Source organism: Centropristis striata, chromosome 12 (assembly GCF_030273125.1).
Source record: "Centropristis striata isolate RG_2023a ecotype Rhode Island chromosome 12, C.striata_1.0, whole genome shotgun sequence".
NCBI lineage: Eukaryota > Metazoa > Chordata > Actinopteri > Perciformes > Serranidae > Centropristis > Centropristis striata.
This window is the reverse complement of record NC_081528.1, coordinates 9,225,860-9,486,355: the sequence shown is the minus strand read 5'-3', so window position 1 is coordinate 9,486,355 and position 260,496 is coordinate 9,225,860. Positions and strand designations below refer to the sequence as shown.

The 260,496-nt window shown below is 38.6% G+C and overlaps 2 protein-coding genes and 1 long non-coding RNA gene across 5 annotated transcripts; 1 reads left to right on the top strand and 2 right to left on the bottom strand.

The window, feature by feature from the left end:
• The first annotated feature begins 4,585 nt into the window (after positions 1-4,585).
• Positions 4,586-13,518, top strand: slc26a2 (solute carrier family 26 member 2). Its single transcript, XM_059346638.1, has 5 exons — positions 4,586-4,688; positions 6,020-6,639; positions 6,774-7,064; positions 7,709-8,157; positions 9,571-13,518. The coding sequence occupies exons 2-5, from the start codon at positions 6,034-6,036 to the stop codon at positions 10,406-10,408; spliced, it is 2,184 nt and encodes a 727-aa protein (XP_059202621.1). The 5' UTR covers positions 4,586-4,688; positions 6,020-6,033; the 3' UTR covers positions 10,409-13,518.
• An 8,099-nt stretch (positions 13,519-21,617) lies between these two features.
• On the bottom strand, positions 21,618-46,980 carry LOC131982076 (uncharacterized). Its single transcript, XR_009395352.1, has 3 exons — positions 46,885-46,980; positions 25,526-25,617; positions 21,618-21,680 (listed from the first exon to the last, which is right to left on the bottom strand). It is a non-coding gene; the product is annotated as an uncharacterized LOC131982076 (long non-coding RNA).
• A 69,664-nt stretch (positions 46,981-116,644) lies between these two features.
• On the bottom strand, positions 116,645-252,134 carry htr4 (5-hydroxytryptamine receptor 4). 3 transcript variants are annotated; one of them, XM_059346373.1, is made up of 7 exons: positions 251,476-252,134; positions 205,721-205,865; positions 188,393-188,471; positions 150,613-150,726; positions 141,884-142,084; positions 122,113-122,266; positions 116,645-117,241 (listed from the first exon to the last, which is right to left on the bottom strand). In XM_059346373.1, exons 1-7 carry the CDS (start codon positions 251,527-251,529, stop codon positions 116,645-116,647), a joined length of 1,344 nt encoding a protein of 447 aa, XP_059202356.1. In that variant the 5' UTR covers positions 251,530-252,134. The 3 variants fall into 3 exon arrangements, with proteins under 3 accessions (XP_059202356.1, XP_059202357.1, XP_059202358.1); XM_059346374.1 differs by lacking the exon at positions 251,476-252,134 and adding an exon at positions 243,017-243,316; XM_059346375.1 differs by lacking the exons at positions 205,721-205,865; positions 251,476-252,134 and adding an exon at positions 243,017-243,316.
• Positions 252,135-260,496: the final 8,362 nt, after the last annotated feature.

Genomic DNA, 260,496 nt, shown 5'->3' with positions numbered 1-260,496 from the left:
ACTAGAATTAAAATGTCTTTCCTCTTCAACAGTTAAAACCCATAGACTGTAACTATTGTATGGTTTTATCGCTGGCTATTAAGAAATCTGTGGTCATTGTTTTATGACATTACATTACATGTCATTTAGCTGACACTTTTGTCCAAAGTGACTTACAATAAGTGCATTCAACCTGATGGTACTAGACTTAGACCACAGGAATCAAGTAAGTGCATAACTTTTAAGAGCCAACTGTAACCGCTACAGGAGTGCTATATAAGTGTTACGAACGCAATGTGCTAAAGAAGATGAGGGTTTTTTGGGGTTTTTTTTTATTAGCGACCATGACTTGACCCAGATATTGTTGGAAGAGCCTGCGACGGAAGATATATAGGCTGTCCGAGGTTCTTATGTCTGAGGGGAGCTCATTCCACCATTTGGGTGCCAGGACACAGAAAAGTCTACTCCCACTCTGTGAGTAGATCCTCGCAGGGTGGGAGTCGCCAGCGTGTGGCAGATGCAGAGCAGAGAGGACGGCAGGAGTGTAGGGTTTGACCAGATCCTGGATGTAGGCAGGGCCTGAACCATTTACAGCAGAGTACGTCAGAGCTAGAGTCTTGATCTAGAGTCCTGGTAACCAGTGGAAGGAGTGGAGGAGTGGCGTAGTGTGTGAAAATTTGGGAAGATTGAAGACCAACCGAGCAGCTGCATTCTGGATGGTTGGTGGGCTGAGATGACAAGCGCATGGACTGCTTGTCATCTCACGCCTATACTATTGCACCTGAGCTGCTTTCTGAGTAAGAAACGGGCAGATTCTCCTGATGTTATGCAGCAAGAATCTGCAGGATCTGTAGGTAGTGGTAATGTTTGCAGTGAGGGACAGTTGATTGTCAAGAATCACACCAAGGTTTTTAGCAGTCATAGTGGTGGCAACTATTGTGTTCTCTACAGTGATGTGGAGGCCAGTGGTGGGAGAGCCCTTCCCAGGGAGGTAAAGTAGCTTGTTTTTATTTGGGATGAGTTATAGGTGGTGTGAGTACATCCATTGGGAGATGTCGGCCAGACATGCAGAGATATGTGCTGCTATCTGTGTTTCAGACTGGGGAAATGAAAGGATTAGCTGGGTGTCGTCGGCATAGCTGTGGTAGGAGAACCATGCGAGTGGATGAGAGAGCGGAGTGAGTTGGTGTAAACCGAGAAAAGGAGCGGATCAAGGACAGAGGCTTGAGGGACCCCAGTAGTGAGTGGACAAGGATCTGACACAGAACCCCTCCAAGACACACGGAAGGTGTGGTCTTTGAGATAGGACTTGAGTAGAGAGAGGGCAGAGCCAGATACTCCGAGGTGGTGAAAGGTGGAGATGAGGATCTGATGGTCAACAGTGTCGAAAGCCGCAGAAAGGTCCAGTAGAACCACCACAGATGAGAGAGAGGCCGCCTTGGCCTTGTGAAGCTGTTCAGTCACAGCGAGAAGGGCAGTCTCTGTTGAGTGGCCCTTCTTAAAACCAGACTGGTGAGGGTCAAGGAGATTGTTCCCATGCAGGTAGCAGGATAGTTGATTGAAAATAGCCCGTTCCAGAGTTTTGGAGAGGAACGGCAGGAGAGAGACAGGTCTGTAGTTGTCCACGAACGATGGGTCGAGGGTGGATTCTTTAGGAAAGGATTCACCCTTGCTTCCTTCAGAGAGGTAGGGAAGCAGCCAGTGGTCAAGGAAGTGTTGATTAGATGGGAGAGGAACAGAAGGAGGTCTGGAGCAATAGACTGGAACAGGTGGGAAGGGATGGGATCCAACAGACAAGTGGTAGGACAGGCAGAGGTTACTAGGCTGAGCACTTGAGTAGGCGACAGTGGAGTGAAAGCCGAGAGAGTGGGAGATGATGACGAGGAAGAAACAGAGGCAAGTTGCGAAGCTGGATGGATGAATGAAGAGCGTATGTCCTCAATCTTTTTTTAAAGAAGTGGTTGACAAAATGGCTCGGTAGGAGTGAGGAAGGAGGAGGGGGGGTTGGAGGGACCAGGAGGTTTGTCAATATGGAGTAGAGCTTCTGCTGGTTGGAAAAGGAAGATTGGATCTTGGTCTGATAGAAAGAACTTCTTTCATCAGGGATCAGGGACGAGACATACAATTAAAATTCTTATTACATACAATAAGAAAAGTATTGGTTGGTTGTGATGAAAGAAAAGTTAGTGTCATCCTCATATCAGTGTTAAAGCATAATTATTTATGGTACTTAATTTAATTTGCTATTACTGCATTAATGGGGGTTATTACAACAGGACGACCTTTAGTTAAGTTAGTGCTTTTCTTTGATTATACATCCCTTGTTGATACTGTATTGTCATTTCTTTGCCAAAGGTACTTCAAATTAGCAGGTAATAATAATAAATATAATAAACAACTAATATTATGTCTTACAGATCTAATATATTGTTTTAATAAAGGTAAACAGTCATACCTGTTGTAGTCCTTGTATTGTCCCAGCAAAGTGTGTAATCCCTCTGCCCTGCTCACCAAATCTGCAGGTGTGTGAGAAAAGAAAGGGGATTACCAGGATGGTTTTAAATGGTCATGTGTGGACATAAGCCTGCATCCAATTACAACACTGGGATTACAATACCTTCCCATGTTTAATGTCACAACCTGGAACTTATTTTTCTGTCTCACTGCAACACACAAAATTGTAACGCCATGACGACTCACAACTTACAGGCTACTGAACAGATCATTTCTGTGCATTAACCACATATAAACTACTTGTTGCATTTTTTGGTTTTTGGCAAATACATTACCAAAATATGTATTAGGAGTACCTGACAAAGATAATTACAAAATGAGTGTAGTTTTAGTTCTGAGCTTTATGAATTTATGAAATAATAGTGTCAATGGGCTTTAAAATGAGACATTATCTTACATTACAGTTATGGCTGTTATCTTAGTTGTGATTAGTTATCTTAACCTGACATATTAGAGTGGATTTTTGCTTCTATGCGTTATAGGATTGGGTGTGTTTGGGTGAGTTTTCAGCCATTAAGCTACCTGTATGTCAGTAGCTATTATACTGTATGAGGAGGCATTTAAGCACCACTGTCATTTTACAATGAAATAAGCCCTGTTGGCCTCAAAGGTGGTGGTTTTCTTTTCTCTTGAATACATAGTACTTATAACAAAGTCCTAGAAGTACACATGGTATCATAGTAATCATCCGGAAAAGAAACAACTCAAATCACTCCTGCATCACTGTCAAGTTTCTTCCCAATGTTTGAAGTTCATCATGAAATAAGCACAAAACCCATATATACACCAGAGTTATACATCATATAGCATAAAAGGCCATACAGAAGAGAAGTTGATTATTGCTCACAATACATGGGTGACTGGGGAAGTAAAATGGACAATTTTAATCATTCTTTTTTGATAATCAATGAGCTAAAAACCATCTCCTCATAGTTTACTTTTCCTTTCCTTTTATTTCAATGAATTGTTAACCTCATCATTAGTCATGGTTCGGGGTCAAGCACAAAACAAAGCCTGCAAATTTATGTTTTATAGTAAGTAAATAATAATTATATCAGGATACACAATAGGGTAAATGAACAAATACATTCATATAATTTGCATAAAGCTACAAGTATGAAGAACTCGATATGTAAACAAATGTACATTTCTCCTGCAATAAAGTATATTAAAAAAACAAAGCCTGAAGACCATGAAAAAATATTGTTTTTTCAGTTTGCCTTTATATTGCTTCTTACTGTTCAAATGTGCAATAGAAATTAGAGTTAAGAGACATTAGAAACTTGAAAAATATTATTTAGTAGGGGCTCAGAAAAACAGTGTAACCAAGACTCACCACCACACCCAAAAGGCACTGCTCAAGTTACCCATTACACAGTGTTCAATGTTGTTGTTTATGTCATAGTATTACGCTCATTTATTTCTCATCCTGTATCATGTATACCCCACTGTGGTGATGAACGGCAAACATCAGACACTCTCACACCCGCTCTAAGGAATCTGAGACTAAGAACAACAAACAGCAACAACAGAAGTCATATCAATGGTTGTACCAAAATAAACCCCTAGAGGTGTACAGCTTGCTCCACTTGTACAGTGTCAATCACTGAGGGCAAGTTCAGAGAGCTGCAAAGAAAACAGAGTGCTCACATTTCCAGGAATACTCCATCACCAACAGCAACATAAGTTAAATCATTAATTGGCTTCCAAATGGCATAGTGGTTTGTGAGAATCCAAGGTTCTGATTCAGTAAATCATTGGATATATTAAAATATGTGATATACTGTTTAGAGACTTATATGAATATTTGAAATTAATTTGTGTGTTTCTGTAAGGTTTGTACCAAAATGTGAACATATGAAGTTTAATTTATGTTTGAAGTAAACCTATCATACTATAATAACCACACACAGTAAAGTACATATATTATTCTGTTCTGCGTTATTAAATGTAATTTATCTTTATATTATTTTGGCCTATTTTCATTGACTGAGGTCTTATTTTGCAACAAAGTGATGCATCTTCACTTACAGACCATCTTGGTTTCAGCCGGTCATGTGACGTTAGACACACGTTCCATGACGTCATTACGCACGGAGCTACAGTGTAAAATGAATTTGAGGCGGAATGAGACTCGGCTGGTCTGAACTCAACCGAAAATTATTTTGGTGAAACCGCGACAGACTCCAGCTCAGGTCAGTAACTTTTAACATTACAACAGGACTTTAACTCGTGGAAGAGCACACCGTCACATACATTTACTTTAGCTGGCTAAAGATTCAACTGGTGTCCACGTTGACAACTTGTTTACAATAGAGCTCATTCATACAGCTGTTAAGGCAACGTCGGTTAGTTAGACTGCATTTGACGGACACATGCGTAAGTTACTTAAACTGTGAATTCAGCGTGATTTTTGGTCGGAAATTCCTCGTTATTTTAGATATAGAGTAAGTTTCCCCGATACACACATCGACATAATCTCATTAACACCACCACACATAACTTCTCTCAGGAAACAAAACAAGTCAAAGTCACTGTAATCCTATTAATATAATGATTTTGGGAATGCTTTTAAGTGCCATGGTGATGGTATACGTTATAACTACACGATAATAACTCGCTGTAGAAATCCCAGCAAGTACTTTGGAAATTTGCCAGGTAAAAGATATCTAACCTCAAATGTGAGCATAAGGATTGCAAGCTGACAGTTCTTGTTTTAGACTTGATGTGTTATAATTCGTTCTCCAGCATTTTAGGTAGTTTCAGTTTTCAGTTGAGTTTCCAGTTGGGACTTCATTCACATTTATATTCAATCATTGTAATGTTTAAGCAGCAGACCTCTACTTTTAGATTTTTTACCTTCTAAAATGACCAAATGCAAGCTAAGGTGTACAGCATGCATTTGTGGGAAACAAATACAACAAAGGGTCATACATTCAATTGAAAACAATATGGTATATTCAGAGTGAAACATAAATCCATTCACTTAAGTGTGTTGATATATTGACCCTAATTGGTCAGGGCTGCATAGAGATAAAAGCATATCATATTTCATGCATTGTAATTGTAATGTTCCTTAGCCTCCTGCTTATTCTGTCCTTGGTTTGATACATATATATTAGTACTGGTGATTACCAGGATTGACTATTTTTCTGTCTGAGGGTTACTCAATGCGAAAGCAGAATGTGTCTATAAGGGGAAGTGTCATATCTTTACTGTGATGTATCATCAAGAGGAGGAAATACTGTATATCTCATCCCCAGCAAAATGTCAGAATATGCAGTCAGGCCAACACCCAGTGACCTGACATTTAATAGCACGTTTCCCTCTACCTCACTCCACCCTGCTTCTTAAGTGTCATATGTGGTCGTTATTGTCATAAGGTGCAAATTTAAAAATATACATAAGAGCTGTTCAGTGGGCCTAGACTTTTTTGTTAAAGTTTTTAATATTTTGCATGCAGTAATCAGCTACGTTTGTATGACTACGTAGCTTAACTGAATTATTTGTCTTCAACTCCCCACAGATAAGGGCTCGACCATGACTCACGGCGATGACTGCTGTACCACAGCAGAAGACGGAGCCGAGAGCGACCAGCAACAGCCTCTCATTTTGGAAAGAGTGGAGAAGGAAAAGCCAAAAAGCTGGCAATCCGTCGCGTCACAACGTCTAAAGAAACATTGCTCGTGCACCCAAAAGAAAGCTAAATCCAAAATACTGGGCTTCGTCCCAATTCTCAAATGGCTGCCACGCTACCAGCTCAGGGAATGGCTGCTGGGTGATGCCATGTCAGGACTGATTGTTGGAATTCTGTTGGTCCCTCAGTCCATAGCGTACTCGTTATTGGCCAGTCAGGACCCTATATATGGTCTTTATACTTCTTTCTTCGCTTCCATCATCTATGCCTTCTTAGGCACTTCTAGACACATCTCAGTGGGGATTTTTGGGGTGCTCTGCTTGCTTGTGGGTCAGGTTGTGGATCGAGAGTTAGCTTTGGCAGGTTACCTCACAGAAAGTAGCGTCCTTAGTGTCAACGACAGTGCCGTCCTGCTGGCTGGCCAGGGGAACGGCACTGTTGAATGTGACAGAAGCTGCTATGCAATAACAGTTGGAACTACGGTTACCTTTACTGCTGGAGTTTACCAGGTAAGTGAGAACAGCAATCTGAAACACTGAACAGAAAGAAATTTTCAAATGCAAGCATACTCAAATGCTCCTGTTTTGCAGATAAGAATATTTTAAAACCTGCCCAACTACTCCATGTCATCTCTTTCTCTCAGGTGCTAATGGGCATTTTCCAGGTAGGCTTCGTCTCCGTCTACCTCTCTGACTCCCTACTTAGTGGCTTCGCAACAGGAGCCTCCCTGACGATTCTCACATCCCAAATCAAGTACCTTCTGGGCCTGAAGATCCCGAGGCCTCAGGGCTGGTTTACTCTGTTTAAGACCTGGTACAGCCTGTTCACCAACCTGGGAAAAACCAACATTTGTGACCTAGTGACCAGTTTGGTCTGTTTGCTGATACTGATACCTACCAAGGAGCTCAACGACCGCTTCAAAGCAAAGCTAAAGGTAAACAGGCGAAGTGCAGATTAGTTTTGTTTGTTTGTGCCCTTGTTGACTAAGATTATAATCAATGGTTCCTGTTCCATTCACACAGCTAGGTATAGTATATTTGACAGTGGAACAATAACTACTTGTAATTGTCCCACCAAAGTAGAAAGTTAGATTAAGTCCTGATATTAAATAGTGTTATCTTTATGTAGATGCCCGAAGGTACTTAAATTGCAGTATATTCTAAAACTGCTTATGTTGTGGTTAAGGTTGGTAATGTCTGGGGTGAGATAAATGTTTGATGTGGGTAAGAATGGGATCCATAAAAACTCACAAGCCTCAGCTATACTTTGAGGTTTATGCTAACAATTGCATGCTAATGGTAGAAATAAAATGATCATGCCAAACTTGAGCTAAAGCTTTAAACTTTAAAATAATTTAATTATTGTTTGTCAAATGGCATCTGAGTCATAAAAGGCTTAGCTTAGGTAAAACTAACAAAGTTCAGACAAAGCAGTGGGATGTTGAGCTAAGACTTACAGAAAGTTAAGTATGAGCCTAATATGTCCTAAAAAGGCCACCATACGCAGGAGAAACGTATCTAGAACTGTCTGTCCCTGCCATCCTTCACATTTGTGTTTTTTTTAACTTTCCTTACCCAGGCTCCAATCCCCTTCGAGCTCTTTGTGGTGGTCATTGCTACTCTGGCTTCACACTTTGGCCACTTTAACACTGACTATGGGTCGGGCGTGGCTGGTGACATCCCCACAGGCTTCCTCCCTCCGCAGCTGCCGTTGTGGTCTCTGATCCCAAACATAGCCGTTGATGCCTTCTCCATTGCCATTGTGGGGTTCGCCATCACTGTCTCACTGTCAGAGATGTTTGCCAAGAAGCACGGCTACACAGTGGACGCCAACCAGGAGATGTACGCCATCGGCTTCTGCAACATCGTGCCGTCGTTCTTCCGCTGCTTCACCACCAGCGCCGCGTTGACGAAGACCCTGGTCAAGGAGTCGACAGGGTGTCAGACTCAGATATCTGGTCTGGTCACCGCCCTCGTCCTGCTGCTGGTGCTGCTGGTTATTGCACCACTCTTCTATTCCCTTCAAAAGTAAGAATACCATTTAATTAGTTAATTGCAATTGCTGGCAGCATTCATGTCTATCACGTCTATCAATACAAGGATTAACCAAAATATGCTTCTTGATAGTGGTATTTTCACATAAACAGTTTTACTTGTAAATGTTATAGTTAAAACCATAAAACGAGACATAAAACATACAATCAAAGGATGGGAGTTATGGAAACAGGCGTGAAAAGAAGATAAGCCATATGAGCAAGAGTTAGCTCAAAGTAATTTAGAAAACTCCAACTGACTGCGGCGTCCAGGTCATAACCCTCCCTTAAATATAGTAACTACTCCAGTAGCTAGTCAGGGCAGTTATTCCTGCTCGACTCATTCCAGTATTTTTTTTCTTTAACAGTCAGGCTTAGTACATCACACATATCAGTCAGGCTTTATAGTTGCCAGAGTAAGAATGTCCCACCATAGACGGTATTTATCCCTAAGCTAGAAAATGCATGTTGAGGAGAATCATCTTTTAGAACAAACATCACCAGCATATTTAGTGCTGAGCAAACACATGGCGTTTCACTTTTGTGCTCAGGTCCGATTTTTCAAAGAAAACCCTTCACTTTTCAGTAATCCAGTTTGTTTTAGGATCCTAGCATCTCTTTATAGTTTCACAGAGAACTTAACATTTGTTTGCAGTTGTTATCTTGTTCGTTTTAAAAGAGTTTCAATGCTAAACTTAGACAAATACAGATAAGCTATAATTCAGTGTTAATGCTGACTCACGCTGCAGTAGCTGTTCTAGTTCAAATATCTCCAGGTAGCATTTTAGTGCAGATACAGATTTTGAATATGCTTTCATTTAACTTTGTATTATTAAAAATATAATATAAATATATATATTCCATATAAATATAATGGAAAAGGGAAGAGCAAGATCAGTAATATGCCAACTACAGAGCTAAACCAGACTTTTTTACCCATTGGGAGATACTCAGTCTTGCATGAGCCTTGATCACTGTCTTTTGATTTAATTACAGCTGATGATTGCTAGTGATTAGCTTTTATTCTAGTGTCTTATCCATTTGTACAAGCTCATACATAAACACACTCACTGATCGTATAGTGTCTTTATCAATGAGGCCAGATTGTGTTTTATCTTTGTATCTCTTTCATTATCACAGCCTCTCTTTTAATTGGTGTACCTTTTTGGTCTCTTGAGCTGATTCTGTCTGGTAACGCAGATTTGCTGCTCCTCAATGTTTTTGCTTAAAAAAATATTAAGATAAAAAAACAAGATTACATTGGCAATTTAAAAACCTTAAAGCTAAGTAAAATGCTGTGTGTCAATGTCTAGTTTTCATATTGTAAATGCAAATAGAGGACTTGTGACCCCCACTGAGCAACATTTTTCTTTCCTTCTTTTTTTTCTTGCTTCCATCTCTTGAACAGATGTGTCTTAGCCGTCATCATCCTGGTTAACCTTCGCGGAGCTTTGCGAAAGTTCACCGACATCCCCCGCATGTGGCGCACCAACCGTGTTGATGCTTCCATCTGGCTAATAACCATGGCAACCTCTGCGCTGGTCAACACAGAGCTCGGTCTCCTCGTCGGGGTTATGGTTTCAGCCTTCTGCGTCCTGGGCCGAACGCAGCAAGCCCATGTCGTGGAGCTTGGTCGGGCTGCGACCAGGGAGCATTATGAGGATCTGTCGTCTTACCGCGGCCTTCGGAGGCATCCTGGAGTGGCTGTTTTTAGATACGAGGCTCCAATCTACTACGCCAACCAGAGCCTGTTCAAAAAATCTCTCTACAAGTGTGTCGGGCTCGATCCTGTGAAGGAGAAAGCCCGGCAAATTAGGTTCAAGAAGAAGAACAAGCAGCAGGGAGAGGCTGCTGGAGTCCCAGATATGAAGTCCAGGGATACAGAGGGTGCAGGGAAAGAGGGTGGGGTTGAAGATGGAGCCAACGTAACCTTGATGCTCGACAAGAAATCTTCCGGTAGCTTACGCAGTATTGTGATCGACTGCAGCGCCATCTTGTTTCTAGATACTGCTGGGGTCAATGCTCTGAAAGAGGTCCGCAAAGATTACAGAGAACTTGGGATCAAGGTGATCCTGGCCCAGTGTAATACCTCAATACTAGACTCACTGGAAACAGGGGGATACTACCCTGATAAAAAAGATAGTGATGGAGGAGAGGACAAAATTATATTCTTCACCATCGCAGACGCCGTCCGCTACGTCCAAAACCTCTCAGCTCCTAATGGAGATTATGACACCAAATGCTGAAAATATCTATCCAAATATCTTAGTGTACATGTATATTATGTATGCTGTTGTACATCTTAGATAATACAGCGTGCCTTGTAATGCTCCAGGCATCCAACATATATCCTACATAAGCTGCAGACAATTCTTTATTTAATACGGTTTCAGAATATTACATGCTGAAAGACTTTCTCATAACAAATGTGACCAAAGAACAAAGTACCTAAAGTTAAAAGAGAAACTTTACAGTGGCAATAATCTACTTCACTTTGGGTGACATTTTCTCCTGTTTGCACAGTCACCCAATCAAACTATGTATATAGGGTTATTTACAGTCACTTTCTAACTCAATTTGAAATTGTGACCCTTAAATTGAAAAGTTAGGTCAAATCTTGAGGTACAGTAGCAGTTTATTTTCCAAATCTACTGTGTAACACAGTATGTTTTTTAATAATAGTCTATCACAGTTATTAATTCAAATGTTAACATCCCTACAATGTAGTCACATGCAGAGTGGCTATAAACCTTTATTTTATTTCACAGCAGAGACCATCGTTAACTAGAAATATATATAATTTAGTCAGAGCCCTCGTCTGTAAATTGCAATCCTGTAAAGGCAGATAATGATGTTGTAGGTTGAGATATGTGCAAAAAAGTGAAAGGTTTGTCATGGAACTCTTAACTGATGAATGAAATTCAACAGTTTAATAATCATTTGAAAGGGTTACCTCTTAAATGAAATGTTTTTATGTAACATAAATCATAGATCAAAGTCTCTCTTGCTATCCTTTTAAAAATATTTATTTTGTACTATATAATATATATATAGATAGATGTAGCTGATGGTATGATTGTCCACAATGCAGGTTTCTCTAAAACCAGTGATAATCAAGTTTGGTTGTTTTTTGTCCAGCAAGAAAAGACTAGTTCATGTTTACAAAGCCTTGAAGCAGTAAATGAACACAAACTGTTGAATGAATGGGGGAGAGAATGCTTGACTTGAGCAAACAACAGTAGAATTTTACAAAAAGCGGTTTACTTTTTGTATCCTTCATGTTTCTAAACTGCAGTGCCTTTAGTGATACCTATACAGTGCCTATATTGTACTAATGTGTACTGTGAAAGTATGTTCTCAGTGAATGTTTCATATCAGGTCTTTTGACAAAAGAATGCCTTTCCCTTTAACTGTTACAACTGGACAAGTTAAAGCAACTACAAGGAAAGTTTTATTTTGTGTTTATTTTGAAATCCCCAGCGACAAAAGCAGTAGTGTTTCAGGGGCACCACATATTGTAAAGATCTTGATCTGGCTGTGCATTTTTTTGTTTTGGAAGGGAGTGAAAGAAAGATGCAACTTATTTTAATACAATTTCCTTTCTTACACGTGGCTACAGTTGTTTATTTGTGGGTATGTGACATTAATAACTGTAATATGATGGTAAAAATAAGTAAACTTGTGTAAGCCACCACAATTTCATATATAGATGTTAAACTACATCTCACAATGTATTTAATACATGAAATAGCCATATTTCACATACTTGTCTAGGAGGAAGAGGGCCTAATAAGGAATTGGTCTTAATTCCTTTCAAATCACAAAACTGAGACTGTTTCATAACCAGTTAAAACTCCTTGTAGTTGCTTTAACTATTTTTACTTCTTCCAAAGAGCACCATTAACTCATGATCCACAACCTTACTGTTACCATTATTTTATTTCTCCATAAGTTTTTATCGGTTACTTCAGGAGAACAAAGGTTATTTTGAGGAGGAGGATTTCATTTTGGAACAAATCTCCTCCGCTCTGGTAGTTTTTAAATCCTGACAGTCTGATACTGAATGTGTCACTTTGATGTAGTACTTTATGTTTGTCTACAGTCCGTGTTTGCTGAGGGCGACAACAATACTGACTGTTAATGTGGCTTGGTAAATAAGTGCCTGGTGATGAATGAGGGCAAAGTTTGAGTTAAAGTAAAGCTGTTTTATACAGTGAATGTCATGTGAGACTTGCATCAAAACTGCTTTCTTGTTCCAATCAAACGTCAAACTAGCCTATTTCTTTGTGTGTAAGCGATAAGAACAACAAACTGTAAGCCAGTTTATTATTAAATAAATTATATATGCTATCATAATTTAAATACTGAAGGTTTATTCATTTATATTTTGCTCAGGGTTAGCTTCATGGTGATGTGATTGGGCTCATAATTAAAGGTACCCTGTGAAGTTTTTTCACCTCTAGCAGTACTGTGGAGCATTTGAGTGTATTGCTGACTTGTTTGCATGCAGCTGATACAATGCACGTTAGTGTAAAAAAAATGCAATACATTGTCCAAAACATTGGCTTTGAGTAGGGTTTATGAAGAAGGAAATTAACTCGTATTTGTATGACCTGAAGGATGCAAACAATGCTTTTTGTTAAGCAACACTGACTATGAATATACCTTTTGTTCGTTTATGCGAAAACTCCACAGGGCACCTTTAAACAATGTCCCAAACATTACTGCAGAAGAGCCCGGACGCCCTTGTCTTAAATAGCCTTTGCTGCAGGGTGTGAGAGTTAAGGGAGGAGAAGTGTTGAAAGTCAGGTAGGCAGCGTAGAAGTAAAAAGCAGATGTTCTGGAGCTCAAGGGAATTGCTCTACTGGAGGACTTCTGCAAGGTTAATACTGTTACAGGGGATATAATCAGGTCATCTGAGTCCAGAGAAGTGCAAATTTATAACAGTCCTCACTAAAGCCTTTTATGAGAACTTTTTTTTTTTTTTTAAAAGAATAAGTATTTATTTTTAAACCAACATGTAGCTGTGCACAAATGCTGTTTTGGGGTTACAGTAGCTATTTTTCTTTACTTAAACTTTCCTCTAAATGTTTCTGATAATGCAGCTGTTAATCCTCCTATCAGACAGAAAGTTTCACAGTACCCATTCAATTTTTTTAATTTTGCCTCACTGGGCTTTACAATCAATACAGCTCTGACACCTGGTGTGCTATGGTGCTTGCTTCAAATGTGGAAAATCCAGTGAAACCACAACAGCACCTCAGACTACTGACATCTCCCCAATATTATCATGTATCCCATAATTGAAAATATTGTTCTGTAATGCATTTACATATATTAAAACATATGAAAAATACCAGTACAGTGTTTTTGTGATTTACTGTTTGAAGATGTTTTACATTAAGAACATGATGAGTACAATTACAGTTATTGGTTTTTAATTAGCGTGTCCAGGTATTTGCGATTGAGAAGCTATTTTGGTTTGTGGATCAAAGAAATTCAGCATCAATCTGTTGTACTTAATCTATGTTCACACTTTATTATATTTAGTTATTACAGTTTTCTCTCCATTGGTTTGGCTCATTTGTTGAAACAGAAATTACATTCTCAAAATAACATGAACAAACCTCCAAACCACTTGGCAATTGTTCACAACAGAATTGAATTTCTTGTTCATTTAATCAAATTGCAAATGTCTTGCATTGTCAAAATTTGTCAAGAACCGAATACCATGAATACCATATATGAATTGGAACATTTGATAAATTGATGGATTGAAAGTCAGGTGAAAATAAAACTTGACTAATGAAGGAGGAGTTTCACACATCTCAGATGACCAATCAAACAATATGTTTAGTTACCTGACAGGTGCTGTCCATGATTGTGACCAGTATAATTTCTGAACATAGAGGCACCTGGCCAAGTAAATGAACAAGGGCAACTGCCTGCTCGAGGAAGAGGAAGAAGAGGAGTAAGGGTGCGTAGTGGTAGAACAGGGGGAAGGAGCACAAAGACACCATGCTGTCCCGGATAAACAGGGTCCTCGGACCACACTTATAGACCATGTTATTATCAGGGCATGGTTCCCTACTCATCCAAGGATGGTCATGGTGTTCCTACCACCTTCTCCTTTCCTCAATTCTATTGAGGAGTTTTTCTCTACTTGGAGGTGGCGAGTGTCTGAGCATCAGGCTCAAAATCAGAGGCCCCTGCTCTATGCAATGGACGCTGTGTGTGATGATATTACAGAAGATCAGTGCAGGGGATGGTTGCCACATGCACGTCATTTCTTCCCTCGTTGCATCATAAGGGAGAATGCACTGTGATGTGGATGAGGATCTGTGGCCAGACAGACAGCAGCGTGTGGATGGCCAGGAGGCTGAGGACAGCCACCAGTGAAGAAATGTTAGTTTTGAATCTCCAGCTTTACATTTTCTTTTAACTCTGATCCATGGAAGTTACCTAATGTGTGTAAATAAAAATGGTTACAATTTCCTTGGCAGTATGAGTGCAATGTGTGATGTCAAACCTGGGAGGTACTGTTACCGTAAAATCCTTTTTTTTTTTTTTCAGTTTTAATTGAATTCTGTTAGCTGTCAATGAAGGACTGGGCTAAGACTGAAAGGTGGACATGAGGGATGTTTCAATGGTCCTCTGCCATTGTGACAAAACATCTAAACATTTTGACTTGCAGTGCTTACACAATGCCAAAGGCATAATGCATTCTGGAGGCATTTACTATTTATATGAGAAAGGAATTTAGTTTTGACACGAGTGAACTGCTTTGGGAGATAGATCTCATGCTGAACCATCCAGGTTTTTTTGGCAAAAGCACCAAGATTGTTGAGAATGTCCGGTCTGTTTCGAGAAATGAGCCAAAGCAGTTGAGAAGGATCTTTTGCCTTTTGGTGGCACTGACTATTTATATGGGAAAGGAATGTAGTTTTGAATCATGAGTGAACAGTTGTAATACAGTATCAGAAGCCCATTGTCAGCCTAAAAGCACCAGGACAGATATGAATTGGTTTATCTGTCACCAGCTGAATGCATCTCGGTGCACTTGCAGAACACTTCTGACGTCATAAAGTGCAGTGCAGGAATGTTGTTGTGTGTACCAGATATGTTGGGACTTGCACCTCCTATACTTTTCTTTGTACAACTAAAAAACCTCACCCTCTGAAATAACAGCCGTTACAATCCAGGTGAAAAGAACTTCCACACCCATCAGTCAGTCTGAGCAAAGTCCAATTTCACGTTCAGGTTTTGCACGAGATGCTTTATAGGATTTCAATCTGAACACTTCCAATCAATATGGTAATCATCCTAATGGTCTGTGCCTGCACAATCGCAATTCATCTGTTCATATAATTCTACAATTCGACAATGTAATTCAGCAGACGCTTTTATCCAAAACGACGTACAAATGAGAGTTAATACAACACAGGCAAGGATGAAGTCAAGAAACATAGCAAGAGTAAGAGCCGTGGGTTAAGTTTGAATCCATTAGGACACCAGTGCTTTTAGGTCTCAAGAGCGGTCAGTGTGATACTTGTCGTAGTCGTCAGTGTAGATCATGGGTCTCAAGCTCGCGGGCCAATTGCAGCCCTCGTGACGATATTTTCTGGCCCCCACCATGATATGAAAGTTTAATCTGAGTTTTATATGAATGGTCATTTTGTGTCTTTTTGAAGTAATTTAGTTCTTTTTCTTTAATTCTGTGTCGTTTTTTAATAATTTTGTGTATTTTTTAGTAATTTTGTTTCTTTTTAAAATACTTTTGTGTCTTTTTTTGCTAATTCTATGACTTTTTTGGTAATTGTGTCTTTTTTTAGTAACTTTTTTGGGTCATTTTGTCCTTTATTTTATAATTTTGTGTCTTTTTAAAAAAAACGTGTGTTTTTTTTGGTAATTTACCTTTTCCGGTCATTTTGTGTCTTTCTATAATACTTCTGTGTCTTTTTTGGTAATTATGTGTATTTTTTTGTCATTTTTTGTAATTTTTGTCTTTTTTTGTCATTTTGTTCACCACCGGGTGTCTACAGAGGAGAAGAGTCTGGTCTAGTGGGCGGGAGGGTTTGTGGACCTGAACAAAGGAGTTCAGATAAGAAGGGGCTGTGCCCGTTGCTATTTTATAGGCAAGAGACAAGGCTTTGAATTTGATGCGGGTTGTGACCAGGAGCCAGTGCAGAGAGATGAGGAGCAGAATGACATGTGCAAGGGACAATGAGGTGTAATTTGACTACCTTTTTAAACCTTAATCAAATTGGTCAGGATATGAAGGATGAAAAAAAAACAGATGTAGTTAAAAAGTGTTTGATAAGGAAGAGTTAGCTTTTTAAGACTTGGCCTTGGGAAAAAAAGGACTTGTATTGTTTTTGATTTGCAGTATATTAGATGTGATAGTATTTTTTATAGCTTCTTTTATCTTAAATTCTTACTGATATAAAACAGCAGCGGTATATTTTTATAGCTGCATTTATATAGATCCATAATACAGAGAGCATATAACAAGGAAATATGGCAGTTTGGTGCAGTAAGAAATACTGTAAAAGTCTGTTTTGAAACACTGTATAGTCCATAAAACACTGAAATTCCTCATAGTGCTGATAAAATAAAGAAGATCTATTTTGATCTGTTCTTGAAAATGTTGTTTTTGTTTTGTTTTTGTTTTTGATTCAACTTAACACACTTGCCTTGTCTTTGGAGCTGCCTGCAGAACAATGAGGAGGAGTTAAGAAGTTATTTGAGACCGCCTCTGTCCAATTTCCTGATATAAAATATTATATATTGCTTGGAAGGGGACTTTATTTATGACAAGCAAACAATACAGGGAAAATGAAGTGTCTGTACCCACTGCTATTGATTTAAATAGATAACACCAAGGAGGGCCTGATCAAACACAAACACTGAGTCAGGTATTCATTTACAGCTATTCTTTGTGTTAAAGCTGCTTATCTCAGTGTATTGACATGCTTTGAGGGGAAAGATTTCTTTCTTTCTTTTGTCAGAATGTTGACAAAATGTCTTAAATTGGAGGTTAAATCATATTTTTTGAATTACCTTTGTTTACCTGCGACCTGTACTTTTATCAGTTCCTTGCATAGTTTCTGTAATCTTTATTAATTCATTTGTTATAATTGTTGCATGTTAATGATTGTAGTTTAGTCCTTCCTACCTCCAAAACACAGACATGACTAACCTCATCTCACATGAGCAACAATAAACATTTAAACCACATTGTATTCTCATTTTTACCCTTTACGTCTCATTAAGACTTTCCCTTGATGACTAATGACACTGGACAAAGGAAACACTGGTTTCAGATAAAATCAATGTCAGATTTAAAGTGAACAAAAATCCTTGAGGGTTCAGTGGAAAGTTGAGTCTTGGTCTCTGAAATCCCAAATAAAACATTATCAAGACAAAATAACCAAGACCAATAGCAAACAGCACCAGTCAGCTGTCCTGGCTCTGACTCAATGTCATGTTACCATTCAACTCAGTCAGGAGAACTACACATTTAGAGGGATTTATATATATTTTTTTATTTTTTATTTTTTACAGCTCCCCAGTAATGATGCACTGTAGGGATGGGGGAAATATCCTTAGATGCATCATGATTCCCTCTTAAAAGAGTGTGTCTCTTTGCAGAAAAGTCAATAATCTTACATTTATATTCTTGACATAATGATCAGATGTAACAGTTTTGTATGACCAGGCTAAATGTGGACAGCCACATGTGTCTGCTATCCACTTGCTGCTGTAATTGTGCAATTTCCCCATCGTGGGACTAATAAAGGTTTATCTTATCTGATTCTCAGTTGAGGAAAAATGGGATGTGGACAAAAGCCACACTGTATGCAAACTGAAATATTTTTGGAATAGAACAAACATGATTAACCATATTTCACACTTGTTTTAAAAGATAATATAAGTAAATGTGTCTGTTTATTTGAATTATAGTTTTAATTTTTTTTTATAAAAGTAGCAAGTATTCACACACAGAGAAAAAAATAATCATGTCATGATTACATTGTAGCTTTTACAAATCTCCACCCCTAGTGAGAATAGACATCTAGGGTTGTTTTAAGATACTGCTTTTTATTTAACTCGAATGGGAAGTCTTAAGGGGAAGTTATGTCTTCAATGTGAAGTTCAGTCTTCTACAAACAATCCAAAGGAGGTATTATCAAGTCAAGCCCACCATGTTAAAGTGAGGATGTGGTATTTTTTTATTATTCTAAACTGACTATGAGTGATTAAGATGACAGCTGCACCTGATCTCTGGGGTCTTGTTCTGACAACTGGAGTGCAGTTTTTCTTCATTCTTGAGTTTCAAGGTGAGCAAGATTCAAGGAGAGGAAAGATATGTTGTGTCTATGTATGTTGCAATCTGACCATTTCAGCGCAACACTGCAAACAACTGTTTAAAGGAACACCCCAAATGATCATTGAGGAACTTTGTTTTTCTTGCATGCCACCACAATGAATGAATAATCTCAAAAGGTAATTGAAGTTAATGGTGGCCACATTTAACCACAGGAACAATGATTCAAAATATCCATTAACAAACTCTCACACAACCTGTGCAGTGAATTCCCATTTATTCAGTCGTATGTCTGGCATTTCATAAGACGATGCATAAAACAAGTAGCCTAAACTTCTTTGTTCTACAGGAGAGACTCATTTAAACTGTACTTCTTCAAGAGCCTGCCTTTTGCTTGACTTCCTGTTTTTATCTAATAATTAATTAATTTTTATTCTTTCACTCTCTTATGGCTGCCGTCCTAGTCTTCACAATGCCCATGTTCTGACTGTTGGGACTCTTTTTATTTTATTTTCTCATGCCAGAGGTCCAGAATGTTGGTGTCATGTTCTTAAGGATTTACAGAGTAGTTTGAGTCTTTTTTTTATTTTTTATTATTATTTGGTTATCGTCAATGTATATTTGTTTTCCTTTGATGTTCTGTCTGCCTGCCTTAAAGGAACACTCCACCGTTTTTTCATATTAAAACATGTTATTCGGTCAAGTAAGACGAGTTGATACAGACCTCGGCGCAGTAATATCATCACTCCTGAAAAATCTTCTCCCCTCAGGAGTGTTGATATTACTGCGCCGAGTCGAAGTGCTCCCAAGTGCTATTCCGCCATACATTATAGTTATCCTTTTTATCCGCTTAGAAAAGTGCCACGTTTTATTTTGTGTCGCCATACTTGGTCGTTTAACTACTCGTGTAGCTGTATTTAAATAGGGAAAACGTGGAGGAGTTTGGTCGCTTCTAACTGTCCATCTGTTTGGATCCTAATGAATGAACTGGGCTAAGCTAAGTGCTAGCCAAGTGGTGCCGCGCGCCAGGGCGATTGAGTGCACGCATTGAGACGCAATAGGTCTGTATCAACTCGTCTTACTTGACCGAATAACATGTTTTAATATGAAAAAACGGTGGAGTGTTCCTTAAACCAATGATGTCAATGTTTTCAATATGAAAAAATCATAAATAAAGTTGTAAACTGTACTTCTTATCCTGCTATTCTTTCATAGTATTTTTGTCTTTACCCAGATGATAGAGCACCCTGCCTGGCAAGATAAAAAACAAAATATTGATAAGCATTTCAAGGTGAAAGAGGATCCTTGGATGCCCGTCTGTACTCTAAGGCTTTAGTCAATAACCAGTCTGGCTCTTTGTAAAACTTGTGGAGGAGATAAGAGTTTAGTGATTAGAAAGTTTGGGCCTGGCTTTATCTCCCGCTCTTATCTTCTTCCTCCCCTTCATTCTCATCTCCCACTTTCACTGAGGGTGCTACAGATGAAGTAAGATTTAACTCTATTCAACCATGTGTTCTGTTTGTTTCAGCATGCATTTTCCCCAAGGCCTCCCCACTTAACCACACCATTGAATGCTGAATAGGTGAATCCAGGACATCTAGCAGAAGTGTTTGTGTGTTTGTTACCTGGTGTGTACAAAAAGTGTGAGTGTGTTTCTAACCACGTAATCCAGGGATCAAGCCCAGCTTTTTCACGTGGTGGCCAGGGTGGAAACCAAGCATTAGCTTGTTTGATTTTTGGTCACCTTATATTTTGAGAAGCTTAGATACTATGCAGTTATGTCAGCTTTATAACCAACATGTGGAATGAAAGAATAAAAGCTGTATTACAGCAAGAATACCTTAAACTAGTGAATATGTTACTTATGAAGACATATTTTACACAATACTATAGAATTATACCTTAAGTAAAATTCTTAAGGACACTCCCTCTTAGTCAATTAGTCAACTTATCAGTTGTTTTGGTCTCATTGGACTAAGATTTCTTCACTTGAGTCCTTTTTTGTGCTTTTTTATTTTAAGGCTCAATGAGAATATCTCTGGTACACAGGAAAAGTGATGCTTTTGCATAATTGTTTGGAGAGATATTCATTTGATTTAATCAAAAGATCTGTAAAAACTAGTTGGAAGAGTCAACAAAATCATAATGTTGGACGACTATGAATCACTTTAGAAGACGGCAGCTCTAATAACTTTCTGTCCAGCTAAAAGATGCGGGGATAACTATCCCTTAAGGACTATACAATTTACGTTTTGATTTTTGTTCAGTGACTTTGTTCAGGCTTCTGGTTATGTGTCAGTTTTATCAATTTTCACATTTGTTTGTGAAGTTGATGAGTTAGTTTTAGTGAATGTTTCACCCCACAATCAAACAACTTAATTTTCATTGCCATTACAGCATGAGCCATTGAACATGCACATGCAGCTTTGTTTTAGTTCTTTAGGGTGCATGTTCTGTTGTGTGCTGTCCCTGCTGTATTTATATCTTACAAAGTGGTCAAAGAAAAAGCTGATATTCTAGTCAGGAAGCAATGCAATGCTTGACATACTTTGTTGAGCAGTAAAATGTGTTAATATAACATTTTTAGAACAGTAACAGTGTGATTGAACAGAAGGGAGGCTAAAAGAAGTTAGTTTGTACTGTATTGAGTCTCCTTGGTTTAGGTTTCTGTTGCCAGGTTCTGCAATGACTGTATTTGTCCACCAGGGGGCAGCATCGACCAAGAAGCCAATCGGGGGTGATTTCTATTTAGATAAATACTACTATATTTTGGCACCATTTTAAATATTAAACATTTACACCACTATGATATTCCACTATAATATTTAAATGATATTTCTATGTATTTTCAATGCTCACAAGGAAGAAAACAAGTCCCTAGTAACACTGGAGAGGGAACATAACTTGTTTAACATAAACATAACGTGTTTAAGTCTCACTTGCTTTTAATCTTTCTCTGATCTATGTCATAATTTTCCTTGTTTTGTCTTAATTCTGTTACTCTAAACCTATTTTTAAAACAGTTTGTGCAGCCCTGTGGGTACTATATAAGGTACATTCAAAAAAATCTGTTGCACTTTTATTGGCAGGTGTTTTAAAATGTGTTGTAGCTCAAATCAAAGTGGACTTACCAGGAACAAAGAGTGTAAAGGGCAGTGAGTCAAGTCAAGGACTTTCCAAAGGGGTTGATACTGAAAAAAAAGCACTAAATAAGAGATCAACCAGAGATGCAGAGTTTTCTGCCAGGTATAGAGGAGATCTGTCTCATGAGGTTTTGTTCTTGCACCCAATAAATTAAATAACCCCTTTCATTCAGAAAAGCTGCAGAACTTTGGGAGTCACCTCTCTGAACTGAGTGTCCTCTGTACACATGCAACCTGCAGATTTAATCAGGTAAGAAAGGCAGAGCGGAGAGGAGAGGAGAGGAGAGCATGTTGTCAGCAGAGAGGTGAGGAGCGCAGAGGTGATTATAGTCTCTTTCACGGCTTGTTGCTTCTCCCAAATTACATTTACAGGGGAATGGCATCTCTGTTGATTGGTACACGACGGAAAAAAATTACCCTCCATCTCACTTCCAGCCTGCATATTTTTCATTATCGTCAAATCCCAAGCTGACTTTCTTAAATCGAGAATAGAGATAAGGACTAGAGTTTGGATGACATTAGAATAATAATTCCTGCATCACCATAGTTAATTTATATCAACTTTAACCTGAAGCGTTAAACTTTTATGCCACGTTTTTAACTTTTCCAATTGCTTACCAAAAATCACTCTTCCTGTATGTTTCAGTATATATCCATGTATATACTATGACACATTAAAAAGCACTTATCATCGCTTTGAGTCAAGTAACTAGAAAGCACAGTTTCCGGGACTGAAGATACTGACAGATTTAATACTCAACCGATTGTGATCAGTTTGTACACTTTTCATATATGCCACCAGGTATATTCACCTAATACAAATAATCTACAGTACTTTATTGAGTATTGAACAGTGTGCTATTGTGGCCTCCGAAACTGTTAACCACCATAGCCTACCATACTGCTCTCTTCACTAACAAAACTTGGAATATCACATTCTGCGCTCCAATGGTTCAAGTCCAACCTAGCAGGGAGATCTTTTCAAGTTTCTTGGAAGGGAGAAGTGTCCAAACTACAAAACCTTTCCACTGGGGTGTCTCAAGGATCAGTGCTAGGCCCCTTTCTCTTCTCAGTTCACATCACCTCACTTTGCACAATCATCCGCAATCATGGCTTCTCATACCATTGTTACGCCGATGATACCCAGCTGTTCCATTCCTTCCCACCAAACGACCCCACAGTCTCAGCCCGTATCTCTGTCTGCCTTGCGGACATCTCCACATGGATGACAGAACATCACCTTCAGCTCAACCTCTCAGATTGAGACGGAGCTCCTCGTCATCCCACCCTGTCCCATCTTATATGAGCCAATCAATCTTCAGCTTGGATCCATGCAACTTGTGCCCACAAGCTCTGCACAAAACTTGGGTGTCATGATTGATGACCAACTGACCTTCATGGTTCATGTGGCCACAATTGCCATACGTGACCATATTTGGACAGTGGAGGAGCGAGAGGGATCTGATCACTGACTACACGCCTCTCTACACCTCAACCTGACTGAGAGAAGCCGCTGGTAATTCATGTTAGCATTAACTGGAGCATTAACTGGGATGTTCATTTTGGCTAGCAACAAACAAAAACAAAATGTACGTTACTAAGAAAAATGAACAGTTTCTTGGTGTGTCTATTAGTCCAACCAAACGCTGAACAAGACATTTTTACTGAACAAAACGTTCAAATAAATATTATGTTTATTTTAACACAAGTCATTAAGTGAAAATACAGTTTGAAAGGGTCAAAGTTATGAGACCAAAGCTCTAAACGTCCTTTTTTATATCTATACATTATATATAACTTTATTTACACAGTGCCGTGGATTCGCATTGTTCTGCTTCTCTCCTGATGACGGCTCGCCTTGTAAGCCACCTGTCAATCGAAGGTAGCCACGCCCGAAATCATACGATTCTTTATCTTCTATTTTCTTCTAAATGGGGCCATTATTAGAACTATTGACATCAAATTGTCTTGAAGAAGATTCTTGATTGAGACCATAGTGTTGTCCTAAAAAAAATTCTGAGGTAATAAATCAAGTGAAAAGTTTTCTCATTTTGCATTGAAATGAATGGACAGAAATGTTTGTGCAGCCACACTTAGTGCCCCCTGCTGGAATTTTCGGTAGAATGCAGCTTAAGGCACTTCTGGTTTGCCTCCCTGCTCAGACCCGGAGGTTGCCGCCTGTGGAATGAGGAATAGTTCATTTTTTCTTTACTCTTTGTTGTCACACTTTTTAAAGTGCATTCTGTATCACCGAGATTTTTCTCTTTCTTCTCCAAATCATATTTTCTGAGGTTACTAACCAGGTTAATATAACTGAGTGAGTGAGGCAGCAGGCTGGACAATACTCCACTGAGATGCTTCAATGGGAGCAAAGTGGGTTTTTAAAAAAATCATCTCATCTCATATATTTTCAACTTGTTATTTTCAACTTTGACAAAAGCTGCTTCATCCCATAAATGCCACGACTTTACACTGCCTCCACTCCTCTGTTTACTTTTCCACAGACAGATAGACAGACGGGGAGGGAGAACTCTGGAAAGAAAGCTCATGTATAAACCACTTGTCATCCAGAGGGATATTATTTCAAGTTGTCAAAACCCCAATGTTCTGTGAAGGGACATTTCTATATTTCACTGTGGTTTTGACAGAGAAAGCCAACAGGCATTTTATGTTTGCTGTCACAAACTGTTTTATCACCACTCCCGAGCATCAGCTCAACTTTCTGTCCTCCTCATAGCTAATTTATTTCTCAGATACAGCTGACAGATCTGGAATGTCCTTACTTCAGACAAAAATTAGATGTGTTTTAGTGCCATAATGATGAAAAAAATATGTAGGTTACACCAGTATGTTTAAATATATTTTACAAAACTAATAGATTGATAAAAGGATAGTTTTAGATGTGCAGGTGGTTTACCGAAACATTCAGTTATATTTAGAATTAAAAAACAGAAGTGCAAAATAACTGTAATTGGACCTTAGAGGTTCTCACATAACATTCATTCATTATCTCTAACTGCTTATCTGCGGGGGGCTGGAGCCTTTCCCAGCTGCCATTGGGCGGGAGGCGGGGTACACCCTGGACAGGTCTCCAGACTATCAAAGGGCTGACACATAGAGACAGAGAATCAAGCTCCAATTCACACCTATGGGCAATTTAGAGTCACCAATTAAATCTAAGTGCATGTTTTTGGACTGTGGGAGGAAGCCTGAGTACCTGCTGAGAATCCATGCTGACAACATGCAAACTCCACACAGAAGAGCCGGAGTCGAACCAGCGACCCTCTTGCTGTGAGGCACATAACAGCTATATGCTAATAATTGTTGGTGTCTGGTTGGAGCTGACTGCAGCACCAGATGGGTGGATTTGGTTTCACAGCATCAGCACAATTCACATGGTGTCAAACTGTGTCTGAGAAGCTGTCAGTCACAGAGGTGTGCGCTGAAGTGCCTGTAACAAACCTTGTGTTGTCCTAACTGGGTCACACTCACCATGCAAATAGTTTTAGTTTCATGTGCCAAGTTTTTTAATTGTTAATTGGCCCAGTAACCGACAATGGAAGTAAATTAAACTTTGTTTGTGCAGCTTACCATTTTTTCTATGGTAGTTTCAGTGGGTGCTTGTGTGTTATGGCAATGAGCATGAATTGTAACATTTAATATTTAATTAAATGTTGATGACGCTAGTTTGAACACATCACATTTATATGATCAAAATTTGTGTTTAACTGAGAAAATATGAATCCTGAAGCTGACACAGATCCCGACACGATCTTCCCGTGAGAAGACGTGATTTTGTTTTTGTTTTTCCAATAACTTCAGTCCACTTTTTTTTATTACATCTCAAAGGGATAGTGCTGATTTTCTGAAGTGAGGTTATATGAGATACTTACCCACAGTCAATGTATTCCGAGCAGTAGATGATGGTCAGTGTGTTCCCAGTTTGGAGAAACAGAAACACTCTAAAGGCAGGAACACGGAAGTCCTACAGTTGAGAAAAAGTAGTGTCAAATGAAACGGCTGTGGAAAGCAACAAAAATCAGTGCATATATATAGTTAATATAATGAACACATAAGTTTAGGGTGGGCCATTGTTTAGTCTGATAAAATATGTTCTGCGTCAGTCCCCGACTGCTGTCCGTTCCCTGCTCCTCGGGCTTCGTCCCACAGTCCAAACACATGCAGTTTAGGATTAATTGGTAACTCTGAATTGCCCGTAGGAGTGAATGGGAGCGTGAATAGTTCTCTGTCTTTATGTTTCAGCACTGTGATAGTCTAAAGACCTGCCCAGTCTGTAGACCTGAACCCAGCCTCTCGCCCAATGTCAGCTGGGATCGGCTTTTGCTATTTATTTTATTATATATTATTATTCTCTGTGAATATTAGTTGGTCTCTCACATTACCTCACAAATTATCTTTTTATCTTTTGCCTGCAGGGTCATGTTAACCAAACAATCGACAAAAATTTAATTAGAGCTTGTCATCAAATTGCTCATGGAATTAATAAAGTAGTAACAGCTGACATGATCGGCAACTGGGAGAGTCATTTATCCAGTGAAAGTGATGGAGAGCATGGCTAAACATGAGAAGCTGTTTTGCATGTTTTTTATACCACTCTTAGCTAATAAGAAAGAAGGCAACATCATTTTGATGACTTCAGAGTTCAGGGAATGCATGCACTTTGCAAACCTCAGAGAGAACTCTCTACTCAGATCCTTTTTTTACACTTACATTCTTCTGATTGACCCGCCCTACTTGCTGAGCAACAGTCGCTTAATTACTTCACCTTACATTATTGATTATTCCATGTGTACCTGTTGCTGAGCATCCCTCTAACCTCTGCACGTGCAAACAGAACTTCCATTGTGTCCATTATGCACAATATTAATTCTGAGCCATGATTGGATCTCACTTAAGTGGCCTGCAGGGAGCTGGAGGGGACGCTCTGTGCTGCAGCGGGCAGATGGCATGGAGGAGGCAGAGGGCAGCAACACACACTCACACACACTCTGTCACATGCATGATGACCCTTCTGAGCCCCCAGTATGACACCAAACACGGTGCTTCATCCTCTGACTGAAAATTAATGGATCAGTGGATTAGCTGGGGATCAAACACACTCGCTATCAGTGGACCACCAGAGGCTCCGGTCACATATCAGCCAAAGACTGACAGTCAGACGGGCAGTGTGAGATGACTTGGCTCTCTGTTGATGCCTGTGGGACAACATGAAGAGACCTCGACTTTATTCACTGCAGACACAAGATCAGCAGCCAGACTACATGTTGTGTCCACTCATTAAAGTGACACTTAACTCCTGCAAGTGTCCATGGAGAAGCCACTCATTTGGTTTTACTCTAAAATTGGAGTTACCGCCTTGCATTTATATGCCCTCAGCCAACTAGTCACGAGGCATTTTACATGCACTCACCAGCCACTTTATTATGTACACCTGTTCAACTGCTCATTGGTACAAATATCTGATCAGCCAATCAGCTCATCTCAATGCATTTAGGCATGTAGACGTGGTGAAGCATCAGAATGGTGAAGAAAGGTGATTTAAGTGACTCTGAACCTCCCATGGTTGTTGGTCTGAATATTTCACAATCTGCTGATCTACTGGGATTTTCATGCACAACAATTTCAGGAGATTACAGAGAATAGTCAGAAAAGATAAAATATCCAGTGAGCCTTGATGCCTTGTTGATGCCAGAGGTCAGAGGAGAATGGCCAGACTGGTTGGAGATGATAGAAAGGCAACAATAAGTCAAAAAAAACACTCGTTACAACCAAGGTCTGCAGAAGTCCGTCTCTGAGTACAAATTCTTGCTTGTTTTGGAAAGTCTCAGTGACTTTAATCTTTGACCTCCACAATCTTATCAGTTCCTCTTTGAGTCACAAGAGGAAACATGAAAAAAATATGCACAGAAGCATAAAAACAAAAAGTCCTACTTTCAAAAGATAATAATGTGATAATAAAGACTACCATCTTTGTTCTCCTGTAAGTAAAGCATCAAACCTCACTGGGTGTTTCACTGCTATTGTCTCCATTATGAGATGCTACATGAAGCAATCTTAAAATGTATTAGTTTAATTGCCTTGAACAAATTAAAACCAGGGTCTGGGTCAACTTGCACAGTAAATTCCATCTCTATAAGTTTTATTATTAAGACCATATGCTCCATAAATGATGCTGCATTTATGAAGAGACAAAGACAACACATGAATGGCAATAGAATGATGTAATTCACTTTCCTTATCAATACTTGATGTCTTAATTTAAGAGCAATCAGTCAATAAACCAAGTTCATAAAATGTATTTTAAATAATGTGCAAACGGAAAAACAATTAGCCAGCTGATTACGTGGTTTAAGAATCTGACTATAGAAAATAGGCCCAATATTAACTGTATTCTATTTTATTCTATTTATTGTATTGGTGTTGTGCTGCTGCTGTAATTGCCAATTTCCTGAGGGAACCTTCCCAAGGGATTCATACAGTTCCTATCTATCTATCTATCTATCTATCTATCTATCTATCTATCTATCTATCTATCTATCTATCTACTAATAAAAATAATTGCAAAATTGCTGTGATTAATACAATTTCAGTATCACAATTTAATGTATCAAGACATGTGCACCATTCATTCATGTTCCCGGTCAGATGTCAAACAAGGCAGCAGCAACTGCATACTTTTCATCTGATTTTAATACTTTGTGGCCCTCAATTTTATTCTCAGTGCAAAATGTTCCACCTGGGTGACTGAAAGTGATGCTGTCATATTGATTTATTTTACAGAATATTGCAAAATAAGTTCAGCCCATTGGCATCCAGCGCTGATGCCTGTTTGATGATCAAAGACTCCTCATAAATGTCCACTCTCTCTCTCTGCAATAAAAGAGATGCATAATGTGAAACGCAGGAGTCCATCTGCCCTCTGTGCAGAATAAGGCTGTTTTTCAGTTCATCCTTGTTCCTTCCAAGAGAAAAAGCTTTTTGTTATCAGGCTCCGAAAGACTCCAACATGGCCTCTGTGTTTTGTCGGATCAACCTTAATGTGATTATGGCTGCTAATGGAATCTGCAGCACAACATTTACTTTAATTATAGCTTCCACTTAATGCATCCGTTTCCATTTTACTTTCATCTTCCTTTGAATTTGTTAAAACTCACGGGATACAAAGACATTATTTTTCAGTTAAAGTTTCCTGCCGTAAATCTACCCACTTGCCGTTTGATAGATATTTCATTGTTATTAATAGAAGCTTTGGAAGTTGCTCCTGCTGGGTTCTTGCCATCTGTCTGCCTACTTTGATAGATTTTTTTTCCCGGCATTTAGTTCATCTCTGACTAACAAGACAGTCTATCTGAAGCTGATCTGTGAGCTGTTAGGAGTAAACTGCCTCATATAAAGACAGACAAAGCAAAGGGAAAGATGGACACAGAGGAAAAAAACTAAAGAAAGATTAAATTGCTTGTCTGCTCAGAGAGCTGACAAAGCGGCATGAATGTATCTTTCAGTTTGATGAGCATGTTTTTTTGCCACAGGCACTTAGACTTTATAATGAAGAGTTGTCTAACAATCCCCTGCTCTCAGCTCATTAGCTGCCAACTTCATTTGGATGGAATTGAAATTAAACAACTTAAAAGGTCTGCACACAAGTTGCATAAAACTATAATGCGCACTGACATTTTTGACCGGGCACTTCTTAAAGTGCTGAATGTCAAACACTCAACCACACTCAGCAAGAAATCATTATATATCAATCAGAATTAAAAGAGAAGAGGTAGTTTAAGCAACAATTCATCACAATATTGCATTAGTAATAATTGTGCTAAATTGTGTTGTTTTTACCAGCACTCTCAAAAAACAGATGGAGATTTCACAATACAATCCAGCATTAATGGGTCAAATAAAAAATATAATTTCATTAATTAGGTATGTCATTAACATGCCACATTATTACATTTTACACAATACACACCAAACCTTGCACCTTGTTATATTCATTTCAGGTATTCTGTCACATCCTATCATACTGTATTGATTCTTAGAGAATGATTGAAAAGGCAGAGTGAGATTTTAACAAAAAAATATAGAAATTATTGACTGAATCCCTCTCAAACATCACTTATACCACTGGTAGTGTGCAGTGATGCCGGTATCTACAAACCAGGCGGCAATCTTCGTGTCTGAGATGAAAATTCCAGCAGGGGGCGCTAAAAAAACCTGTCCATTAATTTCAGTGCAAAATGAGAAAACTTCTCACTTGATTTATTACCTCAGAATTCTTTTTTAGGACAACACTATAGTCTCAATCGCTAGTAGAAAATCTTCTTCAAGACAATTTGATGTTTATAGTTCAAATAATGAGGAAAATTTTGAAGAAAATTGAAGATAAAGAATCGTATGATTTGGGCCGTGGCTTCCTTTGATTGACAGGTTACTAACAAGGCGAGCCGTCATCAGGAGAGAAGCAGAGCAATGCGTATCCACGGCAACGTGTCAATAAAGTTATATATAATGTTATATAGATAGAAAAAGGACGGTTACCGATTTGGTCTCATAACTTTGACCCTTTCACTGTATTTTCACTTAATGACGGTAAAAATGTCTTGTTCAGCGTTTGGTTGGACTAACAGACACTCCAAAGAGTCCTCCACAGTCCAAATATGGTCTGCTCCGCGTATCAGAAACAAGATGGTGACTCAAGATGGCGACAAGTGTAACGCTGAACTTGATGCTTCCAACAGGCAGTCCACAAACCAATGGGTCACATCACGGTGACTACGTCCATTGTTTATATACAGTCTATGCTACAGACACCCCACCCTCTGCCTGTATTTCCTCTTTTCTTGTTATTTTGGTGTGTTTGAGATGTGTCAGTGGTTTGCCCTTTGTGCACTCAGTGTGTAGCACCATCTTAATGCACAGGATTTGAAAAGCAGCATCCAGGGGCCAGATCCTAAGCACCCATCCAACAGGAAGCTTAAGAAATGGCGAACACAGAGCCGACTTTGAATGTCGTGATTGTGGGTGATTTTACCTCTCATTACTGGGGAACAGGGCCATGGATTAGATTGCACACAATACAATGACATCTTATTTACATGAGAAAGACGAGCAAAATCCACCAAAAAATAATCACTGATGATGTCCGTCATTAAAATCACTCGATGTCTCCTGGTGATGTTAATGCACCTGCATGATATTGGATATTGCCTTGCTTGTGCCTCATTAATCCATTTTACCATAATAACAATAATGGTGCAGCTCTTGAATAGAGAAGAAAGCTATTATACCCACATGGTGGCGGGGAAAAGAGAAAGGAAAAGTTAATGGGAGAGGAGCCGTCTCATTACCACATCTGCACTTTAAATGAAGGCAGGAAGTAGATTACTGATGTCCAAACATTCACATGAGTGAAATAAAAACTACAAACAAGACAAAGACAAAGAAGTAAGTGAGGGGTGAGAGAGCCTAAGAAGCTTTAGAGCCAGGAGTGATGACAATGGATGAAGAAGAGAGGACCAGCACGTCATTTAGCAAGCAGATTATCATTTGGCAGATTGTTCACCAAGAAAAAAACACTCTGACAACTCTGCTCTTCTTATTAAGACATGATAATAACTTCTTAATTTAACTAATCGCTTTGACACATTAGCAGGTTAGGTTTTGTTATGAACCTTTGCACAAAGTCAGATAGAAAACTAGCAAACAATGTCAATGAAAAGATGAGCCAAAGAAAAAAAGGCCTGCCAAAAGGGTCTCTGGACAAGACAAAAGTGAATTGCATTTACTGTTGATGTGGACTGAGTTACCACCAGAGTACATAATAATAATTTTTTTTTTTTTTTTTTAAGATTATTTTTTTGGCATTTTGTTGCTTTTTATTTATAGTGATAGATAGAAAGGGGGTGATAGAGGGGAAGACATGCGGCAAAGGGAGCTCAGGTCGGATTCGAACCCGGCTCCGCCGCAGCACACGGCATACATGGTAAGCGCTCTACCGGTGTGAGCCACCGGGACGCCCCCCATAATAATAATTCATATAGCACCTTTTAAAACCAACAGCTTACAAAGTGTTTTGACAGAGAGCAATTAATCATATGGAGAATGAAGCCATATGGCCGAAAACAGTTCTCATATTAAAAAACAAAAATGACAATGAAATTAAAATGTAGGGTCACAAGTCACTCCTAGATAATGAGGGAAAGTATCCTGATAAAGTAATAAGAACAGAATAAGAAGGTAAATGAAAAATAGAATAGAAGAGATGGGAAGCATTACATCAAAGCAAGTCTATAAAAGTGGGTTTTAAGAAGTGATTTAAAAGAAGTTACTGACTCTACGTGACTTATCTCCCTGGGCAGCTCGTTCCAAAGTCGGGGCGCTCTTACGGCCAAAGATCAGTCTCCTTTAGATTCTAGTTTAGACTTTAAAACAGTCAGAAGGACGCCACCGAAGGATTTAAGGAAGCGGGTCAGCTCATAAGGACTTAATTATTCTGATAAATAGCTATGAGCCAGACCTAAAAGAGCTTTAAAAAGTGATCAGTAAAATCTTTAAATCAATCCTAAAATGAACAGGGAGCCAGTGCAAAGATGCTAAAATCGGGGTGATGTGATGTTGTCTGTTAAAACAGGTAAATACATTTAGTCTTAAATACCATTCTCTAAGTACAGCTCATGCTGTTAGTCCCATTAGCCACGAAACATCTAGCTTTGGGGCAGGCCAGTTAAAATTGTGGATCATGCAGTTGTTTTTTGGTCACAGACTTCATAGTCAACCATGAACAGCCTTCAAGAGCCACTACTACATCAACAGATACCGGTTGATATGAAGGACTTAAAGCACGTAGTGGAGAAGATGGGACAGACTACAACAGTTACACTCATCAGAGATTTCACTCAGAAACTCACTCACTTGCACAGAAAAAGTTTGATAACTTTGTGATTAACTATGCACAATCATGAAATAATCACAATTGAATATTTTTAATTGACACCCCCCCCCCCAAAAAAAAAAGTATATATACACACACATACACACACTTTTTTCATCTTTGACAAAGTGTAAATAATAAAATATAATTAAAATTATTATTATTATTATTATAAAATACTCTAGAATCCAACAAGTACAATGATCACAAGGCAGCCAGGAGTTTCCTTTTTCACAAACAGAACTTTGCACACACAAAGTTTTGCAAAATTTGTCAGCAACAGAAATCAACGGTCGGTTCGACAACTAGCCGTGTTTAAACTTACTATGTACTTATTTCAAAATTGCCCTCTTGAAAATTGTGGTTTGGGTTTCAAATAATGAATAGTTACAGAGAGCAGTGCCAAAGGAAAAGTGGTGAGAACAGACAAGTGAATCCATCAAGTCCTTCCATATTTTACTCCAAGCTGAGTGAAATACTGTTTTCTCTCTGTCAGGGTCTTCTGCTTTCTCAGCGCGGCAGGGAAACACATTTACCAGACATCCCACATTATGTAAAAAAAAATGAAAAATAGGTTTTACGAGCTGGAGCGGCGCAATTCCAAAATTCTGAGGAAATCACTTTTTTCTGGTAAAAGTTGTGAAAGCCCATCCCTCCCGAGCAGATTTTCACTTTGCTGCATGGCTTCAGGGTGATGCAAGTGATGTGCATTTTCTTTACTCCCCATCTGCACTCTGAATCAATGACAGCAGAAGCTCTCTACCATCAAAACACATTTAATACAACAAGCTGATTCTGCATGAGTAGAAAAAGGAAAACTATTAGATTTTATTGGAAGAGAAAGGCTGGACAGCCTCACTCTCTCTTCTCTGTTATCACCAGAGGCACGAGATTTTATGGTGCGTTTTGTTCGACCACTGTCACAAACGACTTGAACAGGTGCTGAGTGGACACCCTTCAGCCCGCAAAGATCACTTTCAATAATCTCTTAAGCAGAGCACAAAATTGCTTTTTTCCACTTGGGGCGTTAAACAGTCATCCATCTGGTGAAAATGGAGCATTCAAACTGTACAACACCCCTCCTCACACGATATCCCTAACATGTAGAATCCAGTCTGAGGAAGTTATTGTTGTTAATCACAAAACTGCTACCCAAAATGTAGCAAAGTAAGTTTTGAAAAGGTTTGCCCCTTTTTTTTAGAGTAATTTTAGAAACTTTCTGTAAAGCTCTTACTTGTGAAAACTGAACCTTTCATTAAGAATGTACAGAGGTGTAGTGCTATGCAACGTTTCAGCATTTTCGTCATCATTTTCAAATTTTAAAACCATTAAATTATTAAAACATTGAACATTTTATGAAACTATCATCTTGTCTGTATGCATATTCATTCATATGCATACTATTCCATCATACACACTAATCTTAATGATTGCATATTTTAAGAATTATTTTCAAAGGAGAATAAGGGTTCTTGTATGTTTTATTTAAGGCATCTTATTTTGACAGTCTTCTTGTTAATTCCATGGTCGACTAGGGGGGGAAAGTGGCCACCGGTAAAGTCTCAGGCCACACCCTCTCAAAAGTCCACTCACTCTGCGTGTTTCGACAACAAGTTAGCCCCCAGAGGGATTTATGAGACTCTGGAGGTGACGTATGGTTTTCGCCATCGCTAATTGTGCACAACGTCAGCAGCTGATGGCAGCATGGCTAATCATGCACAGAGTCTCCGCTCATCATAAACATAGTGATTGTGAATTAACGACATCGCTAACTGTGCAGAGAGTGCCCGGTGCTTGTTGTACACAAACAGAGATCGCTAACTGTACACCTCCTGTAGCAGCAGCACAGAGCCAACTGTAGCTAACTGCCGCTAACAGCTCATTAGCGGCTCGTTAAGAAGAGTAAGAAGGAGTCGATGGATTTGTCTCCAGTCGCTTTCTTGAAAAATAGTCGCTCAGGGGGTCTGAAAAGTCGCTAAATTTAGCAACAAAGTCGCTAAGTTGGGAACACTGCTTTGCCGGCTTTTACAAATGGCATGTGTTGTTGTCATGTAGAGTACTGCGTCACATCCCGCTTACCGATCTATCAAATCAGTAACCAGGCTGTTTTCAGCGGAGAAAAAAGACCCTGCTCTTCAACAGGGACTAAAAAAGTCCCAACAAAATCCGGACTGCTCGTATTCAAATTAGGGGTGTTTCAGCGAGTGAGACCCGCCTCATTCTGGGTATTGCCCGGTAGTGGAAACAGCCCTTAACACACTGTGCTCTTATTTTGAAAGCTGCATGCGTTTAGCGACAGGAGGTTATTCAAAACAGTAAGTCACAGTTTAGTGTGATAAAAACAACTTGAACTGTTGGCTAATGTTAGCTCGCGGCTACCCGACGGCATAATGCAGCAGTGTGTTCGGACCGTTTGGACCTCCGATGGTCCAGACAGGTTGATAGTATTTAGTTCAGCGCGTTCACATGCATATGGATCGATCATGAGGGGACGGGACTGATACAGACTGGTAGGCAGATTTCTCTATCTTGCTGAAATTGTTTTGAAGCAGAGAAGTGGGGAGGGCAGCTCGGCAAATTCAGTGCATGTGTAAGTGATTGAATGTGTCGGAGGAGGACGGAGAGGTGGGTCGGGGTTTTGACTGACTGACGGGTGACAGACAACCCAAAATAACTTTATATTATGAATTGTGTAAATATACTTTCAGTAGCTTGAAATGTGATGTCAGCGCAGCACATGAGACTATGAGCAAATCCACTAGAGTTGAACCGCGACTGGAACACATCGTCAGGTCGGTCTCATGCCACTGGACAGAGAATAAACGAGCAGTAACATCCCCCTTACTATCAGTGAGTCATTTGTCAAAAAAGTGCTGAGTGAGGAAATCAAGGCTCATTTGGCTCAGATAAATCACTACTGGATCAAAACTTGAGGCCATTAAAGAGTTTAGAGGAAGACGATCCACTCCACCAGCCACACAGTTGACAAAGAGATGCTACAAGGTTCATTTAACAGAATCAATGAAAGACAGTATTCCCAGTAAACTCCTGCAATGATTGCTTGTAAAAGACTGCTGTTTCATATGGATAGCCTTGGTTCCTCTGAGGCATTTGTTTGTATTTCAGACTCAATCAAACAGTTGAAATGTAGTGTTTGACAGTAAACATGCACATCAATACAAGGTCAATATTACAGCCAAATGGAGGAATAAAATCTAGTTATTTCACAAAGTGCTGCTTGGTGACTCAAAAGCCAAATATGAAACAAATTTATCAGAGTCATGTACCTTCTCCAAAAAGCAAGAGTTGGTTAAGATCAAGGATTTTTTGTTCTTCTCCTATACGCACAAAAACAGATAATAGCACATTGCGCAGTAGTTTGGAATCTGAAAAAAAATCGGAATGGTTTATTGTATAGTTATGGTTTTAGTTTTCATTTTCTCAAATTTACTACGTTCAGGTCTTTTTGTAGCTGTAATTCTATTATTTGAAGCTGTTATTTTATTTACATGAACTGTATTGCTAGTATTTATTACATGGGGTTAAAAGGAACTTCAAAAGTTAGTTTTTTAAAAGCTTATATTGTGTTTTACTACAGCAGAATACACAGTGTATTTGACCAGGCAGCCGACATATTCACAGCACAGAACATTTATTCAGTGCAGCTTCAGTTACAGAGGCTATTGAGGTGCACTCTTCCCTTCTCTTCTGTATTTCTCTACTTTACAAAATGCTGTATTCTTCTCTCATCTCCATCAACCTGGAAAACCTGGCTATTCAAGAAAATGGTCACCCTGCTGAAGTGCAGCAGCTCGCTGGCCCACAGTGGAAGACTGGGGGGGTTTGATAACATGAAGAAGGACAGGGAGTTAAAGGCATGCATCATGAGTCATGTATCTTGTAAGACATAGGTCAAAAACAACAAATATCAAATGCAAAACAAAGTTTGTTTATATGGAAAGTATCGCAATTGTGCATTTTACTTGTGTCTAATTTGTGCCAATTTAGTCTAATCTAAAATAGCCTCAAATATTACAATCAAATACCATGCTTTGTGCACAAGGGGAGAAAATCATTCCCCTAAAGGCAATAATTATGTGGAGAAGATGAGTTGTTTAGCAGTGAAATTGCACAGAGAAAAGCAAAGCTGTGAGAGTTGGAGGATGCGGTGGGGAAGGGGAGGGGAGTAGGGGTGGGCGATATGGCCCTAAAAGATGATCACGATTATTTTTGGGATAACGATATTCTTGACGATATTAAAAAACACTGAAAAATGTATAGAAAATTATTTTTTAGTCTGTATAAATAAAAAAAAATCGTACAACAAAATAAAAATCAATCATACATCTAAATGTAGTGTAAATTGCATATCTCAACAGTTGCCAAATATAAAAAAATTACTAATTATTGAGTATTAGCAAATAATAGAAAAATAACCATCTAGAGGCCCCCCTGGGAGAAAATGTTGTTCATTTTATAGTACAATGTGATCAATCTCGTCCACTTTGAGAGCTAAATGTAAGCAAACACCTCACGTAACATTTTTTACAGTCAACAGGGCTTTCCACTGGGACATGGAGTAGCCAGTGTTGAAAAATAGCTGGCTAGGGGGATCTGGGGGCAGGCCCCCCTGGAGAATTTTTTTTTCATAAAAGCCCAAATTTGGTGCCTCTCACACATTCTAATGCCACTATTCCATCACATACACTGATCTTAATCATTGCCTATTTTAATTATTTATTGTAAAGGAGAATAAGGGTTCTTCTATGTTTTATCTAAGGCATCTTATTGTGACAGTCTTCTTGTAAGTTCTGTGGTGGATTCTATCCTCTTATTTTGAAAGCTGCATTTGTTTAGCGACAGGAAGTAATTGTAGCTTTATGTTATTAAAACAACTTTAATTGTTAGCTGATGTTAGCTCGCGACAATGAACGGCATAATGCAACAGTGTGTTTGGACTTCTGACAGGCCCTGGGCAGCTCGATATATTCAGTGTGTGTGTGTGTGTGTGTGTGAATGCGCACAGGGGAGTCAAATTGACTTTGAAAAACTTTTATTTATTCATAATTTTGTTCAGTTTCATTTATAAACCATAATCAGCAGCCTTTTGCCTTTTTAACCAAGACCAAATTATTAATTGTTGTAGTCTTATATATAGATTTTGCAATATGCAGTCATGTTGTTGAGGAAAAAACTATTGTTTGTGTCAACAACACATAATTTGCATTTCACATTTTGTGCTTCTTTCAGTGGTTTTGTGAGACTGTGCAGGAATTAAACATTAATGTTGCTGTTCAGGTCCACGCAGCAGCAAAGATTAGACTATTTATCTACTACAACTCTGCAGCACTTGTGTAAGATTAGGCAATTTATATTCAGTTCCCCTGTAGCATTTCAGTAAGTTGAGAAGGAAGCCAGTTAAAAGATGATATATGTCGGCAATATTCTGTGTGCATGATGCAGTGGTGGGGTTTTAGGGTTGCAATCACATAAGTGTGTATAAATCAAGTGAAACTTTATCATCATTACATATTCTGGAGATAAATCCAGATGCATAAAGCAGAAAATCTTGTTTTATTTCTCAAATATTACATTTTCTTCATCTGCTACAGCTCCACAAACACCAGTCTGCACACTAATGCACACAACAAAAACAAAAGTAGTAGAAGTTACACCAAGTACAAAGCAGAAAAGAGGTGCACTCTTTTTTCAGTATAAAGTCACTCAATAACATCCTAACTCTCTTCAAAAAAAAAATGAAAAGAACACACTGTACACACACTACCATCACACACAAAAGTCAAGCACATTTCTCTGCACGGAGGGAGGCAGAGAGTCTTCTCTCGTCAAAAGTAATGACAAGGCGGATGAATGTCAGGATGAAAACAATGACAGCTGCACTCTGCAATTACCTGGAACATCAACAAGAACCCATTTACCAAGATGTCCTGCTGGGACGTCCCATTATTCCTCCTGTCGAAACATATGCCACTGGGACTCCCGATTATTCCCTCTGCCATCAGGGGAACCCACACACTCTGCGGTCCAAGACAAAGGCAGCAGATTACCCACGCCCTGTCAGCAGAGCTCCTGTGATATCATCTGAAACAGACTGCTGAAAAGAAAGCTTTGGCCCCTTTTTACACAGACACTCCACAACACTGTCACGAAGAAGATTCACCATTACACTAGCTGTGCTTTTTCACACTGAAGAAATCATCGACGGCATAGTGACGCCCTAGTTTGGGATTCTGGAAAGCACAGGAGCATTCTGACAGAACAAGTGTTGCATTCTTATGCATGAAGACCTGCCAAGTATCCTTTACACAGACATCCACTCAGCTCTGTTACCTCCTCAACAACTCTGCCCCCCATTTCCTGTTCCAACCTCTGACACAGAACAGCGAGGTGGAATAACGGTGCAACATGGTAAATGGTAAATGGACTGCACTTATGTAGCGTTTGTGGGTGTAAAGTGACTGTCATGTCTTCAACTCAACAAGATCTCCAACCTTAAGAATAGTGAGTTTGTCAATACCACCCATAACAACACATTTGAGCGCTCTAAAAATAGCGCACGTTATACATTATGCATACACGTATGGTTTGCGCTTGTGAAAAAGGCTGCAGTTTCTGTTAATTTAGGCTACAAAACCATTGACCTAGGTTAAAGGGAGAAAAACTTCCTGGTTAGGCGTTATGAAAGACATTTAAACAGTAAATAAATGTACGTAAATGCAGGAAGTTAAGTCGTTAAAAGAGCCACGGAACTTAGTGAGATAAATACTTTTGCTTTCATGGAACAAAGATGTTATTCTATGAATAATACTTTTGAGTAGCATTAAATATCAATGCATCATGATGCTACTGAAATAATCTGAAATCATGCCTCACCTCAATAAATCCTAAAGCCTTCAAGTTTATTTTGATTTAAGCATGCCTGTATGATTATGCTTTAGGTTCTAAAGTATAGCGGAGTAATGGGGCCGACCCGACCCAGTGCAGACACTGAGGAGAAAAGCAGCTGCTACTGATAACCTGCTCACTACACAGCCAGCTCAGACGAGTAGAAACACCTATAGGGACAGAGAAGTGACAGCAGCATATTAGCAGCAAGCAGCAGCAGTTTCAGTCCTCCACAGGTGTCTACACAAGGATGCATTTAGGCACAGTACTGCAGGCTAGGCAGCCCAATACACAGTTTGTCAAATGAAAAACACGGCTGACACGTCTCCTGTGTGAGACATCTCACTGGGAAAAGCAGCTCAAACTGCTTCTCATGTGCCAGAATCACACCACATCAACAGACATAAGCCGCCAGGAACAAAAATGTAATAAAAGTAACAAGTTGAACTCCTGATCTCAAACATCTGTCTCTTGCCCCTCCATCACAGGCTCAACGTTTTGATGACAGAGTGCTAATTAAGGGAGCCAGCACATGATTGAGGGCTGCACAATTGTTCACAGAAATCACTAACTTCTCCTAACTTCTACAAGTAGTCATTTCTAACCTGACAGACACTGCTTGACGCTAGGGGGACAGAGTCTGATGGAGCTGAGTACTGTATTAAATATAAACTATTTAGAGAGAATGTCTTGAAATGCACTGCAGGAGTTGAAATATATGGATGCAATCCATGTCAAGTTCAAGGGCTGCAGAAAATGTTTCTCCAGCCATTGTTCAGGGTTTACATCAAGTCGACATGTCTCATGGCAAAAATAATCACCTTATCTTATAGAGGTGTGGGGGGGGGGTCAATATAGCACAGTATGGCAATATTTGGCATGGCACTATTACATCGATTCATGGCAGCCAACTATCAATATTTAGCGTTCTGACGGCCAGCAGCCCATCAGTATTTTCAGGGGGTTTTTTTGTTTTTTTTCGGAGGCTGTAGCGGGCTCACTTTTTAGGAATATACTGAATATACTGGAGATACTGATATCATATGAAACTAGAAGATCTAAGGAATCTATAGGTACCATGTCTGGAAGTTGTTGAAATAACGCTGCAGAGTTAGGCTTTTTTGACATTTCATTAAAAAAAAATCAGAGCAGTGAAGAATAACGTTGGGGAAAGTTTTAGAAAATGCTGCAGTTGTCGTCCATACATGTTTGATATCAGTTCAGTTTAGTTTGACTGACTACTTTGTTGGTCAGTCTGTGGGTTTGACTCTCATTGTGGAGAAATAAAAAGACAAAAAGTGCAAAGACAAAGAGCAGTTAAACAGTTAAATCACAATATATAGTATCAGAATACTCACTATATTGCAAAAAGCTTAAAACGCAATAATATCGTATAGGGTATAAAGTCGTATCGTGAGGCCTCTGGTGATTTCACCTCTTATATCTTACATACTGATAATGTGTAAAGACATTATTACTGTGAAGTCAGATCCTGGTCTGGTTCTAGACCTCTAAGTCATCATCCACATCTCAGATTGGTTCAGTGATTCAAATAGTTCTGGTGTGACGCCGCTGACGGCTGGTTATTAATGGGGATGTCAGCCTCCTACATGCCTAATGTTCATTTCAATCTGAATGTGAAGCAAATCTGATCCAGGCATTCATTCAAATTCAAACCCACACCCAAGTTTTATTCTCTAAATAACTCTCGAACAGGATCTGTCAGAATGTCTTTAATCACCCACTCACATCCCATACAAAGGCCAGACTGACATGTGATATGAAGTGTGTCTGATCTCATCTAATGGTCCTCTGACCAGCATGGAGCCATCAGTGTCACTAGAGCAAACAGTGAGTCATGCATCTTGACTATAGTCTGTGTTTGTAGTTCAACACTGTGTATACAGTTTATATATATATCTGCCTTTGACCTTTTTATATCAGTGACGGCTCTCGCATCATGAGCCGACATCCTGTATGAAACTGTGTGTTTAATCAATGCCCTGCACGTCACACCTGCACCGACTTCTCAGTGTGGGCAGAGATGTGAAGAGATGAAAACTTAAATCTAGTTCCTGTTTCCAACTTTTCTTGATCCACACACACACAGTGACACACAAAGTTCCACACTCTCAGTGAAACTCACTGAAATAAGCTGTTTTCTTAATTAAAAAAATGAATGCCAGATTGAGAAATCATTAACCTCTGGGGGGAAAATAGTGCAGTTATAGGCATTTTCAAAATACTGATTTTTAGATGCATAAATATTGAATATTTCAATACTTATTTTTCCCAGTTTCAATACACGTCTCACTCACTCCAGGTGAATATTAAGATTTGGATGTCTGCATCCTGACAGACCACAATGGAGTAGAAATTTTGGACTCAGAAGGAACCAGAGGTGCGTCATTTAAGCAACGTTATTTACCTTGTCAGTTTTCTTGAAGATTTACTTTGACAGTGGGAAGAACATTAATGTTGCTTCACAATTAGGTATCAAATACAGTCATGGATAAAATAGGTTTTATAGGCATTTTTTCCAGGTGTTTTAGGCCTAAATGGGTTAATGTTAGAGCTGATATCTAGCCATTTTCCATGGTTTTCTTGATAATAACCAAAATCATTATCTACTACAGACTGTACACAGTCAATCGTCTGGACCATGGGACTTTTGGCACTCAAATTGGTGTGTTGTTGCTCACCATGGATACCGAGCAACTATACATTGCGCATGTGCAAAGTGAGCAATAGCGTGAAAATGTAAATTAGATTTACCCTTTGATTTTGGTTTCCTTGTTTATTATATTTTCCATTTTTAGCTGAAAATAAACACCAGTTTTCAATGGTTTGTGCATGCAGAAAAACAAAGTTTTGACTTGTTTTTTTTCCGTTTTGCCACATAAATGGAATAATTAAATGATCAGATAATACAAACCATGCATTTTACTCCTCTGTTCGTTTCATTTGTGCAGGTAAGAATAATGCCACAGACAAATAACATGTTTGTTTCAAATAAGCCGAGACAACATGCACATCTAGCCGGTTATCAGTCTCCCAGGAGGGATTCTAGAAAGCAAAAGCACTTGTCTATAACAGCAGAAAAAAGAAAAGGTCCAATGGCCAACCTCTGACTCATTTTTAAAAACAGCTTTTTTCTGTTGCCGTTTTTGCAGATTCTGTGCTTCTTAATGCAGGAGGCTGCCTGCTTACAATTTATAGTTGACATTCTTCAGCTGAATTATGCCTTTTCAACAGAACGTGGCTGTTCGGGTCACATCTTTCTTCACAGTAAGGGACGCTTAGATAAATAAGTGCTGAAGGATCACAAAGGATACTAGCCTGACATTTAGAGTGTAAACGGTTGACACTTCCAAATGGAGTTCAGTGTTTGAGTTTTTCTTTCAAAGAAACAAATCTGCCAAAACCGAAATAGACAACATGGACGAGTGATGATGACACACTTCATCTTCCCAGCTTGTAACAGTGATTACATACTTCTTTGGAAGTGCTTACTTTCAGTTTGTTCTGTGCTGACAAAAGTTGCAAAAGGCTCCTACACTGAAAAAAATTGGAGTGACATTTACTTTAAAAAAAAAAGCTAGGCGAGTTTTTCCACACAGAAAGTGTTTGTAATCTTTACTCAGGCTGTTTCTAAGTAATATTTATTTAATAGAACCACTTTTTTTATTTATGAAAATACACAAGTAAATTGCAAATTCACTGATGTCCCTCAATTACATTTTACTTGGAAATATCAACTAATTAAGCCAATGAACTGGTTTAGTGAATATTACTTGGAACGAATGATTCAATTTACATACAAAACTGAGGACACATAGTAACAAACAATCACTAAGTAATGCACTACATGAAAAACTGCTATTTCAAAATAAAAGCACTGAATTCGTATTTCTTTGTAGAATTTATATAGATGACTGGAATAATAATTACAGGGCCAAAAAATCTTTTTTTTCCCAGTGTATTCTACTCGCCCAGCATTTTGTAGAAATTATCTTCCATAAGACAAACATGTATCTAATGCATTATCCTAAAGAGCAGTGCAGAAAACACCCAAAAGTTATTCATATACTGACATCTGATGGCCATAATTTCCTGCACTGATGATTCTTCACAACCACACACGATAGAAGAAGATTAGGTCTAATATGCTCAACTAAAGACATGGAGACAGGACGCACAATTTGTTTAGACTCCCGCTGCTGCCAAACCCTCTAATCTGGCACAATGTCAGGTAAACCCAAACTGCTCACAATAAACAAGCTACTTAAAGAGTCCATGTTAATTGTGTTTACAAGCCTTGGGTTGTTTGCGATTAACCAATTTGAACCATAACAAATCAGAATCATGCAACAAAATAAACTTTTCCACTGTGGTTTGAGAGCGACTGCATGCCGAGTCTCAAAATAATCTATGACGAGAACAACGAGACCCAGAGAGATAAAAAAAAATACATTTTGCTGGTTTTAATCCTGCGGCCTTGTGATAATTGTTCTTTTATCTCTTGTCATGTGCCAAATATGTGTCAATAAACCAGTATCAGTGTGTTTACATCCTTGGCTTTTTCTCTTCCTGTGAAAAAAAAAAAAAGTTTGATGGCTCATCCTGCACTCAGGGGTGTTTACAGAAATTCATCCAATTAAATAATAACCTTGGGCGACAAGCGAGCCGCACTGTTCATATGAAACGGGAAAAAATCAATATCAACTTATCGTGTGATATATGGATATGACCTGGATAGTTGTGGCTTTGATATCTCCTGTGGTGTTTCCTGCAGGTTTGTTTACTTAATAATGTCACCAACATTTAAGCCAACATGATGTTTGATAAACAGCAGGTTTTACTGACTATTATAAGAGCTGGGCACAGCACATTAGCCCAATGAACAGAAATAAAACATAATTTATGCTCTGTTCTTTAATTTATTGCGGATATTTTAATATTGTTTTTTTTAACATTCTTGATACTTAAAAGTTCATTGATCTTTGAAAGGGTATACTTGCATCATAATACCATTATCTTATCACTATATCAGTTGCATAAAATGATCTTAAAATGACAATAATATAATTGATCGCAATAATTTCTGGGATGAAATATCAGCTAACAGGAATAGTTGTGACAAACCAAAGCAATTGATTTTAATCCCTTCTGTAACTGTACACCGCTCACCATTAAACTGTTCCACTGGGAAATATGTCACCGTTCAGAAGCTAAAGACTTCCGTTTCACAGGGGCTTCAGATGTCTGATGTGGACCGATTCATACTTCTCTTCTTGTTCGTCATCAGATTTAATTTAGCAGAGATGACTGTGATCTCAGTGTGACATCCACCGCTCAGCACGTCGTTCTCTCCGTTTGCATTCATCTTCCCTCTCTGATTCTTCTCTCTGCTGCCTTCTGTTTCTGGCCTTTAACTTCTCTCAAATGTATTCCTCCCCTCTGTGTCGTCCCTTTCCTCGTCTCTCTCTGAGACTATTTCTGTCTTTGGTAAAAATATAATGGTGACGAGGATTCTCTACTGTATACACGGCACAGCGTGCCCACATCACCATCTCCATGATACACTACAGCAATTAGATACTGAGTCAATGCTGCTCAGAAAAATATGAATTTGTGAATTTAACAATAAATTTGAATTTGAATGAATGAATTTAAGTATATGTGACTAAAAAAAAAGGTAAAAAGAAGACAAATAAGGCCTGAAAAACAGAAAATAGAAATAAATAAAATCAAATATCCGGAGACCACTGAATCTCCAGTTAACTCCCAGTCTACTTGGGCCAATAAAAAACTTCCACTCCTGGTTGATGTGAAAAACTTAATTGCAAAAACAGTCCAAAGCACAAATACCTGTTCCTTTTCAAGCAGCTGGTCCAAAACTCAACATTTAATGTCAAAAAACAGAAAACTTCTCTGCCTCTACTGATGAACTGGCTGTTCCTCCTCATACTGCCAGTGAAACAGGAAATCAACCAGATTCTCCTGGTGTGCTTAGTGTTAGTCAATCAGGATGACTTTTGTTTTATGAACTTTTAAATGTGTGTTGCTTTGGATAAAAGCGTCTGCTAAAAAAACATTGTAGAATTGTAAAATATGAATACCACTGGTTCAAATTAAATGCAAGGACTTAAAAATAGATCTGTTCTGTACACATACAATCATGCAGGGGTAAAACTAGAGAAAAGTCCAGATGATAGTTACATATAACATAGTAACAAATCACTAAACAAATCAATAAAGAAAAAATTGAGATCTGTATATGTAAAATGTATCTATATATGAATAAAGAAGTTGGAGATTTGATCAATAGTTTTTTTACACTTTGGCTGATGGAAAATGACATCACAGTGATTTATTACACTTGCTGATGCTGATCCATGAAACACAGACACACGAAATGAGTTCATCATGCGCACGGACAAAAATAAAAAAGCTAAGTACCGTACACATAGCTGCTCACACAGTACTTCCACACTCTCACATGAAAATCTATTGCCACAATCACTATTTAGGATAATTACTGAACCTGAACCAACAAACATTAAAAATAGATCAGACTCGTGTGTTTAGAAAAGCTGGAAATTCAGTTTCTACTGAGACTGAGATGTCTGGAAAATCATTTCTCTCCTCTCAAAAACAAATTTGAAGTATGATGAAGTGCAGCGGCCACACAGACTTCAAGACACAAATTCCTTCAAGCATTTAATGCATAAGTCAAACTAAAAACACTTCAAAGGTCATAAACCACAATCCTGTGAATAAGTGCTAAAGGTCTGCCAGGTACTGCAGATGTTCTCCAAATAACTCACTTTACAGTTTTAGTAAATCTATTTCCAGCTATATAAAAAGTTAAGAGTAGAACCTCGTAATAGTAACACTACAGATATTAATGTGCACTCTTTGTGTTAAAACAGGAGCTTGTTTTCCTACTGCTCTGTGTGAGGAGCAGAGTGTGGAGTTATCTTAATGAACAATATAGTATGTGTGCACATCATAAGTTTCTGTTTCTTAACGAGATTCCTGAGGTATCACTGCTGGACTCTTGTAATGTGTCATGTGTAAAACTGTTAAAATGTATTTTCCTCTGACTGTTAAACCACTAAAAAGCATGGTGTCTCTTTAGAGGATAGTGAAGAGGGTTTAATGATTCAGGAGTTGGTGTATTTTCTTATCATAGGCCCTTATGTCTGAACAGCTGGCTGCACCCAGAGCGAATCGATCCCTGCAGACGCTCACCTGCCACTGATGATTTACTGTCAACTTTAAGTTCCACTTCATGGTTTAATTGATTGTATAAATGCTAATCTGGTGCTTACACTGCTGTTTTGAAGTTCAGGGACTGCTCTGTAATTGCAGAATTAAACAGCGAGAACATACCTGACACCTCTGCAGTCCTCCCATGGAACAATCGTGCTGCATTTCTCTTTGACTGGAAATCATCTCACATAATCCATTCATTTTCATCAATATCTGCAGAGGGAATGATTTGGGGTTTTTTTCAGCCAAATGGGACATATGCCATCACAGAAATATTTATTATATTCAACCACGCCTTGCATGTGACATTACTGTCCATGCACTCTGAGATGTTGGGATTACATGGCTTACTTACTTGACTTGCAATTTTACTTTAATTCTTACATGACTTGGACTTTAACCTTTTACTTACTTATGTATATCCTCTGAAAGCCCCATTATTTAAAGTCATGTTAGAATAGAAAGTGTGCAGTGCTTCAACTCTTCATTTCCCTGACAGTGAAATACTTTGATACTTCAATCCAAATATCTCACAGCAGCAGACAGACAAGAAAACAATGATTATAGCATTCAGATTTTTGGTCACACAGAAAAATACTTATAGGCACACGTAATTGAAATGCGTCTGGTTTAACATGGTTTGATTCACCTGTGCTTTCATTGGAATTGGCTAGCCTGGGTATACCCATACTGCCTTGCGCGCTCGATTTAATTTCGAACCTGCAGGCGATCTCATTTGTGATTAGTCTGGCGTTAGCCAGGCTAGGAATTGGCAGGTGTAAATATGAAAATGTTTACCACTAGAGACCTAACTGTCTCTCAATATGTTGCTGCTATTTTTCTTTATAAGGCCATCAGTCAAACTGTCCTACCTGAAAATCATCCACACTACGCGTGTCTTGGACGATCCACGTGCTAATTGGCATTGATTAGTTAGCATAAAGCAGCTAGCATTGTGGTTCGGGTCAAAGGTGAGAGTTCGTCCAATCAGAGGCCTTGGTCGTCCTCACCTGACTTGATGGGGTTATTTCTGGCGTCTTTGGGGACACCTGCTGGTTTAATTATAAATAGTTTAAAAACTGTGTTAAAAATAATTAATGAATTAATTAGATTAAATTCCTATCAATCTACTTCAGTTTTTGTTTGTTCATTGTTTTTGTCCAGTTTAATATTTTATTTGTTTATTTGTTCATTTATTCATTCATATAATTAATTCATATTATTATTATAATTATTATAATATTATTATTATTTTACTACTACTACTTTCTTGTGACAAGGACTTTTCTCTTTTCACTTTTATTGTTTGAGGGATGTTTCACCTTTATGCATTCAGGGGTGGAAGGTGGAACGATATTATGAGTGAGTGGGTTATAGTGGACAAGAAAAATTAGCTGTATAACAAAACAATGAAGCATTAGAAATAACACAAGATAAAAATGGGATACAAAGCCAAAAGCCAAATGTTGTTTTTAAAAGGTACTTAAAAGAGAACTATAACATCAAAAGATGAAGTAGAAGAAGTTTCCTATGTCAAAACAAAACAAAAAAAACATTCTCTTAGATGATTTTCAGTGTGTCTGTAATTTCTTTCCGGAAAGGCATCAGGAGGCATATAAGTGCCAGCATCAGCTGGCAAACACAAACACAAGAGTTTCTGGGATGTCTGATTTGGAGGCGGAGGGCGTTACAAGCATCTGACAACTGTTGTTCTTGAGAAAAGAGCTGCAGACACATTCAAAACACAAATAGACCCATTTTTGGGAGTTTTTGTTTTTAGACAAAATGAAAATGACGTGTTTGGACATGAATCTATTCCCTGTGGGAAATGAAAGGTGAGGATAAAGTGGAAGTGGAGCGCTGAAGAGGCAGCCCCACAGTGAAGTCAATCTGAGAGGAAACTGACTGTGAGTCAATATGAAATTGATTTTTTCTTTATTTTCATGGAGGTATGGAGAAAAATAAACTCACTGTGAGTTTAAGACCACTACACTTGTGCCTTGTGACCATTCAGGAAATGTCACCAGTTTATTCCTTCATTCTTTAATATTCATTTTTATATTTTGGTCAGCACCCAACAATGCTTTGTGTCATTGTTCTTCCACCGGATGTGTCAGACATTCAGGCCGGGTAACAATAGTGTGATTGTCTTTTTTTCTCCTCATTATCTTATATCAATTCCAACCCGCCTCCTCACACCAGAACAATTACAGAGAGGGCTGAAAAATGGACACTGTGAGTGAAAATCTATTTAAGGTGTTGGGCTAGAAATGACTTGATGTGGATGAAGGGATAATGGGCCACTGTCAGAGTGTCTGATGGATTAGCAGAGAAGCACAAATGAAGATTGTCCCTTGTTTTAGCTCACATGTGAAGCTGCGGGGGCTGTTTCCATGACATGTTTTATTAAAAATGTCCCAAAGGACATTCACATCTCCCTTAAAAGCATTTACATTTTGTCTGCTAAGAACCCCGGAGGATTTTTGGTCACATTACACTTCCATTTTTCATTAAAATCAGAGGCATGCAGAGAACTAGAATAAGTATTTAAATTTGCACAAACTAAACATTACAGAGGTCATATAGGGAGCTCACTGGCACCATGGGCAGTTTAAAGTGAAACATGGAGGAGTAGTGGCCTCAGCAGGTGTACGCTACTTAAGATACAATACAAAGGCTTTCTGTGTTACAATAAACCAGTCGTATTGATTAAGTGAGGGTCTATACTTCCCCTGCCTCTAGCACACTGATTGTAACAGCTGAGCACAGACTCTGAGCCCAATAGAGACACAGAGGCAGATGTGCACAATAAAACAGCTCTTTACTCGGCCAAGAGGCCAACAAATGGGCTTCTGCAACAGGAGATCAGTACAAACAAGCAACAAATGGACTGAGGCGGCAAGCTGAGAAAATTGGAAAAAGAAGAGTGAAACCTGGGGCTGTAGGGAGTGAAACGGAAAACTGAATACTTTGAGGATCAGATGGATTATCAGGTGAGAGCTCTCTAGTGACAGCTGCAGGACAGGTGGGGGAAGACAGCCTCTGAAATAACAACAGTAGCTAAATAGTGGTCATCAATGGAGAAGGACATTAGGGATAATGAAGTAGAGTTAAAGTTACAAGTGCAACATAGTAGCAGCCTGTAACAGTGGTTGGACAACACTGAAAGTTAACATGCATGTTGATCATATCACTTGATCTTCCAATCAGACACATATCCTTCAGTTTAATGACAGGTTGGACTCTGGCTGCATTATTTGTCTGACAGTGCATGATTCCATCACAGCAGACTTGCATTCATACACCAGGCCTTCACATGTGTAATTGATTTCAGCATCTGCAAACCTGTTGTGAATCAGCCCAGACAGAAACAATAACCATTTCCAAATTAATTTGCTCAGGTTGTACTGGAAGACTAATCTGTCTCTGTATCTGTCTGCTCCAATCTGTGTCTCACTGTGTGTTGTCTCACTCTCGCTCCCTCCTTGCTATATGGACAGATAATGTTATTTACAATATACACCAAAACTTTACCATCATTAACATTGGTTTGCTACAATTGATTATAGCTGTTTTTTTTTCTTTTTTTAATGTATTCTTTCTTTCTTTCTTACTTTCTTTCTTTCTTTCTTTCTTTCGTTCTTTCTTTCTTTCTTTATCTATATATATATATATATATATATATATATATATATATATATATATAATATATAGAGGATTTGTTTTGGTGTGGGGACAATATCTGATCTGTCAATCGTGCAAAGGCTTAAAGTCACAATATCCACTCACTGGAATGACACAATATGTTTTAAAATGACCAAGACTTTCCCACTTTCCCCATATAGATTTATCCTCCAGAGGCATGTTCCATGAAGCAAGTTTAACGTATGATCCAGGGAAATTTGAATAAGTCAGACTCATTTTAAGGAAAATTCAACTAGTTTTCCAGCATAAGTGGAACCATGCTGAATTACACAAACATATGTGGTGGAGTGTAACGTCCATGCATCCTTCTTTCTAACTCAAACCACGTTTTCTTTATGTGTATTACAGCAGCTCTGTATCCTTAATGAGTGTATATGTCTATAGATGTGCGCACTTTGGTTTGTCTTTAATTTGTTGGAGGAGTTCAGCTTCTTGCTGCAGCACGAATAAGTCCTTTGAGAAAAATATCAGTACTCTTATAAAGTATATCAGGTCTTTTCTGTATTCTCAAGTTCATAATTGGAAAAAATACAATTAAGTGTTACAGTGAAATTGGGAAAGGAAAATGAATGAATTAAATTTGTGGGACTTGTGGGGCCAGTTAGATTTAAAGACACTTGCAAAGTGTGGTAGTGTAGTCAAATTGTTATATACCAAAGTAGTAGCAGATTTATTATTTTTTTCTCTTCTCTTCTATTTTTTCTTTTTTTCTCTCTCTCCTTTCTCCTCTTACTCATTGTCTCTTCCCCTTGAGAAGGAAATTATATTAACTGTTGCGCTGGACCTTCTCCATGACTCGGCCTGCTGAGGTGAACATGACCTGAGGGAGCTATGAGAAGGGTGTTTACAAGTTCTTTTGCTGTGTCTCTCTTACACACACACACACACACACACACACACACACACACACACACACACACACACACACACACGTAAGACAATAGCAAAGCAAAGGTCAAAATGTGGCATTACAGACTGTGTGTATGTACATGTGTGCTCTGCTACTGAGCTCCTGGTGTTCAAAAAACAAGACATTAAGGCTGTTTATGTCACTTTCTGAGGTTATTTTTTAGCATATTTACTGAAGCATGAAAACTGCTGTTAACACTGGACACCACCTTTTCCCCAAACTTTTTTTTAAAATCATAATTGTTTGTTTTTTTAACTAGATCATTAAATTCACTGTAGTATGTAGCATGTCATTTTCAAGTCCTCATTACATTAAAGCAATATAAAAAGGAGGGTGATTAGACTAAATATAGAATAAGTTTTAAAAACCTGTTTTAAGTTTTCACTTAAAGTGGACTGCCAACACACACAGGAAGTTGCATAATGTGAGCGGCTGAATGTGTCATATTTCCGTCATTCATCATTTTGTACAGTATGAAATGTAAATGTTACATTAATAAAACATACTGTGAAAGGAAACACTCTCATATCACACATTAAGAGAAAGTCTGCATTATTTTAAACACCCTCAAAAGGCAGTTCTCTCAAATGAGACATCCTCCTCCTTCCATGCATGTTACTGCTCTCCATATTAACAAAGACAGCATGTGGTGCAGATGGAGAGCAGCGTTGCCTTGGATGCTTGTTGCACAGTTAAGCCCTGAATTCATAAAGATTCTCATCGGTGAAAACAAATACTTCAATAGTCTTGTTTTACTTAGAAAGCTTCCTGAGTGAAATGACCCTGAATTATTCAGGTGGCAGCCGCTATAACAACTTCTCTAAATGCTAGGAAGATGCTTCAGTGCTTCCTTTCATATTCTTTACGAAAGGAAAAGAGATAATGTCGTCCCACAATGTCGTCCCATAATTCCTTGCAGCAGCATCATTTAAAGTGACGCATAATTCATCCATTCGTGCTCAGCATATAAACCATCACACCACAGAAGTTTGTTTTTCAAGAAAAAAAGTGAATCTGAGACTTTTTAACCAGATACTGTTAAGATACTAGATACTTAATAAAGATGTAGATTTGTAGACTTGACATGTTCCTATCTTGCATGAATTCAGAAATTGTTTTCATACAATCATACTGGGAATCATGTTGACAAATATGAGTGGACAGGAGTGTGAGAAATCATTCTCAATATGAAGGTTTTTAATACCAACCTTCATAATAAAGTCATATATTTCACCATGTTTAAATAGCCTGCATGAAACACACAGGGCAAAATATCTGAGATGTGTTTTTAATGGTTCACCACCTTATCAATAACTTCCACAGTCACATATTTACATATCCTAGTGTATGCGCAGTCAGGTCCTCTTCCTGAGTCCCTATGAATTCTCCTTCACATCTTTTCTTGACCTCAGGACATTTTCAATCAAGGTTAAGGAAAAGTGGTTATTATAACACATAAGATGTAATTTCTCGGGCTATTCAACTGCAGCCTAGCAGTAATGACTCCTGCTTGACCTAATTCATCGAGGGTCAAGCATCAGGACCAAGCTTTAAAAAAACCTACAACAAACACATCCTGAGGTACATTTCCATTATGATGTGACCTTTAAAGTAAGAAATTGTGGCTTGTATGGGGTCAGTATCAGTTATTGATTCAAACTGCTTATACCAGAACTACTCAAACTGGTGAAGATGAATGATTTATATTTTTTAATTATTGAAACAATGGCTGAAAAATGCCCTCTGCTGCATTCACCACAAGGTTAAATCCGAATGGAAATAGGCTCAAAAGACGCTTCAGGGCAAACACAGCTGGCATATGATTTTGTGCAGAAATTATTCCAAATATAGCGACATGATAATGGTAATTTAAGTTTTAAATCCCTCATGTTGTATTCTTACACCAGTGTGAAAGATCCATGCTGTGGCTTAACTTGAAGCTGGACTGTTGTAGCATGGTTTATTAGCTGGGTGTCTGTTCTCTTGACAGTTTGTCACTGCAGCAGACAAGGAACAGTCAGAGAGCTGTCCTCGATCTGTAACCACATTAAACTCTCGTCAGGAAGGATTTTCCTTTCCTAATTGAATTGACTCTATGTGTGGGCTGTCTGCTTCACTGACTTCACTATCTCCGTCTGCCCATCTTGTCTTTAAGACTATTTATTTTCTGTTTATCTGGCTTTTGTTGGTTTAGTCACTGTCTTCTTCTTTAAATTTGGAGGTGCTTTTTTGCTGTTGAATATAGAAACATATCCTGCCAAAAGAAAGTCGGACAAGATTGATTTTGATTAGCAAATGCACTATCTTAAAATTGCTTTAAATTTGCATTACTGCCAATCAGTTTTCAGTGTGAGTTAACATTAAAGTTTTATTTTGCTAAAATATCTTGGAATGACGTGAAACAACACAGTGAAATTATGCATTTGTCCATTATCCATTTTTACAGCATCCATGTTGCTGCTTTTCTGCAGCCAATAAATCATCTTTTTAGGCTATTTATCTGATGTTTGCACAATACCACTTTTTGCTCTGTAAAAAAAAGTGCAGCCCTGGATGATGTGTGTTTCTCTGAGGATATTTATCCTGCAGGTTTGACCAGCTCTATCAGTGCTCTGCAGTCTGTGGAGATGAATAGAGTCTGACTGAGCTGAATCCAAAACATGCTGCCAAAGCAAAGTGAAGCTGAACTCAGAGTCATAAAGTTTCATCTGTCGAACTGCAGCAAAAGTTGAACGATGAGGAATATATGTATATTTATTTTTATTCTACTGTGCATGCTTTATTATTCATGATAGTGTGTGGGTATGAGTGTTATGTGTTTACATGAATGTTTATCAGTATATGTGTGAACATATGCTGATGTGTGTGTGTGTGTGTGTGTGTGTGTGTGTGTGTGTGTGTGTGTGTGTGTGTGGGTCTCAGTGCTCTGACTTGTTTGTAACTCATTTTGAACAGACCAAAAGCTTTTAATCTCTCGGTCTCTTGCTGGAGCGTCCCTGCTGGCTGCAGTTTACAGCTTCACATCCACTGTCAATGAAAAACAGAAAAACAGGACGAAGTCAGAAAAACAAATTTCAGCCGAAAGGGTTGTTTGAGTGTTTGCCGTCGCTCTGAGATACCTGAACAATGACAGTTCTATGTGGAGTTTTGGTTCGCCTCAGTTCATACAGGTGTGTCCACAATGCAAACATCAACAAAGAGTAATATTTATGTAGCTCTACACAACCATCTACACAACACTACACTTTCTTTTGCAGTAACTATATGCATTCAAGCACAATGTTACTGTGTGCTTCAATAAAACCTGCAGTCCAAGTTCTTTGTTAAATGTTTTACTGAGACTTCAAATCTAAAGCCTGCAAAATAAAAGCTTGAACATGGTAAAATAGAAAACAATAAAACAATATATAAGTAAACAATAGTAAAAAAACAATATAGTAACAATATACTCTTGTACTCTTAGATTTAGGAACTTAATCTTAATAAATCTGTATTCATGTGGTGTCAGACTTGTTGGAAAAATGAGTTCTTTACTGGGAAAATAAATAAAAAAACAACCCAGAAAGTCTACAAAAAGTGTGGTACATGACCTTCTGAGTTGATGTCATATTGTGCAGAAACATGGTAGATGTCAGGAAATCTTTGGGTTGATTGTAAGAAACATCGCATTAATTCACATATTGCATATATATTTTTTGATCACATGGGTTGTAACTCTCAGTCGGTGTCCATGTAAAGTGGCCTAGATCAGGTTGAAGTTATTTATCAGCATTCATAACGAGTCAGGTAGAGTAATATTTTTGTTGTTTTAAGGAATTAACATGTTTAAATGCTCAGAGAAGTCAAATACAACACATCTTTCTAAAATCAGAAAAATTGAATAATGAAAAAAAAATCAGCTATTTACAAATGTTCCTGATTTATATTAATTATACATTTAAAGTCATACATAACCAACAGTTTGTGCTGTGGTGTTTCTGCAGGGTTATTTTCAATTAGACTAAGTGGTCTTTCAAAATGAAGTAATGTACCAGCGGAGGAAAATAACATTTAAAGTGCTGTACTTGAGTCTAATGACTGTCCTTTAGGCCTGCTTGAGTGTTTGAGGAACTAGTTCCAACATTAAAGTGATTCTTTCACACTAATGCAATAACATAATCCAATAAAAAGTATTTCTGAAATTTCCAATTTGAATAAAAACAACTTTTACTTTTGATAGGTAATATTTTGAATGCATGAATTTTAGTTGGAAGTTAAGTATTTCTGAAGAGAAGCTTCATACCTTTTCTGATGCTCGGGCAGTTTTTTAACCTGCAAATCTCATCAGAACGTTCCTCAGGATTAATGACCGCATGCTGAAAGAAGACAGATGGGGCACAGTGATGAATTTGGAAGCTATGTTTTCATAAAAAAGTTATTTGTTTTCTTCACCTTGAAGGCTTTTATTTATTTTCATTCAAACCAACAAACTGTCAGGGACTTTTTCTTGAACACCAATCTATCAGTGGAGACTTTTTTACAGAGAGACAGTGATGGATTAACACAAATAATTATGACCTGGTTTCAGGAGTGAAAAGCAACAATAAGACCCATTTATCTATTTTATCCAAATATCTAAAGCCAGAATATCTCCAAAGAGCCTCTACTCCTGCAGCTCTGACAGTGTCTGGTGTGTCACAGAGGATATGTGCACATGCTAATGAGGACTATAATATCCGAAGATAATTCACATACTATAGAAGTCCAGCCGGGTCTGCTCTGATCTTTCTTCACATGGCTGCAGACGGAAATGAATGCAGAATCGGGACAAAGAACATTTGCATATTTTAAGACTCAGGAGAGCTTTTCTTTTTTACTGGTGCCAGAGAGAATTTTAAAACTCTTCAGCAACTCTTTAATCATTAAAGGTTTAGGAAATTATATATTAGAACACTTGAACTCTCTTGGATGTGCATCAAAGTGCTTTGGCTTGAAGTCTAGTTTGAAAAAAAGCTTTGCCAATTCAGTGCCACGAACATCAGGAAAATCCTTTTCCTGTTTATTCTGCCCGGCATGATATGCTCGATATAAGAATGAAGCCTTTTTTATTTCCATGACCTCCTGACCTTTCCTATAGCTCCTTAATGCACTATTTCAGCTCCAGTACCGCTGAGGCTTTGATAAACACAAATCATCCGTATGTTGTTTGTGTCTACTATATATGCATAAGGAACATTTCTGCCTGTATGTGCCACCAGCAGGTTTTTGAGTTTTACAAGTTGTTTACACTGGATTTAACAGCATTTTCAGCTTTCCATCTAAGGAAGAGATCTGCTGCCATTTTAACCAGCGCTGCTGTCTAGACCGGCTGTTAACAGCTCACTCTTCAGCTCTGATTTATGTGCCATAACTGTGAAAGTCTATTTTCAGAGACTGTTTTCTTTCCACTTACTAATGTAAACGTTCCATATATACTGTGCCAGGCAAAGATCTGCACTACTTTAACGCAAGTATTTTAAAAGCAAATAACTCACTCTCGTCCCCTATGTTAAGACCCCGATGGGATATAGAAAATCTCTCCTTAAATCCACTTCATAATTCAGGCCTTCTTATTGAAGCTTCCTGCACTTCCAGAATAAAAAAGAGCTGGCAGTATTCAGGTGGTCTAAGGAATAAAGATGCGAACCATGTAATCACACATCTCTCGTTTGAGTCCGGCCCATTGTTGCATGTCATCCTTCATCTCGCTCATTTCCATTCATCCCACGAGTGTTTCTTAACTAAAAGGACAAACATTTGGCAGAAATACCAGTAAAATATAGATAAAAGACTAACACAAGTTGCTTCCATGCAGCTGTTCAGTGAAAGCAAATTGTTTGCCTTGTTTTTTTCTCAAATGTATTTGGAGTGCTCTTTAGGTAGCGAATGAATGTCTGGGACCATGTGTCCCAGAACACATTTATAAAATGTTTTTTAAGTTATTTGAGTTATATATTTCATTGCTTTTCGGTTACTTTTTTGAGCCATCATTGAGAAGTTACAGCAGTGATAGTTTTGCAGGCACTTGATGAATTAGTGTCACAGATGCTACAAACAGCCCCAGCTGTGTATAATCACAGGGTTTCTTTTGGAGAACAGTGCCAATGTGACAGTCGGTGAAACTGCACGTCTGATGAATGGTGGAGGGGGCACAATTACATATGCAAAAGGGATGAACAACAATCTATCAGAAAGATCACCAGGAAAGACTATTTGACGTGGTCAAACCGTGGAGTGACAACTTGTGTCATATGATGCTACAGGGTCCAAAAAGACTTTCCCCCAAAGTCTTACATTACGACATCTGTACATCAGGGTGTAGTTTACTGAGCATCACAGCCGGCAAAATGATTAATTTCACTCATTTGATCCATTCAGTCTGATAACATTTGGGAAGTGTAGAAGAGCCACACGTTTTATACATTTTATCTAGGACTGGACAATTTATCAAAAAATCATTGAAATCGACATTCAGAACCTCTAACTGATCTTGTCATCTTGCCCATGAAGATTATCTTTCATTACATCCAATCCGCGACATGGAAGCAACATGGAGGAGCGCTCAAACATTGAGCCAACTGAGCAACTGGAGCAGCTTGTACCCAGGAATAATGGCATGTCCGTCGTTTGGATCGATTTTGGCTTTAGCGAAGACAACACCGAACAAAAGACGTCAAATAAAAGAAGAACTGTTTGCAATAAAAGCAAGGTATTTCTTTTCTACTGTTTTAGAGAAGTTGATTTCTACTCTAAAACTAAAATGTGACGTTTTAATTTCAAGCAATGCTGTGATTTTAGTTTGAAATAAAACAAAACGTGTTCATGTGTGCTTCCATAATTTCTTTAGAGATCATTTCATGAGAAATAATATCCCAGCTTTAATAGTTATTAATTAATCATGATATCGATTTGAGGTCATATTGCCCAGTCCTAGTTTTATCCCATTTTAAGATAGCACGGGGCTAAACTGGAAGGCATCTGGCAACCCTGATCTGTGGCGGTAGCTGTATCCCAATGTCAAGGAAAGATCCTCAAACGGCTGGATTTGAAGGATACTACGTCATCGACATCCGCCGAAGGACTGTCCCAATGTCCAGGATCCTCCAGAGGACAGAGTCCTTCTTCTGCCCAAATTCCAAGGATGCATGTGTGTATCCTCCATGCTCCCCGAGTACCCATAATGCCTTGCGCACACCGGTCTACAGGGAGATTTAAAAACAGCGACGCCGGCGGCGCAATATGCATTTAAATATAAAAGTATTTTCAGTTTACACTGAATGTTATCACATAACTTACAAAACTTGATTTCAAAGTCAAGCAAAAACATATACATAAACAAATGCCAGAAAATTTAGCTAAAACATAATAAACGTCATCTTGATACATTGCTGGTTAAGTTAATTAATGCCATCTCAGTCGGTAAAGATATTAATTAATTTATATGCGTCAGATGATGATTTAAAAAAAATATACATTTATTGTGTTAACAGGGACCGACAGTCCGCTATAATCCTGTTATTTATAAATGTTTTAAACTGCAGAGCTGAATTTAAGCAGGATGTCCAATTACACAATGACGCACTCCTGCACACTCTGAAGGCTGTTCCATTTGTGCGTTATCACAGTACAAGGAAGGACTCTGGCCTCGTCTGGAGGACCCGACTCTGAAGGAAGGATCCCACCAAGGATGACTTTAGGATACAGCCAGGGTTTCAAGCTGATTCATTAAAGGGCCATGTGGCTGCAGGTTTTCGTTCCAACAAAGCAGGAGCACACCTGATGCAACAAATCAACTGAGTGAAGACAGTTCAGCTGATGGAATAAGTTGAGTCAGGTGTGTTCCTGATTTGTTGGAACGAACACCAGCAGATATTTGGTCCCTTTCATGGATCAGTTTGACACAGTCATGCTCTAATCAGAATCAATACAATAAATGGAATAAAAACAGAAGCCCTGAGCATGAGACAAGCTTCTTCATATATTCACATCCAGAGAGAGCACCCATTATAAATATAATTTGACATTTAAGTTATAAATATAGAGTGAGACAAAGCTGAGATGGTGCGTAATGCGTCTTGCATTCATAGTATCTCTGCTAAAAAGAAGCCATTTACGTCTTATCTTTAAGAGTTTTTCTATCTGAACTGCTGCCTTAATCTTCCCGTGAGTCATCAATGTTTCACTTACAAAAGAGGAAACGGAGAGAAAGGCAGAGCGTGGATTAGCTCAGTGATGAAACAAGAACCCTTTTGAGTGAAGTGAGCTCTTTAATGACGCTTTCTAACTCGCTCTTATCAAAGCCACAGAGAAAGTCAACACCAGGATTATCAACATCTCTTTAATCTTTAATTAGCCTTTATCAGAACTGTCACATAGCAACAGAAAAAAGTCATACACATTTCAGCTCCCTGAAAGAGAAGCCTTTTATGTTCTTTTAATACATGAAAATACCCATTTTGTTCTGTCAAAATAAATACTGAAGAGTTTTATAAAAGTTGTTTTTTTTGTCTCCTTTGGACAGTTTGTGGGAGTTTTTTCTCTATATACACATTCATGCTGTAAGCTGCAAACATAAATGAATAAATTAAAAAAAAAGAGATGGATGGATACAGAGCAGGAATGACATGGAATACAGCTCAGGAAGTTGCACAAATAGCAGCCATTGTTTAAAATCCTGCTTTATGTGCCACATTTATATTCTGTCTTTAATAATAAGGGTCTAAACTAGTCCTGAATTATGTAAATCCAAGCAGAAATTACTAAAATAGTCCTTGAAATGTGTTACAAAAAGGACTTAGACAGTGGCTGCATCTGAGAAATTCTGCAACTGACATTTAAGAAGGCAGGTAAGGAACAAACAAAAACATTTTCATCTCGCAAATCAAAAAAGGCAAAGAGGCTGTGCTGAGGACTTCAGTACCAAATATTACCTGTGTGGTTACATGAAGTTTATAATCCAGCATTTGAAAAAAAGTCATACCTGTATGTGCAAAAATGAACAAGAGTGAAGAGGTTTTGTATTTGCAGAAATATTCAACTACAGGAATAGTTTCCAAAACAAACAAACAAACATTATTTTTGGAAATTAATTTGACAAACATAATGAAAAATGGGATATTTAGGAGGCAAAAGGCTTTTAAAGGCTACAGATTCTGCTTAAGGTAAAGAATGGATGCTTAATGGAATTTAATATCTTAATAATCTCTCATCTTTGTGATTTCTCCAACAATGCAACCCTCACCAATAAAGCAGAGTTAGCAGAGGACTTCAATACTATATTGAGTTGGTCAGTGTTAGTGGCAGTGCTGCTTTTCTCCCTCTAAACCATTCTTCTGCTGTGAATAAATGAATAAGTATCAGGCGAACTCTTTCAGTTGACCACAGCTCACCTCCAGCACTCTGAGCTCACTGTGCTTGAGTTTTTATGTATTGAATCCCGCTGATGAGTTCGTGGAAACATCAGTTACAAAACTTAAATCCAAAGGTGGACGGGTGCTGTGACTGATTCTTTGAAGTAGAGGAAAGAAAATAGATTTCTACCTTGAAAGTATTTCTATTTGTTCTCACTTCTCCTCGTCTCACTCTGCCTGGAATAGCTCTCTGACCCTTTGAATCTCTCCGAACTTGAACATGCTCACATGGATTTCCTTTTTTTTTGCATCTTGTGATGTGTTTGGTACATCTCCAAAAAAGGTCTTCCCTACACTTTTTTGGCTCATTAAATTTCATGAAGGTAGGCGAGCTTGACTTTCCTAATTTTAGACCGTTGAAGAGCTTCCCACACACACACACACACACACACACGCAGGCACGCACGCACAAACATCTCCACACAAGAATGGACATACACACCGCCCAACAAGCTTGCACAGATGTCATGGAAACTGCAGCCGTAGAAGTGGGCACCTATTGAACAGCAAAATAAAATAAAAAAAAATAGGCAGAATATAAAAAACAAAAATGCACAAAACTCAAGCCACAAACTCTGTCTCCTGTCATACTTATGGAAAAACAAACAGATGTTTGTTTGAAAGGAAATTTGTGGGTTTCAAGATGTTGAAAACATGAATGCGATTGGTTATAAAAAATGCTGATTTGCATCCTCTGAGGACTGAGAACGTCTCCTGTGTTTTATTCAGTTTATATTGTGCAGTCTTTGTTTACAGATGTTTGTGGCCTCACTCTGCAGACAGAGGACATGTTGGTAAAGGACACACTGAGGACACACTGCTTCCTAAACTCAGTCATGAGGACACGCAGTTAATGCTGCTGGAATACAATTGGAGCTGGATTCATTTGACTACTTTAAAAAGTCAAAACGGGCCGGCTGTTTTCAAGCTTTGAGTCATTGGTCAAGGAGGAAATTTTTTAAACTTTTAAAAACATTGTCAGTCATAAATAATTTATGATTCCGACTTTCATTTCAATCTTCATTTACACAATGTTGGAAACCAAAATCATCAGGAAGTTAAGGCCAATTTACTCTGAGAGCAAAAAATATTAGGGACGCTTTGAGTGAAACTAACTGATCACGCAAACAGCTTTCAAATTCAAATGAAATAATAATTTACTATTCCGTATTTAATGTCATCATTTACACATTTCACACTATTTTGAGCTTCTTTAACTTCATATCAATACAAAATGCTATTAGAGATTTTGTTGTACATCCTCCACTCTTACTTTGTCATTACATGCTACTGAATTGTCCCTTTAAAATTGGAAGAAAACAATAATCAGTGTTGTACATGAACATGCTCATGTTTTTGATGAACGCGATGTATGAGTTTTTATCTATGCATGAACGTCAGTAACTCAATGCATTTAATGATACTCAGATGTTGTGTTTTACAGCTCTCGACATTCTCGTTTTGTGTTGAACACTGTATCCCTGTTGATATGTATTTACCTTGTGTACAAAATGATGTTTCCCCTAGCGCCCTCCGTCTGTTGTTAGGGTCAGGGATAAGGTTTGGATAGGGATTTAGATAAGGGGAAACATATATCGACAAGGAAACAGTCTTCAACATAGAACCTGTTGTCTGGCATGGCTTCATGTCATGTTTAGTAAACTAAACTATGAGTTTTATGAACAAATCAATAAAAAAGTGTGCCTGCTGAGGTTAAAAAACAAGTCCTAACATCAGCTCCATCTGCAGCAAATTTGAACATTTTACAAGTATTTTAAAACACTTTGACAACTGAGAAACTAAGCTTTAGTTTGCCTCCAAGAGCACTGAGTCGATCGTCTGAACCAACTACAGGAAATTGACTCAAATTGCAAGGGATTATGGGTAGAAGGGGGACAAGTTTGACATCTGATAGGTAAAGTTGAACCCCATGAACTGAGGACTAATTACTAACTGGGATCACAATTATTTATTTCCTTGCATGTTTTTATAAACTGGTGTCAAACCAAATGTTTGTTTCAACTCCAGCTTCTAATCCAGGAGCCCCAAAGTGAACCCCAATTTCAAATATATATTTGGAGTATGAAACACACCACTATTACAGTGTAGAGGTAGGCTGTAGAGAACAGAGGCCCTCTGGATTTTGGAAATTGTATCAAAAGAAACATCTCAAATCAATACAGCAGCAGATTCCAGTAGATTTCTGTTTTATGCCACATTTTTAAATTAAATGACTCTTTGGAACACACAAGTGGACAGCAGGGGGCTGGATTATGCTGCAGGGATGGTTTCAGACATTTATGTGAACATTTTGATACCTTAAGTCTTCTTTGAATCACCATTTCAATCCACTGTAGCTCGCATTATCCAAGATGATTAACCAAGCTACAAACTTCTTCCAGCAGTTCAGGCTTGCAGAAGGTGAATGATACTCGAAAGACAGATTTTGGATAAAATATCTCTCAAAAAGTCATGGATATTCATGTGTCACTCAAGGACACTTCAGCATGATTAACAGCTGCCTGAATATGAAAATTAACAATTTAGTTTTTCCAGTTTAAGTGAGATCTCCTGTTGCACTGTTATGTCATTTAAATTGACCTTTCAGTCTCATAAACTCACGTCTTACGACTAAAAATGTAGATATTAACAGTCTGAAATGTTCTAACATGACAGAAAAGAATTGAGGTGAAATGAGCTGCACATCCTGTCTGATGGTCTGACTGAACCGGCTGACCCTCCTCTCGCTCTCTCTTGGCTGATCTGTGATGTGTGAGGCTCATATTTATGTATCTGGAGTAACATGAGAGCTGGTGTCATTTCTGGAGTTTCAGATTGGATATTTCCTCTGAACTGTGACTTGCTAAACTGGGTCAATGGGCTCATCTCTGCAGGGATTTGTAATTATGTCGCTCGCCCAGTGTTTCCAGTCAAGAGCTTTTTGGCTTTTCTTTGTTGCGGTGAATCAGTGCTCAACAATGATAAACTGATTTGAGAGGGTTGTGTTTGTTTCTATGCAACTCTTTTTAGAAGGCTCTGTTCTGTTCTCTACTGACTGTAGTCTGAAATGCATCAATTTTGGAGATGCATGGTTGGGTAGTAATGCTTTGTTGGGTTTTTAACATGAGGCGTATGACAGGAAATGGCGATCTGGGGTCTATTTAACATCATATGCAACCACATTAATTCCATCCTTTCTCAAAGTCAAACCTGAACCAATTATTTTTTATAAGATGATTTTTTAAGCTGTATTCATTGTTTTGACCACATGGGATAAGCTCAACTACACAACTACCTCAAATATCACAAGTTTATAAAGTTTTATGGCTAATATGTTAGTGTTTTTGCACATTCAGCAGACAGAGCAATGTCATGGGACAATTAAAGTTGTGCTTTTCTCCACCTGATCAACCTATTCTCATATATCTTCATATGGAATTTTATAAAAAGTTATGCAGAATTTTTCTCATGCATTATCCTACAAATAACAAGCAAAATGAGTCCTTGAGTACAGATGCCTGGCCGGAATGACCTGTGGACACTTCCTCCTTCAATTTCCTCCTTAGAGGCAGCCCTGCAGGTGCTGGCTCACGGTTCATGATTATGTGGGTTTTATACAGCTTATAATACTTTTTAAAATCTTAGTCCAGTATTCACTTTACTTTTAGATCTAGTTTGGTCTTTTCCAACTCCTAGAAGCTTTGTCTATGTGTTGTTTGGTGCTGGACAGGTAGCTTACTGTGGGTTTAGTAGAGCTTGTTTACTGAAAACAGCTGCTTGTGAGCTCTGAGGCCACTCAACCAAATAGTAAATGTGCTGTAATACCAAAATAATGAGCTCAACCTGCAACATAGCTTTGTAGAAGTAATTCTCTGTGGATTTGTCACTGTGAGTGAGCCTTTCACATTATAGAGAGTCATTTGATCCATAATTAATGCAAAAGTAGTGATAAGGGATAGAAAATACAGGGGTTGCCATTATGCAGCTTCCCTTTATGAACTATCCTTCCTCTATCCTGCTCTTCTGTAACCAATGTGGAAGCATGTTCCTTGCTGTTAATCTGCATTAAAACATGATTTTCTTAAGTGCTACAGGGTGAAGTAAAAAAAGGTAAAAGTATGAGAGGAAAATCGACAGTGAAGCAGTCAGGAAAAAAGTTAAACTTTGTGGCAGTGGCATTGCTTTCTGTGTGGAGAGAAACTGGTGTGTGGGATTAGTGTGTACTGAACAAGTCAAAGAGAGAACCGTTTGCAGAGGAACAAGAGGAAATTAAGTAAAACTGAGATATGGTTGCTGTATGGATGCAGGTAAACAGCTGGCTTTAGATTTGATTGTTTCCATTAATATGCACAAATGGAAACATTTCTAGTACATTCTTTAACACGACCTCCAAGGGAAGGAGAGGCGGAGGGAGTGAATTGTTTGTTGAGATGGAGCGGGGAGCAACACAGCGTGGGTTGAAGGGAAAAGGGTGTTTCACACATCACACACGCCTGTATGAAAACATGCATCACCATGGAAACATGCATATAGACTGCAAGAACCGGCAAATGCACGCACACACACACACACACACACACACACACACTACAACGGTGCACATATTGCTCCAACATCTTCACACTGCCTGTTGAATCATTCATGAGCTTTTATGCGCTGTGATCCTCTAACTTCTTATTGCGAGAAGAACAATGATTCAGACGGAGCCTCATGGAGCGATGAACACAGAGTGTGAGCTAGCAGCCTCGATAATAATGCACTTCAACAGTTCAGGTCAGGGATTTAACGCAGCCTTGCAACCACATTTCTCTTTCAGCTTAATGAGGATTTAGCAAAGCTGGAAAATGTCAACCTTGGAATCATACTGGTTCTTCAGCTTTGTGTCAGGGCTAAAACACACATAGACTGTATAAAAGATGTGGACGCAGCCTTCTGGGTCTGCAAGGGAATATAGTCTTAAACCTGCATTCTGCAACGGCCAGCAGGGGGAGACTCTGGCTGCTGCAAAGAAGTCTGATTTTTTACAAGTTTATGGGAAAACTGTCCTACTTCTCACTTCATTTAATAACTCAGTAAACATTTTCCAAATGAGTTTACGGTTTCAATCGCTAGTTTAAAGTCTTCTTTAATGCATGCTGATGTTTTTAAAAACAATTATGGTCCCATTTAGAGTAAAATAGATGATAAAGCAGGGTATGCCTCAGGGTCGTGGCTACTTTCGAGTCAAAATTTTGGAATGTCCAAGGCACCATGTACATTTGAATAGCCATGAACTTGTTTTTGCGTATTGTCTGTGTTTTCGTCTTAGAACTTGAGCCTGTTTCATGAAGCCAAAAGTAGCATCACAACTTATATCACAGTTAACGTGCGGATGCACCTGGCTAACCAAGCTAAGCATTAGCTGGTAACTTAACTCCACCCTCTCAACCAAACATGGTCACAAAATCGAGCCGGCGACGGCCAAAATGCCAAAATCAAGACTTCAAAACAGTAGCCTACAAACCCAAAAGCGACGTCACTTCTTTTATACAGTCTATGCAGTCATGTGATGTTTAACATGTGATGTTTTGCAAAATAAATATTGTTCTAAACTCCACCTCTTCTCATGAATAACACTTATTTTAAAAGCCAACTTATTATGCTCATTTTACAAGGAACAACCTTCTATAATCTACCATTAATCTTTCTGATTTTATACTGGAAAAACATCAGGGAGCATCATATAATAATCAGAAATAGGTCCTCTGTAGGTAATATCAAATAGCTTTGGCAACATAATTCACTTCCCCGACTCGCAGTCAGTCATTAATCACATCTTGGGTTGTGAAATTCTCCTACACATTTCACCGAGGTGCTGGTTCTCCACAAGACAAGACTTCACAGACAGCTACCAGCGGGCCTGCTGATGGGATCACAGTCACATTCTGGCTCTGATTCAGTTCGACTGGGACAGCTCAGTCTCTGTGGGCCTGCAGGCGGAGAACGAGCACAATGGAAACAGCATCAGAGAGACACAGAACTGGTTTTCTTTCCAGTCCCAAGGTCCCTGCCACCTTTACAGACCGCAGGATGAGTATCGGCTGAACTTTAAAAACCAGATGCACCCTTTGGCAAAGTCACATTCCTCGCCTGGATCCCAAAAGTCCCCATCAGTCAGGGTGGGCTCTGTTTTTTTGGAGATCTGCTGGATTTTGTACCATCTGTGTTGGATTTCAGCTCCAGATTTGTGAAGGCTGCGGTGTGTTTCCATCTTCTCTGTGGTGACGGTGTGAGAGCCGAGGTCGTTGGAGATTTGACTGAAGAGTCGTTGATGGTCACAAGCAGGACTCGTGGGACTCTGTAACGGTGTGCAGAGGCTTCTTCTGCTCCTTGTGGTTCCCGTTTTGAAGGACAGAATACCTGAGAGAAAAAAGAGGACACAAACTGTCATAAAAAAATTTCTTTGTTGCAGCCGTAATGACATAATTAAATAAAAAAAAGGCAATTTCTATACAAACAGTGATTATGACATAAAAAACAGGTGACCTGTAACTGGAATATTTGAGTGCATTCTGATGCCAACAGGAAAAAGGACTAGAGTAAAGATACCCAGCCATAGAGAGCTGGCTACCTAGTCCTTTTAGGGTATCAATCAATATAACCCAGTACCAAGTAGTATCGAAAACTCTCAAGTCAAACGATACCTGCATTTAACCCTTTTTTTACCCGTATCCACAAGAAAACTGTATTTGTATGGTTCTGCTCGCAAACAATCACCACAAACCTTTTTGATATAATGCAACATGTGATTGGGCCACAACCAGAGCAGCTATAACCAATAGAATCAGTTGTCAGGTCGAGTGTGATGTATTTGAAAGTTCGATGCATATTCATGCAAAAACCATTTGGATGAGAGAAAGTTGGTGGTATTGTACGAAACTGAATGCTTCCATTCACATGATAGGTATCAAATGAAGTAGAAAGAGAAGATATCAAATAAAGAGACTGGTCTCCCCTCAAAAATGACCATATAGGTCGTTTGTACAGGCAGCAAAATACAACCAATATCTATGATTTAGACTGTCCTCCGCCGCCATCTAGCAGGCGTAGTAGTAACAGCGATGCAGAGTTGTGGTTTTGTAGACTAAATTCAACAAAACTGCAACTGTTTTTACAACCGCGACCAAACAACCTTCATCAAACACACACATGCCTAAATCAGTGGTTAGCAAGCCCCCAAATATGTTACAGAAGAAGACATTTGGTTCAATTTTGTGACCAGAAACAAATAAGAAGGACAGAGTATTTCTTTATTTAACAAAAGTTTAACCAAGTTTAACCATAAGTTTACCAAAACTATGGGACTGTGGAGGCCTGGCCAAAAAGAACAAAAGAATAAAGGAAGCCTGGACCAGTCCAACAACCCCTAACCACTCGCCAATGATGTATGATATCTGTATCACTTACTGGTATTGTAATTGTATCCTAATGTGTGTTTCAAACAAACAAATTTCAGGCTTTTACTTAGGCCACAGGAATTGAAGCTGCTGAAATAGATCCTGGACTTACCAAAAAACAACCCAGTGCCAAGTACCAAAAGTTTGACACGGTAAAACTGCAGTGGAAGAAAACCTGAGCTTTGTCCCCCTGTCCTCTGCTGCTGCTGCAGAGCTGCCACCAGGCTCTTGTCAAAATAAAAAGAGGTGGCAGGTGGCTGCAGTCAAAAGGGCCTGTGGGTGCAGTAAAGGTGCAGAAGCAGTGAGCAGAAAAACAGCTCCTTCTACATCTTAACAACTCAAAGATCATCCAAACCGCACGATCTGGAGGAGACATTTATCACTGTTACACAGGCTGAGCTTCAACAGCTTATTTTCCAACATTAGGCTACAATCAGTATCAGACCTGGTGCTCCACTCAGTGCCAAGCAGTTCAGACTTGATAGGCCATTGTAAATGCATAATAAATTTAGTTAAAGCCTCATAACAGTCTCCTGATGGAAAGTGAGTCATTTCTCAACAGAGTCCAACCCCTGCTTACTGGAAAAGTGATCAGCCAGTCTGGGTTACAGCAGGGTGATCGGGAGAAGTTGTCAAAGCTGACCGCAGGTTGACTCTGCTACAAGACATTAGAGGAGCTGGAAGGAGCGATAACAAACAGCAGACAGAGGAGGCAGAGATGGTGACCTGCTGCTTCACCATGGCTACATCCAAAGTTGCTTAATGTGTTCAACATCTAGATACAAGCTGAGGAGAAATACACATGCTCTCTGAACTGCTCCTGCCTTGAATTGTAATCAAACTTTTTATGATGTGATGGAGTCCAAAGGAGTGTGTGTCAAATTAATGTTTTTATTCTATGTTTCCTGCATGGTTTAGCAATTTAAAGACACAGAGGGGAGACTATAAAATATGTTTAAATTCTGCAGAAGAATCCAGGTATGCAAAGCTTTTTGCATCATAAATAGAAGACTCGAGGCTGTAAGGTGCTTCGACTAAGTAATGAGTAAAGGGCTGAATACTAAATGCAATATATTTTTTTTCTTTTTAATAAATGCAAACATTTATAAAATCCTCTTTTGTCAATATGGGGTAGAAAATGATGAGGGGGAAAATCGATCATAATGCTGCAACATAACAAAATATGGAAAAATAATTCTTATTTATACTTGCAGCTGCACCACCACGACTGTGAATGAGATAAGCAGCTTAGAAAATTGAGAAAGATATGGAGCATATTTTAAGTACAAAATAAGTGTGATTCCAGGAGAGATTTACGAGATAAGCCTTTCCAAATTGACAATTAAATATTGACATTGTCCGATAAAAACTGTATATCTACAAAGTTGTAGTTTTAAGTTAATTTAAAACCCCACGGGATTAAGCCAAGGTTTTCAGTGGTAATATACAGTAAATGAAAAGTCAAGGTTAACATGAATGAGAAACACAATGAAGTGAAACAACATACACATCTACAGTGACTGTAATTTTCTCTCCTCCAAATTGAGCCACACACAGCAAAACACAGAGATAATAAGCTCATTTTTATGCTTTATGTTAACTGACACAAGAAGCATTTAAAAGATGAATGTGACACAGTGACTAATGCTATACGTCCAACATGTAATGCAAGTAATTTAAATGTGACATTAGTGCAGAACAACAGCCCTTTCAAGGGCGAGAGGCACATATGTTAAAGGCAACAGAAACTCATTTGGCAGCCATAATGGTTCTCATTTGTATACAGTCTATAAGCTTTACAGCATTTCAATGAGAAGAAAGTCTTTGGTGCATGGGCATGTGCATGCATGTGTGCATGGAGATATGTATAGTAAATGATTATGTACATTTTGTGCAGGCATATCTGTGTATATGTAGAGATGTTTGAGTGTGTGTTTGTGCAGCACAGAGGCCTCACAGCGGGCTAAAACCATTACGAGCTGTTTATCCAAACACCCTGACCAAAGACACTTCCTGCTGCCAAACTGGCCGTGAAATTCACCTTCCAGACAGCCTCAAACATTTAGGGCTTTTCAAAAGGAAACAGGGAACAGATCCTCGCCGCAGCTAGAACCCAAAATTGCTGCCACATTGCGGCGTTAAACCCTCAGCTGGTCTCAGCGCGGTTCTGTCAGCGTGGCGCTATCGCTGCTTATTCTCTTCGGTAAAAACAAAGGCGAAGGGAGGATCCATCGATCTTTCATTTAGTAAAGCCCAGTAACACGTGTTTTCAGTCGTGTCTTTTTAGCTAATTACACATGTTGAGATGAAGTGCAGCATGTGAGCAGTGAGTTCTGTTCTTTGAAGCTCATTTATACAGTTTTTGGTGCTATGTTGCTTGAATCTTGACGGTTTGAAGTGCTTGATGCTTCACAACACTGAAATGAGTCCAAATGATGCTATAAATGATGCTGCCATCTGTGTAGTGATGTGCCTGGGATGAGAGAGGGGGGAGGGGGCTGAAAAGCACTCTAAATATGGAAAAATGTCAGCAACATCAAAAGCATCAACTTTCATGTTGCAGCCTATTGGTCTCGTGTGATATCTTGGATTTATTGATAACGTGAAGTTTTAAATGCTCTTTTGTGGGTTCAGACAATTTTTTTTTCTTTGATGCTGACATCTTGGACTGCTGACATGGGTTTTATAAAACGCAATAGCTTGAATTTCAACAATAACAGACTGCTTTTGATTATAAATTGTAGCAGCTTTTATACAAAAACACATTTTTTATGTTATTTTTTCATAATGTGGGTAAAAACAAGAATGGCAATTACAGTGGTCATTTAGACAACGTAGCTACTGAAGGCACTTCATGTGAATATTCAAAGGAGTTTTATGAACAAATAGGTACAGATTCCAGTGAAAAGAATGCTCACATTTGTAAAGATTTGTGCCTGCTAGCTCTGAAAAACAAGTCTGAATTTGAAACATGTCAAGTTGAACATGACCTTGTTTCTTTTTGCTTCTTCTTTTGATAATGTGAACATATTTTTTAATGAACTATGAACGTGAGCAGGTTTATTTTAATCTGTTTGAACTGAACTTTGATCTATTTCCTGTGAAGTGTGAAGACTTTTTATCGTCGGCTTCAGCAGAGGTAGCTGCTATTATTAGTGCTCTATTTAAATCTCTCTTTTCCAAAGAAATCCCGTATCAAAACCGACCCTGAATATAAAATTTGTATGTTAGTACGAGATGATACAGCATCATGAAAAATAATACATTATCAACTTAATTTCCTATGAATTTAGTGTAATAATATTAGAATAAAAAACAAGTTGGATAGAGAAGACCAGGACAACAAAAACATGTAACCAGGCTTTACCTTTATACACATTAATTTAAATGATCTGGATGGAAGTTCAAAAAAGTATAAATTAGGAGGAAAAGATGAAAGCCAAACATGTAACAGAAAAGTTCTCATCTAAAGTCTCATTAAAAAGCACAAAGTCTTCATATGGAATCAAGTAAAGATCACAGAGAGAGCTGAAAGAATCACTGATATGATATAATTACATTCAGAAAACTGCAATCTGTCGGTGTGTGTCCGTTTAGAGCATTTTTGTCATTTTTGTATATTTGGATCAAATAAAGATTTGGAGCGGGACATGTGGCCGCATCCATTCTGTGTTTATTTGTAGTTTTGTTTGTACACAGCCGAGCCAACGGGCCAACTGGCAGGATGGGGATTTGTTTAATGAGGCCAGGGGAGAGGGAGACAGAAGGCCCGGATCACTAGCAGACTAAACACTTGTACAGATTTTTGGGCAGCAATGTGGCGAACATTCATCAGCCCTTTAGTGAGATTATGAATGCGGTACGGCAGAGCCTGGAGTCTGATGTTCCTCTGGAGGAGCGGGAGAGGAAAGAGAAGGTTTCTCAGTAGCCGGGTTTCCATTAAAGTCGAAGCAAATTTTGAAGCAAAATTTTGAAATGTCGCATTAAAGAAAATGTGAATTAGGGATATTTCCATCGACTGGTTTAGAGCGAATAAACAAAGCTGTATAAATGTACTTTGGTCAGAAGATGGCAGTGTAATGTATTTCTGTAGGCTTATTCATCAGTAAACAGTAGAACAAGTAGAGAGAAAACAACAACAAAAAAGGTTGTTAATCGGAGTCTTCAGAAATTAGATTCAACTGGGCAACTTATAATTGTTCTTACATGTTAGAAGAAACAGCTGATCAGTCATGTGAGTTAAATGTTCGCTACGTTTCCATCTCCCGTTTAGCGAATTAACTATTTTTCAAAAAAGACAAAAACCATTTCAAGCAAGCATAAAAACGTTCATGCGCATTTCCGAAAGTTTTATTGAATTGTGGTACTTCCATCAAGCATTTTTTAATGCAAACCTTCCAAATGTGTAAAAAATCCACTGATGGAAACACAAATAATGAAGGTTGATGTGATATAAAGTGATCCTGATCAAGTTGGCTAAATAACAGTTTATGTTTTCTTTTGGTTTTCCATCTGATTCTGAGTGATTGATACAAAAGAAGAAGTAGTTGTAAGACTGCTGTCATCAAACAAAAATTTCAAGATGATTGATGGATTCACACAAGTTTGCCTACAATTTTATATCAGAGGGATTAAAGAGAGAACACTGACATCGGTCTAAAATTGTATATTGAGGAAGCTAAAAGCACAAAGGTGGAGCTTGTTTCTGCAGAATTAATGAGGAATTGTTAAAAACTTGTAGTCATTAATTGTGTGAGACTAAACCACAAAATCACTTTTTATATGTGAGGTGGATGACACCAGTGATATAATAAATGGTCTCATGTTTCAGTTAATTAGACTCCTGAACTTCATCACTGCTGAGGATGAACACTGACTTCAGTGTGCTCTCACTCCACTGGATTAACCTGAGAATTAACCTCTGTCAATACACACTCTGCTGATAGAGTGAAGAACCTGCCGGTGCTTTGTTTGCAGAGTGTACGAAGGAGATTGTCATTGTATAAAAATGAAATAAGAGAGTGCGCTTACAAGAGCTTTACAAAGGTTCTTTTGCAGGTTAATAAAGTGGACGGAGAATATTGTCAGATAATATTTTACCAAACAAAATTGAAAATATATACCATGTAGATAATAAGTCCTAACGTGCAAGGAAAGTCAGCCAAGTGAAGAGAAATAAAAGATTAAATACATTTTCATTTTAAAAAGTGTGAATGTCTGACCACCATTATGCATGTTTCACTTCATCCAAAGCACTTTAAAGACGTTGAAAGTGCTGACAGTCAATGTTCCAAAGCCAAGAGAAAAGAGTCAAAATATGAAAATCTTTAAACTTCTCTTGGTTATAAAAACCAACCCCCACCACCAGCTTTTTAAAAAATCAAATTTTAAAATGCTAAAAAAGAAAATCCCTACCTTCTCTCCGACACATGTATGCAACTCAATAAGTGTAAAAATTACAGTCATAAATGTTCACCTGTTCTAAGTTATTTTACACAGAGGCAGTCACTGTTTATGATTACAGCTTCTCTGCACACAGCATGAATGACTTTTACAGTCTTATGATAATGTAGCGTTTTACCTTGATTCAACCTTTTCTGAGCACCAGGATCTTTTCTAAATGTTTTTTGTTTCCATTTAAACAAATTGCTTTCATATTCACTGCAGGAGCAGCAGCTCGTTCGGTGACTTGCTGTGGGGCAATGACAGACACTAAACAGTATTCATGGGAAATGATATTCAGTATGTTGTAACATTTATCATCAAAATTTTGTAGCATAAATTCACAGTAACTGCAACATTTTTTTTTAAAACCATGAACCATTTCTGTATGTATAAATAGAATGTTCCTTTGTACTGAGCTGCTTTGAAAAATGCTCATATGTGTCGTTATGGGTGGTGTTGTCAAATGGTCTATTCTGTTGTTCAGGTTGGAGATCTTGTTGCACAAAAAAGCACAAAAGTTACACTTACGGTGGGTGGGACGGAGGTATGGCGGCTGGGTCGAACAAACATTCTTGTCCCGTGTGAAAACGAAAGTAAAACATTTGATTTAATAATTTCCCTTCCGTACATCACATTTTTACGTAACTATGTCACTTCCGGTAATGACGTTAACTTGAATTCTTCACTCCTGCCATTTACATGTATATATTTACTATATAAACGTCTTTTATAAAGCCTCACAAGGAACATTTTTGCCCTAAACATTAAAAAGTGGTTTTGTAGCCTAAATTTAACAAAACTGCAGCCTTTTTTTACAGCAGCAAATCTTATATTATGTATCATATATGTTGTGTCCGCTATTCTAAAAAAAGCTCCTGTGGGACGTATTAGAGGGTAGGAAGAAACTAGGGTCTCTGTAACATACAAGTAGTTTTGGGTGGCATTGTCAGACGACCTATTCTGTCGTTTATATTGGAGATCTTTCAACAAATATTAATACTGCGGGAGCACAACAACAAACAGTATTTTGTCACCAAATAAATTTGTGAATGTTGCTTGAATGTCAGCATTAGCAGCATTTAGTAAAAATGTATCTGCATCTTTTTTTCCACCAAGTTTCTCTACAAGTGAGCCAATCTTCCACTTCTATAGCTTTTGGGCTGCCAACATGATCCCACTCACTCTCTCTCTTGATGACCACTCTCGCTCTCTCATCCTCTAATCACACACTCGGCCTCTCTCTCCCTCCCTCTTATCTTCTTCTGATGATCCCACTCAGAGCGTTTCTGTCTCAAGTGCAATATTTGATCATCACAATCAGGAAGCCTTGTTCCTCTGCTCTGTGTCAGTGTTCTGTCTCTGTCCAGGTCACCACCTGCCAAGACTACCTCATGCCACTTGAGGCAAAAACACCCGACTGAGAAATGAGAGCTCCCAACCCCACTGTGCTGCTGATGAAAGGAGAGGAGGGAGGGGAAGACGGAGGAATGAGGGGGTCAGGATAGGAGGGGAGGAAGAAGGGTGATAAATATGAGATGAACACAATAGACCGGAATTTGAATAGAAAAGAGATTACACAGCATTGAGCTAACAAGAATGAAAGGAAGAAGATAAATTTATGCAAAAATTATTCAAAGTTTACACCCACGAGGAAAGTTTGCTTGTAGCTCAGCAACAAAAAGGAAAAATATGCATGTTGGCAGGAGCAGCATGACTTTCCAAAATAGAAAAAAAAAATACATTTTTGCACTCATCTGACCTTGAAGGAAGGTTTGTTTGCAACCTGAGGTTCCAGAAATGTGCACAGGTAAGCAAAAGCATCATGAGTCGTCTCCCTAAAATGAATTACAGCAGGTAAGTGTCACCACCTCAATTACAGCGAAACTGAGCAAAGATTTCTGTAGCGAGGTGGTCGGGAAGCGGAAAGGAGAAAGAGGGCAAAAAGAGGAGAAGGAGGAGCAGAAATAATTTAATGCAAGTAGATTTAATGTTTGTGACCTGTGAGGAAAGTTCACAGCGATGTTCAAAGTCATGAAGTCTTTTTGCACACATACTTCCAAAAATGAAATAAAAATAAAACGAAATTGATTGGGACTCCAGAGTCCAAACATTAAATACACCAACTTAAAGTTTACAGTGCTAAAACTGTGCTGACAGCAGGTCTACTGAAGGAATCAGAAAGTTGGCCTTTCATGGGATTAAATCTTGCTGGCTAGTTTTCTTCCTCTCCTGCTCGATGAGTCTGAAAACACGTCAGAAAGCATTAAGGAGAGCTCAGAGATTCTCAGCCTGGGCCAAAGAAACCCAATCTGCAGCAGGCAAACAGAAAAGGAGAACAAGAGGTGAAATGCTGCAGGAATGCGGCTGCACAGATCGTGTTGTTTCCACAGTGATGGAGCTCCATGAACATTTCATACATGGTCAGAGGAATGGAGGTGGGAGGTTAATGACAACCTGGATTGAAGTGTGAAGTGTAAAGCGGACAATGACAAGTTTTGGAACTTTTCTCAAAAGTTGGCACAGAGGTTATTGAACCGCCTGTCTTTTTCTGGTGACATGGAAGGTTATGTCCTTTGGTGCATTCAGGGGCAGGCTTAAAGGCCTAGAGCTCCCCATTAAATTCTCTCATTAGACATTAGTCTTTATGAACCTGTAGTTTGGGCCTCCACCTGGTCTGGGCCAGGCAAATAAAATGAAAAAAATCGTCCCAAAACAGCTTGGTCTGTGTTGGCTGGTTACTTTTATCATCAGGATTAAACCCAAACAGGGACAGAGTCATTTTAGTTTTAAAAGTCCTGTAAGTCACCATGTTTCTCAGCTCAGCTGCCTAGACCTCTAGTGGTGGCATTACACAGAAAAAAACTGCATGACCGCCAGTTTAGATAGACTAAACAATCAGCTTCTTGCTTATATCAAAATGTAAACCCTCTAGATTTTGAAATATTGCAAAACTTGGATAATGCCCAAACTAGCATAATCATTGGGTCTTACGTTACAGGTAAATAATACATTCTATTTATATTTAAAATGTACTTAAAATGTAAGGAGGGTATATCTGAACATACTTTATTGCTTGAAACTGAACATTTTATGTGCACGATGTTCCAGCGCAGCTCCCCGCTGTTTTGCACAAACTGAGACCAGAAAGTATCATAAAGATTTAAAGTGCAAAGATTAAAAGGAATTTTTGAGTTTGGTCAGCTCTCCCTGGAGTTTACATCAGCAAACTGAATGTGACATGTTTTATCCTGCAGTGCACTAAAAACATAAAATAAAACCAGGTGAGTATTTGGAGCAATTCAGAGTCGTTTGACTTTACACTCCGGTTTCGCCACGAAAAGGGATGTTTTAGCCTTGCTTCTGTGGCTGAATGACAAGAGAGGGGAATAAGGCGTAAAAATAAATAATCTTGCAGAAAGTGATGACTGTAGAAGCAAAGCAGCAAGTAACCCCCCTCCCTCCAACACTTTGTTACACGCTGACACACCTGGTAGACTGTGAGCTGAAACTACAGAGCAGCCAGAAATGTTGCAGAAGCAGAATTGAGCATTTTAGTCCCAAAGTAGAGATGGACTAGTCTGGCTATGTAAACATCAGTCGTCTTCTTGCTCAATGCTTCCTCGAATTTCTGTCTCTCTACATACGTCATCTGGTATAACTGCTACGACTGGCTAAGAGCTACGTACAGACGCTTTTGATAGACATTCGTAGCGCCCAATAAACGGCTCTGGACGATCGTAAACCACTCCTCCAAAACAGAAAAATGAATAGGTGGTCTCCAGACTATATCTTATTTGTGATATAGTCTGGCATTAGCCAGGCTAGTCTAATACACTGGTGAGAGGAGAACTCCTCTGAGTATTTAGCTAATCTGCTAACCAGCATACAAAACACCACAGTGTTCCCCTTCCTCCCCACCAACTTCCCTCGTTATGATCTGACGACAGCCAGCTCCCCCGCTGAGCTGTGTGGGATTAGATGGCAGAGCGGAGCGTCACTCACTGCAAACAAAAACTTCCTTCCCTTTTCTGTTACAGCGATACCATCTGCAATTTCAGGCTTAGTTTCAGAGAGAAGAACGGGGGAGGGAGGGCGTCCATCATAACGCCTCTCTGGGGTCAGACCAGGGCACTGCACCAGAGCACAGAGGTATCAAGATGGACGTCTGGATTCAGCCTGTTATCTTGTGTATTTCTCTTCCTTTTCTTCCTCGTTGATAAGAGGTTTGGAGGCCGTGGGCCTGTGGGGCTCAATCAGACTCGAGTCCTTCACTGAGCAATTCTGAGTGCGGAAAGGGTGATGAACCTGCGCTATCTCGGTAAGGAAACAGCTTAATCGGAAATGGACCTTTTGCTGATAACAGGGACGGTGCACAGTCAACATGATTGGCACAAAGGAAAGACATGTTTTTATATTTGAGCACTGCCGCCACTCCATTCTGTTTTCTACTACACACACATAGGCTATATGTCCTTTCTCCCTGGCTGACGTTTTTTTTGTCTTCAGCTTTCCATTTTCCATTTTCTCTGCATCAGTGTTCATACTGTCGCTGTCTCCTATTTGAACTGCTTTACTGAAAAAAGTTCTTATTATATTGGGAAATGTAACACGATAAACATGTTAAAAGAGAGCAAAAAGAAGCAAAAAGTAGGTAGATTCCAGATCCAATAGTTTCATCTGGAGTGTAAACAACCACAGATGAAAGAAACCAAATTTTTTTCATTAATTCGACCCAGTTTGTTAAAAAAACAGTAGCAAAATTGTCCGCAAAACTATGACGTACACTTCCTACACCGTATAAATGAGGATGTTTTTATGTTTGGTTGCAGATGAAGGGATTCAGCGAGGGACACATTAAGGATGACGCCAGTTTCATACAGTCTAGCTATAGCGATAAGCTATAGCTCACAGAGGGGGGTCTATCTGCAGGGGAATTTGAGATAGAGAAAATGTACCAAAAAATGAGTTGAGTGAGTTGAGTGGAAGCATGCAGTCGAAATGAGGCAATAATATCAGTTTTGCATACCTTCATAACTAAATAGGATCTTTTCCCCTCACTCTCAGATGTCAACACGCACTGTCTTTGTGTACTGGGTAAGGTAAAAGCCTAAAGAACCTTTTCCTGGAAGCTACAGTGACCATTGTTTGTCCTGTCAGACAGCTGGGGGCGGACAGAGCTGAGCAGCACTGAACCTCCTGCTCTGTTTGTCTCAGAACATTAAAACAGGCTTTAGCAGTGAGGCATGAGGGTGAAGTACAGGCAGGCGGGCCTGTGGGGCAGTCAACAAAGCACACATGCATACTATGTCTAAAGTGCATATATGTGTGTGTGTGTGTGTGTGTGTGTACATACTATACAGCATATCGGCACAGACACTCGTCAGATCACGAGTATCAGAGCTGAATCCTTAATCAAGCAGGATTCTTTCTGAAGGAGATGCAGCCCCAAAAATACACCCGGTGAGTAGCCTCAGCTCCCAAAAAGCGATTTGTGTGTTTTGAGAATGAGATCAGTGTGCTGCCGGCTCTCAGTGGATCAGAGGTTTGATTATTTCTGCATGACTGACAACTGTAACGCACCATTCCTCAACTAATTGCTTACATGACTGGAATGACGAGATATCACTACTGTGTGTGTGTGTGTGTGTGTGTGTGTGTGTGTGTGTGTGTGCATGAATGCAAGTGCACATTGTTTGTACCAGCATGTAAGTTGTGTATGTTCAAACTGGACAAAGTTTGTGTGTGAGGATTAAGACTTCTGCCAAACTGAGTTAGTTCTGTAGAAATGGACTCCATCATGCTGCTCCGGCAGAAATAAAGAGGCTTTGACCGGGCTGGTGTTATTGATACCGGACTCAGATTTTCAGAATAAAGAGCGTAAATGAATGCTAGCATTTACACATTCTTTACAGCTACTGAGGTTGGTGGTTGACTGCCTTGCTCACAGGTATATTGATGCAGCAAGATCTTAAAGATTTTGGATATTTGTTGAAGTCACTGATAGTCTAACCAAGGCAATAATTGTAACATGTCTGTATAAATACTGCAAAACAATTACACTATAAAGGTATAACGGGAATTTGTGATTGACAGTGTGCATGATTTTTTGTGTGCATCTACTAAATACATTTAAATGCACCAAAAACAAGACTAACTTAGTAAAGAATGAATGTTGCTTTGTAATACAAATGTGTTTTTAAAAAATTATTTCTTGAATATAACCAAGTACTTAGCTTTTTAACCTTAACATCCTGACCTAAATAATAGTTTTACAACTGAAACTATACATAACATATAATAATAAATAATAATTTCAAATGTACAAACACACAAGTCCCACTACAAACAAACAAAGAACTGAAATTTACTTAAGAAACAAAAAATAATTAAAACCACAACTACAATGACTTTGACTCTTGTATTAACATCACGTAATGAAAAAGCTTAACATGGTTCCAAAACATATTAAGGTCAGACTTAATGACTGTGAATATTATTAGCAAAATACTAAAAGTTATGGCGTGGAGGAACATTGTGTCCAAAACACTTCCACAGTTCAGTGTGTTTATCGGACAGCACGCTGCACATGAACCCATGATAACATCTTTCCCCAAAATGGAAATGTACCTTTTTTGAATGAAAATGTTTTCATGTTCACATCGCTGCGTTTGATATCCATTATTTCTTGTTGGCTAACCAGTCGGTTTACTTGTCTGAGCAAATGAGATCCTCCAACACTGACAAAAGAGGTTTTTCTGTCTTTTTCTGGTGGGAGAACATTCACACTGACACTCTAATAACCACACCGCCCACGAGGAGATTGCACAGAAGATTGCACAGACTGCAGACAACCAGCCGGAGGCCTCAGCAAGACTTGGGCTAGCATGAAGAGTGAACCAGCTCAAGGTTCAAACAGGGCCAGGAGCTGCGCTGTGTGCATTTAACGCAGCCGCACAATATATGTTCTGCTTCCATTGCATTTATCATTTATTTACATTGGTTAGAGGAAAAGATACCATGTTTCCATTTTGTGCAACTTTAAACTCCAAACTTTATACAATAAACCACATTACTTTAATATTTCAGATGGAAGTATTGTGCTTTTGACTGTTAATGTGGATAGTTAGTGAGATACTGAGACTTTACCTGTTGTTTCCAGATCAGTGACAAGTCCCACTATAAGACAATGATATTGCACACGCAAATATGAAACATATAGATGGATATAGATATAGAAGGATGCTTATAATCAGCCTGATCAATACACTGATCTGCTGCCTATTATGTTTACATTGGGCCGGCTTATGGAAATGAAATGCCTGCCCACAGATTTCTGTCTACCACCTGATCTGTGTCAGCATCAGGATGAAGAATCAAGAATCATTGTATAGTCTTGTTTTGCAATGAGCCTGTAATGGTCCCTTGACTTTATGTTTGACTTTTTTTTTCTTCCTGTGTGACTGGAGACAAACTCAACCATCATGTTATCTGTAAAATCTTAAAACCAAGTAGTTTATGAAAGAACTTGTCATTCATTCTGACTGTAAACACCAGTTTTGACTTGTTATAACTAGTTCTTGTTTGCTATGATCCTCTGGGGTTTTAAAGTGCTCTTTACTGTTTTATTTCTGTGTCACTAGGGAAAAAAATCAACCATCAGTTCCTCTGTCAACCTTTAGAACAGACACATGAAGATGAAGTTTAAATAATGAAAGAGGCCTGTTGGCAAAGCTGTCCTCTGCCAGGAGAGGAGCCCTAATGAGTGGACATGCACACAGATGCACACAAATACTTATACTCTGTTACACACACACACACACACACACACACACAGAGGCAGCTGTTGTTTACACCCCCACCTTGCCAGCAGAAGACTCATTGAACATTTATGTCTTGTCAGAATTTGGTTAAAGCTGCGGCTTCACTTTCATCAGCTCTACTCAGCCTCACTGAACAAACTTCATCATTTATGAAGAAAAAATGTTAAATGGAGGGCAACACTAATAATTAATTTGTTGGCCACTTGGGGTGTTAAACAAGATACAGTATACACACATTTAACATACTAGCCTATTTTATACAGTCTATAATACTAGCACATGACACTTACATATTGATATTTACAAGCATGCATTTGACACTTTCGATCCATTGTGAAGCTAAAAAAATATTGATTACTGCAACTTTAACAATCTTTGTTCTGCCATTATCAACCGGAGTCAAATAAATGATTTGGACATCACTCGCACATACACTGTAAAGGAATGTTTAAATTAATAGTTTCCCATCATTCACATCATCACCCACTACTTATGTGATCCTCCAGACACGCTTATACTAATAATTATTGCCACAACTATCTTAATGAACCTGTCATACTGGCCTCGTGAAAATTTAAGCATACAAAGGCAACTTTTCATGTGTGAAATCAATTAAAATCTCCATCAGTGGAACTTATATAATATATATATAATATAAACACACACAACGTCACATAAATAATACAAACCAACACATCGCCTATCACATATATTAGACTGCCGCATCCCCCTATCCCCTCAACTCTGCTAAGAGCTGAGCTGATACCTTGTGTGAAGGAAACTACAATTACTCCTGCTGTTCGTCAGTGTATACTGTATAAAGTAAGCCTTTATAATGAGTGAGAGCAGGAGCATCTGTCCAGCCCACATGGACATGTGCTGTCACTCTGAAACATACTGTACTGAACCATACCAGCAGCTTAGTGCGAGCATTTAATCTGATCACTGACATGATGACCTGTTGGTGTCCAGGCTGGAGGACAGGGAGGTCAGTCAGTCTGTTGGTCAGTCAGTCCATCTGTAAGATCTGCTCACAGCTCAGGACACTGCCTTCAGTGCATCTGATAGGATCCTATATGATGAGTAATGACGACTCTGTATGCTATGGATCTAATATATAATGTAACGTGCATAACACAACAAAAAGATGTTTCATTATGCAATGTGTAACCAGTAAGGGTACTCATCAGCAGTGGTGGAAGCAGTATTCAGATCCCTTACTTAAGTAAAAGTAAGAATACTGCAATGCTTCATTACTCCACGACAGTAAAAATCCTGCATTCAAAACTTACTTAAGAACAAAAGTATCAGCATCAAAAAGTACTTACAGTAGTAAAAGTAAAAGTACTTGTTGACCCACTGAATGGACCCACTCAGATATTATTGTATTTTTATTAATGCATTTATGTAAGCAGCATTTTACTAATGTCAAAGTAGGGATAATATACAGTTTTTTGGTTTAATTCATGAACAAATGTTGTCATTTAAAACTCATTATATATTTTCATGTTATATCTTGACCTGGAAAGTAACTTAAGCTGTAAATGTAGTACAGTAGATAGTAGTACAGTTACACATATGGAAATACTCAAATAAAGCACAAGTACCTCAAAATTGTACTTGAGTAAACGTACTTAGTTACATTCCACCACTGTTCATCAGGTAGATTACCTCATCCTGTAGTACTCTGACAAAATAATCTGAACTAAAGTTCCACTGACTAGAAAATTCTGGGGCTTATAATTAAGGTCGTCTCCACACTTATACAGATATTTGTGGAAACTGATATTTTTCTTTAGGTTTAAACTTTAGCAGCAGTTATTATCTGTTTAAATATTGTAATTCTCTGATAAGCGACCACTGGATGGTCCATATGTCTGCTCGGAAGCCACTGACCTAATTTGTCATTTAGGCATGACAACTTGTTGAGTCATAATCTTCCCTGGCAGGTTTTAGACAAATACATTCAGTATCCACAACTCTCCCTGCATATTTAACCAACTCCATCTGTCTGCGTGAGACGCTGTGGCAGCGGGGACATTTCCTGCCAAGTGTTCTACCTGGAAGGGAGGGAAAACTACACTTCTGCTGCGTGGCGTCCCGTGAGACGAGAGGAAATATCTTCATATGATGCTCAGACAGAAGAAAATAAACAGACCTCCATCAGCAGACGAGCGGTAATCATGAATGAAACCTCAGAGAGACAGAATGTGTGTGTGTGCAGATTTGTGTGTTCAGTTTCTGAACTGTGCGCTTGAAAAAGAAATAAGGGAAATAGGGGAAACAAAAAGATTCTCGTTCTCTGTTTTCCATCTTAGATTGTGCAGCCCAAAAGCAATCATGAGGACACTTATAAATATACAGTCTATATACTGTCTCAGTGCCTGCTGCTTTATTTTTCAATCACAGCGTGGTGCCTCCCACATAGGCTGCAGCAACACACACCGCTCAATTTCACCACCGAGACGCCTTTATGAAAAGTTAAAGTTATTTCTAACTTTAAACACGTTGCAGCTGACCTTTCAAACTATTGATGCTGCTGCCGTGGTGAATGTAGACAGGCGTTGTCATGGGAAACACCTCCAAAAATAACATAACAACTCAATGTGAGAAATCAAGCTACCCGTTATTGGCTAATGAGAAAATCAATGAAAGATCGCCAATCACGTGAAAGAAAGTTTGCAGAACTTCAGGAGAATCTTTGTGCACACATTAAACACCTCCCAGGATCGGTAAAAATCTAATATAGAGTTTATCTGGAAGAACTTTATACTAAAATGTGTTTAAAAGGGCATAAACAATGTGGAATTTATGGAAGTTTTAAGGGATAAAATGACACAAGCAGAAAAAGACACACTTGGAATTTAAAGGCAGTTTGTGTGCTCCTTTTAGTCCTTAGTCTTTTACCAGACTGAAATGTAATTTGACTGAATTTGAGAAAAAAATAGCTTGAACAAAAGTGTGGAATTTGATAAATATCTAGCTACTTTTCAAGTCATTTTTTCATTTCTCCATCTTTCATTTAGCAGACAGATCCTCCATCATTAAAATGACTGAACGTACTGCCAAAAATAACGCCCTTAATCTTTCTGAATTGACATAATCAACTTTGTTTACATGTGAATACACCAACACATCATTTGCATGTTGTGGATGGATGTGGACTTGACTAATGGGCCTGGACAGACACATGCAGCAGCTGCGAGCCACATATGGATTGTTTATGCTGCGTTTATGTTGTGTGTGTTTGCAGATGTGAGCCAGATGCATCTATACTGTTTATGCTAATCACCGTCTTTCATCTGGGCAGAGTTGACAGATTTGTGTGTGTCTTTGAGAGAACAGAGAGAGGAGATAGATAGAGGAACAAACAGAAAAGAGAGACAGACATGGTGAAGTTAGCGAGGCAGCAACCCACACCAATTCAATTAGGAAGTGAAAATCCTTCCTGACCAGTTTAATGTGGTTACTGAGGGAGAACAGCTCTCTAGCTGCTTGTTGTGTATTCCTGTCACCAGCTCTCCTTGAGACAGAGTTACTCAGATACTAAATGATGTATATTTGTGCTTTTGTGTGGATCTCTGCTGCAGCCAAAGCTTTATAGTAATGCAAGAAGCTCTGCTTTTTGGGCGACTGTCCCATTAATCCACAAAGCTGTTACACACTGTCACATCCAGCTAATTGAGGTCAACTGTGCTGCTCCACTTAAGCTGGTGCTGGAATATGAATGCTTCATGATTTTAATATTTTTAACTTGACTTGTGTGCAGTTCTAATACTCTACTGGGCCATTATTTAAGGAACTGTTTCAGGTGAGTGGACACATATTGACCCCTGCAGAGTGAGCTGTGCACAGTCTTCTGCCACCCACTTTACAGTAGGAAGCTGCCTCCTGGAAATTATAATTATATACTGAGAATTTGTGTTGCTGCATGTAAGGTGGCAACGTTTTTCATTACTTGCAGGTTTTGTGCAGCATGCAAGTACTGCACAAAATTCAAAGAGTGGCGGTCCAGATGCAGGACTGTCTTGGGATAAATTTAAGCATTCAAAGCACTTCTGCTAAAGTTATGTTGTGTCTGATGCTTCAGGTCACACATATTTATTGTTGCAAAGCAAAGTGGTAGTAGTACAATAAATGTAATATCAAGGACACAGTGTTGCACTAGGCTAACTTCCCAAAAAAGCAGTTTTAAATGTGAAAGATGATTTGAGCAGTAGTAGTGTGTTTTTACAGTTTTTTAATTAAAAAAAAAATATTTTTTATGTTTCTGTAGTTTATTTAGTAAGATTCTATTATTAATTAAGTTTTATATTGGAGTGGGACTGCGTGGTTCCATTTGTGATTTTATTTTGTAACATTATGTTATACTTTAGTTATTAAGATTCTAGGTTGGCTGTGCAGCTTGCTATTCACTGTATGTGTTTCACTCTCATTGCAAAATGGGAAAAAAAACTCTATAAAGCTCTATTGCGGTGTATAAACCATCCATTGTCCTTATCAAAACAGTTATTTTTCTGTCATAATGGTCATATACAAATCACAAGTTTTTGCACATGAGCATATGATTTAAATCACCTGTCTGGAGCTGCTCTGTCTCCTACTTATGCCCCATCCTTTGTCGAAAAGAATGCCTAAGTTTGGTGTTTTATTCTCTCGGTACACTGGATGTAATAATGGACAGAGAAAAAGACCTCTGTTTATTTTTCATATCCACAAAGAAAGGTGCAAAAACTACTAAAGTGTACATGTCAAGCATTTTTAGGATAACTTGCCCCTGTGTGGCCTTCACTTGTACTAAAGTTGTCTTGTGTGCTGTTATTTTCAAATGAAATGGCTACAATAATGGATTCCCTATATACACCATAGCCATCAACATATACTGAAGTCCCACAGCAATAAAAGCCAGCATGCTTTGGCCTGTGAAAATGAAAAACACATCACAATAATGTTGTTTAGCTGTAAGAAAGTCTCCTCCAGGGTTCACTGCATGCCAAACAGCAGCCAAACGCACGAAGGGCTGCTGGAGACGTCTGACAGTGGAAAACACACACACACGATAAGTAAACACGCACATACTTTCAGTACAAGTGTCCACAAACAAGGTTAAGCAAAAAAACCACACACACAAATACGCATATATGTCAAACACACACCGGATATCTGCTGCAAAAACACACACACACCGTGATGCTAATGCTGATGTTTACTCACATACATACTCACACTTATCGCTTCTCTACTATCATATACAATAATTACTCTTATGTAACATAACCAGTAACTTTCACAGCCTTTCTGTTGAATAACTAACAAATAAAAGATTAAATACTGATTTATTTCTGAAAAAAAAAATGTTTTTTAAAAGCAGTATTTGGCCTTCAGGGTCATATTTTTTTGGAAAATGTCTGATGTTTGTTTTTTTAATTTCGACTTAAACCTTTCAGCTTTTAAGATTGCATGAAAAATCTGAATGTAGTTTTGCTCTTTGATACTTCTGTGCTGAATCCCAACTCACTAAACAAAGCTTTAAATTGCCAAACAGCACTTAATAAACTCATGAAGTTTGGATCCCTTGGCCTCAGCATCCCTCCACTGAACTCAGAGAAAGTTGAGTGAATTGTGTGTAAGCCTAGACTCAACAGCTCCTCTAACAGTAGAAGAGTGTCACTGAATGCCTCCTGCCAGGGACAATGTCTGTCCTCTTTTGGGGTTCTGAATATTTCACATTTCTGGCACAAAGTTATATGAAGCGCTCAGCACTTTCCTTTAATCATAGGAAGAAAAAGAAGCCCAGTGTGTCTGACTGACACATGACCTACTGTCTGTCAGCTTGAGGGGACTGAAACTCAATAATATCACTCCCACACACACTCTTCATAAACTATCAGCACGTGCAGAATCTCTGCAGCTCAGGAACAGATTTAAACTATCCACACAGACACTTAAGACACAAAAGTCTCAGTTCTTGTGATGTTTTTCCTTCAAACAAACTGTAAGATGATTTATTCATCCACAACGGCAGGGATGAAGACATAAAAAATAATGTCGTATTTTGGATGAGAATCTCTGCTGTATCAAATATTTAGGTCATCAGGTTTGTCCTGTCTGGAAACATACTAAGGGTGTTCTTCTGACTGAAAAATGAATAAAATCCTTCCGGTGCTGGACTTCAGGTGGCTGGTTAGTTGAGAGCATACAGCAGTACCATTTAAAGAGCTATGACAACTTTCACACTTATAGCTCTGAAAATGGCGCTGCCATCTGCAACAAACAGGAGAGATCTTTGAGCTGGCTGTGTTACTGTCTCGTGACTATCAGACACACACACACACACACACACACACACACCTCCAGGACAGCCGGTGACCACAGTTTAGCATCGGTCAGATGGTATCGTGAGGTTTCTCTGTTCTGTCCGGAGATCTGGGATCCGTGTCAGGACAGGATAAAATGGAAATCACAACGGAAAGAAAAACAACAGCAGAGCAGCGGAAAGTCTGCGACAGGTTTGCAAACATTTGGACATGTTCTGCTTGTCAGCTGAAAGTCTGCGGTCTGAAAATATGCTCTGTGCTTGTGAAATTTTAGGTGAAAAAATGGTCTAACCTCTTATTCTGACACATGCACACACACACACACACACACACACACACATAATACACATATTTTCTACAGATCTAAATACCCAGCATCCCTCTCTCCGCTCCCTACGCACATACTTTCATTTTTATCAACCCATTACGGAAGTCTTTCATAATCAGTGTGTACAGGAGAGATATTTCAAAATGTGTATGGAACTGAAGTGTGCTTTTGAATAGAAACATATACAGCATGTGTGTTGTTTGTGTGCATGTATGTTGTGTGTGTTTACCTGGCAGTCTAATAACCCCTTAGGGAAACACAAAATGTTCAGGAGTGACGTAATTAAACTGAGCCGCCTGCAACAAGTGTTCTCCCAACCTAAACAAGAAATTGTTGTTGCTCTGTTAAATTACCAATATTAGTGTTTTTCTGATCTGATGTCACTATCAGCAGAATGAAATTGCCATCTAAAGCCCTTCACCTCTGCTAAATACACAACAAATGTGAGCTTAGCATTGCATTCTGCAGTTTCCTCAGAGGCGACGGCCATGCCAGCACTTCTTTTCTTCAAATGTATTATGCACTTGTCCAGTATGTTGTTTAAAACAAACTTGATTTCCCTTATTCATGCCTGATATTAATTCTTTTTTTTTTTAAACAATAAAATAAAATTGCAAACTTGTGATTGAGTAATGAAGCATCTTCAGTAACAATCAGTATTAGACTTTTTCTGAAAAAAAAATGTTGCACTTTTTCATTTTCCTATATTCTTTCATATATGAAAATCATATTATCTTCCTGTGGTGATATAAAGCTGAAGTAGACATGAACAGGAACAATCCAACTATTAAGTTGAAGTAAAACCATAATTGAAAAACAAAATGTATTAGTCTTTTTGGTTGCCACTACACTGAATGCTATGGATGTTTCTACAACCAGCATGTCCAACACTTTCTCATGAATATCACGTTTTTGTTTTATCCATCAATCCAACACGTCCTCCTCCTTTCCTTATTTTCACAGTCACAGGTTACAGTTACTTAAAAGTTGTGTGATTCTCCTACAGATGCTAAGGCGTGTCCTGTAAATAAGTATTAGATGACAAAAACAATGACAAATCATTAATTACCTGGGAATAAAAATGAACTGAGATGTGAAAAAAACACGACAAGCTGTGTGATCCTTTGTTTGTAGCATATCCTGGCTTTTTAAATATAAAAATGTATGCAAACATTTTCTCATGGCAGGCAGCAGTGCTCTACAGATGCTTGCAACTCTGCAAGAAATCACTGAATGCATACCATAGATACAGAGCCAATATGTCCTTTCACCTTTTACTTTGTACATTTTTTTGACAGAAGAAGAAGTGCACACGGACAATATTACTGCTGTTGGAGTTTCACGTGTTTACTGTTTTTATGAAGGCTACTGTGATATTTGTCAGTGTCAGTGCTGCTGAAAAAAGTCAATACACAGAAAAGAAAAGGTGAAACTCTGAGGTATTACAGCTATTGAATAAGAGAAAAGCACAGAAAACGGGTTTTGTTTGTGTCACTGTGTGTGTCTTACAGATGAACACACACACACTTCAGTCGATAACACCGAGAGAAATCTTTTGTCTGAGCCGTCATTCTCATCTTCACCTCCTCACTCTGTCTATGCGTCCTCCTCACATCGTAAAGTAACAATCCAGACACTCATTCAGAAACATTATTCATCCTGAGAGCGTTAAAATACATGCATGAAAGGAGATGGCCTTTGAAAAGGACTTTTATATTTAGAGAGTAGAGGTTTATACAAGCCTTTATGTGAAAAATAATCTATTATTGCAAGGTTGTGATTTCTATGTAAACAAATAAAAGTTGACTAAACTTTTCTTTGGTCGACAGGTGGCTTTGAGAGGAGAGAGACATCAGATCAACAGAAGATCAACAGCAGGGTCACACTCACAAAATGATAAGATGAAGAAATTGAAAGAGGATTACTGCAGAAAATCAAGAAATGAGAAAGAGCATTAACCATTGTAACAGGGGAAGAAAGACACATACACAGACAAAAGGGTAGATGGAGTGAGTTTATCAGCACCATTTCTCACTCAAGACCCAAGATTAGGCTCATAGACAACAGACACAAAACACAGACACAGCTTGTATATCCATACCTGTGAGGACTCCAACCCCAACATGCCTAACCCCGTGCTTTTCACAAAAATACACTGTTGAAGGCTGACAAGTTCACAATCCTGCAGACTCCATCAAATTATGTATGAATTAATCTAGTCCTCAGCAAATGCATTGTTTAATCCTGTATGAGGAGTGTCTAGTTATTTTAAGAAGATACCTAACTTATCTTATATGTGTGTCCTTGGTTGGAAACAATGAGAGATAACAATGAGTCACAGACAGGGTAAGAATGGATCTGTTTGTGTCTGCTCCCTGTTGGTACATTTAGGGGAATTTCCATACAGCACAAGAGATAAAGAATTTCTCATCATGGCTTGTAATGATAAATATTGAAAGTGTATAAGGCACAGATAAAGCATTGGGTCTATCTTGCCTTTCTGTATTTCCTAAAGTATAAAAAGTATAAAAAATAATCACTTAAGAAGCAAAAAGTGATTGGTTGGTGTTTAATAGAGAGACATTTTGGACGATTTGTTCGCTTTTGCTGCATAGTTGTGTTAACTTTGATGATTAAAACCCAGCATTTACTGATTTTGCTGCTTCAGAATAAAGGACTACAGGACTTTATAGGAAATAGAACATGTTTATCAGCAAATTTCTGGATGGTTGTCAGCGGCTACTCTAAAACTACAGGAAGGAATATTATAATATCAACCAGTTTGTTGAAAAGCATCCTAGAGGTAAGGAATCGGGCTTGTAACCAGAGGGTTGCCAGTTCGAATCCCAGGGCTGACAGGCCAAGGACTGAAGTGAGCTTGAGCAAGGCACCTAATCCCCCACACAGCTCCACGGGCATTCAGAAATGTACTGCTCACTGCTCCTTGCATGGTGCGTTCACTGGTGTGTCAAAAAGGATGGGTTAAATGCAGAGGGTGAATTTCACCATTGTGGGACAAATAAGGGAATCTGAATCTTAATTTGAATATTCAGGAAAAGACACACCTTTAAGCAGGTAGTCCTGGTGAAACATAAGTCCCAGCTGTGCTTGGCCGATGCATTGAATCAAACTGTGTAAAGTCAGCACATGTGTATGGAAAAGGGTCTTTAGACTGCAACAAGATTGTTTAATTTTTCACTAAGAAAAAGAAGAATACAGAAAAAGAGATCAGGATTATTCTTTGGTGGTTTAAAAGCCATGCAGCTGGACTTTAAAGAGAGTCTATTTAACACTGAATTTGTCACACCTCAGTGAGGCTGTGTTTTATTTTGTGTTTTATTTTGTGTTGTGGTCTTGTAACTTCCTGTTTTATTTTTTTAAATAGTTACTCTCCTCTCGTTTCAGTTCACTTGCCCTTCCCCGTGTGTCATCTGTCTGATTGTCTCCCCTAATTATTGATTATGTTCACCAGGTGCTCCCTTCCCTCCATGTGTTCAAATAGTGTGCGTTTTCCCTTGTCTTGTGCCAGTGTGTTTAACCCTGTCACCATACCAGCCTGTTTTCTCATTAATGCTACAGACACAGCTTGCCTTGCTTCATCTTTTTGAATTTGCTCGCAAGAGTGATTTTTCTTTGTAATTTAATAGCGTATCGCTAGGATTTAGTTTAATAGTTTTTCTATTCAGCCGTTTTGTGTTCCTCCTTTAGGAGTGATTTTCTGTTCATTTTTATTTTACCCCTTTAGTCCTTTTCCAGGTTTATCATAGTGTTTTGTAGATTCCTTTATTTTCTCTATCAGGTTTGGTCCCTCCCTTTTGGAGCGCCTTTTGTTTATTTAAATTTTTATTTGTTAGTTTTCCCCTTGTAAGATTAGATTGTATTCCCCGTATCTCAGATTAGGATCTTTTAGTTTTATTTATTAGAGTAGATAGTGTTACAGTGTTTATCCTCCTTTGGAGTGACTTTTCTTTATTATTATTTTATCTCAGCTTCAGGAGTTTTGTAGCCACTTTGTTTTCACTTTGTGAGGATTACTCTTGCTGCCTTTTTTGAATAAAGACACTTTTTAGTACACCTGTTCTGCATCTGAGTCCTGACTTGAGCCCGGCCTGACAGCATTAGCATCATTAAGGCATTTGTCTTCAGCATTACAGTAGGAAGTTGTGGAGGTGTCAATTTTCTATATTTATCCAGATAAAACACAACTCTGCTAACAGCTGAAGCGTCTGACCTCAGTGGGTGTGTTTGTGGCAATGTGTGCATATGTGGATGGGAGTGTGTGTGTGTGTGTGTGTGTGTGTGTGTGTGTGTGTGAGGCTGCAGACTCACTTGATAGAGCCTTGAGACGGCCTACACACACAGCAGCTAGACAGGCACTGGCCTGGTGTTGCAGAACCAGAGCAGCAGCTTGGAGGCAGAGGAGCAGCCGCTGGAGAGACAGGAGGCGGAGGAGGAGGGGGAGGAAGAAAGGAAAGGGAAGAGAATTAAGGAAAAAAGGAGGGACAGGACAAGGGGAGGAAAAAAATATGGCAGGGATGTAAAAGTGGAAATGATAAAAGGTAAAGGCAAGAGAGAAGAAGAAAGATAAGAGAGGAAATGTAAAGAAAAAAGGAATGAAATAGGGACGGTAGGGAAGAAAAGTAAAGAAATAAGGAATGCCAAGAAGAGACAAAATAGAGGGCAAAATGAAATGAAGAGGAGGGAAGAAAATTGGATAAAGAAATATAAAGGATGCGGCAAAAACAAATGAGGTGGATAATCAAGACAGTTAATGAAGGAATGAAGTGAAGAAGAAGGAAAAAAATAGAAGAAAGAACAGAGAAATGGCAATCAAATGGAATAACAAGAAGAGGGAAAGGAATGAAAGAGGAAGGGGTGGAACAAAAGGGAAGTAAAATTGATGAAAAAGACATGCAGAAGAGGAAAAAAAGAAAGTGACAAAGAGAAAATGGGAGGAAGAGGGCATGAAAGTGGGAAAATAAGGAAACAAAGTAAGGATGATAAAGAAAAGAGACACAAGGAAAGTAGAGGAGCAGGTAGGAAGAGCCCAGAGGAGGGAAGGAAGAAGGGAGAGAGAGGGAGGGAGAGAGAAAGGGAAAAACAAGGTTAGTTTACACCCAGACGACCCATCAGACAGCAGGCAAGACAAGACTTCAGTGTGTGCGTGCGTGTTTATGTGTGTGTATTATAATTAGGTCAGCATTAATCAAAATGTAATTAAGTTTTTGTCACATGAGCCAAAACATTGCAGGACACATGAACACAAACAGCAAGATTATGTCTAATGTTCTGTTATTCTAACAACCCCACACAGACTTCTATTACAACCCTGAGACCTGTGAGTGTGTTTAACATCACCATGGTAATATGTACTGCAGTATTCTGGTGTACAGCAAAATAGATCATTTTCTTAACAATGCATTCCCACAATGGTTTCGATTGCTCGTTAAGGAGCTCTGGAGAGCTGTTTAATATGACAATCAGCTGTCTCCAGTTTATTAGAGGTGTATTTTTTGTACATTTTATGATGTTGAAATCACAATAAATGGTCACTTTCCCACTACTTTCTAGTACTACATCATGTGTGAAGTGGGGGCTGACTAACCCCTCACTGTCCACCTTCAAGAAATCACTCTGAACACACCTCTTCAAATCCACTTATAGCCTTAGAGCCTGTCCCTCTCTTCTTATGGACTAATTCATCTTTGTACTGATCTGTTTGTTCTGTTATGCTGTTAAGCATTTTTGAGTATGCGAAAAAGCATTATATAAACTTAATTTATTATTATTAGAGCCTGAAAATGTACAGTTTGTCCTGTATAATTTGTATGGCCAGGCTGTGTTGATGAAATTTAGGATTTTTAGTCAGCCGCCTGTTTGGTGCAAATATTAATGACAAAATACTTTCTCATGGTAATGAACGTGCTGTTCAGTGAGGAACCAGTGGCACTCCTGAATAGAGTTTCAAATACATGGCAAACCTTGGGTTTAAAGCCTTAAAAAGAAGATTCTGCACATTGCTGGTGTTTTCACTCTGACTTTAAATGATCATTTTACAGAAGTTACAAGCAGCACTGTTGTCATTTTCTTTGTGAAATTAAGTTCCGCTTTGGACTATTTCTTCCAACCCGCCATGACTCCTTCTTGTTGCAAGTTTCCAGCAGTATAGACAAAGAGTCAAAGTCTAGAAATCATTGTTTTGCAATCCAAAATTTTCATAAAAACATCAATATAAGTATTACGTCCGAGGCATATGATTACGATGGATAGGACAATTTAAACCGCCTCTCTGTTCCCATCCCTGCCTGGAGCAGCAGCGTGTTCACTTAATTTAATCTCTTTTTTTATTAGATAATATACACATAACTTCATTCTCTGGGGTCATAAATATACATGCACAGTTTCAGGTCAACCTGAGTAAAGTCTGACAGGAGCGCTATACAAAAGCAACAATAATAAAAGGAATCGTCCTCTGGGGAAGCTGAAGATCTATTTGAAATTTCATTTCAAGATTGCATCAAGAAAATTATGAGCCCGACTGAAGTTTTGGACATACTGACACATCCATCAAAACACTGTGTGATCGCCCCCCCGCAAAGGAAATAAGACGGTAAAACTTCAACCCCGGTGGTTCTCAATGTGTGTTTGTCAATCTCCCTCCCCCTTCAGCACACGTTGTTTTCATACCCTGTCACTCACACACACACACGCACACTCAAAGTCAAATCATACCCGTATGAAAACACTCAGTCAGTGGCTTGGTGGGCTGACATTTAATGAGCTCTGCCCTGATCTGTGTGCTTTGATGGGGACGTGGAGCAGTCATGTGGACATAACGAGCCCAGAGACTCTGAAGAAACCCCCCACCAGACTTTAGCAGGAACCAAGACGCTGAAGCGCTTGTTAGTGAACAGAGAAAGAGGCAGAGTGACCACGATCTGTGCGATGCTGTCACTGAGGTCGTAAACAGGCTGCCACTAAAAATCAAAACTACAGGGAGCCCTAGCTGCATTCCTAGATCGTCCCGGGATTCTCATTTAACAAGCTGATAAAGCAACTTTTGTTGCAATTTCTGTAGATATCTTATTTTGTAGATACTGTGAGACGAGACAGTGTTCCTTTGGTACAGGCTAAAGCTAAATGCTAATACATTAATATATTAAACAGCATCAGATTTCTCCAATAACTACAATTTCACATCTTACAGTATCAGTATCACCCTGTGGCTCACACAGCTCGCTTACTTTGCACCCAGTGACACCTGCTGCTATAGAAACCATTCAAACCTGCGATAAATGAACAGCCCTTTGAAATGACCTGCTCACCTTGATGCAGGCTGCACCTTCATCTTTTTTCTTTTTTTTAACACTGGTTGCCATGAAAGCAGTAAAATTATATTCAACCTGCACCGACGGTTTCCATGTTTGTCGAACTGGTTGATCCAAATGTCAAACAGCAACACGATTCAAAAGAAGTTGGTACACTGTGCAAAATGTGAATAAGAACAGTAAGTATCTTGTGCAGAAATCAGAGTGTATATTTGTAAAAACAAAGGGTCATCAGTTTGAAGAATAACATCTGAAAACCCACCTGCTCAGGTAGGTTTTATCGAAAAATGTAAAAAAAAAAATGAGCCAAGGCTGAAGAACTGTAAGGTCAAAATGCATGTAAGAGCCATTCTAAAAATAATATCTTGTCATTTCTGCACTTGTGGTTGTTTAACATGTGGCTAAAAAACAACTGAAACTTCATTAACTATATGACGTCATCAGGCATAATTTCATAGGAAAGCTGCAAAATTTCAGTGCATTACTTTTCGTAGGAAATCATACAAACTGTTGAGGAGAACAGCCTGTTAAACTACTTCACCTGACTTCTCTGCTCCCGTTATAAATACTACGACACTAGTGGTCACCACCTGACAATAAAAATGTATATGGGCAATGTAGGGGCTCGTAAGATTTCATACAATTTTATATTATATCCTAGAAAATGTGACATGTACATATTGTTGACACATGACCAACACTGTTGGACCATATGTCACAATTGCTGTTTCAAACATGTTGTCAATACTGTTTTAAAACATGCACTAAAGTTAGGTTTAGGCACCAAAATCACTTCCTTAAGGTTAGGAAAAAAAGAACAGAATTAGGCACTTAGAGAACCTGAGATTGACCTCTGTGCTTTAACTTATTTTGTTATTTTGTTAAGTTTCTTCTCAGCTCAGTATTTCATAATGTACTATAAGATATTTGGGAGCAGAGCCAGAGAGTGAGCATGTGTGCAGTGTTAGCTGCAGTTGTTTGTTGTGAGCTTGTGGTTGAATGCAGCTGACAGCATCATCGCAGCATTTAACCCGGCAGCCTGAAAGCAACGCTTCCTGTTAGGATTTTCTCTGTTTGATTTTGTTTATATCCGCAAGACAATGCAGTCCAGACACACACACACACAAACACACACACACACACACACACATAGAAATGCAGACACACACAATAACACAAACAGAAATAAATATAGACATTGGAATGAAAATGCAAATAAATACACATTCCATCTCTTCTCTTCCTCTCAGAAAAAAAACATGCCTGTTATCTTCTTTTTTTTATCCCTTTCATATGAATTCACACATGCACATAAAGCTAACAAACAAACACACGCGCACACTAACAAGTGGGGACAGTGTGTGTGGTATTGCTTCAGGTCAACAAAGAGATGCCACATGCACTCTGAACACTGCATGGTGGAAAAGTGATGCAGAAATGAAGACTAAAACATTTATGAGAGGAGATGAACAAATAGGAGTGTAGGAAAGAGAAAGAAAGTGTCAAGGAGAAAGATAACAAAAAATAAACAGAGGGAAGAGGGTTGAAGTGACAGAAAGAAGATAAGAAGAAAAAAGGACAAAAAGGGAAGGGAGAGATGAAGTGGGAGGACAGCATGATGGAAACGACAGGACATGCACAAGACAGAAAAATAAACAATGAAAAGCAGATTAAAATGTCTAACTGGTGAAAAACAAGTTTACTGAGTCAAAACTGGCTGCCTTGAACAAAGCAACAAAAATCATAATAGCTCCAAAACCAAATGTCAAACCTGTTCCACAGTAATCAACCCAGAACTAGAAATTCCAGCTGCTGTCTTCTATGCATGTCAGTTTATAAATGCATTAATCCTCTTTCATGATCTCATAATCCCTCTACTTATATACATGTATCTTTTTGTACATCTACATCTACATGTAGCTAGCCTTGTCAATTCATCTACTCACTTGGTAGACTTTTACCTGTGATACATTCAAACAGAAACAACAACAACCAAATTAAACAACTAAATACATAAGCAGAGTTATGCCAATATATTAGTTACATCTATATACTGGATAACTTATGTGGAGTCTGCATGTTCTCCCGGTGTCAGCGTGGGTTCTCTCCGGGTCCTCCGGCTTCCTCCCACAGTCCGAACACATGCAGCTTCGGCTAAATTGTCCGTAGGAGTGAATGAGAGCGTGAATGGTTGCTCACCCAATGTCAGCTGGGATCGACTCCAGTTCCCCGCAAACCGAGTTCAGGGAAGCGGTTAAAGGTAATGAATGAATATATACTAGACAATATACAGCCTTGCTGTAACCCAACTGGGAAAAAGTCTGATCACAGATCAATAGTTGCTGTTTGCTTTTCACAGCATGCTTTTTGGTCAATGCAACAAGTGGAGTAAAAGATATCATAACAGATTAAAAAGACACGACACAAACACCTTTTTTCCAGCTCCGAAGCTCAGTTACACTTTGATTTATACAATAACACACACCGGAGTCAGATTATGAATATGTGACTTCTATTCATTGTGTGTATAGCCTTCAATGCTTTTCTCATAAGCCCTGGACGCACTGCATGAAGCCGCCCTCAGTATGAGATTCTATGTGTGAATATATTTCTGTGGATTCAATCTTTCAGGCCTAATAACACACCAGCATTACCCAGTATGCAGCATGTGTTTAGAAGTGCCCCACACATGTATCTTTGTATGTATACATGTCAGTGACCCTTTCTTTCACCTCTCTTGCCTCCTGCATACAGAACAAACAAAGCAGCAGGATGCTGAGCAGCAGCTGTAGATTTCCAGCCAAAGGTAATATCCACAGCAGGAGAGACCTCAGTGAATAATGAAGTGGGGCTGCTGTTCGTTCCGCCAGTAAAAGCCCGACCCGCTGAGTGTGATAACATTTTTTACTTCCTTGAAACATCTCACACCGTGTGGGTACTCAAAACTTGCAGAGAGAGGAGAGAGAGAGAGAGAGAGAGAGAGAGAGAGACACAGAGAGAGAGAGATATCATCAACTGCTGATGTTCAACACATCTCTGGAGGTTATTTTTCATTTTAGATGGAGCATATAATTTACTTTTTGGTGAAACCACTTCAAATCAACCTGCCTCATCTACTGCATCCTCACTTAGTGATTTCATCCCATGCGAACATGTTGATTTACTCAAAACTCAGTGTCTTGTGGCTGCAATGCATTCTGGTCTATTTTCTGCTCCTGTGGTTGCTGCAAATTGCCTCTTCGATTGATGGATTTCTTCCTGTATAATTGCTGGAAATTGGTAGAAAATGGTGGTGTTAGAGACGAGTCGTGGCTGTGTGACGCCACATTGAAGCAGGCAGTTAAACCAACTTGTAACTACTTTAAATTGAATAGAAGTCCATTAAATGTGCAATTTTTCATTGTAAATTGACATTCTGACATTCAACTAATTCATTTTTCAAAATTAGGCAGTTTAATTAAGCCTGTGTTATTGAGGTAAACCTACTGACACTAGTGTTTGTGGATTCATCATTATATTCAAGGCCAATGCAGAAGAGACAAAGCTGATCATAACAGAACAAAACTGAGAATCTAACTAAGAGTGAACTGAAAACAGGACTTAAATTAAATCTGATGATGGGATGAAGCACAGGTGGAGAGATGAGTGGAGAAGCTCAGGTGAGGGAGATGAAGTGATTAGGCAGGGGAACAGGGAGCTGTTTGGCAGCAAACGAGGGAATCCAAAACCCAGAAATGATCTTGATAATCGTGCCAGACTGTCTTCCAAAGACACAACTCAGTCCAGTTCCCACAAAAAGTCAAAGGACAAGTGGTCACAGAGCCAGAGTGTGACAGGTTCCAAAGTGAAACCTTTACAGGTTTTTACAACCTGAGTGCAGAGCCTCGTACCATCCAATCTATTAAAGTTCTCAGAAAACATTGGTCAGATGGTGCAGCGTGTCCCTGGCTCAAAAACGGTCTCAGATGGACGCCAAAAACTGCATCGTGGTTATAGTGATGGACAGATGGTGACGGAGTTTCCACGTCCAATAAAAGTCCAGTCAGATGTTCTCTTATTAAGCAGGAAATATGAATAATCTTAGTGCTAAGAAAACAAATGCATCTGTCAATTTAATATATTTGTCATGTTATTTGGTTGTGAAATGGTTGTGATCGAACTGTGACGTCCACTCAACGTCCAAAGACTTTTTAAGAATAAAAATATGTTTAGCATTATGACATCCATGTATTAATTTATGTAGAATATATTCCCCTTCTTAATATTAAGGTCTTTATCCAAGCTGTCTTGGATTGCAAAATTTGTCTTATATGTTGTGATGGGTCAGTGGGTCAAGTTGAGGACTTTTAAGTCAAATTTTTTTATGTATGTATTATTATAACCTACAAAAATATATAATGTATCACAATCGTATTGCCATGCACATCTTTCTCATTGTCCGCCAGTCAAACCATCATTCATCATGTCATCAGCTTAAATACAAAGGTTTGGGAACACCTGGTCGAGATAAGAAACGAGACAGAAACACATTAAAAAGCTTCAATCTGGAAACCTAACCATAATTATTCTATTCATATCTTGTAGTACCCTTCAGCTAGTCCCCTTTTATCCTCAACATATGTCTTTGTTGCCACAGTAGCCCACTTTCCTATCAGTAATGAATAAAGCTCATCACATCTTCATTTAGGAAACTTGACATTGTGATTGAAGCGGCTCTGATGGGGAACACTTTGACATCCTCAGCTGCACCTATCAAATCCATTTGTCACATGAAAATGATCTCCCTTCTAATGAGATGAAAAGATATAATTAAATGAGCTAATTTTCCATCCAGTGTGAGATGCTAAAGTGCTAAATTGATTCCATCTGAAAAGACAATTAACTTTTAATTGAAGTACAGAGTGTTTCAATGTTTTATGTGTCTGTCGCGGAGAAAACTGTCTGCTGAGGTATCTGGGTTTGTCTATTTTATGTGTGTGTGTTTGTGTTTTTCTAAAGCAAAGTCCATCATGTCAGAGAGATAACCTCTTCAACTCCACACAGACGCTGACATCTTCAGCTGAATTCTGTCACATCTATGACTTGAAGAACTTAACAATCATGAGCTGCATATCAAATTAATCTTCAGATTCACGGCTTCTATGTAGCATCTAATTTTGACCTGCTTTCTCCCCCTAAATAAGACAAAAATGGGTCCACGGGACAGAGGGGTCGGAGTGGAATAAGTGTTGAGGGACAGAACGGAAATTAAATAATGATGAATCAATAAAAAAAAAACTTCACATCTTGTAAAAAATGGAAAAATATACACAAAGCTGCAGAATCATGAGGAAAATCCAGCTATACTTTTTAAAGGTGATTTTTTTCTGGCTGTTCAGCACCAACAATAGTGTAGTGGTGTTTACTTTGTTGACATGTTAGAGTAAAAATTTTACAGTTTTTTTTACAATTTTTACAGAGGGGATTTTTGATGTCTCTTTTTATCACTTCATAAATTGGAAAAATATAAGGGCAAGAGTAATGACTATTTTATATATTTTATGGATATCTTTTTATTTTATATTGCTGTAACATAAAGGTTGCTGCACCTCCGTACTTGAACTTTGGTGATGAAAATTTGCTGCTGTAAGTTCAGCCTTGTTAGACTTGTTAGATCTGCTTATAAACTAAGAAAACAGTAATCTGCCATAATCTTAAAAGATAATTACTTTTTATATTTTCCCCCTAAATAAGACAAAAATGGGTCCAGGGGTCGGAGGGGTCGGAGTGGAAGAAGTGTTGAGAGACAGAAAGGCAATTAAATAATGATGAATCAATAAAAAAAAGCTTCGCATCTTGTAAAAAATGGAAAAATATACACAAAGCTGCAGAATCATGAGGAAAATCCAGCTATATTTTAAAGGTGATTTTTTTCTGGCTGTTCAGCACAGTTGAAATCACTTTACTGCTGTGTGTTTAACCACCTCAGTGTTTTACTGCAGAGCAGCTGAAACAGAAACTTCAGCATGCATACCATCTGCATGAGTCGTCAGAGAGACTGCAGCTCTGTGTGTTTTCTCTGCTCGCTGCAGGTGGTGCGAGCCTTCATACGATACAGCAGACTGACACAAGTGATGGAAGTGGCCCATTAAGTGAAGGCTTTAAAACAGTCTCATATAAATCATGTTGACTGTCAGTGGCAGGACTGGAGATGGAAAGATCCAGAATAAACACAAAGTCTCAGACAAACTGCTGCTTTAATACTTTCTTATACTTTCTCCTCTCCATCTCATTTTCTTTCCCTCTCTTCTGTTTTTATTTGCTTCACCAGTCTCACTCATGTCCTCTCTCCCTCCTCTTCTTTCTTCCTCTCCTTTGCTTTTTGTCTTTACAGTCTTGTCCCCTTCCTCTCGTCTCCTTTTCACATCTCTTCACTTCCTTCTCCCTTTCCTCATTTCTCCTCTCCTCTTCTTTTCTTTCCCTCTCATCTCTTATCTTTCCATGTCTTTCCTCCCTTCCCCTCCTTTATCAATCTCCCATCTTCTCCTCTTCTCTCCCTTTCCTTTTATTTTCTCCATTGAATCCTCTCCTTCTCCCACCTGTTCTTTCTCCCTCTCCTACAGTTTTTCTTCTTCCTTTTTCCTCTACTCACCTTTAATGACCTTCATCCTTTCCTTTCCTTATTTTCTCCCTCTCCTACTTTGTTTTGTTTTACTCTCCTCTTAAATCCTTTTTTCTTTTCCCATCCTTCTCTCTTTCTTCTCCCCTTGTCTTTTCTCCTGTCATTCTTCTCCTCTCCCCATTTTCCTTCTTTCTTTCCTTCTCCTTCTTCCCAGTTTCCTTCTTTCTTTCCCTCATCCTTCTGTCCCCAGTTTCTTTCCCTTTCTCCTTAATCCTCCACTCCCCAGTTTCCTTCTTCTCTTCTTCTTCCTCTTCCCAGTTCCCTTCTTCCTCTGCTTTTTCTCATCTCCAGAGTTTCCTTCTTTCTCACCTTCTTCCTCTCTCCAGCTTCCTGATTTCTCACCTCACCCCAATTTCATTCTTTCTCCCCTTCTTCTCCTCTCCTCAGTTTCCTTCTTCCCTTCTTCCTCTCCTCTCCTCTCCTATGGCGGTGAAGAATTGCTTCTTGAACACAGTTTACTCTGTTGGCGCTGACAGGCTTCAGATATATGACTGCAATGAGACTATAAACACTCAGCAGGCTTACAGCTGCTGCTGCGTGTGTGTGTGTGTGTGTGTGTGTGTGTGTGTGTGTGTGTGTGTGTGTAATGGACTGTGTTAATACACCTGGGAGGATAACAGTATTATGTGTCATGCTTTACTTGGCCACTGTTAACTGGCTGATACATCATACTGAACCTGTGTAAAAAAACAAACAGCTGCTCTTCACATCCAAAGTCTTTGTTCTTCCAGATAACAGAGTGATTTACAGCAGCCGAAGGGAAATCTACACATCCACACTTCTGTTTTATTGTCTACATGTTTGTTTCACTGCTGTAGTGTTCTGTCACTTACACAGGAAATCACCTATCAATCAAACAGTGCAGATGGGACTTCTGGTGATGATGTATCTTTATTGTCTTGTATTTTTTCCCAAGTATCACAATAAACTGTCTTATAGTGAAAATGTCACAGTTATTAGTTAACCCATATTTGTCATAGTCTGACCTGGAACTCCTGCTCTGTGCTGCTTTGCTGTGTGTGTGTGGGTGTTTCAGGAGCTGCTCCCTGTCAGGCAGAGCGATCGAGACAGTCTGGATTCCTATTCTAGCCTCAAGCTGAGGTGGAAAAGTAAAAAAGAATGACCCCCCATGGCTTTCTTAACCACTTCTCCTTGATGTCAATGGAAAAATCATAAGGTCAAGGAAAGATGTGAAGGAGAATACATAAAGAAACCCAACTGCATGCATCTTAACATTTCTCCATGTATCTTACTGTGTTGTTTCATGCAACCAAGAGAAAAGTATTACTTTATTACCAAGGTTGGAATCGAAAGGTAAAACGAAAATGTGAAACTAAATGTTTTTCACATTGAGAATGGTTGCTCACACTCAGCTTCCTGTCCACTTATATTTATTGACATAACTCTCAATAAGTATTATTTGCCGAATGGTGAGGAGGTCAGGCTGAGGAACTTATTTACTATACTTATAACAAAAAAACAACAACTATAATATTGGCTCCACTATAAAAGCTTGTCAGTTTGAATCACAGGCTGGGAAATGAACAGTGCGCTCATTACAAAGTTGCCCTTGAGGTGAAACGAGACAGGTAAATAGTGTAGTAGTTATTACATTGTTGACATGTTGGAGTAAAATTTTGTTTCTTTTTATCACTTCATAAATTGGAAATATATAAGGGCAAGAGTAATGACTATTTTATATATTTTATGGATATCTTTTTATTTTATATTGCTGTAACATAAAGGTTGCTGCGCCTCAGTACTTGAACTTTTGTGATGAAAAGTTGCTGCAGTAGGTTCAGCCTTGTTAGACCTGTTAGATCTGCTAATCAGTAAAAGGGTACCTGCCACGCAGATATCTGGAGACTGCAATCAATGCTTTTATTAATACCAGACTGGATTACTGTAATTCACTGTATGTTGGCCTGGACAACTCACTTTTGTACCGCCTGCAGCTGGTACAAAATGCAGCTGCCCGTCTCCTTACTGGCACACGCAAACGTGACCACATATCACCTGTCCTAGCTTTGCTGCACTGGCTCCCGGTTGCTTTTAGAATAGATTTTAAAATTTTATTGTTTGTTTTTATAGCTCTTAATGGCCTAGCCCCCCAGTATTTGACCGAGCTCCTTCAAATCCACGCCCCTGCCAGAACACTGAGATCCTCCAATCAGCTGCTACTGGCCACCCCTAAAACTAGACTTAAAACCAAAGGTGACCGTGCCTTTGTGGCTCTGGAAGAACCTGCCCTGGCACATTCCATCTGCAGGATCTTTTGAGGTTTTTAAATCCTCCCTAAAAACACACTTTTTCTCCCTGACTTTTAATCAAGTTTAAGTGGACATCTGGCAAAAAAAGAAAATTTTATTCAAATTTAAAAATGTTAAGTTATTTATTCTATTTTTAATTTTTATTCTATTGTTGCATTGTGTTTATGTATTTTAGTATTTTAGTTTTTACCTTATTTCCTGCAGCTGTGATATCTGTACAGCACTTTGGTCAACCCCGGTTGTTTTAAATGTGCTCTATAAATAAAGTTTGACTTGACTTATGAACTAAGAAAACAGTAATCTGCCATCATCTAAAAAGATAATTACTTTTTATATTGTGCCAATACATCTTTTCAGAATACATGTGTTGTGTTTTTGCAGATCCCAGGTATCTCATCCACAGTTGCACAAAGAACAGGAAACAATACGCATCCTCACCCACGCTTGTCTGAGAAAGTTTCAGTGATACAGGTGAGTCATGACCTTTTTTCTCAGGGATGGACATTAGATGCTTCTGCAGCCAATGATTAGCTCAGAAACAGAGGCCACCGAGGGTCAAACAGGAACAAACTCCAATCTGTGTAAATTGAGCGAGCAGCGTAAACGCTCTATAATTGGACCATTTCCCAGATTGTGGCAGCTGAATGAGGCTTGGTACTGGATGTCCTTCTACAGCTATTGTTAACTTAGTGACGTAGTGGAGCTGTGTGCCCACACACACACACACGCATCACTCTGCAGTTAACCCTGACCCCCACAGTCAGAGATGGGAGACTCTGTTTGACCAGCAGAAGATGGATGAGCAGAAATATCAGCCGTCACTTCCTTTGGATAATGACCTGATTCACACAGTGTGTGACTCAGACATGCATTAATCCCACCTTGGGTCTCGCTCCTGAGCTTTTCCTGCACTGTAAGAAGCAGTCTCAGGCGGAGCTGACATGGCCCTGGCATTTTAAAAACCATTACCCAGGCTGATATAAACCCTCCACTACCTCGGTCAGGCTGAATGGCCTCGCCGTAATGGACCTTGTGATAAAGGTTATATAAAACATGATAAAGCTGACTAGGTAGATGAAATTGCATTGTTCTTTCCAACTTTCTGCCAGACTTTTGACCCTTTCTTTAAAAAAAAAAAGTACATTCAATTCTAAGTTTTATTGTAAAAAATAAAGCACAGTTTACTTTTTGCAATATGATGTGTATTTTTTTTTCATTTTTACATAGAATTCACACTAATTTAACATTCAAGACTAAGTAATTGAATAATACTGTAAAAAAAAAAAAAGTCCCATTTCATTATTTTACAGATTTTAACATCCATTTTATGGCTAATATTTGTAATAAAAGTAATTTACCTATTTTTACATGCATACAGTATGGAAAAATCATGAAAAAAATGATTAGACCAACCTTTTCTTAAATGTATTGTTCATTTTAATGCCTATTACAACTAATAAGAGTTTAATTTAAGAACTGATTTTCTTGATAACCATTTTGGTTATTATCAAGAAAACCATGGAAAATGTCTAGATATCAGCTCCAGAATTAAACTCCTATGAGCTACTTTTGTTGTTATCATTATATTTGTCCAAACACATGTACCTTTAGTTGTACCACAGCTTAAGTTTTATCGAAAGCGCCATAACTGTGACTCTATGATGAGACATGCAGAGAGACTGAAATTAAGAGTTCTGGATAAAGGCGAGGGTTTGGTGTCACATCCCAAAATCAATATGGCAACTGTCCACTGACTGGCATTGTTAGTGAACAACTTGGCTAAAAGCACTTATCATCCATTCTTCAAGAAAAATGTATTATTATTTTGTACTCTCATGCAAAGAGAAAGTGAATCATGAATTATAACACAATCTACTGGATAAATTACAACAAATTATTATTGACTTTTAAGAAGACTGCCACCATTGCTGACGCATACAGCAGAACAGTGACAATTTCCATCCTAAAATGTCAAATCAGTTGATAGAATGATCCAGTTATCGACTGCACCAGGCTGCTGAATTCATCTTAAAAGCTGAAGCAATTTGTGCCTGCAATGACTGAGGCTGTTGCCTTGTGCAGAGCTCTTTTTAAAGGCATGTGCACAAAAAATGACTTATTTGCATATATTTCTTTGACAATTACAGTATGTGAAATCTTTGCTCTTTGCAGGGGAATAAATCTTACTCTAAACGACTCAAAGTATGGTGATGGATGGACACAGCAGCATTGTGTTAAAATTCACAATGATTTTCTTGTCTTATCCAAAAGGGATTCAGGTCTGTAACTTTAAAGGAAAACAACATGGTTACAAGGCATGTGAAGGTCTAACTACTCCTCAGCAAAACTTTTTAAATAATACTCAGGCAGTAAAAATGTTTAGGTTCACATAAGACACTAAAATATGACCCAAGACAAACAGAAAGTTGCCATGTGTGGATTACTATAGTGGATTATAGTGTCCTGGACCGGCATCTCGTGAGTAAATGAAGCTCGGACAGGTTAAAGACTGATTACGACTCGCAAGGGAGAAAGGCCCGTCGCTGGAAGTGCCAATAATCAATTCAGTCATCATCAGTGTCTGGATCAATGCATCCTTCACACCAGACTCACCTTTATTCAGCTGCTCTGATGCTACATCGACTACTTTTCTTTTTTCGCGTATCTCTGTCATGTTAATCTTATTACAGCTGTTTGTCTGATCTTAATTGGGAGGTTGAAGTTCAGCAATGGATTCTAAATTCAGCAACTGGAAATGAGAGTTATAGACATTTTTGCTTTTGAGGTTAAACACTACCTGTTACCCATTGCTAGAACTGAAACATACATTATATACTTTTCTTTCATCTTAGGATCTGGCTTTACAATAAAATCTCCAAACTGAAAAAAAGTCTTTAATGTTCTCACATCTAACGGTCTCATAAGTCTTTATACTTTGATACCACAAGGCGTCTTTATCTGGTCCAAAAAGCTGCAGCCCAGATTCTATCAGTGGCTTTTAATGGAGCTCCCTATCTCCCTCTACATGATCACAATCCATCAGTAAAAAAAACCACACTTTTATTCTTTGGCTGTTAACGGTGTGTGTATGAGAGTGTGTATTGGCTGATCGTATCTTTTCAGATTCATGTATTCTGTTTCTGTTTATCACTATCCTCTAAACCCCGAGGGGCTGCAAGATTATTTGGGGAGTTACAAGATGAGTTACAGGAAAGGAAACATATTAACATAGCTCTGCTTGTTTTACAGCTATGTTTATTTTTTCTTGGCTTTCTCCAATATTATACCACCAGATTTGGACGTTATGGGGCATTTATCATCCCATAAATATGAGCCCTACTTTATCTTTTAGTAGGTTGAAAAGGTTGTTGTCAGCCCATTCAATGGCCTGTTTGTGAGGCACCGGCCTCCAGTGGCCACAGTGAAATGTTGCATAAGCAGCAACACTGACCACGCAGGGAGGAAGTTTGTGGTGGTAGACAGCTATTTTTTTAAGTCTTCCACCTGGGAGTTTGTGTACCGTGATGACCTGAAAGAGTAGAACGAGAACTAACACTTATAATGAATATATACATCGTGAAAGTGTCCTGATGTGCGTAATGTGAGTTATTCAATACAAACTACGATGTTTTTACCTACATCTAATCACTTACTTTTTATTTTCTGAACATGCGCAGTAGTACTAGTTTGAAAGTGAAATGTTACAAAACAGTGATTGGCCATTGAATAGGTTAATAACAACTGCTTCGACCTACTAGAACAGACCAGTGGCCATATCCGGCCCGTTGGCTGTCCTTGTCTGGCACGCGTGAGGTTACCCTGAAATTAGAAATCAATGCAATCGCATTGCTTTTATTTTGAAGGTGATTTACGTATGTACGTGCATGCATATGCACCTGCACTGAAATGTGTTCCGCAAAACAAAGTTCCATTGAGTTACCTTGTAAAAACACTTAAGTAAAGTTAATAAATTGCTGGTTTACTGCATAATATACATGCTATATATATTTGTTTGTGGTTTGAAGATATGTTGTGTTTAAAATAAATGGAAAAGTGAGATAATGATTGGAGTTTTTACTATTTTTTACTGCTGTATTTGACTTACTCCACATGAATATAGTCTTATGATAACAGTTATCATTACCAGTAGCAGCACAGAACCAAATAATTTACTGCATTTTATAAAGCGATGAAATTCATTTTGAGCAGAATTAAGTTCAGAGTATTGGTCTGGCCCTCTGCAACCTTCGCAGTTTCTCATGTGGCCCCTTGGGACAATGAATTGCCCACCCCTGTACTAGAAGGAGGAGCAATCTCCTACTATAGGGGGCTTCTCTACCCCACTATAACTGCTGATATATGCATATTCATAGTGTGGTTACATCCGTAATGCTATGTCAAAACAGTGACAGTCACATGTTTGAAGCGGCGATTACAATAACAATGGGCTGCAACAGTTTAGAAACGCTATTCAATATATCTGTGGTTTGCAGAAATGTAAAACAAAAAACTTGTTCTGGAGACTGGGTTGAATAGTATTTCTTCTGAAATCTATTCAAATGAAAACAATGAAATGGAGGTCGCAAGTAGACATCAAGCCACAAGCTTGCAACCCACTGTAAAAACATCACTGTTGATTATAGTGCTAAATAAATAAAGCTATAACATTGTTCTGAACACCAAGACCCTTGTATCACTTTAGTGGGAATGAGACAATAAAACAAAGGACTTAAAGTGCTATTGTCCCGCCCACACCATGTTGATTGACGTGATCTCTGCAGCACAGAAACACAGCGGCACTTAATGGAGACAACACATATAACAAACTGACAGCTGATTACCACAATGTGATTACCTCACTAATTTCTCTTTCAACTGTCAAATTCTATGAGCTGAAAGGAGGAAATGATACAAAGTGATTTAAATGAACTGAGCAGCAGAGAGCAGAGCTGTTACATTCAATGGCTGAAACAACAATTCACAATTTCTTCACACCTCTGGCTTTAATGAATGTTTGGTATGGATATTAGGGTGATGCAAAACTAATTTCCTGATCCTTTGTATATTAATGCATTCTGGCATTCTAGCAAGAAAGAAATGTCATTAAGAAGGCACGCTTCAACTCTTCAAGTTAGAAGAAATCTAATTCTGGTGGTACTTTTAGAGCTTTTCGGTGTGTCAATGCATTTTAAGGTGTGTTATTTCATTAAGGGGCCATCTGATATAAGCTACAATTATCACTCATTGACTTGACATGTACATTGCTGCTTTCAGGCACAAATCATACTCATTATGATATCATACTGATTATGATATTTATGATAGAAGAAGTCATAATATTTTCCATGTCATAAAATGGAGTTTAATCTCAGGAGACAGACAATATTTGGTTATACAGTTATACCAAAGAAAATTAGGTTAAAATCATTTTCAGTTGGAAGTTTAATAATTTTTGATGCATAAACAAGGCATATTGTAGGGATATTTAGAATAGTTGTTTAATTTTCATGTATTATAGAGAGTCACTGTGCTTTACACTGTGATCAAATGTGGTGCAAAATAGCCCAGTTTTCTTAAACCTTCTTCATGTTGTATAATGTTTATCATCCTCGATCAGCAGTCAGCAGCAACATGAGCAGAACACATCTGCTCCTACAAGTGGCTCATATATCTTCACACACTTAAGAGCATCGATCTTCCCGACCTCAGGCTGGAAAATAATTAGCTGTCCATGTGATCATGAGACTGGTGGTATTTATTAACAAACCTATCAACCCTGCACTGATAATTAGGATCTAAGCATCGACCACAAGCGGTCTTGAGAAACCTATTGGAATTGAAGGAATTATTATTATGATTATTATTCACAAAAATAAATGGCCTTTCTTATACTTAGAAAGTTGTGAAATTTTGAACGTGCGTCAAGTCTGGTGGAAATGTTGTATTTTAGTGGTTGTGCGAATGGGCGTGGCAAGTTGTCTCAGTAACGCCCCTAGAAAGACAAGAAAATTGGGCACCTCGTACAGGAATGTTGTAGAGACACGAGATTTGGTACATACGTCTATCATGGGAAGACGCACCAAAAAGTCTGAAAGACCCAAACCCAAAAACCAACAGGAAGTCTGCTATCTTGACTCAAATGTCGTTTTTGGCCATTTCAAGGCTCCGGGCTTTAACAAACTCCTCCTAGAGCAGGGGTCAGCAACCTTTACTAACAAAAAAGTGATTGTTGGCCAAATAAAGAAAAAAAATTTCGGAAAAGCCTAAAACTGAGTTTAAATTAGCCTACCAACATTACTAATAGGTCATAATGAGTATTTATTAATATGTTTTTGTCAGAATGCAGCAAAGACCCAAGTGCAAATGAGACAGGACACCGAAGAAATATCTCAGGAGATTTGAATCGAAAGCTATCCTCGCTCGGGAAACTCAAACCTAAACTTGAAGTCGGCAAAATTTAGAGGTTACTCGTAGACTTTCGTAAACTATGATCAACAGTTGACACAAATAAAAAAATATTCATACTGTATATAAGCTGCACATTTTGACAATACCGAATACAGATTGATGTGGGCCTACACCAACGATGAATTAAAATTAAAAGAAATTAACGTTTCATTTCGTATAATTTTTTGTCACAGCCACAGGGAGCCACTGCAGACGGCCTGAAGAGCCACATGAGGCTCCGGAGCTGCAGGTTGCCTACCCCTGATCTAGAGATTTAACCCGATTGACTTCAAACTTGGTCAGTCCCATCTTAAGACCTGTTTGATTAAAACTTGTTATTTTTGATTCTCTTTGGAACAAAACACATTTTTCCACCTTCACTAAGATCTGAGGGCCAGAGGGAAGCAGAGAAGAGTTATGAATCATCCATCATGTAGACACAGTGATATATCACTGTAATTGTCACTTGCAGCTGGCTGCCGTCACGTCCTTGTCCTCTTCTTGGTTTATGTATGTATAAATGTGTGTGTGTTAGAAGGATTTTCATCTGTCAAAAGCCCTGCATGTTGATATTTTCAATCTGACAGGTCGACCCCGGCGGCATACCAATCCACCAGGTGTGCGAGTGTAAGGATAAACATGGAGGAGCTGATGGATGTGATGACGTAGACGACATCCTGCTGAGCTTTTGAAAAGCCCACACGTCCAATTGAGACCAAAGCAGACACTAATGGATGTCTTCTAGCATATAACCTCAAACCTCTGATGTCCAGAGGTGTCGGAGCACTGTGGAGCTCTTATTAGTTTCACTGTAGGAGGTAATAAAGTGTCACTGCTGCCTTTAATAAAGAAAAAAATTATATTCAAACATTGCAAGATTGCTTTCAAGAAACCCAGCTTCTGATCATGTAAAGCGTGGTATTACATTTGTTGAAAACTCGTATCATGCACTGCAGCTAATGATGGCAGTCAGTGGGAGATACTGCATGCAATTAGTGTCAAACATTTCTCCTGCAAAGAGCTCCAGCCACACTCCTGCAGGCTAAATACTGGACTCCTGGCTCTATTTGTATTTTGCTCATTCTACATCTGAACCATCTTCACACTGAGATTTATGATACTGAAAAACTAAAAGTGACTATTCCATTTAGATATGAGACGTGATGGAATCCTGACACTGGTAGGGGCGCTAATTATAATACAATAATTAATATTTCAGGGTAGGAGCAAATGTCATATTTGGTCGTATGGTTTGTAGGACTTGTTGACACCATGGCTCCTCTTTCTGTGTATAAATGGCAATAAATAACTTTTCGGCAAAAAAAAATTATATATATTTGTTTGTGCATAACCAGTACAGCATATAAAACAGTAAGTATTTTCTTATTTGATGTAATAACAAATATACAGTCATTTCAGTATTTTGTCACATTCATTAAATGCACAAGTCAAATGTGCAAAGAGAAGAGTTACAACTTTAATATGGAAACTTTCTGAATGTCATCTTGACCAAGTGTGCATTCCTAAATGCACTGAGTTGCTGCCATGTGATTGGCTAATTATATTTGCGTTAACGAGTAGTTGAACAGGTGTACCTAATAGTGGCAAGTGATTGTATGAGGAAGTAGAACCAATATCAACAAAATAAAAGGGTTAGTTTGTATTAACCCTCTAATCTATCTGACTTCAGCATGGAAGAGAGCACCAAAAATCATGAAAAAAACAATAAAAATGTTATGCTATGAAATTCCATCTGATTTTGGTTAAAAAAAAGTTGGTAATTTGCAGTAGAATCAAGGGTTAAAAAGACAGGCAACCACAGTCAGTCTCCTGGTATCACTACTCCAGTGTGATTAGCTATTATTTCATTTCAGCAGTACTCACTTCTGAGTAAAAGAATGAGTGTGTAGATGAGTTCCATATGGACAGGCTCACATTAATAGCTTGCTTTCAATCCTCACTAACAACTCTCTGGAGGTTGCCCAGAAATGTCAAAGAGGGAATGAAAATGTTGAGCTCACTGTCGGACAGAATGGACATTAATTGGTCCGAGCTTCCGTTTTGTTATAAACACAGTCATTGATTTCTTACAATGAGCTGCAGCTCTGTAACTCTCTGGATGTCAACAACACTTTGAATGAAAATGGTACATTTGCTGCCTCGATATTACAACAGCGAGCAGACATTTTCCCATATGGGTTTCCACACAGAGTCAGATCACTCAAACAAATTGTTTCTGGAGCTCAAACAGGAAAATGATCTGCAGCACCAGTGTGCAGGAGGATCACATCCATGCAGTAAATATTAGCTGATAAAGTCTCATAGGAAGCAATTTGTATATACATTTATATTGGCTTTTTATTTACATCTCTGCCAGGTCATTGTTTTTCTGTGGCGAGAAGCAGATGTGAGATCTAGATGTCAACTTCCTGATGGAACCACATAAACTATCATGGCACATAATCACTATATCTGCAATTTCTGGCCTATAGAAGCCATTTAATAAAAAGGAAAGACAATTCAAACTTATTTCGTTACACCCTGTTACTGTTATGTCCCTGTGTGTGAAGAAAATGTCATGTGCAGGTGTGTGAATCCTCACCAGGTTTCGAAGGCACAGTTTCTTCTTCACAGAACTTATTGCAAATTGAGGAGAAGGAAAGTGAAGTCATCTCTGACCTTTATCAGGTGCTCTGGCAGAGAAAGTGCTACTGCAGCGTGGTGAGACTGAAAGTGACTGATTCACACTGAAAAGGTTGCCAGCAGATAATGAATGTGTGTCTTATAAAGGACACTTTGTAAAACTTTGAACCGTGTGCTTTTGCTGTAGAGATTAACATAATAACTTCAAATGAAACCTTTTGTTCCATTCTAGTTATGTTAGAAAATACTACTTAAAATGTCATACACATAAAGCCTCAAGGTCAGAGGAATCAGAGGTACAATACTTTTTCTTTAACATGCTGAAATATTATTCTTAAAATAAAAGTGTGGTTCCACATTTTCTATAAATCTTAAAACAATCACTCAGAAGTTCAGGTTACATAAGAACCACTGGAGTGACCTGGTGAGACGAGGGCAGTATCAGTAACTGTAGCAGAGATGAACTCACACTTCAGGAGATGAGTTGCTACTTTAAGTGGCTAGGGAGACCATTAAGTCATCATTTAAAAATCTATATCTATGAACGGTAGGTATAGATTTTTTTTTAATAGAGTATCCAGCTGCAAGAGACGTCACCATTACACAATGCCAGTGTTTTCGTTTATTTTTACAAATAAGTACTTGTTAAAAAGATAATGAGATTTTGAAATATTTGTTCTTGTATGTGTTAAGCAAAGAAATCTGAATAAATGAACACTGCTTTTAGATTTTTTTAACACAATGGCCAGAAGTAAAAAGCAAACTAAAAAAGAACTACACCACAGTCGAATGACTTCAGCATCACTAGCTCTAAGCTAAATCTAAGCTTAAATCTCAAATGTACGTCCCTTTGGTTAAAAGTGTCTGCTAAATGACATTGTAGAATTGTAGAATTTAATGTTCCCAACAACCTCTGCAGTCTCATTAAGCCACCTGTTAGCAAACCCTTCTTAAGACATGTGAAATTGTTGTTTATTTAAAAAAAAAAAAAGGTATTTTATGAGCTTGTGTTAATCGCAAACTTGACTTCAGGCAAAAAACGTATGAAAAAAAACAAAAAACAAAACTATTTTGAGGCAAGGGAATAAAAAGTACTTGACAAATGTTCAGGTTTTAGGACGTATTCCTGCAGGTCTCTTCAGTGGCTTCAACAGAACATGCATGCTTGTTTAGGAAGATGCCTCAATGGCGCTCTTCTGTCAGTCATCTACTAAAACCCACCCCCTATTAGACAACACGGTTGGTTCATTGGAAATCTGTCTGAACTTGAAGGGGACCAGATGCATCTGCCAGAGCAAATGCAACGGCTTCGTCTGGTTCCTAGGCAATAAAAAGCCTATAAAAGTGGTTATTTTATATGGATAAAAAATACTTATGGCATGTCTTGCTCAGGGTCAGCTACAACACTGTTGAGTGTATTGTAGCAAAAGTGGTTCATGCTTTGTTAGAACAGAAACTCACAGTTTCAACAGCTTAGATTTAACATGTTTTGAATATAAAGGTTTCTATGAAGAGGTCAAGGAAAGAGAGGTGGAGGAGAAGCTCTGCTGTTTAAATTCAGAGTGGGGTTACAGGGTTATCTAATATCGCTGTAATAACCATATGCTGTTTCCTTCATCAGCCCATATATTAGTCTCACATGTCACGTACATGCGCAGACAGATGCTCTACATACTATAAAATACTAGATATAATGTAATACATGCATGATTATCTAACCTTCCCAACATTAATAAGCATTCTATGAAAAATAAGCCGCTGTGCAACATTCATCATTATTGAATACCGATAAGATCGTCCTACCCAGACGCAGCACTGAGGAGGAAAAAAATGAAGATTAATCATGCAACAGGCCACTGTGGAGCGCATGCTAAACGTCTTATCTCAGTGAAACATGTGCTCTATGTTTAGAAACAGTAATAGGTCTGGTGAGTAATGTGAAAGAGACTGAGGGGTTATTTACAGAGATAAAGTCAGCTCTAACGCACCTGAAAACAAATCATTTTTATTACAATGAGCTGTTACTTCTTGACATTTGACTCCACTGAACATCCTCCTGTAAATGTCTGCAGCAATTATTGTATGCAGGAGAGATGAAGGATAAATGGCTCTCTCTGAACATATATAGCGATATTATTTCTTTAACGTCCATATATAGTAAAGATGAGCAACTGAAGAGAAGGTCATGGTTTAAGTGTACAAAAACAAGAACTGAAAGGGTGAAGATCTACCAGCTGAAATGTGTTATTTGCTTAGAAGCTCAGGGCCAGTGAGTTTCATCAAGAAAGCCATAATGTTATAAGAAAAAGTCATAATAAATAAGGTTTTATGCTGATGACACAACTTTTTACGCATTGTTTTACACAAGGCATTTTTGCTGCTAAATGAATCTCATGATAATCTCAAGATATTAAGGTTTAAGATTGGTGTTTCAAGATGAAAACAATTTGATATTTTACTTTTAACCAAAAATGTGACATAAAAGAAACATATTTTACCTTTTTGACAGAAAAGCTCCAAAAAGAAACAACACCATAATTTTTGTTACTTAAATTTACAAATCTGCTGAGGAAATCCATCCTGAGCAGGGCTGCACAATTAGTTGAGATCGTATCAAATATATTTAATATTAAATTTGCAAGTTTTCCCTGTGTCAGCGTGGGTTCTCTCCGGGTACTCCAGCTTCCTCCCACAGTCTAAAAACATGCACTTAGGTTTAATTGATGACTCTAAATTGCCCGTAGGAGTGAATGAGAGCATGATTGTCTCTGTGTGTCAGCCCTGTCATAGTCCTAGACCTGTCCAGGATGTAGCCCCGCCTCTCACCCCGTGTCGAGAATATAATATTAAATATCACAATATGCAGTAGTAGACTTCAGGCAACAAATTTGTAGAATAATAATGCAAAAATCATTACTCGCTCTAATATTGTGAATTGTGAATCAGTCAATATAATCACAAAAGATCTATTTTTTACAAAAAGTTCAGCTCTAATCCTGAGAATAAAAGACTAACTGCTGTTGATCATCATGCAACACCACCTGTGGTATGAGGACAACTTTGCGTTGCTTTCTTTTGTAATTTGCAGGTTCACGACTGATAGAATGAAACAAAACTGAGACACCAAAATAATTTAGAGGTCTTACTTGAGTACATGTGTGGAGCCGTTGATCTGCGTGGCGGTGCAGGGAGCGCCGGACCCCAGGATGGACGGCCTGCGGTACCTCTTCCTCCCACAGCACAGGATGATGAGGAAGGCACGGCGGAAGGACTTGTTGAGGAAGGCGTAGAGGATGGGGTTCAGCATGGAGTTGATGTAGCCCAGCCACAGGCAGGCCGCCCACAGCTGGTCCGGCACTGTGTAGTCTATAAAGGGGTCCACCACGTTGGTGACAAAGAACGGTGCCCAGCAGAGGCAGAAACAGCCCATAATGATGCACAGAGTCTTGGCTGCCTTAGTCTCTGTGCGCATGCGATGGTTGCGCTGATGGTCAGCAGAGTCTGTGACCCCGGCACCGGAAGTTCCCGGTGCACTGGAGCCTGCTCCTCCCGCCCGCTGCAGCATGCTGATCTGCAGGGCGTGTGCACGGGCCGTGACGTAGATCCTCTGGTAGGCCAGCACCATCAGCACCAGAGGGATGTAGAAGGCCACCACAGAGCAGGTGAGGGCGTATGGCTTGTTCACCATGAAGACACAGGACGTGGAGTTGCTGCCCTCATTGTGGCGCCTCTCCTCAATCTGATGAAAGAAGTCATATCAGAGAGCACAGTTAGAAATTAAGATAGAATTTCAGCACCAAATTAACTTCTATCTTAATGTTTGTTAAAGCATTCAGAGCTGTGATTATCCCAACCATAATAAAACAATTATAATCATAAGAAGTAAAATTCATTTAATCAAGACTGAAAGTCTAAAACCATATATTGGCCCCTGAGAGGCTGAAATGTTCATTAAAAATTAACTTTAATGGATGGAAAATGGACTTTGCCACTTTGCTTTACTATGAAACCGTTCATTTCTAGTATTTAAGTCAGTAAGTAGAATTACAATATTTAATGCAGTAAATGGATAAGGGGTATTGAGTTGAGTGGGCCCAAAAATTTCCGGAAGAAACAAGAATTTACATCCGAATTCTACAATTCTTGTTACCGGGAACTTACCATGATGCCAGAATATTAAAGGGGAATATACTGTAGTCAATTTAGTCAATGAGGTTTTCAGGACTCATCACACTGATATTGCCATAATTAAATCAGGCAGGTTATTTTGCTTGAATATGATTTTAACTTATTATAAAGTGCCACCAAAAGTACAGTAATCTGAGTGCTAATGTATTCAAAAACGGCATTCTTTAGCATCGATATCTAGATTTTGTGTCTTGGTCGTCCAAAAGAGGAGAGATTCAGGGTCCAATTCGCTTCTTCTGACAATCTCGATGTAAAGCTATTCTAGACCAATTATCTCCCAAATGATCATTACAATCAATCAATGTAGTGTGAGAGCTTTACAGACACCATGCTGACTGGATCAGAGTCTCCCTGACTCAACTTGAAATCCTGTAGTGAAAGTAACAGTGATGGAATATTGAGTAAAATATTAACCAATGACCAGGATTCTGCATCGTAATGAAAAATGCAAAAGCCATGTTGATTCTTCGTCTCAGGGATGACTTCATCCACAGGTTTTTTTCTCTCTTTTTTTGTTTTTTGGTGCAAACTAGTGCAACCATTGGACGACGATCTCTGTGAGATCCCAAGTCCCTGGAATCTCCACTCTGAAATCAATCTTCTAAACAATATGTTTGGTTCAGTATCTTGACTGAATCCTCTGGTCTGTGCATTGTTAATGTTAAAATATTAAAAATTAGTGAAATCTGTCGTATATCTCTGGTCTCCCACGTTTTTTAAAGGAAGTAAAGATTTGAAAATCCTCTAGCGTGCACCAGGCAGAGGTGGATGAATAAAGTGTTTTTTGCTGCTTTGATAAAATAAAAACAGAAATGCAGCTGTTCTGAAGCAGATTAGTATTGTAGTCATGCACAAATGGTTCAACTCAATCCCATGAACAGAACAATACATAGTTTTCTAAATTAAGTCCCTGAGAAACCACAGTGAGCTGCTGGACAGCGCTGCCCTGAACGCCATCAGACGCCTCCAGACTTCCCAACAACCCACTTAAAAACCAGCGCTCTCCTCAGCTGAGTGTCTGCAGCAGGCGCGGGACACATGCTCCTGAGGGAGAGGGAGGCGCTGCACGTCATTAATCATAGTGAAGTCCCATCCCATTTTTTCCTCCGCTATCATCTCATCTCTGTGGGGAAACCACGGCTCAGGGCCATGAGATGAATAATACAGAGATCAATCCATATTGCAGCCTGAAGGCCGCGCTCGGCTGTGTGTAAACTGGAGCTGTTTTTATGAATGGGCTGACATGACACGTTAATGTGTTCAGTGTTTCCCTGTGAGCGCTAAGGTTATGTGTCCTGCTGCATGAATGCAAACAATGATGAACAGTGAAGTAAGAGTGTAAATAAAATAGATATGTATTTTATCTATATAGGTTTCAGGCTTGTACAGTTGGCAAAGATTTTTCTGATCACATTTCTTTTCTGTAAAATATAGATTTATTACACTTAAGTCTTGCCAAAGGGCACATTGGAAGCAACTCTTGTCTCATTTTTCCTTAAATCTTTTTAACTGTGGAAAAAGTGCATTCAAATTTTACCATCTTTACACCTTATTAAATTTAATGACAGCTAATTAACTGAGCAGGTGAAAATACTTCAAATAAGGCCTTTTCATGCAGGTGCTGATGGCTGAAGATGCTGTTTTAGGATTTTAAAAATCACTCACAGTACCTGCCCATAATAAGCTCCCTGACCAATTAGAGCTGTGTATTCCATGAGGGCATAAAAACAGTAGAAACCTTTTAAAACACAAAGTTATTTGTACGTGTGTCTCTGTAATTCTGGTTGTTTGTTCAGTTTTGGATCCACAGTTTGTGCCAGAACTGACTGGCTACTCAGAATATTCAACAGCTCTAATTAGACCCAAAGAGAGACGCTGCCACCACTGCTGCATAGTGCCAACTTTAGACTGCTGCTGCTGTGCTGTAAACTTCTGTGCGTGTGCGTGTCAGATAGAGAGGAAGCAAAAATGTATGTGTGTGTGTGTGTGTGTGTGTGTGTGTGTGTGTGTGCGTGTGTGTGTGTGTGTGTGTTTGTGTGTGTGTCAGATAGAGAGGAAAGCAAAAATGTGTGTGTGTGTGTGTGTGTGTGTGTGTGTGTGTGTGTGTGTGTGTGTGCGTGCGTGTCAGATAGAGAGGAAAGCAAAAATGTGTGTGTGTGTGTGTGTGTGTGTGTGTGTGTGCGTGTTTGTGTGTGCTGTGTGAGTCAGTGCCAATGCTGCCAAAGACGAGCCAGCAGCCAGTTCTCCTGTTGACAGTCAGCTCAGAAGTAACTTTTGCTGTTTGTGCGTTTAGATAAAGACGGACAAGGGCGAGCGAGGTTAATAGTAGCTGGGGAGTCTCTCTCTCTTCTTACACACTCATGCTGTCTGTTTCCACACCTGCCTGACTTTCCTCTCCTTCTGCTTTCTTGTTCTCGTTCACAAAAGCCATCTTGTCTTGACTGACTCACTTTTCATTCACAAAATGTATGCACAAAAACATTCTTGAAACTATGGTCTGTGTTTGATAACCCAAAATTACACTTACAGGATTCCCACTTATAGCAGGACTTTATTATGTGAGAAAGTCAGTAAATATATACTTATAAAGGGGGAAAGGTCCAAGGCACTCTCAAGGCAAAAAACATAAAAGAAGTCTTATAGAATTTCACCATGAAGTAGCCATCTGAATGAAGGTTTTTTTTTTTTTTACTTTTTTGCCATAAAACTGACTTTGACTTTTCCTCTTTTAGAATGATTGTCTCCCCTAAGAGCACCTTAATCACACCTGTCTGTTTATTTTTTAAAATTATCTAATAAAAAAGTTACTAACTGCTTCAAAATAAAGGCATTAAGGTTGAGATATCAAACACGCAGGATAGTGAGAAAACTGAAAAATAACGGAATGGAAGAAACAAAACTCAATTAAAATCAACAAAAGAGCAGAAATATCAGTTCAGAAAAATGATGGAAACCTTGAGAGGTTTTTGAGAGTGTTATATTCATTGAATTATCTAATAGCAAGGAGTTAATTATAGCAAGAGGAAAAAATATGGCAAAAAAAATATGTGAAATGCACACTCTGTCTTCAATTCAGTAGACTTTAAGTTACTGTATCAACACAAAAATACAGAAATGTGCTCAGGGGCTTCACTGTGCAGGGCCTGACAGGTAATAAAGATTTAGGTTGAATTCTATATTTCACTGGCAGTGAATGGAGAGAGGCCAACACTGGAGTTATGTGCTCCCCGTACTTTGTCCTTGTTAAAAGATGGATTGCAGCATTTTTAAATGTGCGACAGCTCCTTGGCTGAGGGGAGACGGTAATGAATTACAGTATTCTAGCCATGAAGACATAATAAGCATGGATTAACCTGCTGTTAACGGTTAAAGGTTGAAAAGTTTGCAGCAAACTCTTTATGTCAATATACAGAACCTCTGGATCTGCTCTGTGAAGCTTTATGTAGTTGCTTGTATAATAATTCAGTCGTTTTAAACTTTTATGACTTATGACCCTTTGAAACAAATCAATATCTTGCAGGCTCTTGCCACGGGTTATGACTTTACTGAGCAGTTCATCTAAAGATTGATTATCTGTACTTATGTTGTTCCATTTGAAGGATTTTTATAGGCCTTTGAGAAATGAAATAAGCAAGATAAACAAGCAAAATTCAGAAAAAAGTTAGTTTTCACCTTTTAAACTGGACTTAGTTGCAAATTAGCAACTGTTTGCACTGAGGAAGAGCATGATCTGCTTCTGAAAGCTTCAAGTTAAGGGCCTTGTGCCTCAATATTTTCCCCCTCAGATTGATCCAAACCACAAACTTCTGTTCTAATACCTTCACATTGCAGGCTTTTGCATTTTGTACCAATGTTTCTTTTTCATCCCACTCTCTGTTTTCTATCTTGACAATAAAAAACCTCAGTGCACAAACAAGACACTCAAAAAACTGAGTCATCCGTTAAATGCTTTACATTTTCAGACGGACATGCAGCTTGACTCCATGTCTGTGGTGTCAGTGGCTTCGTCCCTCTGTTTCTGTGTCTGACATGTTGACGTCGTTTCCACAGCAACACATAAGGGATTTCCTCATCCCTGTAAACAATACAAACTCCTCAGGACTATCATTTGTTTCTCTGCACTTGTGGACACTAATTGTTTTTTTGTGTTTATGTAAAGCATGTGTTTTGTTTTACTTCTTTTGTCTGTTTTTTTTGTTTTTTTTTTAGCATTTTTGTACTTTTTCTTTTTCTCCCCTCCCAACAACTCTATTTTCACCAAACAGCAGTGTATTATAATTATAATCTTACATATCCTGTGGAGATGAATAATATTTTTGGCTGCATCTCCACATGGAGCCAACACAGGCGGCTCAGTGAATCATTCCCCCTGCTGCACAAACACACATATACATAGACATGCACACACACTACAGGACTCACCAGGTGGTCGATGCCGATGCTGTTCCAGCCCTGCATGATGGGCAGGAAGGAGATGAAGGTGGGAATAACCCAGCAGCCGCCGATCATCAGAGCAACTCGCATGGGCGTCATCTTGTTCCGGTAGACCAGCGGTTGGCAGCAGATAGCGTAGTACCTGCACACCAGGGACAGGAAAGGGATAAACGATCAATATATCCATAAACTGAGGGGCAGCAACAGATGAAACAATATATATAGACAGAAGGAATGTCATACAGTATATATAACTTAATTTAAGAAGAGATACACAATACTAAATAAATAAGACTTGCTAATGAAAGCAAAGTTGGAACCCAAGTCATTTTAGGCCATTTTTTTGCTCTTTTACATTCATCTCACTGTCAGCTTGTGTTTCACTTTAATATGTAAAATATATATAGAACTATAAGCCATGTACCTCTATGGAAACAGCACAATCATGGCTAGAAGTGTGATCAACTAAAAACATGTCAGGATCTGGTTATTCCAAATTGTTTGATTTTTGTTTTAACAACATTTAAATGGGACAAATGAGCCAGAAATATCACACTTTTAAGTGTCTTTTTATGTTACTTTTTCTAAAGTTTTTCAGACAATCATGCCTGTTTTTACATTTTCTTTATACGATAAACAGTGTATTTTTTGCAAAATTTCAAACTTACATTTCAATCCTGGTGGGAGCTCAGAGGGTTATCTTTTATTAAGAATTAAAAAAAAACTCCATATTCCCTTTCATTCTGTTTTCTTTCTACATTTCTGTGAACGTTATCAGACATTTTAATCACTGCATCACTAAAATCTGCATCCAGCCCCAAATGAGGGCCATACATGTGGAGTAATGGCACAGAGGGACACAACTGAAAATACCTGTTTATTTCTGGTGTTTTCCACTGTCACTAAGTCTCTCTGTTTCTGTCCTTTTCCCCCCTTTTAATTAGCTCTTTTGGCAAGACGAGAGGGTGTTTGCTGCCATTGCATTTGCAAAAATATGCTAAGCACAAATAATTAAGCACTAGAACAATTTTAACAATCAAATGACTCACTCGCTTTCTCCCTAAATGTTTGTCTTTCCCCCCAGTCCCTCTCTCCTCCACTCTCTCTGCCTCTTTTTAGGTTTTTAGTTCTCCTCTCTCTCTGTGACCTCTCCTTAATTAAATTAATTTATAATCTTTTATTACGTTTCTCCTTTTTTCTGTATTCTCTCTCTGATCTTCACCTTTGACTACAGCTACCTCTTATCCCTGTTAAATCAGCAGTTCTTCCCTGTGTCCCCATTTCTAAAGCATATCCTATTTCTGAAAATACAGTAAAGGGTAACAAGAGGTCAATAGCTGCTCTGATATTATCATAGTCCATCTGAGGCGGACTAATATCCTCTTTTTAGGGATATTAGTCAGTAAATTGTCGGTTGGCCTTGGCTGCTGCGGGACATTCAGTATATCAACTGCTGCATGCATCACCTGTCCTCCATGACAGTTATTGGTCCTTAAACAGACTGATGGAGCAGCTTGATACAGTAAACGCTGTCATGTGATGCATGAGGTGTTAACCCTTCATTACATATTGACTAGAAGTATTTCAAATTAACCTCTTCTACTCCAACCAAACATTGAGTTTTGGTGAGGCACCATTCAAACGTTGAAAGTTTAGATGTATAAGGGTTTAGAACATTATAATAAAGTAGGTATTTGAAGGCCTTTCCCAAGCTCTGTTATGTCTCGTAAATGGTTGCAGCAATTTAATTGTCAATACCATATGTTACGCAGATTTGCTGCAATATTTAACCATTTTTTATCACTTAAGATATCAAAAAAATGATCAAAACTACCTCCAAATTACCACATTAAGACTCAAAGACCTTGAAGAATACCATGAACACCAAGCGGCTGTGACTAAGTTGGTAGAGCGGGTTGCCCCCCGATCAATGGTGGCAGGTGTCACTGTTTAGGGTAGCCTCTGCCACCAGTATGAATGTGTGTGTGAACGAGCACAGTGAGTCTGTAGTGTAAAGCCATTTGAGTGGTCGCAAAGCGACTAGAAATTTGCTATATAAGTGCAGGTCCATTTACTATATAAGTGAAGGTCCATGAAAAAATCAATGCTGTTATTTGTTATGAAAAACTTTTGATGTTTAGGAGATTTCTTCAATAATTACATTGATCATCAATTGAATGGCAAGCTGAGAAACTTCATTATTGTCAACATAGTGTGGAAAGCTATCCATCCTCTGAATGCTCTAGGTCTCTAGTTTGTGGTTGTAAAGTTTCATGTCGATGTGGTTATCTGAGAGGTCACAGCAGCTCATTTTCAATACATTGAGGTCAAGTCTCAAAAAATGCTCTCACTGCAATGAACTGCTACTATGTCGACTAACATCATCACAACTGAATAACATTGGGCTGAATGAATCCACAATCCATCTCAGCTGTCCAGCCATACCCAGTTTATGCAACTGACCGGACCCTAGTGTGCAAAACTGCATCCTTATTGCCTTAAACTGCAGGGTATTAGCATGTCTGTGAAGAGGATTCACATAGGTTCCCATTGAACCCATTTTCATTTAGATATATTGAGGTCAGAGGTCAAAAAGTCTTGAAGAGGTTAAAGAAAAACAAAGTGCAACAAACTGACTACAGATTCAAACTGACAAACTACAAACTCTGTGACAAGGGAGTGGTGTGGTGTTTTTGTGTGGAGAATTCCTTCAGAGAACATTTAAAGCCGACAGTCTTCTGACCCAGATCCGTCTCTTCTATTGTCCACTCTCTTCTCTTTTTGCTACACTCTCCCTTTAGTTTCTCTTTGATGTTTACAAGCTGAACAGCTTGGACTTTAACACCCTTTGTCTTTTCAAACAAGTGAACAAACTGGATTTGCTTTTTTCCAGTCATCCTGTACAGCAGGATTATCTTTGAATGAACACTTTTTAATTCATATTTCTTCATCTATCCCTCTTCATTTCTAAATGACTCACCACCAACCCCTCCACACACACACACACACACACACACACACATGCTCTGACTCTGTCCCCAGCGACTCTGTGTATCTGAGTGTGTGAGCCTGATATCAAACACTTCAGCAGGAAACAGCATGCTGTCGAGCTGTGATATCGCCAAGATGATGCTGGCTCGAAACTGCATGAATGGAATTGCACGGTTGATGGAGAAATAATGAGCACGGGGAGAGGAAGAAGGACTAAGAGAGATGGAGCATGAAAAGAGAGGAAGAAGTGACAGGCAAGACGAGGAAAAAGGCATGGAAGGAATAAAGAACACAATAGGAAAAGGGAGCAATGGGAAACCAGGAGAAAGAAGTAGAAAAGGAGGGCAGGAAGAGGGGAATAGAGGAAGGAAGGGAGGATAATAAATAGAATATGGGAGAGAGAGAGAGAGAGAGAGAGAGAGAGAGAGAGAGAGAGGGGCAGGTATTAATCCTTACTAAAAGCTTAAATGACAGATGCTGCATTGCTAACTGTAACAAATCCTCTACATCTGCAATTTTACCTGCCCTGGTCGATGACTGTGTGTGTGTTTGTGTTTGTGTGTGTGTGTGTGGGCACTGAGCGCTCAGACCTGTTCCAGTGTGATAGGAAGCAGATGAAGTCAACCAAGCGAGTGTGTGTGTGTGTGTGTGTGTGTGTGTGTGTGTGTGTGTGTGTGTGTGCGTGTGTGTGCATGTTACAGGTGTGCCACCAAATGTGTGTGCATCCATGTCATGCTTCAGTGTGTTTGTGATTGTTTTTTGTCTGCTTGTGGGTGCAGAGCTGCATCAAGTTTGTTGCAAAAACTTTGTGTGAATATTTGAGGGTCCCATATTGTAAAAAAGTGAGATTGGTCTTGGTGCTATACAAGTACTGTGTAACTATCAACATGCTCAATTCATGGAAACATAAGCACAACCCGTATTCAGAAATATTGCCTTTAAACTAATGTCACAAATATCCAATAGGTAAATAGTGGTCACTACAGTCATTTCCCCAGCTGCAATGATGGTGCAGAACTGGCAAGAGGGCTTATGCAAAAGACCAAGAACCACTGACCATTCGGAGCAGGGTGGACTTTATTTCAGGAGGGAGTGTTAAAGAGACACTAAAACAGATTTTTTCAGACAGAGGAGGACTACAGGCCAAACCACAGCTGAAAGGTTAGTGAACATTCAACTCAGGTGGACACAAACAAGCCAAATAATGCACAAAATTAATAATGGTATCCGTATACTTTAAATTGATACTTATAATTAGACTATATAATGATGAATATTACAGTAGCATTTGAATCCCAAACTCCCCCTCTCCTCAGCAGCTGGATTTTCTAGTTTGTATAACCTTTGCTTATCCTCAGAGGGCTGACTGAACACTGCTCTGCAGCAGCAGTATTACAGCTAATCCACTTCATCCCTATCGTCAGTCACTGTTGATATTTTGCAGCCTCCCCTGCTACGGTCCTACCTCATTACCTACTTGTGGTGCGTGGCATTTCACAGCCATCAGTAATTTGGAGTGGCTGTGTATACTGTGTGTGGTCTGCATGTGCCGTGGCATTAAAAAAGGTCAAGAGGGCCTTTTTCTATTTGAATTGCCAAAATAGACGCGCTGAAAGGTTGCAAATGGATTCTTTAAGTGTGGATGTGGAGGTCTGAGTGACAGAACCCCACAGTGCCTCCAACACAAGTATGAATTCTTACATTGTCGAAATACAAATACACACAAACACACACATGTACAAAAGCACAGCATGCACACACACAGCTAAAATACATACAAAGAAGCAATAGTATGCATAAATGCACAAAGACACACACACACACACACTCACACACACATTAACCTGGGGAAGATTAGAAGCAGACGCAGCACGCTTGAGTGGCAGCCTGTCCTGACCATGAGCACTTTAAATGGTCCCTGTTTCCTTTGGATCTACAAAACATTTCTCTCTGTTTATTTCTGACATTTTTATTCAGACATTATTTATATGGAAGCTGGTTTCTGAGAACAGCCAAACCCAAAGTTTGTTGTTGTTTTCCACGCTCTCATGCAGCTGCGGGACATTTGACATTTGTCTTCACCTCAGACATGACAAAAAGGTTCAAATACGTCTTACTGCACATTTTGAAAGTTTTGAAATCCACACTGACTTTAAAACATATATTTTTTTTAAAAAAGCAACTTGGTACAAATGTGAACAGCGTCACATTAATCTCATAAACAAATTAGTTAGATTAAATAATAAATACATTAAAGGCAGTATGTTGCTACTATTGTATGGAATTATCGTTTTTGTAGTAAGTGCTTAATACAATACATTTACTTTACACCATTTGTACAAAATGGAACTGGTACAGGGCAAGTGCTAACATACATTTAAACATACTGAAAGTCAGGAAACTTATAAAGATTTTTCTGATGCTGTCTCATTACTTTGCACTAATTTAGTGTTTAGTGTTGCATTTCCATTGTGCATTCTTTTTGGGATGTCGCCTATTTACACCTATAATTAAAATGAACTTGATGTTCGTAAGTACTCCATTTACATTATTTTAAAACTTTGCAGATTGTTGAATTTTCTGCAGAGGGAAATGTTGCCCTTCGCTATATGTGGTGAGAGTTCGAGTTTACTAACTCGGGTCACTGATTCTCGGACAGTAAATTGAACTAATCTTTTAAATTAATTTCATTAATTTTAACTAGTGTGGTGCCCACAGCCCTGTGGCTGAGTTTCGTGTCACGTAACAAATGAATGAAAGACACAAACCCGATGATCTATTATGAGATGCGAACGGGTGACTCCTTTCTGCTGCTCAGCCCACAGACCTGTGGCTGGCTGAGCCTCTACAGCTGTCACATGACAAATGAACAGGAGACTTAAACTTGTGGACGCATAGTCGAGTCGCGAACTAATCATTTCTGTTTCCTGAACGAATCACTCACTGAGACTACTCATTACTCCCCAGTCATATAAAAGATTAGTTCAAAGTCGACAGAATGTTCACGGACGACACACCACCATTCACACACTTTTGTCTGACAGCTCACATAATGAAATTTTAAAATGTGTGTAAGATTATTTAAATATTTAGATAGGCACAATAGGTTTGCCCTGGTACCATTTTGTACTTTCGTGAGCCATAATCAAAGCATAAATAAAACAGCTGATTCAAATGAGTTAATGCATGAATGCCTGAACGAATCCTGTGCTCCATTAACAGGTGAGTGAAACAAATGAGGAACATGACGGTTTACTAATGGAATCAGGATGTGACAGTTGAGTTAAAGGTAAAATATAACCCTGCTGTTATAAGAAGTCACTTACAGTGACTCTTTCCTGGACGCTTGGATTGTTTCACACATTAGAGAGTAGCTTGTACCACAGTAGATCACCTACAACATCAAAATCGTGTTGTTTTTGTTTCTTCAGTCAGCTAATCAAACTGATTCGATCCACCTGGGGGATTCATTCAAATGTAATTAATTACAAGCTGGGACACAAAGCTGTCGCCGCTGCTGTTCTTGGTGTTTAGCATTAAGAATGAAGGTTTTGGCCTCAAGAAACTGGGTCAAATGTGATCTTTAGTGACACATGTCAGATACTTAATTACAGTGAGTAAACAGTGCTGTCCTCTCCTGTCAGTCATCAGCATATGCTCCCTTTCTGTCAGAGGGATGTAATTAATCTTGGCATGTTGTTGTTATAACAATGACACATGAGGTGGCTCAGTTTTATGCAGAAAAGTGACATAAATAAGAAAAAAGCAATACTAAATCAGTCTGCTTCACTGTTTTCATTCTGTTGAGACTTAGTCACTGAGCCCATCCTTGCTCCGTTTCTTTTTTTGTCTCTCTATGCAGCTTTTTGTGAGGCGTTTGACTCTGAGTCCTTCACATAACTACAGTAATTTCATCCTATTCCCTATTGACTATCATCTCCTTCTTCTCTGTCCTTCTTTTTCTATTTGCAGCACTCATCTCTTACTTTGTTAACACAAGTCTTTATTAGACAGTAATGTCACAGCAGTATAAAGCTCCAGGGTACAAGTATGTATCTCTCACTCAATACTCTTAATGATCCTTGAAGTGTTCAGGGGGCAAAAGAACATCTAAACATCCTGGAAAACAAGGCAACTTAATCTGCTCATAAAGATCATATGATCATATGATGCACGGTGCAATGCAAGATTACCCAAAATCACAAACAAATTAGCTGAGATTGTCTGAATTTTTTTTAGCTCTGAAATTGCAATCAAATTACCAAAACCGACGGCCAATATAAACTTGAACATTTGGGAATTATGGAGCTGCAATGAAGAGTCTCAGGCAGAGGAGTCAATCAGGTGCAGCAGTGATTGGTAGTATAAGAAAAATAAACTGTTTTTTAACCCTCTGAAATCTTGAGCTATTATGTCCTTTAAAAAATCTGTTAAAAAATCTTCACCATGCCATGTTGGTATCAGTTTTTTCAGCGTTACCTCGCCTATATGTCCTGATAATTAACATTTAACTTTGACTTACTTGATAAAAATGTTGAACACAAAAGAAACAAAGGAAAACATAAAATCTGATCTTGAAAATGATATTTCAATACACAGAATTTTAAATGTTGCAAATATGAATAAAGGTTGCAAATATAACATAAAACAGGTAAAATGAGGATAATCTCTAGTTCTATATTTTTATACTAAATAAATTTGACATTATCTCCGGTTGCTGATTGCTGAAGGCTCAATGTTGCTTCATTTTTATGTCGTCACATCATGAAGAAGTAATGTTCCGGTGCTTTCATGGACTCTAGAGGGTTAATAAACATTTAATCATGTAAACATGTTCTAGTCCTTGATATTTTGCAAAGGGTTGCTCTAGTGTGTTTAATATGTTCTTTTTCTTCCGACGCAGTGCTAAAAGCAGCATCCATCACACAACAAACAAAACATTATTCACTCAAAAAGTTGTTTGGTTTGACACGAAAAGTCATTAATATCAACATCTGTAATCAAGTAGAATGATCCCAAATATGAGAACACGCAAATACATTTCAATTCTTTGTATATCTAGCTCTTTATTTCTCTATCTACCTATTGTCCTTTCTTAAAGTCACTTTCTGTCGCTCTCCCAGTCTTCCGGTGTTGTTTTCTGTGTATGTTAGCCTCTTCACTGAATGCCTTTGTGTTGGAGCATCCTCCTTGTGGCACTTCTGGTATTTTTAGTCTTCATTCACTTCCATTCAGCTCCTTTCAGCATCTTCAGCCGACAGTGGGTGAAAGAGAAGCTTTATCCTGCAGCTGTTCACTTATTTCCTATGTTCTCTCACTGTTTTCTTCTCAGTTTCCCCTTCCTTTTCTCTCGGCATCCCTCTCTTTTCTTTCTCTTTCTCCGTCACACACACAGGCCTGTGTTGTCTGTCAGCCAAGTTCTGAAAGTCGAAAGACACCGGAGGCAACAGATGTTTCTTTTCCTGCGCACTGTGAGCATCAAGTGACGTGTCAAGCTGCCTCTTTTCCTCTGCTTTCAGCTTGTTTTTATTTTCTTGTTGGCTTCAGCAGCCACCGTGACCTCTGACCTGCTTCAAGGTCTGTTCAGAAGAAAGCCTCAAAACTCAGAGGAGGAAAAGTTAATAAGGCTTTCTCACAGCAGAAAACATGTTGACATGTCTCACAGGGAAAGCTCAGATATACATAATAATATGAATGATGGCCATAAAAAAGGTAGATTTCTTATATTACAAGTAGTAACCATTAAATGGATCATTAGATCATTAAATTAATATAATGGGGAGTTATTGTTTTTTTTTGTTACAGTATTATTTAATTGCTTAATGTTGTTGAATGGTTTATAGCTTAATTTCTATGCAAAAATATGAAAAATAGACATCATGTTAATGAATGTAAAATTAAGGCAGTACAGTAAAACATTTAATTCCAGGTTAAAAAAAAATGTATATTGTCATTATTAAATTATCTGTAAAATATTTTATGGATGTTTACTGTTATTTGATGGTTAGTGTCTGGAAACTTTTGCTGCCACATATTCTTTTAATTTTTACTTTTTTTTAACAGTGCAAGTTTCAGGGTCTTGGTATTGTGTATACTGGCTCTGTGCCCCACTGTCTGGAACATTTAAATGAAACTTAGCTGTGGTTATTTTCATTAATTATTTATTAGTTATTTGCATTATGGCAAACACCATAAAAAAGGTAGATTTCTTATATTACAAGTAGTAACCATTAAATTGATCATTAAATCATTAAATAATGAGGGGAAATTATTAAAGGGAAAGTATTGGGGTTTTTTTGTTACAGTATTATTTAATTGCTTAATGTTGTTGAATGGAAAATGAAACTTAGCTGTGGTTATTTTCATAATAACTAGGCGTTTTCTACTCCTACGATGAATGTAAAATTAAGGCAATTTTCTGTTTTCTTACAGTAAAACTTAAAATTCAATGTTAAAAAAATGTATAAAGAAATCATAAAAAACAAAAAAAAGTAAAAAGTATGTTAGCAAAAGTTGCTAAACACTTACATATTAAATATATGTAAAAAGTAAAAAAAAATGAATATAAATATTTATTTTATTTATTATTATTTTTTCTATCTGTATATTATCTGTACTTTTAAAGAAATTACCTGTAAAATATTTTATGGATGTTTGCTGTTATTTGATGGTTAGTGTCTGGAAACATTTGCTGCCACATATACGTTCTTTTACTTTTTACAGTGCAGTTTCAGGGTCCTGATATTGTGTATTTTGGCTCTGTGCTACATTTAATGAAACTTAGCTGTGGTTATTGTCATTATAACTAGGCTTTTTCTCCTCCTACTGTGTGGCTGTGTCTTTAAGACCCTGTCCTCTGCCTGTGTTTGGGACATCACAGAGCAGAGTGATTGTAGTACTTCAGTACCTCCGTCTCTCCTCTGATTTCTGTCTGTGTCATGGATCTACAAAGAGCTGCAGGTCTGTGTGTCCCTATGACCGGAGGCGGGGGTGAGCCACACATACATACAGCGGACGGGATGACAAACCCTGTGTGTCCCAATGTGATACGGTGGACAGTTTTCCCCCCATTCTTGTTTACACCACGTTGTTTCTGAAACACTCCGTCAACAGCTCGACAGAGCATTCGCTTTTGGGTCAGAAAACATTTTCTACATATTGAATGCAGTTACAGTATTTGACAGCACTAAAAAATAAATAAAATGGAAATGTGCTCAAAATGTTTGTCATTTTTGTGTTTGTACTTTCCTCTAAATTCTTTTATATTATGTATTCAAAGGTTTCTCATTGTTTCCTTCTGTGTTTATGCTCGTTCTCTTCCAGTCATGCAGGCAACAGATGCTTCCTTTTAGAGATTCATAATAACAGTACACCGGGGAAAATGTGTTGCTTTCTTTCCTGCTCTGTTATTTTCTTGTTTTGCTCTTTTCTTATAAAAATCTATTTTATTTAGGATGCTGGAAGCTACGAATGACATCAGCTCTTACCTCCCTCTCCTCTTCCTTGAAGAGCATAAACATGATGGAAGAGTTTTTTCCATCAGTCTTTCACTCTGTTGTCACCAGAAGCCCTGAAAACTTTTGGCTTCAGAGCTGTTCCTTCTTTTAATGTGCCATAAATCAGTGCAGCACATTCCCCACCAGATCTGATTATCCTCTTAGTCGTATTATTGATCGTTTCTGAAGAAGCAGATTAATCTCTCATAATGAATACAATATTGATTTGCTGGTGTAAAGAACAATACTCGCAGTATGTTTCTGTTTCTGTCACACTTACTCATTGGAGGTAACTGAAATTGAATGTAATAATTATGCATTGACGCAAGAGCAGAGTCACGTGAAAATGTTTTTCTACATTCTGTAGAAAAACCCACTATCGTAGAAAAGTTTGCCATTATTCATGCAAATTTGGGGATAAGTGCCCACTGTCAGTCTCTACTCATGAAAAGTGACAGTATTAGGGTGAAGAATGAAAAAGAAAGCTTCAAGGAGATGTTTTAACACCTGTCTAATCTTTCTCCAAAGTTTTTTTTCATGTTTTCTCTTTGCTAAAATGTTTGGATACAGAGCCCCCAATTCCAGTGTCAGAGGGAGAGGAGAAAGTTTCAGACGTGGTTCAACAAACCCACAAGCTCTTAACCCCTCCCTGGATAAAACATATCCAGAGATCATCAAACACATCTCAGATTTTCAAGTTTTCCATTGCAACTTTTTTCCCCCAGAGGGGCAGATCATAAAAAATTGGTGAAGCAGCCAGGAGTGCTCCTTCGTGCTTCAGCAACACTTACACAACATCTATTCCTTCATAATCCACACAAAGTGCTTCTTCTACATAAAACCTGTCTTCAAAGCCAGTCAGAGACACAGAAAGTCAAACTGTGACATAAAAGGTAACAACCAGCCCTGTTAAAATCCATATCAATGTTATTTTTGTTGCATATATTTTAATGCTTGTTGTGTTTATGTTTTTGCATGTGCTGCTTTTTGTGTTGAAGTTTTCTTTAGAGCTCTGCACGTAAAAAAAATGCCAGAAGCTTCCTTGAGGCCGAAGCTTTGAACTACAGCTCTACCTGCACCATGTGACCATGAAAGGCATTTCATACCATGACTGAAACCTACATTTCTCATTCCCCTTCCATCTCAACTATTTAATCTTACCTTGGCCAAGAAAGGTAAACTGGACTTTGCTGTTTAAAGCTGCATTCTGCCGAAGATGAAAACTCTTTCCAACATTCCTGCAGGGAGCTGATCAGTTGGACGCTGAAGGTGTTTCACTGATCTAAGCAGTGATCATTGCCTTGCTCATGGGCATCTTGAGGGTAGAAAGAAAAGGAGGGAGAAGATTCTCTTTTCCATACCTTTACCCTGCTTCCCCACAAGGTCAACAATTGAAGGCATCTTGAAAGTTGAAGGGAGTTTCTTCAAACTTTTAGTTGTCTACAAAGCCCCAAAGCTGTCAGTAACTTCAGACACTGCTGACACAAGAAATACTAGAAATGAGGAGCCCAAAAAATGTTTCTTCAAAAATCCTTCATGTTGGTCGTTCAGGAGAAATGCATTTGCAGATTCCAACAACAGTGGAGCCCTGGAACACCAACACCTTCATAAAGGTTTCATGAATGCTGATGGAGGCTACACACTTGAGCAGCTTCAACTTTTTTCTAAAAAGAAAATCCAGGAAACACACAAAGAAATGGTTAAAACCATCAGTATTGCAAACCTTTTAACTCTGACCAAAGAACCCTAGTTTGTAGTGTAAAACTTTTCAATTTTCAATTTCGTTTTTTTAAACTGTTTGTGTATAACTTTCTCTTTTCCTCTTTTATCCATTTTCGTTCTCTATATTTTTCTCTATTGCTTTGCTCTTTTGAATATTTCTCATGTCGCAGTTTAATTTTCAGCAGCCAGTCTTTTTTCTGGTAGAGCTGCTCAGGAGCTAACAGCAGAAAACTGCTGCGGTATAACTGTTAATCAACGGTTTCTGCTGACCTCTGCAGCCAATGTTTCTGCTGCTGAAGGCTTTTGTAACTGTTTTTATGTGTTTATTCGTGTTTACTGCTTTTAATTGACATAAACTAAATTATATTTATATTTAGTAAGTAATATTGCCACAGCCTTATTATTGTTTAACCCTCCTGAGTCTCCAAAAGCGCCAAAGCATGACTTCTTCATCACATCCAGACTAGAGAACAAAGCAGCGTGGAGCCCTACTGTAAATTTACCTCTAAAGTTCTGGCTGTAAACTCCATGAGGCCAGTTTCAGTTTGATGATGATATACCAAGTAAAACAGGAGACAAGCTCAAATACATTTAGTATAAAATTATAGAACTGGATGTAACCCTCTTATATGTTAAATTTGCAACCTTTGTTCACATTTGCAACATTTAAATTTTTTTATTTAGCATGATCATGTTTTAAAAAGTAAAAAAAAAAAAAAGATTCAAATTCACATTTTATGTTGGTTTTTCTTTGTTTCTTTTTGGTTCAAAATGTTGATCCAGTAAGTCAGAATAAAAAAATGTATTATTATTAGGTCATATAGGTGGGGTTGTGCTGGCAAAAAATATACCAACATGGCATTTAAACATTTTTTAAGTGGTGTACAGGCAAGATGAAAAGGATTCAAAAATGGACAAAATAGCCCAAGACTTTATAGAGTTAAAGAGAAAGTATGCAGCTACTGACACAAAACTGTTTTCACCTTTTCATGGATGTCACTGGCCCCAATCTCGCTAGTCCGGGGCAAGTCTGTTCCCCTTCCTGTATGGTCAAGGTGCCCTAACCCAGGGCACCCTTTTTGTTCCTATGGAGCACCTCAGTTACTCTAATTGGCATGCTATGCCCTGGCAGAGCTGCCTCACAGAGCCTGAGTAAGAGAGATGTCAGGATGATGGGTCACTGCAGCTCAGCACCCCGAGCGATTGGTGATTCAGCAATCTCTGAACCCATCAACTAACGTCTGATGGTGATTAAGTCTTCAGGGCAACTGCCGATATTTCTGGGTTTCTGTCACCAGCAGATATCTATAAAATGGTAGCGGAGAGCCAGATCAAGACTCATGACTTACCGTTCATTGCTTACAGTCTGATTTCAAGCCCCTTTTATTAATGTTTACATGCATGTGACCAAAGCCCTGCTCAAATGGAGTGGTCAATACTACTTGAACAACAGACCGACTACAAATGGAAAACAGAATCATGTACCATCGTCTAGATATTAGGAGATTGGTGCCTTCCTCAAAGACACTTTAGCAGTGCCCAGGAGGTTAACTGACACCTCTACAGCTACCAGTCAACCCTCAATACATGGTCATTCTGGCGGCTCTGGCTCAGTTGGTAGAGCGTTTGTCCAGTGATTGGATAGTTGGTGGTTCGATCCCCAACCATGGCAGCCTACATGTCGACTACAAGTATCCTTGAGCAAGATACCGAACCCCAAATTGCTTCCGATGCTGCGTTCATAGGTGTGTGAATGAATTCCCAATGGTGGCAGGTGGCACCAGTGTGCCCTGGTAGCCTCGGCCACCAGTATGAATGTGTGTGTGAACGGGTGAATGAGCGTAGTATGTAGTGTAAAGCACTTTGGATAAAAGCGCTATATAAGTGCACTCCATTTACCATTCCTGTACGTAAACCCTTATTTTCCCCTGCTGTCCTCTAGGACTGGCAGACTCCATGTTGTTAACCTGAGCCATAAAAAGATGAGCAGCCTGGGAGGTTCGGCCTCTTTGAACACTGTTGAAGGATCATGTTTTTTCACCAATAAATCATTGATACTTTACATATTTGCTGACTCTTTTAACTCATGCTTGACAGTTTTGGATTTTGGATGTGTTTTTCCCACAGGCACCCATTGGTTCATTTCCATTCCATTAATTCTTGTTCAGTATGAAAATCAATTAGCAGTCTTCTGGAACTTGCTGAAGTTGCAGAAGTCCTTCAAGGGTAAAATTCCACTTTTCTTCTTTTAAAGGTGTTCTCATGTCCCGTTGGTGTACTGCAGCACAGAGAAGCTTTGAGCAGAAGTGAAGGTTATGTGGCAGAGGTCGGCCCTCCCCTCTGGTTGGTGAAACTTCACTCTGGCTTATAAAACAATGTTTTAATTGCATCGCTCTTAAAGTGCAAGGGAGTCATATTAAGCTCAATAACAAACAGTGTATGACAGCTCCTTGGTTAAATATGGCTGGAAATGGCTTTGCATGAAAACAAGGTTTTTTTTTTTATTGAACTCTGAATCCATAATCCTTTGTTTGTGTGTCAACCTGATAGCATTTATCTCACTGTGGCAGATGAACTTGTAAACAGAGAAGAAGAAATTATGGTTCAAAGTTATGGCAATGAAGAAGGATCCAGTGTTAAATCTGCCAAGAATTGTTTTAATCTTTACTGTCTTTGTTTCTGTTGTTCTGCAGAATGTGGGGGTTTGTATGTGTTTGTGAGATGATTAAAATATCAAATAGAACACATACACATAGAGTATATCCACACACTGAGAGAAACAGTTAATCTGGGCTTTCCTTTCATATGGGACTCCAGACTCTCTATGCATTGTGCTACATCTGACTGACAGTTTCATTAATTCTTGGTCTCATCCTGCAGTTTTACATCACGACAGACTTTCATGCTCTCTGTCCGTCTGTCAGTCTGTTGCTTTTAATACAACCACCAACATGATGAGATCCTCACATGGCCTGAGCAGCTGCAATTACAGCTTGACGGTTTACAAGCTACTCACTGAATCCATGATGCAGCTGGCGTTGGTCTCCTTAACTAAACCTGTTCTTACAGTAATTGCAATTTTATTATGGCTCGAGAGCACTTTCCATTAATCATCACATTAAAAGACCAACGTTGTAATTAGAAATTAGCACATATTATCTCACATCTAGTCATGAGTGGATTATGAGCACAAACAGACAAAAGGCCCGACCACCTCTAAGACACCAGGCTGTCCTCATGAGGGCTTGTTTGATTTCCTACCAAAAGTTATGCACTGGAATTCGTAGGTACTCACAAAAATTTGACCAGTGACAAAGCAAAAAAAACGATTAATATTTGTCATGTGTCAGTTGAAATCAGTGTTTTATTAAGCCGAATCACTTTCCGTTGAAGGATGACATACAAATTAAGCAGCACGAGTTTTCGTCGGAAATCCTATGACCCCCTTCATCAGAATATGTGGCCTTTAACCCATTTAGGCCTAAAACGCCTGGGAAAAATGCCTGGAAAACCTCTGAGCGATTTTAAAATAACCCCCTAAAACCTGAAGTTTTTCTGGAAATTCAACAAAAGTGTCAACGCTTCTACATATACATTCTCTCTGTAGCAGATAGAAATGAAATTCAAAAAGTATTTGAGAGCTTATAGCTGTTATATCTGAGCTCCCTCCGCTATAGTCGTCTCCCGCTATGATATCAGTTCTGGAAAAGTCCCATGTTGTATTGCGACACTCCCACATGTATTCTGATGCATTTCATTGGCCAAGAGACCGAAAATAGGTGGAAAAAACTACAAATACTACAAAATGACGTATCTGCTTTTCCAGCTTTAATGGTAGAATAACGCAAGAGCTGCCCCGGTTTTAATGGTAGAAATGTGTTAATGCTTTCCCAGCTTAAATGGGTTAAAGGAACAAGATACAGACTTTGTGATGGGATTGGCTCTTTTTGTTGCTGTTTTGCAGTTTTTGGAGGCAATTTCCTGTTCATTTTGTGTCTCTTTGTGGTTGTTTTGGATCTCTGTGTAGCTTTTTTGTGTTTCTTTGTGATCACTTGTGTCTGTTTTTCATCTAATTGTTGTCGTTGTGTGACTCATTAAGTTCATTGTGTGTCTTTTTTGACCGTTTTATGTCACTCTGCAGTCATTTGCATGTATTTAGGGTGGTTATGTGTCTCTCTGTAGCTGTTTGATGTTTCTTTGTGTTCATTTTGCATCTCTTCATGATCATTTCATCTATTTTGTGGAGTGGCCCCTGTGCCCGTGCTCATTAGGTAAATTCATGAATCCATTCATGCATCGATGGAAAAGCTTCATAACTCTGAAAAAAGGTACCTTTCATTTATTTATTTTATATTTTCATTGAGTGTCTTTTATTTTAGGAAATAACTATTCATCAGTACAGAAACTGTGTACAGTAGAAATAATGTAATTATGTTATATTATGCATTTTTAATTGTTAAACAAAATGTGTTTTAAAAATACTTAAATATAGGTTTTAATAAGCTTATAATACTTGGCTATGTATTGCTCAATAGGAACTTTATGATTGCTGAAACTTACAGTTAACAGTGAAAACAATATGCTAAAATTATGAGATAAGAGGACTGGAAACAGAATAGACTATGACTTAAATATGAATAAAATATAAAATAAAACACATAAAAGCCCAGCAATAAAAGTGTGCTAAAACTGGAGTAGAATAGAATCTCTAGAAGACAGAGATAATACAAATCTGGATTGACTGGATTGAAAATACACTCAATATCATTGCAGGGGGATTGTATTTTCCTTTCTTTATTGATGCAAACAGTAAGATATTGGCAAGAGCATTATTGTTTGTGAGAAAAAGGGCAAAATTAACAACAAAAGAAGGATGTAATTAAAATAAGTGGAGGAGGAAGATTCAGTCCACAGGGGATGTGATATTCAGCGGGGACAGGGGGAACATGGGGGTAATGAGGGGTGATTGGCTCACTGTGGATTGGTAATGGAAGTGGTGCTGTTCCAGGATGCGGAGGCAGCTGGATGTATAGAAGAGCACAAAGCTCCTCCGGACACATAATTGAATGAAGAAACAATTTCCTCCCTCACTGTTGCTGAGCTTTGCATCTTTGCTTCGTCTCATTTGGAAATGTCTCTTGTGTTTGTTCATGTCCATTAGATTTGTATTCTGTATTCAACCTGCAGCATTACTTAACATGCAAGAGGTAATAGAGGTCGTCACTGCATTCCTCAAGTCTGTTACCTGCATCACACAAGTTATAAACTGCAAGAATCAGAATATTAGTTGTAGTAAATCTTTTCTGATAGAGGTTGAGTGTTGGAGAGGACCACAGGCTAATGCACGGCAGTTAATCTCCAGATTGCTGATATGAGCAGCGGGGTGACGTGTTCTTTTGGGCTGGTTGAAGACTAGATATGTAGATCATCTGCAGAGGCTTGCTGTGCATGCAGAGAGATAAAGTATTTTCAGCATCATTCAGTCCCTTCTTTTCCTCGGGCTTACAATATTGCAGCATGTTTGAAAAATCACTGAACATAAATCAGTTTGGAAAACCGAGGAAGCAGTGCAAAGACGGTAACTTTTCACAACAGTTTCAATTTCGGCATTGTCTGGTTGAGGTGAGGTGTAATCCAGCTGCCTGCATGATATGGCTTACCCTGTCTGACACCTTCACCTTCAACACACCACAGATTCCAACAGTATTAAATGAAAAATAATCTTGACAAGAAGGCTGTACACACTCTCAGAAAGGGACATTTTACGTTTGCATCTGTAAGCAAAGTCAGAGCTAAGGAGCAGAACTCTCTCTAGTAAATAGTAATAGGGTGAGAGTTAGCAGGCTACCCTGCTATCAATCACAAACCAGAATCCTCAATAAGCATCATTTACACTGAAAAATAACAGTATGGACTTGGGGGAGGCTGGATGAATAACTTCAGAGTGCTTTCTTGCAGCTTTGTGTTTGTTTCTGCTGCTGTAATGAATTTCAGGTGCTGTAAATGCCAATTTTTTTGTCCTCTGTGTAGAAATAACCATCAAACTGGCTGCAGAGGCAATAAAAAAGAATTTATCCCGTCTGCATCCTCACACAGTCTGTGCCATTGGTCTGGAAGACCTCTCCCTCGAGTTAATATCAAGCTGTCAATCAGATAGCATCACTCTGCTCCTGCTCACCCTTATAACAGATTCACTGACTGATGGTTCAGCTCTGGACCCACCGCTTGTGGTGGTAAGATTAGGCTTTTTTTTTCCTGTACATTATAGTGTTCTATTAATAAAACTTTTTAAAGAGTTTGTTTTCAGAAAGTTAAATGATGATGGAGTTTATCTGCGACTTTTATATACAACCACAACTATTTACAAGACAACAACAGGGAATAAATGTATGGTTTGTGTGAACTGTGTGACCTGACACTGTAAACACTGATGTACTGTTGATTCCTTTAATCTGGAATAACTCATCAACACAACTACACAGTAAATATGATTCAGTCACTACATCACCTCTAAACCCATAGTGACAACACTATGTCACACACAAAGAGTTCCCCTGGCATGTGAAGGCCTCACAGCTGTGTGATGTAATGCTTATGATGAACAGTATTTAATGTCAGTGTGGTGGTTCTGTAGAGCAGAATACTCAAGTGTGTTTACATGCACAGTTTAGTCGGGCTAAGCTTAAAAATCGATTTTGGCGTCTAATGGGACTTCTGTCCTTTAACCAGTTTACACGCAACTGAGAAAATCGAATAACTGACGGGAATGTGTTGTACTCCTTAACACTGGATTGTGATATGTGGCGTTTCAGCGGGTTGATATGGTCTTTCTGGTTGACCTCAGTTCTTCACTTTGTGCCGTCGCTACTGAGCAGCTACTGCAACTGGCAAATGCGACCAGCTACTGCGACTGGCTACTGTTTCCAATCGCTTTATCTGGGTGTCTTAATTGGAGTTGGAGAACTGCTACATTAGTCGGACTAACACGTTTACATTCACTCTAGTTGTCCAGTTATAGTCGGATTAAGGCAACAATTTGTTTTTTTCAAGTGTCCTGTAAACGTACTGATTAGAACTTACTGTGAAATCTACAGGGAACAGATTTTATATCATAGATTTTTTTTTAATTAAAATCTAACAAAAACTAAAAGTGCTATACTGCAATAAAAAGTAAGAACACTGTGAAAAATACAATAAAACCCAATGCAATGATTTACAAATTCTTTGTGACCTACATTCAACTGAACACAAAGACAATATATCTAATACTAAAACTGGCAACAGGTGTTTTTGATAGCAGTTTTTTTTATTTATTTTACCAAACGTAATGCTCTTTCACCATCTTTAGTTCCTGTCTTGGACATTACTGAGCATTTTTATACACATATTTTCTTCTGTCTGTGTTTAAAACACCAAATCAGTGTTTTATGATCCACCTATTTTGAGGCTATTGTGGAAAAGTTGTTTGTTATGTATTGTAAATGCAATTTGGTGCAGGTTTATTTAACGCCAAAACAAAAGACACAAACACCGGCCATAAGAAGCCTCACCTGTCCAGGGCGATGCAGCACAGGTGCAGTATGGACGCGGTGGTCAGCAGGACGTCCAGCGAGGTCCGGACCAGGCAGAAGGTCTCGCCGTAGATCCAGTGCTGGTGGACCAGCTCGATGGCACCGAACGGCATCACCAGCACCGACACCAGCAGGTCAGCGAACGCCAGGGACACGATGAAGTAGTTGGTCTTAATTTTCCTGATGGAGGTGAAAGAATGAGAGGAGAGTTTAGCTCCTCAAGTACCCATAATGCTTCTTGTGTAATTTATGAATCAGTCATAAATATTCATCATGCACAATGCACGTTAAGATCACTTAATGGAAGCAGGTAGAGTGTGTATTGCTGCTGCTTTTTTGACAGTTGTATTCAAAACAAGATTTATACCTAGAAGGATAATATTTGAATACATATGTGGTTTTGCATCTTAATTGTAAACTACATTAGCGTTGGTGTTTTTTCAGTGACGTTGAGACACACATGTCAGTGAAACAGAAAGAGAGAGAGCGAGATTAGCAGCTGCATGAAAAAACAATTATACCTTTGAACAGCAACAACCAATAATGGCCATATTGTCTTCATAAAAAACAAACAAAACAAAAAAATAGATACATGAAAAGCAATTATGGAAAAACAACACAAAAGCTCCGGAGAGGTCGTGTAATCATGGAAGCACAAAGAGCAGCGGTTGTTTTCACATGAATGGTGATGTATTGTAAAGGAAAAGCTACATGGACACGTTCCAATTAAAACTTCCAGCATGAAAACAAACACAGGAAACTCAGTCATACATATTAATTGAGTCCTATTTGTTAAGTAAATACTGGACAAAGGTTGGCAAAAGTTTGTTAGCACATACCCCGCATCATATTTGAATATTGTCCAGTGGGTTTTTTTATTATTATTTTTTTTTTTTATGATTATGAATACAGCCAACACAAGCTCAAGCCAGCAACAACATACTCACTGCTGCTAAGCAACTCTGGAAACTTAGTAGAATATACAGCTGATATGAATCATTGTATTACAAAAGAAAAATTCCTAGTTCTTTTCCCAATCTGTTCATCATATTCTCATGAAGGGTTTATGATTTCCTACGAAACTTTTGCAGCACGATTTCTATGATTTTCTATAAAATATGACATGACGAGTGCCGATTTCGCAACTTTGCAGACACATGAACGCAACACATTGTTGACACATGACGACTTCTGTTGTGCGCCACGGCCATTGTTTTAAACCTGCTGTTGATACTGTAACAACATGTAAAGATTAGGTTTAGGCACCAAAATGAGGAAAAAAAAGAACAGGGTTACACTTTTTCTGGACATAAATCCTGGTTGATTGTTGTGGTTTGGACAAACCACCTTCTCTGCCACACACCCGATACCCAACCTACCTAAAATTTTCAGTGCATTACTTTTCGTAGGAAATCGTACATACATTCATAGGATTTAAAAGCATATGTGTGTTTTTTTCTACTTGAAAAGAGCTCTTGGGCTTTTCTTTGGGGCAAACTATTGCAAAGTGTTGGCTAGAAATTGTCTTGAAATAGTGTGAGTTGATCACAATTTGTGAAATTTAATTTAATTTGACCCAAATCAATTTTCATATTCAGAATAATAGTAGAATATGCGTGTACATATACAAATAGTTAATGTTGAACCTTTAACACTCTTGCAGCTAAACAGCAGAAAATATCTGCAGTCAGGTTGTAATTTCTTGTGCAACGCAGTGAACTTTAACATCTAGAGTCAAACAGAGGCAGAAAAGTTCAGGTTCAAGTTTTTCTTTTAGTACCAGCAAAAGAAACAGGGAAAATCAATATCTGTGCCATTACTCACAACAATAAATTCCAGGAGAACAGGACAACAACAACAAAGCAGAAAGGGCAAAGGAAGCATCCATCTTCCTGTTCACTAGTGTGGAAGATGGAAGACAGGGAGAGTTGTAAAAGTGAGAAAAGTCCTCAAACACACACACACAAACTTGAAATGAGGTAAAAACCACAAAGAGACAGAAAGAGATTAAGGTAGATTCATTCTGCAAATAAGCTGAACATTAGGATATAAAGGAGCCGGGAGCACTAAGTCCACCTTGATTGCTGTAACTACCAGCCTGCAGAGTTTTTATCCCTTTCTCTGTGATAAAAGGTGACTTTCTTTATCTGAGCAGTACAGCTGTCACAGGCGAAGGCCGTGCTCTTACCACAAAGTATTGCTGAGATAAAACAGGACAAACACTACAATAAAAAAGACTGAGAGACATATTTTACTTTCATGCACTACATTGTTCATCACGACAGGGCTCTGGTCAACAGCCAGTTCAGAGCTGGAGGGCAGTTCTGTGACTGTGAAATTACAGGTTTTACACTGAAGTGATTATTTGTGTCCTATATTTTGTCTCTGTATTATTATTCATCACTGTGTTATTGAAAGTCTGTAATTTTTTGCAGAAGCCACCAGATGTCCAAATGACCTGAGCCGCTCCTCTGTAAACTGGTGATTTCAGGTAAAGTACATAATTTGTCCTCAGTATGTGGATAGATAGAGCACAGTGGTTTAGTGTGGGAGAGAGTGAATGAGATACAAAGCTGAGCTGCTGTGTTGATGAATATAAAGTATATGCATCATCCAAGAGGACATCTTCAAGAAACACAGAGATTAATTTTGCTTTCTTTTACAAACCCTCAATACTACAAGTATACTTGTAGTGCTGATGCTTGGATTTCTTAGATGGATACCAATATCAATATTTGAGACACTTTTTTACATAATCAAACATTTTTGATAACATTTCTTTAACTGCCTGAGCTCCACAACGTGCTGACATATCTGAAAGCCATGTTTTCATTAAAAAAAGGCCAAAATTAAGCCATATGCCACAGCAAGAGTCTGTAAAAACAGGACTTTTCAGGGTTGTCTTTGGAACACTTCCGTCAGAAGAAAAGTAACTAAATCTAAACTAAAATAGTAATATTTCATCAGAAAAAATCCACATGTCTCATTCAAAGCTTTTGCATAAAATGAAGAACTTGCACCAACCAGATCCTGCACAAAACATTAGATGCAACTGTGAACTCATAAATGATTCTGCTGAGAACAAAAGTTTTCAAATTGATAAAAAATCTATGAGTGAGCTGCAGGCTGTTTACGCAGAGCAGAGTGGAGAGGACAAGAGAAGCTGTAGGTAGAGGTTGTACAAATGTAGATAGTTTAACATCCATAGCATGTGGAGCTGCCTACCCAAATGTATCATAACTAATACACTAATATAAATGTATATAATACATCAAATGTAATAAACATTTTCCAATGATTTATTACTTTTTTCATTACTCTCCACATGTATTATGTTTATTCAGCTGCTGGTAGCTCCTTTGTTTCTGTTCTGCACTGCATTGTGGAACAATATTGTACATCATTGTACATTTACTCTGCAGGCTGACATTTAAAAGCTGCACTTCATTTTGTCACTGTGTATTTCCACATTGAGGTTACTACCACCTCAAAACTTAAATGCTGGAGGGGGCCACACTTTCTCATCGACATTACCACAGGGCCACATATAGGACCGTGCACTTAACCAGATATGATGAAACTGCAATTTTAAATATGTTTACAGTGCAGAAACTTAACATATTTCATACTCAAATGCATGTATAACAGTATAAATAGGAATATAAAAGGTTTGAGGCAAATAAAAATTACTAGTTAGTGTGATTTCTTTTTTTTTTCAGTGCAAGAACAGCAGACGAACATTAATTGCAAGAAGTAATTTTGTGCATTTTTACACTGCACTTTTAAGATTTCATGCTCAAATGCATGTAGTTGTACTGAGGGCCACTTCAAGTGAGGGTGCGGGCCGTGTGCGGCCCCCGGGCCTCCAGTTGCCCATCCCTGATATATGAATTAGTTTCAACCCTTATTAAGCTGTGACCAGTAACCTGATATGATCAAATGGTGGTTAGAAGCATTGTTATAGGATTTGGGTATGAAGTCAAGTCAGTCAAGCTGTCATATTAGAAGGAAACCCTTACAGGTAATCAAATGGGGACAATGATATTTGGCAGTGTCTGCTTTTACCTAACTGGTTGGTAAACCTTCGCTTTCACAGTCAAACCACAGCAGCCACCAGTTAACCAGTGAAATAGCTGGCCGGCCTGCTCTTCACGCTTTCTGTGCAGTGGATGATGGTCTGTGGTCTATAAATAGCTCCGGTAAGAGCGGATGGCTCTGAGGGTTTTCCATCTGCCTGTCACTAACCCAAACAGCCCCTTAAAAAAGGCTGTTAGTGCTGGAACCAACCAGCTGTCTGCTCCGCCCGCTGCATGTGGGGCATGCGTAAATCATGTCGGACACACACTCACACTCACACACACACACACGCACACACACACGCACACACACACACACACACACACAGGCACATTCTTGTACTTCTATCTTTGTGAGGGCCCTCATTGGAATAGTGAATTCCCTAGCAAGGTTATAATAGTTTTACATTTTTCATTAGTTTTAGTTTTAATTGGGTTGTGAATTTTTGTTTTCAAATTCAGTTAGTTTAATTAGTATTTAGACTGAGTTTGCTAGAAAATGTTTTTTCAATTCTAGTTTTCGTTATTTCGTTTCATTTTCGTTAACTATAATAACCTTGTTCCTATAGCCCCTTAACCTAACCTTCACCATCACAACTAAATGCCCCTTACCCTAACTCTAACATGAACCTAATTGAACCTTAAACCTAAAACAAAGTCTGAAATCTCAAAAAAAGCGGCCAAAATGTCTCACTTTGCAAAAATGTCCTCACTCTGTTGGTTAAAAACGTGTTCCGGTCCTCACTATGTAGGAAGTACAAGAACACACACACACACACACACACGCGCGCTTCTCCAATCAAACAAGAACACATTAATAGATGGTAAAAAGCACACATAAGTACTGTGCACACACATATTGTAGGTGGATAAGGTTAAATTTTACATTGTATAGTGTACGCTCAAACACACACACACACACACACACCCACACACACACACAGCAGAATTGGCTGTATTTCAGGACAGTTTAGACACCATTAACATGCCTGCAGCAGGAGGCGTCGTGTTTAGTTAGGATGACATATTGTGTTTAGCTTAAAGTGCTAAGAATAAATAAACTTTATTAAAAGGGATTATGTTGCTGGGAGGGCGGTGTAATTTACACGCACACGTGGTGTCGACTGTAAAATATGGAAAGGAGAGGAGGAGATGTGATGGCATTTAACAGGAACATACAGCAAAGAGGAGGAGGGGGATGATGACACTGGAGACGGAGCGCTTGTTCCATTTAAATTATACATTTTCACACATTCATTAACACAGCGGGAAAGTCAATTGTTTAAATCCTTCATTACAAATCGGGTTAGCAGCATGTAAAAACACCCTGTTTTTCTTTATGCGGTTAATGACTGTGATTATAGCAAAGACAATGAGCCATTATAGTAATGCTGACATGTTGTTATGGAACAGAAGTGTTGGGGATTTAGTTTGAAAGCATGTTGATTTGAAACAGCTCTGTGCATTCAGGCTGCATCCAATTTTCATGGTTGCTTCAGCTGTGGTGGAATTTTTTAAGCTCAAAACATGCAAACCAAGTGACCCTGAGGAAGTAAATACAAAACAACTCCACTGCCAATAAAAGGCATTAAGCTTTTTGTTTTTACAATATTGCCTGAGGCGTTAAATCCATCCACAACAGCACTGTGATTACTAAAGCATAAATGCTAATGATGAACTCTTTTTATTTCCTTTAAAGCCACTTTGAGTTTTATGTTAATATTTATTTGTGTAATTATAGCATTGTCATACTACTCAGCTTATTTTTTTCCTTCTTTGTATATAGAAATAAATAAAGCTAACAAAAACAATACAAATAATTCCAGCGTTAGTGTCATGTCATCCAATCCAAAAGAGTGGATGTCAAATTGCCTATCATTATGCCTTATTTATTTAAGAAATGTAGAAATTAAGAAATTTAGAAAACCGACAGAAACTTCACAAAGTATTTTAAATTAAAGTGTATTGTTACTTATCACAATAAAACCATTAGCCAGCTTTCTTGATATAGTTTATCCATAATCCAAATCCAAATATCTGCCAAAATTTAAACGTTTTAATGCACAAACAGTAAAAGCATTCTAATAAGGAGCCACAAAAAACTTGCACTGACTCATATTTATCTAAGAAATTGCTTATAAAGCTGCTGCCCAATGTCCAGCCCAGTATAAACAGCATGGAGACTGTATGGCAGCATGTGTCTGTGTTCTCGTGCATGTGTGTGTGTGTGTTCCTTGTTCATACACACACACACGGCATGACACATTGAGGGAAACAAGAGTGGATGGTAAGAGAGGTTGTGTTTGTGTGGTGGTTATTGATGAGTGGTTTAGCACCCTCTGAATCACCCTCTGCCCGTGTCGGCTCCCTGCAGAACACTGTGTGTGTGTGTGTGTGTGTGTGTGTGTGTGTGTGTGTGTGTGTGTGTGTGTGTGAAAAGCCTCTAAATTTGTCTGGCAGCTTTCCTCTCCTGCAGGCTTCACAGACTTTACAGCTTAGGATTCGTGCTGTCCTGTGTTTTCACCTGTTTTATTAAACTACTTGCTAAAGTATGTTATACAGTATGATATATTTTGATAATTTCCCTGTCAGTGCTCTTAAAAGTATAACATGCAAAGATTTGGTACGCTTTCCTAAATCACTAGATTGTAAGTGATTTAGTGGCTATCTAGCAGTTTGGTCCTGTGTCTTCACATTGAATTTTAACCAAATGTTGCCTCACGTTTGCATGAATTTGACTGCGACTGTCTGTCTCTAAAACAGCCAATTTGCCAGCTGTACAGTTAGCTGTAACTAGGTATGTAAGCTCAGGTCGTGCATGTGTTTGAGTGACAGCTCAGACTCTGATTGGAGAACAATTTTCCTCTCCACTTATTTCCTTTTTTTCTCTTCTGAGTCTGCTGCATCAATTTTGATGAATATATTTTTTACACTGTTCATGTTAGTCAGATAATGTTACAAAAGCACAATGCTTAATCAATTAAGTACTCTCTTTAAGGAGTAGTTATATTACATTAATGACAATTGTTTTAACAACTTAAACAACTTCCTTCAAGAGGAAATTGATTCACAAGTAGGGCTGAAACCAAAGTCCTGCTTCTGCATGTGCAGTTGTGCACAAAGGACTTTCAGAGCTGCTGCTCTAGACTCTCATTCAGCATGACTTCATGCAGAAAATATAGAAAGATAACCCAGTAGTGTAAAGCACACCAGCTGAACCAAACCTACACTTAGAAGTGAGAATACTAAAACACACGTCTGTCAGGTTGACAGCTATTTTGCAGGGGGAAAGTTGTAAACTTGGAGCTGAGGGGTCAGTGGGGCTGCAGGTTAACCAAAAAAACCATAAGAATTGTTAATGAGTTGATTCACTGGTGGTGGCTGAAAGACATAAACTGGGCTACTTAAAATAATCTGTTTTCTCATCACTGTAAAGGACGAGAAACAGATAGACACTGAAGTGTTCCTGTTAAGGTGAGAAACTAAAAAGATAAACCATGTAAATTTAAAACTCCTGAGTGTTTCTTTAATGATTGACTGACCTAAAAACTGTCCGACAGGATGACTCACGCTGTGAAATAACAGGCTCTGCTGGCACTCAACAGTTTTGTTGAAAATTTTAATGATGTGCTCAGAGTTTTGCTTTATTTTCTGTCACGAACACAGTCACCCATGGGACCCTCCCACTGAGCGAGTGGGTGTCCGTATGTGTTTTTGTGTGAGAGTGTGTGTCTATTTCTTATATTTGCAAATAAGATAATGTGCAGGAGGTGTAAAGACAGTGGTGCGTGTGTGTGTGTGTGACAGAGAGTGTCCCAGTGGACAGGAAGACAATGAGGCAGGGAGAAACAAAGATAGTGTGTCATCATTCTCTCCTCAGGGAGGTGAGACATCCCAGCGGTGACTTTGTCACTCATCAGTGTTCATAATACACTACACACACTATTATTTACTATTTTTACTCCTATGTACACACACACACACACACACACACACACACACTCACAGGTGACACACACATGCTTTTTTTTGCATGCATTTACCCTCCACCCAACCAGCACACACATCATGTCAACATCCGTCACAAGAAAGAAAGAGACGGAGAGAGAGAGGTAGAGTCCAACTATAGGAGACAGTAAGCATTAGAGAATGAGAGACAGAAAAGGTGGAGAAGAGGAGAAGAAGAATGAATCATTGTGGTGACAGCGGGTCCCACATGACCAGCCGTCCTTAGACTGACCTGCTAGCTCTGCCCGTGTCGCAGGCATTGTTGCAGTTTCTCATCTCGCTGCACAATGACCCGTGCACCGTGCAATACTCTGTGCAAGATGTAAATTATCTCATTTCATTGGTGCAGTATATTCTATGTTGGTGGAATAAAATATATTTTTAAGAAGCAGTAATGTATTACTTACTCGCTCTACTTCTCTTTCTCTCATGCAAACATCTTTTCTATCTTTGTCTCGCTTAAACACACGGGGAGACACAGGGACACAATCTCTTCACACACACATTCTCAAAATACATTAAATAAGCACATCTCATTATAAATGCAAAGAGTTGGTTTTTGGTGGTTTTAGTGTATGTGAAAGGGAATATACACAGGAGTAAGGAAAGAGAGCTCTGTCCCACCTGAGTTGTCTGTCCTTGCAGACGGCCACCATGACCAGCAGGTTTCCCAGGATGCTCATCAGCATGACCAGAGACAGGAAGCAGATCAGAGCCATCCGCTTTGGCATGCTGTCACTATGGAAACACCAAAAAGACAAAACAACAACATCAATTCAGTTCAGGTCTGCAGAGAGAAATCACAGTGAGCATCTTTTAGAAGAGCTATGAAGAGAAGACACATTAGTTTAGCTGAACTAAGTTAAGATTGTCTATATCTAAATTATGGTATTTTCGGTATCGGTACAGACACCAGCAGAATGAACATCAAATGAGACTGAGTGCTCCATCGAGGGAAAGACGGACAAGACAAACGAACTTTCTGCTGCTCATCATTTGTCTCAAGTCGTAAATCTGATGTAAAACTACACAATTAAGCCATGATGTTTAATCTACTGTATGTGACCACCAGTATTTTTTATATGTAGTGTAGCTTTACTTTGGACTTTGCATTTTGGGAAACTGCACTGCCAACAAAGAATGTAATGGTGACTTGCTGCAGGCAAAAAAACACACAAACAGTCATTATTTCTAGATCTGGGCACAAAAGGATGAAACGCAGCTATCATTAGACTGGAGGAGTTTTGACACAACATATCTGGGTTGATACCTCAAAGGTATACCCCAACATATCAGTGAAAAGGATAAAAACAATTCCACAAGTTTATGGTTTCTGAATGTTGCTATTATGAAAGCATTCAAGTGCCATTGAGAGAGGCAGCAACACTGTATATAAAAATCAGAGACAGAGGCATCGCAGAGTGTTTTCTCCTCTTACTGAACACTAAAAGGTTGTGATTCCAATGACATAACAAGTGCTTTAAAAGGTCCAACATCATCAACATTTAATGGAAGTTAATACATTTCACATTTGTGGATGATGAGTCATAAATGGAGAAAGGAAAGGGGACTGGATATGTTAGCATGAGCTGCAAGAACACACACACAACAACACGCCACCTACAGGAGGCTGCAGTAGTGGTTGTTTGGAACAGTTCATTTAATAATGATTTGAGTTGATACACCATGCTTGTCATCATTTTTGTGGCCAATCTTCTGTTAGTTTTCCAATATTGGAACCCATTGGCTATCCATTTGAAGATGATTTATTTTCTGGGTGCAACGGCTCATATTTCTGTGGTTCTGGTATAGCCAGACAGGCAGATATCTGGACCAATGCTTCTTAAATGGATCGGTCGTAGTCTACAGTCTGATTAGCATAGTGAGATGTGAGAAGAATTAGGTCCAGATGACAATTTGGCTCATTTTTATACAAACATATCTGCATATGATTTTTTTAAAAAGCTAATAAAGAGTTGAACTCACATGCAAGATTGTATTTCTGTGAAAGCATTTTGCATGTTTTGCTCTCCACACAGACTGTTTAACTTCATGCAACCAAACCCTGCTCAAAAAACATTACTCAGAACAGACAAAAAGCAGAACGCTTCCGATACCAAAACCTTGTCCTGTTGCCTTTAGATTCTGCACTCATATGCAAATATGGTACAGATATAAATATTACCATTTTTCTCAGAACTCGGATTGTAACAATAGTTCTTTTTCCTATTTGACCTATTTGAATCTCTTGAATCTGACTTTGCACCTCCACCGAGCATCCACCTGTTGGTTTGAGTCTCCATCACCCTGGAGAGGACGTTAGGACCGTCACTGCCCGCTTCCTGCTGCGCTGAGCTTGTAGAGAGTAATGGGGTCGGAGCCTAGAAGCTAAATATTAATGCTGTACATAAAAATACATAAATTAAAGCAAAAATAATCAATCGTCATTACAGAAAATTACTTGTCGTATATCCACATATAGCCCAGAATGATGTCCATAAACTCACATTAAATCATGCCATTTCATCATTGTTGAAAGTGCTGAATGGCATAAAACTCACCAACTTTGACATTTGACAATCACTTTTACTGTCGTCTTTGGCGTTTCATCCAGTGATTTACAACGAGTGGATCATTTTTCAAAGACTCTTTGACAGGCCACCTCTTGGTCCAACGGAAAAATGCAAAAAAAGGTCATTTTTCTTCGGATTCAGGTTTAAAAAGTCAGGAGTGCCAGATGTAAGGTGCTAACTCACTATGCACCACAGGGAAGCTTAATATATTTCATAGCAGAAAACTGCAGATGTTGCATTTTCACTCCTATACATATAACCTTGGCATGGCTTCAACTAAATGTCTCAAGGTACAAAAAAGGTAGCCTGAATCAAAGCCCTCAGAGTGAGTTGTGTGGTTTAAGAGCCCTCGGAAAATGACTTCTTTAATCTCAGACTTGTTTGACATTGGTAATGCATTACAGTAATCCTCCTGAGCCTTGCGGTCTCTCGTACTTGAAGGCTTGACAGGGAGAGAGACGGAGGGGGGGGGGGGGGTCAGCACCAGAAACACACCATCACCTCTGACTTTACACACGAGTGAGAACATCTCCATTTCACAAGCACGATTTCAATTTTCCTTCCCCATGTCTTTGTCCTGGGAGTCTACAGAAAACAAGTTTGGGGGTAATTTACTTTGTGGCTTTTATGTTCTGTCCACGTCATCTGTAAAATGCTAATACACGCTGCCGGAGTCAGGAGCTGCACGCCGTCCCTATCTGCCAAATTATTTTACTCTCACCATCTGAGGTTCAAAGGCGACGTGATAGTGTGCAAATGAGGCTTGTTCTTTGATCAGTGGTGCCAACAAACTAATCAGATCAAATGGGAACGCTGACAGCTTCTCAACAGAAGCATCATTATCAAAGAAAAAAAGAAAAAGTTAAAAAGGTCTCTGTAACACCACACTAATCTCCTTTCATCTTGAATTTGTCGGCTGCACGGTCTGACCTTTCCCCTCAAAGAGACATTGATATGCATGTTATCGCATTAGCAACCACCTTTTAACACAGCTGCAGGTGTGACAGGCAGCATACAAATTTCCTCTTTCAAGCAGGAGCCTCGCTTCATTTTAGATTTGACAATGCATGCAGAAGCAAGGGCAGCACTTTCACTCGAAGCTTTTAGAACACGCTCATTGATCATTAGTTGACTGTCAAGTTTAGATTCTAAAGCTGCTCGCACCTGCCCCCCTAATACTTAGGGAACTATTCAGTTCAGCACCCAGCTATCCACTGGAAATTCTTTTTTAGATTTATTACACTCCAAGCTCTTATTCAGCAACAACAATATTACCTGGGAGCTGCACAACCGCAGCCCTCTATTGAGATTTGATGCTCAGTTGAATCAATGCATGTTTTTGTTTTTTTCAAACATATTTTTTTCTGGCGTACAAAGTTCCATCCAACCACACTTGAAGGTAAAGTGTTTTTAGGTTTTCTGCAAGCAAGATGCAGTATAATGCATCCAGGGATGACAGCACACACTTTCAGGCAGTCTGGTTCAGTTCATAGTGTTGCACTTCGAAAAATAAAAAAAACTTGAGAGAGAGAGAGAGAAGTTTAAACTCAGCACACTGTCTCTCCTCCAGATGTACTGCTATCATATGAATGCTGTATTGTTGGTTCAGCAAAACTACAGAATTTGCCACAATCATGTCACTCAAACAAAAGACGTTGGAAAGGTGTGATTGGAGAAACCAGATTAATCAGTGGCAAGGATGTATTATTGAGCATTATACATACTAATGTTGAAAAATACAAAATAAATGGAGAGTGATGAAAAAAACATTTCTTCTAAATAACTCCGTTTGTGTCGTTCACCTGCCACTGGTGAACTGACTCATGAATGACTCTTTTAGTTCACTTACTTACTGCCACTTTTCTGTTGCATTTGTATTCTGTGTTGCCTTTTCCTGTATTTGCAGCATTTTGCTGTTCATATATTTGTTTTGACTTTCTGCTACATGTTTTTTTCATGCTGCACATTTCTGATCTTGTATTTCTTTTGGATTTTCACATGTATTTTTGAAGCTGTAGCATGTTTCTCTTAATAATAATGTTTAGGGCCATTGTAGTATTTCAACAGGCAAAGACCCAAATCACTGGGTTTCCATGATTACAAGTAAATAACTGTCAATATCACAAAAAATGTCTGTAAGGGTGTTACAGTAACCATTTACAAATTAAAATTGTCCTGAATAAACCCCCCTAAAAGACCTTATGGGACAAAAAAAGTGTTTATCATAACCAGAAATCATATTTTATGATGTGATATTATTTTGTTTGTTAGAAAAAGGATTTAGCTTTGCTGTGCTTTTACTCAGCATCCTCAAAATGTGTTATTTGTCAAAAAATCCATTATGTTCGACAGTGCAGCCGGCTGTATATTTAATGTGTGCTTAGATTGAAACAGGCAGCGGTTTGTTCTGACTCTCGCAAACTACATGAGTTATTAGAGGCATTTGTGGCAACTGGTGTGTTCTCTCAATTTTCTCTTTATGACTGTCATCTTTCTGCACCATACCATGTGATTTAAACTGATTTTCCAGATATATGCATACTGTCATTTTCTCTTAAATCCTTCTTTATATATCTGTGAGCGTGTGGAAAACACAGAGAAAAAGATTGCAGCAGCACAGAGCCAGAGGTAAAAGGAGAAAATTGAGCAAAACAGAAAACCTGCAACTTTGTTGCCATCTGATATCCATGAACTCTGACCTGCAGCTAAGCTGAACTTCTGGTGAGCAATCAGCGAGCAACAGCCTCAATTAGGGACAGATGAGGGGTGACGGAGGAAATACCTCCTACAGACAAAAAGCTTTAAAGCTCCAATCCGTCACTAGACAGCTGGTTTCATTTGCTGCGCCATGGAGACAGAATGCAAACACACATTCTTCGCTTTATTTCTGCATGATTTTGAGGGTCCAAATGATTTTGATGTCTTTTAAATGAGGGGCAAAATCTTTTTTTTTTAAATGTGAAAATGCTTTAAAAGTTATCTTCGCAGCTATGTAAGGAAGTGAAAAAACCTACTCGTCAGAATATCCTCTGCATCACAGCTATTCTGCAGCGTGGCTTGAGCCTTCAGAGTGGCTCCATATCAGGTGGCTGTACTCAACGAGCTGCTGAAGTGCGGCTGATTGGATCTAAAGAGCGGGCTTTTTTTCCAGCACTGATGACTGGCAGCGAGGAACCTCGGTGGTCCACACAGATGGCCTGGTAGCGTTGATGCTGCAGGCAGAGAGCTCGCTGTGTGAGGCAGCGTGAGAAATCACATGTCTGACTGCACAGTCGACTGATTCTGCATGAACCATTGCATCATCTGAGGTCAGCTGGTTGCACAAAAGTTGTCATCTTTGGCGGCTTAGTGCATATAGGGAAAGTACCTGCTATTGCATCAACATTAAAGCTGTAAAGTGTAACTTTTCCCCTAAAGTTAGTTTCACCTTGCCCCAGTTGGATCCCACATCACACGCAACTGCTGCTGATGTAACCAGAATCTGCAAAAACGCCACAGGCTTCAATGAACGCAGCTACTCTGGAGTATAAAAACATATTTATCCTACATTTTATCTATAGTTTTAGAGAAACTTAATTACATTTGCTTTTATGACCTATAGCCGACCCTCATTAATCGATCATTAACTGTTAATAAATGTTCAGTTCACACGTCTGGGTGATTTAAGGCTCCGACATACTTTCCACATCCATGGACAGCTGCAGACTTCTGCCAGCTGTGCAGTCACGATGCTGCGTGCATTGTGATGGACACATGCTGCCATGTCCACAGCCAGTGTTAATGTAAGGCTGTCAGCTGTGTGTTAGTAGGATAGCCAATTCTACCTGCCAGTCTTCATCGATATACTGTCACATAGCTCTTGCTACTGCACTAGCAAGTTGTCTTTTAAGCTCTTTTCTTTCTGCTAAGTTCATGGCTCTCACAAGTGACTGCTGCATGATAGTCTGCTTTTTCAGATTTCCAAAAAGCTGCTCCAATAAAAGGCATGTGTGGTTTCATCAACAGAATTAATCTGTCAAAACTTTTGTTGTGGTTTAAGGGTTAAACTGAAACCTCCCAGCTGGGGTATCTGCAGACCTCTTCCTTATTTCTCATAGATTGCTTCATTCTAACATTCTAATTTTTCATGACTTTGTTCCTAATGGCTTCATATCATAGTTTTCTGTTTTATTTAGTGCTTTAAAAAAATGTATTGGAGTCCTAGGGGAAAATAATCAAATTCCGCCTCTGCAGATTTAATAGTTGGAGCTCTTTACCGAGTGTTTAGTTGAAATGACTGAAAACAAAATTAAAATCAAAGGATGATAAATACGCTTTTAACTACTAATGACTGTTCTTGGGATCAAAGCTGCAATTTGTAATAAATAAAAGAGATTTCAGTTTTAACCTACATACAAATGAACTAACTTTCCTATAATACGAATAATAAGAATAATATGTTTTTTCAGATTAAGTTAACTAAATAAATAACTGATTTGTGTTCTTACATTTTGCTATAATGGCTGTTTTGTTACAGTATAGGCAAGTCAGTATGTAAACATTGTATGTTAAATGTTTTGGTGGGATGAAGGTAAAAATATATGACATCATGATGGGGTGAAATTGCCAAAATCACTCAAAAATGATGTCTGTTCTTATTGAAATGTTGTAAGTAGGACATTGCTGTGGTGGAAGTCCATTTAAGGAGACACAATTAGGACATAAAAGAGCACATAAAAACACTATTAAAAACACATGGAGGAAGGGGTGGGGCAGGGCAGGTGCCATACACAGCAGAGTGCACATGCAGACTCAGGGCTCATACATGATTTAAGCGCCTCTCTCCTCTGACAGTCCTAGAAAGTTCTTGTTTATCTGAGGACACGACAGCATCAGGAGACGTATTCTGTCTGGCTGAGAGGTCCTACAGGACACAGCTGTCCTATAAGAGGGGAACATTTAACAGAGCCAACAGGGTGGGATTGGTCTAATCTTCAGGAAGGAAACAGAAGGATGATGACTGCTGTTCATCCAAGACGCTAAACAAATATTCCGCCACTTGTCTTGAGTAGTGTGGTGTCTGTACAGAGTGAGATGTGACGGGCACAACACCAGACCTATTTGAATCGATGAACAAACCAGAGATGTGGGCAGCAGTTCAAAGATATTTTTGAACACTGTTGTTCATCTTTTGTACTGATGATTCAACAGAGAGAGTTTCATGTCAGTCCAAGTCTTGGAAGAGCTTCAATTGCAAAGTCCCCTAAATAATTTCTGGAGAAAATAATATCACTTTTATTTCTCTGGAAACCTCAAATAACCCTCAGTTAATGCGTCACATTTTATGACATATTTTATCAGTTATTAAACAACTAGGAACTCATTTTATGGATCTTATTAAACTACAGTTCTGTAATTGAGGGCAAAAACTAGCTAACCCCAAATGACCCGATCTGACACTCGGGCATCCTCCCTCTGTTCCTGCTCACCCAAACATGTCCACATCAGATTCTTCCATCAGACCCTTGTTAAAAAAAGCTTATCAGCAGGGATGGCCTCAAACTTTACATTGTCTCCAATAAAAAAAAAATACATTTTGGCTGCAGCTGAAGGCCTCAGTGGGAATCCCTAATTGCAAACAAAAGCTGTCTGGACATTGGCGTTCCCTCTCAGCAGGCAAAGACAAGCCGACTATTATACAGACGGGCACCGGAGGCCACCGGCGCCATCCGAGCTGCTATCAAACATTGTTTATCAGCGTCATAAACAGAGAAAAATGTGTCGAAATAGCTGGCTGGGTCACTGCAGTTTCTCCTTCCGGCTGGAATCACAGGAGAGCAAAAGTGGAGGCCAAAGAAAAAGACAGTAATCATGCTTGAAAGCTCAGGAGCCAAACTAAATACTGGTAGCAGAAGTTTCACTCAGCTTGAAAATATTGACAATGGATGATAAAGCAAAGCATGAGAGTAAACGGCCGGGACAGAAATGAGCATTCATTCACTTTAATGCTGGAAAAAAAAAATTCCCCTTTTCTTTTTAACAAATGAACAGCCCAGTAAATTATTATCCGTGTATTAAATTCGATTATTTTAGAGACGATGATTTCTTATCTTCAGTATATTTTTATCACATCTGTGACTTTTTTGGAAATCTACTCATTTTTGTTCTGCCCAGGACACAAAAATAAGCCGTCAGCAGCATGGAAACCATTCAACATATAACACCTGTGTGTAATCTTTTTAAAATAAACTTTAAACTAAAAATTCCTACCATCTCCAGGATCAATAAATGAAACATCTTTTATAGCCGTTTCGTGTCAAATCTGGAATTACACACCTTTGAGGATTGTATAAAATTGCCTATCAAGTTTTGACATGTTGTTTAGTCACAGTGAGGTGCCCACCTCTAAACTGTTGCTCTGTGATTTGCTCTTCTACCCGAGTTATGTTTTTTCAGTCCCAGAAGATTATTTTCTTTGCTGTGTCAACGGCTCTTCGCGGCTGCTGCTGCAGCTGAAGTTTACTTCTGAACGACAGCTTTCTCTTTCTGTGCTGAGCTGAAGGGTCAAACTGAACTTTTGTTCCAATTAGACTGTGTTTTCTTTACCTCATCTCAGGCTTTACAGCATGAAACAGCACAAGAGAGAAGCAGCGAAAAGGTATGAAAAACAATCTGGTTTAAGTGTTGGCAGTCAAAGAGCTCCAGAGAGCATTTAAGTGTTTGTGACGGTTCCAACAAATGCAATTAAAACCTGTTCGCCGCTTTCAGAACTCGTAGTGAGCGACAGCTGGTCCGGTGTGAAAGTCGAGGTGGCTCTATAATGGACACTGGCTACAGAGTAATGAGGAAAAATCTGGCTCTGTACAGCCTGAGTCATATTTCCATAGTTGAGGCCATCATTTTTACACTTTATTCACCAAGAAAAGTGTTGAGATCCGTAAAAACTAAAATTAAGTCAAACAGGGAGACAATGAGAACCCCCAGGTTAGGCAAACTTAATTGGATGAGAAAAATTAAGTGAATAGTAAGATTATTTCTGAAACTGATTATAGGTCAACCTCCTGTTAAACTTTGACCTTCTGGTAATGGCTTAGTTATGTATGCATCGTTTTTTTCTGTGTAATGAGAGATTTTATCAGCCTAATATCCCTAATAGTTACTATTTCACACCTCATCAATCAAGATCAAGGCCACACACCAGAACAAACACACACACACACACACACACACACACACACACACACCAACAGTATGACTGATGCTGATGATATGATGCAACATCCAAACACAAGATTCAATGCTGTTCTTTCTGTTACATGAGATACTTCCAATACAAAAAATAATGCTGGATCATAGATGACGGATGTTTCGTCATCTATGATGATCTGATCTGATCATGTGATCTGATCCATGATTGATATCTGACAAAAAAGACTAGTTTCTATAGAGGTGCAGGACTTATACATTTTATATATATTTTATATATTGCAGTGAAATACGAGGACACAAGTCGATGTAAAAAAGAGTAAAAAAACGCTTGTTGGCCTTGTTGGGGTTCAGAGGGAAAATACACAGAAAAAGTAACCATGATCTGTCCCTAACCTCACACAAAATGTGTCTTCCATTTCCATATTTTATGTTGCAGCAACAATTTTTCAAACGTATCGAAGAAAATGTTGCCAGTAAACGTATCCTGGTGCACTCACTTTCTGTTTTACTTCCAAATATAGAGATTTAGATAATTGAGGTAAATTGTATGCTTGTTTACATCCTGACTGCTATAAAGTTATTATAAATATATTCCTATATCTCATCCAAAGTATTTACTTAAGTTTAGTATCACTACCTGTGATCTCAAACAATAGGCTCTGCTGCTACAGACATAATCAATAATCAGTCACAAAGCAAAACAATGCAGCTAAATTAAACACAAGGAAGTAAAGCAGAGGTAATGACCTGACTTGACTTGACATTTACTAGGATACATTACCAGGACATTTTAGTTGTGATGGGGGTTCGTACAAGTGAAGCATTCATCCGATTTTTTACACGTCTAATTAAAGCATATTAAAGCGTGCTCCGTGCACCTGCCATTATGATTGTAAATGTCAAGCTCTTGTAGCTCTCTCGACTCCCCTGTAGCTCACAACTTTACAAAGCTTGCTGTCCAAAACAAAACGCCAAAGGTCGCTTCAGTTGTCTCAGAGCTTTTAACCTCCAGCAGCGATGAAAACAGAATTATTCAGCGTGGCTCGAGGTGCCTCAGATCGGCTCCGGACATCAATGTTTGACAACTTCCCAAACACCAGCACATCACTTCCACCTCCCAAAGCAGAGCTGAGGCTGTTTGTGCAAATGTGAAGCTGTAATTGGTCCAAATGGCGCAGTTAAGGGAACGCTGCTTGCAACAAAATATAAAAATTAAATACAAGCAAGGACGAAAAACAGACAAAACTTGACAGCTTCAGATGAGAAGAGACCTCTCAAAGAGACAAAAACAGCACCTGCACCAGAAGAAGCAATCATTATCATCAACTGAGCACAACTGCAATTACGTCATCACACACACACACACACACACACACTTCACATAATCTATTCAGACTCCAAAAACTCACAAAATCATGCAAACTCATAGATTCATTTGTAATCAGATCCCATTCTCTCCCTCTATTTCAGCTTTTTCTCTTGACGATGTAGCATCACCCCTTCCTCAATAATGACACACACAAACACAAAAACACATCACAGACCCAGTCTTTCTGTAACATTTCTGCCTCTGCAATTCAAACACATGCATGGCAACATGACCATCAGCATAGTGATAACCCCAACATTTTCAGACATTTTGTTTAACCCATTTAAGCCGGGAAAGCATTACTGCATTTCTACCATTAAAACCGGGGGCGCTCTTGCGTTATTCTACCATTAAAGACGGGAAAACGGATACGTCGTTTTGTAGTATTTGTAGTTTTTTCCACCTATTTTCGGTCTCTTGGCCAATGAAATGCATCAGAATACATGTGGGAGTGTCGCAATGCAACATGGGACTTTTCCAGAACTTTGAAATCATGGCGGAAGACGACTATAGCGGTGGGAGCTCAGATATAACAGGTATAAGCTCTCAAATACTTTTTCGAATTTCATTTCTATCTGCTACAGAGGCTGACAAATCGATTATTTTGTAGGCGTTGACACTTCTGTTGAATTTCCAGAAAAACTTCAAGTTTTAGGAGGTTATTTTAAAATCGCCCAGAGGTTTTACAAGCATTCCAGGCATTTTAGGCCTAAATGGGTAAAGCCAGACTGAAAAAAAAGTCAAATTCTTCATAAATATGCTGTTAAATCACAAACTTATGCTTCAACAGAGAGATACAGATTCATCCTGTGGATGAATTTAAATTCTGGACACACATAAAGACACTTTTACTTTCACAGGAAGCGGTGAATAGAAATTTCTGCCACGTAATACAGACTGTTCTACAAGCAGTAAAATAAAAAGTTTTCACTCATTATGTTTCCCTGACGTGTCCAGGAGCAGCCATGAACATGTGCCGTTTACTAATGTCATTTTTTTTCAGGATTTTTGAGTATCAAACTTGAATTTTCAATCAGTTGCTATTCATCGGCAACCATACAAATCTCACATTGCTCATTGTGTTCTGGGGATATGCAGGAAGAATTCCCTGTCATGGCGCTGTCAGTTTTAACTTATAACCCGCTGACAGATGACTGACACCAGCTCTCTGTTTCCTCCCTGGAACTCATACGAATGTGCCACTTGGTAAGCTGTTCATGGTGTTTGATTTATGTTTCTAAAACTGGATGGACTTTACTGCTGTTTGGAATGACTGAAATCAGTTTTTGAATCAGTTAAAGTCGGTGAGCCTTGCCTTACTTCAGTAGATATGCAAAAAGTGCATAATTGAAATGTGACAAGTTGTCAAAATACGGCTGCTTCCTGGATGATGCTTTCTAAAATACTGTGAGAGTTCTTTTAATTAATGGCTAGATGTCTGCTATAATATAATAAAAACAGAACAAAACATCCAAAAAAGGTCCTTTTAGTTCAGCTTTTGGTTGTGAATATCTGTTCTAAATATTGCACTCTAAGAAATGATTCAAGGAGCCTGTAAATGTGACAGTAATATAAAGGTATGCATACTAAATAAAAATGCTGAATATCATCATGATGAGTATTTGATTTGACTATATCAAAATTCATTAGTAGAAATACAGGCATCTTTGTGTAAAATATCCATATTAAAATTAAGTTTACTTAATACTTGACTCACAGATTACATGGTTTAAATATTTTCCATATAGTTAACATAATATTTCAGTTACATTCACTCAATTTATGTGGTAATTGAGCAAAGTCAATTCATTCAGACGTACTTATATATTACTTAAATGAACTCATTACTCATGTTTTGTTTAGCCAATTTGAGAGCTTTCAAGTCAACTCAGTATTTTTAAGTGTAAAAATGTTGCCATGATTTAATTAAGTAATATGCAGTATTATTTTTTTGAGTGTGGGAACAAACTACCTGAAAGCTGCAGGACCGCTGCAGGTCTCAGTTCTTTTAAATCAAGGCTCAAGAACTGCCTTTTGCAGCTCATTAAACACAATAATAAAAGTTAGAGTGCAGTGTATTTTACAACTGTCTAATTATATATGTATCTCATTTACATTTTTCTTGGCTCTTTATGACGTTTTAAATTATATTTAAATACCCTTTTAATGTTTCATGAGAAGGATTTACTGAAGTCTCCCTGTAGAGTCTGAGCACCAAAGACTCACATCTCACATCATCAAATTATCACATACCATTTGTTATAATCATCGCATACATCTGTAATAATCCAGTATTCATTTATAAGCATCTCACAATATCTGTGAAATCACATCATATGTCATAACAAACTTTTATACATACTTCAATCTCTAGTCTCCATTGATTGAAATAAATAAAGCTGCATGCCTAAAGTAACTGTATATGAAACGTCATAGTGACATTTACTTTAAAAAAAAAAAAGCTAGGCAAGTTTTTCCACACAGAAAGTGTTTGTAATCTTTACTCAGGCTGTATTAAAGAACTATAGGGGAAGACTGAATTAAAAAGTGCTTGAATAAACTATTAACCTGTTTAAATCAACAATATCAATATAATCAAATTAACAGATTAATAGGGTGTATTTGCTGGTCACAAAGGGAATTTATAACAGGCTGTTTCTAACTAATATTTATTAATTAATTAATTAATAGAACCTCTTTTTTTATGAAAATACACAAGTAAATTGCAGATTCACTGATGTCCATCAATTACATTTTACTTGGAAATATCAACTAATTAAGCCAATGAACTGGTTTAGTGAATATTACTTGGAACAAATGATTCAATTTACATACAAAACTGAGGACACGTAATAACAAACAATCACTAAGTAATGCACTACATGAAAAACTGCTATTTTAAAGTAAATGCACTGAATTCATACTTCTTTGTAGAATGTATATAGATGATTGAAATAACAATTACAGGGCCAAAAAAATCATTTTCTTCAGTGCATCATCTGGTTGCATGACTTTTTTATTTCTTGTGAAAGACTTAAAAGAAAGACATAAATCTGCTATTTGAGACGCAAACGTTTTATATTGTCCAAAGAAACAAGTAAGATCAACTAACACATGTGACTCCCACAAATGTCTTAACTTAAGAAAAATCTTGTTCTCCAGTCTACTAACACAAAAGAGGATTTCTTGTTTCCTGACAGTGTAATGAACTGATGGACCAGGAATAGCTGAGCCCTATTCAGGCCGACCAAAACTCATCTGCACTCCTGAGACGATTGCATCAACGTAATGTGACGACCTCGTCTTCCCTGAATGGGACGGTTAATGATGTGTGACCAATGTTACGAGGCGGAGAAGGACAATAAGTGTCCAATAACCTTCCTGATACTAAATACACAAGAGAGGGTTCAGAATAGTAAAGGACCTTAGAGTCATGTGTGTGTGTGTGTGTGTGTGTGTGTGTGTGTGTGTGTGCATCAGTGTGAAATCTGCCTTGTGATCAAAGTCACTAAAGTCTAGGTCTCTAGGACGCCTAGTTGATGTGGTTAAGTGAGGAGAGAACCCACCTCATGTTTCCTGTTTACTGAAACACACAGACTGCAGCCGTTTTGTATTCGGAGCATTTAACCTCATGGCCCAGATTCTAGTGTAGCAAAGCATGTTGTTCACATTCTATAAAATAGAAGAAACAATCCAGTCTGTGTGGTATCCTTGCCTTACCATTAGAATAGCTTTGTTCTTTAAAAAAAAAAAAAATCTTCATGTCAAATTTCAGAGCTTTTCCGCCTGGTTCATTCTTTGCACTGAGGTTCATGGAATGCAAATTCCATATTAACAAGCATATGGCAGCAGAAGCCATCTAAAAGTTTTCAAATCAATTTCACTTGAATCATTCAAATACTTCTGACCCAAAGTCAACACAGAAAGTAGCCTCCTGGATCTTCTATTATAGCTCAGTGCATAAGAATCTTAGAATCATAGAATTTTTCACTTTATAACCAACCTTTGCCCCAGTTCACTGAGGAATTCACAGTTTGTTCCAAACTATAACAAGAGGTGTCTAATAGAGCCAACTGAGGCTGTTTGTCCCATTATCAATGTTGTCTACGCCGTGGCACCAGATGCTTTGTTGCATTGTTAAATACCATGCGAGGAGGGAAAGGTTTTCAGAACTTTGACATCACGCCTGCTGTCTCTTCTCTCTGTGTGATGGATTGTTAATTCTAACAAGAGCTCTGACCTAAACGTCAGAATAGACCGTTTGTCAAAATGACCCATATTAGTGTTTGGCGGCTCAAGGTATATCATATCGTTCTAAAAATAGCACACACGTCATGATACATACATGTATGGTTCGCTGTTGTAAAAAAGGCTGCAGTTTCTGTGAATTTAGGCTACAAAACCACTAATCTAGGCTTAGGGCAAAAAACTTCCTGGTTAGGTGTTTTAACAGCAAATGTACTTAAATGCAGGAAGTTATGTATAAAAAAACATGATTCTAAAGCCGTGAGCCTTGTAAGTTACGTTGAAAAACTTAAGTTAACGTAGAAAAAGCTTCCACCTCCCCTCCCTTCCTCTCGCCCCAAGTGTGACATCAGCATATGGGACATGAACCCCGTTCTCCTGGGTGAAAGTCTTTTATCGCAATCAATCATTACCACTGTCAGCAAGACGGCAGTATGGGACAGTCTAAAATGTTAATATGAGGCATATTTTGCTGCCTTTACAAAAGCTCTATATTGACATTTTTTAGGGGTGAGCAGTCTCATTAATTCTACTTGTATTCAAGTATTCATAAAATATTTCAATGTAAGCCATCAGCGTCTTCATTTTCTGAAAGTCAAGACCAATAATTTGTCCAAAACATTCAGCTGATTCAAAGTCAGAATAACCACCATAATAAAAAGTTTCCTTTAAATGTGTTCTACTGCTATGGACACAATCACTTATGAATCGCTCAATAAGATCCCTCTAGAATCACAGTTATGTATTTACATAAGGCCTTGAAATGAACAGAAAAGGGCTTTCATTTTTGCTTTTAATTCGTAAAACTTGCCCTTTAGTGTCCCCTGAAAACTAAATACAAATAAACACAAACTGAAAGTAAGTGATTGCTTCGCCCGAGGCAATGTGTGGGTTTCAGCTTCATAAAGTGTTGGTTTCAAGTCAAAGAAGCAAATTACAAAGCAGTGCTTTGACGTCTAACACAGTGATGTATTAAATCTTTACTCTGCGCTCCAGCTGGATCTCATCTTATCTAATTATTTGATCTCTAATTAACCTGTTTGCTCCTCTCAGCTGTGGAAATGTTACCTGTGACTGTTTGCTAAAATTACCTGTAATTGACACGAAACCTGTGCAAGAAGACATGCTGTGGGTTCTATAAATACTTGTTGCTCAAAGAGGTCAGTAAAGGTCACATATTACTGAAATGTGTTTGAAATAATGAGGGCTCTTTTCTCTCCAAACCTCCATCTCGCCAAAAAACATGACTCACAGCTCTCAATCCAATCAGAAGTGAAAGAAACAGGCTGCAAGTTTCCCCTTTTCCCAGAGTCCTTAACTAATTTATGGTGTGATTCAAACTCAAATTAGTGACAAAACAGCGTGAGGCATCAGGCGATAAAAGCTGCGATCATATGAGGCTAATTGTCTTCATAACAATTTCCCCCAGAGACACAAGGCGTTATTCTGGCTGCTTCCCACACACACACACACACATACACAAACACACACACACACACACACACACATTCTTGTACTTCTATCTTTGTGAGGGCCCTCATTGGAATAGTGAATTCCCTAGCAAGGTTATAATAGTTTTGGAATTTTCATTAGTTTTAGTTCTAATTTTGTTGTACATTTTTGTTTTCAAATTCAGTTAGTTTTAATTAGTTTTTAGAGTGAGTTTGCTAGTTTTAGTTTGGTATTTTCTTTTTTTTAAATGCTTTAGTTTTAGTTTAGTTTTTCTTAGTTTTAGTGCTAGTTTTAGTTTTTTGTAATTGGGTATTTGTTGGGTGGGAGATTAAAAGAGGTCACAGTAAATGTAAGGAAGTAAATTTTCCTTATCCATCTTCTATCCAAAGACGGAAATGAAGGACTTTTTCACTATAATTGTTGTTAGTTTTGTAGCCACACAGTACAGTTTCAGTTAATTATCATTATCATGTAACCTTAACCCTTAAAACCCTTAAAAAGCCTTTAAAGAAGTGAGGACCAGCCGAAATGTCCTCACTTTGCAAAAATGCCCTCATTGTGTTGGTTAAAAACTTGTTCTGGTCCTCACTATGTAGGAAGTACAAGAACACACACACACACACACACACACACGCAGAAGTAGCAGAAACACGCGACAGGCCGCTCAATATGAGTTCAGCTTCATCCAATTACTTAACATGAGTTTCTCTGGTAGTACATCCATTTCCCCCCAATAATCAATCCTTTATTGGCCTCATCCTGATGTCAGCTTTGCCCATAATGCAACAGGGGAAATCTGGAAATGGGTCGCACCTGGAGCCTTCCTGACTGACACCGGTACTGAGACGACATTAACACATGTGATCACATTCTCACCTCCGCCCCCAGCCCCATTACACAAAGCCCTGCTTCAGATGTGAGGCTGGATTACTACATTTCTGACGATGATTGACATCTCTTTAAATGGAAATTATCCTGCCATTACAAAGTCTAAAGTTTTTTTTCTTTTTTCTTCATGAGGTTGAATAGGGAGCACGTCAACATGCTGCTCAATCTCAAACCAACTGGCAGTACGTCATGAGTCACAACCATCAGCTCTCAGTGTGAACTCTTCGTTTTCTGTGAGCTCACCATTAACAACTTTTATTTATGTGTTACATCTATGAAATGTGACCAATTTAAGGATCTACAGCCCAACTTGCACTGTAAAAAAGAAACAAAACAAAAAACGTAAAAAGTAAGTAAGTAAGTAAGTAAGTAAGTAAGTAAACTTTATTTATATAGCACATTTTGCAAACAGAAGTCAAAGTGTTTCACATTAACAGAGGATAAATAAGTTAAAAAGAATAAAATAAAATAACATAACATAAAAAATAAAATAAAAAAGGTAAAAGTAAAAAGGTTAAAAAATCAAGAGCTACCAAACACTTACCATCAATAACCGATATTTAACAGATAATTTATTTATTTTTTAAAAACAGTAAATATGTATGTTTTAAAAAATAGAGTAAATATTTAACTTTAATATGACGATAAGTGTTGCTGCCAGACTTTTTACAGGTTTTAAGTATTAGTATAAGTAAAGAGAATATTTTTTTACACTCAGAAATATGATTTCATTGTACTAATACATAAAATTCAATGTACTTTAACATTAAAGGCCATTAAGTAGTTGAATAGTACTGTAAAAAATAAAATCAAAATCTATAATGTCCCATTATATTTCTTATAGAGATTTTAACTTCCAATGTATGGTAAATATTTGTAATAAAAGTGTTTTACCTATTATTCACACTTAAAGTCTAAATAAACAAGAAAATCCCTGTAAAATAATACAGTAAAAAAATCTAAATTTAAAAATGAATGTGCTAATGCCATCATGCCAATAATTGGTTGTTCACACCTAACAAATATAGAAAATCTTTGTGCATTTTGTAGCAGTGAGAATGGCACTAACCCCTCTCTACTGCCATATTAGTCAGCTGGAGCTTTGTTAACACACACAGTCAAGCACAGCTGACAGGAACACATTTTCTTTCTGTGTCAAGTTGATTCTGTAAGTTAAACTTCCCATTAAGCTCAAACCCACAGGGGAGCAACAAAATGTTATATTTCTGAACAATCACTTCACGATTCAGAAGAAACACAGCGGCATTTACAGACTGACTGAAAATACTTTGGTTCTAATATAGCGACACATGCGACTCCTGGTGATGGCAGCAGTTAAACACCAGTTTGGGTTGCCTGGCAACATGTCTTGACTAAGTGTGACTCTGCTTTTGTTCGCTCCCCATCACACCAGCAGAGACGCTCACACCACCCTGCTCATTATACTCACACACTGAACAGATAAGAAAGTAAATTTTTAGTTGCAGAAAATGTTGAAAACCATTAACGGGTACTGAAAATAATTACAGTCCTTCAAATAATTATCCAAGTAGTTGCACTCAGTTGAGTCATACTATTTTTTACTGGATGTTTGACTGAAAATAATTACAGTGGGAGCCACTGGTATATCCTCGTCCGTCCTACACTGGTGCTTCGGGTAATTAGACAGTAGATATAAACACAACTCAACTCTAAAGCTCTCATGTGTGCAGTGGCTCTTAAGAGCACCCTTCATGATATGAAGCCCTAAAAAATGTTTTCTTTCTCTCTGTTAAGTGAAATTGGCAATGACATTAAAGGTTATAGTTCGATGTTTTGATGTTGTGCACGAAAATGTAAAGTTAATTGATTTCTTGTATTCGTACAGGCAGCAAAGTATGACTCATTTCTACGTTTTCCATGTGAAAAAACCAAAGTAAACCATATTTAACAATGCTTTTTACGTAACTTCTGTGGCTCGTGTCAACCTCGTAACTACTTCACTTCCGGCATTTATGTACATTTATTTACTGTTTAAACTGTCTTTTTAATGCCTAACCAGGAGGGTTTTTTTTGCCTTAAACTCATAGGTCAGATGTTTTGTAGCCTGAATTCACAGAAACTGCAGGCTTTTTAAAAACCACAAACTGTACATGTATGTATGATGACATGTGTGCTATTTTTAGCGCGCTCAGGTCTGGACCAGGAGCCACAAAATGCCCATATGTGTAATTTTGAATGATGCTTATCTGTGTCAACAGGGTGGTATTGACAAACTGTCTATTCTGTCATTTAGGTTGGAGATCTTGTCGACTAATTTACCACCTTGTGGTTATACGCCTCGGCCAATTGGTCAAGTTCACATCCATGTCTGTCCAGACGTACTGTACATGTAGCAATGACAATGCTGCAAAAATGTATGTTCCTGCAAAGCACTAGCAACTAATTCTGGAGGCACAGAAGTAACTGAACTGTATTTGTATGTGAAATAGGCTCACTTCCAAAATCAAATCACTGAGTTAAAGAGACAGGCACCCATTCACACATCATTCACTCTTACGGGCATCTTAGAGTCACCTTTTAAACCTGTGGGAGGAAGCTGGAGGACCCAGAGAGAACCCACACAGACACAGGGAGAACATGAAGAGCTGGAAGCCGGATTTGAACCCGCAACCCTCTTGCTGTGAGGCAAAAGTGCACCATCCACTACAGTGTTCATCAGTATTATTCTAATCATTTTATCTTTTGACAACTGACAACCCAACTACATAATTCCTAGAAGGTATGAAAAAAACAGTTACAGTTTGCTGCAGCATATGGTACTACTTTTTGTATAAAAAGTTTTGTGCAGTATGCAAGTGGGACACAGCTACAGGGAGATCAAGAAGAAGTCCCACTGCACTTCATGTCTGTGTGACAAGTACTTTATGCAGGCCTGGTTTCATTCATCTTATTGGGGATCTGCTGTTTATATTGCAGTGACTTACTGCTTGCTTGATATACTTATTAGTTAAAATGACAAGCTCAGATTTTACAAAGACATCATCATTATTCTGGCAAAACTGCTCAATTACTGACATCTAGCATGAAAATAATACAAATAGTACGATGAGGAGACAATATCTCCCCCACTTCTTCCATCTCTTAGTGCATCACTCAACTTACAAAATAATTATTTAAATTGTGTAGTAGGCGGAGATGAGCTGAAACACTGTAATTAATCTGCAGGATGTCCTGATTCCACCCTTTTCTCGCACAGTTCTCCACTGCTTACTATGAAAAGTTGTATTTTATCTTTATTGAGTCTTTTTCACAATTTCAGATGGAATATTCAGGCACTATAAAGCAGCAGCATCCAGAGTATAATAAGAAATTTAATTTGCAGTCGTAACTGAAGCCAGTGCGTTTTATGTTGATCCCTCTCCTGTTGGATCAGGTTATATCCTGGGACTTTGGGAGGTAGCTATGCCTTGGGGTCTCCTGCCTCAGGACGGATGTCCGCTAAAGCTCTTAAGATCTGGGATGAGTGAGATATTGAATGTGCATAGAGCTAAAGGGATTCCCATACTCAGGAAAGTAAGTAAGTGTACATCAAAGAGACAGGGAGAAGGTTGAAAATAGAAGGAGAGACAGAAATGGAAAGTCAAGCAGACATAAAAAGCTCACAAGAACAAATAGAGAGATGATGGAGAAAAGAGGAGGTAGAACGGCGTCTGCAGACTTTCTCCAAATCTCACCTTGGTATGACTGAGCCACATTAATCCATCATTCTGTGTCAGGACATTTGCTGAGCTGAGACAGGCCATCAAACTTCACTTTAGGCCGGAAGGATCAGGGTCAAACTAATGTTACAAAGCTCCTTTCTCTGTTCTGCCCAGGCCCGCAGCACACAGTGGCTATCCTTTTCACCTTTACCACCTAATGATTTTCTAAAAATGAGCCTGTTTTTCAGGACCATCTTTGCTTTGAAACATACTCCTTAACTGGTGTGAAACAACAGTAGGGCCTAAAAAACTTACATCAGATTTTTTAAAAAAGTCTTTAGACAAATTTTAATGTTGACATCTGGACTTTTTTTTTAACTTATATGTCACCAGATGGCATCACTCAACTAACAAATATGTTTTTAAAGAGTTTGTTAGGCAGAGATGAGCTGAAACACTGTAAATAATCTGCAGGATCTTGGATTCAAATCTGTATGATGTTCTGGTTCCACATTTTTTCACAGCTCACCACTTCCAACTATGATTGAAGCAAAATTTTAAAATGCATGAAATAGTTTTGATTTATAAGTGACCATCAATGTCCCTTTCATCGTCTACGATAACTTGACAATCATTTGGATTTTTTTTAAATAGTCTGTTTTTCTAGCCCTGTTCATTTCTGTCCCTCTTTGCTTTGAAATAACTTGAAATTAAACAAAATTTAGTCAAATTTTAATATTGATTTCTGGAAAATGTATGTCACCAGATGGGCTTCTGCTGCATAAGTTGCATGTTTATCTTTCCAAATGAATCCCTGACTCTCCTTCTGGTGGGGAGCTGTGAGTGTTTCCAGCATTGTGGATGGACTGACTTGGTGCTGACAGTTAACACAGCAAACTAAGTTGCTTTGGAGAGAAATAAAACAAACAACACTCAGTACTAAGTGGGTGACCCGAGCTGTTAGCTGGTGTTTTTTGGATGAACCACATGAAAGTTTCCTCCTCATCTCTTCTCCACCAGCAGCAGAAGCAGAACTCTGATTTATTGTTACAATCCATCTCATCCAAACACTGACTTAGTTTGTGTGTGATTCACTCCAGCTGCCCCGCCTCGCCTGCTGTCTTTGTTCACGTGTCACATTTACTGTTAATGGGACAAATTAACATTCACACACGTACACGTGCACACGCCCACATTCAAACTCTCACACACACATGAACAAGAATGAGTCAGTTTCCTGCAGAGACCCACAGATTCCACACACCACATATTTGTTTTACTAGATTTGTGACAATCTCCATTTATATATCTGCTGCAGCCATGCAAACATGATACTAAGCTCTATGTATTCAAAATAATATTATTAAATGTAGAAGTTTTATTCTACTGTATCTGCTTCACATGCATATCACACTTTGTTTCTCTCTGTGCAGTTATTAGATGTGTCCTCCTTGTTGCTTGGTTACTTGTTTTCTGTGGCAAAGGGCAGCCGCTGAAGAAGCTGCAGCATGCTGACAACATAAATCCTGGTAAGTCATTTAATGTAAGTCAGAAGGGTTTTACTTCACATACACCTGGACAGAAGAGGGAAGAGCGTCTGTATGTGTGTGTGTATGTGTGTGTGTGTGTGTGTGTGTTTTGTGTCTTTGCTACTGTTTGTTATTTAATGCACAATATGCCATTTTCTGCCACTAAGGGTCTCTGAAAAAAAGCGAAAACAAAAGTTTTAAAATGGTCCAGCTTGGCCTTTAGCATCTGCAGTCAGCTTCTCTCGGTTAGGATTTCTTTTTTTTTCATCGTTTAGGAGGATTTTATTGGGAGCCGAATTACCCACAGAGGCCTCTTCCTCTCTAAACCAGATGGACCTGCTGAAAAAGCAGTAAAACACTGAATAAAGCAGATTCATGCTTAAAATAAGCATTTCTACAATGCTGTTCAGTCGACACATGTCCAGAGGGGCTAAAATTAAAAAACCACCAACATCTAAAAAGTGTATAAAAAATGGGGGGGTAAAGTACATTTGTGAAAGCTTCTTACAGAGAACCACATCGCTGATGCAGCACCGCAGAGACATGATGCCCTTGACAGGTGACAAAATAAAACGGACCATTATTTTCATTAAAATTACAGATTCCTCTTGATTTGTGAATAGTTGGAAACATTTGGGACAATGAAAGTAAACAACAAAATATATAACTGGTATTATACTATGTACTTTGTTCTCTTAAATTGATATTTGAGATCAATGAAGCATTTTCTGCTTTGAAGTCTTATCAGAGGTGCTGAAATGTATCTTTGTATATCACAAAGCCAACATCTGGTCAGTTGTTACCAGGAAGAACAAAGACAGCACTGAAATCTGACACTGACAGGTTCTGATGCTGTGACTATCCTCTTCTCTCTTCTCAAACACATTTTAGATGGAAACAGTTCAGAAATTATTCAACATCAAAGTGTCTCTGCAGAATAAACTGATAACAGTGTGTCAGAGATGTAGATTGATGTAGATACAGTGCAAAGAGAGGCAGGGAGTCCAACTTGTACTGTAGAACAGTGATAGCCTACTTATGGCTAATTTATAATTCACATTGAAAATAAACTTTTTTTCTAGTACTTTGGATGTAAATATGGTGTCAGTGTGCATTGAAACACATCAAAAGAGAGCATGTTTATGAAAAATGGTGCCAGGGGAGTATTTCATATGTGTGCTTTATGTGTATTTCACACACTAAAATACTTAAATATGCTTTTTTATCTCTTCCCTGATACGGGCATTTAATATTCATGGTTAATGTTTATTCATAATTTTGATTGACTGCATAACGAAAGAGGCTGCAGTTATGTTTGATGGTGTATACATTATTTTAAATCCAACTAAAATGCAGTTGCAGATATTAAATGCAGAAACATATCCGATTGATAAGTTCAATAGGGCTGGTGTCGATGAAGTCATTAAGTCGGCTAATTTGGGAGTAAAGATTTCAATTAATTTTTTTTGCAAAAGCCCCCGGGCAAAGCAAATTCAATATCCCTGCTGCAGATGGAACCCCAGTGCACGGTATCATATTTTCTCCTTTCCATCTTGAAATTATTCTCCAAATCCACAAAAATGGCCAGTGAGCTCCAGAGTGGGTTTAGAACAGGATCTGCCTGCATGTGCATCACGTGGTGGAGACACGACAGTAATCCAGGAGCACTTTGCACCGCGCATCTTGACCTGGTCTGAGCAGGACCAGCGTGACAGCAGAGCTGCTCCATGCAGCCTGATCCCTCCTGACTGCAGCTCTCCTCCCACTCAGCCACAGCCGAGCTGACAGTAAGTCACCAAAATACCAAATGCACACACACAGGCGAGAAACCAACTTGCAGTAAGTACAGCAGACTAAATGCGACTTTGCTGGCTAAAAGCCTCATCGTGAGGAAAACACAAATCAGAACGTTAAACTGGGAGAAACAGAAGCGAGACAGCCGTCCTCATTTAGAGCTGCCATGTTTTATTATTAATGAGCCGAGATCAAGAAACACAGTTTTTATCTGTTTCTAAAGAGTTACAGTGACACAAACATCATGTGTGAGATGTTAACTTAAAGGCGACTGTGTGTGTTTGTGTGTGTGTGTGTGTGTGTGTGCGCGCACCAGCTTTTCCATTTTTTATCTTCTTCATTACTTTGTAGGATTATTTGGCCAAGTTGATCCTCTGCTGAATTCTAATAAGCTTCTGTAATCATCAAATTCATGAATAACTATACATGAAAGACTGAAATGAAAACTATTAAATTTGCATAAACTGAATTTATTTTCAGATCAGATCTGACAAAAATTTCCACCCAACTTTAGATGATGCAATGCAGCCAACAGAACACTGATATTGGCCAAGTTCGTAAAACTTTTTTGGTTAATGTTCATTGACGATTATCTTTAAATTATTAATTCATACAATATCTGCACACGCACATTACAGTGTGGTTTAGGGATTCTTACAATTAACACAACTTCTTTAAAGGTTTGCGACAATGTTTGTAAATAACAGAAAAAATAAAAGTATTAACAACTGAAATAAAAATGTAGGTCACTAATGTAGGCCTGAGATGAGTTATTCTGTATCCCATTACTTTCCTTGGTAAGTCATGCCCTGAGAGGCATTCAGGCTGCAGGACTGGCCGTGCTTGTTCAAGGTACAGGAAACATGATGTGTTCAGGTCTTATCTCCTGCCCAATGGGTTATCCTGTACTTAACCTCTTAAGGTCAATCTCAAGCAACTAGGCTGCTACACAGGGCAGGTCTTACCAAGGAAAGCAGAGGGATCAATAACCTAGTGTCTGAGACAAGATGTCAAATTCAGCATTAAAGTTGGGTGCCTTAAACACTTACTTTTGATCTTGGTAAATACAGAAAAAAGGCAGGGTTTTGGCTCTGAGAATTGCCCCAGATATAAATTCTGTACTGCAAAATCGCCCACAATGTATGCAGTTTGTATGCAGTTTACTAAGCCTGTGTGCACGGGTGCAACACTGTTAAATCCTGAAAGACTGACAATCATGTGATGTGACATGAATTGTTCTGATGCACTAAACTGCACAGCCATCTGCTCCACTCAAACAAACAAAGCTATAAATCATTTTAAGGAGATTTCTTGCAAACTACGAACTAATGTCAGTGCTTCAGCAGCTCACTTTTTTGTTACTGTAATAGGAGTTATCAGAGCATGTCACGAGACTGCAAGACCTCAGAGCTGAAGGTGACTCGAGCAGATTCTTAAGAGATGGTCCTCCAGCTGAAGGACAGCCAGCCTGCTTACTATGCCGCCCCGCAGCCAGTGTTGAATAAATTGGGAAAATCAGTCTTAATTTGGGGTCAATAACTGAGCTGTTCTTTCCACGACAGAAGAGGCGAAATTTGCCTTTCAGATTTGTAGCTTTAAAAAAGTGACACGTACTGTTGCAAAGTGCTTTTAGGCAAAGGGCATAAAAATACAAATCTGAGACAAATTACTGTGTGCCCACTAGAGACCTTTGCGATAAACATGGGACATTTTAATACAGTGTTTTGGAAGTATTCCGAATGAGGAAGTTTATATTGTTTTTGCACAAAGTTAGATATCCACATCCTGCTTCACATGCACACACACACTCACACCAAGATCACAGACACTGTGTGGATTCACAAGGAACAAAAGCAAAACTGCACAGAGCTGTTTTCCATCTCCACAGGTAACGAGAAAGGTTGACACACCTAGTTTGACCTTGTGAGGATATAATCCATCACACAGCACTGTAAAGCGTGTTGTCAGTCATAAGGGTCTAGATCAGGGATGGGCAACTTAAATGCTGGAGGGGGCCACAGTTTTTTATGGACACTACCACAGGGCCACATATAGGACCGTGCACTTAACTAGATATGATGAAACTGCATTTTTAAATATGTTTACATTGCAGTAACTTGAAAAAGTTCATGCTCAAATGCATGTATAACGGTATAAATAGGAATACAAAAGGTTTGAAACAATAAAAAACTGTGATTTCTTTTTTTTTCATTGCAAGAACAGCAGACCAACATTAATTGCAAGAAGTAATTTTGTGCATTTTTACACTGCACTTTTAAGATTTCATGCTCAAATGCATGTAGTTGTACTGAGGGCCACTTCAAGTGAGGGTGCAGGCCATATGTTGCCCCCGGGCCTCCAGTTGCCCATCCCTGGTCTAGATATTGATGACAAAGGACTAAACTATGCAGGCGGTTCTTATTCCTGCAAAATTCAATGCACTGTTATTCATATTTAACCCACAGAATTGTGCTCCAGGGGGTGCACTGCTGCCTCTAAGGAGGACGTGAAGTGATGCAGTATAAAGAGCAATAAAGTCTGTATATGGTTGGATCAAAGAAACACAGGACTTTCCCCCAGGAGACTGTGTTCATGTCCTCTGTTATGTAACATACTTACAGATGTTACATCACAAACAAACCACTTTTTTTCCTAAACCTTGCAAAGGCACAGTGATCACTTGTCCTGCTGGACATTTGTAGGATTGTGCATGAATACTGCACCAACAAAATTGGTTGCTCTAGGTATAATCCAAAAGCTCTGCACACAGCGATTCATAAGCAGCAGGTTTAATTTAACTACTTGTCAAAGACATGTACGTGAAGTGTATTTTAATTACACCAATTTAAAAGTAAAAAAAAATATATGAGAGAATAGCTAAAGCTCCAGTTCTTCACTAACTAAAGTGGATGCTAAAGCTGAGGTGTTAATCTTCTTACAATACTTCAAAAGGATCATGTTACAAGACAGTGAGTATGTAAGAGTGTAAGTAAGGCATAAAATAAGGGCTAAGGAGAGGCATCCTGTGCTTTAGTGAGAAGCAAAAGCCCTGTTTTCAGTCTACAGTGGGGGGAAAAGGGAAAAGAACAGCATGAGTAAAAATGTTTCAAGCCAAGATGAAGTCAAGTAGTTTGAAAACTGATCCAGTCAGCAGCGCCATGTGATCAGAGAAGAGCAGGTTTTAAATAAACGATGGCGCCCGTCTACAGTTTCATCACAGTTCATGTAATAAAAGAGCTGGTGTCCTTTTTCTGAATGGGATGTCTGCAGGAAACACAACACCCACTTTCACAGCTTTCTCTTCGCTGCACAGGCTTGTAAACAGTATCACAGTTATTTTTTTGCACTTCATGTATTGTAGAGGACTTGATACAGCTGCAGGAAATGTTGAGAAGTAATAGCGACTGACAAAAAAAGCACATGTCTGTGAAATGCTTGTGTTATTTTAACAGCTTGCAGGTATCAGCGTTACATATCCTGTATATGACACATTCTTATCTTTACTGCAAAGCTCATTGCACATCTGACATGAGGTTCTTAATGTCTGACTGGTGTCTCTGCATGAGAGATACATAGGATTTGGGTTTACACAGGTAGACAAAACACATCTGTCACATTTACCTGATAATCACCAAGAAGAAAATGTCTCTTCAGCATGCTGGTTCTCTGATCTTGTTGGAGAATCAAAAGGGAAAAGAATCCTGCCTCCTCAAAACAAACACACACAACTAAAACGCTGCACTTTAAATGCAAGTAAGTTTTACTTTATAAGTCAGTTTGACATGTGAGGGCCTGTTGAGGACAGATGAGATAATTTTAACATCAACATCCCACATTAACAAATACATTTATGAAAACATCAAGGGAATTTTCATTGAGAGATGCTCAAAAGATCAGTTTTCATAGATAATGAGCGGCTGAATATGTTTTGGTTTTGGCTGAAAGAGAATGTTGAAATGATTTCTTTATTTCCAAATAAAGGAGACACACTGAGGCTTTAACTATCCTTTCAAAATAATAATTGAATATTTTGACAAGGTAAGTTTATTACTGTCTGACTTTGATTAAATCTAGACGAAACAAAAATGAAAAATGTCTCTCTTTGACAGACTTTGGTGTATTTGGCCTCACTTATTTCATTACTTGTATTGATTTGAAGCTTTTCTCCAAAGTGACATACTAATGAGGTACAGTCCAAGCCAGAGTAGATAAATGAAAAGCTGCTGTATTTTAAATCTGTTGAACTGGTTTAAAGCAGAAAACAGAAAGAGGATGCTGACAGCTTACTGCTCATACCCAACAGAAGAAGAAGTGGTGGAGTGGGGATAATAATGCTGAATGTGGGCAGTGCACGAGGTTCGCTGGTTTATAGTAAGTTGACGTTGTTGAAAATGTACACTGAAGAGAAATGTTTCATCCATCTTTGCTCACTACAGAAAACTACAGCCAATGACAGCCAAGAGGGGGTCAACCAGGGGCGGACTGGCCATCTGTGTGATGAACGGCCAGATGAACTCCAGGATGGCCGGCGGGCCGTTATATATAACTTTATTGACACGTTGCCGTGGATACGCATTGCTCTGCTTCTCTCCTGATGACAGCTCGTCTTGTTAGTGACCTGTCAATCAAAGGTAGCCACGCCCCAAATCATACAATTCTTTATCTTCTATTTTCCTCTAAATGGGGCCATTATTGGAACTATTAACATCAAATTGTCTTGAAGAAGATTTTTTACCAGCGATTGAGACCATAGTGTTGTCCTGAAAAAAATTCTGAGGTAATAAATCAAGTGAGAAGTTTTCTCATTTTGCACTGAAATGAATGGACAGATTTTTTTTGCAGGCAAACTTGGCGACCCTGCTGGAATTTTCAGTAGAATGCAACTTAAGGCACTTCCTGGTTTGCCTCCCTACTCAGACACGGAGGTTCCCGCCTGGTTTTTCCCCCCTGCTAATCTACTGTTTCACACTCCAGTACAGTATGTGGCAGCAATGCACCTTTAAATTGGATGTCAGCTGCCCCGCCCCTGCCCACCAATTAAGGAGAAGAAGAAGAAGCAGTAGCAGCAGCAAAGACGCCAAACTCGACACTGCAAAGATGCAATTTTGCTTTGACACTGGAAGCAAATGTTTTATTCGCCCCTTCACCGAATAGAGGTGAACATGAGGAGAGTATTTGCCGGTGTTAATTTTTCGCAAGTGACCAAAAGCAGAGGAGGCTTGTTTGTATTTCTTTAAACAGATCACAATCGTCTTGGGCAGGCCGTAGCCCAGGATGCAGAGACGTGCCCCTGCAAAATAGATTGCAGGCTTCTACAAAGTCTACATTCTGTTAGTAAAACTAGCAGAAAGTGTGAACAAAGCCAGTTGTTGCATTGTATTACACTGTTGTCATTTTTTATTCCATAAAGGCTTTATATTTATAAAAGATTCCCGATTAAAGAACACGATTTCCAATATTGATGAATATTTTCAATCATCCAGTCAATCAAATGTAAGAACAAAATTCTCATTTGCCTCAATTATGAATTAAATAATAGTTATTGCACTGCATTGAATAAATTATTTGTAATTTATTTTCTTTTTTTGTTTTTTTGGCATTTATTGGCCCATATTGGTTGTTGCCACCAGCATAATCCCTTTTTAACTATCAACTATTTTCTTATTAACTTTATGGTTGCATAATAAATTACTACTCAGCCTCCCCAACAGTGACACCTTACTAAAGATCCTGTGCTGCATCTTTAAAGAATCCTTTCAAAGCTGCATCTGACGCACTGATCCTATAGAGAAAGAATTCAGCTGAATACGTGGAGGATTTTCTTTTACATATTTAGTTTTGCACATCCAGCAGCTGTAATTCTCTGCAGTTTCCCTCTCCTGGTCTAATCTGTTCCACACAGAGCAGCAGATGCTGCAGCTTTAATCAGCGGTGTGGAGACGTGTCAACTAAACACAGGAACCCAAAGCAAGCAGCAGTGTTTCCCTGTTTACCTCCACATCATTAAAATTCACTCTTGACTACATGGATGATGTCCTCTGTGTGTGTGTGTGTGTGTGTGTGTGTGTGTGTGTGTCTGTGTGTGTCTGTGTGTAGGGAGTTGTGTTTATATGTATGATTTAGTGAGTGTGTAGTATAAAATTGTGTTTTTGCAGAGATACGAAACGATAATGTGATTTTTTTAACGTCTTAAAGAGAAAATAAGAGATTGACACAGTGGAAGTGTGTGTGTGTGTGTGTGTGTGTGTGTGTGTGTGTCAATAAGATCAGAAACACTCTGTCAAGCAGTCCTTTGCATGTGTGTATCAAAGAGAACAGCTCTGTGTGAAAACACTGGGCTGACTTTAGCTCAGAGCCACTTGTCAGCACAAATTAGCTAATTGTTCTGCACTTCAACATGAAATATGACATATTTGTTTCAAAGGGGAAGTCGGCCTTTAAAGGTTTGTTTCATTTTTTCCTCATCTGCGTGTTGACATAACACAATTCCAGTCGAAATTTACTCTGCTTCCAAAGGTGTGAGAGACATTTGGGGAAGGAAGCTGTTGAAGAAGTTCCACTTCTTTCATTTATCCTTCTTTGTCCCGTGTTAGTGCTGCAGAATGCACATTCAGCTCTCTCAGGTGATAAATGGCAGGAGAGTCTTGGTGAGGAATGAATGCAGGGAAATGAAGATTAAAATGTGCACAACAACTCACATTTTATTCAAAGTCTGTGTGGAATTGTAACCTGTGCAGTTATGTTTTTGCACTGAATAGAAATTGAAATTAATTTGCAAAAGAGTAATGTCTTTTAGCCCTGAACATTTAGTTGGAGTGTTTCTGTTGGCAGACTGCAAAATAAAATCCAGGAAGCTAATATTTACAGTTGGGTGTTTTTTTGTCTTTGACTCCTTTCAGTACTTTTGTTTGTTTTTATTCTTGCTTTGCCTTTTGCTTCTTACAACAAGGAGATTTCTCTCGCTGAATTATAAATGAATACAAAATGAGAGCTCCAGGCATTTAGCCCCAACATCCTCATTTCCATCCTACAGGCATCTATTTCTAGAATTAACTAAATCATTATGTTATAATGTAACCTCTCATGAATCTCTATTACAGCTGGCCAAAAATCTCTTCTAATGATGGAAGTCAAAATGCAGCATGAGGCCAGAGATATACTTGCTTGCTTGCTTTTAACTACGTGCTTGTGCAGACAACAAGCTGCACGTTTGTTCGTTTTGTGTGTAACTGGAGGATTCCATGAGCAGTTAGATGCTCCATCTTTACCAGCGAATCTCTAACTGTGTCTGTCTGCTGTTTAAGGCTGAACAGGTTGGGTACAGTCAGTTAATAACACCTTTCCCTTTGGAAAAAGCCCCCTGTGGCTCCTGGAAATGGGAATCATGAGTGGAATAAGCTAATAAACTAAAACAGTGACGTTGTGAGTTTGTTACGACCATTGTAGCGACAAATTTTTCGATAAAAATATAGAGCAGCTTTAATCAAATTTAGCCTTAACTATGATGTTATCAGCCTTTGGTCAGTTTCAGTCCTACACAGAAAACTAGAACGCTCCATAACAATCGCAGTTTGAAACAAGTGGAACAGGTTAACATTGTGAATTTAACAAAATCACCTTGTTATATTTAGGCAACAAAACTACTTGGTTAGGTTGTGGTTGGGTTTAAATATTGCATAAGTTAAGTAGTCCTTGTTAATAATTCAACTTTCACCTTTTGTTTCACACAGGACACGTGTGAAACAGTTAGTGAAGGTCATGAGATTGTTTGGCCCATCCAACCCTTTGTCCTTGTCCTTTATACAACGTCTTTCTTCAGGGGCACTTGCTCAAAACGCGTCTAATATCGAATATATGCCTTGTGCGTGAGTTTCAGGCCCGGGGCCATGACTCAGCATCAGTACTTGACGACCTGGGAACAAGAACAGTCTGACAACACAGAGAACACAACTTTTCCCTCAGTGGCAGACACACTTCTGGTGAATCTGTGTGGAAGAGATACCACGAGCGGTGTGAAAGAACAGGCTTATTGGGGATTTTGCAGGATGTGTGTTGTTTTCTGAAAGCAGAGGATCAAAGAGCAAGAGGGAGGCTGAACCGGCACACGCCTGGAAGTGCTATCAGTGACAGCTGGGATAAATCACCTTGTCAGGCATGAATGGAAACGATGTGGAAACACTGTATAATGGCACACTCAACCCACAGACACACACTATCCAACTACTGCCGACTCCTGTCCATCTGGGAGGGAAACTGATTCACAGGCTTGACAGACCTCAGCTTCATCGCCAGAGATGCATTCGAATCAGGAATGATTCCTCCTAAAGTTGAATGGAAGTCTAGGTGTCCTTGTTTTCAGTTGTGTGCGTGCGTGCAAGCTCAGCTTCATGCATCAGCAAATGCTTTTTTGTATGAATGAAGAATTTCCTATTGAGATTACGTAAGCAGTTACTGAATGAATTATTGAATGAGTCTGAGACTGAAAAAGTTGGTGCACTATTTTGGTTGCCAAGTCTGCACTCTGCAACACAGCCACCAAACGCCAGAAGTATAGGGCTGAATTAAAGGATAGAAAACAGTAAAATGGTCTAAGATTGAGCTGCAGTGAACAATCGTTGTGTCATCATTATGTACAGGTGGCTCTAGGTGATACAGTGGATGATGAATGGATCCCTGAATGATGTGGAGGTATGGAGGGTAAATCCTGCCACACCCTGCATGCATACTTTATAAAACATAGAAAGGAAAAGTAAATGAAGCATGTTTTCTTTAAAGAATTACCAAAAATACAAAGTTTATCATAGAAAAAAACTGTAAAAACAGGCATTATGGCAGGAATTGAACTTTCCAATGGTCCTGAATGTTCAGGGTTTTTTTTAAGGCTAAGTCCTTGCTGCGGCGGAGCCGGGTTCGAATCCGGCCTGAGCTCCCTTTGCCGCATGTCTTCCCCTCTATCACCCCCTTTCACTCTGTCACTTTCAATAAAGCATAAAAAAGTCCAAAAAAATTATCTTTAAAAAAAAAAAAAAAATCACTTTTCATTTAAAAGGCACCAAAAATAATCAGTTTGAAGTAACTTTTATATATACTATTTTATATATATTTAATATAGTAGTGAAATATGAGGTCACAGTGAGTAAAATGTAAAGAGAGCAAAAAATTTCCCTGAAACTGCTCATTGGGGTTCAGAGCGTTAAGTTAAGGAGCTAACTTAGGCTCACAAAAGAAGTTGGTGGTTTGCTGGATAAATCACAAATGGAGAATGTCAGATATTTCTGCTCATAAACTTTCTGAAACTACAGCTGATTGTTTTCCCTCGTAATCGTTTACACTACTATCATCACCTGGAATGTCTAGTCCACACTATTTATCCATCTCTTGTCATATCCATTAATGAATTACATGGCTGAATGAAGTGAATGAATGAGCAAACAAAAGAATGAATGAGTTTGCAATTGACAAATGTACTGTAACAACACAAACGGGCAGAGGCGACCTGCTCTTTTTATCTTCCTGTTTGGTCTCATGCTGTCCGAGGCTGAACTTCTCTGTTGAAAGCAATCATCCAGAAAACAGGATCTGTCACAGGACACCTGAGGTGGCGGGGAGAGGGAGGGCAAACAGCAGAGCCAGAGGGAAAGCTGATTCGAGGAGGGGAAAGGGAAGCTGCTATCTGATCGCTCCGAGTCTGACGGACTGCATCATATTGACTTATGGCTCCAACACGCGAGGCTGTTCCGGGATGATCGAGCTCAGTGGTTGCATAAAAGTCCCTGACACAAGCTATTACATTGCAGGATGTGTTTGACGTGTGGAATATAACTGTTGGTCAAAGAAAGGTATAGTGTTACGCTCCTTAGATATTAGCTTTATTCTTTCACACAGTGTCAGCTTTTAGATTGAGTGTCGACTTCAAGGGCGATTGATACTCGCTATAATGAGATGTCATCCCACCAGTAAGTAAAAGACTCAAACATGTTCTTTCCATGTTTATTTGAAGAAAACACAATCAACATATTGGGCTTTTGTCAAGCTAATAACTATCTCGGCCAAAAAGGTCATGTTTTTCGACTCTGTTTGGAAAAACTACCGGCCCCATATTTATGAAATTTGGTGGAAGTATGTAGCATTGGACGAGGAAGAACTCATCACATTTTGGAGTGGATCCATTGCAGGACAGGGCATCTGGTCTTGGCGGAGGTCTGCATCCCTTGAGTGTCATTCTAGTTGGCTATTGCTACCATTTAAATCCCCAAAACACAGAAAGGGGACAGAGGCATCATGTGTCACACAATATTCAATGAAAAAGCAACTGAATGTACAAATCTTACATTTAGATTTAAATGTTAGTTTGCAAAATGTGCAAATTAATTGTCAATCTGTGCATCTTCAGTGGAATTTTCAGCTCTAAACTGCTCTTTCTATAACTCAAGCCTGCACTGTAAGATAAAGTGTATGAAACTCAAAAATAAGGCCAAACTGAAGAGAGATCAATTTTAGATACAGCATGTGCAGCAGATGTGCAGGGCACATTTGTTTCCATACAACAGAGTGCCTTGATAGAAAGACTTTATTATAAATCTATTGGCGCCACAGTGGATCATGCACATTGTACATTGACAATTTTCTTCTTTTTGACTATAATAAATATAAGTCATTTCATGTTCGGATGTAATGGTTTATTTGATGGCTATGCAGAGGGTGTAATTTGAAACTGAGTAAGTAAAAAGCTCCTATATGACTGAGGAAAAAAATAGAATTATAGTGCTATAGGCTGAAAACGCCAGCAAACAAGAAATCTCATGCTGGAAAGTGAACATAATGTGAACCACATTATCTGTGCCAGAGGACAAACATACTTCGCACATACTGCACAGGCTACATGTGTGGTAAATGAGAGATAAGACGGTAATGTGATGCCATACTGCCTGAGCATGCACTGCAACATGTGTGATATGTGCCTAATATAGATTTCTGCCTCCTGGTAAGTTGGCAGCAATGGCAGATAATGTTTCCACTAATTAAGAAATAGTGGGTTGAAGATTAAAAACTATGCTAATGATGCACATTTGGCATTAAAAATGATCTCCCTTCCGATATGCATACTTCAGTCATTTCTGTGTGCATCAGTGCTTGAGGATGTATATAAAGTTATTTTTTTTTTATCTAAGATGTCATCACACTGACTGCTTGCTTTAATGGATTATTTGTCATTCTGTGTTAATGCTTGCAAGTGTGTCACTTGTCGACCTCATCTTTATCTGTGTCACCAATCAAACAAACATATGTGACCATACAAATAACATGTGACATGATGATGTACCGTATGTATGTAGGGCGATGCGTGGGCCAGTGTGTAAGTGAGTCATAAATCACACCTGCTGGCCAGAGCCGTTCATTTTCTCTCAAGGCAGCTGGCTCCATATTGCTGCCATCAACCAAATAATGATTGCATTCATAACATCACAACACAAAACTGGGTCACATAGTGTAACCTGACCATCTCATAAAGAAGCTCGTCTTGTTCCACATTCCTTCCACATTCAACCCCTCGTACTATCCCTTTAATTGTCAGCAACAAATTAAATAATAACTTATTTTTGCTTTTTCAAGACGCTTGTATGGGCTGACAGGTATTTGGCTATTGTAAAACTTAAAAAAAAGGTATCTTTATTAATTAATTAATCCTCCTTTACCGCTTGGCTGATATTGGGCTAGAGGCAAAGTACACCCTGGATAGGTTTTCAGACTATCACACACATGCATGTGCTCTTATTTTGAAAGTTACATGTGTTTGCTTTTATTTTGAAGGCGAGTCTAACACCAGGAAAACAAGTGGAGGCTGACTGGCCAACGTGTGCTTTGTTCTCTTCCAGTAACGTTACCTAGCCATCCACTCTGTTAGGATTACTCCAGTTTCTGAGTGAGGTTAGACTTCCTGTTAGAGTGCTCGCGCTGTGATTGGAAGTGATTGGTGTTTAATTGTAGGGGGATGTCTCTGCTCACCTGCTGACCCCCAGCTCTTCTCTCTTTCATAGAAAGAAGATAGTTGTAGCCAAGGACACAACTAATAGAGATCCAAATAAATAAACTAACAAGTTTTGACCTTAAACTGGCCTCTGACAGAAAGTGAGGATAATTACAACACACAGTAAGACTTTTCTTCGTCAGTCCTCTCTGTAGTCAATCTTTCCCTATATTCACATTTTGGAAGTACTGTATTTCCGTGTCTTTTTCACTCTATTCGTCTTTTCCTCTTTCCTAATCAGCCTGTGGGCCTGTGGGTAAAATAAAGCAGTCAGGAAAAGATAGACCATCTGCACCTTCACAGTAATGATTTAAGAAAAATTCTAATCAATCTCTCGCCCTCGGGGCTAAAAGACGTTTTCCAGGCGGAGGAAGCTATAAAATGACTCTTTACATTCCAAAAGCAGTGAGCAAAAGACCACCCAACAGTTTTAGAGGGATCCCTGTTTCAATCAAACCAACAAGCCCGAGGGCAGGAGAACTACAGAGGCAGCAAGCGGAGCAGCAGGAATCCCACGCTGCATATTGTTTCCTCAGCTGAGTCAAAAATCTGAAGATGAGAATGCCCTTGAAGAAGGAATCAGGGCAGTCCGTTCATCTGCAGACCTCAGAGAATGCTTTATTACCCACCGCAGCTGCCACCGCTGCTGCTTTCCACAGATAAAGAGTTTTTTAGAACAGAAAACATTTTGTGTGGATGAATATATGAACAGCTCAGATGCACACACACACAGTTTCAATAGTGAGTGCACCTTCATATGGTGAGACTCAGCTGGCAAACTGCTCTGCAGCATATAGAAACAGGTGAATGCCAATGTCAAGGAATCACATGAATAAATGAGTGGATAAACATATTGCATGCACATTCTTCTATACAGTACGGGTTATACAGGGTCATGGAGAGGTTTGATGAATATGAAAGTTATGGGAATAACATTCAAAACAAAAGAAACAAAAAAAAGAAAAATCTTTTCAAAAAATGGTGCTTATTAGGAATTTATAATATGGATTTTTTTTTCAACCGATACTATAAACGAGAATTTAAGAGAAGTTCATGACCTGTACACCAAAAACCTTGGCTTTTATAGAGCATTCGCCCATTAATTTCAATGACATTATCTGTGAAGTATTATGCTCAATACACTGGGAGTCAGTCATCACATAATACCTCACATCATCCTTACAAATTAAAAGTCACGAGCTCATCGAGTTGTAAACATGCACACATAATGTTTCATTCACTAATGGAGGAATACGTTTTCAGATTAGAAGAATTTTTGAGCTTTCATACTTGATTTTTGTTTAAGAAAGTTTTGAGAATTTTTACAAGTAGGGCCTCACTGCTAAAAACGAAAGAATTTGGGAAAGCTAAAAGGTATAAATAAGAAAGAAAGTGTTGAGATAACGTCCAGAGCCGCCAACTTTAAGTGACCCCAGTGAAAATCTGAACTTTTTCTACCACTCAAAAACTTCTTTACTGCATTTTTTGGCAAAGATGCCTTTTAAACAACAAAAATACTAAGGGTTATAAGTTTGGATGTGACCGAGTTATCTATTTGTGTTTGTGTGTTCTGCATTACATCGTGTCACCGCTGACAGGAAGTGTTCAATCATAAATACAGTGATTGTTCCACATAAAAGCTGATTAGTTCTCACCTCTCACTGACAAGCTCCTCCATCACCGGCATCTGGCCTGCAGCGCTGACATTCAGGTAACCATAAATGCAGAGAGTCCCTGCAGACACAAGATCACAATTAACAAATTGACATAATCACGTATATTATTATAGGCTGAACTTTTAATTACAAATATAAAACAATTCACACAGGCAGCGGACTCACTAGATTACATTAACATAAAGGTATTAAACCAAATCAGAATTATGCAAATGCAAAAAATTTCTTTGACATTTGAAGTTGACTGCCAATTGACTTCAGCACTGTGTGCTCCATCAGACTTTAAGGGCTATAATTGAGGATTTAGCAAAGGGTAGGCTGACTGTGGAATATTTCCCAAGAGATCTCACAGTTGAGTAAAGTAAGTAAAGCAGTAAATAAACAAAAAAGTAGGATTTAATTTAGCATTTGAAGGTTAACTCTCATTTTTATTAGCTGCTAAGCCCCACTGTGATAACCACACAGCTGTAAAAGCTGTAAAGGGGAAGAATGTTACCACCAAATGTAAGGAAATGAAGCTTAAAGGGAAATCACTTCATGCATCTATTTAACTACAAGATTTCACTGTAAAGATTTCATTATTGGAACAATTTAGGAGAAGCTCAGAGTTTCATTCGAACCAGAAGTGCAATGCGAGAGCTACGAAGAGGGAAAAATGCATCATATAACTGCAAGCAACCTGTTTATTTTTAATATATTTGTATTCATACTTCCATTTCACTTGTGCAAAATCCACCCAAAACAGTGACAGAGCAAGGCTTGACTGCTAAGTGAATGTAAATTCCCCCGGCCGTGCAGGCGGGACTCAGAGTGAAGGTCGCCCTGACAGAGAGGTCAAGAGCAGACCGGGGAGGGTCATGACCTGCAGATTTACCACCTGAATAACAAAAACCATTATGCTTCAGCAGTATGGGCAGCTGTCAGAACCAGTTCACCATCTGAACATTTAGAGCTGAGACAACTCCTACAGCAACTACAGCAACATCCTCATATTATCTGTATTATAAATAACATCACAAAGAGCGGAGCTCATAGCCTCAGACAATAGAATAGGCAATTTTTGTTATGCAGCATAAATCTATTATTTCTGTTGAAACAAAATGTCACACATACATAAAGATGTTTGCTCTTTCATTAATTTGGTCATGATATGAAGTAAGCCCAGTTTTGTGACATCCAGAATAATGCTGGTGTGTATAATGTTCTTACACAATATTCATCCTACACACACACACACACACACACACACACACACACACACGACCAAGCAAACATGCAATCATGTAAACAGCGACTTACATTATGGATGAGGATCCAACAGATGGAATATGTTCATGATGCTTCACACACACACACACACACACACACACTTGACTGAATACTTGACTCAAATGTTATATGCATTATTTATTTTGGAATATTTACAGCAATGAAGACGGACAGATAGCATCCCTTGGAATGAGCTGAGTATCCCTACATCAGATATGGTTAATGGTAATAAATATTTCAGGCGTTGTCTTTACATTACACTGAGAAATGAGCTCATAATGACTGAGCCATCTTTTTACCTCAACATTACAAACGGTGCTCATATTTAGCTTGCTTTACCCCGAAGATGTGCTGTTTTCCATGAAGCCTTATTTACATGCAATGTTTTTTAAGAGCGACTCCCCATTTTGTTTTTGTTGATATGTTGATCACAAACAACAGGTATAATGAGATGCAATGCGTGATGATTGACAGCAGTTAACTACTGTTCCACTGATTGACAGCTAGAAGTGCTACAAACAGTAGTGGTGCACAAGCTGAAAGTCAGGAAGAAAGAATACTGCTGTTCCAAAAAGTAGTGTTGCAAATGGTTTTATGACAATGAAAATTCAATCTACACCTTTAATAAACCACAAGGATGCACTTTATTGTAATAACTGAACTGTAATAACTAAACCAGCTTGCAACCAAAAGACAAGCTGGATTATGGTTGGTGGAGTACTGTTTTTATGTTTGGCATTTTGGCCATGGGTTTGGGCATCTGGTAAGGATGCCTCCCGGGCGCCTCCCGTTAGAGGTGTTCCAGGCACGTCCAACTGGTAGGAGGCCCCAGGGAAGACCCAGAACACGGTGGAGGGATTATATCTCTCTCCTGGCCTGGGAACGCCTCGGGGTCCCCCAGGAGGAGCTGAACATTGTGGCTGGGGAGAGGGACGTCTGGAATGCCCTGCTTAGCCTGCTGCCCCCGCGACCCGGCCCCGGATAGGCGGAAGAAAATGGATGGATGGATGGATTTTGGCCATGGCCATCTTTGTCCTTTTTTGTGCCAGAAGTAACCATATTTGGATTGTTTGGTAGTCCCGGCACTAGCTGACAACTTAGCTCAAAAGTACAAACATTAACAGCTAGCTGACTCACTGGGGTGTCTTTTAGGGTACTTTCACAACCTCTTTACCTTTAAAAAGAACACAAATCTTTAAAAAAAAAGCTGGAGCAAAAATGATGAGGATTAAAAACAAGGATTTAAAGTAACCAACCTTCATAGAAATGTTACCACCATGGCCTCCATTTCTTATCCTTGTTATCTGTAGTCAAATAATTAATTTGTAATCACCAGTTAACATTATATCTGAAAAACTGTTTTAGATAAATATGAGTACAAGTAAAAACAGAGATTTTGGATTCGACCGAACGTAAAAAGCACAACAAACGTCAGACCAGAGGTCTCTTGAGATAAAAGGTCTCTTGAGACAAAAGGTCAAAAGGTCAGCAGCATTGACTCTTTGAGCACAATGACTTATGAAAGTGTCCTGATGAATCATCCTCCTGCATTAGTCTATATGTGCTCCTGTCAGCAAGACTCATCTTCAAATACATATACAGTACACTCAGAATAAAGGATATAACCTTCATGTGAGTCACATGGACACGTAGGCAAGGAGAGCAGGTCTGTGCTGGTAGACGTCAGCTCTCACACAAGCACATGCAAAGCCATCCAATGTACTAAATTAAATGTGTTTATATGTACTAAAGGATATGGTTTCAGAAAATACTGTGTGATGCTTTGGAAGCATCCACCAAAAGGCGTATTTTCCATTAGCATGCAAAGAAAAAGCATACACATGCACACTTTAAGCTTGCATTCATAGAGGGTTATCCTCTAATATCCTCTTCTTTGGATAAGATGGGCCGAAGCTTAAAAAGCAAATCATAGTAAAGCAAATAAATCTATAGAATTGTATATTAAATCTATCTGGAGTCTGAGACACTTGAAATTCTTGTATGTAATGGCACAGCTTGAGATTTATTATAGAAACCAAGCACCCTGATATGAATGAAGAGAATTTATTAACTCTATAAAATGCATGGAAGTCTACCATCCTGTCATTTTTACTTATACACGTCAAACTTTCTCCAGCATGACTGAAATTATATTTAAAATATGTGCATGGCAATGGGATGATTGGTTCTTTAGCGCCTGCAGAATAGAACCAATGCCAAATTGTACCATCAGTTCAGACACTATCAAAGTCTCCGTCTGACAGAGAGATGTCAGGATGATGGCTGGACACAGTGTAGCCCCTCCAGTAGTTCGGGGTTGGGGCTTGCTCTCGGGCCCCTCAGCAGAGCCCAGGAGGTGAACTGGCATCTCTCCAGCTACCAGTCCACTCTCCCTACGCGGTCCATTTGGGACCTGATTTGGCTGCCAATCCAAGTTCCTTCACACTGAGCTACTGCCTCCATAATACTGCATCATTTGTTGTGTAGGGAGCCAAATTTAACATTTAGATGCAGTCCCATTAGTGAGGTACCAGGTGGGGCCCAACAGATTGCATTCACTCAGCAGTACAGTCTCACTCCATCTTCTGTGAAGGATTTGGGCATCTGTCTGTTTGGCCAAAGTTCAACTCATTCTGGTGTTTTAATGTTTTTTTATTGATTCATTTGTAGGGCAGGTGGTATGTGGTGGAAGCAGTGTTGGACAAGTTATCAGCAGGAGTAACTACGTATTTATCATATTTTTTTTCCACAGTCTATTTCATCTTATGTAACATCATTAAATGATAGTAATCTAAATGCTAAAAGCGTATCGTATAAAAGATTGCAGATTGAAAGCTTCAACATGGACCATTTTAAATGCTGCTGGGAGCTTTTCATTATCCTAGGTCTTATTTATTTTTATTATATATCTAGGTATCTAGAACCCAGCAACAATTTAGCCTCAGAAGGCCACAGCCAATACGGGGGGTTCTGTGAATATCCGAACATCAGTACAAAGATTTCATCTTCTGTCTACGGATCATTGTTTACAGCCTGATTAAAAACTTCATAGATACTTTTTGAAGATCTTTTAGGTCCAGACGTAGATAAATTAAAAAAGCCAATACAATCTGATCACATTTGAGCCAATGTGTTCCGCCTACTTTCCACTCTGCTGTCAACAAAATCTCACTCATATGTGATTGGTTAATACTACAAACTGACTACAAATGGAAACCAGAATGCTTCCAATACTAAAATTTTGTCCCATTGCCGATAGATTCTCCATTCATATGCAAATACCTGTTTACGGACAGTATGTATGTTCTGTTTTGTTACTTGGTTCCAGAAGATTTGCTTTTCCAAAAATATAATTCTAGCATAATCCCAGTTGTGCCTGCTATATCTAAAAACTTAAGTGGTTAGACTTGTCCCTTTAAATGAGAAAGCTGCAGGGTTACACTGGTGCCAGGACCTGCAGGATATAGAAGAAAGGTGGGAAAGTTGCAGCAGTATGTACTTAATCTTTTGCCCCACAAATTCCTGTACATCCATAGTTCTCACTTTTTAATGCAGCTTTACTCCAACCTGTGAACTTCATTGTCACTTTGTCATTGAAGAAAAAAAATGCAATCACCAAGAAAATGAATGTCCAGGAATGTGTGGGAGAAAATATTAGCTCACATGACAACATAAGTACATACTGATGCAGATTTTCCCACTTTCTTCCTACATATGTACAATGAAGGTAATGGCACCAGTGTGACCAAGCATTCATTAATCCAGAACAGATTATTATATCATCATAAGATTTACCAGCAGTTTGAAAAACTCCTTGGCACTGTCTTGAGGTTGCGGCGGGCCTGCCGACTCTGTTCTATAATAGACACAGTCGGGGAGGTGAGGCGAGTTGAACGCATGACAGAGCTAATGGGCGAGGCCACTGAGAGGGTTTACTGGAGTCTGTCAGCTCTCATCCAGTCACAGAGAGGAGGGAAGGAGAAATACAAGGGAAATGATGACAGTGTGAGAAACTGATGGAGCAAAGTGAAAGAAGGGAAAATGTAATCGCAGAAAAGGAAAAGGAAGAAATAGTGAGCAGGAGGAGACAGATATGATTCAGCAAAACGCTGCATTTTCATGCACTGACAATCCGATGACTCAGTCAAACTGATTTGGTGTTGATGCATTAAAACAAAACAGTGGAGCTGAAAAAAGCCCAGGTAAGCTGATACTCCGATAATGAGACACGCTGTTAAGATGCCTGGCTTCTTTATGTCACCGCTGCTGCAGCACAGAAACGTGAAAGTTTTCATTATGGGTGCATCCTGATATCAACACAAACCATGACAACAAGCAAAAGGCATGAGGCGCCAGAAAAGCCACATCGGTTTATAGCTGGCAGGCTGCTCAAGCAGTGGGCGGGACATCACAAGTGGACAGAAATATTCTGTTAAGAGGTTTATTCGTGGCAACATGAATGCGAGGCTCAGCTGCAGGGAATCAAAAGTGCATCAAAACAGCTTCACATTACAGTCCTGAAGCAGAGAACAGCCACCAGCCCTGTTAGTTAATGTACACAGATGTAAACACAGCCGCTGATAATATGAGAAAGCGGTTGTGTTTACTTGTATGTAGTAAAATGACTTACTCCGTGTCTGGGTCTCCCTGTGCTCATTAAGAAAGCTGCTGGTAGAACATTCCTGTCAGCAGATTGGATCTCATAAAATATTTAAAGTTCAGCCACCAGCTGCCCCTCAGTTTTGGAGAGAAGTCTGAATGGAGTCATGGTGAAGTGTTACTGTGTGTTGATAGGACTTTGATAGGCGCTCTGGTAGTACATGCAACTGTTTAAAGAAAATGTACACTTGCTGTATAGGGGGGTGGAGAAGGGAAACTAAGCTACAGTTGCACATCTATGTTCAGTTATGTCCTGCTCGTCTTAATGAGGTGAGCAAAGATTTTGCGTTTGTAAAATAAATATTCTTGGTGTTTGACACTAATGAAGTCAGCAAAACTTAATGACACGGTTTGACTGAGTCAGAGTTTGAGTGGATATTTGTTTATGCACTTTCATTTCTATTATTTATTGGTTCTGAGCCCATATTTATTCTCTTTTTGACCAAAGGTTGAATTTCACTAATCGGTTGGTTTACTGTCATATTTGGCATTTTCAGAATTCTAATAAATGCATTTTGTTAAAGAAAATAACAATCATTTTCTTGCGCAACCTGATTTATGCATGAATAAAATCCATCATCTTAAAGGAAACTGTTCACATGAATACTATCTTCATTTTAAAATATGCAAGCACCAGATACTTAGGAGACAGTTTTTATTATGAGACTTAATGTAAGAGAGTCAATTAATGCTGTCTCCTAGTATGCATGAATGGCCACTTTTTTAACTTTTATATTTGAAATTGACATGACAGCTCAAAATTGTAATAATTCCCAGTGGACCTGGGAATCAGTGTGGATCTGGGCTTCATCTTCAACATTACTGTGACACAGCCTGATGCTGTCCCTGGGCTCCTAAACCTAACCCTGTGATTGTTTCAAACCGGTTTCATATTAGATAATGGGTGACCAAACATATTTTAGCAGCTGTAAAAATACCTTGGTGGCTGAACCAAATTAAGTCTATGTGTGGGAAATACTAACACTAGCAGCACAGGTTGCTTTTTAAGTTGCAGAATGTATCATAATGACAAATGCAAGTTCAGCCAAACTTATATTAAAGTAAATTACAGTTCTAATGTTTGTTCGTATGTTTAAACATATTTCTATATATTACCTAAACTTGGTTTTGTAAAGGGATTTTACTTTCTATAGCATGCAGCACCTAAACACTCCAGGAGTTAGTCCTGAGATGACCCAGAGTCTGAGTTTAGGGTTTCGAACATTAACCCTCTGGAGTCTCCAAAAGCACCGAAGCATGACTTCTTCATCACATCCAGACTAGAAAACAAAGCAGCGTGGAGCCCTACTGTAAATTTACCTCTAAAGTTCTGGCTGTAAACTCCATGAGGCCAGTTTCAGTTTGATGTTGATATACCAAGTAAAACTGGAGATAAGGTCAAATATATTGAGTATAAAATGATAGAACTGGATGTAACCCTCTTATATGTTTTATTTGCAACCTTTGTTCACATTTGCAACATTTATTTTTTTATTATTGAGCATGATAGTGATTTGAAAGTAAAAAAAGATTCAAAATCACATTTTATGTTTGACTAAAGGACTAAAAAAGACACAAAATGTCCAAAAAAGACACAAAATGTCCAAAAAAAGACACAAAATGACAAGACAGAATGACAAAAAAACCCACAGAAGACACAAAATGACAAAAAAAGATGCAAAATAACTAAAAAAGACACAACAACAGACACAAAATTACCAAAAAAGACACAAATGACCAAAAAAAGACACAGAATGACTTACAAAGACACGAAAAGACATGAAAAGGATTCAAAAATGGACAAAATAGCCTCCATAATAAGACTCCATAGAGTTAAGTAAAGAGAGTTTGTCTAAGCACGTAGAAGCATTATGTGGGGAAATGTTGGCTTCAAATCATTACGAAGACAAGATAATCAAGAAAAAGCGTTACTTGTTTCACATTCTGAGACAGACAATAATAAAGATAGTGAATGACCAGTGATCACACATTTGTCACAGAAAAGTCAAAAGTAAGGAAACAAGCAACATAATGGGAGGCATAAAAAGTGAGTGAGCATTAACAAGAGAGACAAACACATCAGGACCAGCAGACACCGTGACTCTGAGTGACTGGAGCATGGTGGGGGTGGAGGTCTGGTCTGTGTTTGTTAAACTGTGTGGTGGAGCTGGTTCAGGTCTCCTGAGGTTCAGCCAAAGGTTTCTACTGAAGGCGGGGCTAATCTGCAGAAACTAAGCCCCTGTGTGCTCCCGGCACAGCCGCCTCCTGGAGTTATTAAACTAAACACCATCAAGACGTAAGGAACTCTTCGATATCTATCTGTGCAATATTCTGCACATCATTAGCTGCAGAAAAAATACATTAATTGGCTCATAGTGTTATCAAGGCATTTATGTTTGTTAAAATGAAATCCATATTTTCTACACCCACTTTCACTTCTTAATGAAACACTATGTTAAATGAAGTATCTCAGAACCTTCTACATCTAATTCAGGCTCCGTTAGAGGAATTAAACTCTAGCGTAAGTAGTTTTATTTTACAAAAGTTTGTATATACTGTAAGTGCATTTACATTCTATACAATAAACTGTATAGTCACTTATAATACAACTTTCTAAATGTACTTAAGTAAGTATTCAAGTAAGTATGGTTGCATCTTCAACTGTTGACTCGGTCTACATTGTATATAATGTAGACCGATAATGTTCCTGAATTTTATATTCCTTTTATTTTTTCTAAAAATAATTCTATTGTTTAAATTGTCAATTGTTAGCTCTTTATAATGTTTTACTTTTTTAATACCTTTCTTATATTTCAAGTTTATATTGCTTGTTTACTTTTAATTGTTATTGTTTATTGAAGCTCCTCTCTATCTTGCTATCCACTTTGCTGATGTAATACTGGAAATGTATCTGTTGTGGGACTAATAAAGGAAAATCTTATTTTATCTCTTATCTTAAGTGTGATGTGTCCCAAAAGAAAAGCAAATCACAGGAAAAGCATTACAAAGCTTAGAGTAAATGCAAACATAAAAGAGGGTGAATATATCACTTTACAACACTAATTTAAACTATTCTTCACTTCACAGTCAAGATTATTCCTCTCTAATGTGAAACAGCGGTTGCATATTAATCTAAAAACAATACTATGTTTGTAAAAACATGTTCATGTCTTTGAAATCAAAGTCAGTTATTACTGCATAACTCAACATTCCTTTTACTCCTTTACTACCAAAATGAAAAACGCATAAAAAACATATTATTAACAATAACAATAAAGTAGAAAGTATTAACAATATTTCCTCCTGTTTTCCCCTAAAAGAGATAGAATAACCATCAAAAAGTTGTGTTGAAGAAACAAACGTACGATAAAACCCTCTAAAAATGACTCTCTTTAGTGTGTGTTGAGCCTAAATGCCACAAACAAATCTATATTGCCAGTTAATTCAATCTACCGTTAGCCTGCAGTGAGGTCAAACTAGTGCCGTCTCTATTGCAGTTATTACAGTCACTCTATTTATTGACTCCAGTACAGAGAAACAGTTAAGCTCCTTAACTTTATTTAAGGCAACGTAACATTTTTACCAAACTGCTGCTGCTGCACAGACCAAACTGAATTACTTTAGAAAGACGTAGGTACAGCAGCAGATGGAAGCAGCAGAGTACAGTAGAAATTTATTTATAGGACATTTGCAGAGATCCAGGACTGTGTAAATATAACTAAAATGTTTTTATTGGATGATAAACTCTGTAATCTACTTAGCTCAAGCACACACTGGTGTCCTGCTCTTGATACTAAATGTAGATTTGGGGAAATATAAAAGTGTTCAGGTAAAGCAAGATAAACGCTTAGTGACAACTTTAGTCTCAGTTACGATATTTAAGAAAAACAAAAAGATACACAATGACTAAACAATAATTAGAATATCAAATAAACAGTGACATTTATGGGGTTAAACCAATAGAACAGTACAGTTATTGTGTTTATAGCATGGAGATTGCTCTCATATTCCTCTCAAACAGACAAACACACATTCAGACACAGAGACAGCCGACCTTTCGGCTGGCTCCAGCTAATGCATGGTCACGTGAGAAATACACTGGAAGTGTTCAGAGGGCTTTAACATAAATGCAACTGAACAAACAAACAAACCAACAGCATCATGTCAGGCTGTCAGAATGCAGCGAGCTCTGTGGCCACTGGGGAATATTTACATACAGTGTACGGTATGGACATTTATCTCTATTTTCATTTCACATTTCACATACCAAATGATGAACTAATTGAGAAAAAAATAAACTTAATCATTGATAATGAAAATAATGGTTAGTTGTATCCAGTGGTGGAACTAAGTACATTTGCAAAAGTACAATTTTGAGGTACTTGTACTTTACTTTATTATTTCCATGTTATGTAACTTTATACTTCAATTTTACAACTTTTGAGGCAAATATTGTATATATATAACTTTTTACTGTTATGTTTCAGGTCGAGATTTACCATGAACAACATGATCAATTTAAGATTATTATTAAAGCACAAAACAGTGTATCAAGTTGTTAAAATAAGGCATACTTTGACAAATTCTACTTACATAAATGCATCAAAAATAAAAAAAAACAATATATAAAACAATCTGCGTTGGGCCATTCTGCATAAAGAATACTTTTGATACTTTAGTACTTTTATTAAAGTAAATTTTGAATGCAGGACTTTTACTTGTAGTGGAGTAATTTCACAGTGTGGTATGAGTTCTTTTACTTAAGGGATCTGAATACTTTTTCCACCACTGGTTGCAACCCTAAAAACTGTCTTCATGATCTAAAAATGTCCTCACTATCAAGGTTAAAACTCAAATTGGTCTTCACAAAACTGAGGTAGGCAAACACACACACACACACACACACACACACGTATGGAGAGTATAGTAGAGTAGTAGATATGTTGTACTCAGTGACCTAAAGCTTGAAGGCCTCATCTACACAGGAACTCACACACTTCAGACTGATGGACTGGAACTAATAAGCAGCAACGTAAAGAGAGACCACACACAAACCCAAACCTCCACTGTGGCTGCACAATCTTCTACATGTGGAGTTTTAATCAGACTGTAATGTTTTAAAACTGAAATCTTCAGATGCATTAATATCTGGACTTGTTTTCTGCACACAAAGGCTAATCCCTTGTTCCTTCTGACCATAATCCAACTTTCTGTAAAATGTTTACTGATAATGGCAAAACAAGATTTTCTCAAAAGGTTTTAAAATCTATTCGATATATGACACCCCGTTCTTTGGAAAAGAAAAAAAACCCAGAATAAATCAAATAAATTGTTTTTCGATATTCTGCTGGAAAATAAACAGAGTAAACAAACAAGCATGCCCCAAAGCTACTGTGGAAAAAGAGGACAGATGAAAAATGCTAGAGATTTGCAGGAAACGCACTGAATGAGCGAAGAAAGACATCACACATATTTCCAGAGAGACTTATCATCCAATCACATCAGAATACATCAGGAAACAGGAGAGAGAAGATCTCCTCAAATCAGGAGTCCAAGTGATCACACTCAGAGGACCACAATCAGAATTAAGTCTGAAACCTGCCACTAAATGAATGATTAAAGTGTGAGCTGCTCCAGTATCATTCAGGTTTACTTTAGATTCAAATATGTCCTTACAGTTTGAGTTCTGTCTGTTTAACACATCGTTTTGGCATCTTTGACATCTCCCAAATGGAACAACATCCTTTTGTTTGTCATCCTCCTGACAGACTTTATATTGTAGACATTTTAACATGCAATGTAATGCAATATAAACAGCATGTTGCCATTTGATAGATTCCTTATTTTCCTTAAAAAGTGGAAATTTTAAATCATATAATTTAAGTTTTTTAGGATGCTTCAAGGAGTTTTTAGCTGATGGTTATCTCATTCCTTTTAGCTGTTTATCTCAAACCAAGAAAACAGTTCTGAGTCTGTTGTTTGGATGTGAGGAGAAAACAGTTTGTTAGCTGCGATCTGTGATCAGATCTGAGTATCTGAAGGTCAGACAGAGCTGATAAGGAGGACTTGAAACTTACAAACTAAGTGCAAGCCTCATCCTATCCTATCCTCATCTTACTATCAATTCAGATGTTTTAATTTAATTATAATTAAGCCATTTAAGTCGGCTGAGAATTTGAGATCTCACCATTAATATTCATATTCATCTCACCACTTTACTCATCAAACCTAAAAATCTGACCACACTCCCTGCGGTTGAGTTGCATTGTGGGTAATGTAGGCACCTATAAGAAGAATATGTGGAATGTCTATTAACAGGATATTAACTCCATAAAAGCTGTACCGGTAATTAGGATAATTAGCCAAAATGAGAAATAGAGAATAACATGCATACACACCATGCACAGATATAAAGTCATCCCCAGTGTTAGAAGAATGTGTGTTTGTAATGATCCAGCTGTGTGGCTTTGTCCCACACACACCATCTGCTGCTGTCTTCCCACTAAGAGGCCCATTAAGCCTGAGTTCACAACACGGTGCTGAGGGAGGCCACGAGCCGGACCGGGTCAGGGTCCTGGTCAGGGGCCCGTGAACTCAACCAGGCCCTCTGACAGCGAGAACACACCCCACACTGTGAAGCGGTCTAGTGGAGGCTCAGCAGGTGAGACTCCTCTGGACTCGGAGCAGAAGGAGACACACCTAAGCTCACCTGCCAACTGTTTACACTAATAATTAAGCAAATATACAGCTGAAGATTTTGGGGAAATATAAAGCTGTCAAAATGATTTTAAACAAACAAAAAAACATATCTGATTGTCTTTTTTCCTCCAATAATATATGTGTGTGTGTGTGTGTGTGTGTGTGTGTGTGTGTGTGTGCAGCTAACACATTTATTTAAGATGTTTTATAATGCATTATAATATTTGTTTAAGATAAGGGAACTTTCAAGCATGAAAGGAGATGTAAAAAATCCACTCTTCAACATCTGAATGGTTTCAAATGTGAATTTATTGTGGGGATTTGAGAAATAATAATAATAATAATAATCTTTGTTTGCTCCGAGTGCTTTAAATTAAATTATCTATAAAGTAAGTGATTTAAATCCAATTATGTGTTTGTAGAAATCCTATTTAAGATGTTATTTTCAAACAGATTGCATTAATTGTGAATTTAAATAATTGCTTTATATCGTTATACTTAGTATGATAATTATTGATTAATTTAAATGGAGATCATGACTTTTAGTACGTTTTCGAGGGTTTTCCTTCCATACAGAGTACACTTTGGAGATTCAATCAATCATTTTTCTTGGCATAACTCGATGACTTCTACTCTCAGACTCAGGTCACGTTCTTATTTCAGCTGCCGTCATTTACATAAATCGCTAAAGGTGTTCTGCCTTTAGCTGCATTCTGCCTTCAGGGTGCCAAAGAACTCATCTAAACCCTGTGCAAGCAGTTTGGAAACATGCTGACCTGTCCCACGATACGTCTACCCCCTCTGTACAAACCGACTCACCAACACTTTATTATCTACTTTATTATTTACACAAGAAAGCTCAGCAGGTAGAGCAGGAACTATACAGTGACACTGCTAAAATTATAAAATTTAACATTTGAACTTACAAAAAGTTTGGTGTGTTAAACAATGACTTGAAAAAGTTTCATCTTTACCTACAGCAGGCTCAAGTCACATGAGAAGCCTTTCATCATAATTCATGCATAAGGCTTGTATGGCTGTCATAACATAACATTTTGCTTTCATTTAGTAAAATGTAATCCTAATTGTTGGGTAAACTTTTTACTTACTTTTTAGATTGTTAAAACCACCCCTCTACAAACAAGTAAAACACTACATGATCTTAATTAATCATCAATGTTGTAGCAATAAAAACAGATGTACCAATGATATTTAATTTGGAAAAATTGAAAAGGGGTCACTAAAAAACACTATCTGACCCCAAATCTAGCAAAACAAGAACAGGCTTAATAGAAGCAAAGAAACTACAGACGTCCAAGATTTCTTTGAAACTAGATTTTAAAGGTTCCTTGGAAAATAATCACAATCTCAAATCAAGGTCCATTTGCTATCTTTAGCATCTCAATTTGTGCTCATATTCTCATCATGTCATCTTCATCAGTGGATGGAGTTGCTCAGATTCAGTGGAGAGACCAAGATTTAAAACTCTCCTTTAAAAGGGAAGGAGTTTATGTGCTAATTTCCATTCAAGGTTGGTGGGTGAATGTGCGTTCCTACTTAAGGACACTGATTTAGATCTTTACTGCCCTCGTCGACTCGAGGGGGGTTCGTCCTTGCCGGCTTCTATCCTCACACCAGCTGCCATCCTACCTTCAATTCCTCCCTTCTGTTTCAGTTCAGTCTAATTATCTGCCTGCTCCTGTGTTCTCAGGGCTCCTGCACCCAAACCCTCATTACTCAAAACTTTCCCCTTCGCTGTGTTTTAAGGAGCAACAGAAATTACCCTTTAGACATCTGGACAGACTCGCTCTCCAGTTTGCTTCCAAGCGCAGTCACACGGAGGACTCTGTTTTGGTTTTATTTGACAGCCGTAATCAAATTTGCTTGCCTGTTGGTGAGGGGCAGTCCGGCTGCCAACTGTGTGGATCTCCGGGCGGGGTAATGCCTCACTGTGAGTCGAGAGAAAACTAACGTCATCATGGCAGCGAGGACAGAGTTCTCCTGCACCCACGAGACGAGGACACACACTTCTGTACCTCTTGATTAATTTTCCAATTTAATTTAAATGCTAATTTGAGTTTGATGGCAGTCTTGGGGCTCATTTCTCTCAAAAGTAAGATGGATGCCTCTCCTTTAGTTCCTGTATTGCATTAAGGCTCAGTAAGCTCCTATTCTTTCTCACGACTGTTTCAGCTCCTCACATGGACACCCAGCTAAACTGGCAGTCACAGAGCTACGCCCAATTTGCCAAAGTGATAATAATGAACATCCAATGGTCTCTGGTTACACATGTGAAAACACTGAGCAGCTCAGATAGTCTAGTTACTCTCCACGGGTGAAATACAACACGGCTTTTTGGGTGATTTTCATTTGCATGCTCTACCCAAAGTGCTGCTGCGGGTTCATTAAGGTATCGACCCAGGACTGGGGACGATGCCTTGAATCATTCATGTGTGTTATAATAGTAAAGACAGGGGCAAGGAGGGACGGAGACAGAGATAATAAGTTATGGAGAAGAAGTTAAGCAAGGAAAATACTTGTGGAAAGAAATGCAGATGATAATTAATATAAAATAAAAAGAACATTTCCCAGTAAAATAGCTTTTTGGAACTGGACAAGACTTCTGCAACTCTGGGTCTCATCATGTTTTTGATTCCTAACATCAGCTGACACTGGATGGTATTTCATGGGAACTTGCTCTGCTAAATGTCAGCCTGGTCTCAGTTCAAGGCCTCTGACTATGAAAAGGAAGGATTCCTAAGGACCAACCACTTAAAGGTGAATTATCTCATTCTGTTCTTGTTTTACTACCTGGATCTTGATGTCCAGTCACTGGTGTAAAGTCTCAAATTACTCACCAGTTTCTTTGCTGACATGCAGGTCTGGAGGCACCATTCATCACAGCTTTACAACAGTCCAACAAGTCAAGAAACACAAGTTTGATCCATGCAACTGAACCGTGTGTGAGAGTCCTTTTTACTTTTAAACTGCATGTGCAGACACAGCAAGGCAAAGACAAACCAGGAAGTAGCTCTGCACGGTCAAATAAATGTCTGAGAACAGACTGTTTGGGTCTTTGCTCTCACTTCCTCATCGGTGATTTCATAAGTTATATAACTTTGGGGCGTCCCGGTGGCTCACACTGGTAGAGCGCTTACCACTAAGCTCCCTTTGCCGTGTCTTCCCCTCTATCACCCCCTTTCACTCTATCACTTTCAATAAAGAATAAAAATGCCAAAAAAATAATCTTTAAAAAAAAAAAAAAAAGTTATATAACTTAGGATTCTGCATTGTAGTCAGGTAAATATGTATATAAATGTTTGGATCTTTCCGAGTTTAGATCTATTAAAAAATATATTTAAAAGAAAAAACTTTAATTCTGTTTGAAAAGACAAAAGCACTCCCAGTAAATTAAACTTGCATGAACATGAATAAAAATAAAACTTGTGTCCCAAAATAATCAAAAGAGGGAGGAGTTTTCCTGTGGGAGCCTGGTTTTATTTTGGGGTTTTAGCAGATGTACTAAGGATCCCACACCTGATTCCTGTATTATTATAAAGGTGCAGATACAGTCTTCTAATATAGAAACGAGAAAAGAGGCTTTTGCTGCAGCAATTCGTTTGATAAACAATCGTTATAATCAATTCTCAAGCAATAATTATGGAAATACATTTTTTTTTGTTTTAAACTGAATATCTTTGAGTTTTAGACTGTTGGTTGAACAAGATAAGAAATGTCAAGATGCCACCTTGGGCTCACAGAAGTTGCATTTTGATATTTCATAGGCTGACAATTAAACAAGTCTTCATAACTTTCAATGGTTCCTATCCTGAAATGCAACCTAAGGGTTTGTTTCCAAAAGTAGCACAATTACTGGTTGCAGAGATCAATGCGAACAGCCACCATTTTAAACAAAGATACTTTTCTAGTTTTTGTGACCACTCAAAGCACTTTAACACTACAGACAGCGTTCATCCACACATTGACACACTCCCATGGTCGGGGATCGAACCACCAACCCTCTGATCACTGGGCGACCACTGAGCCACAACAACTACTTCCCTAAGGTTAGGGCTAAAAAGCACATGGCAAGGTGTTGTAAAGGATAGTTAAAAAAGTAAAATAAATGCACATAAAAGGTAATTTCACTGCTGACATTAATACCGGAAGTGAAGATGATTTTTTTTTTTTTTTTATGTTAAGTTTTCAAATAACATTGCTTACAATTGATTTCACAGGGGACACAAACATGGACCACCTGGGTGAAATAACCCATTTCTATTCACTTCCCCTTTGCTTTCACACTCTATAACATCACATTATTCAGAATTAAAGGCTACTAGAGGGCACCGCTACGTACAAATGTAGATATGGGTCGAAATAATGTGCTGTATAAATGACACATCCTCATGAGACATGAGAACAATCGATCGAATAATATTATCTAGTGAAAAAAATCATTTGTTGTACCCTGGATACAGTTTTTATCCTTGTGGAAAGAAACCAATAAACACTTGACGATGTGAGTACACACTCTGAGCAGACAGGAGCGTCTGAGCGGAAGAATAAACGTCAGCTGGTATTTTGTTCGGATATTGGTTTGAACTGAATGTCAGAACACTTAATAACACAAGCAATCAGGTCTGGTCCCCGTGTGCCAAGTACTCATCAAAAACTGACCTTCAGTACTGACTGACTGTCCTGTCTGTCCGTCTATCTCTCCGTCTGTCCTGACTGTGGACGTCCACAGGAACTTTCCAGGTGACTCAGTGAAGATTTCAACAGAGAAAGCCATAAAATATCTTCTGGACTGTCCAAAGAGCACCTGGAGAGAAAATGACTCATGACTGTATAACCTCTGTCACCGATGACACACACACACACACACACACACACACACACACACACACACACACACACAAACACACAAACACATACACACACATACACACACATACACACACACACACACACACACACACACACACACACAATGATTGCAAAATCTATGGCTAAAGCACCTCTCACGTGAACACAAAATACAGCACCTTTAAAACATCAGGCTGCAGATATAAATGTCAGGAGTGGCCGCCGCCTAAAAGCAAAGTTGGTACAGAGTTTAATGGGGAACAGAAAAGAGGAGCGAAGAAGAGGAAACATATGGAGGACAAATGGGGAGAGTGCTGATGTTAATTTAATAGAGCACTCCTGAAAGTCTTCATTATGTAAGAAGTCCCCTTGAGTTCAAACGCACACACATATACACAGTTTATACACATTACACTTGTAACCTCACATTATCTCACTTCCTTCTTTCCTCAAGGCAAACAACAAAACTGAGTAAACTTGTCGTGGCTGCAAGTGTCAGGCCTGCGGGGGGCGCTGCTGGCAAAATACAGACACTATCAAATAAATGTATTTTGTTTTTTAAATACAGACAATAACAAGGCCATTAAAATCCCTAGTATTCCTGTCACAATATATACGCTAACAAGAGGAGAAAGCACCATAAAAGTCAGGAATATCATTAATCTTCCTGATCACTTTGAAAAGCAACATGTTGCCAAAGACATCAGACAGACGTCAATCAGAATGAGTATTCTTGCCAAGTAGGTTTTCACATGCAAGGAAATTTCTGCGCAATATTGGTGCAAAAGAACCAAAAAAAGTACTTAAAATATTAATAAAGATTAAGGCTGCGAAAGTACAGCAGCACAACATGGAAAAGAAGAAAATAGTGAAATCTGATGTTAGGGAAGGAGCTGTGCAAACTTCCCAGGAGTGCTCTACAGTAGTTCACAGTATTAATCTTTGCAATGTACAAGATAAGGTCAGGCCACCGAGATCCAAGAGGTTTGCAAATCTACATCGGGGTTTCACTTGAGGCATGAGGTCTCACCCAGATAATAAAAGCATCAAAAAGCATTGATAAAGACTTAATATCTGAATTAAATTACTTGCTCTGAGTCTTTAACTTTGTTTCATTATGTGGCTTCATGTAATTTGTCACAAGACAAATATTTACCGTGTCATCATGAGAACTAATTTTCCGGCTATATGTTAGCAAATTAGATACTTTTTATCCCCAACTGAGTTTTCATGATGCAGTCATGGCGCAACTGGAAATAATCCTTAACGTCCTCTACTCTACATCTTAAATGAGAGGAGGAACATGGAAATCATGTACCTCAATGAAGACGAGGGCGCATGCATGACTGGGATTATCATACAGGAGAATCATACAGGATTAAGATATAAAAATGTCACAGAGCTTATTCATTTAACCTTTATCAGACCAGGAAGTCAACACAGAATCAGTCAGTTGAAAATATGACCTACAAGAAACTCCTAAAATTGTATCCTTTATAATTCTGAGATGCATGTTTGTTTCAAAGTAATTTTATTTTTATTCTAAACCGAAGATGAAACAGTGTGGGCAAGTTTAGTACTTCAAAGCAGTTTATTACATCCTGCAGCAGTGAGTCCTGCTCAGGCCTCCTCCCTCCGACACAGACACACAACTTTATATCTCTCTCAACACAATGCAGCCTCTTGTGTCTTGCATTATTTAACACATGCCATATTTTTACAACCTAACACCCCCAACAATTTAACGAGTCTCGGCTGACAGCCCTGCTTCCTCTCAATCAGGTCGTCTGTGGCAAAGTCCAAGGCCAGAGCTGCTCTCCTAAACAGTTCCCTTTATAATGCTGCAGCTCACAGGCTGGCTGTATTGACTGATATTTCAACGTGTACGAAGGAACAATACACTGCCACTGTTGATGATCTTCTTTTCAGAGTTTCCAGTGCAGAAGAAATAAACGACAGTTGGGCTTTTAGTTTGATGTCTGTAAACAGAAAATGAAAAATGTCTAGATTTGACGCACAAACTAAAGTGAAATATAATGCAATAAAAACCACGAGGGGGAAATGATACCAAACAAATCAAAGCACAGAGCCATCGTAACTTATCGACAAATGATGGTGTTTGTTATTGCCTTCCAAAACAAGCCTTATGAGCAGTTGAAACTGCCACAGCCATAGTTAAGGTCTAGTTGGCTGGTGACTAAAGCTACTTGGTTCAGTGTAAAATGACGTTCAAGAAGAAGAAAAAATACACTGTAGGTCGGAGACAGCAGAAAGGTTTTGTGATGCTATCACAACACCACATTACTTCTGTCTTTGTGTCTGAGTGGACAGGCATTACGACATATGCAGTCACTTGTCTGGGAAATGCAAAACTATTTTTGCATTTTAGTGTTTGAACAAACGACCAACACTGTCATTTCTCTAGTGGGGAAAGTAAGCAACTTGCAAAAATGCAATTAGACAAAATACAAATCTGCAAAAGTATGTAACAAAATTATAGCAAATATTTACTGTAAGGAGCCTGTTCGAGGCAGCATAACGGCAAAAGTTGACAACAACCACAACGTCTTTATACCTAACTGACAGAATAGGTAACTTGGCGATGACAAAAAAACATATATTTATATACACGGTCACCTATGAAGTTGGAATAGAATATTTCATTGTGACAATGTGATTTATTATTGACAGATAATGTGCATATCTTCAAAACTTTTTTAATCAATCTCTTTTAAACATATCACAATGATAATGAAACCACAATTAACAGAGGGTTGTGTCTGAAAACAACATTATTCCAACTCAGGCGACCATGTATATGACCATTCTACCTAACGTAATACATTGGTGACAAACTGTGGTATGTGACATGATAACCTACAAACCTTCTGACATATTCATTATAAAATAAGTCAACATTGACTTTTGGATTCACATGGAACACAAGCAGAAGTCTCCTAGCATAAAGTCCTGTGTTTGTTTGAACTATACATCCACCCCGAACTCCTCCTTACACAGACTTTGTCGCTCTTTATACTACATCACCTGGCTTCCTACTTTGCTCTCGTCATAATTATTCACAGCATTAGAAGCCACTTCCTAACGGGTCCAGTTTGAACATAATTCAATGGCAATTGTCTGCATTTTAAATGACATTGTTACTATATCCTTTACAACTAGATCATTTTGTCTTCTTATGATTACTTCATTATATTGATCAATTCATTATTTGCTCTGTTTAACAAGCCAGAGTTGTTTTCTTCAAATGGCTTGTTCAATATTTAATTTACACTGCTTGTTTGATGAGTTATGAGTTTTTCCCTAGCCGATGTGAGGGTCAAAGGACAGAGGCTGTCCTACCATGTACAGTCTGTAAAGCCCTTTGAGGCAAATCTGTGATTTGTGATTCTGGGCTATATAAATAAAATTGACTTGACTTGACTATAAAACAGAGAAAAACAGCAACAACAATAGATGGCAGCAGCCAATGCCTGGCATTTTTGCATGATCATAACCAATAACTGACCCAAACAGTCTTGATTAATTGTGTTGATTAAATCACTCGCTGAGTCAGTGCTTACTCAGCTGGAAACCTGCTGGTTCTTTAATTCCACCCAGTAAAATGAAGTCTGCCTCAGAGGATATATTTGTAAACTGAGAATCCAATAAAGACTTTATTAAAGGTGGACGTTAAAAGTGACACTGAGTCCTATAAACATAGAGAGACGCAGGAGAACAGAGGGGAGCCGCCACGTGTTCCCAGGCCATTAACCTTAATGGTTGTTTCTGTTAAGCAGCATGGGTAGGAGCAGCCAGCATGTAGGTCAGTGACATGCCTGTACATCAATGCAGCAGCTCACTGATGACAGCTACAAACAGCCCCAGAGAAGAACCACACAGCAAACACAGCAGAGCCACTTCCTGCTGTGCATTTCAGCAAAAACAAGACACATACACTCATTATACACACACACCAGGACCACTGTGTGTGTAAGAGACAGTAAGTAAAGTAAAGTTTGCTACATACATACGGTTATTGTTTTTTCAGGCTTCTGCAAATTCAATTATCTGTTAAGGGTGATGTGAGATGTGTGGTTGGTAATCTTGCTAAGAGAATGTAATCAGGTTTAGAGTAGAAACTGAAAGGTCCCATGTTGTAAATAATGAGATTTCCATGTATTTATTGACTATAAAGCAGGTCTAGGTGCTATATAAATACTGTGAAAGTTCAAAAAAGCTCAAGTGACAGAGAAATGCACACAGCCCATATTCACAAACTGAACATTTAAATGAACCATAGGGAGGTATGTATGTGAGGTTTTTTGGCTTGAAAATAGTTAGAGTTAATTATCACAAATACATATTCACCATTAAATACTCAATAAATAAGCAGCAGCCACTGTAAAAGCACATTTTAGTAATCATAAAATACATATGATCATGTCCTGATTTCAGCTCTGTGACAACGTAGTTCACATCTAAACCAAAAGAGTTTTGAAATGGGTTTTTTTTTTTAGAAGGTTTCTCAACCCCTACAGAAACACTTCATCCTTCAGTTGGTTTGAACAATTCAAAATCATCAAATGCAGAGATTCGAGGCTTATAGGAGTCATCAGACTTTGCTTTCAGTAAGAAGCTGACTAAGAAAAAAGGTTGTCAAGGCACGAAATCCAAGGGCAGGCACGCAATATCGGTGAAAATACTATAAGTACTTGTTGACCTCTGTGTGTGTGTGTGTGTGTGTGTGTGTGTGTGTGTGTGTGTGTGTGAACCCGTGCAAGTCTTTATCAACATAAACGTCTATCATAAAGTAATAAAGTACATAAATCATCCATGTAGTGTGTGTGTGTGTGCTTGGATATTTGTATACATATATGCATTTGGATTAATCTCTCTTTGTGTGCAGGTTTGTTTGGCTTTTGCTCCGCTGTGTGTGTTTGTGTGTGTATGTTTGTGTGTGTATGTGCCTTTTTATTGCCATGCCATAATCCTGGTAGTCCTAAGCAAGCAATTCCTGGCACAGTGGCACCACGGGGTTGATAAACCGACTCGACCTCAGAGCAATGAGGAGACGGAATTATAAACCATCTATCTACAAAGCAACTGTCTGCTATCTACAAGATTAGACCCTTTATTCTGCTGAGGGCTGGAAACTTGGACCAATAAAAAGATAAAAAAATGTGCTGCGGCTCTCCTGAGCCTTGCCAGGAAAGCTTCAATTAAAAAGAATACAACACACACAAAGAAGAAAAGACTTTTTGAACACAAACTGGTTGTAATATTCATGTGAAGAGTTGATCATCAACTGAGGACCAACCTCAACTTTACAGCCATCCTGATGACTGAACTCCTGAGAAATCATCTTCTAGATGTTTCACTTTCTTTTCCAGTTAGTAACTAGCTTTTCCTGTCTGCTGGTTGATGCACAGTGGTTGAAAACACCTGCTGCTTCTGCTGGAAACACAACTAATGAACCACACACAGTAAATGCAATATCAAAACTACTGTATGAGCCAGAGCTGCAAAGTGATAATCCTCTCTGTTTGCTACCGTAGGTGAACTCTTTGACATCTTACGTATTGATCATTTAAATTATGATAAATGGAACATTAATACAACACCTCAGTGATAACAGCACCATAAATACACACCACTAGCTGCTGTGTGGTGTTTAAAATAATAAATCAATGCTCAGATTTTCACATTTATACTGCAGGTTATTATTTGTTGTCTGATGCAGAAGTTGTTCACCTGCCAGGAATGTGGAAAATGTATTCACAGAGTTTAGTTTCCCATGACATGACTTACTTCCAGCACAAAGTTTCTTCACTTTTATCTCTTTTTTCTTTTTTTACCAAAGACTAGACTAGATTTTTTCTAAAAAAGTAGCAACTAAACTTTCCGTAACTTTATTTTAGAACATTTTGTACGAGCTAGTACAGCTATAATGATTTGTGTTCCTGGCCAAACAGTATGAGGGCCTTTCCTGCCATAAACTGAACCAGCTCAGATGTTTGTAGCCAGGAACAGTTTTCAAAGTAGACCAGTCAACACAGTTGGGTCTCAGCTAAAAATAGGATCCATTACATTAGCTCATCACCAGTGCACCGACTGGGCTGGCAGGCTGACTCACTCCGGCGGGTCAGTAATGAGACACCACTCACTGGGCCTCGAATCAAACACACACTCAGCAGTAAGACAGTAGGATGCAGCTATACCTACAGATGTGTCTTTTATTAGCTTTCATTACAGCCTTTCTGAGGTTTAACCCCAGCAGGGAGATTATTTATGCCTCCAGAGCAGCTTTGCCTCGGGGGAAAGTTTGCATAGCTAAAACTCCATCCTGCCCCCCTTAAAGTAAATATCTCCCTCGGATGCTCTCACACTGTTATGTTCAACACATTCCAGGACCTCTGCTATGATTAAATGTTGCAATTTATCTCTTCGTTACAGACACCCTAAACCTGCTTTTGTCTATTTAAACTCCATTTATCCTCCATTTATCAATTACCTACGTTTTCAAGAATTATAACAACACCCAGAGGACGTGCGTCAATTTGCTGCATAAAGCTTTTTGTTTTACAAGGAGGTGCAGAGATCAAGAACAATATTGACCAAATGAGGACGAGTGTTAGCAGAAGGGAAGAAAGAGGGTGCCGACTCTAATTCAAAATGTAGAAGCTGCATCATGCTATGGCCTGAACAGGCAACATGTCTCTCACTTATGAAGCCGTGCAGATATTTTTTAGTTCATTCTTTTCTGTAAACAACTAACAACTTATTTTAATAACCACTGGAGGTGAGCAAGAAAACATAATTAATTTAATGCAAATGAGTCTGAGAGGAGCCTTTTAAGCCACACATGTTCTGGTTCAGGACACATTTTGCATCATCAAAAGCTTTTCATACATTTGTGTTAAACTCTCAAATGCCACATTATACCAACATGGTCTTTATTCGTTTCAAATGTCTAATGAAATAATTTAAAATGCAGCTTAAATGTCTGTAGCCTATTATTAATGCACCGACCCTGAGTTCCATGTGCAGAGACCTGAGAGCAGCATAATGCTGTTTGTATGTATTTCTCATGGCCCACAATAATTACAATAATCAAAAAACATGGTATTTGGTTAAAATAAGAAGAAGAAAAAAAAACTTCTGCACCGTCTTTTGGCTTTATTTTGTAAACCTAGCTGTTCTACAAATGCAGATGTGCATACACATCCTTTCAGATGGAGAAAGTCTGATTCAAGGGCAAAAAATCCTGCAACTGGCAACAACTGCCTAAACTAAACAAAGCAACTCAAAGAAAGGCAGACAGACTTCTCAAAAACAGAGTATAAAAACTCTCACAATAAATGCAATAAAACACGTCTCATAGAGAGAAAATGTTGCAAATTGTTTAGTTTTTGTCTCTGGCACATTCACATTCATGTTTGTGTAGAAGGTGAGATCTTCACCCTAATCACCCGAATCACAGTCTGTCGAAGGGATTTCTAGGCCACAAATAAACAGTACAGGAGTCGCATAGCTTAATTAAAATAAAATAACTATTACTTGACTATGTTCCTGTATGAAGCTTGTGCATATGGCTGTATAAGCATTCGTTGCAATGACCTGAGGACAAAGAGAACAGAAGTGAGAGCTTTTCAATTTCTGCTTTTTTTCCCCCCTTCTCTACAAAACTGCCTCACCCAGCATTAAGTATAATGCATCATGCAATAAAAGTGGAAAATGGTCAAACAATAAGACAGGAAACTAAAACAATGACAGCTGAAGAAAGCAATGAGACAGTTAAAACAATAATACAGCATCTTTAAAGAAAGCATAATAAAAGAAGATTATAGGCTGTTTTATTGAGACTGTACCACAACTATATTCAATATGTTTAATTTCCGCTCTCAGCTGGAAAACATGTCAGGGGAGAACCATGCAGAGCGACTCGCTGGGTGCCAACAGAACAAAACATGGCATTCCTGTTATTTTCAGACTAATGTTCCATCACTGACTGGACCTGAACAGGATGACAGCTGGCAGATGTTGTTAGTATCACTTACACTGAGAGCAGTGAGTCAGTAGAAAAGACATGCAGAGCACAGACAGATGTCATTTCCTTTGATCTAATGGGATACAAATGTCCCACCAGCTACGCACCCGCATGTCCAGCTCATAGTCTCTAATGTAGCAGAACGGTGAGGGATGGTTTGACGGGCTATTTAACTAAAACTTTGAGCTGATGTTCAAAGTCCAAATTAAGAAAACTTGTTTACTTTTCAATGTCTAGTTCATCATTTAAAACCTGTAATATGTGCTATGTATAACAGCAATTTATACATAAGACAGACAGTCAACTTCAAGAGAGCTGGTTGAGCCCATTCGGTCATTTCTAGAGTATTGTATGGGCGTTCATCAGTGTTTATCATCCCATAACTACGGGCAAGTACTGGTTCCACCTTCTAGTAGGTCTAAGTGATGTTACAGAGTGTGAAAGCAAAGGGGAAAGTAAGGGAACTTAGCATAAAGCAAAAAAAACGAGCGGGAGTGAAGGTGGATGGGTGGATGGGGATGAATTTCACCGGTGATGGTGTCCAATATGAAACCAAAAGCAAACAAAGTTATTGAAAGAAACTTCACATAACTTCAATGTGTTACATTTTAACATAACTGTCATTTTCGGCCTCTTAACCCATTTAAGCCGGGAAACATTACCGCATTTCTACCATTAAAACCGGGGGCGCTGTTGCGTTATTCTACCATTAAAGCCGGGAAAGCGGATACGTCGTTTTGTAGTATTTGTAGTTTTTTCCACCTATTTTCAGTCTCTTGGCCAATGAAATGCATCAGAATACATGTGGGAGTGTCGCAATGCAACATGGGACTTTTCCAGAATTGAAATTATGGTGGAAGACGACTATAGCGGAAGGAGCTCAGATATAACAGGTATAAGCTCTCAAATACTTTTTGAATTTCATTTCTATCTGCTACAGAGGCTGAAAAATATATTATTTAGTAGGCATTGACACTTCTGTTGAATTTCCAGAAAAACTTCAGGTTTTAGGGGGTTATTTTAAAATCGCCCATAGGTTTTCCAGGCATTTTTTCCAGGCATTTTAGGCCTAAATGGGTTACCTACTTCACCTTTAGCATTTACATGCATTTATTTTATTTTACAAACTATCCTTTATAAACGCCTAATCAGGAACTGTTTGCCCTGAACTTAGGGAAGGAGTTTTGTAGCCTAAACCAAACAAAACGGCATCCTTTTCCGGTGTCTAAACCGAAACTGAGTGATTTGTAATGATCACTTCCTGGCCCTTGAATGGGCTGATAACAACCTACTAGAAGGTAGACTAGGCTCCTACTTGCCCATACTTCTGGGTTAATAAGTGATAATAAACATCCATTTAATAGTGTGCTAACATCTATATTGGGAGGCTGGTAAAAAACACAAGAGCATAACCAGGAATCCTCCTTCCCCCTGTCCAGAACCAAAGCTGTTCATCTTATCATCACATATGACAAATTTAACGTTCGCAATAGTCGTGCAATTAATGTCCCATCAAAGTGCTCTACTATTTCTCAGAAAATGATTTCAGACAACAGAGGCACTCGAGGAGCACTTGATTATTGTTGCCAGACACTTGAACAGCGACTCAAGTGAGCATCAGGTGCACTTGATGAAACCTGAATCAAAGTTGAATGTCTCTTTAGCTGCATCTGTTAGATTGAAAAAGGTAGAGAGACGAGAGGTCGAGTCCATTTATTTGGACATTCTTCTTCACTGAGGATAAAACTGAACGTCTTCCAAATGTTCACATTTCATTAAAATTACTTTGATTTGTTTTCCAAACCATACAAGCTGTAGTTGATTATAATTGATTGGCTTTTGTGGGATCCTGCAGCGTTACAAACTTCAATCAGTTAATGACGGGACATTAATCTGCTTACATAAGAGAAAAAGTTATTTTTTTAATTTGTCAGCTTCTTATTCAACTTAAATCATGCAGATTATTCCATCTACTCTTCTGCTTTAAACCTAAGGTATGTTAAAGAAAAATGTACAACTTATTTTTGTTTATCTAGACTTTTAAAACAAATGTTCTACTAATGAAAGCTGTCTCAGTCGAGGCAGCACTCTGTCTTGTTCGTCTGGCAGTGTGTTTTTCCAGAAAAAATGTTTTACTGCTTCAGCTGCTTTGAAAACAAGTACTGCTCTTAACAGATCCATAACTAAACAGTCATAAATTCAATGCACTGCTTCATAGGGTTCCTCACTGAGGGGATAATAAACTCTCATTTTACAAGGGAAATAGCTTCACAGGATCAAAATAACAAAAGGAAGTTTCCTCCTTTTAGTTTCTCACCAGTGATGATTTTAATTTCAAACGGAATGGTTCACTTTTTATTATTTATTACCAAACTGGCTCTCAGGTCATGAATATCCCACTATTAAATCAGTAGACTAATTCACCAGATAGTTGTTAATATATTAGCAGATGACAGTAAGTTCTCCCAGGGAACAGTGTGTGATGGGAACCACGTCCCCTTAAATCTTCTCCTATTGGAACACTGCTAAAAATAAGCCTTGATCCAGTTCACGTACAGCCACACGTAGAGGGACACTGTGGGGAAACTCAGACCAGGCTCTATTTTCTATGGATAAAACTGAATCCTCTTACAGGAAAGAGGATGGAGTCTACATTAATCTAGATAATTGGTAAATGGAGGAGAATCTGAGCATCAGTCCAGGAATAAGAAACTGCTAAGTATCAGCGGGAATTTAAGTGGACACTTTATTATGTTGGTTGGTTGGATGGCCACTAGATACATATTTACATTTGTAGATTGTGGTTCCCTTAATGACTGCAGTAATTATGAATGATTTGAAGGCAGAAGCGATGTTAAGGAGTGTGAAAGCAAGGGGGGAATAAAAGAAAGGGAGTATAAGACACACAAAGATCTCTAAGAGAAGGTGGGAGAGGTGATGGAGGGGTCAAACAATCACATAACTTTCTGTGTGAAAACTAAAGTAAACAATGAAGTAACATAACATGCGCATTCAATTTTGACTGTCAATTCTAGCATTTATGTGCATTTATTCTACTTTTCAACATACTGTTACTTTTGTAACATCTAACAATGTACAGCATATTTTTCCCCCTAACCTTTTAATAGTTGTTTGTTAACAGTTGTGTTGCCTAACTGTGACAAAACTGAAAAGTTTCTCAACATTAACAACATGTTTGAAAAGGTGTTTATTACCTTTAAAATGTGAGCGACGCTTCTGTGGTCATCTTGTGGTCATATGGTTAAGAGGACTTTTCAGGCAATTTCAGTGTCACCACATCAAGTGGATCTCCAAAAAATGTTCTATTTTTCATCAACAGACCATGTGTGAATTAAATATTTATTGTACAGTAGATTGTGTTAGACAGTGTATTCTTCTAAAAGAGAAACCAATACTATGAAGAAGTTATCCTGGATGCACACAGTAATGCCAGTAGTAGTCAAAAGGGATGGGATCTCAAAAGTTATTACTATTTGTCCTGCCAGGAACATGAATTTGTGCACCAAATTTTATGGTAATCCATCAAGTACTTGTAGAGATATTTTAGTCTGGACCAAAGTGGCTGACCGACCGACCAACAGACATTCCCATCCCGAGAGTCATGCCGATACCATGGCTAAAAATAAGTTTATATGAGCTCATACAGTAGCAATGTTTTCCTTGATTGGATGATCAGATAAAGATTGCTGACCCCAGTTTGAAAAGGGGTCAACATTTGTGAAGGTATGAGGAACAAATACAGGTGTTTGATTAAAATACAGAAAGCAAAAAGCCATTAAAAGTGTCTGATCTTGTTTCTCTCCTTGCATTTTAATTTGTGATCATTCGATTGTCACATTCTGTCATTTTCAGCCTTACACTGTTCTGATCTGACTGCTGCAGTCCTTGTAAGTTCAAGCTCAGTACATAAAACTTAAATACATCTTGTGATTCAGGTAGTGTGAGTGAGTTTTTGCAGTGAGTCTTTTTGGTGCCATCTCAGTCGGCCGTTGTTAACTGCCCAGACAACCCTGCCAGGATAAACTGATGAGTTCTCACCAAGCTCACAACCTAAGATAAATACTCGGGCAGTTTGCAGACGGGCGTTCACGGACTGATGTACAAGTGTCAGGGGCATGTTGTGCTCTCTCTCTGTCTCTCGCTGTCTGCTTCCCTCCTTTCCAGAGTCCTGCAGAGCTCAGAGACCAGCTCTCCTCTGGCTAACTCTCAACCCCAACTAATTCCACTTCCCTCAAATCCACCTCTCTATGTGAGAGCAGAGTTTTCTGTGGGGTGATGAGTGTCTGCCCTCCTGTCAGATGGTGTGGAAGACCAGCTGGTGCATCCAGGCAAGTGATGCAGCTTCCAGGCAAAGTGCACCAGTCCTGCACAGAACCAGGACTCCAAGCACTCTTTCTTCCCTCCATCATACTTTCCTGTCAACTTTTAACCTCTGCTCCAGTCTGTTTCTTCTTTTTTTGCCAGAATCAGTTCTTCCCTGTTTCTCTGACCGCTCCTTCCCTCTTCCCCTCTCCCCCCTTCACATTGTCTGCGGCGTGCATGAATACTAATTTCCAGTCGAGCTGACCAAGGGGGCCAAAGAGATGGAAAGAGATACAAAAAGAGACAAACAATCAGAATAAGAAGTAATAATAAGTATAAGAAGTAGGTCATCTGTGACCACCAGATCAGTGCAGGTTACATAACCAGTGCAAATATAAATCTGATCTTTTGTTGATAACCTTATACTCTCCAGCCTTCCCTGTCTCAGAGTGTGCTGCTGTAGGGCTCCAAGGGGCCACTGACCCTCCCACTATACGCTCTTGTCCTACTTGGAATACAAACCGGTCTCCCCTCAAAAACAAAATAAAGCATTTGTAAAGGCATTAAAATACGACTCACATTTACGTTTTAGACTCTCCTCCACCATCATCTTGCTGACGCAGTAGTAATGATTGAAGACGATGTGTTTAAATGGCGGATGTCTCATAAGCTCACAGCCGGAGGGAGGGGAGGTGTATGGTTCCAACAAATGGTGGAGTTTCACCAGGTGAACGGGGCTTGTGTAAAAAAGTAAACAACTTTTTACGTAACTTCTGTTTTTTTCTGCATTTACGTACACGGCTGTTTAAACTGTCTTTTAAAACGCCTAACCAGGAAGTTTTCTTCCCTAAACCTAGGTCAGTGGTTTTGTAGGCTAAATTCACAGAAACTGCAACCTTTTTTACAACCGCCAAGTGTATGTGTATGTATAATGACGTGTGTGCTATTATTAGAACACTCCACTCTGTACCATTAGCTGGGAACACTCATATGAGTCATTATGGGTGGTATTGATTATTCCGTCGTTTAAGTTGTAGATTCTGTGGTCCAAGCCAGTGCTACAGTGTGAAAATGGCCAAGGCAGGGTATAAGTGTAATCCACATGTTCCGCTGTGTGAGTGTGTGGTTGAGCGACAGAGAGAGTGACGGTGGAAGCGCTCAGACCAGTAAGCGATCAGAGCACAAAAGAAATTTGTGATAAAGTTATGTTATGGTATGGAATGCACAGTGTCACACAGTGTCTCACACACACACACATTCCAGCAGTGCCTCTTCCACTTTCAACAAACGGCCTTCTCAATTACATTTCAAGGGAAATGTATTTTCTCATTAACAGGTGGAACATGTGGTACACGTTGTGAATTCAAACAAAACGTGGTTAGGGTTAGGAAAAGATCATTGTTTGGTTTAAAATATGTATGCTTAATAGTGATGACCTGTGTAAGAAAAAAATGAACTATATACACTGTATGACCTTCTATTAAATGCTGTGAAACGGTCGCACAGGAAAAGATCATTTTGGTTAAAATAAGTGTGAGACATTGTTACGTTTGTTACGCAGTATTTGACTTGCTTCCGTACAGATATAACTTAAGTAAGTCGATGCTGACTTGTCTTCACACGGGACACGAACAGTGGTCTCCTGGGTAAAACTCCCTCCTTTCACTGACTTCCTCCATACATGTGATATTTCAAAAACAGACATCTGTGAGAAATGCCCCTTGAATTGCATGTGAGAACATAGCTTTGTTGTATGGGAAAGTGATTTTGAGGACACAGGGCTGTTCCATCTACTCAGATTCCTCAGATGCATTTTATGACCCAGACTGGGAACCTTAAACTGTTCACTATACTACACTGTCACGATTATCAGGTTTTGGTGCCTTGATCCTTTAACTAAATGTGTCAAAGAGCTGAATACACTTTGCTGACCTCTGCTTTAAAGTCTGTCAGATACTTTCGGAGACACTTTCAGAGCAGACAGAAAAAGCTTTGCCAAAAAACACACTCACAAAAAAAAGCAAACAAGCCAAATCAGACTAACACCTCTGTGATAGAATATCAGCCCTGCTCTGTTAGAGAGCACCTCTCGGCTCCCTGCCTTCCTTTGCAGCCTCCTTCACACAGACACAGGAAAGCAAATGCTTGGAGAAAGTTACTGTCGAGCGGGGCCAGAACAGTTGGGGGATTGATGAGGAATGAAAGCCAGGTGGCAGAGGACTGAGTCTCTGCACGGCGTGCCAGTCTGCCCGCCAGCATCTCCAAGTCAAGACTTTGGCAAATATTCTTTATGTGCGCAGCTGGATGAGTCTGTATCTGAAAGTCCCTGGAGTGGCAGCTGCTGAAGGAGTTCCCCTCCACATACATCCTGCACAGATCCTGATCTGTCTGACACAAGGAGGAATTTCACTCTCCCATGTTGACTTGTATCAAGTACTTTGCCTGGGTGTCCACAGGAAGTGATAAATCAAAGTGTAAAAAGCCAAATACCAATATCATTTTGTAATGTATTTGTAATTGCCAATATTCAGCTGTTCAGGTTTTGGTATATTTTGATGCAATTTTTGACATCATTCTTGACATCAATAGACAATTCTATTAATCAACTAATTGTTCCAGTACTTGTACACTGAAAAAAAACACTGGCCCTGTAATTATTATTTCAATCATCTTTATAAATTCTGCAAAGAATTACAAATTCAGTGCTTTTACTTTAATAAAGCAGATTTGCATGTCGTGCATTACTTAGTGATTGTTTGTTATTATGTGTCCTCAGTTTTGTATGTAAATTGAATCATTTGTTCCAAGTAATATTCACTAAACCAGTTCATTGGCTTAATTAGTTGATATTTCCAAGTAAAATGTAATTGAGGGACATCAGTGAATCTGCAATTTACTTGTGTATTTTCATTTTAAAAAAGTGGTTCTATTAAATAAATATTACTTAGAAACAGCCTGAGTAAAGATTACAAACACTTTCTGTGTGGAAAAACTTGCCTAGCTTTCTAAAGTAAATGTCACAGTGTAGTATGTCAGATTGCGACCCCATGACCTATTTGGGAAAAATAAAAATAAAATAAACTTTACTATTAATTATCCATCACACACACTGCAGAATTAGTGTAAATTATCTGAAATATTACAAACGGAGGCTGTGACTAAAAGTTTGTTTCCAGGTGAGAGAAATATTGCATTTGTTTTATTTTTCAGCTATTTCTCACCTGGTGGATGTTGGTTTCCCAGATGGCAGATGGGCTAAAATTTATACAGCACTTTAACCTGAGAACAAAGTGGTTTAAAGCCTCACAGTCACACACACACACACACACACACACACATTTACATATTGATTGGCCAGGCTGTCATGTAAAGCTCTGACCTGAACATCAGGAGCAGATTTTAGTTGTAATATGAGCTTTTAGCTGGATTTTCAATAAGAAGGAAAGGCTGTTTCTTTGTCGATCTGTATCCCTCCCTGCAGAAACCTGATATAGCCCCATCATAATTGTACACTTCCTAATTAAAAGTTGATTTTACTACACATAATTCTTCATGCTCACCTGGGGAGCCGATGGTTCAAACACTGTGAGTGTCTGCGGCCTTGCAGGTATGGAAATAATCAAAGCTATCCACAGAGATGGCTTTTTATTGCATCAGGAACACCAGCAGCGAATTAGGACTCGTGTAAAACTCTTCCAATAGTCCCTTATTAAGCCTTCATTAAACAGAGTTACAGATATTAAATTAGAGCGTGTCTATCATGAATGATAAATTACATGCTCATTACAGTTTATCTTTATCAAACATCTCCCATCAGACGTTACAGCTGCAACACAGTGTGAGTGATATTCTACTTGCTGCTGCTCTTTGGCTCCTACCACAGCTGTTTGCAAAAGTGAATCATTTTATTTTCAGCCATTATATAACTGATATATGCATATACTAATTTATAAATAAGTATAATATTTAAGCGTCTCTGTGGTCTAAAGCAGAATAGATGCATGAAAATAGATTTTAGAACATGTTTCATGAAATTATCTGCATGGAAGTCACAAATAACTGACATTTTAATTTAAATAAATAAATTGAATGCATATTTTTATGATTTTAGTGCTGCATTCTATTTTACTTTTACCCATTTACTGACTGTAATTTGTTGTATGTAGTTTAAGAAAATGTTGAATATGTTTAGTTGTTTTCAGTAGGCGGTGGCAGGAAAATACAACATTTTTAAATCAAATTTAAACTATTTTGATTTATTATTTTTATGTATTCAACATATAGAAACAAACAAACAAAACACTCTTACACTTCACATTATTAGGAACAATATATGTTTTTGTTTTTATTAGGTTTAGTGCAGTTACACTAGGTTACTACAAAGAAGATTTGTTTTATCATTCTTATAATAACTTTTTTATTTATTTTTCTAATTTTATACAATGCATTTAATATTATTTTTTTGTTTTTCAGTTTAAGTTTATTTAAAGTTAAATAATATAGTGTTGAACTTAATACTGTTTATTATGAGTTCTGCAATATTCACATGACTTTAGATTACTCAGATTCTTATTTTGTTCCATTTGTTGTATAAGCTAGAAAAGTATATTCATTGAAAGTTATTAGAAGTGTGGAAAAGTGTGGAAAACTAGCAAGAAGAGGAGAGTTATGTGTTGCAATCAGCTAATGAGGTGTATAACAATGAATCACTAGAGAGATATATAATCATACGCAGGCTGACAGGAGAAGAGGATGATCACACGGCAGCTGCTGCTGCAGCACGACTCAGCTCAGACTCTCTGAAGAGTTTTGTTTGGAGAAACATATCTGAGATCAGCTGAGAGATCTGAACTTTAGAGTGTCTATCCAGAGCTGCTTATCACCAACCGACCAGCCGCTGCTGCAACACAGCATCAGTTCATAAACTGACTGAAGTGATAAACACACTCTCACACACAGGACACACGCTGTATAAGTTAACATGCATACACATACACACATGCAGCCCTTAACCCTTAATAGGGCTCTCATTGAAATACTTGCAAATTCCAAATTTCAACCCTAGAGAATATTGGATGATATTACATACAGCCAGAATGTGGACTGTGGAATGTGTAAAAAAACATACAGACCCGGGGGAGGGGGGTAATATTTTGAGAAAAAAAGTTTATGAGATTAAAGTGGCAAATCTACGAGAAAAAGATGTGCAGATTTATGAAATTTAAAGTGGTGAATCCCCACTTCTTTCTCGTAAATCTACGACTTTTGCAGATTTGCCACTATAAATCTTTTAAATCTGTGACTTTTTTTCTTGTAGATTTGCCACTTTAATCGAGTAAATTTGCAACTTTTTTCTAGAATATTCTCAAATGTCATGGTGTCACCGTCTCTGACGTAGCCTGATCTTTGCTGATTAGCTGGAAGAAATCCATGTGGTTCTACGACCAAACAGAGAGATATGGGGACCCCATTGATATCCACTGAAGTTACCAAATATAGTTCTTCGCCCGATAAAGGGTTAAAAACACAGGTGAGCGGCACACTGCTCATATATCCCATATTTTGTGTGTACGAATCATACTCAAATCAAACACACACACATTCCAGCACTTGTGGTGTGTTTACTCCACAGTGATCGTATCACTCTGCCACATCTCTCTCCTCCACTGAGTATCCTGAACATTTACATGTTTACCTCCCACAGAGCTGACCGACTGATTATCCATCACTGCAGCAGCTCCACTGCCATTAAAAAGCATCTTTTAATTATTCAACAATAAATAAATTATGTATTGTTTCAGTCTGTTAAAGATAACACAGAGAGACAGAGCAGGAGGAGAAAGTTTGGATCAAAGTTTGTGTGGAGATTTATTTATTTTTGTCTTTACTTTAGTATCTGTGTGTGTGTGTGTGTGTTTGTGTGTGTGTGTGTGTGTGTGTGTGTGTGTGTGTGTGTGTGTCTGTGTGTGTGTGTGTGTGTGTGTGTGTGTGTGTGTGTGTGTGTGTGTGTGTGTGTGTGCTGCGATCGAGCATCCAGAGTATCCTGATACTCTGTTCTATACAATATGACATTACCAGCCTGTTCTCCTCTCAAAAACGTTAATATAGGTCGTGTGTACAGGCAGCATAAAACGAGCTATGTCTCCGTATTTCACCCCCCGCCATCTTGCTGACATAGTAGTGATAGACAGGCAAGCCAAGTTTAAAAGGGCGGATTACCACGTTTGGAGGTTGAGGTGGTGGATGTTTAACAAGTGGGGGACTTTCACCTGGGAGAGCGGGGGGTGTGTCCCGTGTGAAAACAAAAGCAAACCATTTTTAACTTTAGTTACGTTGTTTACGTAAGTTATGTGAATCATATTTTGAGTGAAACTTACGTTTTTTTACATAAATTGCGGCGGTCACGTGACCCTTGAAACAACTTAATTTCATTTTCATTTACATACATTGAGTAGGGGTGCACCGATTGCAATTTTTTTCTGGCCAATCACTGATCACTGATTTTTAAAAAGCCTGACCTGCTGATTCCGATTTTGGCCCATACCGATTTTTTTTATAACTCACAGCATACACCTTCAATGTTTGAATCTTATTTTATTGAAAAACAATAAAACAGCAGTATTTTTCTTTAACAAATAAAGGAGATCACAATGTCTGAGGTAATTAATAAAATATTGGACTTAAAATAAATAGCAACAATTTACAGGACAAACTAACAAAAGAACTGCAACCATAAATAAAGTGTCCTGAGTTTTTGGTTTTGCCCTAAACCTAAGGTCAGTGGATTTACAACATAAATGCACAGAAACTGCAGTCTTTTTTACAACCACAGACTGTACGTGTGTGCTATGTTTAGAACGAGCCAGGCCGCGCCGCAATACGTACATATATGCCCTGAAATGCAAGCCGCCATACCTGCCTACGTGTCGTAATTTGTGGTACTGACACACGACCTCTTCTGCCGTTTCTGTTGGAGAACTTGTTGGACATTACTGTCTGCTGTCTATGCTGCTGGATGGAAACAGAATGCACATGAGTTCATGTTTATTTACAATCACATCGTTCATAGCTCGCCCTAGAGACATTTTATATTTACATTTCAATGTTAACAAGAGCAATTGTGTCCTCAATCACTGGCACAACAGGTTTGTGTGATTTGATTATAATCCTGGATGCGTCTTGTGTGTGTTTGCACCAGCTTGTTATTTAATATGATAAAGATATGATTACAATCTGATTAACCAAGACACATGATAACAGGTGCAAACCAAACAGATAAGTGTATTTACATTTCAACACTCAGACCACACATACTTAGCTTACATATACACACACACTGCCACACACAGACACACATACACTCTCTCACTGATATCTGTCTTTATGTTTCCTTTGTGTCTCTTTCTTGATAAACACATTTGTTCTTTTTGTTTTTGCCTCTGGGTTTGAGGACAGAAAGGATATTTTGAAGGACAAACATAAGATCTATGTGGCAGTTGATTTTATTCAAGTGGAAGTTCATAAGAAAAAATCGTGACAATGTTTCAAAAAAGTGTTTCATCTTCTGTGTTTCTGGGTGTGACCTAAAAACATTTGTTTCTTATTTTAATACTCCTTCCAATAAATACTGATGACTCACAGACAAAAAGATTTAAATTACAGGGTCATAATCTTAGATAAACACCATAATGATCTCCTGAAGGAAAACACAGAACTTGTTTCCAAAAACTAATCACTGTTCTCTTCCAAAAACTGTCTCACCCATCCCATGACAAGAAAGTTTGTGGAAAAAGGAAAAGAGATTTGCAAAATGTCACATACTGTAGGTTAACAATACTGAAAGGTTTAAAGTGTCTGGTTTTCTCTTTGCCTCCACCGTCTCTCTTTCTCTCCCAGTAAGAGCTCCGGTCTGTGCTGGTTAACTCAGTCTGGTATAAACAGCTCTCAGTGAGCCGTCTTAACACTGGTTCGAGTTTCACACTCCTATCTGCATCACCACACACATTAAAAACACTGCAAAAAAAAGTACAACTGTATCTCATAACTCTCCTCTTCACTTCATCTTATCTGGATGGAAACACTCAGACACAATAAGAACTAATCGTGGCTCTTGCACATGTTCTCATCCATCTCGCTGCACTGGTCAGACATTTATGAAAAATAAACAGAGCAGAACTCAGCTCTTGACTCCTGGCCTCTTTAAAGCATCCGGGTAAACAGTGGGTCCACTATAGACCAAATATGTCCAACAGGGCTTCACAGCGACTGATGACTTAAGACGACAGGGTTTCCTATTTTAAACCTTTACGTCTCCTGTAAACCAACATGTTTTATAGCGGAAGATGCAAGTTGCAACCAGTACATACAGTAGACCAAATGAGTCGACTCAAATACATCACAGATGATTGAATCTTATTCACATACATGCCTGTTCCCTCATAACTAGTTTTTCCAGTTTTAGGAAGCAGAAGACGCCTTAACGCGTGATTCGGCCTGTCAAATTATCTATTTAAAATCTATTTAAATCTAAAGTCTATATTATATTGTCCCCGGAATTGTGATAAAATATATTACTTTAACTTTAAGACCAATTTATTCCACTGATATAATGACAGTATACCAGAATTATAATGCAAGTACACCCTTTTTTTAAAAGCAATGAGCTTTAAATTCAAAGAACAGAGCAGAAATTATGTTATAGTTCTGTTCATTGGGTTAGGTGCTGCTCCCCGCTCTAATAATAGTTAGTAAAGCCTGTTTGTCAAACATCATGTTGGCTAAAGTGTTGCTGACATTATTAAGTAAACAAACCTGCAGGAAACACAATGGGGGACATTGAGGTTGGACACTATTATCCTAGTCATGTCCATATTTATCATACGATAAGTCCATATTGTTATTATCATGACAGGCGTATGTGTAATTATTAGCAGATTCAGTGAGCGGCGAGAGCATTGTAGACAGTTGGACACTGGCTGTTAGAATAGGGTTTAGTTTAGAGCTCTTGAGTACAGCTCAGGTTGATTATAGTTGAATTAGATCTTATAGAGCTGAGTGTGAGATGTCCTCCATGAAGTGTCCACCACACAGAGAGAAAGCTTTTAGTTAAGGGAACCTCAAGGTCTGTCCTCTGGCATGACTCTAAAGCCAGACTTCACATTTGAGCTTCTTTAGAGGTAATGATCTAAAAATGGCAAAGTGCTCTCTACTGTTTTTATCCAGCCAACAGTTTGGTTACCTGTGTGTCTGCACAAGTGTGTCTGACCCCAGGGGTCATCTGGTTAAAAGCACCAAATCCAAGATTTCTATAAAATAATAAAGCCATTCTGAAATACACCACACACACACACACACACACACAAATCAATTTGTTAGGGATTGTACCAACAAGCCAAACATTTCCAAAAAGCACTTTGTGTGTGTGTGTGTGTGTGTGTGTGTGTGTGTGTGTGTGTGTGTGTGTGTGTGTCTGTGTAGGTGTGTGTGCGCGCGTTTGTGTGTGTGTGTGTTGGTGTGTGTGTGTGTGTGTGTGTGTGCGTGTTTCCTGTATATTCTGGGTCACAGCATGCTGCCTTCATTCCTATCACTCTCTGTGCATGTGTGTGTGTGTGGGTGTGTATGTGTGCATGTGTGCATGCATGTCCTCCGCATGCAGACTGCAGGTGGGCAGCCTTCAGAACAATATTCACACTCTTCAGTTTCTTTGAAGTGAGCTTTGATGTAGAGCAGCTGAGAAACACACTTTAGGATTACAGTGATGTTTCATTTGGCCAGAGGGCTCTGATTTACACACACACACACACACACACACACACACACACACACACACTTCAGTCATCTTCAGATGTTACAGTCATCAGATGCTTACTCATATTCAGTGGCAGGTGAATGTAGCAGTTAGCTCTGACAGGATTTTATCAGCTCTGATTCCATTTCTGCTTGTCTTTTCATGACTGCCAACAACTACGATTCCTGGAGTCAATATTAAAACCAACTGATGACACATTGTAATGGTTTGTTTGTAGGTTCCTGCATCGGGAAACAGGGGAAACATATAATTAATTCCTCATATTTTTCCTGAACTCATGTTAACACAAAGATTCAAAATCTTAGGCACCAAATGATGAAATCAGCACGGATTGAGCGATTAAATTTCATAATTAGCATGATTTCATCTCCTCCGCCAATCAATGTTTTGGGGAAATTAGAATAAACTGGCACATGAAAAAAAAACAGAGCAAACAACAGTTTTGCACAACACAAAACATGTCTAAAGACTGTACACAGCTGAGGAAGCGTTACGACTGATTATTTGGAACAAGTCATCATCAGAATCTGACACCAATACTTGGTGCACCTGATTTTTTAGTGAAAAATCATATATCATAAATAATATTAATAAATGTCTGTAACATGCTATTAAGGAAAGGTTAGATCCAGACAAACAATTATTTGGCAGTCTAAATCATCTAACTACAACGTTCAAAGTTAAAAAAGTAAAAAAAAAATGTTATTAGCCATTTTTTTTAAAGAGGTTAACAGACAATGCAAATGGGAAATAGGGATTTTAAAATCAGCCAGATTAAAACCCAAGGTTCTCCTGAATAAAATGATGTATGGCACTTAATGTTGAGTGCTAAAATGAAAATACAGGAGAGTCAGACGCCTGGTCTTAAACGTTTAATAGGGAGATATCGTAATGCTTTATTTAGTAGTTCTATCTAGTTTCTAACCTTCATTCCCTGAAAATAACAATGTAATTTGATGCATATTGTATGGAAATAGAGACAGGGTTTTTTGGTATATTTACATTTAGTCTTTTGAATTACGGGTGATATTGTCAATTCCCATCCTAGTGAGTCACTGTCAACATCCAAATGTAGACATTTAATGAAAATGGTTAGAAAATGTCTGCCAGGTTCTTGTCTGTGAAGATTCTATGAGATTTATGAGTAAAAGGAACATTTTCTCAGCTTCATGGTTTTGTTTGTACCTGCTCGAAATCTTCCCTACAGACTTCTCCAGCAGCAGTTTGTGCTTTTTTTCCTGCTGACACGTTTCCTCTGCGGCTCCATTCTGCTCTGCGTGGCTTTCGAGTTTGATGTTAGAAGCTTGTTGAAGTCAAAGCGTCCCTCCCCTGGGAGAGCATCTCCTCAGAATCGGAGTGGGGATCATGGATCGTTGCTCAGGTCACAGCACAGAGGAACATTTGCTGTGTGACTGAAGCAAGCTGCTGTCAGCCTCAGACTTTATGACACATGTGAGAGTCTCAGCGTTCAACATTTGTGGTTCACAACCCAGAAGGAGGACACTTAACCTTTCAGCGTATGCTCCACATATTGACTTTCCAGTTGCAGCTATTTAAAGTAACTTTAGACAATAAACTAAATGCATTATAGACTCAAATGTAAATTAAGGACAGGAGCGAATGCTTAATGGGTAAAATGTAAATGTAAGTGAGCAGACAGAGTGCAGCAAAATGGAAATGTGTGCTTGTGTGTTTTACTAAATTAGAGAGAGAGAATAGGTCAGCAGCAGCAGTCTGGGTTTGTTCATTGGAGCCAGAAACAAAGTCAGGAATCCTATCAATCTCATGTCCACTGCTTTGATTCACTTCATCAGCACAAACTGAATAATGTGAGACTGGTTTTGATGGACAGAATTGCTGAGTTACAGGTTCAGTCAGTGCAGCTTCATGAAGAGTAACTACAGTACGATACGTGCCAGACACAAAGTAACAAAAGATAAATCAATCAAACAGCAAGGGGAACCTGTCCGCCAATGATTTAACCTCTATCTGCAGCTACGATATAGAGCCTACTTATCATGGTTACATTTCAAATAGTTGCATTGATTAAAACTCTCTGTAGTCACCAATCACACCAGCGTGATCAAATCTTTATAATGTCACAGCTTCTGTGGCTTGAACCTCCATGCCAGTTTGTGTTTGATGATGATATGCCAAGTAAAACCAGAGATAAGGTCAAATATATTAAGTATAAGAATATAGAATTCAATGTTCTGCTCATTTTATCTCTTATGTTATATTTGTAACCAACATTTTAAATTATTCATTGAGAATAATTGTGTGGACGACTTTCAAAATCCGATTTTTTTGGGGGGTGTGTGTGTTTTTGTGCTCAATATGTTGATGCAGTAAGTCAAACAAATATTATCAGGTCATATAAATTATGTTTTGCTGATAAAAAAATATACCAACATGGCATGGTAACTATTTTAAAGTGGTATGGAATGAAAAGGATTCAAAAATAGACAAAATAGCCAAAAAATTCTAAAGAGTTAAAACATTCACTCACAGGAACAAGCAGCTGTTTTCCTAAATAATGAATAAAGGTAAAACCCTGAAAAGCCAGAAGGATGTTAAGAAAAACTGCAGTTTGTAAGTGTACTAATGCACCGATACCCCTGAGAATATGCATCAATCAGTGCAGGAAAACCTAAACTTCCCACTTGGTTCCCTAAAAGCTGCAAATTCCCAGACAGAAGACAGACAACATGAACTCATTGTCCTGAAAAGGAGCTGTGGTCCTGGTATGGCAGACATCACCTCTAAGTCTAATCTCCAGTGGCAACAAGATCTACAACTTCCTGTTGTCTGCTTTCAAAGAAGAGAGAGGAGGTGTAAACCAAAACTACTGCAAAGTGAATTGATCCAAAGCTGTTACCCTCATATGTCTCAAAAGAGAAAACAAGAGGAAAAAAGGTTTTAACCAAGAATGATTCAACAAAAACAACTATAAAACTAGAAGTAAAGATGATCCTGCAGATATACGTCTCCACAGAATTATTAACACACACAACATGTAGCGTTATGATAGAAGAAGAGTCGGGGTAGAGCTAACACAGAGACCTGAGAGGTATTGTTCAGCTTGAAGAAAGCGCCTGAGTGTTATTGGAGATGAAGGCAGAGCCCACCAGCCTGCAGCCCGCATGCATAAATAATGAGGGAATACATTTGCTTTCTCACATTTTGGGAATTTAGCTGATGCTCTCATCTGGAAGGGCTCGGAGAGAGACAGTACCAGCCCAAAGATTTCAACTCTAATAATGCAAACTTTACAAGGTAACAATAGCACAAGAGTGCAGAGGTCACAGTTAAAGAGATCTGAGACCAAACTAATTAATACGTAAAAGGTGAGAATGAGTTACAACAGAAAAATGTTCCAGACCTCACCTGGAGAGAGAGTTCATTTTATCAAGGTAAAGAGAACCATGTGAATGTTACAACATGTAACTACAGTTTATTATTCATAATCTGATTTTGCATACAGGTCAATGAAGAAGGCATATTTACATTACAAGCAGGAAAAAAAAAACTTTGATTCTGACAGACCATACTTTATCTGCCAAAATATTTATATAAAAAGGAATTATCAACCAATACTCCTACTGGTATAGTAAAGAACGAACTGCATATTTTGAGTTTTATCATACAACAGTGCAATGGATTTAGAATGAATCTCATCAGTTGGGGTAAGTTTGGGAACATCAATGAAATTATGATGGCATATACCATAACACAGTATAAATGTGTCCACAACAGCTTTATTCTTACGTGATCTTGTGATCCTCGTATAACTCGTAATCACTTAACCCTGCAGATTCCTGCTATTAAGGTCTCAAAATCTTCCATTTTGAATTTTTTTTAGTTTTTTACTGTTTTGGGTAATATTTTTAACTAACGTGTTGTTTTATGTGAGGCAGATGTTATTATTTTTTGTATGAAACTTAAAAAAAAAAGAAGAAAATATTCAAATGTGATAAACTACAGTGGTATCAGTGCCAGGAAGTGATGCTGATCCCCATTTTTACATTTACAGATTAAATGGAGAACAATGTAGGCAGAAGCAAAGTACAGTGTAACAAATTATAAAGGAAGACAATAAAAAGACAGATGCTACAGAAACTGGGAGCAGCTGTTCAGCTCCTCTCGTAGGAAAGTAAAGTGGCATCAAGATGATGTGCTGGTACATCATAATGGCATTTCATCATTTCGTCTTCCTCTTCTCCTTCTGGTAATTTTCTTACTGTGAGAATACACATTGTTTTCTGACAACACAGTAACTGTACCACAGTTTTTATTTAAGAGCAGCTTAATCAGGTAAAGCAGGAGTGGAATCATCCTTAATTTCCATCATTCTATGTATTACTTTGGGCTTCAGTTTAATGTTACTCAGCCTGAAAAATGTTTTTTTTTATTAGCTCCACCCACTAAATATTAGCAGAACCGATGGGATTATTTCTGCCCCCACAGCAGCTCTGCCTCTGAGCAATATCTATATTACTGAATCAAATCTGTGTGCAGAGTTTGATGTAAACGGCTTTAACAGGGAACATTATTGCTGGCTAATTTACTGCCAGAGGCGGCAAGATCCAATTAATCTGCAAGCCAAATTCATTTTAGAAATTAAGCTCTGCTGGAAACATGATCTCTGCCTGTAGGAGATGTAAACACACACACACATACTGTACTATACATACTTACATACATACATATACAGATTAGGGTTGTCACGATACTACAATTTTCAACTCGATACGGATACTCAGGAAAATATTTGATACTCGATACCATTTTCGATACCACAAGGATAAAAACAAAGACCCCAAAATTTAACAGAAATATTTTTATTAACTAGAAAAACAGTTGTGCAAAAAGAAACAGTGCTAACTAAACTATGATAACAAGCTTCAGGTACTCGATACTTTTAAAAATTAGTATTGTATCTGGATACAACGTTTTAGTATCGATACTTTTTTGAGTATCAATACTTTTGACAACCCTAATACAGATATATACATGAACAGTTATGAGCCTGTGATACATACAAGCTTTCATTAGAATCACCTCTCTGACAGTCAATATAGTTTATTTCGTAAAAAGTTTTTTTCACTCAATATATAATGCAGAAAATTCAGCTTGGAGGTATCTATAAATAATGCCAGGTATTTCTTTTATTTTTATTATTTCGTTTTTTTAGAAAGCATCCTTCTCAGTATCTTGTCATATCGTGCACAATCCACAGGGAAATGTTCATGTTAATTTCAGCTAAAAACGTCACTATACCCGCCACCATATCTGTGAATTTTGCCCCTCTAAAACCAGTATCGGCCTCAAAAATCCCATATCAATTGGGCACTAATTTTTAGTTATTTTTCAGATATATAGACATTTTTTGTGTCCAGCAGAACAGATGAACTTTTGATGTATTGATTACAATTTCAATAAATAAAGCTCACACCTCTTCTACCTATTAAACTGAGGTTCAAAATGTATGCATGTACTGTATATTGGCTCTGACTTTTACAAAATGCTTCACCTACACAGGCGTGTGACTGAACACGTCCGGTGTGCACACTGAGTAATACAGCTGCTGCTGAACTCGCGGCCGCTGTGGACAAGGTGTCAAACTCAAATTAGTCATACAGTAGAAGCACACCCAAAGAAATATAAATATCTATCAACACAGTCCTGAGCAGAAATCTATCAGGAAGGAGAGAGCCATCCATTAATGCCGCTGCAACATTTGCTAACGTGCTGTCGTGAAACTTCTCAGTTGCACGTTTGGCTGAATGAAGTTGTCACTGTTCAAACAGAATCTCTCTGTGTTCTCAGACTGACTGCCTGCGGTCACACACCAAAAATAAATACAGACTTTCTCTCCTCAACACTAAACCACTGTCTCTCAACCCTGTCTCTCACTCTCTGTTTCCCTTTTCTGCCCTCCACGATCACGCTGTCTCATATCCTTTTTCTCACATCCTTTTCTCTTGTTCATGAACTCTCACTGCCCTCAGCTCCTCTCTCTGTGTGTCTCTCCCCCGTCTTTAACCCTGGCTGCTCCATGATGCTTGTTTGTCACCCACATACTCTTTTCTTTCTCCTCCATGTCCTTTTGTTGTCTCTTGAGTGTAAACAGTTTAGCTGGTCTTAACAGTAATTCCCCTGCCTGCACGCTTCGGTCAAATGCAATAAAAGACTTACAACGGCTTGTGCAATATTATTCTTTCAGTGTGCAATTGTCAAAAACTGACACTCAATGACAAAATAGCTTCATAAAAACATTGAATCCAAAGAAAGGAGTTGTGCAGACGACCATGAATGACAACCAATGCACTTTGTCTTAAGTTGACATGATATTGCATATTTATTTTCACATTAGGGAAGTGTGAAAGCAAAGGGGGGAGTAAGAAAAAAAGAGTATAAAGCATGCAGAGTCGTTCTCAGGACGGGTGGGAGAAGTGTTTGTGGGTTAAAGATTGGTATTTATTTTCCTTTTTAAACTATCTTTTATCACACCTAACGAGGAGCTTTGTAGCCCTTATCTTAGAGAAGTGGTTTGAAGCCCAAACCAAAGGAAACAACGACCTTTTCTCAGCACCTGAATCTAAAGAAAGTGAAAGTGAAATGTTACGAAACAGCAAACTGCCATTGAACAGACTAGAAGGTAGACCCTACTTGCCCATACTTATTGAGCATTGCTAAACACTGATTCAATAGCGTGGTAAAGTTCAGATCAGGTGGATATATTGCCAATTGCTCAAAAAAAAAAAAAGATGTTATATCAAATAAGCTGCAGCCGGAGTGCCTTTTTTTTCTTTCGACCTGGATCCTGTGTTTTTATACCTTTACCTGTTTCACCAAACAGCATCTTTCAGTTCAGCCATCACAACCACAGCTCTTTCTCTTTCTATTTTAAACTGTTTGCTATTCTGAAACGACACAAACTCTAAAACCTTACCTTTCCAATTCCTAAATCAGAGGGTGCTACATCCAACACTTTCTGTGCCTTTCTGAAACAGAAAAGAAAACATCACCAGCTGCTCCAACCTTCACACACCTTTACAAAGTGTGTGAAGGTTGGAAAGTGAGCATTTAGTTTGAACTTCTCTTCAAAGCGCTTTTATGATTCTAAACACGTCTTTCTGTCACTTTTCATGTGAACAACTAAGCACAGCACTATGAAAGCCTCCAGGAGAGACCCTCTCTGTGACACCAGGCTTTTTACTGAGTGTTTTCAAGTGTGGCTGTCGGGAAAGCTTTGCCCACTTTTGGCTTCTCACATGATCAGAAGACACATTTTATGGATTATTTCTTCCTCAGCATACCGGCCTTTAGGGATATGATTTATTCTATCCAACTGGAATGGAAAAAGTCTCTGTGTGTCTGTCTGTCCTTTGATTTCATCCTTTGACAACCAGTCATCCAATCGATTTTTCACTTGGAAGGTATATTGCTCTGGATTTTTACAAAAACGTTTTTTCATAAAAAATGGAATCAACTCTTCTTTCTTCTTTCTATTTGTTATTTCCATAGTTTGTTTTCTCATCTTTAGGGCTGAAATGATGAATCAAGAATTGAATAAAAGTATATTTGGGGTTTTAAAGCCTTAAGAGAGTCAACAGTAGAGAGCAAACAAGACATTAGAGGAGAAGGTGAGACTCCAACCCGGGGACATTGTAATTATAAGGATCTGCAGTCAACATACACAACACAAATCTTACATTTGTTAAATTTATAATTTAAGTAATTTATCAGCCAAAAATTCACTAATTCCGCCTTTGTATATCTAAGGATTTGCTGCTCTCCTTGGTCTTAGAGTCACTTTGGACACTAAGAAATTTATTTTTACCGTTTTCTGGTTACTCTTGAACACACTCAACCAAAAGATTCAGTTAATGACGGCGATATCTGCATCCATACCCATCTCTTAGCAGAGTACCTGAATAAAATGCAAAACTAATGATAATAACAAGACAATAAATCTCTCTTTATCTTGAAGTTCCCTTGTTCCCTCGTGTGTGCTGTAGTGCAACTTGTTAACACAAATAATGAGTACAACCAGTGATGTTGAGGCTGATAATGAACTCAAACATACTTCTTCACAGACACTACTCCTAACTACACAAAAACAACATTTCTTTTCAGAATTATTTCTTTTCGAAATCCTCATAATCTCTGGAGACGCTCCGGTTCCTCCCACACCGTCATCCCTCACCGCCCTGAGTGAATCCTGTGAAGGACTGCATGATATCAGAGCCTCTGTGTGTTTAGCTGAAGCTGCGTTCAGAGCAGATCTGACAGCGGAGCGTGCGTCAAGGACTGGAGGTAATTACCTCTATTCAGCAGCTCAGCGGCACAGAGCAGGCTGAGAGGATAGGGGAGATTCTGACGCTGCTGAACAATATGCAAATCACATCACTGTTTGTTTCTCTATACAGAAAACTGCATGTGAAGTCAAGTACTGAGCAATATTTTAAGCATTCAGCGATATCATTCATTCTCTTATAAATGCAGGTATTCAAATAGGTCTTAAATAAAACCAGGTGGGATTATTGCGGCTACAGGTTAAAGCATATGGGAGATTTAAGTGCAGGCTGTTTAAATGCAAATGCTGTAATTGATCCAATTTGTAATTTTAATAAAGTTAATTATGCAGAACAATGCCGAGGCACTTTGCTGTCACTCTGTCAGGTGTGAACACTACAGCAGACAATAAGAGAGAAAGGGAGCTGACTATTGATTCTCAGGAGGCGTGTGTGCGTGTGTGTGTCTGTGTCTGTGTCTGTGTGTGTGTGTGTGTGTGTGTGTGTGTTCAGCAGTTATTGACCCAAACTGCTGGATTGTTGCATAAGCTCATTTTGATTACTCGAGGCAGCGAGTGAGAGACACAGACAGAGTGTGTGTGTGTGTGTGTGTGTGTGTGTGTGTGTGTGTGTGTGTGTGTGTGTGTTCCTGTACTTCCAACATAGTGAGGACTGGAACGTGTTTTTGACCAACAGAGTGAGGACATTTTTGTGAAGTGAGGACATTTCGGCCGGTCCTCACTTCTTTAAAGGTTTTTTTGAGATTTAAGAATTTGTTTTAGGGTTAAGGTTACAAAAAAAAATGATAACTAACTGAAACTGTATTTTGTGGTTACAAAACTAACTAAAACTAATTAAAATTACAGTGAAAATGTCCTTCGTTTTCGTCTTTGTCAACTTTTTTCATACATAATGAAGATGGATAAGGCAAGGGAAATAAAGGCAAAATTTATTGTGACCTCTTTTAATCTCCCACCCAACAAATACCCCATTACAAAAAACTAAAACTAACAAAAACTAAACTTAAAAAAAAGCATTTCAAAAAAAGAAATACTAAACTAAAACTAGCAAACTCACTCTTAAAAAAACTAATTAAAACTAAGTGAATTTGAAAACAAAAATTCAAAACCCAATTAAAACTTGAAATACTCAAAATTATTATAACCTTGATAGGGAAATGAGTGCCCTCACAAAGATAGAAGTACAAGAATGTGTGTGTGTGTGTGTGTGTGTGTGTGTGTGTGTGTGTGTGTGTGTGTTCACGTGAAAACCCTGCAACTTTTCAGGTCGTCTTCATGATTTCAGCTGACTGAACACATGCTCTTTTTTTTCTTTAATGCCCTCTGTGTGAACTTCTGTTACAACACTTCAGGACAAAGTCAGAAAGAGTTATAGGGATGCACAATGTGAACTTTTTTTCAGCAGATACCGATAACCATCAGTACCTCAGCTTGCACACCTGAGGGTAGGAAGAGCTGAGATGGGTGGTTTTAATATCAAACAGCTTTGACCTATTACCAAATCTAACTGACAAATATATTGTTAACACAACAAAAACAAAAAACTGTTCCAACTCTTAAAATGTTCGTACATTATTTTTGACTACAGCACATTAAAAACATCACAAACACACTTTGGCTTTTTTATAGACCTTTTTATTTAATTTTGAAGTGCCTGAAAGAAATTAGGCTCAGTATAATCAGAATAATACATCAACATATAATTAATTTTTTATATATTGAGCTTCCCTATAGAAATCGATGGTCATCCAGCAGCACGAGGCTGCTCCTGACCTAATGCTCAATATGTCAATCACAGCTGATTTTGTAGATTCAATATGTGTCTACATGTACATCGACATTAATTTGTGTTTGTCCTGTTGTGTCTGTTTGCATGTTTTCACACTTCTAATCAGAGCTCTGTAGGTGGAATAAAGAAGGTCATCGTACTGTGCAAGAGCCAGAAAAATTGCAAACAGAAAACTTGCAACAAAAATGGCAATAAGTGAAAATAAGACACAGCTGTACTTGTACTGTAGAAACAGCTAACTCCTAACTCTGCATATCTACCATTGTGACACAATGTGTTTATTGTCAACCTTTTCTCTTTGTTTATTCCTGTAATTGTACAGTCTAACAAGTGTAACTTTATTAACTCTTCTGAATAAGACATTGACAAAGAAAGCACATTCAAGGTATAGTTTTGTCTAGGGAAATGAAAACAATAAATGGAGAAAGAAAGTCATCATCCTTGAATAACAAAACTTGCTGCTAATGTTACTTCTCCCTTCAGGATATGAACATCACTCTACTGGCTCCACTGACTCTGAACCCTGTGTGTCGGCATTTTGTTTCTCCCAAAACAAAATCACTAATGCAGAATATTTGCATAATTTGTAGAAGACTGGGATGGAATTTTTTATTTTGCTCATTTTGTAAGGAAAGCCATGCAAACAGAGTTAAAGTGTCTATGTTCCACTCTGTTTCAGAACTTTAAGGCAAAAGTATATAAGTGATGTTAACTTTTCTTCACCATAATTCGAGCTGTGCATTATCCCATTCATCCCACAGTGTAATAATTCAATGCAGCTGCCTGCAGTGTCAACCCATTCAGTGACATACTGCACACCCTGCACTTAATGTTGTTCTGTACATGTGTACCAGTTGAAAATAATCAATCCTAGAATCATTTTCTTTGACATGTGTATTGACTGTTCTATACAGTACTAACACATGCACTGACTCTAAATATAGCTTTGCTCATTGATCATAGGAGCAGCAGGATGTTAAAAAAAACGGGCCTCATCACTCTATCTTCCATTTAGTGTTGAGCAAAGCATGAATTATCCCCAAAAACTGAGAGTCAGCGCTCACTGAGGCTGTCAAGAGACATACATTACTCATAATCACACACACCCACACACACACACACAAACACACACTCCACAGCTTGTCAAAGCTCTCACCTAATTCCATTTTATTGTTTTGGTGAGCAGTCTGAAGCACAACAGCTTTTAGCATCCCCATAAACACACAAGTTCAAACAATCTGCCAGAACTCCATCTGCTCAGCATGAAAAGGTGGAGAGCCAAACTGAGATGTAAAACATGTATGATATAAAGTACTGTATGAGATTTGGGCATGGTGGTGTTGCACGTTTCCATTTGAAAGCCTAAGCATAAGCCCTCTACTGGACAAAAATCACTAATACAGCTTTTAAGTGGAGAAAAAAAAACTAGTTGCAGCTAATTGGCTGTGAATTCAAGCCTAAACGCTCCAGCAATGAATCAACCTAACAACTGTCTGCAAGCTCTGAATCATTTGTAATTACAGAGTGTAAGCCTGATTCTTCTTATTATGAACACTGACATAATGCTTGTATGATAATTATCCCGATAGATAAATCTGTTGATTATTTTCTGAAAGTTTTATTTTGAAAAGTCTCGTCAATCATCTGTCTAATCTCTTCCCCTTGTCCACATGTGGGTCACATAGTTAAGCCAGGTATAGCTCATCCTACCCGGTACTTCCTGAGGGATCCCGAGGCATTCCCAGGCCTGACTAGATACATAAATCAGTCCTGTGGGTTCTCGGGGTTCCCCGGGGTCTCCTCACAGTTGAAAATACTTCATAAAATGTCACAACTATAATAAATTCTCGTTAAGAGTTGCCAGAGCCTCGTATTTTATCTGAACATTTCTCTCTGCTCAGCTGCCAAAGAAAGATCATTAATATGAAGAATAGGAAAAAAGAAAAGTGGGTTAATTTGTGAAGCTTAAACTGACATGTTTGGCATTGTACTTGATGGTTAACAAATCAGTTTTCTAAATTACAATGCTGCCAATCAGCGAATCAATCCATCCACTATTGATTTATGATTCAGATGATAGAAATTAAACTGTGGATGTGAGGACAGTGGACTGGACTCACACAATTTCCCTTAAGCTTATTTAAAATCCCAGTGCAAACACAGCCTCAGTCAACATGCGAACACTGACGCACAAATGTATGCGCATGCACACGCATGTATGGATTCAAAGCAATTACTGGTTAAAATACAGATCATCCAAAACGTGTAACAGCACCACTTGAGCTCCACAGGAAAGCAAAGCACCAAAAGTTGACATCTGGAGCAGAGTTTCTCCTTGTTATAGTGTGGGAGGAGAAACTCACATGCACTAGTCGATTAAAAAAAATTAATAGAGAGAGCTGCTGCTGCTGCTCTGCAACTATCTCTTATTTATCTCTTCAAAAAGAAGACATCTTGTTTCCCTGACGCCCTCCTGACTATGAGTGTATTGTTCCAGAGTAAATAAATGATGGGTGTGTGTGCTTGTGTACGTGCACGGCTGCAGGCATGTTACGTAGGCAGAAAAGAAGCTTTAACTAGGATCATCGCCTCCACCAGCCAGTCGAGTTGCAGTTTAAGTCCATATTGTCCAGACTCATATATAGTCATGACAGTACATAGTACTTTAAACAGGGACGTTGATGCAAAGAAGCTACACAGAAGATCGATGACATCACCACAGCTTTGAGGTGTGCCCCCGAAGACTTATTAGCACCAATTTAGTATCCAACTAAATGTGAAACATCCTTACAATCTCCTCTTCTGGCTGGTCAGAAATGTGCAAGAACATTGTGATATAACAGCAAAGTTGATCTTTGACCTTTTGGGTATAAAACGGCATATGTTGATTTCCTCCTTTAAGATATTTGTTTGAAATGTTGCAATGACCTTGATCTTTGATCGCCAAAATCTAGTCAGCTTCTCCCTGAGTACTAGTGAACATTTGTGCCATTTTTGAAGATATTCCTCCCAGGTCTTTCTAAGATATTGCATTCACAAGAAAGAGAGTGACGGGCAGCCCAAAAACATAATGCCTCCGCCCACCGCTGTCGCCAGCACGGAGACTTAAAAACAGATTTTAGACACGTTTTATGCCAGAACTTCAGAGTTAATCCGAGGAATTCTTGCAATGACTGTAGGATTGCAAGTACAGTGCTCTTATCTGCAGGCTGTGAGTGTTTGTGGGCGAGCTGCAGAGAAGGTGAACCGTAAATGATACAGCTGAGCTCCTCCGATCATATCAGTCAATATAACGACACACTGTACCTGTACCTTTGATCGAGGCACGTTGATTCTCTGCATGTCTGATTCATGAATATTACACAACCATAATAATCATAGACCATAAGTAACTGCACAGTAAAAATGAATATAGCACAAGTGAATGTTTTAGTCAATGTTCACACGAATATAGCCTGGAACTGTTGTTTGTCTGGCAATTTTTCAAATGCTGAATATCAAGCAATGAAACTGAATAAACTGCTGCTGTTTGTGTGTAATATAATACAGCACTTAAATGTTTTACAATTGAGAGAAAAAGAGCAGGAAGGAGAGATGGATGAAAGAAGGAATCTGGCGTTAGAGTGAAATATTATCCTATCAAATCTAAAGTGTAGCAGCCAGAAACCAATGTAGAATTATACAGTTCTTCAGTAAAACATAAAACTTGCAAAAGTCTTTAAATCCTTACAAAACAGTCCACAAGATGTTTCATTTGCATGACATTAGCAGTCTTAGAAAAGTAGGTGATGTCAGTCTCTTCAGTCTCAGTGGAAATCTAATTTTAGGCTAAAACTCGAGTAAAAAGCTCATTTAGAAACTGTTTCAATATAAGCTCTGCTGCAAAACAACTCGGAGCAACCAGGAGAGGGAGAAAAACCACAAATCCATATAAAAGAACACAAATTGGTTAAATGGGAGTAAAAACCCATTATAGAGTCGACAATGAGTCCAGTAAGTTGCTGTAACTCTTAACTGAAAACCACAGAATCACAATAACTCCAATAAAGCATTATAACTGATTTTCCATCAGTGACTGTTCACTTACAGGATCAAGCGCCAGTTCAGCCTCCTGCTTCTCACACACACACACACACACACACACACACACACACACAACATGTGACAGCTGACAGTCAGACCATCCACTCTGCAGATCCATAGCCCTCCTTATCGATGTATTAGTGATCGGAACAGAGAGGCGCAGCTGCAGGCAGCCCTGCAGCCTTACGCATGAGAATCACATGTATGGAAAACTATGAAATCCACATTTAAACAGATCGATGTGAGGCGAGAAATGGGGATTTCTACACATGGGGGTCAGTGAACCCACCACAAAGTCTGCAAAATATTATCTAATGCAGTTTACACTGGCAGTAAAGTTTGTAAACTGTTATTAATCATTACGGGATGTAACTGAACATGCAAATGAACATTTGATTTATTACCTCTGACATTACCACGACAAGTTCCTCTAACAATGTCAAGCTAACATTAAAATGCCACAAATATTGGGAGAAGATGCAGACTGTGGATGTAATAGGGGTCATTCCTGCACTGTTACACATCTTGGGATTCCAAATATCTCCAAGGTGACTTTAAACTCACATGTGAGCAACACAAACTTCAAAATGCAGCAGGAATACAAGAATATTAAGATCAATTTTGTCATTTGAGGAAGGTCACACTGCCGTCACCTCTGCATAGGTCAACCGCTCACACTGGAGACAAACGCGCACTGCAGGCTGATAATCTGCGAGAATAAAGAGGATTTAACTCACCATTTCCTTGTGGAGACGCCGGGTCCTGAAAGCATGTCACGACACTAAATCCCCATGAGCCACAATCACATTGTTCTTCAGTCCGAGCTCAACGGGAAACTAATTACTGAACCTTTTTTTCTTTAAATAAAAAGAAAGAGAGAGGAAGTACAGGAGCCCGAGGTCGTGGCTGCCGCTCGGGGATCTTCGGGGGCAGTGAAATGATAAGCGGAGCGCAGCGGACACAAGTGGGAATGTGGAGAAGAGTTTGTGCGCAAAGAGCAGCGAGGAGCGACTGGCGGTGCGCGTCTGGAGACGCCGGAGACAGACCGTGGAGAGAGAGAGAGAGAGAGAGGGAGGGAGATAGAGAGAGCCAGGGGCAAAGTGGAGAAACCCCGTGGAGAGCCCGCAGAGGGTTCGTGGAGAGGTGAGGAGACCCCGCAGATATTTGGAGAGACAGCGCCGGAGTGTGTCTGCACTGAGCCGAGTGAGCAGCGGAGATGTTGCGCTATGCCGCTCAGCCTAAACTCACAGCGGACATTAACCCGCTGTGGTCTAGTCCCTCCTCTTTAGCCTTTAAGTGAAGGAGGCACCCATCCATCTCTCTCTCTCTCTCTCTCTCTCTCTCTCTCTCGCTTTCTCTCTCTCTCTCTCTCGTCATTCATTGTCACTCTACATTTGTCCAACATGATTCATGATTATGTCGCTGCGTGTATGTGCGCTCGAGTGAAAGCAGAAATGTGGTTCTGAAGGTCAAAGACGCGCAGAGGCATGTTTGTGTTGTGATTTTCTAATGAACTTTTAACCCACAATAAAAATCTAAATTTGGCCTTGAATGCATGATGTTCTTTGTATGTATATGTGTTCATTTAGCTGAGCAACTAGAGAGCAACTTCATGCAGCTAATATTTAATGTGTGTCCAGAGGTAACAGACTGTGTCACAGTGAGGTCACTGTATAAGGCTATGAGAGACCTGCAGCATGTGTTTTAAGGTCAACCTCAATACCATTGGACCCGTCGTGATAATTCATTTTGCTGGACGATTTATTGCCCCAGCAATGATTGAAATGAACAATATTGATGAATAATAACAACGTTCTAAATGATAATGATAATATAATACCATGATAATGCAATGCTTGGTCAGGTTATTTACTGTTGTCCACATTAAACTAAGCAGCTCAGCTTTAAAACCAAGTCCAAGTGTCAGTATTGATATTTATATTTTACAATATCCACAACATAATTTTACTTACAGCTTCAGTTCTTTAGACCAGCCATTCTCAACCTTGGGGTCCCGACCCCAATTGGGGTCACGAGATGATTTCTGGAGGTCTCCAAATCATTTTGGAAAAAATAAAAATGCACAAAATTAATATTAAATTACATAATTTCAGACAGGGAGATGTTTTAGTTGTTGTCTGCTTCATTATTTGTCCAAAATTCCTCATATCAACTATGTTTGTATGATCTGAACTGTGCGTGGGAGATTCTGTTCAGTGAGCACAGCAGAAAAAAAAACAAACAAAAAGAAAAAAGAAAAAATGCCGCGTTTTTGCTTTACCACAGCAGCTAGCTATAACTGATGCTGGAAAAATGGAGCGATGGCTGCAAAGAAAAGCTCCAGACTGGGTCAGCAGCAGCAGCAGCAGGGGTCCCAAGGTCTACCAGCAGAAGGCCTAACGGGACCACCAGCCGAGAAATGGAGGCCAGCGGGGCTGACACCAGCTAGGCTCCGTAAATATCAGCCCAACCTCTTTAAGTATGGCTTTTCGTGCATGACAAAAAACACAGAATATCCAGTGTGTCATTTGCTCTGAAGTGCTGGCAAACGAGACAGGCCCCTCAGGCCCCTCATTCTTTCACGACAGCGTCACGTAGTTTGGAGGATAAACAAGTGCATTTCTCCAGAAACATGGTTGAAATTCAAACGGTGAGTCAAGGTGAATTGAGGTGTATCTATGAACAATATGTTAGATATGCAAAAGTAGAGCATTTTGTTTAATAATAATCTTCACTTTTAACACAAAAGAGACCTATATTCTCTCCGGCTGTGCAGGATTCCCCTATTGCTTTACACATTATTTTTACTTAATTTTAATTTGAAAATTCTGAAATTGATTGCAGCCTCCAGAAGGTGCAGCTCTGTGTTTACATTTTTTATTTTATTTTTTTCCTCTGGTGCTGCTCGTCTGATCAGGTCCTTTCTGTTTTCGGCAACATCAGGGATCCAGAACACCTTTCTTCTGACATCTACATCCGATTGTATGTGTCATGACATGTCAGTGTGGATGACGGAACCTATAATGGAAAAAACATATTTATAGATAAGATAAGATATTCCTTTATTGATATTCCTTACTTCTGAATCAGTCAAATTGTCATCAACAAAAAAACAGAAACAAAAATAGATATGATTTAGAGGAGGAAGTCAGCTCACGTAGTACAAAGCTGCAGTCACACGTATGCAAATTTATCATCTGCGATATTCGCCTCTCGTTCATTTCAATTTCATGCAGGCAAAGAGGAAAATAAAACATTCCCTTCCAGTAGTCAAGAAAATTTTCATCTTTGCTTTGCTTATCATTCCACTTTGAAATTTTGACCAGCGAAGTCACAGCCTCAACCAAAAGCAAAGGTGTGTGTAAGTGTGGTTGACTGTAAAACAAACTTTCCTTTCCTTATATCGGCCTGGATGATCATGTGCATTTACATATGTGTGAATACATCCGAAAGAGAAACAAAATCCACAAAGGGAGAAAGTCAGGGGGGACAGATGGTTCCAACAAACAGGACTTTTACAGGACTCCAAAGTCAAAAGTCAACATTTTTAAAACATCAACCATTTAATTTATATAAGGGCATATTCAATAATCACATGCTTATTTTAACCTAAACCTTTTCCTAGACCTAACCAAGTAGTTTCATTTCACAATGTTACCCCGTATTTTTGCAAACAATCTATTCCTTCATGGAGGCATGAGGACATGTTTGAAGCAGATGGTCCCTTAAGGCAGTGGTTCCCAACCTTTTTCTTGAGGGACTCACATTTTTACCATTGTAAACTTTGGCGACCCCCTCACTATGTTATCAGACAGTGGTACAGTCTTAAATTTGTTAGCCACCTGCGGTCCACATTGTATCTCAGTCATTTTAATGCAAGCAGGTTTATTCAGTGTTTCCCCAATGTTGTGTGGCTTTTTGCCTTGCGCAATAAGAGAGCACTCAAATGATGCAACCATTGACTGCTTCTGGTCGCTTCCAGCTTCATTAAAATTCATAATGTCCATAATGTTTTGGGGCCTGTTTGTGACAACGAGTTCCCTTTTTCAGAGGAAAAACTCTTTGGGTTTACCCACCATCTCGGGATGTTAAGTTGTGTGGTGTCACTTCAGCTTGCAGGGTTTCAAACTTTAATTTACCAGTTTCTCACTGTAAAAGATGCCTTTGGCTCTAATTTTGTCCATTGCTTCTATAAAGCCGAACTCAATGTAACTTTCATGGTACCCTCTCTTTCTCTTTTAGAGATATTCAGCATTGTCGTGTCCCTGACGCTTCTCCATTTTTCCATTAGCTCTCTGTTTCTGTTGCTAGGTGACGTTACCTCTGTGTATACTGCAGGAGGGATGTTACACACGCCCTTCCCGATATAGTCTATATTTTTAAACTTTTCTGTCGTGATTTTTTTTCTATAGATTTTGTTATTTAAATAAATGAATAAACATTGAATGTAGCCCTTATTTAGTTGTTTTTGTCACACTAATGAATTTAATGCTGACTCATCTATATTTAACACATTAGATTTATTACACCCCTTAAAATCAAGAGGGCTTCGTGACCCCCCGTGGACCTTTGGCGTCCCCCTGGGGGGGTCGGGCCCCCCCGGTTGGGAATCACTGCCTTAAGGGAAGCCCTGGAAACAGTGTGGATAAAAAGCATTACCTGTACTGGCAGTACTGCCTGTCATGGGTCAAAACGTGTGTTGTACTTGTGACCAGAGCCAGCCAGCTCTGTGACCAGAGCCGTGACATGTGACAACAAACAGGGTGTGGCAGAGCCGACAGCAACCGCTAGAGGGCAACGCAAACAGGATTATTGGATCAAACTTGGTGATTTCTCCTATAAGATAACTGAAACTACAGAAAGACAAAACATATTTTATATCCTTGGTGGTTTTATGGTCATGCAGACAGTTTCAGTTGTATTTGTTGACGTTTTAAAACAAACACCAGTGAGCCTCCTGCTGCCAACTCAGTACAATGTGCTCAATTTATATTTAGTTTGTGCTGCCAGAAGCACAAAAGAAAGAAATTCAAAAAAGTCAAGATGCCTATCAATGAGCTGCATCATCACATGATTTAATCTAGGAACCATTGTTGCATCTGTCTTGACCCCATTTCCAATCATTTCCCTACTATCATCATCAGTTATCATTAAATTCCCCAATCGAGAAACAATATCCCAGCAATATCAACTGGCTTCTCAGTTTACAATTTTTACCTTCCAATCAAAAAAAAAAAGGACAGTCTGTTGATAATCCACAGTGAATGAGACATTGTTCCTGGTAAGACTTTTTGTCGCACGCAAGAACATTTTTGTATCCTTATCTTAACTTTCTCTCACTTTTTATTTTAATTTTCAAACTCAAAATTCTTTCAGACTAATGAATTATGCAACACATTAGTGAAAAGCTGCACATGACTCCTACAACAGGTGTGGACCACTCATAAACTGTGTTTATGCCCAAGGGAAATTTCTTTGTTTTTGTGCATTTAACTGGATGAAATGTACCTTTGATTCCTTCTGGCGCAGACTGTTGTATGTTTTATAGTCGTACAATTGGAACAGTGAATACCGCTGTGAATTTTATTATTTTATAACAAGACCACCTTTGGCCTCATCACACCTTAACTCTTAGAGTGAGCTCGGTGCATTTAAGGGAGATCATTATGGAAATGTTAGCTACTTTCTAAACCAGGGTGGGAAATTAATTTTTCCAAGGGGCCACATGAGATACTGCGAAGGTTGAGGAGGGGCGGACCAATACTGTGAGCTTAATTCTGCTCAATATTAATTTAATTGCTTTATAAAATGCAGTAAATTATTTGGTTCTTAGCTGCTATTGGTAAGAATACATGTTATGATAAGAAAAAACAGTAAAAACTCCAATCATTATCTCACTTTTCCATTTATTTTAAACACAACATACATTAAAACCACAAAAAAATATATAGAGCATGTATGTTTTGCAGTAATCCAGCAATTTATTAGGGTGATTGATGTTTATCATTTCTTTTTTTCTTATTTAGTGAGAAAGGTCCAGTTTGTCTTGGGCTTGGATGTCTTGTTAAAAAGTCTACATTCTGTGTCAACTTTTCTTTTTTTCACCATGAGATGCCATTTTAGGAGTTTAACTCAGTGTTTTTGTGGAACGCATTATTGTGCAGGTGTGTACGCATATTTGTAAATAGCCTTCAAAATAAAAGCACTGCGGTGGTATTGATTTCTAAATTCAAGTTTCTACACTTTTTGAGTGGTCAAATTCAAGCACTTTTCAAGGACTTTCAAGGTCCATTTTCAAGCTTTTCCAGGACCTTACAACGGTTGTAAGTTGCATGTTTTAGATGAGTACTTACATGCTAAAAGGGGTAATTTCACTCAACCATACCGACAGCGATGGTTTTACACTTTTAACAACCAAAAGTGCAGTTTGCTAATCTCAATATTCAATTTAGTATTTTTTTCATTGAAAATGTGATTATCTATAGTCAGATTGCAAGAGAAATACAGTAAGAATTTTTAAGCATTTTCAAGCACTTTATTCAAAATCAAAGCACTTTGAAAATCTGAAAACCTTGAAAATACAACATTAAAATTCAAGCATTTTCAAGGATTTCAAGCACCCGTACGAACCCTGTAAATTCCAGGTAACCTCATGCGGGGCAGACAGGGACCGCATATTGTGGCCCTCGGGCTGCCTGATGCCCAGGTCTGTTCTAAACCATACTGCCAACACTTCCACCAATTCAATTTGATGTAAAACTATGAGTAGATCAAAGCAAACACAGTGGAGGTGAGCAGGATGTTTCCACCCTCTCATCATTAGAAACAGCTCTGGTGTTAAACTCTCAGACTTCTCCGTCATTACATCTATCTTTGAAACTGAAATGATCTCATCTCCCCTAGTTCTAGAGTCTTCTTCTTCAAACTGTACCATCCGTCTCTCCCCTTCTAGGTATATCTTATCCAGGTCAGTTGGTAATGAATATGTCACCTTAGTTTGAGCCGTTACTATAATTCTGCCTCGGGCCATTCAGAGCCATTTTTAATGCTTGAGTGCAGCAGCAAGATGCATCATTTCCCAAATTTTATTTTCAAGGTTTAGTCACTGAGACTAAAGCAACTCGAGGAAGAGTGAATAAATACAGATTGGCAGTGTCGTGTTAAAAATGTGATCTTTGGCGTGCATCATTCTTTCGTGTTATGTGAAAAACTAATTAGTGGTTTCAAAGATATTGTGTGTGACAAATTAATTTCCCCCTTTAGGCCAAACTGTCATTTTAAAAAACAAACCAAAGGCATGCTACATTCACTCAAGTTTAGTCACAATTCAATCAGTGGCTTCCAGTGCGTGACAGCTGGCCAAAGGCTCATCCATTGTTCCTCCCACGATTTATTCATTAGACAAAAAAAAATTTTAAAAAATAGAGAGCGAAACAGAAAAGTGAAGAGGCTACAAACCTCCTCTCACTCTGAGTCACAGTCTGCTCTGTTTGCCAAACACCATATGTCCACATGTGAGGAATTTAAGTTGGCATTTGCCTTCAGTATTAACACATTTGCACAAGGACATGAAAATAAATATGCACTGTAATGTAGGCATAGGCTGGAGCTATATAAACATAAGAAGTAGTTTAACTTGTCACACAGATGATATGGATCATACTGTGCACAGAGCAGGAGCGTCTCCGTCTGTCTCCCTCGTCTACAAATCACTTCTACGTAACTCATCCTAATGATCCTAATCAACGATTAACAGGCTTCTCAAAAAGCATCAAAAGCCAATCCACGGTTCTTTTTGAGTGAGTTAATTTGATAATTCAGCCAAGAAGAGACTTCAAATGAAAGCAGACCGACTCCTACGTACAGTAAGTGAATCTGAACTCCGGTAAGCAGAATTACTTTTTACTGGTTGTGTTTCTAAAAATAGCTTTATAGTCTTGCTTTACCGGTATTTCGCTGCTGTTTTTGAATGTCATCTTTTCATTTAACCTCTCCTGAATCGGATTTTGTGTCCAGATAATGTCATTTTGTTAGCGAGCTGACCACACTATCTCGTTCATGATCTTTTGTTACTAAGCCTTAGACCTCCATGATGGCGCCTTCTGTGGTTTTTAGGAGATTTGTGGCTCAGCTGGAGAGTCTCTGATCTTGTTTCACGTAGAACCAGCATCATTTTTGCAAATCTGCCAATCATTTTTAATTAAAAATGATTACAGTGGCTTGCAAAAGTATTCATACCCCTTGGATGTCTCACCCTTCCGTTGCTTCTAAACATGAAATCATGGTCGATATAATTTGGCCTTTTTAAAAAGAATTTGCAAAAAAAACCCTCTTTAATATCAAAGTCAAAACAGATTTCAGTATCAATTAATTAAAAATATATAAGGTAATAAATGATTGCATAAGTATTCATACCCTTTAAAGTAAGTAAGTAAGTAACCTAATTCAACAAAGTTCCAGCTAGTTGATTTACTTTATTTTGATCTTAACTACACTCCTAAAAAGTTTCTTGACTGCATCTTGACTGCACAGTTTTGACCCCAGATCAAAAACTAGGGCTATTAAGATATGAAATTTGAGGAAATGGAGGAAAAAAATATTTCATATTCATATTTAAACTTGTTGTTTATGCATTTAAATCTTCAAAACACTTAAAGTCAAAGTAAGAACGAAAAGAAATGGAATTATAAATATTACATTTATTACATATCATGTCTAGGGACAATACTGTCAGGCTACAGCACAACAAACATTCATATAAATGCCAAGCAAAAACTCAGATATACCTCTGAGGTAGTTCCTGCTGCAGGAGGTGTCTCTAGGAAGAACACATTATCCCATGATGACGCACACACTGACTCACAACGTGAAATCAGTAGCAGCCACACGCTGTTGCAGCCGGTAAACAGACAAACGTCCATCAGCGATTATCAATGACAGTTCAATATTTCAATCATTCAGCAAATGAGTCAGAATAACACAAAGTCACACTCATCCGTAAGTTCAGTCATTATTTTGTTTACAAGGACCTGGAACTAATGCTCTTTCAAACACACAATCCTCTATCTCATTGTACTGTGCGTCATGGTGTGTGTGTGATAAAGTTTCCATGACTAATTAAACCTGCACTGCAGCTTTTTTTTTGTTTTCTTTATATGCCAACACTTGCAACATAAACATAATGAATTGTTCTTACCTCCAATCTGCCTTTTTCTTCTTCTTTTCCTCTCGATTGGCAGAGTCGACACATCAGTGGTTGATGGCTGCCTTCTTTAGTTTGGATGATATCACCTCTTCTCCACTATATGTTGCTTTTATTGTAGAACATGATGCAAATATAAAAGTATTGCTTCTGATAGTTCTTCAAGCAGCTACTGTCTTGGTGTTTTACAGGACAATCCACTCCACTACCACATGGACACAAGCAAGCTTTGGTTATTCTTTTTTGCACCACAAGTTAAATGTTTGCATGGGAGATTATTGTTTTAGTTTGTTATGCCAAGGTGTAAGCATGAAAACAGGTCGGCCAAAAGTGTTAGCATGGACCATTTAACCATTAAAGTGTTGGGTAATCATACTAAATGGGCTGTTGAAGTGTGTGTTAGTTATGCTGAAGTGTTAGCATGGAACATTAGTTGTGTCCCATTTTGTCTCTCTGTTCTCTACTCCAGCCACATGTCCACTTCCTGAATTCCCTCTGACTTTTCTTCTTGAGCCAGTCACCTCCCTCTCCTCTCTCTGCTTGCAGTAACTCCTCCCCTCAAATCACAGTCACCTGACCTCCACCCACCTGCTCACCTGTTGCCAGTTTCCTGTTCAGCCCTTCAGATATTTAGCCCGCCCCTTTTTCACTCACTCATCTCCAGATTGTCCATGTTGCTGTGTCCTTTCAAACCCCAAGAACATTAAACTTGACCATGACTCTGACTGTGTACCTGAACCTGTCTGTCTACCTACACCTGCCACTAGGTAAGCCTTTATAGTAGTGATGGCCAGATGAAGCCCCATGAAGCCTTGAAGCTTTCCATCCAATCGGTTCAAAAAAAGGTTCATTTCTCAAGGCTTCATGTGCACACAACCCCCCTGCTGGTCAAAACCCGTATTGTCATTTCAACTACTTGCTAAACCTCTGAAGTCCAGGAGATTTTGGTTCAGATTTGTCAACTTCCTATGCATTCGTTTCTGTCTCTGTTTAGCATCTTTCAGTCTGTCCTTACATCACATGCATGGCTCCTTTTTCTCCACACAAACTTGGCTATCAGTCAGATTCTTCATTTTATTTTAATTAACAAAGTATAAAGCTGCCAGGAACCCAAATTACAAACAAAAGACACAGGTGTCTATGGAAAAGTACCATTTATTTTTTTTAACCATTTATACACACAAAAACAGAAAAATAATAAAACTACAAAAGTCTATTTGCATGTAAAAAAAAAAAAAGTTTTCATTGTAGAAAGAAAATCCACATTTTAAAAATGGTCTAGAAACATAAATGGCACACTGTGAAAGCTCCTATGATGCACTTTAACTAGCTTTCTCAGCTTGTCTACATATGATGTATAAATAAAGTTATTACTGTAAATAAAACGTGTATTTTCAATAAATAGATGGACTCCAGAGGGTTAATGGCCTCTTGGCCAACAGTGTCAGCATGGTTATAATCACTGCCAAGAACAAATGTTTATGTTAAAACTGTTGCAAAAGATTAGACAGTGATTGTGCTTATGAATACTGGAGTGATGATGATGACTTACTTCTTTTTATTCTCTATTTTTATTAAACTATATTTTTGCCACTATGCTTGGACTCAATTTAGCTGTGATCCATTGCACTTTATACTGTCCATATATCATGTCAACACTCAAACTATTCCCTGAACCAGCGAGGCTTCAAACGTCATCAATGACTTCACTCGCACTTAAAAGAACAAGCCTTGATAGGCGCTTCATAAAATACTTCATTGATTTCTCAACACACGCTCCGAAGCCTCGGCACAGTCGGTCCCATCACTACTTTATAGTTTATTATAAATCATTGAATGTTAGTCTGTATGCATCATCATCTGCATGTGGCCTTGTCCTTGTCCATCATGATAAACTGCAAGCAATTTAGTTTGTTATGCCAAAAGCCGTACCCTAACTACAACCCTGATTTTAAAAAGGTTTAAACAAACAGAATGTGTCAAATTCAGAGTGTGTATTTACAAAAAAGAATCAGTTTGAACATAAAATGTATCATCTTTGTACAGTTGAATACATTAATATATATCATAAAGTATTAATAACATATTGCATTCGGTTTTATTTACATTTTAGACAACATACTAACTTCTTGGAACAGAGGTTGTAGCTGTATACACTGAAGGGAATATTAACTGCTGAAGCATCTTATCTGTTAATGTTTTAGTGTTTAATGTCAAAACGTTGGAGCCTGGAAGCTGCCTCCTAGTTATATGGAAGTGTGATATTGAAGTTAAAGTGTTAAGTGTTATGTTTTAGTGCAAGCTTACGTCAATGTAGTTTTGACACCAGCCATAGGAGAGGTTTCTGTCAACAAGCAATATTAAGCTCAACGTGGGTTGCTCCGTCTGTCGCTAACTTGGCAGTGCCGGACTCTTCCTAAGTCATGGTTGATCTAAAAACAGTCAATTCTGCTGTAAACTTGGACATTTTAACACAGGGGGCCTCTGGAGATTGAGTCAATTTTGAGCCATCCTCAAGGAACTGTAGTTCTTAATTTATTTTTCAGCTCTGTAGGTTGCCACTCTGTTTGGAACAGCTTACAATTCATCAGTGACGCAATTCATTTCAGTGCAAAATGAGAAAACTTCTCACTTGATTTATTACCTCAGAATTTTTTTCAGGACAACACTATGGTCTCATAAGCTAGTAAAAAAATCTTCAAGACAATTTGATGTTAATAGTTCAAATAATGGCTCCATATAGAAGATAAAGAATCATATGATTTGGGGCGTGGCTACCTTTGATTGACAGGTGGCTAACAAGGCGAGCCGTCATCAGGAGAGAAGCAGAACAATGCGTATCCACGGCAACGTGTCAAAGTTATATACAACGTTATATAGATATAAAAAAGGATGTTTACCGACTTGGTCTCATAACTTTGACCCTTTCACTGTATTTTCACTTAATGACAGTTTATTTGAACGTTTTGTTCAGTAAAAATGTCTTGTTCAGCGTTTGGTTGGACTAACAGACACTCCAAGGAGTCGTTGTTCATTTTTCTGAGGTAAGTAACGTACATTTTGTTTTTGTTTTTTGCTAGCCAAAACTAACATCCCAGTTAATGCTCTCGTTAATGCTAACATGAATTAGCAGCAGCTTCTCTCAGTCAGGTTGAGGTGTAGAGAGGCTGTAGTCAGTGATCAGATCCCTCTCGCTCCTCCACAGTCCAAATATGGTCTGCTACCCGCATCGGAAACAAGATGGTGACGTAAGATGGCGACGAGTGTAACGATGAACTCTATCTTCCAACGGGCCACAAACCAATGGGTGACGTCACGGTGACTACATCCGTTATTTATATACAGTCTATGAATTACACCCCCCCGGAGGATAAATGGCATCATAACTAGCCAGATACGAGGTGCATTACAAGTTGGAATAGAGGTGCAGAGAGAGTAAAACCCAAACTTTCATCTCTCCTCTTATCAAACCTAAATGGTTCTGCTCGCTGGATCTCTATGCTGTGCTGTAATGGCCTCATGTGATGAGCTTGTACCATTTTTCTTCTGTCCCCTCATTTCACAAAATCATTATATGTAACTCTTTTTTTTCCCCCTATAACCCAATTTTACTTTAGTTCACCGTGGCATCCTGTAACTATACATTATTGTCCAATAGTTTTGTGCATCAGGCTGAGGATTTTTTTTTTTTTTTTGCAATATTGATGTAGTTATTACAGCTAAATGAGATGAAACACCTTCCAGCTCAGCCTCCATCATATATTTCTGCTAGTAGTTGCACAAGCATGAATACTGTACTAACCTTTGGCAGCCCTGTGGGAAGTAATGAGTTTGTTTTTAGAAATCCAATCATTCAACAGACAAAGAAATATTGCATAACATATTTTCACATATGTCAAATCCAATAAAATGCCTTAATACACATTCTGTTGATGAGTCAGAATAATATAATGAAGTTTAAATTAAAACTGCACTCAAATAAACAGAGGAAAAGAGAGCTATAGAAACCTGTTTGAATTACCTAAGCAAACACACAGCTCCAGCCTCAAAGACACACTGAATTCCTTTTTATTCACCAAGTGTAATTTAGGTGCAGGAATATATGAGGTCAGTGCAGGAGCACATCTAATGCACAAGTACTCATCATATTCAAAGTGAAAGCAAAGTACAGTGTTTATCACTGCATTCAGTGTTCATGTTTACCTCTGAAGGGATTTTAAAGGGATATTTAGGACTGTATGCTCTAACATAGATGACCTCACTGTCCATTTATTTTTTCGTGATTACATTAATGAGACCGTCTTCAGTATAAGGTCTCATAAAAGCCAAACTGTGAAGTACAAACAATGAGGTAATGTTCTTTTTTGTGGATTTCAGGGAAACACACCTGCCAATACCATTAAAAAAAGAACATAAAAGTATGCATGCTACCTTCTTTTATTTCTTACTTGGCAGAGTCTAACCTCTTTGCTGTAAAAGACAGTATGAAACACTCTGTATTCTATATAAACTACATTTATATCATTTCTCCAGGAAGACTTTTTCAACCTCAGTCTGAGCAGAACAGTGTTTGTTTTGACAGTGAAACAACTTCTGCTGCACACTGCAAATTATTTGGTTCTTACCAAAAAGAAATAGATTTAGAAGAGTTTAATTTATATTGTTTTAATAGTTAATTTCTTATTTTAACTGTTCAACTTCAGGCTTATTTCTAGATTTAACTATCTTAATTCAAGAAATCTTGTCAAGTGAATTATCTTGCTGCATGGACAGATAATTTAACTTGTTTTGAGTACCTTTTCCCTCAGACTTAGTGTTTTTATCTTGTTTTGAGACACCCCTTTCTTGCAGTACAATCAATAGGAATTACAAGTTATATCAATACTAGAAGGGGAACAAATTTGTGTGGAGCTGTTGTTACTTCACAGCCTAGTTTCATGTGAAATTGTTTGTTTATTCAGCGATGATTTGAACTTGGTAACAGTGCTGACATGCCTGAACACATCAGCCTTTAAAAAAAAACTGCAGCACAATTAATTAGGAAGGAAATGTAATACAAACCAACAAAAGATGAGCTTGCATGTCTTACAGCTCTAACAAAAAGTATTTATCAGCAGACCTTTTTCCTTGCAGATGCAACTAATAGCACTGACAATTCCTGAGTCAACCATCATTAATGTTATTAATTACACGTCTTTATCCTGATGAGACATGTTTAAATGTGCCCAGTGAAAATTGTATTCAGTGGACAAAAAAATAGAAAAATAATAACTATAAACTAGATTATTTTTGATATACTTAACAGCCTGTACCAGTCATCAATAGGTTTTGTTCACAGCAGACATTTTGACATGTCATCATAAAAAACCCTCACACAGGTGTTACTGATATCACTAATGATGGCTCAGTTCCATTCAGTGAGAGTGACAGTAAGCCAACATGCACAATAGCAAACCACACTGAAAAAAATTGGAGTGACATTTACTTTACTAAAAAAAAAGCTAGGCGAGTTTTTCCGCACAGAAAGTGTTTGTAATCTTTACTCAGGCCGTTTCTAAGTAACATTCATTTAATAGAACCACTTATTTTTTATGAAAATACACAAGTAAATTGCAGATTCACTGATGTCCCTCAATTACATTTTACTTGGAAATATCAACTAATTAAGCCAATGAACTGGTTTAGTGAATATTACTTGGAACGAATGATTCAATTTACATACAAAACTGAGGACACATGATAACAAACATTCACTAAATTATGCACTACATGAAAAACTGCTATTTTAAAGTAAAAGCACTGAATTTGTATTTCTTTTATATAGATGATTGAAATAATAATTACAGGGCCAAAAAATATTTTTTTTCAGTGCATGAAATTCAAGCAGCTAAATGGAATTCAGCTATAATTAATTTGGTTATTTACACCTCAGCTTCTCCTACTCTGACAGTTTACTAATATTTTGCTGATAATTTTACAAGATTTGTCAAAATCTCCACACCTGATTGGCTTCACACCTGGTGTGTTAAGGAGCCAAGATCTTGAGATCAGCAGCACATATTTATCAGTCGTGTTATGACTACGCTGTGTAGGGAACCGATAGGGGACCCTTATTAATTGATAGGGGACCCTTATTAACTGTTAAGGCTAATACATACATACAGGAACAGAGTAATGTGTTCAAATTAAAATGTCTGACCAATCACACAATAGTTCTCAGACACCACATAAGAAATAAGTTCTGCCCAGATGATGTATCAAGAACAGAGAAATGTGTTCTCTCTCCCAGGGCTGCAAGAACAAAATGACGTCATTCTGTTCTGTTGTTGTTGCAGCCCTGGGAGAGAGAACACATTTCTCTGTGTATGTGTATGTATTAGCCTCTACACTGCTGACCAGCATGTTGGCTGCAGCTCACTACAGAACTTTCAAGAACAAAAGAACAAATGAAGAAAGAGACCAGAGACATAGCAAACTTTCATTTTGCAAATATCAGTGATTTCTCTTTTGTCCCTGTAAATGACACATCATGGAGGTCAAGTAATCGAGCCATCCAATTGTTAGTTTTACTTAACTTTCAGATATCAAACTGAGTTTCATTAGACATTCTAGACACATACAGTACTGTGCAAAAGTCTTAGGCAAAGGGTGGTCACACCAAATATTGATTTGATTTAGATTGTTCTACTTTTCACTCACTTTACTTTTTGTTAATTGAGAAAAATAAACTATTAACTAAATATTCTGTTTTTGAAAACATTCTTATCTTACAGCATTTTTTTCAAACTTGCCTAAAACTTCATGACTCAGAGATTTACCAAGGTTGTGTTTTGTCACCATTTTTCAATCTCGCAGCACAGCTGAAGGGTCGAGGGTGGACACTTTGGTGACCTCAGCTGCTGTTTGCAAAGCAAACTTTAGATGAGAGCCATAACTTCAAAGTCTGAGACCTTGATACTCTGATGCAAAATGTTGATGATGACAAATCCTTCTGGTTTTATAGAGCCTGAGACAACGTGACTACATGGTCAAGTTATTAGTTAAGTCTATACACAAACAAAGAAGGTCAACTAACACCCGTTGCAGCTTTGACATGAAAGTATTGATCAAACCAAACTTATCAATATCTGACCTCTGAGCTGTTTTGAAATGTGGCTGTGTTAGAGAACTTTCACTTGACACCCTGTGAAAAACATTTCTAATTCAATATGGAGTTTGATGATAAAGGTGATTTATGACCAGATGTGAGTTTGCAGCTAATGCATTTAGTCAAGGTTAAATTATTTGCACAAAAAATCCATTTCACTCCCTCATACATTTACTTTTTTGTACTTTACTTTCTGCCTCCCCCTATTTTTTTCAACTTTTCCTTTTCCATTTACCAGAGATTGGTGGTTTCAGCCACTTTGTCAATATGCGCCTGCTGACAATGAAATTCATATTTGTGACCCGTCTGTGACTTCCTCCGAAATAGACTTTTTTTTTTTTTTTTTCTGATGCAGAGCGTGAGCGAACCTCTGGCTCTCTGTGGTCCATATCAGTGAAATGACTTCAAACACTGAAGCTTTCAAAGTAGGTCACATCTAATTCCCACTAGTTGAATCAGACTTGTGCATCATTTCAAACCAGCTTCTAAAAAACTCTTTTTAGGTTTTTGATCCCTTAAAATGAAAGGATATCTATTAATGACCCCTGTAGGTGGTCTTAATGGAGAGTGAATATTTCAACAATAGCAGTTTTCCCTTTCAGGTTTATTCATCTGATTATAGATGTGGCTGACAAATTAAAAGCGAGGGAATAAAGAGAGAGAGAGCTGAAAGATCCGCCCAAATAATTTCTTTTAATTATTTCACAAAGGGCAGTTAGAGTCTACAGCAATGCTCAAAATGAAAGTGCCATAATTGTGATATTATAATATAATTATCTTCACGTCTGAAACATCCATGAATCCACTTAGAAATTACAGAAAAAAGTGCTCATAATAGCAGCATTAGCCGACTAATGAACCGACTGAGAGCATTTAAAAAGCGGCGCATCCATAGACTGTATATAAATAATGGACATAGTCACCGTGACGTCACCCACTGGTTTGTGGACTGCTAGTTGGAAGCATCGAGTTCAGCGTTACACTCGTCGCCATCTTGCGTCGCCATCCTGTTTCTGATAAGCGGAGCAGACCATATTTGGACTGTGGAGGAGCGAGAGAGATCTGACGACACTGACTACACGCCTCTCTACACCGGCAACCCGAACAAAACTGAATATACAGTGTGAAAGGGTCAAAGTTATGAGACCAAATCGGTAAACATCCTCTTTTCTATCTATATTACGTTATATATAACTTTACGGACACGTTGCCTAATACACATTGTTCTGCTTCTCTCCTGATGACGGCTCGCCCTCTTAGCCACCTGTCAATAAAAGGTAGCCACTATTGACATCAAATTGTCTTTAAGAAGATTTTTTTAATAGCGATTGAGACCATAGTGTTGTCCTGTTGAGGTAATAAATCAAGTTTTCAAATTTTGCACTGAAATTAATGAGCAGATTTTTTTTGCAGCCGAACTTGGCACCCCCTGCTGGAATTTTCGGTAGAATGCAGCTTAAGGCACTTCCTGGTTTGCCTCCATGCTTAGATACGAAGATTGCGGCCTGGGCGTGTCTTGCGTGCTCCACAGCGTTTACCTTTATACTTTTCCACTTCCGTAATGAATCTCTCGTCGTCCTTCTCTCCTCGTGACCTGCCTCCAACTGACTTCTGGCCTGGTGCCACAGGTTGTGACGTAATGTTGATCTAGCGATGTGAAATACGACCCGGAGTCTGCTCATGGTGTTTTATTTTGAAAAATGACCAGATTATCTCTGCAATTTCTGTCTGACTTCCTGTCAGAAAGATATGCTCTCTGTCCAGCTTGATGCATGCTACTCACGTGGAGCGTCAAAAATAGAACAGACGTGTAATTCACGCGTGTCCGAGCGTTGAGACGCATCTCAAATGGAGCACTACAGAGCCAG

Excerpts from the sequence above, each read along its gene's own strand:
- htr4 (XM_059346373.1), bottom strand. The coding sequence starts at position 251,529 with ATGTGTCGACTCTGCCAATCGAGAGGAAAAGAAGAAGAAAAAGGCAGA. Across the intron at positions 205,866-251,475 it reads AAGAAAAAGGCAGATTGGAG|GTGCTCTTTGGACAGTCCAG; the intron begins GTAAGAACAATT and ends TTTTCTCTCCAG. Across the intron at positions 122,267-141,883 it reads TGCTGCATCGCCCTGGACAG|GTACTACGCTATCTGCTGCC; the intron begins GTGAGGCTTCTT and ends CCTGGTGTGCAG.
- slc26a2 (XM_059346638.1), top strand. The coding sequence starts at position 6,034 with ATGACTCACGGCGATGACTGCTGTACCACAGCAGAAGACGGAGCCGAG. Across the intron at positions 6,640-6,773 it reads TTACTGCTGGAGTTTACCAG|GTGCTAATGGGCATTTTCCA; the intron begins GTAAGTGAGAAC and ends TCTTTCTCTCAG. Across the intron at positions 7,065-7,708 it reads GCTTCAAAGCAAAGCTAAAG|GCTCCAATCCCCTTCGAGCT; the intron begins GTAAACAGGCGA and ends TTCCTTACCCAG.